Source organism: Cydia strobilella, chromosome 7 (assembly GCF_947568885.1).
Source record: "Cydia strobilella chromosome 7, ilCydStro3.1, whole genome shotgun sequence".
NCBI lineage: Eukaryota > Metazoa > Arthropoda > Insecta > Lepidoptera > Tortricidae > Cydia > Cydia strobilella.
This window is the reverse complement of record NC_086047.1, coordinates 1,086,850-1,368,540: the sequence shown is the minus strand read 5'-3', so window position 1 is coordinate 1,368,540 and position 281,691 is coordinate 1,086,850. Positions and strand designations below refer to the sequence as shown.

Genomic DNA, 281,691 nt, shown 5'->3' with positions numbered 1-281,691 from the left:
CCTCCTAAACACAACCAATCCTACAAAACATAATGAAAATTATTCTATTCATATTAAATTACTAAGTAACTAGCCTAATGTTTACAAATTACGAATAGAATATCTTAATATAAAAAAGGCATTATCCTAATAATTAAATTACTAACTAACTAAGTAACTGGCCTAATGTTTACAAATTACCAATAGAATATCTTAATGTAAAAAAGGAATTATCCTAAAAAACCAGTATCATAAAAACTTTAAATATTCTTCTTAAAATGTCGGTACGACAAGAGAATAATTAGGTAATTTGAAGTAAAATTGAATAGAAAAGAATTAAGGCATAATTCAATTAGGTATTCAGTTTCTACAGTCGAGGGCGAAGTGAGATACTGGATCTCTTTTCAACATTAGAATATTAGCAAAGATATAACTACGTAAGTAAAATCTAAGGAAAACACGTGCCTCGGAAATCAAGACAAAGTTATATTCGAATAGATAGCGCCACACGTTTGGCCTATACTCGTGTAGATGGCGTTTAATATTTAACAATTTTAACACATATCAGTTAAAGAACATAGGTAAAAATCATATGGCGTCCTAAGAAAATAAAAATCATTAATCCATAGGGTAAGTTGTTGATCAATGTAACACCAAAAGTTCAAACCTTCCTATCTCTGGTGTTCTTAAAGTTATGAGTGTGATCTGTGTGATATTTCGTATCGTATGAAGATAAACAATTTAGTTGGCTATCGTATGGCATTCTTAGTTGCAAGAAAGGTATTTTATGTCCACGGAGCATGATTGCCAACTAGGTGGACGCGGGAGGGTTTTGAGCATCTCCAGGCTTGATATCGTACACTTTCTGGCAACATAGTGTTTTATAAGTATCAATTTCAATGCAATTTCTCACTTTGTCTACAATAAAACTACATAGTATACAATGAAACATGACCTGTTTCATTGTATACTACATACAAATGTTTCATTGTGAGACAAGGGGGGTAAAACACTATGTTGCCAGAAAGTGTACGATATTAAGCCTGGCGATGCTCAAAACCCTCCCGCGTCCACCTAGTTGGCAATCATGCTCCGTGGACATAAAATACATTTTTTAATTTAAAAAAACTGCACCAAAGAGTGAACGAAATTTAAAAATATTTAGCTTCAAATACACTTTAATACACATAAAACACAACAAAAAAATAATAATCTTATTTTCTGTATCTTGGTTAAAAATCGCGAAACATCAATGAAAAAACTTATTGTTCACAAATTCACAATAACTCTCGCAACAATATCCTCTTTCTCCGAGGCGCGTGTATTGGGGAGGCGTGGGGGGTCCCTGAGCCTGTCTTTGCTTGATAGCCGGCACTAGCTGATAACACCTAGTTTTCGAGATATCGCAAAGTTTCAGTGTGTCCGTTAATTTGTTTCAACGTAGGACAACTTACCCTATATGTAAACTTAATTTACTATGACAGTAACCTCAAGTCTTATTTTGGGTCGCTAAGCCAACGGAGTAAGTCAGTAAATATAAAAGTAACTTGATATTAGGTATAATAAAGTAAGTATTTTATGTTAAAAGTTTTCGACTTTATGAGGGTTCGAAATTCGGATAGACTTGAGGGTTATTTGCGAAAACAATCTTTCAAATTGAAACTGACGTTCCGGCACCTACATGTTGACTTGTGGACAATTCAAACTTACAGTATGACATTAAAATATTTAAAATAATCATATACATAGTATATACAAGTAGTTATAGAAGCGCCACCGAGCGACCGGGGGTAAGAGAAAGAATATTCATATAAAATTTGGGCAGCATAGGAATTTTTCTTTTTTAACCGACTTCAAGATTTCAAAGGAGGAGGTTCTCAATTCGGTTGTATGTTTTTTTTTTTTGTTTTTTTTTTTTTTTTTAATGTTTGTTACTCCATAACTCCGTCATTTCTGGACCGATTTTGAAAATTCTTTTTTTGATTGTAAGTATATACATACAGATTAGTCCCGTTTTTGTCAAAACGCAGTTCCGATGATGGGATCCATGAGGAATCGAGGGAACTCCTCAAATGTTAAAGGCATACATATAGTGATTTTAGTATTTTCATCAACAAATCAAGTACTTACATTTAAAAAAGTGACATTTGATGAAGTGGAACTGCTGATGATGATCAGAACGGAACTCTTCAATGACGCATAGTTCACGTTTGGCGATTTGTCCTCTTCGTTATGTTTGTTAAGCAAGTTAGGTTTTCAAGAAACATTTTTGTCAAGCTCGAGTTCTGATGATGGGATCCATGAGGAATCGAGGGAACTCCTCAAATATGAAAGGCATACATATAGTGATTTTTGTATTTTTATAAACAAATCCAGCACTTCCATTTTAAAAAGTGACATTTGATGAAGTGGAACTGCTGATGATGATCAGAACGGAACTCTTCAATGACGCATAGTTCACGTTTGGCGATTTGTCCTCTTCGTTATGTTTGTTAATCAAGTTAGGTTTCAAGAAACATTTTTGTCAAGCTCGAGTTCTGATGATGGGATCCATGAGGAATCGAGGGAACTCCTCAAATGTGAAAGGCATACATATAGTGATTTTTGTATTTTTATAAACAAATCCAGCACTTCCATTTTAAAAAGTGACATTTGATGAAGTGGAACTGCTGATGATGATCAGAACGGAACTCTTCAATGACGCATAGTTCACGTTTGGCGATTTGTCCTCTTCGTTATGTTTGTTAAGCAAGTTAGGTTTTCAAGAAACATTTTTGTCAAGCTCGAGTTCTGATGATGGGATCCATGAGGAACTGAGGGAACTCCTCAAATGTGAAAGGCATACATATAGTGATTTTTGGATTTTCATCAACAAATCCAGCATTTACATTTAAAAAAGTGACATTTGATGAAGTGGAAACTGCTGATGATGATCAGAATGGAACTCTTCAATGACACATAGTTCACGTTTGGCGATTTGTTCTCTTCCTTATGGACCCAGACCTAAACTTAACTTGGACCCGGACTCGGACCCGGACCCGGGTCTGAACATGGACCCCAACTCGGACCCGGACCCGGACCGAACTCTGACCCAAACTTGGACCCGGACAGCCCGACACGGACCCGGACTCTAATCCGGACCAAGACCCGGACCCGGAAATGCTACTAGAAAAGTGGGTTAGGTGGGTGGTTGGGTTTTGAACTGCGATTCTCACAGAACAGAACTGCTATCAGAAAAGTAGGTTAGGTTAGAGCTGTGACCCTTACAGAAACGAAATGATATCAGAAAAGTAGGTTAGGTTAGGTTAGAACTGCGATCCTTACAAAAACGAAATGCTACTAGAAAAGTGGGTAGTTTTACCTCCTTTTCTACATAATTAGGCAAAAGATGCTGTCTTTTTCATTTCATTGTCTGAAATCTAAGAGTGCACCATCAACAATAAGTGAACTTTCAGCGGCCCCCATTGAAGTCAGTTTTTTTTTCTTAAAAATTATCACTTATAAATTTCGGTATTTCGTCATCGCCTCCTACCTATGATGCCACCCGGTCGGTGATAAGAAAAAAGCATGGCACTATTTTCTCTTTCCTCCCATAGGAATCGCAATAAGACTATCTTTCTCTATCAAAGAGTGTCAGGCCCTTGAAAATTATAGTCTCTTCTAATACAACTTTTCTCTTTCCGCACATCTAAATGATGAATCTTGTTATTTCACTAATTGTAATTGTTACGTGTATATATGTGTATATTATTAATAAATATGAATATGATGTCAGTCGCCCGTGCGTCCCGCTCGCGCCAATAGGTACATTATGGACAAGAACGAGCGAATGCACGCGTCACTGATATCATTTTGATGTCCCACAGTAAGTTTGAATTGGCCTCACGGTCGCTCCATATTGCGTAGGTTAAGGCCGGTTGTAGGGGTCCGGTGTATTTCCCGGACAATTGTCCGGGTTCGGCGACGATGTCTTATTTTCTTGAGTGTAACTGTCGGTAGCCACATACAAAACTAGACGTAGGTAGTTGCGTAACACAGTCCGGCGTCCGGCGAAAACACCGGACTTCTACAACCGGCCTTATTGTTTCAGTAACGCGGGCGCTTTCACTGTCAATTCCTTTATTGTATTGTTGTTATTTAATTCAAGCAACAGCATGGCTCATAAAAACTTTGAAACATAAAAAAAATCAATTAAAATTAAAATACAAACTTAAAAATTTAAATATGTATTACTAAAATATTAACTAACTTACAGGAAACATAATATTATAGTCTTCGGTTACCGTGATAGTTACTCATGAAATAAAACTATGAAAACGGATTATATCACGTATATTAAATTTATAATACATCCCGACGTTTCGAACCCTTTACAGCGTTCGTGGTCAACGGTTGACTGAGGACTGTGGTTTCAGTTTCAGTTCTTTATTTGCTTTCTTAAGATACGAGTATCATGCAAAATTGTATACAATAAAATAACTAAGCCTAAATCATGCATAACATTCAAAATAAAATGTATGTATGTATGTGTGTGTGTATGTAGTGTGTGTTTGTAGTTTTTCCTCAGTCAACCGTTGACCACGAACGCTGTAAAGGGTTCGCAACGTTGGGATGTATTATAAATTCTATATACACGATATAATCCGTTTTCAAAGTATTATTTTACAGGAAACATGTCAAAAATAAAGGAATAAAAATTAAGAAATAAATAATATATTATTCATATAGAATTTCAAATAAACTACCTAAATCATCGAATTTAAACTGTTGTGAGACATACTAACATTAAATAATCTCACGGTTTAGACTCACTTGTTTTAGTCACTTGCGCGACATGTTTCGGAGAGCCTAAGCTAAAGGAGACCTAGGCTCTCCGAAACATGTCGCGCGAGTGACTAAAACAAGTGAGTCTAAAGCGTGAAATTATTTAAAACTAAATCATTATTATTTTTAAATAAAATGAGTGACATTCGTTGGTGCATTACCGCCGCGATGAAATAAATCTTGATCTCATATGTTTTATGATTAATCTCCTAATAAACTGGTTTCCACTGATATTTACGTGGAAGCAAGATACGTCGACAATAATATCAAATCAGCATTATATTGTTATACATCTGGATGCGCCTCTACAAAGATACTTGTAACAGTTGTAATGTAACCTTACATTTAGAATAAACAAGTTCCCTTCAGCCCTCGGCGTCGGCACGTGTAAGTCGTGTAGCTAAATTAGTTTAGTTAAAATTCTCCGCAATCTGTTTTTAGGCTTCCGTATCCAAAGGGTAAAAACGGGACCCTATTACTAAGACTCCGCTGTCTGTTCGTCTGTAACCTGGCTGTATCTCATCAAACATGATAGCTAGACAGTTGAAATTTTCACAGATAATGTATTTCTGTTGCCGCTATAACAACAAATACTAAAAAAAGAATAAAATAAATACTTCAGTGGGGCTTCCTTGCAACAAACGTGATATTTTTGCCATTTTTTGCGTAATGGTACGGAACCCTTGGTGCACGAGTCCGACTCGCACTTGGCCGGTTTTTTATTTCTGCGCTCATCCGTCAAAAAGTTTTATACGGGAATGTGACGTCACAATTGCTTTTTAACTCCCGACGAAAAAATAGGGGTGTTATTTGACGCCCAATCGTGATCATGACGTATGATGTATGTCTGTGTGCGCCCTGCGGCATCGTAACTATTAAACGGATAGACTGATTTCGATGCGGATTTATTTCGCGAATAAGTACTTACTATTTAAAAAAAAAAAAGGTCTTTATAGATAGATTGCTCAATTAGTTATTATAACATTCTGCGTACATTCTACTTCCTACTCAAAAAGTTAGAAGTCGATAACTTCTATAATAAATGACCCTATTCCCCACCGAGGGGGTACATGTACATTCGTACATAGGTAGGAAGGGGAACATTCAGAAAACATTAAAATAATGATCAAATATCGTTTTGATTGGACATAAAAATAGCAATGATATAATAAATTAAACGTTAAAACCTTTTGTCAACAAAAACATACATTTCTGACATTCCAAAATATTTAGATCAGTACGGTTTCACTCACTATTATTTTTAGTCGCTTTTGGCGACATGTTCTGGATTCACTAGACTTATATTGACCGGGATCAAAGGAAAAGGTAATCACGGTCTATATCCCGGTCAATATAAGTCTAGTGAAACTAACCGTGAATCATTCAAAACTCTAATGTTTCGGATTCTTTGGGAATCCTTCCCCAGGCACGAGTGTCCGCGGCGGTTGTGCGTCGTGTGTCATCTAAATATTTTGAAATATGTCTCACGATAGTTTAATTTCGATTATTTCTGACATTATAAAATGTAGGTAACACGGTACAGACAGGTTTTTGTAAGACAATGTTGTGAATGGTGCCTATCCAATAGCCGATCTGGCGAGCAAAATTTAAAACAGATATATTTTCAGAATAACTGAAATAAAAGTTAAAATCCTGCTCGACTGCAATATTTTGCGCAGTGCGCCATATCTTTTGTTTCATTCTACTTTCCTGGCTTTACGCGTTAAAGTAAAAAGCATATCTTATCGCCATAGCGTACAGTCTGGCAAAAAAATAAGAAATTAGAAACTGGCAGCACTGTAGTGTCGTCCCGTTTTTTAGGGTTCCGTACCTCAAAAGGAAAAAAAGGAACCCTTATAGGATCACTCGTGCGTCTGTCTGTCTGTCCGTCTGTCACAGCCTATTTTCTCCGAAACTACTGGACTAATTAAGTTGAAATTTGGTAAACATATGTACGTTTGTGACCCAAAGATGGACATGTAACGTAAAAAAATTAATTTTAAACACGGGGGCTACTCTTGGGGGGTAAATTAGAAAATTAAAAAATAAAGTTTGTCAAACTATATCCTGTTACATATCAAATGAAAGAGCTCATTGTGAGAATCTCAAATATATTTTCTTTATAATTTTAAGATAAACAGTTTGGAAGTTATTCAAGAAAATAGGCAAAAAATGACCATTCGCCCCCTTTATCTCCGAAACTACTGGGTCTAAAATTTTGAAAAAAATACACAAAATAGATCTTTATCTATAGATCACAGGAAAACCTATTAGAAAAGTGCAGTCAAGCGTGAGTCGGACTTAATTACTTAGTTTTTGATCCGACCCTACGGGTTTTTTAAAGACATTTCACTCACGTTTCACATCATAAAAAATACATTGTTTAAATTATGTACGGAACCCTTGGAACGCGAGTCCGACTCGCACTTGGCCGGTTTTCTTAGATTGATTTGCAAGGGACGACACTACAGTGTTGCTACTTTTTAATTTCTACTCTTATTTGCCAGACTGTACCAAGACTGTAAACAAATGGCCTCTAACCAAATGATGTTAGGGCTAGGGCTATTCCTCAACGTCACATCTCGCGATAGCCGCCATTTTGCAATATCTCCTCAGATTTATGATGTTAGGCGCGCTCGGTACTCTTAACTCGATTATTTAACGCCTTTTGACATGCCCTGATCGCTTTTCAAGGAGTTTTTCTTACCCTCGGGTTCGTCAACTATTTTCATTTTTATCATTAGGCGTCCCCGGCAAGCTCGGCCGAATTTCACCTTGCCGTAACGGAGTTTCATTCTCATTTTAAAACTACGTGTTGGATTGTAATGAAACTTTGCACATACAATGACATGAGGTATATCTAGGTCTGTAATTAGTTTATATAGCTCCATAATTAATTAATTAGTTAATTTTAGTTTTAAGTTTATCACGAATAAAACATTTGATTCTGATTCTGATTCAGTTTAAAAAACAAGCGAAATAGAGCAAAAACAAGTTTTGTATGGAGCACTTAAATTAGCTGTATTTTTTTTAACTTTGGTATCTGAAGCTACATAAACTAATTACAGAAATACATATACCTTATCCTATTGTAAGTACAAAATTTCAGAGCAAACTAGCTACTCGTTAAAATGAGAGCGTAACTACGTTTGTATAGAGAACTGAGCTTGCCGGGGACCCAAGATGTGGTAAAATGCTGTTATAGTTTTAATTAGCAGAATTTTAATTCTTCTTTCAGTTTAATTTAAGTCTGGCGGTTAAGGGGTTAACGGGGACTGCCGCCGCCAAGATATCGCTTGGGCTCCTTCCTTCCGACGTGTCGGAAGCCGGTGTTGCTCGAAGACAAGCTAGTATGTAATAAAAAGACAGTATAAAAAGAATACTTTACTAATCAATTGGTTACCTATATCGTCTTTCGTCGGTAGGTCGTATACATCCGCCTCCACATTTCGTAGGCCTCGTGGTTGGGCAGGGGGCCCATTTTGACCTCTTTCCCGATATAGAGCAGTTTTAATCCCTCTCGAGAGCTGGGGGACCATCGCGGTAGATCCGTGGCCGATTCTGGCGTTGGATTTCTGTACAAAAAAACAATGTTATACACAATTAAAACATGCAGAGTAGATCAGTTCATTTTAAGAGGAAAAGGGATGAAGTCACGTGACCGCGTCCCCATACAAAAGTATTCCCCATTTTCCTTTTTTAACTTTAACATTATATAAAATATTTTTACGTAAGTATATTAATCAGAGCTATGCCCCGTCGTTTTATTATTTTAGATTTTTTAGGGTTCCGTACACAAAGGGTAAAAACGGGACCATAGGGTCCGTAGTAATAGTACTAAGACTCCGCTGTCCGTCTGTCTGTCACCGGGCTGTATCTCATGAACCGTGATAGCTAGACAGTTGAAATTTTCACATATGATGTATTATGTATTTCTGTTGCCGCTATAACAACAAATACAAAAAACAGAATAAAACAAATATTTAAGTGGGGCTCACAATAAACGTGATTTTTTTTGCCGTTTTTTGCGTAATGGTACGGAACCCTTCGTGCTGTTTATTTTTATTAGTTTGTATTCCTTTTCCTTTGCCATTTTTAGTATAAAAATAAAACTGAAAACGGATTATATCGCGTATATTGAATTTATAATACATCCCGACGTTTTGAACTCTTTACAGCGTTCGTGGTCAACAGGTGACGTGGTGGGATGTATTATAAATTCAATATACGCGATATAATCCGTTTTCATAGTTTTATTTTAAGTATAAATTTAGTGCATCATATTGATGTTATATAAAATATTGACGATCATAATATAAATTCGTGTAGATTGACATAGCGTAAATTTGTATTGTAATTTAGCTATTATTATGAAATAAATCAAATCAAATCAAATGAAACCTCTTTTCAATTTTATCTGTTCCGAGGAAAGATTATCAGGGCCAATTTTTTTTTGTTATTTTTAAATAATATTTTTTGCTTGGAAGAGCTCCTCATGGTAGAATAAATACAAAATCCCAATTTGGGACAAAAAGTAGGTATGTTATCTTCAGTAGTTACGAAAATAATGTACCTACATACGTTTTCGTGACTCAGTGGAAGATATTTTGAAAATACGGTGAAATCACGCTTATTATATACAGAATAGGAAACTTAACCAAATTTTATCGAAATTTGACGAGAAAAAATGGACAACAAAATTTAAATCGTCCAGCAACGGTTTGTTTGATTTAACAGACTTTTATGAATGAAGTCATTATTGAATTGCCAGTTATTGAATTTTACGTACCCGTATTTAGCAAAGTTAGTCCACAATTTAGTCATAGTGTCTATTATTTCATTATCCTTTTTATTCCAGATCCCCATATAATTTGGCCAAAATTCTGGTTTGAACAAATAAAACAAGTCATCGGCATGGCAGGCCCCTTCAGAGTTCCGATATCCTGACATAACTTTCACAATATTTCTGCTGCCTGCATAGTCGAAGTAGTAATTATAAATCGGTTTGTCTGTATTTTTGATCAAAACCTCGCTTTCTATCAACAACGGCGTTTCATAGTACAAATGAGTATATAGATCTGACATGTTCAGTATTTTCGACATATCGATATACTCCTCTCCGAAGTAAAATTCTTTTACTTCTTTCGCTGCTTCTTCAGCTTCTAATTCTGTTTTGAATTCTAAATCAGAAGCGAATAAATAACGGCCGTTCTTTTCATTGAGAGATGCGGGCGTCTCTTTACCAGCACGAAATAAACCTTCTTTACTGTTCGATCCGTAAATTATAGATATATTCAGTTTCTTCTTTTGAATAATATTGTACGGCAAATCTGTTATAATAGGCTCTACGCCAGGAAAAGGTTTTTCAATGCATGGTATATGAAATAGCTGCGCGTCGAGGAACTTGTCCAAAGGTTTCTTCGGTTTCGTCCCGATTAAGTCTGCCACGGGAAGGTCTTTAAATATATTGTACAGCTCGTGCGGGTCCTCTGTATCATAGCCCATCTGTTTCGCAATAAGGCTGTACACCCACACGGGCTTCCTGTTGATTGCCCAGTTGGTTATAGACGATCCGCTCTGTATGATAGCTCTCTGGAACAGGCCATCGGATGCGTCGCTAGCTACAAGTATAGACAGCGAAGTAGCTCCAGCGCTTTCGCCAAAAGCAGTCACATTGTCAGGATCGCCGCCGAACGCAGCGATATTTTTCTTTACCCACCTCAAAGCCGCCAGCTGGTCCTTCAAGCCGGCGTTTCCTGGTGCCTCTTTTATATTTAGACACATGAAGCCTAGTGCGCCTAATCTATAGTTAAAAGTAACTATGATCACTTCATGTTTGACTAGATAATCTGGCCCGAAGACGAACTTTCCTCCGCTGCCTACATCGAAGGCTCCGCCGTGGATGAAGACCATGACGGGCAGTGGGCGCTGCAGGGGCATGGTCGGGACGTAGACGTTTATCGTCAGACAGTCCTCTCTGCCGACTCTGCCCCACTGGGAGTTCTGTGGGCACATGTATATGCGGTCTGTGGCTTTGAAGGTACCCTTCCATGATGGGGGCAGGCCAGGTGCCTGAAATTAAGATTAAGTTTTATATTATAGGTACTACATACTAAACGAACAACAAATTCTAAAATTTCAAAATATATTGCATTTTTACAGTTTTCTTATTTAAGTTTTTTGTCCAAACTACAGCAGTCTAAAATTTAAAAGTTATGATCAACAATTTAATCATTATATTGTCTTCGGTTACCGCGATAGTTACTCATGAAATAAAACTATGAAAACGGATTATATCGCGTATATTGAATTATTTATAAACGTCGGCATATATTATAAATTCAATATACGCGATATAATCCGTTTTCATAATTTTATTTCATAAATTTAATCATTCTTACCAAAATATACATTAAATAAGGTACAACGTAGGTAAAACAAACTCGTAATTAGTATGAGTTATATTTTTTCTATCGTAAACTAATGTAAAAGTAATTTAGGACATAACAGAATCCCTATTTAGTGTAAATTTAATTCGATAGCGTGACGAGCGTTCGCGTTTGCGTTATGTCTATTTTTGTATGGGATTTTGAACAGCGCACCAAGCGGGATGTTTAGCAAACTCAAAATCCTATACAAAATGACACTTAACGCAAACGTCACGTCACGCTATCGAATGAAATTTACACTAGGATGACACTAGGGGTACATGTCAGTTTGACATCAGCTGTACAAAATAAAGACAGTAAACAAACTCACTTGAAACCTGGTGCTGTGATTGGTCGTCGCATACGGTATGCCGACGTATTCGAAGTACAAACCGTCATTGCTGACCTTCCCGCTCAATCTACCTTGAGCGATCTCGACCTCCGGCGCTGGTTGGTCCACCAAGTTCGCCGCGAACAACGAAAACAACACTAGATTCTTCGAATACCTCATTTTAAATGGCAATAACAAAGCCAAAAGGATTATTCTCTCTTATTTTTGTTTATTTACAACTATTTTACCATAGCGACTTTACACACGATTCGTATAAACAAGTTGAAATAATTTAAACACATAAGTAGTATACTGTAATCGACCGCTAACCCGGCTTTGCGGCCTTCAACTGACTCGATGAGGTAATACTAATAACGATGTGATCATATGATGAGTATAGTCATCTGATAGTGTGCAGTGTGCGTAAATTCGTGTACGTAGTGTAGTGAATCCAGCACCGGTATCATGGTCGCGTTTTTGTCACTTGTCATATCATGCGTACTTTCGCACTTACGTTCTTGTTAGAGCGTGACAGTTATGGTGACAAATGATAGACAGCCGTCCATCTTAGCCCCGCAGCGGCCGTAGCACGGTCGCATTTTTATCACCTGTCACCATGCCTGTCACGTTCTAACAAGTAATTGCGAAAGTGACAGACATAGTGACAGGCGATAAAAATGGAACCATGCTGACACCGCAGGTGATCTTGCCGAATAAAACGATAGCGGACTGTAAACGCTATTTTATATTAGTTATAATTTTGATATCTAGTTACAAATATATTTTTATAATTTATTTCGATGCGAAGCGATATTGTGTGCGTCCCGTGAGCCGTTATCTCGATTCTGTACGACCCCCGCGGATCGGCCCCCCGCCTCCGGCCCCGTCGCCGGCTGCCGGCTAACCGGTGGACGTCATCGGTGTTGCTGTGGAGATAATTCGATGCTGCGGCGGGTTTGTCGCCAACAGTAACAATTACCCACAAACCTAGCGATGGCCCTTACTGTCCGAGTGTCCGCGCGCCAATTCCGTGCATTCGGAGGTCGAGGAAGTGGGGGGTGTGCGCCGCGCCCGTACGTAAAAAATGACACCACTCTGTCAAAGAGGATATAATAAGATAGAGCGGTACTGGCATAGTAAATTTTGTAACCACTGTAAATTCACTGCCATCTATCGACACACTTTAAAACTAAAAATGAAGATTTATAAAAATACGTTAAAATGTATTTAAATATGGATAAATGATTATTTTATTTGCATTAATTATTTTTATGTGATTTTGACCCATGTTCTTTCACTGATATGCGTTAAAATTATAAATAACAAACGAAACCGTCAACGCCCTCTATACGAGAGTAGGCCAAAACTAGTGGCGCCATCTGATCGAGAATCAAATTGTCGTGATTTTCGAGGCACGTTTTTTCCTTAGACTGTATCCATCTATTACGGAGTTATATCTATCTTTGACTCTGTCATGACGCCCAACATTCCTAACATTTCTCAGCCGTGCACGGAATTCGAGCGCGGACAGTACACATCACATTCATCTTGTTTTTATTATAAGAAAACTTGTTTGATAGTTTCCCGCGATAGCTAGACAGTGATTGAAATTTTCACAGATGATGCCACTTTTCGGACCAGTTCAGAACCAGAACATTTTTTTTTTCATAATACGTGCCAAAGTACAGAAATAAACTTTGGTTGATTTTTTTATAGATCGAAACAGTTTCACGTAGCGATATTTTGGACTTTTTAGCGATATTTTGAACTTTTTAAGCCAGAACCCGTTGCTGGGCAGTTAGTCATTTGCCACTGATTACAATTAACTTTGCTATTTATCTAATCGATAACCTCGATAACAAAAGGTAACCTATTTACATGATAACGTCATATCTCATCGATTTCATAATGAAAAAAAATGCCAGTCTGATTCTTTAATTATGTTATTTAACTGTCACACTGTGTGGCAAAGAATAGCAATTTGAGGTGTAAACATTTAAAAATAAGAATAGGTACCTTAAGGGGCCCACTGACTATCAGTCCGCCGGACGATATCGGCCTGTCAGTTAGAACAAAAATTTGACAGTTCTGATTGTTCTGAACAACCGACAGGCCGATATCGTCCGGCGGACTGATAGTCAGTGGGCCCCTTTAGTATAAAATTTTGGTTTAACAAGTTCATATTTCGCAAAAAGCCAAAAACGAACCACGTTTCAAACTCCAGGAGTGTGTACAGAAACGTAAATACGATTTCAAATTGATTTTATTAATTGCTAGCCACGCTCGTTACGTGACGTTTACATGTGTGCACGCACTTGTTTACAAAATCGCTGTATTCTGTAAAAGAATCATACATTTCGGTGCGTAAATGTTTGAGATTAGCCAAAGAGTATATTGATTGATTGAATAATTAATTAAACAAAAGATTTAATTAACCAACAACGAAATGGCAACGGGAATGCACTTATTTTTTAGCTACGCTGTATATATTTATTATTCTATTCACTTTTTGGATTTTTTTCAAAAGGCGGGGCCAAACATTTAATCAGTTGTACCTACGCTATGCTTGCGAGGTCTACCTACAGCTCACACAGCCACTAGTTATAACTGTTTATATTAGTCTGATAAAAGCTTCCGATTCAGAGGGCGCGTAAACCCAGCAAATTAGAAAGGAATAAAAAAACGGCGCGCCGTGCGAAACTTGCGACGGAAGATTTGACGATCGCGCGGATTTTAACGTTTTTCCTCAATAACTCTGAAATTATACTTCTGATTAAAATTTCGTTGCACAAATCCCTCGGCTATATCACTAGCTATTTTATACTAAAATTATACTGCTATGGAATGCTGGGAAATGATATAAAATTGAAAATAAATGTAAATTAGACATGTTTTCGTAATTTTTTTTCTATCGAGCCAACTAACCTTTTAAGGTTTTGCTTCCAGTCTGCGCTCGAAAATATAGTCTAGAGTCTATATGATTTTTTTCATTGCATTTGCCCTTCATTAAAACGTGTAAAAATTCAAAATAAAAACTGCAATTTTGCAGTAGCCTCCTCTTAATACTTAATCAACTGACATAGTGTCGAGAAGGTACCTATAGAATCCGACTCGAGAAGACAATCGCTACGCTTACTCTCTAGCAAAGATAGATATAACTCCGTAATAGATGGATACAGTCTAAGGAAAATCAAGAAAATTCGATTCTCGTTCAGAGGGCGCTACTAGCTTTGGCCTACAGTCGTATAGATGGCGTTGACGGTTTCGTTTGTTATTTAACAATTTTAACGCATATCAGTGAAAGAACATGGGTCAAAATCATAAAAATATATATATATTTTTTTACTAGCCTATTATGGTGTCCCACTGCTGGGCAAAGGCCTCTCCCCTTGTCTTCCACGACTCTCGATATAGTGCCTCCTCCGGCCAGTTGTTGAGAAAGGTGTCTAGGTCGTCCCGCCATCTCCGTCTGGGCCTGCCGGGTCCGCGCCCCTCTTCTGGCATCCATTTAAATATATTTGGCAAAAATAATTAATGAAAATGAAAAAAAAACATTTATCCATATTTAAATACATTTTATCGTATTTTTATAAATCTTAATTTTTAGTTTTAAAGTGTGTCGACAGATGGCAGTGAATTTACTGGGGTTACAAAATTTACTATGACAGTACCGCTCTAGTATAAGTTACTCTATGCTCTCGAGAAAGGAACATAGGCAGTATGCTCTCAGAATATTGTTCAATTCGGCCCCGCGGTGTAATCACCTACAAAATTAGCTGGTGCTAGCAATAATTACCTACACTAATGACACAATATTATTCCCGTGACCCATAGCTTTCTCATTGCCCAAAATTGAGTTGAATAAATTAGGAGGCTAACGGTTGAATTTTAACGTAACCCGGGCTGCTGCTGAATTTTAAGCAACAGCGCCCCTTACATACTGCTATATTCGAGGGACATTTTTGGATGGCTGGGTGATTAGAATTCATAAAATTTTGCTAACGATACCTCGGTGGAGAAGTGCTTAGTGATGCTTTAACTGGGGAATTCTAGTAGGTATTGTTTGTTCTTGTTATATACATATAATTATTATTTATTTTATTTATTTTGTATTGGGCATTAGCATGTCGAGATAGAACATTTCCCTTATATGTTTTAAGAACATTCCAACATATAGTTGGTTAGGCAAATCTTTTCAGTAGAAAAAGGCGCGAAATTCAAATTGTCTATGGGACGATATCCCTTCGCGACTACATTTTTTAATTTTGCCGCCTTTTTCTGCTGACAAAATTTGCTTGACCAACTATATATATCTACCTAAACTAAAGATATAAGTTTCCGGTCAAAACTTCAAATTATCTACATGACGGCAGCACGAATGCATATTAACAACAATTAAAAAAGGGTCATCCATAATTTTACTAAAGTGTCCACCACAAAGGGCAAGACCAAAGGGCTACCATAGGACCCTTACCCGTAGGACTTCTGAGCACTAGAGTCAAAGAGATTGGAAGCCCTTGAATTGATTCGCGGGTCATTTGCATCCCGGACGAGCGAAGTCAGCTATAACTGACGTCTCGGAAACTAATCTTCAGAGTGCTAAGTACCGAGGGCTGGTTGCACAAGGGAGGTATAGAGATGCCAAGCGACGGAACGTCGCAGGCAAATTGTAAGAATCCGTCGTTTACAAACGGCGTCAATTTACAAAGGTTGTCACGTTTGCAAATTGCCGAAGGCCAGTGGCGTAGCGTGAACTAATCGCATCTGCGAGGCCCTTTTCTTTCACAGTGCCCGAAGGGGCCTCGCGCGAGGCCCCTTGGAGCGCGAGAACGTGGGCGACGGCCCACTTCGGCCACGCCTAACTACGCCACTGCCGAAGGCAAATTGTTAGTGCGCTCAATACAACGTAAACGTGATGAGGGTGACCAAAATCTCAATGTCAGCCAAAACCGAATCAGAGCACTCCACTATCCACGTGGTCTTGTCTGTCCTACCCCTAGAGAGCAGTTGCGAAAACGGAGGCGCGGAGGAAGAGCATGGCCCTATGGTGTCATTTATAACCACTACTTATAGACACCCCACTAGTTAACATGGACTAACACATTGATAAATTGACATTAACCTTTTGGACGCCAATGACGGATATATCGGCACCGCAGGTCCAACGCCTAAGACGGATTAATCGGTCAAAGACCACAGAGCAACATAGACCGACGTGCATGTGTGTAATATCAATTTCAGTTTTGACACTTCAGTGACGTGGCGTCCGAGTGACAGCCTTTGTGTTTGACACGGCGTCGAAAAGGTTAAGAACCAACTTTCGATTTAAGAGATTAGTAGATTAATTATGTATTAATTTTGATTTGTTCTTCTAGATTAGTGTTATGCTGTTTGTAAGCGTTTTTGTTGTATTTATAAGTTTGCTTTGTATTTTGACGGCAATATTTAGATCTGCATCGTATACTTTGGTCGTTAACCGATGAATTCTCATAGTTACCTAAACTAAACTTAAATATAGATATATCGCGAGAGGTTCAACGTTGTTAACAAATATCTATTGCTTTTTAAACATCCTTCCAATAATATTTTTCATTCCTAAAAGAAAGTTTATAATGACTTCTTAATATACATTGACAATTCCTAAATGAAGCAGAAACAAGTATTCTTCCCAAAACTTTATCATATAAAAACAATTCAATGAATACATTAATCAACTGGAATTCTTATTCGTCAATTATTTTCTTAAAACTTGGACATAACAAAAGTTAGCGACTCGACAGCTTTCTTTAGACATCTTAAAGAATTTTAAGGACTTTTAATAATTTTAAAGGCGTTCCTTCCGGCGAGCCCGTCAAAGTGAATCTCTGGGCGTAGAAGGAATAGTTTCCAAGAAAATTACCGTTGAATTCAGCTCAATTAGCATAAAATCTTTATTTTTATGAAAGTGTATGATGAAAGGCAGAGCGCAGATATTTATTTTATTTATTTAAGCCATTTAATTCCTTAATAATGATACACAATTTATATTCCATTATTAAATTCAAAATATAATAATTGTAATACATTAATAAATTAAATTAAATATTATCAAATTATTTAACATGCATGTTTAAGTCGGTAGCGATTTTATACAATATTTTTATTATTAAGGACCTCTTGACGAGTAAAGGCCTCCTCCATTTTACACCACATTTCCCTATCTTGGGCTATTGTTATCCAGTCGTCGCTGACAAACTTTTCTAGTTCTTCAGCCCATCTTTCCAGTGGGCAGCCTGACTTTCTTTTACCGGGAGGTCCCGCCCATGTAGTGACTCTCTTAGTCCATTTTTCGTGAGAGCGCAGATATAAAATAAATAAAGTATTAGTCAGACCGTGATTCAAAAGGAATTAAAGGCGGTTTCGGGAATGCCGACCACGTCATTTGTATTAATCCTAACGACATCTATCCTGATTTTGCAGATCAGGCAAAATCTTTTATTATGGCTTTCGCTACCATCTGTTTTTGGTACGCCTTTTCGAATACATGTTATCCGAAAACGCTCCATCTCTATCATCGATCAATGAGTAGATCGACGTCGAGTAATGGTCGATCATTTCTTAGAAGGAATTCGGTATTCTAGGTTTAAGTTTAAAGATATTTATTCTCATAAAAGACATACAAGTCACTTACACGAGAACAGTTATAAGTAAAAGTAATCCTATTTACGGTAGCAGATAAGTCGCTCGAGAGGTACACGTACACGCTCACACAACATTTTTTTTTTACGGTGGGTAGTGGTCTAAAATGTATTGCGATAATTTAGTTTTAAACGCATTGAATGAGCCTGTCCCTCTCAGATCAGACGGTAACTTATTGTAAAGCTGTGCACCTTCATATCTAAACATTTTTTTCCCTAATTGCACATTTTCGGTAGCACAATGAAACTCGCACGACGTTTGTCCCTTTCCGACGTATGGGTATGATGGAAAGGGACAAACGATTATTAGCGGCTTCTCAACTTTAGTAGACGTTTATGAATAAGGGGGTTAAACAATACTTGGGTACGATACTAACAAAATGTACAAAAATACATACACATATAAATACCATTTCGAAAGAACAAAGGGCATCAATAAACTAAAACAAAGCCCGAAATGCAGTGATTACGAAACTGCAGCATTTTTAATTGCGCGAATATTACCACTCGATGCGGGAAGTTTGAAGCAGCCATTTTGTTTTTTACAGTGCATACGTGTCCGAGAGGCGGCGCGCGCCGAATAATAAAATTGCTCTTTACGGGAATCATTCGGATATTTTGTATCTTTTGTGTAAAATTTGGCAGTGCGTCTGGGACGTGAATTGATGCGCATTTAGCAATTATCATAGAAGACTAGAGGGGCGATTTTGTGTAGGTATGCGAGATCAACCGTTGGCGCAGTATATTTTTCAAATTTGCCTCCTATTTAGGGTTCCGTACCTCAAAAGGAAAAAACGGAACACTTATAGGATCACTTTGTTGTACGTCCGTCCATCCGTCCTGTCAAGATCTCAAATTAAAACCATATACTCAGGTCTACAATATCAGTATCTCAGGATAGGTCTTTCAAAACGAATACGGACCCCCCCAAACCATTTTTTGATAAAGTTAATATTTTCTGAAATAATTTGAAACTTAGATACTATCTATTATTTTTAAGTTGGTTTGTGTATTTAATTATTGTCCTATAATATAGAATTAACTTTACCTGAAAGTACATACAGATATTAGATTACATGAAGGTAGATTTGAAATAAAATACCAATATAGGTCGACTTATACTCGTAATTTAAATTACGTTAAAAGTGTTAAAACAATATCCAACCAACCATTTTATTAACGTTAAAATTAATGTCTTCTTAAAAAGGAAGATAAATCAAACTTGCCCGACACACGAGTCAACTGAAATAATAAATCTATGGCGTCATCTTATCTCAGACGTTGATTGATCTCTGTCTAATCTGCTTTCATTTGTTACCGGTTAAAATGTGTGAGCGCTTATTTTGTAAGTGAACAGGGGCGTAGCTAGAGGATATGGCGCCCGGGGCAGTCACCAAATTTGCGCCCCCTGACGACTAACAAAAGTTTCCCTGCTGCTGCCTTTTGCCCATTTTGGCGCCCCTCCTTGGATGGCGCCCGGGGCACTTGCCCCTCCTGCCCCCCCCCTAGTTACGCCACTGCAAGTGAACGCCTTACACACAGGGTTGGGCAATTAAAATATTTTTGAAATATTTTAATATGTTCGACGCGTTTGTTAAGTGACGCTGGTTCAAAACGCTACTTTTCCAGCGTAATGGAAAAATCGAAAATAGTAGGAATAAATTGGGATACGTTTTTCTCCTAGTAGAACCAATTGTGGTCGTGATTTTGAGAAGGAAAACCTAAAATTTTTGCGTAGGGCACCTGAAGTTACAATTACAACAATAAAAAAACTGGGCAAGTGCGAGTCGGACTCGCCCACCGAGGGTTCCGTACCTACATCATCTGTGAAAATTTCAACTGTCTAGCTATCACGGTTCATGAAATACAACCTGGTAACAGACAGACGGACAGACAGAGTGACAGACGGACAGACGGACAGTAGAGTCTTAGTAATAGAGTCCCGTTTTTACGCCTTGGGTATGGAACCCTAAAAAAGCAGAACTGCGTTGTTTGGTTTCACCTTTTGATCCAACCGTTGCATTGGTGAGCCTGCATCAAATTGCTCAAAAATAGTTTCTATAATCCAGAGAGGAAAATGGGGACTAGGTTTGTATGAAAAGCGGTCACGTGACTTTGCCCCCTTTCGTCTTAAAGTAAGGTTTACAAAGAAAGTAGTGAATGTACCTAAACCAGGGGTCGTAGCACGGTACGCTTATCACCATGCCTGTCACGTTCTAACAAGTATGTGAGTGCGAAAGTGACGGACTTAGTGATAGGGGAACCATGCTGCGCGGGCTGAGGTGACGAAAAATATCAGCGCGCCTTCTTACCCTCTTAGCAAACACTCCACATAATTTATATATTCGTACATAATTAATTTCCGAGTCGTGACGTCACGTCACTTCGGCGCGTGATTAATGATAATGAGAGCCTTTTTGATTACGTTGCTGGCATTAACATGTTGTTTCCAGCGTTTCGTGTAATGTGTGTGGCGGTAATTTTGCGTCCGAAGTTATGTTCAAAGAAAATAATATCACAGGGTCTACCGCGAATTCGTTCCCTTCTTAAGCAGTGAGTTCTGCCAGCAGAGTTTTTGAAAAGCCGTAGCGCCTGTGAATGAAATTGGAATCATATTTTACGTATCTGTACACACTCATGCAGCCCAATTCGAACGTGCACTGACACGGACCGATATTAGAATGATATTGGAATCATATCATTAAAAAAAATAGTTAGCTGTCATTCGATATCGATTTGATGTCAGTGCACGTTTGAATTGGCCTGCTAGAGTTTGAAACGTCGTTTGATTTTGGCTTTTTGCGAAATATTTTGTTGTACCAAATTTTTATACTATTCGACGACAAATTACTATTTTCTGCCACACAATGCGACAGTGAAATAACATAATTAAAGAATCAGAGTTTGACACTTTCATTATGAAATTGATAAGATATTACGAGTTTAATACTTAAAAAAAGACCTAAGTAATTAGGTAACCTTGTTATCAATTGGATTAATAAATGGCAAAGTTGTAATTAGTGGCAAATGACTAACTGCCCAGCAACGGGTTCTGACTTAAATGTATTGCTCGATAAAAAGTATAGGATGACATCGCTACTTATGGGTCATACACATTTTATATTAAGCTTGACTTATTGACCAAGGTTAGACTGGTGCGTTCTTTGATGTTTCCAATATTTCTGGTTCTGAGACATGAACTTACCGAGCAAACCTGATCAACGTGTTTGAGATGTGGTGTTGGCGCCGGCTTTTACGGGTACCTTCGACACTATGAGTACTAAATTACTAATCAGCCCATACTGGAAGACCTACGCGTAAAACGCTGGTTGTCAACGATATGCTAGACCTAATACTCATTGTACGCAGTCGAATGCTAATAGTGATCCTACGGCGCTCCTGTACAAGGCGGAGTCGGCATTCGTTGGTGGTTTTAGACGGTAGTCCTATCACTGGTTAGTCCGTCATCGCTCCTGGTTCCCCCGGACCAGGTGGCATACGTAAACGCATTTCCCCAACGTTAAAAAAAAAAAGGACCTAATTCATGTAGCTCACTCCCAGGATAGTTATTATGACGGGCGAAGGCACCAGACCTCAGAGCCCTCCCCTAGATAGTGTGCTCAAATCACTGCACCTATGCAATTAAAACTGCACGGGGCCATGTGCTCGGTGAGGCCTATGGAGGAACCTGGTCTTCAACCTTCAACAGAAGGACATGATGTCACGACCCTCAGCATTGAGGGAAGGACCGAAAAAGAATAACTTGTACCATATTTCAAGCAAAATCAAGTTATTTATATTTGCGAATAAACTATCGAACAGGTTTTGTTTTAACACATAGACAAGATGAACGTGTATTACGTCACATCGTTATTACCTCTTTAAGTCAGTTGAAGGCCGCAAAGCCGGCTCAGCGGTCGATTACTGCATATTATCAGTTTAAATTAATTTAATTGTGTGTACAAAGTCCTATTTTAAATGCCGGTTTATGCAGAAACGTAACTATTTAATGCCAATTTGATTTATCGAGTTGCACAGTAAACAGATCTACACAGCTAACAATAATATTTAATCTAATTACAATCATATTGTTCAATTCTAAAAAAAAAATACGCCTTACTATCTACTATCAATGATATCGGTTACGTGTCTGATAAGCGAAGTTTACTAATGTTAGTGTCAGATATAACAATCAGGTCAGGATTGGCGCTATGGTGAATAAACAAAAATAATTCTATAATAACCATTTAAAATGAGGTATTCGAAGAATCTCGTGTTGTTTACGTTGTTCGCGGTGAACTTGGTGGACCAACCAGCGCCGGAGGTCGAGATCGCTCAAGGTAGATTGAGTGGGACAGTCAGCGATGACGGTTCGTACTTCGAGTATGTCGGGATACCGTATGCGACGACCAATCACAGCACCAGGTTTCAAGTGAGTCTGTTTACTATTTTTACTTTATACGTTTATACTATATGTGATGTCAAAGTTTAGGTAATATTTTTTATACCATGTCGGTGGTAAACAAGCATACGGCCCGCATGATGGTAAGCAGTTACCGTAGTCTATGGACGCCTGCAACTACAACAGTTTACTAGTATCGTGTCGTGATGAAACGTTTTAGGTATGACCTTTGGCACAAATGCTGACGTCTTGAATAGGTAAATAATTACTCTACAATTGTTCTGTTCAGAGACAAATATAATGATCAAATTGTTATTCTAATTACAGTTTAAATTTTAAGCTAGTTATTAATTTCGTTTACGTAGTACCACTGTATATATCTTGTATGTAAATAAATGTATTTTATTACAGTTTTAAGTAAATAAAAATAAAAAACATTTACAGGATTTAAAACGAAGATTTTAAGACCTACATTTGGAATAAATTGTTTATCGAGCCGATTTTGTCAAAACTATCAATACATAAGTACCCTATGCTTGCAATTTAAACTTTTTGTTTATTGAGATAAGATAGAAAAGGTACATGTCTATGTGAAGAATACCTAGCGGTTCTAAACGACTTGCATAACTTTGGCATCGGTTTACGATATAAAAAATAGATAAGATATAATATATTATCACGATTTGTTGTACGATATATACACTAATATTTTGCTTTTACATGAAAAAGGTTAACATATTTTGATGAATTGTTTGCAATAATATTTAAATCGTTATTAAGGGTTTTTTTTTCAACATTTTTAGCCTGTCCTGGTTTGAACAAACAATTGAAATAAAACCTGTAAACCAGGGGTCACTAATTAGTTTCTTCACCCGTTTTAAAATAAAAAAAACCGGCCAAGTGCGAGTCGGACTCGCGTTCCAAGGGTTCCGTACATTACACAATTTAAACTATGTATTATTCATGTGAAACGTGAGCGAAATGTCTTTAAAAAACCCGTGGGGGTCGGATCAAAAACTAAGTAATTAAGTCCGACTCACGCTTGACTGCACATTTCTAATAGGTTTTCCTGTAATCTATAGGTAAAGATCTATTTTGTAGATTTTTTTCAAAACTTTAGACCCAGTAGTTTCGGAGATAAAGGGGGGAATGGTCATTTTTTGCCTATTTTCTTGAATAACTTCTAAACTGTTTATTCCAAAATTATGAAAAATATATATTTGAGATTCTCACAATGAGCTCTTTCATTTGATATGTAAAACGATATAGTTTGAAAAACTTTATGTTTTAATTTTCTCATTTACCCCCCAAAAGTGGCCCCCGTGTTTAAAATTAATTTGTTTACGTTACACGTCCGTCTTTGGGTCACAAACTTACATATGTATACCAAATTTCAACTTAAATGGTCCAGCAGTTTCGGAGAAAATAGGCTGTGACAGACGGACAGACAGACAGACAGACGCACGAGTGATCCTATAAGGGTTCCGTTTTTTCCTTTTGATGTACGGAACCCTAATGACCATCGCGGTCCATTTCTTGTGTTTTTTTTTTCCTGTAGTTATTTCCCCTGATCTGTTTTCCATTCAGTATTTACGTACCTATAGACTAAAATGTATCTTAATTTCAGGCACCTGGACCTCCCCCATCATGGAAGGGTACCTTCAAAGCCACAGACCACATATACATGTGCCCACAAAACTCCCAGTGGGGCAGAATCGGCAGAGAGGACTGTCTGACGATAAACGTCTACGTCCCGACCATGCCCCTGCAGCGCCCTCTGCCTGTCATGGTCTTTATCCACGGCGGAGCCTTCGTTCTAGGCAGCGGAGGAAAGTTCCTCTACACACCAGATTATCTAGTCAAACATGATGTGATCATAGTTACTTTCAACTATAGATTAGGCGCACTAGGCTTCATGTGTCTTAATATAAAAGAGGCGCCAGGAAACGCTGGCCTAAAGGACCAGCTGGCGGCTTTGAGGTGGGTAAAGAAAAATATCGCTGCGTTCGGCGGCGATCCTGAGAATGTGACTGCTTTTGGCGAAAGCGCTGGAGCTACTTCGCTGTCTATACTTGTAGCTAGCGACGCAGCCGATGGCCTGTTCCAGAGAGCTATCATACAGAGCGGATCGTCTATAGCCAACTGGGCAATCAACAGGAAGCCCTTGTGGGTATACAGCCTTATTGCGAAACATCTGGGCTATGATACAGAGGACCCGCACGAGCTTTACAATATATTTAAAGACCTTCCCGTGGAGGACTTCCTCAGGACGAGACTGAGAAAACCTTTGGACAAGTTCTTCGACACGCAACTATTGCATTTACCGTGCATCGAAAAACCTTTTCCTGGCGTGGAGCCTATTATAACAGATTTGCCGTATAATATTCTGGAAAGGAAGAAACTTAATATATCTATAATTTTTGGATCGAACAGTAAAGAAGGTTTATTTCTAATTGGTGAAGAGACGCCCGCGTCTGTCGACGAAAGGAACGGCCGTTATTTATTCGCTTCTGATTTAGAATTCAAAACAGAATTAGAAGCTGAAGAAGCAGCGAAAGAAGTTAAAGAATTTTACTTCGGAGAGGAGTATATCGATATGTCGAAAATACTGAACATGTCAGATCTTTATACGCATTTGTACTTTGAAATGCCGATGTTAATAGAAAGCGAGGTTTTGATCAAAAATACAGACAATCCGATTTATAATTACTACTTCGACTATGCAGGCAGCAGAAATATTCTGAAAGGTATGTCAGGATATCGGAAATCTGAAGGAGCCTGCCATGCCGATGACTTGTTCTATTTGTTCAAACCAGACTTTTGGCCAAATGTTATGGAGATCTGGAACAAAAAGGATACACAAATAATATATACCATGACTAAAATGTGGACCAATTTCGCTAAATATGGGTACGTAAAATTCACATAATTTAAACTGGCAACTGTTTAATATTATATTCGGAGCGAGATATGCACAGAATTTGCAATGTCAAAATCTCCATAAATGTCAAAGTTATGAAAATAGACTTTTAGACACTTTCGCACTTTGTCTCGTCAAAGTCGGTCACGTGACTTCGTCCCCTTTACCCTGAAGTACTTGTTTATTTTATACAAATTAAATGAGGTACCCTGCAGGGTACATGCATGTTTTCATTATATGTACATTGTTTTTTTTTTGTACAGAAATCCAACTCCAGAATCCGCCACGGATCTACCACGATGGTCCCCCAGTTCTCGAGAGGCGTTAAAACTACTCCATATAGGGAATGAGGTCAAAATGGGCCCAGTGCCCAACCCCAAAGCCTACGAAATGTGGAGGCGGGTGTTTACGACCCACCGACGAAAGCCGGTATAGGTAGCCAATTGATCAATAAATTATTTATTTTTATACTGATTTTTTATTACTAGCTTGGTTTTCAATATCTTTGTTCATAGAGGCCAATTGAAACTTACATTTTGACATCAAAATAATATCTAAATTTTATCATTCCCCCGCGCGCCTCGCTCACGTCTCACGCCAATTTATAATACGAACCAAAGATAGATATAACTCCGTAATAGCATAACTATTTATTAATCTGTGGTAATAGATGAATACATAACAGTCTAAGGAAAAAACGTGCCTCGAAAATCAAGAAAATTTGATTCTCGATCAGATGGCGCCACTACCTTTGGCCTACTATCGTAGAGATGGCGTTGACGGTTTCGTTTGTATTAACAATTATATCCTCTTTGTACGAACTAATATGAGCGAAATGCACACGCGAATCCTTGCGATGCCTTGTTCAGTTTAAAGAATAACAGTTAAATGGATTTCAATATGATTCAAATATCGGTTTGATGACAGGTGCACGTTCGAATTGGCCCGATAGATCCAGTAGTTTATCTCCCACGAAAAGCAATCACAATATCGACAGCCACACGAAAACAATAAAACCGACTTCACTCCGAATTATCCTTGGAAGTGTCAAAAGCGCCGCAATCAGACAGAGTGATAGTTCCACGCGAATCGTAATTCGACGGGCAACGTCTTTGGGCGGCGTTCCTAATTGGTTGTTTTACAAGACGGCCCCAGAGATGGTGAATTAATCGACAATCTATTGGCGAAATTCAGGGGGCCGATTATTGAATTTCGAGCGCTCGATTTCGTCATTCGAAAATCTGTGGAATGAAATGCTATACTCTAGCAAGCCAACATTATCAGTAGGAAAATGCGCGAAATTCAAAATTTGTATAGGAAACCAGTCCTTGGCACCTACATTTTTCAAATTTACAGCCTTTTTAAACTGACAGTGTTGGCTTGCCAGAGTATATATTTGAAATATGAGCGATATAAATTGAGAATCGAGTGGTATTCAATTTGTTATTAGCCTGTTTATGATCGTAATATAATAAATATGTATTGTCAAGTATGTACTTTATTTAATTTTTTAATCCTTGTTTAAATACAATTTGCTACCGTATTATTATTTGTTTTAGTATTTATTTGACGACCGGTCTGGCCTAGTGGGTAGTGACCCTGCCTGTGAAGCCGATGGTCCTGGGTTCGAATCCCGGTAAGGGCATTTATTTGTGTGGTTAACACAGATATTTGTTCCTGAGTCATGGATGTTTTCTATGTATTTAAGTATTTGTATAAGTATTATATATATCGTTGTCTGAGTACCCACAGCACAAGCCTTCTTGAGCTTACCGTGGGGCTTAGCCAATTTGTGTAAGAAAATCCCTATAATATTTTTTTTTCTTTTGTTTATTTTATTATTATGTTCATGTAAATGTAATCGTGACAAATCGTGTGCGATTATTTTCGATCACTCGTTTTTAATTTCGAGCGCTCGAAATTCAAACATCGTCCCCTACTCGGAAATAATACCTACCGATAGACGCGAAATTTGATATAGAGTAAATTTTGAAGAGTACGTCTGTTCTTTTCAACTATAATTTTGACGAAGCGATGCTTAAGTCTGAGAATTTGATCAGTTCTTAATATTTAAAGACAGTTTTTAGTCGTTTTTCAACAACAGCTTACCTACTGCTCTACAAAAAAAAATTACTTTCTATGAACATATTTTAATTTGTGTTTGTAAGTTGACACTACTATAGTAGTATATAGTATATACACTACACAGCATAGTAATGTCAGTTTTTCTGAATAAAAAAATAAAATTATTACATATATAGTCAGTGGCAATTCCATCATTTAGTTAAAAGTATAAATGGTTTTTGTGAGTAGCCACGATTCCAAATAACTGAACCAACTGTTCTTTCCGTTCCATTTGGAGTTGAAACTCTAGGTCCATGGGGTCCCATCGCGCATAAGTTGTTTGCAGAAATCGCGAAGCGTCTGGTTGACGTAACTGGTGACCGAAGAGCTGGCGGCTTTCTCGCACAACGTATCAGCATTGCGATACAGCGGGGAAATGCCGCCAGCATCCTTGGTACAATGCCTCAAGGGCCTATTTTAGATTTAAGCTAGTTATTAATTTCGTTTACGTAGTACCACTGTATATATCTTGTATGTAAATAAATTTGAAAACTGTTCAATAGTTAGTTGGAAGACTTGGAAGTGCGATGCCTAATGACATGACTACATTTCGTGCTCATCAAGGGCCTGACACTCTTTGATAGAGAAAGATAGTCTCTAGTATAAGAGGAAAGGGAAGGAAAGAGAAAATAGTGCCATGCTTTGTCCTTATCACCGACCGGGTTTTTTTTCATGGTCGGGTTATGGCAGCATAGGTAGGAGGCGATGGCGAAATACCGAAATTTATAAGAGTGAAAGAGAAAAAGGATTATGCTGGATACATTAACCTGTTAACACATGAATATGTCTTTCTCTTACCCCTGGTCGCTCGGTTTCATGTTTATAACTACTATACTATGTCTATGTTGCTCACCAATCAGCGCGAGTGATCATTATAGTGGTAAGTATCATAACAAGATCAAACCGTAACGACTTACAATACTATACAATACCCCCCCCAAACCCCTCCTCCATTTGAGCGGGGATTTAAATCTTCTCGGGGCAGAGGTGTAGGGTTAGCGCCGGCGTAGCTTTATTTGACGTTCATAAGCGGATTGTAATATGCCTACTTGAATAATAAACTTTTTCAACACACTTGCTCAAAACGATGTTTTTATTCCACCGATTTTTGGCTCATAATCCTAGATATTAAACACGCGTGCTCTTTCAGTGTATTATTCCACTCGTGCTTTTTTATTATATTATCCGACTGAGTTAAGAAGGTAACTGATTGCTAATAATATGCATGGAAAGGGAGCCTTCTTTAATTGGTCAGACTGGCGGGCACCGGCGCGCCCGACCGCCTGCGCGGTGCGCGGCCCGGCCGGCCCGCCCGCCGCGCCGCCCGCGGCCGGGGCGAGGGGCGGCCGGCAGTATGACAGATGCAACACACAATACTAACTGTTTTAACTATTAAAATTTGATTCATATGAGTTTCTTTTTTTTCTCACAAGTGTGTTGAAAAACGTCGTATGAAACGCGTGTGCATTGGTCATTACACACATCGGCTTTCTTATTGCGTGCTCGCTTACAGCTCGCGCGCACAATATCGCCTCGTGTGTAATGACCAACTTAGCACACTTGTATCATAATGTACTATATCTTTACAAATACTTACTCTTTATTGTACACCACAATAGAGAGAGGTAAACAACAAGTGGTCCTATTTCTAAATAGTCATCTCATCCAGACAACCTTTAGTACTTTTAATAAATTTACACATGTCAGTATGTACTGCAAATAAAATGAAAGAATTAGCCTATCGCAAAATACACACAAAACAAACAATGCAACATGCAAACTTAGGACATATTCTGTGTTTTAGGTTTTAGGTATCTCATAGGTAAGCGTGCTCCACCGTAGACCACATCATCACTTACCATCAGGTGGGATCGTGGTCAAACGCCTGCCTATTCATCATAAAAAAAATAATATTTTGAATCCGACTTATGTTTTGGTGAGTTTTTAATCCCAGAACAGACACGTTCACAAGCTTCTTTACAATATGACATTACTTTCGGAAACTTATTAAAGTTGAAAACAACATTGTAGCGAAGTGCTGACAAATTCTAGTTTCTTATGAATAAATACTTGTTCACATCGTGCCAAGACAACGGTCTTAAATTTTATAAAATATGATAAAATGCTCTCTTGGGTGTGTGGTGTAAGTAAAATGGAAACTACTTCCATTTTTTTTGTGTTGTTAAAAGTATATTTTTCCTTTTTTATTGTGGGACGTACCACATTATTACAAGCTATAAATAAAAATCTATAAATTGTATATCAATCACAATGAAAAAATCAACTATGATCAACTCTGGTCAACGTGGGACGTGGCGCAATTGGTATCGTACCTCAAAAGGAAAAAACGGAACCCTTATAGGATCACTCGTGCGTCTGTCTGTCTGTCTGTCTGTCTGTCCGTCTGTCCGTCTGTCACAGCCTATTTTCTCCGAAACTACTGGACCAATTAAGTTGAAATTTGGTATACATAATTATGTAAGTTTGTGACCCAAAGATGCACATGTAACGTAAACAAATAAAATTTAATAAAGTTTTTCAAACTATATCGTGTTATATATCAAATGAAAGAGCTCATTGTGAGAAACTCAAATATATATTTTCTATGATTTTGAGATAAACAGTTTAGGAGTTCATTAAGAAAATATACAAAAAATGACCATTCCCCCTTTATCTCCAAAACTACTGGGTCTAAAACTTTAAAAAAAATATACAAAATAGTTCTTTACCTATAGATCACAGGAAAACCTATTAGAAATGTGTAGTCAAGCGTGAGTCGGACTTAATTACTTAGTTTTTGATCCGACCCCTACGGGTTTTTTAAAGACATTTCACTTACATTTCACATAAAAAATACATTGTTTAAATTGTGTAATGTACGGAACCCTTGGAACGCGAGTTCGACTCGCACTTGGCCGGTTTTTTTACTTGTTACTTATTGCAGTAACAGTTGCAACTTTGTCGAAATACAATACAATACGTTTATTTGTCGAAAAGCAGGTAGTGTTACAAACAGGTACAAGGTCTTGACTATAAAGATTTCAGTATGTGTAATGTATCTCAAACCTTAGACAGTAATTACATTTGACTCGCCACTCGCTCGTCTCTTAGGCAGATTTCTTTAGTTGCATTTTAGTCCGCAGTACAAAGTCTGGTCTATGAATATTGCAGTACCTCGGACTGTCGACAGCAGCGGGTCTTGCCCTCATCTCATGTATGTAACAACGTTTTAATACATTGGGGATCCAATGGTATTTGCATAAAGTAAAGAGTTCTATGCAGTTTGCGTAGGTCGGCGATGGCTGACCACTGCGCCCTCTATCTTAAAACCGGTTAATCGCATAAAAAAATATTTGGAGCATAACTTGTCTCAAATTGTGTCTACAATTCTCACCTAGATGTAAACATTGGAGTTATAGAAGCTTTGATATTCGCGAAAAACCGATTTTTAGGGTTCCGTACCTCAAAAGGAAAAAACAGAACCCTTATAGGATCACTCGTGCGTCTGTCTGTCTGTCTGTCCGTCTGTCACAGCCTATTTTCTCTGAAACTACTGGACCAATTAAGTTGATATTTGGCACACATATGTAAGTTTGTGACCCAAAGACGAACATGTAAAGTAAACAAATTAATTTTAAACATGGGGTCCACTATTGGGGGCTAAATGAGAAAATAAAAAAATAAAAAATTTCAAACTACATCGTGTTATATATCAAATGAAAGTGCTCATTGTAAGAATCTCAAATATATATTTTTTATAATTTTAGGATAAACAATTTAGAAGTTATTCAAGAAAATAGGCAAAAAATGACCATTCCCCTCTTTATCTCCGAAACTACTGGGTCTAAAATTTTGAAAAAAATATACAAAATAGATCTTTACCTACAGATTACAGGAAAACCTATTAGAAATTGCAGTCAAGCGTGAGTCGGACTTAATTACTTAGTTTTTGATCCGATCCCTACGGGTTTTTTAAAGACATAATGTCTTTAAAAAACCCGAAACGTGGGTACGTTTCATATTAAAAACTTAAAAAAGTATAAAATTAAGGTAATACGTACAAAAAATTACTGTAGTGTTATCATATTGCTCAACAAGCGACAATTAAAAATACCCTTCATACTTCCGCAGAATTTTAAGTCCACCCTAAATTATAAAACAGTCGTTACCTTATCTTACGCCATGTTTTCATTAGGTCCCGGTGTCTGCGCACTCTTTGATTCCCATCCCTTGAAAACGTACGCAGAAATTACCTACTTTGGAAACCAGACTTTCTGACCTGTTAAATTAAATATAAAGTTTAGTTTTATAGTTTCCCAATATTACACTAGATGTCGCTATTCTATCGGCTACTTCACGCTATTAATTTTTTTTTATACCCCCTTATAAGGTAAATTTGGTTTCCATATTTTGTCGTTTTGGTCTGAAATACTTCAATTGCCTTTTTTTTAAGGACGGCAGCACTGAGAACTTACTTTATCTACTCACCTCCTTTTTTGCCTCACCGATAAAAGCCAAGGGGCCTAGCCAAGATGCCAATCGTTTCCGCCGTAGCGAACGAAACGCTTAATGTCACTCTGTCGCACTTATATGGAAGAGTGATAGAGACATGATGATAATTTCCGAACATTAGCTCGTATAAGAAAGACAGTGTCATTTACCTCGTAAGTTGAAGATTACGTAAGTTAAAAATGAAAAACTTTAAAGTGGCCTTGATGCATCAATGTCATATTTTATTATCTCTGAAAACTTGTCAAAAACCTAATAAAGTATGTATAAGTTACTCTATTGGTTTACTAAAAAGGCTAGTGCTGCACTCTGGTGGCAGAACATTGCAGTAATATCCCCAATTGCATGCAAGTTCTTCAAACATCAAAATAGGGTTTAAATAATATTAGGTACCCATAATTGTACGAACTAGAAGGCTACATCTTATGAGTATGCGAAGCAGAGGCGGATACTAATTTAGCGTCAGGAATAAAGGCCCTGCTTTCATAAGTACCGCTTAACCCTTCACCTGCTTGCGGTTCGTTTGGGACTATGATACTTTGGTACAATTGAACGCGATGTAAATTTTAAAGCTGGCGTAAAATGTATGTAAAAATAAAATGGTTTTTGTTATACTATATTCAGTATAAATTATATTGAGGTAAATATTTTATTACATACTAAGAAATCATAAGCGTTGGCTCCAAAAATTATTAAAAGTCTAAATCCATTGAATACAAACTGTTATACTCTTTTGTACCTATAAAGTAATGTAATGTAATTATGCATGTTGTAGTTATGTAATTCGTTTTAAATGTTTTAAACTCATATGGAAAAAATTTCTGGATTAAATAATTTCATTCATTCATTCAAAGTGCGAAGCGACTTGACCTAAATACCTGGAAATGAGAGAAACTTAGCTGTGAAAGCAAAGATTTGATAAATTTCGTGTACTAAGTAAATAGAGAGATAAAAAACGGATGGTAGTATTAAATATGTAACGTACTCAAATTGCGAAAATCTCAAAAATTATAACATTTAAAACTTTCGCGTTTTGAACACATATAAATCACATTTACAATCGGGTCTATCGCGAATTTATTTTGTTACCTTTATTTACCGATGTTACTGTGTCGAAACGTTCAATCTCAAAAATTATTCGTCAAAATCTACCTTTCCCCAGTTATAATACAATACCGATTGTGTTCTGCGGCCGTAGCACGGTCGCATTTTTATCACCTGTCACCATGCCTGTCACGTTCTAACAAGTATGTAAGTGCGAAAGCGACAGGCATAGTGACAGGCGATAAAAATGGAACCATGCTGCCACCGTTGGTGTTTTAAACCACTTGTTACAATATCACGACACTTTAATGCCTACCCGTTAATTTACAGGCATTTTCCCCAACATTTTACAGTAGGCGTCTTCGGGTTAGGGCAAAATTTACGATTCCCCCTAAGAACCCAATTTAACGTAAAAAGATAACCGCGGGACGACTTAAACGTTATTTACAACGCGAACTTCGGATTCCCTATTCATAACTGCGCTTTAAAATTTATATTTTGCATTATTTATTATGTTCTGTTGTTTCCAGTTTATGTGCTTGTTTTTACATTTTACGAGGCTCGAAAGTGCGGAAGTTCAGGGATTAGGAGCTGGAGCGACCCGCTTATTGCCAGTGCTTTGTTCAAGTAGCCCTTTGGAATGGGCTAATGATTACCCTGAGGTCGAAGTTTTAGGGCAAACTTAAAGAGCAGGGCATCTTTTCACGGCTGAAAGACAGCAATGTAGAAGTTTTCACGTTTTGCACCTGAAATAGACTTTTTGGTGCAATTTTTTGCCCGGCCCACTGATGAGGCGTTGGAACCAATTACATGATCCCAGCGCATCATCGAAATAATTAGTTTTTAGGTATTTATTGTTTTACTACATATTGTACACACTAACATAGATCTAGGTAGCATATTATAATTTTTGTACTAACACTATATGGGTTCTGTTCTGTGCCTGAAATAAATATTTTCAATTTCAATTTCAATTTTTTCACTATTGCAACTTCCACCATCCCACTAACCCGGGGTTAACGGGTTAAACCTGTAGTTACCATGGTTACCAGTACAATTTGAGACTGGGTTGGGGTACAAGTGGCCAGTGGCACATATTATATAATAGTTCTTACCAGTGGCCCTATAAGCAGATGCATTTAAGTATTTCAAAGGTAGCTTCTAACGGGACAAAAGGTAACATTTTATATTCTTCAACCTTAACACAAACTAAATAAACAACAAGCACAATTCAATATTTAAAAAACAATACACTCCTTTTTTTGGGCAGTCGTGTAAAAACGCCGCCACTAAGACAAAGAATAATATTAATTACTAAAAACCAAATTAGCTACAGGTAATTTTAAATAAAACTTACTATCATCTCAAAAAGTCTCACAAATAATCGAATAGGTATTACTTTGAGATCACGCAATTTTTTTTAAATAAACTTAAAATAAAATCAGTTATAACAAGCTCTAACTTAATCCGCAAGCTTAGCACCAGGTGGCACCTGATTGGCCTTATATAAAAGCCACTATATCTGAGAATTTCTCATTCTGAAATTATTGTCAGAGTGTAAATCTGTGTAATTAAGGCAGGGCGTGTCAGAGCCCGGGCTTAGGCCAATTTTGTATCCCCTAAACAACCGGCGTGGCCGCAAATTTAAATTATTGGAACGAAATATGCCGCTTCCGAAGTTGTATGTTGCGCCATTTTGAGAGAATTTAATACAAGCAATAATTGCCGGCACTATTTCGTTGTATATGCAAATGACTGAGGCAGGGGACGATAGTTTTGGTAATTAGCTAAAAACCGGACAAGCGCGAGTCGGATTCGCCCACCGAGGGTTCCGTACTTTTTAGTATTTGTTGTTATAGCGGCAACAGAAATACATCATCTGTGAAAATGTCAACTGTCTAGCTATCACGGTTGATGAGATACAGCCTGGTGACAGACAGACGGACAGAGGAGTCTTAGTAATAGGGTCCCGTTTTTACCCTTTGGGTACGGAACCCTAAAAAAAAATTCAGGTGAGCCTTTTGAGGCCTATTCTAAGTTTAAATTTTGTTAGTGACTAATGGCAAAGATAGATATAACTCCATAATAGATGGATCTAGGGAAAAACGTGCCTCGAAAATCACGAAAATTTGATTCTCGATCAGATGGCGCCACTACCTTTGGCCTACTCTCGTATAGAGGGCGTTGACGGTTTCGTTTATTATTTAACAATTTTAACGCATATCAGTGAAAGGACATGGGTCAAAATCATATAAAAATAATTAATGCAAATAAAAAAAAATATCCATATTTAAATACATTTTATCGTATTTTTTCAATCTTCATTTTTAGTTTTAAAGTGTGTCGATAGATGGCAGTGAATTTACTGTGGTTACAAAATTTACTATGACAGTACCGCTCTATCCTATTATATACTCTTTGCTAATGGTTTACCGGGCAATGTCATTATCATCTGTAGCAGATCAGATTGTGCGTCAAAAGTTATCTACCATTCTGCGATAGCTTAACAAAAAGAAATGTTAAACTATTGCAGATACTTTTTAACGTGAACTGTCGAGAAACGAGAAAAATATTCGGGAGCAGATGCTTTTAGAGCGTTGTATCATCCGCTACTGTCGGTGCTGACTGTACTCATACATATAGATGACAGCGTATATCTCTCTCTGTGGTCGCTCCCTCATGACTGAGGATCGTGGTCATCAGTGGATGTGGATGCTCCACACCTGGTTCTTTTAATCTGCCTCCATCGGTGCCTGTCCATCGCGTCTCTGACGACCGAGCAAAAGCTGGTTGAGGATGGGGCCCCTTTTACTTGATCGCTCCATCTAGTTGGAGACCGTCCCCGGCCTCGTATATAGGACAGCGTATATAGGATAGCGTAGAATTGCACTAGATAGATAAAAACTATTCATTTCCACAACATACATGGTACATAGAAAACATGCAGCTTAGAATTAAACTTAAAAACTTTACAATTCTTGAAATAAGTAAAAGAAAACAATACAAATACAAAACCATGTGTCGTGGCAGAGAATAGGCGCTGGCTCAGCATGATGATGCGGCAAGCCACGTCGCTGATATTCTGCCAGGACCTTACAAAAATGTGATCTTAACTTAGGTATAATGATGCTTATGTTCTGTGTGTGTAGTTGTGTACTCGCATGTGCTTTTGTGGATGAGATGTAGCAGTATCTTTTCCCGTACTTGTTTTATATGAATGATTTCCTGACATTTAAGTACACTAGCGACTTACATCGTTTAGACATCATTTGACAACGTAAGTTTGAATTGGCCTCATATCTCAAATTCTTTACTATAGACAAAGATAGATATAACTCCGTAATAGATGGATACAGTCTAAGGAAAAAACGTACCTCGAAAATCAAGAAAATTTGATTCTCGTTCAGAGGGCGCTACTAGTTTTGGCCTACTGTCGTATAGATGGCATTGACGGTTTGGTTTGTTATTTAACAATTTTAACGCATATCAGTGAAAGAACATGGGTCAAAATCATAAAAATAATTAATGCAAATAAAAAAAAAAACATTTATCTATATTTAAATACATTTTATCGTATTTTTATAAATCTTAATTTTTAGTTTTAAAGTGTGTCGACAGATGGCAGTGAATTTACTGGGGTTACAAAATTTACTATGACAGTACCGCTCTAGTATAAGTTACTCTATGCTATAGATAATTTCATATATGCTCTAGAAAAAAAATACATTAGTGAGTTCACATATATGAAGTTTCAAAACAGTTAGCATTCCCACATAACCTGGCAAACGTTCCAATTAAGACTCCACTTTGAAAATGTAAAATCTGTCCCATAATTCTCTATCCAACCTGGCTTAAGAGATCCAAACCAATTTCCCGAGATGAAATCTCCCACATTTCTCTTGCATCCGTCACACGGTATTCATTAGCGCCATTTTTTCGAGCAGGTGCTCGCAAAATATGATATATTTCCAGTTCCAAGGCGGTTGAAAGATGGCCCGATTTGTTAGGGATTGGCTTTGCGTTTTAATCAGGAGCGCTCTTAATGGTTAGGGGTGAACTTATGGATTGAGTTATTTATCTACTTAAATAAATAAGCAATGGGATTAACCGAACTTCGTGAGTCACACTAACATTAAGCTAATTGTGCGGTTTACCTGACGTATTTTTTAGTCACTCGCGCGACATGTTTCGGAGAGCCTAGCGGCGCGATTCGGGAAACGAATTAGAGATTCACTAGATATGAAATAGTAAAGATATGTGACGTCCCACGGGTAATGGTACCTTATGGCGGTTGGCGCTTACGCTATTATTAACGCCGCTCCAATTAATATTGGATGGCGCTTACGTTGCATAGCGCCGCAATAATTTGCGAGTAAGCGCCAGCCGCCATAAGGTGCCGTGGAATGTCACATATCTTTACTATTTCATATCTAGTGAATTTCTAATTCCTTTCCCGAATCGCACCGTAGGTCCCCATTTTAAAGCACTAATAGTGCATCAGTAGCGTTCACGCGGCGAGCGACGGTACGCGGCGCGCAGCACCAACAATAAACTATACGTTTTTGGCAAAAAAATCATTTCTGGTACAAGCTTTGATTGCTGACTGTATTTTTCTTTGCACAGGCAACTAATACTCATAGAGACAATTCTAACAACCCTAAATACAATTAGTTTGCGTTGTTTTGTCACAGATTTCCCATGGCCACCTCCTGTCTCCATCGTCAGATCAGCTCCAGTCATCGTTATATACCATTGTCATCCGATTTACATATGTATGCAAAATTTCAGCTCAATGGGAAATCGAGAAGTGGGTCAAATTTAGCTTCCAAGACCCGCACTAACATACACAGTACACACATAGGTACCTAATAATAAACAGGGCAAGCTAAATAAAAAAACTTGTAAAAATGGTAACAATAACCGATATCAGCGCCGGCGCAGTGTGACCCTAGCTTTACGTAACACAATTATCCGCTCGTTATCTCCGACCTTACAATGCCACAGCGTATTTCAGCGTGGTGACGATTCAAACGCCCCGCTGGGCTGTATAATTTCCCCTTATTCATAAAACTTAGCAAACCACATTTCAAAATCATTTTAAATCACATTTACAATCAGGTCTATCGCGATCGCGAATTTATAAATGTGATTTTGGTATTTCTTAATGTGATTTAACATTTGTTCAAAGTGCGAAGGTTTTAAATGTTATATTTAGTAAACCCTTGTTAAATTTTGTCCGTTTCTAACAAAAATAAAGTCAAAAGGACAACTTAATGATTAGATTAGATTACGTCAATTTATCTCTTAGCTAACTTATCGGTTTCAATCACGTTTTTTTAGTCACTCGCGCGACATGTTTAGGCCTAGGCTCTCCGAAACATGTCGCGCGAGTGACTAAAAATACGAGCTAAGTTAATATGTCTCACGCAAGTTTAAATTCGATTAATTTATCTCTTATTAAGAACTGCATGGTATTTTACGAATGTAACAATGTAACTAAATAACAAATTATCAAGGGCTTGTTAAGGTATTGTTCGGGTGTCAACACTGTCAATTGGGAAAATTCTTGGAATCCCACAACGTTGCAAATTCCATGCGCGGTGGGTAACGTGCGGGGAGTCAAACCGTCCAACATTGCTCGCACGGCTTTCCACACCTTTCTGATTTTCATTAATGTGCAACCAATAAAAAGCAATATTTTATTTGGAGTTAGATTTTTGTATATGTATTTATGTATAAACTCGGTATTATACAAAACACAGAACACAAATATGGCACAGAATAGGCAGTACAAAGGCGAAGTTATCCCTTTAAGGGATTTTTTTCATGAGTCACCATTTTACCTGTATGCAACGTTCTACACTCATGGGCAAATTTAGAGGAACGCAAAAAAAAGTTTAATTACTAATTTTGTAATCACTTTAGGTGCTGTGCAGTAACTAAACCTTTTTTTTGCGTTTCTATTTTGTCCATGAGTAATATTTAATAGAAACAGCAAGTTCCACATGGTCTCTCTGCGCCTTCGTTCGCTGTGCCGCTAGGATACATTTACGGCTGCAGCAATTATGTTTGTTTAAAATTTAATCTAAACTGATGCCCGTAAACTCGCAGCAGACTGAAAAAAAAACAGTTTTAGGGTTCCGTACCTCAAAAGGAAAAATCGGAACCCTTATAGGATCACTCGTGCGTCTGTCCATCTGTCCGACTGTTACAGCCTATCACAGAACTAAATCAAGATAGAAGGAAAGAGTGTATGTACCTGGCGTGGCGAAACGACGACCCGGTGACTCCATTGCTCGCCGCGAACTTCAGTCTGCTCCCGATAATTGTCTGCTTGCGACGTCAGGTTTTAAAAACAAAATGGTTTCTTGCGCAATAATTAACTGTTCAAACACTACCAATAAAGTTGGAGCTGTTAATTGAGGTATTTCCTTTCATCGGTAAGTACAATTTGTCCTTAAATATCTGTTATTAATTAAAAAACTATTTATTTTATTATTTTCATCAAAACAGTAGCGGGCGATTGTGTGCCAACGCTAGCTTTTCATTGCGGCTTAAATTTGACGAGCCAGACTTGGCGTGCGTTCAAAACCAGCGATGTAAAAATAAGCTATTCAAACTGTCGAGTCACGTTCAGGGTCGATTTCTCATTTTTTCTGTCAAAAGTAAGAATAGTGCTGTACACTGCGATTTTCTTACTCGATTATTAAAATCGATTTTGAAAACAGACGAAATGATAATTACGTTCTTATATTATTATGCAGCTATATAATGTACGTAGTGCAAAGCAAATATTATTAACAAACAGGTTATGGTTACTTCTATATTGCAATTTTGTTTTAGTTTTCCGAATGATCCTAATATTAAAAATAAATGGATTGAAGCAACTGGTCGTAAAAAATGCTTTCCTACGCAAAATGTTACACGCTCGGTCTCTCTACAAATTGCTGAACTCTTTCCTTCTATCTTGATATAGTTCTGTGATTTTTACTTTAAAATGTAATTCAGGCAACAAAGCCCATATTACATATACCTTATAGACTAACATACATATAAATTTCATAAACTTAAAAACTAAACACTATTTTGGCAATAGAACGTCGTGGCTCCGTTGAATCGTCAACGTGAATTATCATTTCCTCTGTCGAAAATAATTATCATTTCTTCTGTCGGTTCTTATCGATATTTTAGAATCGATGCCGTATTCTAATCGATCTGTGAATCGATGCTTTTGAATCGCTTCGCGCGGCTTATGTTTCTCATCACTAAATTACGCTCGTGACGTCAAAGTACCTACGCAAAATGTTACACGCTCGGTCTCCCTACAATTTGCCGAGCTCTTTACTTCTATCTTGATTTAGTTCTGTGCAGCCTATTTTCTCCCTAACTGCTAGACCAATTATGTTGAAATTTGGTAAAGAACTATTTTGTGTATTTTTTCATAATTTTAGACCCAGTAGTTTTGGAAATAAAGGGGAGGGAATTTTATGGCTATTTTCTTAAATAACTTCAAAACTATTTATTCTAATATTACAAAAAAAATAGATTCTTACAATGAGCTCTTTCATCTCTTATGTAACACGATATAGTTCGAAAAAATTGTTAATAATTGTGTAATGTACGGAACCCTTGGAACGCGAGTCCGACTCGCACGGCCGGTTTCTCGTAATGGATTGAAATCGTTCATAGATGAATTTTTTGTTCTGTTTTGAGAAATACGCTTAAATAGTTTTTTGTAAAATTTGTGCATTGGTAGCTGATCGGTACCTAATGAGGGCTACCTTTTTTGTGCTCCAGGTCCAGAAATACAGATCTCAAAATTCTTTCCATTGGATTTTATTTGTTGTTTTACAGTAAATACTTTCCTCGAGTTGGTGAAGTGAAAAATTTTGTGTTTTACTCGGGAACAAAGTTGGTTTAACCCTCGTGCCTTCAAACCCTCGCAACGCTCAAGATTCCATTATCGAACCACTCGCTACGCTCGTGGTTCAATTTTGGAATCTTTTGCTCGCTCGGGTATCAATATTAATTAGCAGGAGCAGTTAAACAACAACTTTGCCCCTTTGTAAAATAAATAACCATTTCGTTCCTAACTCTTATATAACTCAAAAAATGGAAAAAAAATCTCATGCCTTGAAATAATCGCTATACTCGTGGTTTGATTGGGTATCAATATGTATAAGCACTAGGGGTTAAATAACAACTTTGCCCCCCTATAATAGTTATTTGTTATACCCTTATTTGTTGCACCCTAGCAAAGTTGTATTTTACCCGCGAGTGTAGAATTGAAACACGAGCAAGCGAAAGGATTCTATAGTTGAACCACGAGCGAAGCGAGTGGTTCTAAAATAGAATCCTGAGCGTAGCGAGTGCTTCAACACACGAGAAGTAAAATGCATTTGCACCCGTGTGTAACACAAATCTTTTCCCCTCACTATAGCGAGGAAAGTGCAACATCCACAGGCGTTAGATCATCTTCATCACTGGAATCACTAATTTTTTACGATATTATAACAGAAAACTCTGGAAGTTGTGTATTTTTACGGAGTCGGTGAGAAAAATTTGTAAAAGTAAAAAAATTGTTGACAATGTTGACATTTCTGACGTATGAAATGTCAACGATGCTCTTTGAAATTGCATCGACTCAACTTGTGCGTTCAGAATTATATTTAACATCATTATAAAAAAACAAACGTTTCTTATGGAATTTTAAGGTTTATGACTTAAAATCATTAAATAAAGCTAAATTTGATATTTTTTATTAGATTCTCAAACCATTTATTTAATGATAATTAATATCGAACGAACCATTCAGAGCGTTTTACGTTTTGTTATCTGTCAAGCTATTTAAACACGCTCCATCCAAGGTCAAATTACTTTCCCCACTAGTGGATAAAACGCGGAAAATTATATTATTACTTGGTATTATTTAACTAAATCTTCTATCTAAATCATACACAAAAGGTTTAAAAAGTATAAATAATGTATAAGACCTATTTAGTCTTCGTCAATAGCTACCAGTAGCTAAGGTTTCTCCTAAAATAAATTGTATACAAAATGTAACTTTTGTTCGCTCTCATGTAATACCTACAGTTTGCGTCGCGGCGCGCCTTTATGATTCTCCCTCGTTATAATTTGCAACATGTTCCTAATTAAGCGGGCAACGGTACTTTTATTTCCATACATCGTTGAAATGGAAGTCCGTTTTTATATAATGAGCAGTGGTGGATTTAGATAACGTAGACGTCAGTGATAGCCCATCTTGTGAGCCTCGTTCTGGGGATTCGTATGCTGCCTACAAATATAAAGACGATGTTCTTCTTGGCAGGTTTTTAATTAATATTAGTTTTACAAATCTGGTTTTCTTATTTCAGCCGTAATTCTTTTCAAGTTGACAGGCAAAGCTAAGTTGTCACAGATAACATATATCAGCCCTACACGCTCAAAGTATGCTTTTTGGCGGGCTTTCAATAACTGTCATTAGAACTAATATTACAATCACCTTATGTTGGTACAGTATTAGCCATATTGTTTTATTAAGCCGTTACGTTGTTAAGCTTGGAATAATACTATATAATATAAAAATAGTACAGAATATAAAATGCTAACAGTCGGCCAATCCTGGAATATAACGCGTCTCTGCGTTTTAAAGAGTTAAACACACTTAATCCACATTACACATAATGCACAACATAACAACAGATGATAGAATCAATATTATTCAACTTAAGAACTACATCACTACAGGCATTCCTCCAATGCCTGCGACGACTCACTCTTATAAACTACATCAATACATGCCTTCACATGTTATTGACTCACTGTTCCTTACAAACTACATCAATGCATGCATTCACATGTCATTGACTCACTGAAACTTATAAACTACATCAATACATGGATTCGCATGTTATTGACTCACTGTTACTCATTTAATACATCAATACATGGATTCACATGTCATTGACTCACTGTTTCTCACTTAATACATCAATACATGGATTCACATGACATTGACTCACTGTTACTCACTTAATACATCAATACATAGACTCTCATGTCATTGACTCACTGTTACTCATTTACTATATCAATACATTTCATTGGCTAACTGTTACTCATTTAATACATCAATACATGGATTCACATGACATTGACTCACTGTTACTCATTTACTACATCAATACATGGACTCATATCATTGACTCACTGTTACTCACTTAATACATCACTACATAGACTCTCATGTCATTGACTCACTGTTACTCATTTACTATATCAATACATGTCATTGGCTCACTGTTACTCATTTAATACAAAATACATGGATTTTCATATCATTGACTCACTGTTATTAATTTACTACAGCCTTGCAGCTATTCACCTGACTCACTGTATCACTCGCTCAATTTGAATAATTGTAAGATGTTTGTACTGAATCACTCTTTTATTGTTAGGCATAAACTAAATTGCCATATTATTATTTATAAATTCGCTCTTATAATAACTGTGTTATAAATTATTATAAAAAACTTTTTTTTTATTACAAAATTCTCTAACTCACTTTTAGAAAATAATCATGGATAAGTATCTTCATAACTCCTAATCACACAATATCAGAAGCTTCTCTGTTTCGCTCCATAACAAGTTGTATTGAAATATCTTTTATCTTTAGATTACATTCTAAGATTTTCTGGCTCACTGAATAACATGTTGTAATAGAATGTACATCTTTCACAGTTACATTATTTAGCACAATTCATTTATCATTTTATCATTTATCATTTATTTATTGTATTGTCATGTACATAATAGGTGTTACATAATATAAAGTCAGATCATGACACCCTGTAAGGGCACACAATAGTAATATTATTCTAGGCTAATTACATTTACTTATTAGTAATCAATTTAAATTAAAATAAAATAAATGACCGCAAATCTTAAAACTAAATCTAAGAATATATCGTCAAAAATAATTTTATTGGTAAATGATTAATTGAATTGATTTGTCAGTTTATTATTAATAGTTATTATTTCAATTTATTGATGTCGTATAATAATAAGTAGGCTAATGGTAGAAAAAAAATGTCAAATTGCAATGTAAAATCCTAATTTCATCAGTGTCTTATTCATAACATTACTACATACTTAGCTAAAATAATAATATAATGTATTACTGGAATTTATTATGCGCATTACATTGCTGTGAATAGTGTGAATAGAGGCAGACCGACGATTTTTATTTGTTATGTTTCTTCGATATCATCAATAAATTCTTGAAGGCTATAGTAGTTTTTATTTATTAGAAATTGTTTGAGTTTATCTATGAATTTTTTTTCAGATGTTTCGTTCTTTATTTTATCTGAGAGCTTGTTATAGATCTTAATAGCCATCATGTTTGGGCTTGCTTGGTACAATTTTAAATTAATTTTTGTTGTAATTGCCAAATTATTTTTGTATCTCGCGGGGTATCGTCGTGGTTGTTCATAGACTTTTGTGAATAAGTGGGGATATTTCCGAACGAATTTGCATATTTCGAGAATATAGATTGATGTTAAGGTCAGTAGTTTGTGGTTTACAAAGAGCGGCTTACAACTCTCTGGGCTTTTGATGTTGCCTAGAATACGTACGCATTTTTTTTGAAGGATGAATAAATCTTCAATATTTGTAGCATCACCCCAATGTATAATACCGTATTTTAACCACGAGAAGGCATATGCGTAATAAGCATTGAGAGCTGTTCTTAGGTCGGTGCATTTCTTTAATTCTCTTAAGGCGTATATGAATTTTGACAGTTTGTTTTTAATTTTTGTCACATGTGCCTTCCAATTCAGATGAGAGTCGATGTCTATTCCGAGGAGCGTGAAAGTATCGACACACTCGATTTGGGTTCCCATAAATGAATATTCTATTTTCAAGGGGTCTTTTTGTCGGGGCCTAAATTGCATTATCTTTGTTTTTGTGAAGTTTATTTCTAGGTTGTGTTGTTTTAGCCACTGTGTGAGTTTTGTGAGTATGTTATTTAGGTCAGTGCATAGGTTTTCATTGTCATTACAAGAAGTAATAATAGAGATGTCATCTGCAAACATTACACACGTTTCATTTAGGATTTTAGGCAGGTCATTGATGTATATCAAGAATAATAGACACGAGAGGGCGCCACCTTGTGGTATTGAGCTTATCATTGGCAGTGAGTCGGATTTAATTTTATGAATATTTCCGGATATTTTGTCAATATGTTGAATTTCGACGTATTGTACGCGGTTTTGCAGATACGATGAGAACCATTTGTGTGCCTCGCCTCTGACACCTATTCCATATAATTTGTCCAAGAGTATGTGATATTGTACCCTATCGTAGGCTTTGGACATATCGAGTAGAATACCTATTGCGTATCTTTTATTGTTTAGTATGTTTGATATTTCCTGCATGTATTTGTATGTAGCTAAGATGGTGGATCTATTTTTTCTGAAGCCATTTTGGGATTCGTGAAAAATGTTATATTTCTCGCAAAATGAGTATAATCGATCACACATTGCCATGTCAAATATTTTTGCTGATGTTGGTAGGAGTGAAATAGGGCGGTAGTTATTTGTCTCCGTTTTGTCACCCTTTTTAAAGATGGGTTTGATAATTGACGTTTTTAAAATATCTGGGTAGGTTCCTTCCGAAAAAGATTGGTTAATAAGAATGTAGTATGGTATTGTTAGCTCATTAGCACATTTCCTAATAAGTGCAGGCGGTAACTCGTCGTTGCCGTAACTATATTTATTTTTTAAAGATTTTATTATTTTGTTTACCTCTCTCGGTTCAGCTGGTCTTAGAAAGAATGAGTTGGCCACCGGGTCAAGAACAGGTAATTCGCGCGGGGGGACTCCCCCGGCGGGGGCGCCGACCGATGCAAAAAATGCATTGAAGTGGTTTGCTACCTGATAAGAGTCCGTCGTCGTAAGATTATTGTGGATCGTTAGCTCAATATTATGTTTGGTCGGTTTATTACTGTCATATTACTGTTACTCTTGTAGGAATCTCGTCACAATTTTAAATTTATACGCAGTATATGATTATTAAACATCAAATTGATCTTAATTTTTCACATATATCATCATTATTACTTTTCTATTTAATAACATCTTTAGCATAAATCAATTGCTTTGATAGTAACCATGTTTACCCTTTGCTTTCACTCTGAACCACTACCTAAGTATGCATACTAGTATACTAGACCTGTACCAATAACTTCTGAGGTTATAAGAATATTAATGTTGCTTATTTTTTATATATAGTTTCCAGACCATATACTAAACCTAAAAATAATATTTTGTGTCATCCTAGGTATTTGCTTAGGTAGAAATTTAGGTATTTCTTTTTTCAATCAGCATTCTGTAAAAAAAATATTCGAGACGAAATTCTTTGTTTCCCTGTAAAGGCAAAGTGGCTTCCGACGTACACACGCATTTTGTGTCATTTTCATCCACGGGTATACTGGCATTTAATAAATACCTAATATTGATCCTAAAACGCCTAAAAAATATTAGAGTCGGTAAGTGAAGTGTTGTACTTTACAGAACATTGTTATATGTTATTCAAACAAATCTGTGTCAAATTCATCCACCGCTTTTATTAAAAAAAAAAATTTTTCTAATTAACACCCTGTATCTGCCACAAAAAAAAATTCATATTATTAAGTTTACATCTACAATATTATAATACCACATTGAGACATCATTCATAATTTGGGTCATTTTGATCCACGGTTTTTTTACCATCTGGCAAAATAAAACTCAATTGAGCAAGAAGAGCGTGCGCGGGGAAGGGTACCTACGCGGGTGGGGTGCTTATTATACTTGCCGCAATATCAGCTGGCGACTGAGATCTTAATACTATCTCCTTTACCCTTGTTAAGACCAACCAAGAGATGGCATTATGAGCTGTCTCGCCACTTAGTTTTGCGATACAGTGTATTTATTTCATTCGGAGGCATAATTACATTGTCTTATCAATCTTACCGTAGTAGGTATATAAATATAATTAAAAATAAACTGTAGGCTGCACTCCTCATACTGACCAACATTTGTGACGTTCCTAATCAAAAGGTACCACTTTCTCTGACAGGTTATTTGTATAAAGATATAATCAAATTTCGTCTTTATGGTAAACGACAAAGTGGTACCTACCTTTTGATTGAGAATGTCACATCAGCGACTTAAAAATTACTTTTGTTTCGATTTTTAGTACTTTTTAAGTTTATTTTAAGACGCAATTTATTGTGATTTTTGTTATGTTTAAGCGTGGCAAGCAACATTAATTACATTGATGATGATGTTCATTAAATACAATATTTTTTCATACTATACTGAACTGTCACCCTATACATGAGAATGAACAGCGCCCTCTTGACAATGATCATATATTACTGGTCAGGCTTTAATATGTGTCATAATTTAGTAAAGTCCCCTTTGTGGATTCTAAGTTTCCGAGTTACAGCAGTTTAGTGAAAGCGTTTTTTTTAAATATAAATTAAGGGTTGAATAAAGAGGAAAGAAAATTTGATTATTTTTGCGCTACGACGCACGGTTTAGGAGATACAGCCCTATAAAGTTTTTTTTATTGTTTTTTTCTTTTTTTCTTTTTTACATTGTGTTTTTTGTATATTACTTTGGGGTTTAATAAAGGGGAACGAAAATTTAATTATTTTTGCGCTACGACGCATGGTTTAGGAGATCAAGCCCTATAAAAAAAAACTTTTTTTTTGTATAAATTAATGGTTACATAAAGGGGACCGAAAAGTTGATTATTTTTGCGCTACGACGCACGGTTTAGGAGATACAGGCCTATATAGATTTTTTTCTTTTTCTTTTTTACGTTTTTAAATCTTAATTAAGGGCTTCTTAAGGGGAACGAAAATTTGATTATTTTTCGCTACCATGCACGGTTTAGGAGATACATCCCTAAAGTTTTTTTTGTTGTTTTTTTTTTCTTTTTTTGTCATTGCGTTTTTTGTTATTACTTTGGGGTTTCATAAAAGGGAACGAAAATTTTATTATTTTTGCGCTACGACGCACGGTTTAGGAGATACAGCCCTAAAATGATTTTTTTCTCTTTTTCTTTTTTGCGTTTTTAAATCTTAATTAGGGGCTTCTTAAAGGGGAACGGATATTGATTATTTTTGCGCTACGATGCACGGTTTAGGAGATACAGCCCTATAAAGATTTTTTGTTATTATTTTTTTCTTTCTTTTTCTTGTGTTTTTGTATATTATTTTGGGGCTTCATAAAGGGGAACGAAAATTTTATTATTTTTGCGCTACGACGCATGGTTTAGGAGATACAGCCCTATAAAGATTTTTTTTTTAATTTTGCGTTTTTTTAAATATAAATTATGGGTTGCATAAAGGGGAACGAAAATTTTATTATTTTTGCGCTACGACGCATGGTTTAGGAGATACAGCCCTATAAAGATTTTTTTATTGTTTTTTTTCTTTTTTACAGTGTGTTTTTTGTATATTACTTTGGGGTTTCATAAAGGGGAACGAAAATTTTATTATTTTTGCGCTACGACACATGGTTTAGGAGATACAGCTCTATAAAGTTTTTTTTCCTGGTTTTTTTGTTTTTTTTTTTTTTAAGTATTAATTACGGGTTTCTTAAAGGGGTTTTTTAAATTATTTTTGCGCTACGACGCATGGTTTAAGAGATACAGCCCTATAATGTTTTTTTTTAATTTTGCGTTTTTTTTAAATATAAATTATGGGTTGCATAAAGGGGAACGAAAATTTTATTGTTTTTGCGGTACCACGCACGGTTTAGGAGATACAGCTCTATAAAGTTTTTTTTCCTGGTTTTTTTGTTTTTTTTTTAAAGTATTAATTACGGGTTTCTTAAAGGGGTTTTTTAAATTATTTTTGCGCTAGGACGCATGGTTTAAGAGATACAGCCCTATAATGTTTTTTTTTTTTAATTTTGCGTTTTTTTTAAATATAAATTATGGGTTGCATAAAGGGGAACGAAAATTTTATTATTTTTGCGCTACGACGCATGGTTTAGGAGATACAGCCCTATAAAGATTTTTTTTTTTTAAATTTTGCGTTTTTTTAAATATAAATTATGGGTTGCATACAGGGGAACGAAAATTTTATTGTTTTTGCGGTACCACGCACGGTTTAGGAGATATTATATCTATATATATATATATACATAATATAGCTATAATAGCTCTATAAAGTTTTTTTCCTGGTTTTTTTTTAAGCTTTAATTAAGGGTTTCTTAAAGGGGAACGAAAATTTGATTATTTTTGTGCTACGATGCACGGTTTAGGAGATGCAGCCCTATAAAGATTTTTTTTGTTGTTTTTTTTTTCATTGTGTTTTTTGTATATTATTTTGGGGTTCCGTAAAGGGGAACGAAAATTTTGTTCTTTTTGCGCTACCACGCATGGTTTAGGAGATATAGCTCTATAAAGATTTTTTCCTGTTTTTTTTTGTTTTTTTTTTAAGTATTAATTAAGGGATCCTTAAAGGGGAACGAAAAATTGATTATTTTTGCGCTACGATGCACGATTTAGGAGATGCAGCCCTATAAAGATTTTTTTTTTGTTTTTTTTTTCATTGTGTTTTTTGTATATTAGTTTGGGGTTCCACAAAGGGGAACGAAAATTTGATTATTTTTGCGCTACGACGGTTTAGAAGATACAGCCCTATAAAGTTTTTTTTTGTTTTTTTTTTTTTATTTTCATTGTGATTTTTGTATATTACTTTGGGGTTTTGTAAGGGGGAAAGAAAATTTTATTATTTTTGCGCTACGACGCACGGTTTAGGAGATACAGCCCTAAAATGATTTTTTTTCCTCTTTTTCTTTTTTGCGTTTTTCAATCTTAATTAGGGGTTTCTTAAAGGGATTTTTTTAATTATTTTTGCGCTACGATGCACGGTGTAGGAGATACAGCCCTATAAAGTTTTTTTGTTATTTTTTTTCTTTTTTTTCATTGTGTTTTTAGTATATTACTGAGGGGCTTCATAAAGGGGAACGAAATTTTTATTATTTTTGCGCCACCACGCACGGTTTAGGAGATATTATATCTATATATAAAGCTATAATAGCTCTATAAAGTTTTTTTCCTGGTTTTTTTTAAAGTTTTAATTAAGGGTTTCTTAAGGGGAACGAAATTTTCGTTCCCCTTCATGGAACCCCAAAGTAATATACAAAAAACACAATGAAAAATAAAAACAAAAAAAAACTTTATAGGGCTGTATCTCCTAAACCATGCGTCGTAGCGCAAAAATAATAAAAGTTTCGTTCCCCTTTATGAAGCCCCAAAGTAATATATAAAAAAACACAAAGAAAAAAAATAACAAAAAGAACTTTATAGGGCTGTATCTCCTACACCGTGCATCGTAGCGCAAAAATAATAAAAGTTTCGTTCCCCTTTATGAAGCCCCAAAGTAATATATAAAAAACACAGTGAAAAAAAATAACAAAAAGAACTTTATAGGGCTGTATCTCCTAAACCGTGCATCGTAGCCTACGATGCACGGTTTAGGAGATGCAGCCCTATAAAGATTTTTTCCTCTTTTTTTTTCTTTTTTGCGTTTTTAAATCTTAATTAGGGGCTTCTTAAAGGGGAGCGAAAATTTGATTATTTTTGCGCTACGTTGCACGATATAGGGGATAGATACAGCTAATACAGCCCTATAAAGATTTTGTTTCTTTTTTTTTCATTGTATTTCTCATGTATTACTTTTGGGTTACATAAAGGGGAACGAAAATTGTATTATTTTTGCGCTACGACGCATGGTTTAGGACATACAGTCCTATATATTTTTTTACACTGCATGTGCTCGAAAAGTGCGTTTCCTACGGAGCCATATCGTGCGGAAAGTACTGCTTTTCCGCACTAGTGCTTTTTGTTTTCAATTTTTTTTTACAGTACATATGGTGCTACTTTCTCGCACTAGTGCGGAAAAGAGCACTTACCGTGCATATGTCGAAAGTTTAAAGGGCCATATGTACTGTAAAACGTACGATACACGTGCGAATAGGTAATTCGCAACTCGTGTCGATTTAAAACACTCCTTTTAATAATTAAACTTATTTGCCATGACATGTTTTTTTTATTTACTCGCACAATGCATAGTAAAACATTGTATGATACACGTGCGTAAAGATGATTTCCGCACTTGTTGCATAAATAGCATTTTTTTTATCAAAGAATAAAAGAAAGTCACGGTATTAATAACCAAATTTTACTTTAGTGGTACCTTTTCCCTATCACTGTCACAAATGTATGTGGCGTTCACGTAAACGCGATATTTTTAAGATTTCCCTGCGCAATGTTGCCAGCTCGCTCGCAAATCAAACATGTACTTACAGTTCTTTTGCATAATGGTGACATTGTACAATATCTATGAGTTTTAAATAGGTAAAAGATAATTCGACGCATTCTTTGCTTGCTTGTTGCTTGTTGTTGTGTTGTTTGCGTAACTTCCTTGAATAAGTTGCGTTAATTTGGCGCACAGGCGAAGTAAACATACGTTGCGTACGGCAAGGTCACGCCGCGGCCCCACCCTGCACGGCCTCCGTTGCCCATTCAGACCGCCCGCTAGCTTCGTTTGAACGCAAATAATATTTTTGTAATATTTGTTTATGCAGTGGATGCAAGTGACACAAATTCATACATCTTATTTATCCCGCATTTCAAATTAATAAGATGTAAACTCTAATATCTTTAATATTCTTTTGTAACAGTGACAGCCGTTACAACAAAATTATCAAATATCTTATGAAGCTAAGCCTTAATAAGACACAAAATCATTTAATGGACCTATTTAAACGATTAAATTCGACCTAAGTAATTTTTTTTAACTCTAATTTTTTTTTGTGTCATTTAGAATATTATGACATAGTATCAGATTGCAGTGGACGTAATTGACACAAACTATGTTTTCACACTAAAAACACTATCCTAAATGCAACACAGTTACATGTTTTCTCTCGAATATTTTTTTCTCCAAGATAATTCAAAATAAAAAATAATTACCACAAAATAACAAATTACTAGAAAAGCAAATTATATATATGACACAAAACAAAATGTAAGATTTACATCTTAACAAAGTATTCATAAGCGAAAACAGAATTGACTTTAATATTTTTATAACCTAGGGGTCAAAATATAGCCAGCGGTACAGGTCTATACTTATCTCACAGTCACATACAAGTTTTCTTGTACACCTTAACACCTTGTTATGATTGATGGGAGTATTTTAGTACCCTCTCTAAGTTGTACATAAGCTTGTACCCTTCATTATCATCATATCAGCCAAAAGACGTCCACTGCTGGACATTGGCCTTCCCCAAGGATCTCCACAACAACGGGTCTTGTAAAATATTATATCATTGCGCAACTCTAGGTATGAAATCATGTTTGGTCATTGTGCTGCAAATGGCAATACCATCATCTACTACTTTAATGGTCTAGCAAAGTTTATAATATTCCTAACTTTGGGAAATTATTATTTGGCATTCATATTTTTGGTATACTTTAGATATATCTTGAACATATAACATATTTTATTCCTAAATCATCCTAAAGTACTAGGCAACGGTCAGTGTTCTAATAATTTGTAGAATAGGTATAATTTGCTTTTATAAGACCACTAACTGGCTGCGACTAAAGTGCCTGCAATAGCTTGTGAGCCTGATGAATTGTACATAATCCCTTAGGAGTAACTGTGTATAATGCTCCAAAGTCTATACATAAACATTACAGGACTTGAAAAGAAAACATATTTACTTATAGATTCATACACCCCATAAGTCATCAATAATTTTAACAACATTCTATAAGGATCATATATATAACCTAGTTAAAATAAATAAAAAAATTAATTATCATTCTGACATTGTCTACTTCTACAGTAACTACTTTCCTTCATACATGCTTAACTAACAAATTGCAAAAGCCCCACAATTAAGTTATCAAGGTGACATGGACTAGTTCCATGAGTAAATTTCAAGCATTAGTTTCTCTCCTCAGGATGCTCGAGCTATCAAAATCAACCTATGCCTAGTATTGCACCCTGCTGATATAAATTGACTTAAAATGGTTATTTTTATTCATTTCAATTATACTCTTCCCCATCATTACCGTTACCTGAACCAGCCATTTCACCGGATATGTCATGCTGATTACCAACTAATCATAAGGGCTAAGCGCTGTCCGATATCAGTTTCAACATGTTTGTCAGAAGTTCTCCATAATATTCATTAATAAGAAAAGCCATTTTTAATTTCCATCTCCATTCAGGCCATGTGAAAAGAACTGATAGCAAGCCTTGGTACCATCTATGAAAATGAGATGAATAACTACATTACAACTACACTTATTTTTATATGTGTGCCCTATCATGAGACCTACTTGTTTATATGGTGCATCCTCGGAAGGGTGGATCAGTACTTGCACTTGACTTTCTCTTACTTCTCCAGCCACACTTTCTACTACAACCATGGGATCTTCCCATTTTCACTTTTACTGTTAAAAACTGACAATATCAAAACAAATCAAATATACAAAGAGAATGATAGTTACAGCAAGTAAATTCAGAGTAAAATGAAATATAATATTCAGAATCAATACGCTCACGAGAAGCCAAACACATTATTAATCACTGGGTACTATTACAGCTATTGGAGATATTTCAATTACCAAAAAAAAAATAAAGAAATTACACATGAATATTCACGACACCAAAAACGCTATGTAATCTTAATTTAATTAGTTAGTTTATTCAAATAGGTTAGTTTTCCTTAAACAGATATCACTTTCTCCAACTTCCAGATTTGTTAGTAACTCTTCAGACTGCCAAAACACAGTGGAAACAGATGAAAACAACTGGAATTCTCTGACCTTTGGCTCCCAATTTATACAAATAACATATTTTCCAACTGGCGGGCGTCGGTTTTGAAGCAAGCTGCTCCAACTTATCCCACTTCTGAATTGATAGCCCACCTTGTGAGCCTCGTTCTGGGGATTCGTATGCTGCCTACAAATATAAAGACGATGTTCTTCTTGGCAGGTTTTTAATTAATATTAGTTTTACAAATCTGGTTTTCACATTTCAGCCGTAATTCTTTTCAAGTTGACAGGCAAAGCTAAGTTGTCACAGATAACATATATCAGCCCTACACGCTCAAAGTATGCTTTTTGGCGGGCTTTCAATAACTGTCATTAGAACTAATATTACAATCACCTTATGTTGGTACAGTATTAGCCATATTGTTTTATTAAGCCGTTACGTTGTTAAGCTTGGAATAATACTATATAATATAAAAATAGTACAGAATATAAAATGCTAACATCAGTGGGTAACAACGCTCAATAGTGAATGCCTTTGAAAATTAAACTAGTATTGTGAAGCTTCTTGCATGGTTACTCTAAATTATTACCGACACAACAATGGAGGTACTTACAGGTACTCTGACTTAACCAGTTGACCGCCTCAACCCAAGTGAACGAGTCTGTCCCCGTTACTCCGTGCCCCACCATTTGCTAAAACTACCGTGTTGCCAACAGTATAATGTTACTTTCCCAGCTACCCCTGTATTAATCGGGGTAACGTACTAATGTTGTCACAGTAGAATTATTATTTAACTGCTATCTTAAATGTTAACATAAATAAATCATGACAGTATAGTAATGTAGTAAAATAATGAATGTCTACCCCATTTAAGACATTTTCATATGTTTAAAGTGTTGAGAACGTTATGTCGGCTTCTCTATACGGCTTATTGCTTTGAGCGTATGCAGAAATCGTAAGTTCATAATCATGAGTACTTTTGATTTACGTAATCTAAATTCTCAAAATCGAAAAAAACACGTGATTATTTGACAATGATTTTGTAAATGCGCCCTCTACCTATTACGTATTTTGTATTAAGATAGGAAAAACTACACAACACGACATTCAGCGACCTGCGGTCACACTCCCACATAAACCAGGCTTTAAACCGGTGCTCGCAACTGGCAAATATTCATAGTTGAAGAATTAAAACGATTACAGACTCCGTCGCCCTGGACCCTCGGTAATGTATTTGCATCTCATAAGACACCATGAATACGCAATGAGACCTCGGGGAATTAACCCAGACTTCGTAATTTTTAGCTCGGAATTTAGGATATTTGAGAAATGTTCGCAGAACTTATTGTGGACATATTTGTTCGTAGTTGCCGCAAAAGTGGATTAGAGTCGGATCAAGATAACTTTTCATGGAATTGCAATGACAACATTTTAGGTCTTAATACACTATTACAACTCAACAGCCATAAATTAAAGCCCTATGTAGTTTTTTCTATTTCTATAGTACAATTATCTAAATGTATATAACTGTAGTGTACGATGGATGGTCTACGACGACCTAAAGTTGAACCAAAAGTGAGTTGAGTTGGTGTTGGAATATTGAATGATATAGTGTGCGAAGACCTACAGTGTGGCAAATGTCTATGAGTTTTATAATACAATTTTTATTTCAGTGAACTTTTTCGAGGCTTTCTCGAATTATTGAAATAATGTAAAAAAACTATTCCATTTAGTTTCCTTAAATATACTTAACCATACCCCGAAGTTAACGGAATTTAAAAAACCGGCCAAGTGCGAGTCGGACTCGTGCATGAAGGGTTCCGTACCATTACGGAAAAAACGGCAAAAAAAACACGTGTGTTGTACTTAAATATTAATTTTATTCTGTTTTTAGTATTTGTTGTTAAAGCGGCAACAGAAACACATCATCTGTGAAAATTTCAACTATCTAGCTATCACGGTTCATGAGATACAGCCTGGTGACCGACAGACAGACAGACGGACAGACGGACAGCGGAGACTTAGTAATAGGGTCCCGTTTTTACCCTTTGGGTACGGAACCCTAAAAAAACACCGTGTATATAAAACGCTTCTACAATAGTTTCACGCTACAATTTTAAGTAACCAAACCCCTACATTTCCCACATACAGACCACTTGAAAGTGCAAAGCAAAGTCGTTAAAACCGTACAGAAACAGACCGACCCTTCCAGGGAACTACGAGGTAATGCGCTCAATAATAGATGCGACGACCTAACTTCGCGCCAGTACCGACACTCTAGATCCAGACATAACTTTCCAAAGGACACAACTCATCCTCATCTACAAGTTAAAATGCACCTTTGCATGGTCAGGCTAAGGTTTAAATTTAAACGGCGGAATTGTAAGGTTTTGCCTTAAGTCCTGGCAAGCCCCGTTGAATTATATATGTGTTAAAAGCTTAATACACTTAATAGTCAAGTAGTATGTGGCACATAATATTTTTCTACTAACAATGAGTTACGTTTAGCTTAGCTTTGCTGGATAAAGTGTGGGGAAGATTTTGAAAATCTCGTTTCGGAGAGTTTTCTAGTGTAATAGTATAGTTTTATTCAGGTGCCGGTGCAGTTAGGATCCTGAACCAGAAATACGTTAATATTCTACCTTGTTTCATTAGAATGATAAAGGTGAATAATGTGACTAGCAGTAGCAAATTCTAAAGGGGATTCAGGTCGGAATACTTATGTTGGTACAAGTGAGCCAATTGTTTTACTGATAGTAGGTACATATATACCCAGGACACTTCTTTAGTATTCAAGCTGTAACTTATGGCTTGAGCTAAGCCTCCTTTGCGTTATTTGCGTCTGTTCCCAAGAATGTTACCGGTCCAGCCGCGTCTCTCGCCTGAACTCTAAGGACCACTTGCACCATCCCACTAACCCGGGGTTAAGCGGTTGAACCGTTAACCCAGTATCAAATTGAACTGGTAACCATGCTAACTCCAGGTTTAACGGGTTAACCCCGGGTTAGTGGAATGGTGCAAGTGGCGCTAAAACATTCACAACTCTCGTAAAAGAGCTCGAACGTAAAATCCTAAAAGCGACCGCAATGAATTATTCCTTACATATTTGATGTTTACACAAGGCAGGTACGGCTTGACAAACGGCTCAGGTGTGCTCGAGACTTCCAATCACAAAATGCAAATTACAAACATTCTCTCACTCCCCGACAACTCTCATTGCTATACACATTTGAGCAAATTCATTACAAAATGCCACAGAAGCGCACCAATTCAAACTGAGACTTCGATGCTGGTAGTCCATTTTCAAACTGCTAAGGCTGGTTCCTACTCTGTGTAGGCGAAAGTTGGTCTGTACTGAATGCGAAGTTGTCAAACAAATCAGGGGCGGATGACGAAACAAATTCAACAATTCCTATTTTCGCTTAGCAATTGTTTGCGGGTTGTTTTTGTGGCTGATTGACGACCCGCAAGTTCGGATTGGCCTGTCTTCAACTTACTTTTGTTTTATAAATTTTCTTTCATTTCGATTTGTATTTACAACTCCAATTGACCTTTCGTTTTTGTTCTTTTGTCTTTCTTTGGTAACAATTTGAGTTTTTTCCTTATTATAACAGAATAGCATCTGTCATGAATTTAACATGGATACAAGCATTTAATACCAAAAGCTTACCAAAATGTAGATATGGTTTCGTATTATACCTAATGCGTAAATTAATTTTGAACTAGTCTTCTTAAGCTTACATTACATTGCAAAAGTACGCCTGATTCAGCAAATTAGTGCCCTTGTTACACGTTATAACAAATAGGCACATACAATATACGTAAATGTACATGTAAATTATGTACGTATACATAAATACAGTTATAGCTTTGAACTTTATTTACAACTAGCTTCTCTGCCCGCTACTACGTACGCGTAGAATTAGTAGTTCCATATACCACTTCCATAGCAAAGTTCACCCTCTTTTCACCTCCTTAGCGCCACTTGCACCGTCTCAATAACCCGGGGTTAAGGGGTTAAACCGTAAACCAAGTGTCAAATTGTACTGGTAACATTGGTAACTCCAGGTTAAACGGGTTACCCCCGGGTTAGTGGAATAGTGCAAGAGTGGCCCTTAAGAGATGAAAACTATTAGGATAAGTTTTATTCGGGACAAGGACTTATGTGTGCTTCTGCGGGACCCAAACTATCTGGACACCAAATTTTTTATCAATCGGTTTAGCGGTTAAAGCGTGAAGAGGTAACAGAAAGAAATTTATATATTAATATTCCATAATATGGATTCCTTTATCTAGATTTTTCTATTGTATCTTTAAGGTTCCGTACTTCAATAGGGAAGAACGGAACTTAAATGATTAATCGTGTGTCTGTCCGTCTGTCTAGCATTGTAAATTTTCTACAAAACTACTGTTTTAACATGGAACCAATATAGGGGATCAATAAGAGAAAAAAAATGCCATTGGCTCGGTGTAAGTGTACTTTAAATTTTAAGGCAGTGAGGTTTTTTTTAAGAAAGTCGTTATTTCCCGAACTATTACGCCAAAAATTTTACAAATAAGTAATACAGAAAGTAGGTCTTTACCTATAAATTACGATCACGGGTGCATCGATCATGCACAGCAAAAATGCTGGGGCAAAAAACTTAAGCTGAAACAAATATAAATATAGGTACTAATTATTAAGCTGATATTGTAGGTATGTACCTAATTACTTACTGAGTAATTTAGTATCGATACCCAGGGTAGGACCAACTCTGTGGGGGCAAAATTAAAGTAATTAAATAGTGATTAAGGGTATACGATTCGGTTCTAGCAAGGTGATCCAGTTATTCGGATGTGAAATCGTGGGATAGCAATGAGATAAATTTCGCCGCTATACTTACTCAACCTCGTATCTGCAACACTCATTTGATGACAAAAACACCCGTATTCCGAATGAAAGAAAAGCGACATTTCCATCAAATGATTGTTGTATGAGGTTGTACTCAAGTATAGTATAGCGAGTTATCATGGCTATTGAATTTTAATATAATATTAATTAAAAAAACATGGAAAAGAGAAAATGGCCGCATCTCAGTATGATGCTGGAGACTTCAAGCGCTGATCTTCAGGTGAATTCGACACTTTGATACTTAAATGCGACGGGAATGGCATGTGTACCTACATCGACTGCTTCACATATAACAATATTCATAGAAATTGTATGCTACCGCCCGAGGGTACCATGCGCGCTGTCTCCAAGGCGATATGCTTAGAGTATAAGTACAAAACTCCCGTGAGACTCGGATTAGATTATTTTAAAACGGGCCACTCACGTATTATTAAGTCGAATAGCTCGACATGTTTCGGTCCAATTTACGAGGACCGTCTTCACGGAGTAACGACACGTCTACACTGGTCGAGGGCTATTCGACTTAATAACACGTGAGTGACCCGTTTTAAAATAATCTAATAAGTATAAGTACACATGCAGGACTGCAACTATGTCGACCGATTACTGAATCGGTTACGTTTAGTAGTAGTAGTAAATCACTTTATTGTACAAAACAAAAATTGATAACATGAAATTCATATAAATTTAGGTACAAAGGCGAGCTTATCCCTATAAGGGATTTCTTCCAGCTAACCTTAGAGTAAATGAGTGGAAAATTCGAATTAGATAGATAGACAAACTTACAGAACGTACAATAATATTTGAAAAGGAAAACTACAATATTAACGTCTACGAATAACTAAAATACATCAATTGCATTATGCAATAAAATAAATATGTACTAGCATACATTAAATATATAGTGCTAAATAAATATTAAATAAGTATATATATATGTATAATATATAAATAATATATATATATTAGCACTCAACCAAATCACAGTTCGTGGGAAAGCCAAACCGTTTAACGTTTTAAAACCGCATATAACCTTCCAATAAACACATTTTTTTTAAATGCTGACATTAAAAAGCTTGAAACTATTAAAACTATAGAACCAATCAAACTCCCAATTAACCATGAATAGCTCTAAAGTAATCGTCACATGCTCAGCTAAGCTGTAAATCAATAGCAATTAAGAGGCATCGACTCAGGCCGAGAGCACTCCGGCCGAGTGCCCTCGACTCAAGCGAGCTGCTGTGTTATGCCACATTACTACGCTAATTATGATACTCGACGCGCTTGACATTGTTTAAGACCGCTTTTACAACTTTTTAGTTGATTATACTAGTAGTAATAAAGTTTTATTTGTAACAAACATAAAAATATAAAACGATAAATAATTAAATTAACTAAAAATATCTACACATTTTACAAGTAAAAAATGTGAGCTAGCTCGGCGCCGGATGGTAAGGTGCCCAGAAGGCTGGTAGCATTGCCGTGCTGAATTGCGATGCTAATTCGCTGGGCAAGGAAGTAGCCCTCTGGTCACCCGTAGCATCAGTGAGACGCTTCGCTAGCTCCCTAAATATGAGTAATAAAGTAATTTTTAGGAAAATGAGACTGTAACCAGCCCTCTGGTCACCCGTAGCATCAGTGAGACGCTTCTCTAGCTCCCTAAATATGAGTAATAAAGTAATTTTTAGGCAAATGAGACTGTTTATTAGGGAACGAGATTTAATGGATTAACAGCTGGATAATTGCCAAAAATGCCAAATGAAACCCATCAAAACCCTATTATTAATTTAACATAACAATTAAAGTTATCAGAACCCGAAGATGCACTGTTATGTATGACGACAAGTTGTGTATGTTTAATTTATCAACGAAGCTCTCAACACGGCAACAAAATATATACTTAAGTCAAGTCTTGGCAACGCTTTTATGTCACCTCCGCTCTCGTCTCGAGGTGCAAACGTCGATAGGTAACCCACGGTGTCTGGTCATCATCAGACGAACTATATGCTTGTTTAAAAAAATATTTGCTCTCTAAATTAATATAACCAGAACATTCAACATTATTCAATTAACAAAATATATTATACAATGCAACGAAGCATATTAGGGAAGGATATTAGGAAAGGCCTTTTTTTATGATACAGGAGGCAAACGAGCAGACGGAAAGCAGGCCTAAATTACTAATGGGTACACGCCTATTGCTTTTAGACTTATCTGGAATTTAGGACTTAATTTTCCGAGTCAATAATAATACGATTTTAGGCTTATAAGCGCCTTAGTGGCTGTGGATTAATTTGAGGGTTTGTAGGTATTTGGGACGCATCTAGAGTAGAGTAAAGTAATAAATGCATTTGTATTTGTAGATGCATTGAGAGCTTAATACCTCTATCACTCATAAACCGAAATAATAATATAATATTTTCATAAGAAATAGTAATCATTGTATAGTAGTGTTTCTACTTGAAATTCATCATCATCATCATCATCATGTTAGCCGATAGACGTCCACTGCTGGAGATAGGCCTCCCCCAAGGCTCGCCACTCCGACCGATCCTGTGCCGCTCGCATCCACCGAATTCCCGCGACCTTCACCAGATCGTCGCTCCATCTCGTTAGAGGCTTGAAATTACACAAATTAAAATATTTAAAAAAAATACTGTCATGTACTGTTAATGTCATTAACGGGTTCACTCCGCTCTAACGCTACGCTAGCTGAAACGTCGGAAAAAAGGTAGAATAATGAATCGCGTTACACCCGTTAATGATATTAATTATCGCACTTAAACTATCGTGAGACATATTTCAAAATATTTATCAGTACGGTTTTTACTCACTATTATTTCTAGTCGCTTTTGGCGACATGTTTCGGATTCTTTGGGAATCCATCCTCAGGCACGAGTGTCCGCGGCGGTTGTACGTCGTGCACTGCACGCGCCGCCTGAGGATGGATTCCTAAAGAATCCGAAACATGTCGCCAAAAGCGACTAAAAATAATAGTGAGTAAAAACCGTACTGATAAATATTTTGACATTAATTATGTGTACAGAACCCGAGAGTATAAAGTGTTATACTTTAATTTGTTCTAAATAATAGTACGTCTATCACTTTTTTAGCATATTCTGTTAAAGTTTTCATTTATTTGCATATAACATTTTATTTCCAATGAAGCTAACGCGAGATGAGGACAATTTCTTGAAGTGTTTTTACTTCTTTCAAATTTAATTTACAATTTCAACGACTACGACAAGATTAATATTGTCGATTTACAATTGTAATATTGTAAAATATAGCTTCACAAAACCAGTTACAGGAATCGCATTCAAAATATTGAAATTCCCAACTTGCCTACTCGTTTTTTTTATTTTGAATTGAAATACTTCGCAGTGTTTTTCGCTCAGGATACTGGGCCAAGATAAAAATTCGTTTAAAATAAATGAAAAAAACGCTGTCTGTCTCTATCGCACTAATATGAAAGAGTGATAGAGACTTACCTTTGTTGTCGTAGCGCAAACGATTGTCATCATGGCAAGGCACTCTGGTGCGCGGGAGAAATTTCAAATCAAGGAATGTTTTTTAAAAGCTCGAATGCCTCTCCATATGCCTTTTTTAACGACGCACTCGGCTTGTAAAAAATCCCCGTTGCTTATTTACAAAATAATTAAATTAAGTTCTGCATTTCCTTTAAAAATTGTCAAAGAATATCGGCGGCTACACCGAGACTTTTAATTTTTACTAAAACATTTTTCTTAAATCAAGATCATAAAATTCAGCGATAACTCAAACCTTAAAGGAAAGTAGCTAGAAACAGCCAAATTTGGTAGGAAAACGTTTGCATAAACAGCGAGATCGCTGATAAATATAAACTTGATAGCTTATTTAGAAAGCGGCCGGCGCCGGTGAGCGCAAAATGCCTGATAAGTATCTTGTTTGAGACAAGGGGCACTGACAAAAGCCCCGTATCGTTGTTTTTCAGCTTGAGAAGAGCGCAAAAGGTTTTGTAAGAGTGGTCCAAGTGTAAGCAGAAGCGGTGGTCTCGCAATTTAGATAATAGGACGTAGTATTCTGATTGTCATAACGTTATTATTCACAACGACGGGACTTAATCGCTTAAAATAAGTTTTAAATTCACCTCCGACGTTGACGTGGGACGTTGTGTGTCGACCTGGTGACATCCCTAGTGCGCAAAACGTTCAAGTTAATAAACAAGACCAAGTGCGGGTAGTTCGAAAAACTCGCGCGCCTAGAAGATGTTGATGTCAACTTGAGCCAGTCTTCTCCGAGACCACGGGGACAACGCCGTCCTCGAAACGTCGGAGGTGAATTTAAAACTTATTTTACGCGATTAAGTCCCGTCGTTGTGAATAATAATGAGTAAAAATCGTGAAAGTTTAAATCAATGTAATAACGTTGGCGCTTCATGCGCGATGTAGGACGTCCTCAGACAGGAACGGGAGGGCCCCCGCTTCGCTCCGAGTCGTTCCTTGTGCAAAGGCTGTCCGTGGTAATCCAGCGTGGAAATGCTGTGTGGATCATGGGCACCTTTGCTCAACGGCAGGGAGCGGTTTAATTTTTTTTAAATTTATAATTGTAATTTTTATCTGTAAACTTTAGTTTTAGGTAATTTAATTTGTAATTGGTATTAAATAACAGGTTACAAATTTGATCTGGATTTGTTATGGATATGATCTTTCGGGGCAAAAGTGACATTTCTTCAACCTTACGTCTTTGCTCCAAAATTTGCTACAAAACTTGAAATTTAATTTAAATTTTAATATTATTATATTGTAACACTTAATGCACTTGAATGAGGTAACCCAATTTTGCGTTTTTAGTGTTCCGTACCCAAAGGGTAAAAACGGGACCCTATTACTAAGACTTCACTGTCCGTCTGTCCTTCTGTCCGTCTGTCCGTCTGTCCGTCTGTCTATCTGTCTGTCTGTCTGTCCGTCCGTCTGTCTGTCACCAGGCTGTATCTCATGAACCGTGATAGCTAGGCAGTTAAAAATTTCACAGATGATGTATTTCTGTTGCCGCTATAACAACAAATACTAAAAACAGAATAAAATTAATATTTAAGTACAACACACGTGTTTTTTTGCCGTTTTTAGGGTAATGGTACGGAACCCTGGCTGGCTGAACCCTCTGCACATTAATTCTCGTGTGTCATATATAAAAACACAATATAAGACTCCTTACATTTCTTTCTCGGATTATAAATTAAGTGTAAGTCGCTTGTGAGTTACGGCACGCATCTCGCTCGGTATGTGGTTGCGGGCCGCTGCCGAGGACAGCTCCGTCTTACAACACAACCAGCACGACAATAACAAACCGCTAATCCAGTACACGTTCACTACCTTTGGTTGAACTAGTAAGGAGATAATGGTGTTGTTGTTTCGTTTAAAGTAGGAAAAAGTGCCGTAGCGGTCCAGCGATTTTAAAATTTTATTACCGTGGCATTCGAAATAGTAGTTTATGTGACTACGAAAGACACTAAAACTTGAATGTGGGTTTATGAAACGAACGAAGTGAGTTTCATAATAGAATCACACGAGGTGTAGTTTGTGAAGTTAGGGCCTGTAGAGTTAGAAGCTTGGCTCCACAAAAGATCTGATAACTTTTTGACACTGCGAGCCTTATAGTTTCGTCTTGGCAACATTTTACATGAAATGTTTTTGGTTGTTTCCTTATTTCAAAAACCATGACCAACCAATTAAGTAATTACATTACCCTCTTCCCAAAACATTGAATTTTAAAGAAAGCAAGTGTTCGAATATTAAAGCGACAAGATCCCTTGAGCAATAAAAACAAACAAATTGCACGTAAAATAATACGGCGAGGCTCCGAGGAATATATCCTGATGCTCCTTTAAATCCTTATTTATATGATAAGGCCATAATTCTAGGTAGGCTCGGCGCGGTTTCGAATAAATCGAGCGCGCAATGCTCGCTTGCTTACAAAAGTGTTTATTTAATCGGGAGTAGGATGGTAAACAGTGGAAGGATAACCTCATGAGTAATCATATATGATTATATCAGGTAGTTTATATGTTTATATTTTATCAGGGTTACTCTGGATAAATTAGATATGAGGGTCTTGGTTGTAGAAGTAATTATTTTAGGATCCTTAGTCTCGTAAATGGGACACATAAATGACAAAAAAAAATTATACAACAAATTCGACCTGCTGTACCATGCTTACACGTGACATTCAACTGAGACTAGCCGAGATGACAATCGTACATTGACAAAAGCCAAATGAAACGAAACAATATATCGGGATGACAGATCATGACAGATGCTACGAAAAGTGACGTGACTATTTTCATAAATTATTTTTATAAATGGATAAAATGGATGTATCAACTTTTGTACTTACAAAGGAATCTTATATTGGAATATTTCTTATATCTTACTCCGATGCTAAAAATGTACGCCGCGAAGCTATTAGCGCTTCTTAACGAAAATGGAAAACTGGAAAATTTCCGTAAAAAATGGTTTTATGTGTTGACAAGGTGAAACGTACGCGTACCTCGCACCTACTTTTATACGCACGATTTACCGTTTATTTGCATGGACGTTCTTCCGGGGTTCCTGTAAGGGTGTTTTTTTTAATGCTCGATGTATCTGGAGAAATATGAATTTACTTAACACGATGCAAGATATGAAGAATTGCCGTTATGTTTATATACAAACATCGGTGACTCATGGCAATTAAGTAGCACTAGTGATGAGACAGGTTTTTGAACTTAACTTTTTAAATAAGACAAAATAACAAATTAATGGCTATACTTTTGGCTATTACCTAACCAAGATGGTTGTAACAGATGTGACGTGTGACGAAGTATGTTTTATCGCTTAATAAATAAAACACATCAAAGTCAATATTATGATATTGTCATTAATTCAATAATTATTTCGAGATATTAAATATATTAATAACGGGTCACTCACGTGTTTTAAGTCGAAAACGCTCGACATGTTTCACTCCGTACCGAGGAGCGTCATCAGGAGCTTGCGTCGACGGTGACGGACCGGCGCAGACTGCGCGCCGCAGCCCTCCTCGCCCGATGATTCGGCGCGGGCGCCGTTGGCGGCAGGGGGGGCGAGAAACTACCCTCGTTTACGACATTATTGTCAAATTATGGGTTGCACACAACACTCACTACGTCATTCTATATATATGTCTGTGTCTCACGGAAGTTTTGTTATTAAAATTATTTCGAGACTTGATATCTTGAGCGCTTGTTCACTTAAATTATGTAAAAAACTTGAAAAAATATCCAAACATCTCTAATTTACTTTGATGTCATATAAAAATGAGGGAGTTTTATTCAACTTTTCGCCTACTCCTTTAAATGCGACAAAAAATAACAAATGAGCACAATCCTTTTCATTATTATACAGGCAAAAAGGGGCTGAAAAAAAGTTTCTGGTACCCGGCAACGGTCACATCTGGCGCTAATGTATCCAACTTTTGATAAAGCCATAGTAGCCGAATAAATTGACGACGCTGAATCACAATTTCATGTTCGCACATGATGTGTCGTGCTGAGACCTTTTTATTTTCTGGCAGAAAGATATTTTTGTCGATTTTAGGACCCGGGAATTGTATTCGAGAGTTAATTGGAGTGTAGTTCAATTCTCAAAGGTAAGCTACTGTTGAACAAATGACTTGAGGGATATAGCTACAACTTTATATTGAGTTAATTGCGATCGGAGATTACGAGACCGATAGGTATGTGCCGGCTGCATCAATATTTAGAAATTTGACGCATAGATGCGAGATCACACGCTATGCCTTATCTCGGTCAGCAAATCAATTACCTAACTTGCACATATATACAAAACGAAAACAAACTTTGTTTGTTCAAAACAAACTATCTATAAGAGTAAATATGTGTCATCTATTTATCATTGTATCAGACAACTGACATCCCCACTTCAACATATCCATTTTGGGATAAATCTTTATCATACTCGACTGTTTATCTCGTTTGAATCATAAAATACTTTACAAGATACGTCGAGTCTCAGTTGCACAATATCCGTTTACTTCTCAAGTCAGTTTGAAGACACACAATAGTCTGCAGGTAGTAGTAAGCTGGACAATAGTTAACACTGTAGTTACTTAGTTTTTTAAAGATTTTTCCGAAAGTTGGTATCCACTGTATGTGAGCGACACTGTAGTGCCAATATTCAATTAGTCTCACTTAATTAGCTTTTGAAATGTCTCTAAGTGTCAAAATGGCGACGCTTGCGATGCTCGCGTGTGTTTTCTTGGCGATGGCTACTGCAGAGGACCTGCGAGTTGGAACCAGCCTGAACGGCCAGTTGGCTTATTCGGAGGACGTCGAGCTGTCATCGTGGCCGCTGAAGACGAGGACCAAGAACGTGTTCTATAACGATGGAAACAATAGGGCTCTCAAGGTACGCAGGGGGAATAGGCAAGATGATAATCGTTTGCGCCTTAGAGAACGAAACGCTAATGTCTCTCTATCACTCTTCCATATTAGTGCGACAGAGAGACGGATAGCGTTTTGCAGGTGATGGCGTTCGGATGTCAACTGCAGCTGCATTACTTTTGCGGCATTTTTGTTGCCGTCTTTGTCAATTTCCTTGATAAAATGAGTGACGGAATGAACGTCAGTAATGTGGAAGCGAACGTCACTCATTTTACTAAGGAAATTGACAGATACAGCGGCGGCAACAACGACGCCGCAACAGTAATGCAGCTGCAGCTGACATCATAACGTCACCTTCAGATTTTATGATTTTAAGCGACTTAAAAATTACTAATTTTCTAAAACTCATGCTCAAGCCCAAAAAAGTATATAACTGTAACTCTCCATGAAACATTTTTGGATCCCTACTGTAAAGGTTTGTAACCTTTCATCATCATCATCATCATCATGTCAGCCGATAGACGTCCACTGCTGGACATAGGCCTCCCCCAAGGCTCGCCACTCCGACCGATCCTGTGCCATTGTAACCTTTACAGCCACGTTTTGAATTTAGAATCGTATCGCCCTGTCAAATGGAACGGAGGTGAGTGTTCGCCATTCGTAACGAAGCAGTCCTCTAGGATAGTAATATATATTTGTAACTAGTTAACTTTAATGAAAAAATAAGAAGATATTATCCATAACAGCAGTGCTGAAATACCGTCTTTCCATTCCACATCCTCCAACTAGTCGTAACCCCTTTACACTACCTAAACTAATACATAGGGTTCAAGGCCCTCCCAAACCAAAATCCTGGACCACCACGGAGAACATATAGCGAGAACGATAACATATCACTTGCTTATGGTAACTCTAGTTACCAGCAATCACCCTTATTACCAAGGCAATAGAGTTCAATAAACATTTTCGTGAAAATTAAATCAAAGTCATAATATAAATATGCAGCGACATGGGACATTTAATTTATAGTTAACGAAATATAATTTGAAGCGATTAGTCAAAAAAAAATCTTTACGAATACAACAGGACAAAAGAGCGAGCGCTTGGCAAAGCACGTGCCATCCATATTATAGACCATTTTCACGCATGGTTCTTTAGATATAAAATAAAATATTATAGCACATTCTTACACAGATTGACTAAGTCCCACAGTAAGCTCAAGAAGGCTTGTGTTGCGGGTACTCAGACAAAGATATACATAATACATAAATACATAGAAAAATTAGAAAACACCCAAGACTCAGAAACAAATATCTGTGCTTATCACACAAAAAATGCCTTTACCGGGATTCGAACGCAGGACCATCGGCTTCACAGGCAGGGACGGCAGGGTCACTACCCACTAGGCCTGACGTCGTCGTTAATTTTTTTTATTTAATTTAAATTAGAATGTAGAAAAGTAAGCGGGATCACGATTGTTTAGCACAAGTCCGCTTTAAGCAAAACCGGGTGTTGGTTTTATTTATTACCCTGTTAAATAATTATTGTCTAGCCATCAGCGATAACATTCATAGGTGCAAATGCCAACTACGTAAAATAGTAGGATTAATAACAGGACATAACACACTAAACAAACACCTACATAATATGGGTAAAACGGACAGCCCCATGTGCAGAGCGTGCATGGCAGAAGAAGAAACAACAAAACATATTCTCCTAGACTGTAAACAGGTAGAAGCATATAGGAGAAAATACCTAGGGAATCCATGCACACTAAAGGAGGCAACTAGCAACCTGAAGACTTTGCTAGGCTTCATGGAGGAGCTGGGGTGGTTAGAGTAGCGCTACCTCGTTTCACGCAAAATAGGCACACTGGATGTCGAGTTGCGAAAAATGCCCAGCAAAACTAACTAACTAACTAACATGGTGCAAATAATATTTCTTGGACTATACCAAATGATAACTTTTTCCAGGGCATCTCAGCAATAGATAAGGATAAGAGTGCTGCGCAGGCGACGGTGACGTCGGGCGGCGTCGGCTTCACGTTCGCCAACGTTCGGATCAGGAGCCAGAAGGGGGACGGACTCAACTACCAAGTGCAATTCTTTGTTTGATGGAATTTGTATGGTAAATAAATATTGATCAGCTGTGTCATTTATCAAAATCATTTATTAGGTATACCGGGTTGTAACACGAGCAAATAATTAAAACATAGATTGTACTCCTCAAACGATGACACTTTTGTTCAATCACTTTTAAAAATGTAAGTAAAGACTTTAAAGAGATTAGAAATTGTTTATACAAATTAAATATTATAAATAATATATATTAGTACAGAGTACTATAATATATATTAATATTATTAATATATATTAGTACAGAGTACTATAATATATATTATTTCGGCGGCTTCTTCGCACAACGTATCATCATTGCGATACAGCGGGGAAATGCCGCCAGCATCTATGGTACAATGCCTCAAGGGCCTATTTTAAATTTAAGCTAGTTATTAAAAACTCTTTTTGTATTTGTCGTACTTATTTTAATTATTATAAAAAAAATACTGTGGCATATCGTTGATAATATTTTTTTAGTTAAATGATCCGTTTTAATTCTTACTAATATTTTGTAAAAGAAGTGTAAGTGAAAAAAAAAACATTAAGGCCGTTCCATCGGTTTGCCGCTGTCTCTGTCACATTTCGCAAGAAAGAACGGGAAAGATCATGCGCGCCAAGTGTCAATTTTGATCTTATTTTGTTGATTTTTATTTATTTTAAATACGATACCCTACAATATCGAAATTCGAAAGCTATGAAGTTATTATTTAAGTTAAGATTGTTTTTTCTTCTTTTTTGTTGATAGTATCACATAATAAATAACCGAGTAAAGTTGGATTAAAAGTCCGAGTTAGAGGTTACTTTGGGAATTAATTGTATCGAGCGAAGTGTCATAATTCGTGTATCGGAAGCTATGATATTAAAGATAATATGGTCAAGAACTACATATATTTTTTTCACGTCTAAAAATATCAACGCCACTTAGAAAAACAGGATCATATAAGGAGATTTTTCGCCTTCTGGCTCAGGGAACCGCCTTAACATATTTTCTCAATATTTTTTGGGCCTGTTATTCGATACTATGTACCTCCGCGTCTGGGTTTGTTTAGAACAGCCACATATGTTTTAGTAAACAAAGGTAGCCTTTTCAATTAAGTGGGGTCCGTTTCATCAAGTATTGATCAGGCGCAATGAATGTTTCACGGGGTTCGGGCTATGCAAAGTTTGGGAACCGTGGGCGTGCGTGGCGCCGGACAGTGGCAAGCCATGCGTGATTAGCCCCGGAGCTGGTGCTGCATAATAAACATTATTTATAGACTTTTGTATCGATGAATATAATTTGGGTTAATGTTTTTTAAAGACTGAATGCGTTTTGTGAGGCCGGGAGATGGTGCTGGATATAAAAAAACCGGCCAAGTGCGAGTCGGACTCGCGCACCGAGGGTTCCGTGCTTTTTAGTATTTGTTGTTATAGCGGCAACAGAAATACATCATCTGTGAAAATTTCAACTGTCTAGCTATCACGGTTCACGAGATACAGCCTGGTGACAGACAGACAGACGGACAGACGGACAGACGGACAGCGGAGTCTTAGTAATAGGGTCCCGTTTTTACCCTTTGGATACGGAACCCTAAAAACGAAGGTTAAGCATTTCTCTTACTACCTACATTCAAAGTCATATTTTATAAGGGAAGTGTTACATATTATCTATGGTTTTCATCATTAGGTCCATCAAATTGGTGGTGTTTGAGAGGAATGCTTGAGTTGCTTAAGAAAACACACAAATCACTATACATGCCTTTAAAAATTCCCTGAATATATATATATATTTATGAAGAAGGGATAACTTTCATTAACATGACATGTATCAGATAAGTGTATGTCATATGGATAATTTTTCGAAGTCAAAATGTATTGAGACCTTTGTTTATAAATATTTTCGGTTGCTGGTATACACCGTACCAATTGAGCGAGATAAAATACATAATATAACCACTGGCTAATTTAGAAGAACGAGCGATATGTACTGCGAGTAAAGTAAGTTATATGTTATTTAGTTAGAGAAAAAGTAGCAGAGAGAGTAACAGAAAAAGTAAGGGCAAATCGCCTAGCGTGTTACGGGCATGTGATGCGGAGGGATGAAAGTCATGTGACGAGAAAGCTATTAAGAATGAATGTGGATGGAGGTACGAGGAGAGGAAAACCGAGGAAAAGGTGGATGGACTGTGTGAAATGATGACGGGTGACAGAGAGGTATGGAAGAAAAAGACATGCTGCGCCGACCCCAAGTGAATGGGACAAGGGCAAGCGAATGATGATAATGTAATTAAGTTAGAGTTTTGAATGATTCACGGTTAGTTTTAATAGATTGACTTTTGTAATTATTGTATTATATTGACGACCGGTCTGGCCTAGTGGATAGTGACCCTGCCTGTGAAGCCGATGGTCCTGGGTTCGAATCCCGGTAAGGGCATTTATTTGTGTGATGAACACAGATATTTGTTCCTGAGTCATGGATGTTTTCTATGTATTTAAGTATTTGTATAGGTATTATATTTATCGTTGTCTGAGTACCCACAACACAAGCCTTCTTGAGCTTACCGTGGGACTTAGCCAATTTGTGTAAGAATGTCCCTATAATATTATTTATATTTAATATTATTATTATTATTTTATAATACAAAAGGTAATCACGGTCTATATCCCGGCCAATATAAGTCTATGTAATTTAGTGTCCAGCTCCCGGTCCACAACATGTTGACTCTGCCCGTTGAATATGCAGCCAGGGCGTGCCTTAACTCTTGTAAGCCTTTGTCGGCGCCGATATTGGATCGCGTTATCGGCGATACACTCCGTCCCCAAACAACTTGTTTTATTCAAGGGATTTATTGCCCGTCAACTACCGAAAACAAAAGTCCGCTTTAGATATTGGACCTGATATCAATGGTTCGCTTGACACACAGGTTTAAATTGACTTTTTGGGGGCGATCCTGGAACAGGAATGAAATGAGGTAATAGATTGGTCCGTGCGTCGAGCGCAGTGACGTGAAACGAACAAATAGGTATTTGAAATCCTTCAGTAATTTTTTGCCAACAGTACGAGTATAACAATATTCTAACTAACATTCATACCGATTTGTAATAATAATATAAAGAGTAGAAGAGGTATAGGATACTCATTAAAAGTAACCTCAAGCTCAACATTGTTTGGCACCAAGTTACTGCCAACTTAGTATTCTAAATAAAACTCCCCCCAACTGGGGAAGGACATCCACCTTACATAAAACCGCAGCCAAATAACACTAGACCCTACTCATAGTGTTGTGTTCCTGCCGGTGAGTAAGGTTGCCAGAGCTCAACGAGGGTGCGGGGTGTTAGGGTCGGCAACGCGCATGTAACAGCTCTGGAGTTGCAGGCGTTCATAGGCTACGGTGACCGCTTACCATCAGGCGGGCCGTATGCTTGTTTGCCACCGATGTAGTATAAAAAAATGGTGATAAAAGACTTAGTTATAACAATTGCAGCATTCTGCTCAAACCCTAGTATGTTTTTATTCGTATCCGTAACACAATGAAAACACATTAAAAGCCTGCGAAATTATCTTAAGCAAATTTAGCCCAAATATTACTCGAAACCCACAAACGATCCAACGAAAAAAGCAACAGAATCCGAGGATGTTCTCAACCGAATAGCAAAAGGAGAACAATTGCAAAAAATATTATTTCACGGTAGGGAGGCAAAGTGAAGCGCACACTACACATTTGCGCTCCCCTCTCCAGTCAATTGTCCTTACATTTCACATTTCTGCATCATATTCCGGCTTTCGCAATGAAAAGTAAAAACATTGCAGATGCTCACGCTGCCATCCAAAAATCAACCTTAAACTAAACTTGTACAATTCATATCCGCTTGGTAAGGTAATTTCGTAAATTTTGATGCAAGGAAAGACGAGAGTGGCTGAATTGAGGTGGAAGCTAAAGTGCGGAATAAAAGTGACGAGCAAGACTTGAAAGAAATAAACTAAAAGTGAACATTCGTGGGGAATTGGTCGGTCGTTTTTATTACTATTTGCCTTGATGCCGGATCGATTACGGTATTGCATTTGCATTTTAGATATAAAAGGGCCGTAGTGAGAAATGTTAAGAAAACAATAGTAGAGAGAGTTTTTAGACGAGGGTAGCAAACATTTCCCTTTGACAAACCTTAAACATGCTGATTAGGGTATTAAGATGCAGTAGGTTAGTAGGGGTAGTAGGTAGGTGGGGTAGGTAGGTAAAGAAGGCCTGCCAGGGATCTACGCAGGTGCCTATTATCAGGACGGCGGAAAATCGTGAAGAATGGAAAAGCCTTGGTGCACAAAATAACGACCTCATGTGGTCGCGACCCTCTGCCATGAGGAACCGAGGAAGAAGAAGAGAAGGTTCAGCCAGCCGTTTCTAATTTTATTTTTGATCGAATCGAATTCATCGATTAATTTTTTTTGTTGAATTAAATTAAATTAAATAATCATTTATTGCAGATCATAACAATCCATAGATTTTGTTAGTTTGTCTTAAGCTAAGTACCTAATAACTAGTGTTAGTATTTAATAAGATATCCTACAACTAAAAAACTAAAAAGACTACACTAACTAAAGTTAAAACTAACTTAAAAAAAATTCAAAAAGCAACGAGATCCGTGGCCGTTCGCTCAGTGCTCAGCGAGCTGCGTTCGGAGAAGGATCTGAACTCACGGCGCTTTTGAGCATCTATCCCGGTTGCTGACTCGATGTCCAAAGTCCACCACTTCTTTCTTGAACCTTTCATTTTGGAACATCAGTTGTTAACGTTTACGAAAGTAACTGCCGTTTAACCTAATAACCCCAAGGGAAAGCCATCGCCAGAGCCTCGTCCATCCAACAAGCCTTATACTATACCCAAAGGGGGAACTAGGCCTTGTTAGGATTAGTCCGGTTTCCTCACGATGTTTTCCTTCACCGAAAAGCGACTGGTAAATATCAAATGATATTTCGTACATAAGTTCCGCAAAACTCATTGGTACGAGCCGGGGTTTGAACCCGCGACCTCCAGATTGAAAGTCGCACGCTCTTACCGCTCCACCAGCCCCCTGTAATGTTTATATTAATTATTTATTTAATATAGCGAGGATAGCAACGTGCGTTCACGTGCGCCGAGTGGCTTTGAGGGCGTGACACGATTCGGAAATTCCGACATTTGAGCCGTCAGTATTGCGAATGCAGAGCTTGCAATTTTAAAGCCCAGAGATTTTTCTGTGACAGAAATATTGTGATGAACGTATTTTTGTTATACCACGTTGGAGGTAAACTGCCCTACTAAGCTAAAAGGCAGTATCTCAAAAACAATTGAAAATGGAACTTGCAGATTGAAATTTTGAGAAGGGCAGTTAACGAGTAATGGTAAGTGGTTACCGTTGAGTGTAGGCAAAGATAGATATAACTCCGTAATAGATAGATACAGTCTAAGGAAAAAACGTGCCTCGAAAATCAAGAAAATTTGATTCACGTTCAGAGGGCGCTACTAGTTATGGCCTACAGTCGTATAGATGGCGTTGACGGTTTCGTTTGTTATTTAACAATTTTAACGCATATCAGTGAAAGAACATGGGTCAAAATCATAAAAATAATTAATGCAAATAAAAAAAATCATTTATCTATATTTAAATACATTCTATCGTATTTTTATAAATCTTCATTTTTAGTTTTAAAGTGTGTCGACAGATGGCAGTGAATTTACTGGGGTTACAAAATTTACTATGACAGTACCGCTCTAGTATAAGTTACTCTATGGTGTAGGGGAATGAAACTCTTAGAAGTATCAGCGTAATGCAGTCTCTTTATTGCTACTGTCCGAACAGAACGAGGTTCAATCACCGAGTATCGCCAGCCTGCAGCCTGGCCTTCTCACTAGTCTACAAAAAACCATGAGCTTAAATCACCAAAGAGAACATTCAGACTGTATAAAAACAGCCTAGCGCCAACTCATACGTTCCCAAGCCACTCGAAAGACCCTTATTACGGTGTTTAGCATAAGTGTTGGGTACAAGCTTTTATGATCAATCGTAAGTATGTCATATAATCGACCATTATTTGAATTTACTAATTATATCACCTGCGCGTCGACATATATGTGCCATTTTCAATCAAAAGGGTACTTATTGTCGGTTGTCAATAAGGCGCTATTTCCCTACAGCTTCAATTTGAAATCAACCTTATTGATAAGCGACAATGTGGTACCTTTTGGTTGAAAATGTCACATATTTAAATTTAAAGCTTCGTAAGAGATCATTTTTAAAATAAATGTGACCGACTTTTAAGTGCCAACGTTGCTGAAAGTTGAAAATAATTGGGAGCGATATTTATAAAAGGGCAGATATTTTTCGTTAGCATTCTGTATTTTCGGTAATCACTGATCGCTGAGAGCAATAATTTTGATGAAATATTTCCAGTGTGTTAAGGCTCATTTACTCCAATTTGATAATGTTTTACGAAACATTCCTTTATGTTCCCATCGGATTACTACAATATACGCACGAGTTCTGAGGAATTGTAACGGAATCTTGCTTTCTTCCGCACCCCCATTTTTTTAAATTTCAAAACCCTACCTACTTATATTTATATCCACTTAATTACCCCACAGTATCATGCCGTAGTTAGTAACTAATGACACATAGGTAACCGTAGCAAAGTACAGTTAATAGAACCTCAACGGAGACAATGTCTTGTAACTATTTAAGGTATAACAACAGAAGTTAACTAGTTAACAGTCAGTGTAAGACTAAGATTTAAATTAGGATTTCGCAGCAACGTTAATGTTGCAGCGTTACGCTCGGTCAAAGAGGGCACCCGTTTTTGTGCTCACCAGTTGGCGCCACTGTAGATGTAGGTCCAGAAAAATAGATCTCTAAATTCTTCTATGCTTATTTTTATAAAATCAATACGTTCTAATATACACAAAGGTATTTTAACGTCTAAATGTGCCATTTTTTCAACCTGTTTAATTTTGCATATATTTAAGTCGACACTTTTTTTTTTAACCACTAACATTTATTGAGCTATCTATTGTTTACCATGATTAATCAAAGATGGACAAAGATTTACCACAATTATGAATAAGGAGTAAAAATTCCCGATAAAAAAGCTTGAAGCCCCAAAAACTTCTATGCATTTCACATTTTGAAAGACCTCCATCTACACTAGCGCCCCTAGCGGCGAAATTAAAAGCGGTAGCTCATGACTCGCCAATGACGGCGAGTCATGATTTAATAAAAAAAAGAAATACATTTTAAAACAGATTATATATTTTTTTTCTCAAGATACTAGCCGCTCTCAAGGTTCATTAATAAATAATAACCTAATTTCGAATATTGACATCCGAGGAAAACTATGTCTAGAGGGTACAACAGTTTCCCCTGTAGTGGCGCTGCCAAATATTGTCACTGCAAAGTCGGTGCAGATCTATAGGTATGTATAGTCTGCATCTTCTCAAATGATTTTTATGCTTAAGACGGTAATCTGTTAAACAATAGCCATTGTCTCTTTTGTGCGAGCGGTCGGCCATTGTGTGCCATTGTGTGTAAGCGCCACACGCGCCGTGGCACGCGCCAACACACACCCTCTATATTTGTCTTAAAATATAGGCAAAACAAAAAAATACGTTAAAAAGAAAAAAAATACCCTTTTATTAAAGCCTCATATCTCAAGAACTATTCGATATACGGCGCTGTAAATGGGCTCAAATTGTTCAAAACTTAATGTACTTTCAATATTAGCAAGTTATGACCAAAAACCCATAGTTTTATAATAAAACTGCTAAAACTAAAAAAAGTCCGAAATTTTTGCGGTTTTTCGCAAATTACGCAGGGAGCACAACTTTTTTTGCTAGCAAAATATAGTCTCACATTCCTTCAAGGTCTCCAAACAACATACAAAAAATACAGAACTACATAACGCATTGTTTTTTTATTGTAAGATTTGACCGATGTAGCTGGACTTCAGGATTAAAAGCTGAGTGACACAGCCCATAAAACCAAAACAGTGAAATGAGCTTCGCCCCTTAACGTATCGCACCGCAGTCCGCATTACGGCCGTATGCCGTTAATGCCGTTGCATTGCCAGCAAATCGCTGCACGATTGTACTGTTGCAAATTTAATTATTCAATAACTCTGCATTATTATCTTGCTGTGTGTACTAATGTGTGAGGCTAGGACGCGAAGTGTTATCTCGTAAATCTGGACCTTAAAATGGGGTGAGTAGGAGCAAAACTGACATTCAAACCTCGATAACATTTTATTTTTACATGTGCAAACTGAATGGTGTATATAATAAGTGTTCCGGACGTTTGTATTTTAGTTTTTATTTTATTTTGGGTAGTTCCATTTCATAACTTTGACGATAAACAGGAAAAACCACCTCACCCCGTAGTCCCTAGTAATTGGGGTGAGATGGGTTTTCATACAAAGGTGATTAGAATTATAAATAGGTTTTGATAGCGAGGGTAAGTCCTTAAGTAATTGCATATACCTGAGAAAACTCGACCCATGCCAGGCGTGACTCACTCCGCGATTTCGTCGCGCCGGTACAAGTACATGCGGTCGCCCCCAGTTCTGAGGTATAGCCATAGTAATTGCCGCGCACCGCTACGGAACGAACGCCTGTTCACGCATGCGCCACCTAGCGGTCATATCTGTCGTAATAGACGCGTTTTGTTAGAGAGTGAATCTTCTGTACGTTTTCTGTACGTATTCGTAATTATTTATTTTGTGCCCATGCCGCTGTGCGCGTAACCGAGCGATCTAGGCATCTGCCGCGAATGCAGAGGACGCTGGTTCTATTCCAGCCCTGGGCACTGGAAGCCTTGGTCACTATTGCTATGGTCTTTTTTTCTCATATAGCCATCTATTTCAGTTTCTAGATGGTGATGGGCCTTATTGAGCGACCTTTGATAATTGCTGCCTCCAACCTTACACAAGTATGATAGAGATGACAGGGACAGCTAAGTCTTTGTGGGCCCTTGCGGTTATTGGTCACCGCATATATCTCACGACGTTCAAATGGCTATTAATCAGCTCGCAGCCTATTCCTGGCTATTGTAATGTATAGGTTGATTGTGCTGCGTGAACATGGGTTTCTATCTACCAGAGATCATTATAATTATAAGACTGGCAAACCACCGTCCTCGCAGTCTTCTTCTTTTCGTGTCGTGGCTCCACCCCCACTTCTATACGATGGATACCCAGTAGGCAGCGGTGTTGACAGCCCTGGCTGTCGCGTCCCTCAGATCCAGTTCCGAGCAGTAATGTGGGCATGCGGGGCACGCCAGTAGATGTGCCATGGTTTGCGTTGCTGTGTCGCAGGTACACTGAGTCGAGGGGCTACGGAGCAGTCCCCATCTGGCCATGTTTTGCTTACATCGACCAACTTGGGACCTGAGCCTGTTTAAGGACTTCCAAATTGGCCAAGGTTCTTTATGGCCAGGCAGTTAAAAGCTAATTCGATAATCTTATTGCTAGTAGTAGACGTAAATTAATACCAAAATATTACTTTGCTAATCCGCGAAAAGATAAAGTTACGTCAAGATAAAGTAAACGGGACCCTATTACTAAGATTCTGCTGTCCGTCTGTCTGTCACCAGGCTGTATCTCATGAATCGTGATAGCTAGACAGTTGAAATTTTCACAGATGATGTACTTCTGTTGCCGCTATAAAAACAAATACTAAAAAGTACGGAACCCTCGGTGCGCGAGTCCGACTCGCTCTTGGCCGGTTTTTTTACATGCAATCAAGGGATTTGGGTACTACTACAGTGATTTTGATAGCCTAGATCATGGAGACTGTATAAAGGAGCCAAATCTCTATGTATGAAAAGTGTCCATCAAAAAACAGTAATTAGGCGGCGCCACCATACACCGAAATACTACCAAAAACAACCTACGTAATTTGGTCGGGTTATTTGTTGCCTTATATGGTTCATGTTATACTCATGTCCCAGAGCCTAACTAGCGCCACCGGAGAGATTAGGAACTATTATTTAAAGCTTAACGCGGTCACTTTTACAACAATTCTGCCATAAGAGATTGCGATCCTTTCTATACCATCCATAGCCTAGATTGTGCAAGGGTTATTTTAAACGTCAAACTTCTATCGAATTGTAGAATAGAATAGAATAAAATAGTTTTTATTCGTAATCACACAGATAATAGACATACATTAAAAGAACATAGTGAAAATAAAGTGTCACGAAATGGCCCAATCTCAGCATGCTGCTGGCGACTTCCAGCGCTGATCTTCCGATGAGACCATCAAGTGAGAATACGACGAATAGAATATGTCGATAATGATGATGATAATATGATGATGAGTGAGAATATGACGTTTAAATAACACTTTCACAGTGTACTATCAAAATCGCTGCCAACTTAGCTTGGTCTTACTCTAACTAGTCTTTTTTTTACTTATCTTTGGTAACACACACTAATAATGTTTGCTTATTTCACCCATCTGTATTTTTACATTTGAAATAAAAGAAACAGCAAAACTCCGACGATACTGGTAGCGTTTCAATACTCATCGGCAATGGGTAAAAATGTATGAGAAAAATGACAAACGAAAACGCAACTGCAAAAATAAGCTTCATAGAATAAATGTTATGTTACTGCGAATTCAGAACGACAAAATATGTGAAAAGGGAATTTAAGTAATCTTTTTTGTTGGTTGGCAAAAGTAAAATATACTATGTTCATTTAAAGCTAATTAAATATTACATGTTGCGTGGTCTTGTTATAAAACATTATTGACACAATGAGTAAACTGGTTTTGATACGACCTTGACTTTCGTCTTAGTGGCGTGCATCTCACGCACCACTTTCACTTCGTTTCGCATGCATCAATTAGCGTGAGCAATTTTTAAGGTCGTGTCAAAATATACTTTGAGTACCGGGGAAGGGCATAGGGTAGTTTTAATGTCTGAAATCATCCCTAAAGAGAGTGAAAAGGGGATGAAATTGAGAGATTTAATGAATTGCCTGATAATGTGATATTACACTTTATCCAGACTTACTCTAGCTGCTGTTACTGATTTCATGCAGACGAAGTCGCGGGCAAAAGCTAGTATTTTTATAAGGTAATCTTATTAACATGCGATGCTCCTGTTTTTCACATTATCCTCCTAAGGCGAAAAAATAAAAAATAAAAAATAATATATAATGAAAATCAAAAATTTGCCACTGAAATTTCAACCTATAGTGCAGGGAACAGAGTTGCTTTTGATTTTTTTGAAAATTGAACGAAACAAAGTAAATGCAGCTCTGTTCCAATTGAATACGATTTAAATTTCATTGAACTGAAGAAGTCCTATAGGTAGGACCTTGGGCCTTAGGAGGTTATTGAAATGAAAATGAAATGAAAAAATATTTATTTAAGATAAGTAGGTACAATAAACTTATTAAGTAACCTATATTTACAGACTTATTCACTAATTTACTATGTAAGAAACTTATCTTAACATGCTATGCAAACTCGGTATCGGTGGTCCCCGCACTAGGCAAGCCTGTATTGCGGAGGCCAGTACTCGGTGTGGTACAGATAGGGTAAGGTCGGTTGACACAACAGTCAAGTCAAAAAAAAAAAAAAAACTAGTGTTTTGGAAAACATGTAGGAGAAAAACAAAAATTATAAAACAAATAGAAATGATTAAATGTGGGCTACGAAATACTTACGGCAAAATACTAAACATGTTACTATTAACTTTTAACTACAAACAAAAGGTTAAAGAAGCATATTAGTTCGGATGTCTTTCTACCGCCAGCTTAAAAGTTCCCGTTCATCGACAGTTTACGTTTAAATTGCAGCTTAATAAACTAGCGCCGGCTCTGGTCTCAGCTCGTAAATTTTGATAGAAACTGGACACGAAAATGCGGATGTGGTATCTCAAAAACCTAGGATTTTGGTACTTTTGGACTAATTAATGTTAAAGTAGGTCAAAGAGAATAATAATATATAGGATAGAGGGGTACTGTCATAGTAAATTTTGTAGTCACAGTAAATTTACTGCCATCAATCGACACACAATTAAAACTAAAAATAAATTTATTCGAAAAGTATATGTATATGGATAAATAAAAAAGATAAAGATAAGAAAAAAGATAAAAATGTTTTTATTGCACATAACGAATACAATTGTAGTACATAGTAAGTACATATCACAAATTACAGAAAAGAGTTGGTGCATAACTGAATTGACATTCGGAGGTTCCAGGCTGGAGTCCCCGCACTAGGCTAGGCCTGTATCGCGGGAGACCAGATGTACATTTAAATGATGTAGATGTAAATGTTTTTGTGATTTGTATTTATTATTTTTATATGATTTTGACCCATGTTCTTTCAATGATATGTGTTAAAATTGTTAAATAACAAGCAAAACTGTCAACGCCATCTAGCAGAGAATAGGCCAAAGGTTGGTATTGGTGGTAGCGCCATCTCTGCGAGAATCAAATTTTCTTGATTTCCGAGGCATCATCTTATACGAAGTTACATAGGTCTTTGAAGTAGGCTGACAAATAATGACAACGCTGATGAGAGTGTTTATCACGATCTGCCTGTTAAACTGTCAAAAATTGGTCCACTCGTGTGTATGTTCCATCCATGGGTGTTGAGACCCTCTTTTTTAGTCAAGCGTTAAAAACAAAACAATTTAATAGAAATCGAATGATAGGAACAGGCCAATTCAAACGTACACTGACATCAGAATAATGTTATTTAGTTATCGTCTCGCTCGCGCCGGTACATGTACGGACAAGTGCGAGCGAAATGCACGATAACAAAATGACATCAATTAAATGTCATTCAGATTTCAGTGTGCGTTCGAATTGGCCTGATTGCCGTATATTTTTCATGCTAACAGTTTAATGTGGATGTTTTCAGACCGAATAGCATACACACAAATTCGTAAGTACCCTGTCTCCATACTGAAAGCTGTTTATCGCCGTTTGACTGTACCTCAAGGTTTGACCGACTGTACGACGATGTAATTAAGCTTCGTGATTAGTTTGCGCCAGATCTATGTAACTATTTGAGCAGTAAATCAAGTTCACGCCATTGATATGGCTCTATTAATGGAGCTCTACATAATACCGATGGGTGTTGATGGTTTAATGCTTCGTGAAGGTAGACATTAGTGACAGGAGACATGACACCCGTTATTTTAAACACGTGATACACGAAATTAATTGTTCTAGAATTGGAAACAATTTATTTGCTATACCTATATGGTATTTCATATACGCGCTATAAGCCTTTACTTACTTACTATTACTCCTCTGGCACAGCGACCCAAAGTGTGTCTTGGCCTCCAAAAAGACTGCTCGCCCCTGATCCCGATCCTGTACAGTTTCTCCCCACCCAACAACAACAACAATAACAACAAGCCTTAATTAGCTATTAATCGTTTGAATGTGATAAAACATAAATTAACTAATTTTGGCTTCGTTTTTGTATTTGTCTTACAAGGGAGCAAAGTTGTTGTATAACCCTTCGTGCAAATATTGATACCCGAGCAAGTGAAACATTCCATGACTGAACCACGAGCGTAGCTCGTAGTTTGAAAAGTGGAATTTTGAGCCTCGATCTCAAAATTAACATCAAATTACTTTGCCTCTTTACACTTTTGTACTCAAGGGTCTCGCTGGGAGCAAGAATTAAACATAGAGTTCATAACGAAACTGACGTATGTTTATTCTAGCCAAATATCTCCACACAATCATCATTACAAAAATACGAAAAGATTTACACTGATAAAATCTACGGCAGACAAACGTTCGCTAGTTGCACGATAGGAACAGCGCCATCTGCCATGACATTGGGTAAACTACTATGCTAAGCGTTTTATACGGCCACGTTTTTTAATTATTTGATATTGACAACTATTGTTGCTATAATAATGTAGTTCTATTTACTTTATCTTAATGTCAATTAAGCGAGTGAACAAGACCTTGTCATGTTTAAAGCCGGCATCCGGATGTACGAGTAGCTAAGGGGGTATTCCATTTGTCCAATTTTTTGGTCCAATGTGCATTGCGTCTCACTCTCTCATTAAGCAAAATGTGAGACGCAAATAGACATTGGACCACGAAATTGGACAGTTGGAATACCACCCTAAGACACTCGGAGGTGGAGGCTGTAAGTGGGTCGATTTTCCAATTGAATAAGTCTTCGCCGGACGCAGACACAGTGTAGCTAGGATGCAGTGGGTCAATATCGGGCCATTTTTTATTTTTTGTCAGATTTTGATAAAAATTGGTTGGAGCGTTTTCGACTTAAAATACGTGAGTGACCCGTTATTAATATATTTAATATGTCTGTGTCTCACGGAAGTTTTGTTATTATATTGGTAGGCTTGAAAAGCTCCTTATTCTGGTCGAAATAAAAACGAAATCTAAGTTTGGGACAAAAAATGTATGAAATTATCCATTGATTTACGAAAATTTACATACGTTTTCCGTAACTCAGGGGAAGATTTTATAGGACATACGGTGAAATTGCCAAATACGGGGATATCCACCAAATTTTACGAAAATCTGAGAAAAACACTACAAATAAAAGTGGCCCTATTATTTTCGTTGTCTTTTTATTGTACGCAAAAAAATGTGACGTTTACGGAGAGGTTTCTGTGAGGTGAAATTTTATTTTTAATCATCTACAGCGAGATTAACATATCTGGACTTTTTTTGTACCTTAATCGCAAAAGTAACTAAAAGTGGTATGGTACACTAGGTAATCAAATAACTTCAACACGTCTCATAACACGAAAATCCCTGTTATTTTATAAGGTTCCTGTCCCCTCAAAACTACGAATTATAAGACGGTCGCTACACATTTTATTTGAAAAAAAAGGGACACTCCGCGACAACGTTTATTCCTATACCCATTTTAGGTGTTCCGAATTAGTACCCAATAAAAAAAATAGCCACAACCGAATACAGAACCTCCTCCTTCTATGATATTGAAGTCGATTAAAAATATGAATGTTTCTGCAAAAAAATAATACACCGTTTTGGCTCCGAGTAATTTTTTGCATTTTGATTTTGATTTTTTGTTTGAAGTAAATTGTTACAATATTAATCGGATGGTTTTTGATTTACTTCATTTCTTTACTTTTATTATTATCACAATACAGTAAAAACCCGAAATAAGTTGCAGTACTGATTAGCAGCTGTGTGCCGTGGCAAATTAAACTAGTTGATCCAATAAGCCAAATCACTTTGACAAAAGTGACTTTAATGAATTCGCACTTTAGTCATTCCGATATTAATTAAGTGCTTTTTTAATTGTCTAATAAAAGGACTGAAATTTCTACTTACTCGAAATTTCTGATTTTTATGATATGATTGTTTACCACCGTATTGCTCACATGATAATAAACCGCAATCAAGGAGCTGGCAGGTCCATAGGACTTAGTTAGTTTTGCTGGGCATTTTCCGCAAACCGACATCCAATGTGCCTATTTTGCGTGAAACGAGGTAGCGCTACTCTAACCACCCCAGCTCCTCCACGAAGCCTCCCTAGTTATTTGCTTCTATATACTTCTACCTCTTTACAGTGTAGGAGAATATGTTTTGTTGTTTCTGCTTCTTCCATGCACGCTCTGCACATGGGGCTGTCAGTTTTACCCATATTATGTAGGTGTTTGTTTAGTGTGTTATGTCCTGTTATTAATCCTACTATTTTACGTAGTTTGGCTTCTTGGTGTTTTCAGTAATATTTTGGTGAGCTTGTGGTTCAGTTCCGGTAGAGTTTCTTTGGTTTGCCTGCATGTCCAGAGGACTTTCACTTTGCTGATATACAGTGTGGTAAAAATTAACGGGCCCTGGAGGGAAGGTGCCTTAAAACCTCTTAGCTCATTTTACTTAAAAGAAACATTCTTTTATTTTTGACTGAAAACAAAACTGCATTCAAAGATTTTTTTAAATTAGCTTGTCTCGCCCGGGAATCGAACCAACCAAAAAAAAAACACGCTTTTTATCCACTAGTCGATATATTTAATGTCTATATTTGTTTTTTTTTAAGTTTGCAATTTCATCATCATTCGCTTGCCCTTGTCCCATTTACTTGGGGTCGGCGCAGCATGTCTTTTTCTTCCATACCTCTCTGTCACCCGTCATCTCATTATTCACTTGCGTTCGTTTCATATCATCTCTCACACAATCCATCCACCTTTTCCTCGGCTTGCAATTTGCAGTTTTCGTTCTATTTTCTCATTTTCTATCTATTTAACTAGATTTAGGTATAAAATTCAACATGTGTCAATTATCAAAGTATTATGCCCGAAAACCTACATTAACAACGATAATTTTGAATCAGTCGTAATCATACTCGTACTCCGTAGGGGTAAATCTGTGTGTTTAGGAACGGGCTGTGTTTGCTTAGTACTGCGATATTTTTATTTGATTAACATTCGGCATTGAAATCGTAACGTAGGGACGGAAATATTCTTAATGCTTAACCGGGTTGTCAATACTCGAAATAAAATAAATTGATTGGAATCTTATTGCTTCTCGTTAAAGCAGAAAACAAATTTAAAAGAACGCTACGCACTAGGGAATGCAAACCGGTTATTAATTGTATAAAAAACCGGTTAATAACCGGTTATTAACGAAAATTTCATACAAATAAAAACCGGTTTGCATTCCCTACTACGCACTGATAGGGATGACGACACATGTTGAATTTTATAACAATATTTAGTAACATAGATAGCAAATGAGCAATTTATCACAATAATGTAGATATTAAAATAATATATGGAAATTATACAAAAATACAGAACTTGAAAGTTTCAAAATTTAAGTAATTTTTTAACTTCCAAAAAGGAAAAAATTAAGGGTACCATTCTATTTCTTACATTTTATCCAAAAAAACTATAACTATATACATAAACGCAATATTTCACCGACAAAAACGCAATTTTCTTGTTTTGTCCACACATTCAAAATGGGCTCTCAGTGACCTTGACGTCACGTTCACTTATCGTTTTGTTAGAAGCGTTTCGCGAGTGAAGTACGACTGTCGGACTTTGGCTATCATTTCTGACTTTTGTATTGCTTTAATGCAATGGGTCCCATATAGACATTTGATCCTAAAAATAAACCTGATCCATTGACACCATTAACACATTCGCCAACATTTTCGTAGCGCTACGCTCGTAGCCGATCCCAGCGTTTTCCCGCTTTGTAGAGGAAAGCGACTACGAACAGAGAACCCGCCGAGCGGGTTCCCGGCACTCAATGTGTTAATGAAAAATGAAAATGTAGGTTTATTTATTTATTTTTAAATTTTATTGCACATAAAAAAATGTACAAAAGACGGACTTAATGCCTCATGGCATTCTCTCATTTACATCTCATTATAACTTCTCGCGTAGAATTATGGTTCCCATGACAGTTCCTTCAAGTCTCTTTTGGTTAGACTCAATATTAAAAATAATTGAAGAAATATATTTGTACCGTATATTCCTTAAATGTTAGAACTAAAAAAAAATTAACTTTCCAAGTAGTGTAGTGTCTACAAACATTTTACGTAACAGCCATATAAAAATGAACTGGCATATCTATAGGGACCGTCGTTCGAGAAGAGAGGTACCTATAAAAATATCTTTACTCTACTAGTTATTTTGAACCCAATTAGATGAGGTACATTATTTTTTATTACAGATAGACGTCAGACTATTTTTTCAGTTTCTAGTAGGGGAGACCGAGGTGAGTTGTGACAGAGAAAAGTCACAACTTTTGATTCCAAAAAATCGACTATGTCACAACATAGTCGATTTTTTGAAATCTATTAACTAATAACGAGCTCGCAATAGCGCGCGTTTGTTACTTCAAGTTACTAGCTAACAAACGCGTACTGTTGCGAGCTCGCTAACAGATAATAGGTTCAAAAAAATCGTCAATGTCACAACTCTCCTCTGTCACAAGTCACCTCGATCTCCCCGACTTATTTACCAGTTAAACAATACTAGGAACTACTGTAACTATATTGACTTATCCGTCAATATACAGTTACAGAAGTTCCTAGGGTGTTTCACGTCTCGCCGAGACGCCACGACTCAAGAAACAAACTGAACGCGTTATGCTATACTACAAAGGAGCATTCAAAACGATCTCCATCTTAGTTAAGAGGCCGACACTCGAAACGCGTCCGTCAGTACACTCGAGTTATTGCTTTAGAAACGAGCGCTTCTCCAACCCCTACTCAGATATCTTCAAATAACTGAACATCTCATTTAACGCAACATCCATCGAGCGTTTTGTGCAACGAAGCTATAGCAGTTTCTTTTAAAGCGAGCAGTGGATAACGATGTGGGATGTAATGTCGCTTTATATCGACATGGTTGAATGATGCTCAAACTCCACCGTGAGAGGAGCACAGTGTAAGTGCAGGCATGCATTATGCAGTTGGCGCGTCGATAGAATTACAGGCGGCTATGCTGGCTGCATCATCGTAAACTTAGTTTCGTTAATGTTTAGCTTACACTCGGTTAGCTCGCGTTAGTACTGTTCATAGACTGCATATAGTATCATATATTGCAGTTATAGAATGCTTCGTATTTGCTCGATATTTCATGCAGATCCCTTTGTCAACAAGGATACATTAAACTTAAACAGAACTATATCTACGGAATATATCACTTGTGCATTCGGTTTCCGCTCGTTGCTCTGACCCAATAGCGTTATCGCGTCGACAGCTTGTGACTCTTCAGGCATGAATACCATCCATTGCTTGTTATCTATGTTTAATTTGACGATACATCTGTATCTAAAGAGCGATGAATGTGCGTTTGAATAAGTTGTAGTTCGGAAGCAGTCGGTGGTGCAAGGCTCAGGTAATGCCAGTGATTCATAGCGCGGTGGTCCGGCGTTTGGCTCAACTCATCAATATCGGAAAACGCCTCGTATCGCCAGTCGGCATTACACGCCGTACGTCCTGCCGAGAGCAAAATGCTCCAATATTAATAGACCTGAACCGAATGATACTGCGTCGGCATTTATCTTGATCAATGTATTAAGGCACGTTTAGGAGATGAAAATCTGTGTGCTTAGCGTGTTTACTTCGTACACAGCAAGCATTAGTATGGCGGGTGTATAATGATTAATAAATGAAGATGACATAGGCAATAGGTTATTTTGTAAAAGAAGTGTCGGCAAACTAATACAGTGATGAAGTGTCGGCAAACTAATAAACTGAAACTGAAATAGAAGTCATATATGAAAGAAAAAGTGACCAATACATATACTTGACCACATATTGAATTCATGCCGCCCTGGCCCGGGTGGGCGAGTGGTCTAAGCGTCTGCGGCGGATGCAAAGGACGCTGGTTCGATTCCAGCCCTGGGTATCACTTTTTCTTTTTCTTTCATATATAACTTCTAAATTTTAAACTGAAACTGAAATAGAAGTCATATATGAAAGAAAAAGTGACCAATACATATACTTGACCACATATTGAATTCATGCCGCCATGGCCCGGGTGGCCGAGTGGTCTAAGCGTCTGCGGCGGATGCAGAGGACGCTGGTTCGATTTCCGATTAACGCTTTTTCTTTTTCTTTCATATAGTCATAGTCATAGTCATAGTCATTTATTTTATAAAGCCAATTTACAAGTCAGTTGCTAAATAACATCAAATTACTATACAGTAAAGTTCATCGATTAAGTTACATCATATTAAAATAACAGTAAAATAACTTACATTAAAAATTACAATAATTCATTAAGTATATAAATAGTAAAGTCACAAATTCATTGAAATTATTATAACATCCATAATAGCAATATAAAAATAATAAAATTCAGCATGATTAATATATAACTATATGTATCTAATTAGAAGCGTAAAAGGACTGGCTGCCCTTATACATTAAAATTCATTGTAATTATAGAACGAGCGCTCAATAAGCCAGTGTATGCAGACTTGTAGCCTCAGTGACAATGCTTGGCAACTTGTTGTAGACCGTTGGGCCCATCACGTGAGTTAGCTTGTACGACTTCGCAAGTTTGCGATTATACAACTTCTATTACAGTTTAAGTACAAAGTAGTTAACAATAAAGTAGATTCAAAGCAACTTAGCTAGTCGATCTAGTCTTCCAGTTTCCACTAACAATAAAAAGAGCTTCCCGCGGCACATTTTACAACAAAATATAGCGGAGTATCTCAGCGCTGGATTACTTCTTTACAGTATAAAATTCGTTTGAAGCTACTCTGCTATTCCACGAACGGAAGAACAATACTAGAATTGCGGATAAATCCAGAGACGGTGCAGTAAATTTCAACTGTAACTACTTGAAAATAATGTACTTTATGCAATAGTTTTGATGGAAAGTAGGTCAATATAACAATGAATGTTGATTACGTTATTATTATAATAAATACTTAAGTTTTTCCTGCTATTTAGCGTAGTGCTCCTGAATTCTCTACAGTATACATTTTTAAATCTTTTAAACCACAAAAATACTTTTCGATAAAAAAAACATCGGAAGTGTAGGTAATTTAAGTACCACATGGAAATTATTAACGTTAAATCTCAAACTGAAATAGATGTCATATATTAAAGAAAAAGTGACGAAGCTCTCAAGTGGTGAAGGCCGGATTCGAACCGCCTTGAACCCCGCCACATAAATAATTAATAATAATATAAATATTAATATATTTTTCCTTTTTTTTTTTATGTGGGACGTACCACATTATTACAATCTATAAATTGTATATACAGATGTCAATCAGAATGAAAACATCAACGATGATCAAACTCTGGTCAACGTGGGACTCGAACCCACATCCTTGGATTGCGTTACCAATTGCGCCAGCTGACCATCCGTCAATCAACGCGAATTTAATCATTGCAACTGTGACGACGTCATTAGCGACATCTGCATATTAAGGTTCACAACCTTGACCACGCATTGGACCGGCAATCCAAGGATGTGGGTTCGAGTCCCACGTTGACCAGAGTTGATCATCGTTGATTTTTTCATTGTGATTGACATCTGTATATACAGTTTATAGATAATAAAAATATTATTATACATATTATAATAATATATAGTAGGTATAATTTATATACAGGCTGGCTAAAAATAAGTGCATTCCCGTTGCCAGGGAGTTTTTGGGATTATACTGAGCAATTACTCGGGACCAACCACGAAATCGCGAAAAAAAAGTTAACCCTCCCATAGAAAATGGACCAGACATAATGAAACAGCCAAATTTTTTTTTCGCGATTTCGGGGTTGGTCCCATAGTAAAAGTTGCTCAGTATAATCCCAAAACCTCCCTGGCAACGGGAATGCACTTATTTTTTAGCCACCGTGTATAGTAGTGTGACTACTTAAAAAAACATTGTGTTTTGTGGACATCTGTTATTGGCTATGTTTTCTGTTCACTATGATTTGTATTAATTTTTGTATTGCTGTTGATGCCCCAAATAAATAAAATAAATAAATAAATAAAACACAAATCAAACTATTTAATAAAATTATTTGATATGTTACCAAAGTTGTGTTAAATCTCAAGTAGATTTTACATTAATATAGATGTTGGCGGCCGATCGTTACGGGAGTGTAATGTTTTGAGGGTAGTAGTTACATTAAACCAATAGATAGGTAGGATAGGCTCGTTACTTGCTTCAGATGGTCGAAGGGCAAACTGTCCAGGAATAGGGCTCCGTCGACTCAGGGAACGCGACAATGATGCTTACGAATCACGATATGCCTAGGAATTTCATGATCTGCCTGATTTTACGATCGGACTATTGAGATTCAGATCACATACACGCAAACTGTAGATAAAGAATCTTTAACAGTACATACCTTGTTGCATCGTTTTTCGGGTTCCGTACCCAAAGGGTAAAAACCGGCCAAGTGCGAGTCGGACTCACACACGAAGGGTTCCGTACCATTAACTATAAAAACGGTCACCCATCCAAGTACTGACCCCGCCCGACGTTGCTTAAATTCGGTCAAAAATCACGTTTGTTGTATGAGAGCCCCACTTAAATCTCTATTTTATTCTGTTTTTAACCGACTTCAATTTCATAGAAGGAGGAGGTTCTGTATTCGGTTTGGGCTATTTTTTTTTATTTTTATGTATGTTCACCGATTACTCCGAGACCCGTGGTCCGGTTTGAGTAATTCTTTTTTTTTAGTATTTGTTGTTATAGCGGCAACCGAAATACATTATCTGTGAAAATTTCAGCTGTATAGCTATCACAGATCACGAGATACAGCCTGGTAACAGACAGACAGACGGACAGACGGACAGACGGACAGACAGACAGACAGACAGACGGACAGACGGACAGACGGACAGACGGACGGACAGACGGACAGCGGAGTCTTAGTAATAGGGTCCCGTTTTTACCCTTTGGGTACGGAACCTTAAAAACGGGACCCTATTACTAAGACTCCGCTGTCCGTCTGTCCGTCTGTCTGTCACCAGGCTGTATCTCACGAACCGTGATAGCTAGACAGTTTAAATTTTCACAGATGATGTATTTCTGTTGCCGCTATAATAACAAATACTAAAAAGTACGGAACCCTCGGTGGGCGAGTCCGACTCGCACTTGGCCGGTTTTTTTATATTGATTCTATCTGTACTTATGCTTGTAGTAATTAGGGGCGCGGTAATATTTAGGCATGAGCCCCAATTTAGCATCACATATGCAGTTGGACGCAGCACAAAGGGCTACCTGGATCCGTTGTGTAAACTGCTAATAATGAATTTTCCGTCGCTTGCCGACTGTGCCGGCTGCTGTGGATCAACATTGGGTATGTGGCAAAGTATGAAATTATAAAAACACTACTTTTTAGAGTTCCGTACCCAAAGGGTAAAAACGGGACCCTATTACTAAGACTTCGCTGTCCGTCTATCCGTCTGTTCGTCTGTCCGTCGGTCTGTCTGTCACCAGGCTGTATCTCATGAACCGTGATAGCTAAGACAGTTGAAATTTTCACAGATGATGTATTTCTGTTGCCGCTATAACAACAAATACTAAAAAGTACGGAACTCTCGGTGCGCGAGTCCGACTCGCACTTGGCCTGTTTTATTAGTAATGTGTATAGAGTTAGACCATGAAAAGTCTGCAACGATTTTGATAGTGTTATTTATACGTCATAATTTCATAGAAGTTTGACGTTTAAAATATCACGTGTACTGCGTGTGCTATCAAAATCGTTGCTTGTCTTGGTCTAACTCTATTTAATATTTATTTACAAACTACCAGGAGGCAAATTAAAACTTACTTTGTGATGTCAGTAGCGCGTGAATTTCGCTCTTACTTGTCCGTGCACGTATTAACGCGAGCGGGACGCACGGGCGACTGACTTCATTTAGATTTAAAACGTCTCTTTTTGGCCCAGTGGTTGACTGGTAGAGAATGTCTTAAGTCATTAATCTACCATTTGTACATATTATGTTATGTGCAATAAAGTATAAATAAAGATATAATTTTGATGTCACAACGTAAGTTTGAATTGGCCTCCAGGAACGCTATCTGTGGGTCTTGTTATGATACGACCTTGAGACGATTAGTGCATCTCGCACGCTCAAAATAAATGAAAATAGTTCGACATCTATATATTTCTCCCAGTGCATTTTGGGCACACGAATCAGGGTCACCGATCTTAAAGGTATCTGTGGTCGTATCATACTCGTAACAAGACCAAAACCTTTACAAATTGTAACATCTGAATTGTGATCCTTCCATCCATGTATTGGGTGTGTGCCTTGAACACTAATAACACTCAAGGAGGAGAGTAGTCTTTTAGTCACAGAACATACGAGGGTAGTAAACAGAACAACTGATAGCCGAGCCAAATATAATTAAGTGAGACCAAAGCACACCGTCTCCGCTGGCTTGGTCGGGCAGTAAAAAGAGCATACTTAGGTCGACCAACTGGACGCTGCTCTGTGGGTCATCCAAAGTATAGGAGTAAGTAGGATAGAGTGTAAATCTCCGTGAGCTCGGAGTCGGTGAAAGCTGATGTGAATCCGCGCAGGACCACTATGTTGGAGACCAATATTCATTTGGGTCATCGCGTCAGCCAAGTAACTAGTAACAGTAAACATTTTATTGCTATTTTATTATATTTTAATGGTGCAATCTAATTAATAATTAACAAAAAACTCAGATACTACATGTCAGCAAGCGGCAGCTGATGTGAAATCGTTGAGCTTTGGATTGAATTTTGATTACGCTACGAGAGCTACGGTGCTACGGTGCGACGTAGAAGCCTACGTGCTACGGAATTACGCCCCATGGCGATGGTTTCACGCTGTGCGTTAGTTTATTAAAGTGGTTAGATTCTAGGAACCGAATTCAAACTTTTTGATGTCAAAATTATATCTAAATGATCTCTTTTTTTTATCATATTCGCGCGTGCGTATCATATGCGCAATTTATTGGCACGAGCGAAACACACGGGCAAATAATAACAATATTACATCATATAGATATCGATTAAGAATTTTTCTTCAGATTGGAAAGGCTTATTTTTGTATGGTGTTCATAGAGAAATAAGCCCTTTTAGAAAGACTCCTAATTTAAGGTAGATAGATAGATAGATAAACTGTTTATTTGTTTGCCACAATACACACAAAATATTCAAATACAGAAATAACATAGGTACACAGAACAATCCAGAAAAAAATGAAAATTACAACAACAAATAAGTCACACAGATTTTTACATAATAGAGAAATAGGAAAAAATACATAAAAATACTGTTTTATACAAATAAAAATCCTGTGTGCGTCGCAGCAAAACAAAAAGGTTCTGGCTCAGTATTACGCTTCACCCATTAGGAAAAGCACTGATTTTCTGCCAGGACCTGATCACGTCAACAAAAAACAGTGGAAAATAATGAAATAGTCGAAAGTTAGTATTTACCTAATTAATTATTAATAAATAACTAGTAACACAGTTTAAACTATAGAGACATTTAATGCTTGCACATAGCTGTGACATAGAAGTGTCAGTGTGGTTAGCATGTATGTAGTGTCAAATGTGATTTAGAGAAAATCTTTATTTTTAAGCAGGATTACTAAGACTATATTCGGTAATCAGCAACCAGGTAACCGTGAGGAATTCCCAAACTTTGCTTCTCTAAAAGGAATTTTTTGAAATGAAATTTGAAACTACGCTTAGTTTTCATAACACGAATAGGTGGAGGAATATTGTTCCAACACCTGGTTGCGAGATACCGAAAGGTAGGTATACTGACTCCTAATTTAAGGTAGGTTTCAGGTAACAACTATTCTAACTACAGTAAGCAATAATGTGATAATGTGTGATGCAATAATGCAATGTGTGTAATGTGGTATGTGACCTGTGCATTTATAAACTTACTAGCTTTTGCCCGCGACTTGGTCTGCGTAGAGTTAGTAATTTGTTATCCAATCTGCTTTTATCGATTTCCCATACAAACTTTCACCCCCCTCTTCACCCCCTTAAAGGATGATTTCTGAGATAAAAACTACCCTATGTCCTTCCCCGGGACTCAAACTATCTCTATACTAAAATTCAATTAAATCGGTTTAGCGATTTACGCGTGAAGACGTAACATACAGACAGACTTTCGCATTTATAATATTAGTATGGGTAGTATCATAGAGCAACTTATACTAGAGCGGTACTGTCATAGTAAATTTTGTAACCACAGTAAATTCACTGCTATCGACACATTAAAACTAAAAAAGAAGATTTATAAAAATACGATAAAATGTATTTAAATATGGATAAATGATTTTTTTTATTTGCAGTAATTATTTTTATGATTTTGACCCATGTTCTTTCACTGATATGCGTTAAAATTGTTAAATAACAAACGAAACCGTCAACGCCATCTATACGACAGTAAGCCAAAGCTAGTAGCGCCCTCTGAGCGAGAATCAAATTTTCGTGATTTTCGAGGCACGTTTTTTCCTTAGACTGTATCCATCTATTACGGAGTTATATCTATCTTTGGTAGTATGGATAAAATGTTCTTCTCATGTTGCATAATCCCTGACAATTCCAGATCGTATTTTTATCGACTTTTCGTAGAAACATATTAACTTGTAAATAAAAGAGAAGATTTATAGCACCATTGGAAGCGTTACAGCAGACAAATGTGAGCATTATGACGAATTAAATATGTATCGAGTATATGTATTGCTCGATATAAATAATATATTTCGCGGAGGCTCGGTTCGTGCGTGCTGGAAACGCTGGGGTGCATATATTGTAGTTCAAAGAAAGTTGTGTTTTATCTATTTGACGACCGGTCTCGCCTAGTGGGTAGTGACCCTGCCTGTGAAGCCGATGGTCCTGGGTTCGAATCCCGGTAAGGGCATTTATTTTGCGTGATGAGCACAGATATTTGTTCCTGAGTCATGGGTGTTTTCTATGTATTTAAGTATTTATATATTATATATATCGTTGTCTGAGTACCCATAACACAAGCCTTCTTGGGCTTACCGTAGGACTTAGTCAATCTGTGTAAGAATGTACTATAAAATTTATTTATTATTTATTATTGTTATCTATTAATAGAAAATATAAAAATTAAAGATGGCTGCCGTTTCGTACCATTTCTACCAAGGATTTATGTCAATAGGCCTTTCGGATCCTCAAATCAACATGGCTGAAAAAAGAAATTGAAGATGGCTGTTGTTTCTTAGAAGTTATGACCATGGATTCATATTCATGTATTCATCAGGGATTCATGTAAACCTTTATTCGAAATACATAAAATTTTGACACTACCATGCATGTACATTTTCGAGGCAGCAGTTTTTGTAAAAAAATACCCAGATCTTTTTAAAAAGGCCATAGATATACTGATTTGTAAGTTTTAAAAATTATAAGGCCATAGATGTTTACCATAGAAACACAAGATATCCTAACAAACTTGTATTAATTAGACTTTATTACGAACAGTTCACTTTTTATGAAAAATAGCTATTATTTATGTATTAAAATATTTAATGCCCTTCCTAAAATATCAAACCCATTCTAAATCCGTTCAAAGCCCAACTATATACTTGGCTCAAAAAACAGGTGTTTTACTCTTTAAATGAGTTCCTCCAAATATAGTAATATTAATTAAGTAAACAATGTAATAGATTAAGACGTATAGCTTCCCCTTGCCCTTCCTAAAATATCAAACCCATTCTAAATCCGTTCAAAGCACAACTATATACTTGGCTAAAAAACAGGTGTTTTACTCTTTAAATGAGTTCCTCCAAATATAGTAATATTAATTAAGTAAACAATGTAATAGATTAAGACGTATAGCTTCCCCTTGCCCTTCCTAAAATATCAAACCCATTCTAAATCCGTTCAAAGCACAACTATATACTTGGCTCAAAAAACAGGTGTTTTACTCTTTAAATGAGTTCCTCCAAATATAGTAATATTAATTAAGTAAACAATGTAATAGATTAAGACGTATAGCTTCCCCTTGCCCTTCCTAAAATATCAAACCCATTCTAAATCCGTTCAAAGCCCAACTATATACTTGGCTCAAAAAACAGGTGTTTTACTCTTTAAATGAGTTCCTCCAAATATAGTAATATTAATTAAGTAAACAATGTAATAGATTAAGACGTATAGCTTCCCCTTGCCCTTCCTAAAATATCAAACCCATTCTAAATCCGTTCAAAGCACAACTATATACTTGGCTCAAAAAACAGGTGTTTTACTCTTTAAATGAGTTCCTCCAAATATAGTAATATTAATTAAGTAAACAATGTAATAGATTAAGACGTATAGCTTCCCCTTGCCCTTCCTAAAATATCAAACCCATTCTAAATCCGTTCAAAGCACAACTATATACTTGGCTCAAAAAACAGGTGTTTTACTCTTTAAATGAGTTCCTCCAAATATAGTAATATTAATTAAGTAAACAATGTAATAGATTAAGACGTATAGCTTCCCCTTGCCCTTCCTAAAATATCAAACCCATTCTAAATCCATTCAAAGCCCAACTATATACTTGGCTCAAAAAACAGGTGTTTTACTCTTTAAATGAGTTCCTCCAAATATAGTAATATTAATTAAGTAAACAATGTAATAGATTAAGACGTATAGCTTCCCCTTGCCCTTCCTAAAATATCAAACCCATTCTAAATCCTTTCAAAGCACAACTATATACTTGGCTCAAAAAACAGGTGTTTTACTCTTTAAATGAGTTCCTCCAAATATAGTAATATTAATTAAGTAAACAATGTAATAGATTAAGACGTATAGCTTCCCCTTGCCCTTCCTAAAATATCAAACCCATTCTAAATCCGTTCAAAGCACAACTATATACTTGGCTCAAAAAACAGGTGTTTTACTCTTTAAATGAGTTCCTCCAAATATAGTAATATTAATTAAGTAAACAATGTAATAGATTAAGACGTATAGCTTCCCCTTGCCCTTCCTAAAATATCAAACCCATTCTAAATCCGTTCAAAGCACAACTATATACTTGGCTCAAAAAACAGGTGTTTTACTCTTTAAATGAGTTCCTCCAAATATAGTAATATTAATTAAGTAAACAATGTAATAGATTAAGACGTAAAGCTTCCCCTTGCCCTTCCTAAAATATCAAACCCATTCTAAATCCGTTCAAAGCCCAACTATATACTTGGCTCAAAAAACAGGTGTTTTACTCTTTAAATGAGTTCCTCCAAATATAGTAATATTAATTAAGTAAACAATGTAATAGATTAAGACGTATAGCTTCCCCTTGCCCTTCCTAAAATATCAAACCCATTCTAAATCCGTTCAAAGCACAACTATATACTTGGCTCAAAAAACAGGTGTTTTACTCTTTAAATGAGTTCCTCCAAATATAGTAATATTAATTAAGTAAACAATGTAATAGATTAAGACGTATAGCTTTCCCTTGCCCTTCCTAAAATATCAAACCCATTCTAAATCCGTTCAAAGCCCAACTATATACTTGGCTCAAAAAACAGGTGTTTTACTCTTTAAATGAGTTCCTCCAAATATAGTAATATTAATTAAGTAAACAATGTAATAGATTAAGACGTATAGCTTCCCCTTGCCCTTCCTAAAATATCAAACCCATTCTAAATCCGTTCAAAGCCCAACTATATACTTGGCTCAAAAAACAGGTGTTTTACTCTTTAAATGAGTTCTTCAAAATATAGTAATATTAATTAAGTAAACAATGTAATAGATTAAGACGTATAGCTTCCCCTTGGCCTTCCTAAAATATCAAACCCATTCTAAATCCGTTCAAAGCCCAACTATATACTTGGCTCAAAAAACAGGTGTTTTACTCTTTAAATGAGTTCCTCCAAATATAGTAATATTAATTAAGTAAACAATGTAATAGATTAAGGCGTATAGCTTCCCCTTGCCCTTCCTAAAATATCAAACCCATTCTAAATCCGTTCAAAGCCCAACTATATACTTGGCTCAAAAACAGGTGTTTTACTCTTTAAATGAGTTCCTCCAAATATACTAGTAATATTAATTAAGTAAACAATGTAATAGATTAAGACGTATAGCTTCCCCTTGCCCTTCCTAAAATATCAAACCCATTCTAAATCCATTCAAAGCCCAACTATATACTTGGCTCAAAAAACAGGTGTTTTACTCTTTAAATGAGTTCCTCCAAATATAGTAATATTAATTAAGTAAACAATGTAATAGATTAAGACGTATAGCTTCCCCTTGCCCTTCCTAAAATATCAAACCCATTCTAAATCCGTTCAAAGCCCAACTATATACTTGGCTCAAAAAACAGGTGTTTTACTCTTTAAATGAGTTCCTCCAAATATAGTAATATTAATTAAGTAAACAATGTAATAGATTAAGACGTATAGCTTCCCCTTGCCCTTCCTAAAATATCAAACCCATTCTAAATCCATTCAAAGCCCAACTATATACTTGGCTTAAAAAAACAGGTGTTTTACTCTTTAAATGAGTTCCTCCAAATATAGTAATATTAATAAAGTAAACAATGTAATAGATTAAGACGTATAGCTTCCCCTTGCCCTTCCTAAAATATCAAACCCATTCTAAATCCGTTCAAAGCCCAACTATATACTTGGCTCAAAAAACAGGTGTTTTACTCTTTAAATGAGTTCCTCCAAATATAGTAATATTAATTAAGTAAACAATGTAATAGATTAAGACGTATAGCTTCCCCTTGCCCTTCCTAAAATATCAAACCCATTCTAAATCCGTTCAAAGCCCAACTATATACTTGGCTCAAAAAACAGGTGTTTTACTCTTTAAATGAGTTCCTCCAAATATACTAGTAATATTAATTAAGTAAACAATGTAATAGATTAAGACAACATTTTAAGCTTGCATTTTAAGCATGGTAAGCTTTAAGACAACATTTGCATGCTTAACCAGCAAAATATGTCACTGTACGGGAAAATCTTTCCAATATCACCTTGTTGTACCATGTTTTATGCAAATAAAGAATTTTGTTTTGTTTGTTTGTTTGAACTAAATAGGTACCTATTATTCCCACCAATCCTACGAACCGACCGCATGGTATAGGTATTTTAATTACAATCAGTCGAAAAATAATCATTACGTAAATGGTATATATTCGTTTGTTATTGACATATTTGTAATAAATAAAATAAATAAATAAATAAATAAATATAGGACATTCTTACACAGATTGACTAAGTCCCACAGTAAGCTCAAGAAGGCTTGTGTTGTGGGTACTTAGACAATGATATATATAATATACAAATACATAAATACATAGAAAACACCCAAGACTCAGGAACAAATATCTGTGCTCATCACACAAATAAATGCCCTTACCGGGATTCGAACCCAGGACCATCGGCTTCACAGGCAGGGTCACTACCCACTAGGCCAGACCGGTCGTCAATTGACTGTAATATTTTAATCAATGTAGTCAACATTGGCATTGGATCTCTTGGTTTTAATGTGACTGATTTTTATAAAATACATAAATGGTAAAGTGAGGAACGGTAAAATGGGAACACTTCTTGATTTTAATACTTTTTTTAACTTATATTAGTGATTCATTTGTCGCCCAAAACTTTGATGCATACGAAAACTAACTATAATTATCGACAGGACGGACGTTGAGCAATATAAACCACGAGCATATTTTGGTTCCAGTAATCTTGAATTGCCGTGAGTCATACTAAAATTAAGCTAATTCTACGGATTAACACATAGTTTTAGCTACTCGCGCTACATGTTTCGGAGAGTCTCCATTTTACACTAACAGTGCATAAAAAATACGTGAAACAAACCGTAAACTTTATTGTTAGGCTCCATTATTTTTTTTTTTAGGGTACAGACGAAACAATATTTACCTTTCTGCGTCACACGTTATGTTAGTGATAGTGTAGTTTGTTAGAGCAAATCAGTGTGGCCTGGCCTCATAAGAGCTCATGAGAGAAAAAAGGCTTGATTGTTGAGGTCGCCGTCATCGAAATCGATGTGGAGGACTATATATAGAGCAAATCATCTGCACCATCAAAAGTACCATCAAAAATTATGCGACGGCACGCTAGCTTCGATTGCCATTCTCCCGCAAGCTCGTATTTCAATTACCGCGCCAACGCGGAAACAACTTTGTTCCTTTTGTTATAAAGTCTAATTTAGAAAACAGCTGAAAGTCGCGGTTATGTGGTAGCTTGCATGATGCTTCGCATTAGACCCGCAATCGGGATAATGGTGAACGTATTGTGATTCCACTACGCATCGACTGTAGTTGTGACTGTAGTATTTATACTTAGTATTTAATATTCGGCGGGGTATAAGTAAAAAACTGGATATCCATTCTGAACTTAGCGATACACTGATGCGACTTTAAATTTCGGCAAAAAAAATCTATACTTTGCAATGTTGAAAAACAAATATTGTAATATTGATTATAAAACTTATTCTAAAGTTTTATCAGAAAATAGAGTGTGTAAATCTAATACGGGGGAATATTTAAATAGTAGTTAGCATAGGACTTATGAATTATATTGAGATATTTTTTAGGGTTCTGAACCTCAAAAAGAAAAAAGCGGAACCCTTATAGGATCACTCGTGCGTCTGTCTGTCTGTCTGTCCGTCTGTCACAGCCTATTTTCTCCGAAACTACTGGACCAATTAAGTTGAAATTTGGTATACATATGTAAGTTTGTGACCCAAAGACGGACATGTAACGTAAACAAATTAATTTTAAACACGGGGGCCCCTTTTGGGGGGCAAATGAAAAAATAAAGTTTTTCAAACTATATCGTATTACATATCAAATGAAAGAGCTTATTATGAGAATCTCAAATATATATATTTTTTAATTTGTCGATAAACCGATTAGAAGTTATTCAAGAAAATATTCAAAAAATGACCATTCCCCCTTTATCTCCGAAACTACTGGGTCTAAAATTTTGAAAAAAATACACAAAATAGATCTTTGTGAAATGGAGAAATGTGCAGTCAAGCGTGAGTCGGACTTAATTACTTAGTTCTTGATCCGACCCCTACGGGTTTTTTAAAGACATTTCACTCACGTTTCACATAAAAAATACATTGTTTAAATTGTGTCATGTACGGAACCCTTGGAACGCGAGTCCGACTGGCACTTGGCCGGGTTTTTTACAAATAGCTTGTTGGCAGTTACGATAAAAAGCTCGTATCCCATAATGTCATGTCATGTCATGCTATGTCTCGTAATGTCTGCAGTAGGTACATTGTTGCTCGATAAATTTTCAAAAATTAATGACGGTGTCATAATTAAGTGTAACTTAAAAAAAAAGTTCATAATTAATGATTACACGGATAAATTTTATATCTGGTTTAATTTATTGCCCGTATTGGGTATACACACTGTATAATATATTTAATATGTCTATGTCTCACGGAAGTTTTGTTATTAAAATCACACTGTATAATGTTTAGAGACGGCTTGTTAAAAATTGTTTCTCTGGTTTCTAACGACTGATAAAAGATATTTTTTCAAGAGTTGCTTTTTTATTAGTAGTCTTTTTTGCGTAGGTTTTTTTTTTGATACAAGCTTTCAACACTGTACCTACTTTTCTTTCAACACTCATTGAGACAATTCTGACAAACCCGTTTGGGTTGCGTACACGTACACTTAGGTTGCGTTGTTTTATCACATCCTTCCTATGAACACCTCCTGTGTCCCTGGTACCATAATATTACATTGTCACCCAACACCCAACTTATATGTGAAGTTTTGGCTCGATCGAGTAATGGGAAGGTGGCTCAGCTTGCAAGATTTGACCCGAACGTACATAACAATGCAAGTTAAATAAAAGCTTGAAAAGTAACAGGGATAAAATACTCACTGTAAACTTCAGCAGGCAGATTATATCCACGCCAGTGATCACTAATCCGGCTGAAGCTCAATGAATACCTGCGGACATCTTCGTCAGGATTCATTGGGCCGGCCGAAGTCCTGCCTCAATCATCGCGTTTAGAGCTTGCATTAATGACGATCGGGAATCTCATTCTGATTGCTTATAGGGAGTTGGTGAGTCGAACCACAGAATATATAATAGTAACACGTCCATACTAATTTACAGAACTTTGTATGCAGGGGGGGTGCCTTTTCTCTGCTGCTGACTGTACAGAAGATTCACTCTCTAATAAAACGCGTATACTACGCGCAAGGCGGCGCAAGCGCGAGCACGCGTCCGTTCCGTAGCGGTGCGCGGCAATTACTATGGCACATCCTCAAAATTGAGGCGGCCGCAGGTACTTGTAGCGCCGCGACGAAATCGCGGAGTGAGACACGCCTGGTCGAACTTAGGCGATTTGGAATTAGAATAAACTGTTTAAACTGTTTATTTGTTTGCCACAATACACACAAAATATTCAAATACAAAAATGACATAGGTACACAGAACAATCCAGAAAAAAATAAAAAATAAAAATTACAACAACAAATAAGAGTCAGATTTATACATAATAGAGAAAAAGGAAAAAATACATAAAAATACTGTTTTATACAAATAAAAATCCTGTGTGCGTCGCAGCAAAACAAAAAGGTTCTGGCTCAGTATTACGCTTCACCCATTAGGAAAAGCACTGATTTTCTGCCAGGACCTGATCACGTCAACAAAAAACAGTGGAAAATAATGAAATAGTCGAAAGTTAGTACTTACCTAATTAATCATTAATAAATAACTAGTGACACAGTTTAAACTATAGAGACATTTAATGCTTGCACATAGTTGTGACATAGAAGTGAGAACGCTCCTTGATTAACATTGAACTATTATTACTAACGTACAGAACCGACACAAGAACCAGTATTTTACGCCATGAGTTCCTGCCGTTTTGGCATCAAACCATAAAAGCGCGTAAGTGCCGTGAATTTTACGGCGCTTACGTTTTGGTCGTGTGGTAAAGGTTGTGATTGCGACAATTTCATTGTTTGGTATGTCGTCTCTATAGTAATATTAACTCAATGTTTAAGCATTTTAGTTGTGACAGATATTAACATCTGTCAAGCATGGAGACTATATAAAGGAGCCAAATCTCTATGTATGAAAAGTGTCCATCAAAAAACAGTAATTAGGCGGCGCCACCATACACCGAAATACTACCAAAAACAACCTACGTAATTTGGTCGGGTTATTTCTTGGTTCATGTTATACTCATGTCCCAGAGCCTAACTAGCGCCACCGGAGAGATTAGGAACTATTATTTAAAGCTGAAAGCGGTCACTTTTGCAACAATTCTGCCATATGAGATTGGCATCCTTTCTATACCATCCATAATCTGTCAAGTATGTACGAGAGTGACGCATTAACATGAGAGATGATAGAAGTGCAACCATGTTGTACAGTCGCCATCAGATATATCGGAGCGGCCGAAGTGTTCACAAATATCTGAACACGCCTCTATTGTCAGGGCGTTAGAGTGCGTGTTCAGATATTTGTGAGCACTTCGGCCGCTCCGATATATCTGATGGCGACTGTACTGGTCAGTAAGAAAGGATTAATTACTGCAAAACCTTTCAATAAAATTCTGGAGGCCTTCACCAAAAATGTATTAACTGAGAAAGATGATACTCAATTTTGTGGGAATTCTATAAAATTCTATTACAAGCTACCGAAAAATGTTACCGAGCTGAGACTAAATTCAAAACTGTTGTTACGCAAAAACTTATTTCGCGAGCATGTATTTATGCTACAAAATAAGCGATTATATCAAGGATAAGGATGTTTGGCAATAATTAACGTCCCGAAGTTAAATATAAAGAAAAGTATCTACTGTATGTTATTTTATTAACACCAATATCAAACATTTATTCAGCAAATTGGCCACAGGAGCACTTTTACATGTAAAATTTTTACAAGCAATAAAAATAACAAAAAATTACAAAAACCAAATACAGATATGGAATCAATAAAATATTAGATACTTTGTTAAGAATGTATCCAGTCTCTAAATGTCGAATTACACAAAAACAACTATAATAATAAAATATACAAACAACAGATAAGTACTAAAATTGTTTAGACAAGTAAAAGTCTGGTGTCAGCGATAAAATACCTATATAATTATATAATGAGGGCTATCGTTTTTTTGCTCACCAGTTGGCGCCTCTGTTGATGGTGGTCCAAAAGACTAAAGAACAGCTGTCAGTCATTTAAGTGACATTTGACATTTCGAACTATGGAAAAGACCACCATCTACACTAGCGCCCCTAGCGGCGAATTCATACGCGTTAGCCCTCATTAAAAAAAAACATCAAATTATCATTTTATCCGAACGGTACCTTTAACACGTTCTAAATATGAACGAGCACCATAGACATAGTATATACAAGTAGTTATAGACGCGCCACGGAGCAACCGGGGGTAAGAGAAAGAATATTCATATAAAATTTGGGCAGCATAGGATTTTTCTCTTTCACTTATAAATATCGGTATTTCGCCATCGCCTCCTGCCTATGATGCCACCCGGTCGGTAATAAGGACAAAGCATGGCACTATTTTCTCTTTCCTCTTATATGAATCGCAATAAGACTATCTTTCTTTATCAAAGAGTGGCTGGCTTTTGACGTGTACCCTATTCATGAGACAAGCCAGTGCAGCGACACAAGACGAAAGCAACACTCATGCATATTTTCACAGATTGTATTTTCCTAATGGGCAGACGTAACTCCTCGGTAAGTATACCTAATGTATGTCCGGATTCCGGAAGACATGGATTTGATTATTATTTTTAACTTATTTATATTTTAATCTTTATTAGACAATGATTTTGCAATAATTTTATTTTTACCAAATTATTCGTTTTAAACAGAAATTTATATTTTAATGTTTTATATCTGTTTTAGATCTATCTAATGTCAGTAATATTCAAATATTTTGAAATTTTTATATTGCCGTTCTAATTTTAATTAATTAAATTTCATAATTTTTTTAATTAGGTATGTTTTTACATTGTGATGTGTTGGACCTATGTTTAATTTATTATTTTATAGCTTCTTGAAATCAAAATAGTTTGTCTGTTGTTTTCAGAAGTATTAAATTTGTTTTGTATTAAGTTCGCGAGTTTAAGTCTCGCCCGAGACAGTGAATTATTCCACTTTTAATTCATTTTTAGCTTAATAGGAAGTACTATGTTCATTGGATCATCGAGTATTGGACTCGCATCATCGCTGAGCGCAGTTCTAACCATCGAATACACGTTAATATCTGACGTACGCGTGGGAATTGGAACACTCGTATATCGCTCGGTTGGTTTCCGAAGAAGGGAATGTTGGTTTCCAACTTTAAATTTTAGTGGTAGTCAGAGGTAGAAAGAATACTCGTATATCGCTCGGTTGGTTCCCGAAGAAGGGAATGTTGGTTTCCAACTTTAAATTTTAGTGGAAGTCAGAGATAAAGAGTAATGAAGTTGAATGAAAAAAAAAATTCGGGACAATCTTACACAGCTAACCCAGCCTTAAACCAAGCAAATTTGATACTATGGGCACTAGGCGCCGATATACATACATACTTATATAGATACATACTTAGATAAATAGATAACATCCATAACTCACAAACGAAAACGAGCAAATATTTGTGATAAACACAAATAAATGCCCTGACCGGGATTCGAACCCGGGACCCCTGTTGGGAGTGGTCATTAAAATAAATCAAAGAAAATTATTGTATTCCAGAGTATTATGCTAAAAATACAAAATTCGCTAAATTATATTAAGCGATCTCTTCCAATACCGGCATTACTACCGGTATTATCAACTATTAGGACCTATTAGGGTCTCTTATCACTGAACTGTCTTTTCTAGATATAAGTTCATCATCATCATCATCATCATGTATTGTCAGCCGATAGACGTCCACTGCTGGACATAGGCCTCCCCCAAGGCTCGCCACTCCGACCGATCCTGTGCCGCTCGCAACCATCGAATTCATACTCATACTCATACTCATACTCATTTATTAATAATATTGTTACATATTACACGTCAAAAATTTAATTTAATTACATGAGATAGATTACATTATTTTAATTACATTTAATTACATTAAATTGATTACATTGTTTTAAGGTTAATTCCCGCGACCTTCACCAGGTCGTCGCTCCATCTCGTTGGAGGCCTACCGGCAGTTCGTCTTCCGGTATAAGTTATCATCAAGTAATTGCAAAGGAAATACAACAATTACTTTTCTCCATTTTGAACGCGTATCCTTACAAATCTAACTTAAGGAGAAACGCGTGCGCAATCATGCTGCGTTTTCATTTCCTATATTTCATTAAACATAATTGAAAATATAAAATAAGTCCCTTACTTACGATGCATCTAGTTCTGTCTTGCCATCCCGCAGTTTAGTCTACAAATGCTATTCCTCTCACTCAATCCAAAAAAGCGTAAAATACTTACTCGTTTATTACAACTTAAACCATAAAGCTTTAACAATAGAGCTGATTGATCTTTAACACCGCATTGAGATTACACCGTTTCGCTTCCGAAAATCAAGATAGTAAAGATTCCTTCGAGTCTTTCAAATTTGAGACTTCTAGTTATTGCCTTAGAGTAGCTATTTGATTGTGGGCTTTGCAGAAAACCTCTTCTTATTCCGGATAGGAGTTGCCGCTCTAAGTGCATCGAGATCGCCCTACGTGCATCCGCAGGCAATGCCAGTTAGAAATTTCTCGTTACCGTATAATCCAACGTGAGGATCTCACAAGTAACGTTGCGCTCATGGAGACTATATAAAGGAGCCAAATCTCTATGCATGAAAGTGTCCATCAAAAAACAGTAATTAGGCGGCGCTACCATACACCGAAATAATACCAAAAACAACCTACGTAATTTGGTCGGGTTATTTGTTGCCTTGTATGGTTCATGTTATACTCATGTCCCAGAGCCTAACTAGCGCCACCGGAGAGATTAGGAACTATTATTTAAAGCTGAAAGCGGTCACTTTTGCAACAATTCTGCCATAAGAGATTGCCATCCTTTCTATACCATCCATAGTTGCGCTTATGTTACTCAATTATGTCAATGTGTACTTTGAAATGCGGTTGTCAAAGAGGATTAGAAAATACATTAATGTTATATTTAGTATGAATTTTCTCAAATGATTTTTACGCCTAAGATCCTTATCTGTTAAACAAAAGCCATTGTTTCTTTTGTGTGTGGTCAGCTTCCGTTTTGAGTGCGTGTCAAAACAACAATGTCGTTTAAAAAACTGCTTTATAGTATTAGTTTTAAGGTTGAAAAATCTATGTAAAATTATGAGCGCTCGCCTTCATCGAGGTGGTCGATCGTCCTACATTACCAAAACATGTTAGATGTACATAGACTTGAACCTTAAAACCACCACGATACAGTTGCTTTTTAGGGTTCCGTACCCAAAGGGTAAAAACGGGACCCTATAACTAAGACTCCACTGTCTGTCTGTCCGTCTGTCACCAGGCTGTATCTCATGAACCGTGATAGCTAGACAGTTGAAATTTTCACAGAGGATGTATTTCTGTTGCCGCTATAACAACAAATACTAAAAACAGAATAATATAAATATTTAAATGGGGCTCCCATACAACAAACGTGATTTTTTTGCTGTTTTTTTCCGTAATGGTACGGAACCCTTCGTGCGCGAGTCCGACTCGCACTTGGCCGGTTTTTAAAGGACATTGTTGCTTTGACGCGTGGCTTATACGGGGGCTAACCGCTCGCACAAAAGAAACAATGGCTTTTGTTTAACAGATTAGGGTCTTAGGCGTAAAAATCATTTGAGAAAATTCATACTATACGGAGATGATTGAATAATAATTTAACTGTTCACGTGTCATCATCTTTCTAGCGTTTGTTCCGGCTTTTCGCTATGGCTCATGGGACTTAGGGTCTGTTCGAAATTTGAATTTCATTATTAAATCGATATCGACAATAATAATAACGCAATAATGACATTTTCACAGATAAGATAATAATATTTGTTGTAACAAAACAGATTATTTTTATACTGGCCGTATCTTGCGGTTTTTGAACGCATCATAGAGGGTTAATGATAATGTTTGTATACAAGTATATTTAGTATAATAAACAGTCACATAAATCCTAGTAAACATGAGTTAGTGTCTAACTACAAGTCTAGTATTGCCAGAGGGAACCAACGAGTACCGCGTTAGTTCTTGGACTAAGAGCTAACCCCTGAAAATAGTAACAATATATGATAATGAAAGCAACGAAATTACTCTAATTAGTTGGCTATGCGGGCGTCTGGCAGCTGTACATCGGCGGAGGTCAGTGACATACAGCAAATTTTTCAGTTAGAAAATAAGGAGCCAGTACGTAAATAGTGTTAAAGATGTCTTATTTACAGAGAGAAGGTCCTATATTTTATTATTAGAATAAGCAATATTGCACATTATTGCGAAAACAAAAACCGCAAGCGAAAAATATTAATATCGTTACCCCTTGCCTTGCAACTTAAGCCCCTTGCTGGCCCTTTTGTTTCCCCTAACAGGAACGCCTGGCAATGTTATATCCTCCTAAGTCCCAGTTATTTTTGCAGTTTTGAATTTGGAACCTTTTTTTATTCCATTATAGTTCTGTCCTTTTAAAAGGACATAGGGACTTAGTAGGATGATTATTCGAAATAAAATACAGAATTGCCTGTAATCACTACACACCCTACGAACTATAAAACTTGTATCCTTAATGGCCTGCATTTTTTGACCTCCACCGATGAACAGCTGTCAAACGCCTGGATCCAGTAATAAGGATTAGTATAGCCAAGCCAGACCTAATGATAAAACTCCAAAGAGATCCAGACGCGCAAATGGCATTGGATAGGGCATATCCTCAGGAAACCTGACACTCACCTATCCAAAGTGACCCTTACCTGAAAGATACCCGGAACACGGAAACATGGTCGCCCTAAATTTACTTGGCGCCGTTCTATGGAGCAAGAGCTGGGTGTATTGGGGTTGGGATGGGAGGACGTTACCCAAGCTGCCCAGGACCGGAGTCAGTGGAAGAATATGATTCGAGCCCTACACCCCAAACAAAGAAGACAAAGCAAAGCAAACAAGCAAGGCAAGGAGCAAAGGGTAAAGCTGGCCATACACACTAGGGTATGCCTACACAGTTTTGCCAACTGCACAGGTAAAACGTAGCGTGTGTGGCATTCGAATGCGCAGTTTTCTAACCAGCTTTACCTGTGCAGTTGAACTGTACAGGTAAAAATGTGCAGGCGTACCCTAGTGTGTATGGCCAGCTTTACAGAATGAAAATAAGACTTCGCCTCCTTATGCGTGTTCTACCGCTTGTACAATGGGCTGTGCTCTGAAGAACTGTTTGACATGATGCCAACGGCCGCTTTCTAACACCGCACTGCTCGCCATCGGCAGGGTGTTCATCCTCACACCCTAGCACCTAAATGGTCGCGTACTGTGCGGTTTAAGAGGAATTTCCTCCCGCGTACGCTTCGGCTGTGGAATGAGCTCCCTGCCGAGGTTTTCCCGAGGGGCTACAGTATGGGGTTCTTCAAAAAAGGAGTACAGGTTTTTAAAGGGTCGGCAACGCGCGTGTAATATCTCCGGTGTTGCAGGCGTCCATAGGCTACGGTAACTGCTTACCATCATGCGGGCCGTATGCTTGATTGCCACCGACGTGGTATAATAAAAAGACCATTTTCTGGAGCCAGCTCCTTGTTTATATCTGCCTCGAGGCGCCGCAACTAAACTAAACTTTGGCTGCGACTGTCCAGAAAACGGCCAACAAGCAACTCCGGGCTTAGTTTTAGTGACAACCAAGAATAGATATTTTTGGAACGATAATAATTATAGTACCCAAGTAACCAGATTTATTTTGGGTACATGTAAAAGGGATATGTTAACGGCACCAATCATGTAACATTTAAGAGAAAATTTGGAGTTGGTTTTTTTTATTTTTCACCGACACTTAGCTAAGCTGAATGTCTTATTCGTCCTTTAACATCTCATGTATTTCATTAGAGATACCACAATTGGTATCAATATTATTAACAAATTAAAACTATGTGTTTTTGCTACAGTCATGGGATGTATGGCGCCATGAAATGTAAAACTAACAGAAATCAATGAAAAATAAAACTTAAGCATCTCTATGGCTCTTGTTTATGGAAAATAATGACACAATGTTGTCAGTGTTTTAACTCTAAGTGTGTTTTTTCAAGTAGACACACTAAATTATAAACTGAAATAAATGTCATATACGAAGGGGGCGCCACAAGCCTTCGGGAAATTGTCATATACTTGGAAATTTAGACCCATGCCACCGTGACCGGATAGCCGAGCGGTTCAGGCACCTGTCCGGTAAACGGGGGACGCTGGTTCGATTCCAGCTCTGGACACTGGAGGCTTTGGTCATTTTTTCCTTCGTGTATGACATTTATTTCAGTGTTTAAACTGATAATAAATACTTATTTTACAGGATTTGTCTATACCATCCCATTACATTACATTACGGACGACTATCCATCCGGTGTAACATGCTCGCACGCGAATTCGCAAGGTGTACGAACAGTGTTAAAGTGACGCTGTTTCGGACATTTTGTCAGTGTTTGTACACCTGTCAACTCTGGGTAAGCTTTACTAGGAAAGCATTTTCAACTTTGCGAGTTCAATACAATGACGCATTACGCATCCTACTGAGGTTACCCAGGTACTGCAGCGCGTCGGGCATGATCGCTGAGGCGGGGATTCTGATGACGGCGAAGAAGTCGGGATTCTTCGACGTCATCAGAAGTCGGATCGCAGGTTTCTGGGAGAGATTGAGAAGTTCAGACAATCGCATACTTAGGACCATCTCCGAGAACCTAAACAGCCCAATATTCCGTCTGGTCATCCGTTCATCAGAACGAGAACAAAAAGTAAAACTTGTAAGTTATAAAATAAATATGTGACTGTACTTACATCGTATTAATAATGCAAATGAGACTAGTCATACCTATCGACTGAAGCAACTATTAAGAGGCCGTAGTCGATTTTGGAGCAAAAATGTAAAATTGATAGATTTAGTCGTTGAAATTATACACGTTTTGTTGCATAATATCTAAATAACAAGTATTGATTTCTATTAGCACGTCTTCCCATCTTGCATTTTAATAATGAGGTCGCGAGCGTGCGTCACCGGTAATGCATGAAGAGAAGGGGCAGTTTTTAAAAATTCGTCAAAAAATTATGGTGGTAAATTATACAAATTGATGTATAAGAATAGTTTCAGCAAATGTTGTAGATTGTTTAAGTATCAAAATTACGTTGAAATTAAGTCGATTTTCAGAGAAATTGTCACTTGTTTTGAAGTAATTTCTGGAGAAAATTGATTTCGTCTAACTTTCATTTACACTACTTCTAAGTCATAATAATAAAAATGTAGTCTGATAAACGTCAAGTACAGGATATGTGTAATACAAAATTACCATGTTTAGCAGTACAAACTTTACGAAATTTACAAATAAGAGCGACAAAATCAGTGCTTTACGCGCGTTTACCTAAACGTCCATCAGAAAAGCAAACATTACTAATTTAGTGTCTGTTTTCAAAAAAATTATCTGATAAAAGGTAAGATAAGAAGACGTGCTAATAGAAACTAGTACTTGTTATTTCAATTAGGTAACAAAAGGTGTACAATTTCACGGACTAAATCTATCAATTTTACATTTTTGCGACTAAAATCGACACCGGCCTCTTAAGTATAAGTTTAATTTAATTGTAAGTCCCATTATAGGGGTCGTTACTATAGGACCAGTATCGACGTTAGTAATTACTTTAATATGAGTATTTATAAAGGTTATGTTTAACCTACGCATACAACACGTCGTTTACTTTTTCTTTTACTAACTTTCACTTACACTACTTCTAAGTCATAATAATAAAAATGTAATCTGATAAACGTCAAGTACAGGATATGTGTAATACAAAATTACCATGTTTAGCAGTCCAAACTTTACGAAATTTACAAATAAGAGCGACAAAATCAGTGCTTTACGCGCGTTTACCTAAACGTCCATCAGAAAAGCAAACATTACTAATTTAGTGAGTCTGTTTTAAAAAAAATGATTTGATAAAAGGTAAGATAAGAAGACGTGCTAATAGAAACCAGTACTTGTTATTTCAATTAGGTAACAAAAGGTGTACAATTTCACGGACTAAATCTATCAATTTTACATTTTTGCGACTAAAATCGACACCGGCCTCTTAAGTATAAGTTTAATTTAATTGTAAGTCCCATTATAGGGGTCGTTACTATAGGACCAGTATCGACGTTAGTAATTACTTTAATATGAGTATTTATAAAGGTTATGTTTAACCTACGCATACAACACGTCGTTTACTTTTTCTTTTACTAACTTTCACTTACACTACTTCTAAGTCATAATAATAAAAATGTAGTCTGATAAACGTCAAGTACAGGATATGTGTAATACAAAATTACCATGTTTAGCAGTCCAAACTTTACGAAATTTACAAATAAGAGCGACAAAATCAGTGCTTTACGCGCGTTTACCTAAACGTCCATCAGAAAAGCAAACATTACTAATTTAGTGTCTGTTTTCAAAAAATTTATCTGATAAAAGGTAAGATAAGAAGACGTGCTAATAGAAACCAGTAATTGTTATTTCAATTAGGTAACAAAAGGTGTACATTTTCACGGACTAAATCTATCAATTTTACATTTTTGCGACTAAAATCGACACCGGCCTCTTAAGTATAAGTTTAATTTAATTGTAAGTCCCATTATAGGGGTCGTTACTATAGGACCAGTATCGACGTTAGTAATTACTTTAATATGAGTATAAAGGTTATGTTTAACCTACGCATACAAGACGTCGTTTACTTTTTCTTTTACTAAATCAATGTGTTTCTTGGATTCCCTCTCTTCCTGCCTGCTTCCACTTTCCTTTCTGTGATGGTTCTATAATAATCAATTTTGTATTAAGCAGATACATCTGCGCCTCAGGCACGCGCAATCACGCATATAATAATAATCGTTGTCTTCAAGTGAAGTCTCGGTAGCTTAGTTGGCAGAGCGACAGGCTAATGACCTAGAGTCACGAGTTCAAGTCTTGACCGAGAGTGATTTTTTCCACTTTTCCTTTATTTCTAAGCTTTATAATAATCGTCATGTCGTAAAAGGTGTCCCAACATCTTTCCTCTTCTATTTTCATGCGAAATCGCCTTTTCATACAAACATAGTCCTCAGTTTCCTCTGCATATTAACATTATTGAAAATATTTTGACACAATTTGTTGTATGCCAGCCACAGCTTTCAAAATTCAAAATTCGAAAAATAGTATTCGATGTTAGTGCGGAAAGCATGTCTTTACTACACGAGTACCGAGATATCAAGCAGACAAGGCTCGGGACGAGTGAAGAATAACATTTGCGCACGTGTATCAAACGACGTTTTTTAATACAGTTTCGAAAAAATAAGAAAAACAACAAGTAAGGAATAAAAACCATATCGAATGTTGCCTTTAGAAACTTAGCTTGCAGTAAGAAAAAACACGCCTCTTCTTTGACAGGCGTTTCGGCAGCTATTCCTACCTCTATCTTCCATAGCTATTCCGTTCCATTCAGACAACTTATTATGAACGGTTCAATCTTCAATATTAAAAAATAAACGTGTTGTAATGATGAAGAGGACTTTTTTTTTGGGTTTTTATGTTGATTACGACGTTTAAAGGAAACTAATATTAACACTCATCAATAAGTAGTCATGAATTGGAACAAGTATGAATTTAAAAAATTGGAAAAGTAAAAAGCACTAGTTCGCGAATACCAACTTTCCGCACGCTAAACACACTAGATACATAAAATACGCTTCTGTAATCTAAATGCATCACTAAATATTAATAATCTGAATATCATATACTACAATAAAATTATTAGCACTATTGTCATACAAATATACCTAGCAGCTAGCGCGCGCCGCGCCGAGCCGCTCCGAACAATATTATTTCAGTGTGTTTACTTTCTCGTGAATAACTTACTCAACCCGCGTAATTTTACTCATAACTATGTACAATATGTACATGCTGTACGTTTGAAAGTGTTCAATTACCTGTGAATTTAATGGTTGAACGGTATAGTAGCATGGTTGTTATAGTTAATTTACGCGCGTTTAATATTCTAATTTTAACGAGTCTGTCAACAGGATTTTGTAGTATTATTTGTTATATTGCAGAGAACGAGCTTTAAAACTACCTGAACTTTATTGACAAGGCATTAGAACTCTGTATACATGTACAGTGAGGTTCGAAATTATAAACGGAATTCATTAATAATTTCTCCATGCAATTTCGAACCTCACTTTACAGTACGGCCGGTCAACTCTACTGCCGTGAGTGTGAAAGACCCATGACCACGGACGGATTTGCCCGTCGGATCTGCCTGAATGATGTGTCTAGCGGACACATCCGTCAATGTGTGGCGAGAAATAGACACAGATTTGTCCGACGGATGCCCGTCCGCTGCCCATCTGTGTCTATTTCTCGCCACACATTGACGGATGTGTCCGCCAGATACATCTTTCAGGTAGATCCGACGGGCAAATCCGTTGTGTGTATGGCTAGCTATCGGCCTATCAGTTGTTCGGAACTGTCACATTTTTATTAACTGTCATATTTAACTGACAGGCCGATATTGTCCGGCGGACTGATAGTCTGTGGGCCCCTTAAGAGCAAGTTAGGCCTGGCCAGCCACATAAGAGCTCATGAGAGGACTTGATTGCTGAGGTCGCCGTCATCGAAATCGATGTAGAGGACTATATATTATATTAAGTATAATATTATAGGACATTGTTACACAAATGGACGTACTGCCTGATTCAAACTTTCAGATACGTCAACTAATAGATCTAGAAACGGATGGATTAGATGTCAGTGTCAAAAGTGGCGTTTTTGTTTAAAGAAAGTAAGGCCCGGCTGTGGGTACTTAGACAAGGATAATTCATAATAATAATTAGTCAAAGTCAAAAAAGTCAAAGTGTTTAACACTAACAAGTAATAATATTAATATTGATATATATATTTTTTTTTAACTAGCCCATTATGGTGTCCCACTGCTGGGCAAAGGCCAAAGATTGATATATACGTAATATTAATAAATACTTAAATACATAGAAAACACCCATGACTCAAGAACAAATAACCGTGCACTTCATACAAATAAATGCCCTTATCAGGATTTGAACCCGGGACCATCGGCTTCATAGGCAGGGTCACACCCCCTAGGCCAGACAGGTCGTCAAAATTTTGATTGCGTCTTCTGTTCTGATTGGTAATTCAAATTCAAAGGTCTCATTGGCTCTTTCACATGTCAGTAATACACATACGTACACATACAGACAAACACACTCTAGATTGACAGACATACGAAACACGCGATAAATGCCAAACAAAGATGAACGATATCGATAAACGCCAAACGAATGGAAATAATTTATCTGTATGTAATTGCATGAATTCTATAGTATATTCAATTGTATGTTTTTTTATTTATTCGTAATGTATTTTAATTATAAAATGTCTTTTGAAAAGACGTGTCCCGCCGAGTTTGTTGCCGGTCCCATATTGGGATACCTTCCTCCAATTGAGGGGGATTTAAATGTTCTCGAGGCAGAGGGTTAGGGGGTAGCTTTATTTGACGTTCATAACCGCATTGTAATATGCCTACCTGAATAATAAACTATCTATATCTTTATTAGGATGACAAAGACGAAATGCCACCTATTTCCATACATTATAGGCGTTTTCTATCAGACTTCCATAATCTAGTTTGTTGCTAGTTTATCATGAAAATACTTAAAATATTCTAGTGAAGCGATAAATTCTAAAACCATATAATTCAATATTTTACATGACATTACTTTAAAAGTAAGTCGTAAAACTGCGATGCATCGCAGTGCTGGGGCTTTAACCTGGACCAGATCTAGGTCAGCTTTCATAGCTCCTTTGGGCTAATAGATAATGCGGTATTATACTATCCTTTTGCAAGTAACTTACATAACCTTTACGTATGAAATCATGCAGTGCTGTTTGATTTTCGTTAACCATTTATTTATATCTACGAGTAACTTAGGTTGTTTTTATCAAAGATAGATATAACTGCGTAATAGATGGATACAGTCTAAGGAAAAAACGTGCCTCGAAAAATCACGAAAATTTGATTCTTGATCAGAGGGCGCCACTAGTTTTGGCCTACTCTCGTATAGAGGGCGTTGACGGTTTCGTTTGTTATTTATAATTTTAACGCATACCCGTTAAAGAACATGAGACAAAATAATATAAAAATAATTATATTTCTCAAGCTTCATTCTTCAGATATAAAAACCAGGTAGTCCTTTAACCTACTAGGCAACTCATCGCATGTTTAAAGTGGGTAGCAAAAACTTTAACTCAAACAGGTCTATCCCTACTTTTCCCCCTAGTCTTCATGGGGCGCGCGGCTTGCCGCCATTGCTCATTCTTTATTCTTGCGAGGCAACGAACGCACGTAAAATCATAATTTTGTTTCAAAGTTAGTGCAGTCGTTATACGATTTATACGAGAATACGACACGTAAGCTGTGGGATTATTCGTTTCGTATTCGTTGTGCAATATATTTGTTATTAAAATTGTTCATCATCCTGGAGGTTAGTCGAGAACTAACACGAAGGAATAAATCATCCTGGGGGTTGGTCGAGAATCAACACGAAGGAATAAATCATCCTGGGGGTTGGTCGTGAACCAACACGAAGGAAAAAATTATCTTGGGGGTTGGTCGTGAACCAACACGATGGAAAGTCTGTTCGTACTTCGAACACCGATTGCGCCCGGGGTTTGGTCGTGAACCAACCAAAGGTTTAATTTAGATCGGACAGCGCGCAACGAAACAAAGGGCCCTAAATAATCATATTGTGTTGTGTAAAAGAGACGAGGGAGGCTTTCTTTTTATTTGGTTTTAGATGGCCCAACAGAAGAAACTCAAGCAAAATTGCCGAGTGATAATAGATTCTTCAGATCCTGAAGAAAAATCAGATACTTACTTAAGTGTAACTATTTTAACTATTTTTGTAAAAAACTTACACTTTGTGATCAAATACCTTGCACTTACTTAGTACCGCGCGGGCCGTGAGTCCACGACTGGTAACTATAAACCTGGGGGGCGGCCTAGAGTCGTCACGAAGATAGAACTTGCTTGGGGTCGGCCGTGAGTCAACACGATAGCAATGCATAACACAATTTAATAAATCTATAGCGGTTCTCGATCAAAACCACGCACATTTTAAAACACCAAGTTCAAGTTTTTCTATGTGCAATAAAGAATTATCTTTTAAGTTCAAGTTCAAATATACTTTATTCACGTATAGGTAATCTATGTAATCTAAAACCTTACGGGTTTTATTTTGAAAAACATTCGAAGTCTACCCTCGAATTAAAAATATTTCTTTTAAATTTTTTCACCAGCGCTCCGCGGTTCATTTTTGATTTGTGCGTGTCAGAGACACGTCGGTCTAGCTGCCGAAACGTTCGGCACAAGACTACATTGCCTTTTAAAATAAATCCTTACATATAAAATATATTTGGATTTTTAATATCCAATTATATGTGACAATAAATTTTACTCACACCTAACCCATAGTACGGTACTTTTATCCGCCCAGAGGTTGAATTTGAATAAACACGAGACTACCTCGTAAATTTATAATTGAAACAATACAATAGTACCTATATTGTTTTTATATTACCCACATAAGTATAACTTGTCTCTAAAATTGGGAATTGCTAAATAGGTGTACCTACATCACGTCACGTGATGTGAATCTGATCGAAATTCCTAAACTTAAGCTGGATAAAATCTCTTTTACCACAAATGAAATGGAATAAACTAAGTGGTAATACCCTGCACAATGCATATATTTTGGTGACGATTTTCGAATGTTTATATATGCATATAACCATACAAATTATTGGGATACGTACGCTAATATTGTTATGGGATATATAAAAATATAAATATATTTATAATACCGTGATCGCTTAAAGGCATAGGCGATGTCAGTATCTAAGTACCTTGTGTCTGTTTAAAAATATGATTTTACTTTTTTAAGTGATATTGAATAATTAAATAATTTGAATCATCCAATTGTAACAAAGACACCTAACTGAATTGAATTACAGGAAAATGGGTTTATTCATCATTATCTATCTAATAAACCCAATGAAACAATTTGTGAGTACTGAATATGAAAGAAAGAAAGAAAGAAAATAACTTTATTTTGCATGAAATATGGTACAAAAGGTGGTCAGACAATATTATACATAAGTAACACATATTTCACCAGCATCTGGCATGCAAAAAACTAAACTTACAACGAAAGCTAAGAAACAAACGCAAACACGTTTTACGCTTATTTCTTCATAAATACAAGTTCATGCCGAAGCCTGACAAAGTGACCATTAGAGTACCATCTAACTGAGTTAATGATAAAGCGGTTTCGGTACAATTTGGCTAAATACACACGTATATATTTGTTCGCATCTCTCACAGATATTTAATATTTATTTTTATGGTCGTAAATAATGGGTAACTAGGTAAATACCTATTAACCTGTATCAAAACTACAAAACGATTACCTTCCGATTATCTTTTAAAGGATTTTAATTTTATTAATAAATGATTGTATTGCATTGTATTGATCACCCTCAGATTATGCACATAAAAATATAAATACATAATTAAGAAGCTAATAGAAACCGTAAAAAATCAATAAATGACTAATGCACCTATGGTTCAACTCTCATGTGTCGGTCGCGATACTCTTTCAGCTATCATCAATACGATGTTACCATGCAATACGTTTTTGCCAAGTTTAAAATATATGTGCCTTGATATTATAAGTTTAGTAACTGTAGTTGGTGGGGACCCACCACTTGCAATACCGCTATGTCATTAATATAGCACATTCATGACATAAGTCATGGATTAAAATATTAAGATGAATCCACTTAATATAATATTTGTTTTCTGAACTCAACAATACAACCATAGTAGCAATACAGCAAAGGCAATTTTGATTATTATTCCGGCTTTAATGTTTACATTTTAAAAATATACAACATTACGTCGCACAGTCTTTCGTTCCTTGCAGAGCGAATACTTGAATGGAGGGCATACGTTTTTAGATTTGATGCTTAATATCTGAATTTCTGTGGATTGATATTCATTTCATTTCATTGATTGCGTGGTTGATTGCTGTGCTTGTCCCGTTCGCGTTGCGAGAATAGAAGCCGCTACACCATTATTTGTGAATATATGGTCAATCGCGCCTTGCGGTCAATAATAGTAATTTAAATAAAATAAAAGGTTCATATCATTTATATATTCTATTTAAAGGTACTCGTCACATGCAGCTATTTATAAATATATGCTAAATTAATTCCTAATGATGTTTGTTAAACGCTGATTTTACCTACTCAGGTTTAACTGGATATTATTATGCATTTTAATAGCTCGAATATATGTACATTAGGTACGTACATATAATTAAATGATAAATAAATATTCTGTTACCATTAATGGACCTTGGACCATTCATTATATGTAATATGAGCGCAATAATAAACATTTGAGTTTGAGTAAATTACAATCTTATTTGAAAGATTACTTCGAAAGCTGAGTAGACTGCTAGTCTTATAAATTATTTTTGTTTAGAATACCTTTGGTGATGCCACACATATGACATGCTTTATGCTTAATAACTGAACAGAAAGCATAATTTATGCACGTTCATATATTTTTTAGATTTCAGGAACGTGGTGGATTTTTTAATTTGATAAAAATCAAAATATAAACGACGTTAGACATGTTTCGAGCAAATACATGTTTTTTTGTTAAGTTGAAGCTCTCGAAAACGCGCTAGGCCGCGTGAGTCTTTGTCCATTGCACGCCGGGTCACTATTCGTTGATCAGGAGCTGCTGTAAGCCGATTTGCGCGTGCACGCGCCTAATAACTGAATTTTCTCATTGTCGTCGTCTGCTCAGAGATCATCGTAAACAGGATGAGTCGGCGTGAGACAGACATCACACGGCCTACGCGTCATAAGCGTCAAGACGCGGGGAAAGACATCACAGCCACAGCGTTCCCACCCTGTCTGGAGGTAACGCTGGGTTGTATCGTTAGCCTAAATTACTTCTTATCTTCGTAGATAATTACACTTAGACGAGCCTGAATCTTGTCATCAATAGTGTACTGTTCTAAGCGTTCAAAAATTCCGTATCGCGGACAAGCACTGCCAGTGAATTTTAATACATTTCACAAAAGGACATATGTCTTATGAGTTTACTCGTATTAAACTTTTTCAAATCGAATTAAACTTAATGCAAAGTTGACCACTAATTGTATGGAATCTTAGTCAACTAGGTTTTATGAAGAACAAATTAGATTTTGTTTAAATATCCTAATACGTAAAAGTATATATATATATATATACAACCTGGCTATACCTAATATATGTATACCTTTTTGAACCTGCATTGCTAAACTTTCCCGTGCTTCTTAACAATGCCTTATAACTCAATTGGAACAGTAAACTTGTGTATAACATACACATATGTACATGGTAGATAATTATTCATACAAATATGTTTTCAGAAATAAATATGCTATGATAATATTGATAATGGGAAAGAATGCAGCAAAACTTTCAACTCTTAACATCTACCTGGTTTTTATATCTGAAGAATGAAGCTTGAGAAATATAATACATGATCAAACGAACTTCAAAGTGAAGTTCGATCAGTATTATATGAGTAAGCTTCATTCGAAGATATAACTACCCTCCCTCCCCTATACCCGGAAAGAAAGTTTTGCTTTAGAAAGTAAAGTCTCTAAAAATAATGAGCAATGGCGGCAAGCCGCGCGCCCCATGAAGACTAGGGGGAAAAGTAGGGATAGACCTGTTTGAGTTAAAGTTTTTGCTACCCACTTTAAACATGCGATGAGTTGCCTAGTAGGTTAAAGGACTACCTGGTTTTTATATCTTCGAATGAAGCTTACTCATATAATACTGATCGAACTTCACTTTGAAGTTCGTTTGATCATGTATTAATGCAAATAAAAAAATCATTTATCTATATTTAAATACATTTTAACGTATTTTTATAAATCATCATTTTTAGTTTCAAGGTGGCAGTGCAGAATTTACAGTGGTTACAAAATCTCTATTTTATTATATCCTCTTTGCTTTTATTAATGCTTAGTTTTTTAGGGTTCCGTATCCAAAGGGTAAAAACGGTACCCTATTACTAAGACTCCGCTGTCTGTCTGTCTGTCCGTCTGTCTGTCACCAGATTCATGAACCGTGATAGCTAGATAGTTGAAATTTTCACAGATCATGTATTTCTGTTGCCGCTATAACAACAAATACTAAAAACAGAATAAAATAAATATTTAAGTGGGGCTCCCATACAACAAACGTGATTTTTTTGCCGTTTTGTTTTTGCGTGAGGGTACGGAACTCTTCGTGCGCGAGTCCGACTCGCACTTGGCCGGTTTTTTTTGCCTTTTTTTGCGTAATGGTACGGAACCCTTCTCAGCAAGAACAACCGCTGCAACAGATGGTCGACAAAAAGTTATAATTCGTAGCTTGTGTTTGTGGATCTGCGTTTTTGCGGGCACATCCATACATGTCCCGGTTTGTTTCTGGTTTCTAACTTTTTGTGACTGGAACATATGGCGTGTTGTTTGATAATATCCCCATCGGTTTAACTAGAAAATGCTTTTCACATTTCCAATGTAGATGTGATTTTTATTTTTATTTTTTATTTATTGATTTTCGTGATTTATTTTCGTGAAGAAGTACGAGTATAATCCATAATAAACTATTTAAGTAATTCTATCCGTAAATTGTAAATGAATAATGTGTAAGGTATGTACTGTTAAATTATAGTATATTATCTTTCTATTAATTCTATAAATACTTTAATTGTACGTTATATTGGCGATCTTAATATGTATTCATTTTTATATTCGATTGTAATAGAAACATGTAATACTTATTGAGAAATAAATGAATCTAAATTTAATCTAAATCTAAATTGCAGAAGCGATCACGATACGTTTTATGTAGGTCGTAAATTTTCTGTTTTTTTAAAGACCCACAAAATTAATAATCGAATTTAAACTATCGTGAGACATATTAACTTAGCTAACTTAGCGGTTTCACTTACGTATTTTTGTGATTTTAGTTTATTTTAATAATAGTTATTTAAAAGTCTGGCAAACCAATTTTATCAGTGTAGCCATGCCCCTTAGATGTTTTGTATGTCGCGCCTTTAGGCCTTTACTGACAAACTGGTATGCCAAACTATGTTAAAGTATTAATTAATTTATTTATGTGAGACATCGCAGTTCGCCATTTTGGGGTTGAATAGATTGACAAAATTGTAATGTTGGTCCCATATAGTGTAGGTAAGTGTACGACCTATATAATTAACCTCGTATGGCTAAACGTTGATAATAGTGGTTTATGATGCTGCTCCATAATGAAAGGCATTAAAATACGAGTGTGGGTTTAAGAACCGAACGAAGTGAGTTTCATAAAAGGATCCCACGAGTGTTTAATTGCCTCATTATGTACAATTACATATACTGCTTTATCTACACACATATTATAAGTTCTCTCTCTATCTGATGTTAATTGAGCGATAACGGATCGCTCATTTTACACGATAGTCAAATGGCTCTAAATAAAAACTTTTTTTACCCATACGCAATCGCAGTTTTTTTAATTCAGAGATAAACTAGGGTCAGTTCCAACTGCCATACCGTTCGATATGAAATAACGTGCGTGATTTGTCAAATTTGTTTTCAAATGACATTTCATTTCGAATAAAACCTCATCTGAACTGATATTAGAAGAGGTTCGATATTTGAATGTAATTATAAAATCGATTTCGATGTTATTGTTATGTAATAATAACATTTTCACAGATAAAAAATATGTTATAAAAAACAGTTTATCTTTAGTAGTAGTGTGTAGATAAAACTATATAATTTACAAATGGCTGGCAACAGTATATATAGTTTTATATTTCCAATTATTTGTTCCTCTACAGCACATGGCTCGACAAAGGCTAGTTAATTATTTAGCTTATTAGCCGCGTTAATACAGCCGTCCGCTGCAGAGGTGTCATTTCAACAGCAAACCGAATATGGGAGATAGTGAGGCTCAGAAAAATCAATAAAATTCAAGATTCCGAAAATACGTAAATAAAAATCAGACATGTATTCGTGTTTTTTTCTATCGAGCCATTCACCTTTTAAGTTTAGTTTATTTATTACATGTATACATGTGAAACTAAAGTTATAACTAGGTTTTGGCTAACACACTCTGCCATTGCAAATAAGGTCTTGTTTCCGTGTGATTTTTTTATAGCATTTGCTTTTGATTAAATCGGGTAAAAATTCAATATAAAACAAATTTATACTTTACGTTTGTTTTTTTCTTAAGGTCACTGTAAACTACCTTAGTGTAAGGCCTGAGTGGACGCTCGAAGCGGAGCGTTCGGCGGGGCGTGCAGCGTGGCGTCGGGCTCACAAGTGATTTGAGCAGCGTGCACTAAGGCCGCTCCATAAGTTTGCATTTGTTTAACATGCACGCCGCACGCCCCGCCCCGCTGCACGCCCAACCCGAGCGTCCACTCAGGCCTTACACTTACTCTAGAACTCGGGTTCACCGGCGCTCGCTCGTCATTCGGAACCACCAGATGCAAGTTTAATCTAAATCCACTCGTATCAATTAACTGGCTATTGCATCCGTTTACAGGTAGCCTGTCGCGGATTTAAATGGACGTGCATTGTTAAACATCTTACGGTCGTAATTGCAGTCTTGTCTTGGCTGTACTTAAAAGCAGGAGGGAGCTTTTTTTCTTTAAAAAACCGGCCAAGTGCGAGTCGTACTCGCGCACCGAGGGATCCGTACTTTTTAGTATTTGTTCTTAGAGCGGCAACAAAAAATACATCATCTGTGAAAATTTCAACTGTCTAGCTATTACGGTTCATGAGATACAGCCTGGTGACAGACAGACGAATAGACGGACAGACGGACAGCGGAGTCTTAGTAATAGGGTCCCGTTTTTACCCTTTGGGTACGGAACCCTAAAAAATGGTTTCCATAATAGTATTTCATGCAACCGTTGTATAAGATGGGTAAAAAAGGCGAGTGGGTGGGTTACAATGTGAGCCGGCGCCGCAGAATACGCCACGAGAATTTTTACATATTAGTGCGATAGAGAGACAGATAGCGTTTCGTTGTCGTAGCGCAATCGATTGGCATCTTTGCTAGGCACCCTGATATTATACTGTGTTTAAATGTATATAAAGGAAACAACCCGATCGCGCACATAAATGGCTAAGCTCTAGATCAAGCGAACAAACTTAAACAATAATACATTGCAATATAACAATGATACGTCAAATAGAATAAGGCCTCAGGGCACAGAACTAAATACGTCTAGAACCCTCTGGGGCAGACTCGAGGCTTAATACTAAGATGTACCGAAGTCTAAGCCTGCTTGACAGGGGATGTATATTGGTATATTTGAAGCTAAGTAATTGCATAGAGTAACTTATAGGTATACTAGAGCGGTACTGTCATAGTAAATTTTGTAACCCCAGTAAATTCACTGCCATCTGTCGACACACTTTAAAACTAAAAATAAATATTTATAAAAATACGATAAAATGTATTTAAATATGGATAAAAGATTTTTTTTATTTGCATTAATTATTTTTATGATTTTGACCCATGTTCTTACACTGATATGCATTAAAATTATAAATAACAAACGAAACCGTCAACGCCCTCTATACGAGTGTAGGCCAAAACTAGTGGCGCCCTCTGATCGAGAATCAAATTTTCGTGATTTTCGAGGCACGTTTTTTCCTTAGACTGTATCCATCTATTACGGAATTATATCTATCTTTGGTAATTGGTAGGTGGTAGCGCAAGTTTGAGCTAAGAGGTTAGAGGAATCAAAAGAAAACCGTTATAAAGTACATTAATTATTGGTGTGACGTTTGTATTCTAAATAATTTCACGAATGTTTAGCCGCCCAGAGGCCTATTAAAGGATCTGCGATTCCATTCTAATACGTATCTTTATTTTGGCAAATCAAAATTGCATTTGTCTTGGCAAGTTTCGATGTATTGGCCGGCTAAATAGACGATGTGTCATTCCATTTACCAGAAGCACGTTTGAAAGATATATAGATAAACATTTTATTGAGGACTTTTAAACAAAACTAATAATTACATGTAAGGAACACTTTAAAACGTTACTGAAAAGGCCATTCAACTTGATGTCAAAGTATCTTTTGGATACCTCGACGCTGGTCTTCCGTGTAAACCTTTTCAAGAGGGCGAGACACAGTTATACAAATAAAAAGTTATTATATCATACTAAACCTATAGGAGATACAATAACTATTAAAATCTGAGATCAGCCATTAAAGTAAACTTAATATAAGTAATCGTAATTAGCAACATTACGACTATTATAAGATATCCACATCATCACTTACCATCAGGTGGGATCGTGGTCAAACGCCTGCCTATTCATCATAAAAAAAAATAATATCAACATGCAACTTAATAGACTATTTAAGACTAATAAGACTAGACCCTGGACAAGACAATCATATTTTATTTTAATTTAAACAAGCACAACTTTTGTAGAAACAAGTGTGTGACATCGCCACTTAGTCAAATTTTACGATGTCATCATCATCATCATCATGTCAGCCGATAGACGTCCACTGCTGGACATAGGCGTCCCCCAAGGCTCGCCACTCCGACCGATCCTGTGCCGCTCGCATCCACTGAATTCCCGCGACCTTCACCAGGTCGTCGCTCCACCTCGTTGGAGGCCTACCGGCAGTTCATCTTCCGGTACGCGGACGCCACTCCAGAACCTTCCGGCCCCACCGGCCATCAGTTCTGCGAGCAATGTGCCCCGCCCACTGCCACTTAAGGTTTGCAATTCTGCGAGATATGTCGGTGACCCTAGTTCTACTGCGGATTTTACGATGTACAATAAAATTATTTTCTGTATAAATTATTCATGATTTTTAAATGTTATTGTATAGATGTGTACCTAAATAAGTTAAGTCAGGTTTATTCTATAACAGAGATCAAAAATTCGGCATTCAGAGAATAATTGGAAAACGAAACCATTTATTAAATTAAATTCTATGGAATATTTTAGGTCAGCGAATATTATAGAGTGAAATAACTAGTTTTGGTATTTGAATATTGTATAGTATAATATATACATAATCTGCAAAATCACAAAAAAATAATACGAGTTTGACATAGATAAAAAAGAAGAATCTAGGCCGATATCTTGCCAGGATTCTTTTTTTTTAATATAAGAATTTACACACAAGACATTCATTTATCGTTCATTTCGCTCGTACTTGTCTGTACATGCATTGGCATGGGCGAGACGCACTAAAACTAAATAGCATGATTCAAATTACATTTCATTCTGATCTCAGTGTGCGTTCGAATTGTCTTGTAAGACGAGAAATACAGTCAAGAATAAAGACGCTAAAAACCAGGCTATTGATATTTCATTCAGGTACTGTAACCACGTTGTATAACCCAAAAAATGCGTATATCCAACGTTCATACATGGCTACTATAAAAAAACCACAATCTCATTCAAATTGCACGCGTAAATTTCCCCTCTGCAATATATTGCCAACTTAACGTGTCCAACTTGATTTTTTAAGGCGACTCCGCCTGTCTCTAGCCAGTCACGTCTGGGTTTTACTGCCGTTTCAGCTGGCAGGTTGGCAGCATTGGCCAATTGGAAAAAAACACACATTTAATATTTCATCCGCTTTTGGACAAACTTTTCGATTCGCTGACGTTTTCGTGTTTTATTATATAATGGGGTTAAATTATGAACGGTATTGTGTGTTTATTGAGTTTAATAAAATCGTGCTTGCTTAACGGTTTGTTTTATTTTAACATATAATTATGGGGGGAGTGGTTTAGTTATAGGTTATAAATGAGATCATTTGACGGCGTTGAAATATAGTAATTTTTTTGGACATTCCTATTTTATCGTTTTGAAGGCAACATTAAAATTAGCGTTTTATTTTATTTTAATAACAAAACTTTCGTGAGACACAGACATATTCACATATCGAACGTTTATTGTCCTATCCCGACAAGCGATACGTGCAGGTTTCTAGGATTTAAAATGGATCCCACCCTGAGCTATAGGCTGGGTGGTGCGATCTTTGCACTGCGCAAAGTCAAGGCATTGGTTCATACTATGCATACTTCTACTAGCTTATGGTCTACGGCGTGATCTTGTGGGGTAACTTGACCGACGCTGGCGCTGAGGACCATACTCGTTCTAAAGCAGAGGCAGTCCTTAAAGCGTTTTTTAATTGAAATGTTGGGAGGTTTTGTAAAACGCTTTTAATTATGAAACTAATGTATATACTTAGTCAAAGTTTCATATTGTTTATATAGCCACTTGGCTATTATTAAGACCTCTTACAAAACAAAGTAAATGAAGAATGAGAGCGTAGTAATCAACAATGTCAAAAACGTTCCAATTGACCCCAGGCTCCCCTAATCTATATCAGCACCTCGCGAGATACGGCGTTTTTTATTGCGCCGAAGCGCAACTAGCGCTTTGTGTAAGTTGGATCGCGAGTTTACGAAGTTCGACGGCGCACTTTAGCGTTGACTCGAACTTCATCTTTTAAATTTATTATTAGAATCCACATAAGCAGAAGCTATTTTTGATACTTGTCTACTGACGCTAGTGATCGTAAGAGAAAAACTAGAATATCTTGCACAAACTACCTATATCTTAAATATAATTATGAAAATTATTATTAAATTACTAACTACTATTTTATGTATTTTTAATTAGAGAGAGAGAGAGAGAGAGAGAGAAAACCAGTGAAAAGTAAGATTACATGAACTACTTATAATGAGGGCTATCGTTTTTTTTGCTCACCAGTTGGCGCCTCTGTTGATGGTGGTCCAAAAGACTGAAGAACAGCTGTCAGTCATTGAAGTGACAAGTTACATTTGACATTTCGAACTATGGAAAAGACCACCATCTACACTAGCGCCCCTAGCGGCGAATTCATACGCGTTAGCCCTCATTTACGGAAAACTGAAAAGCCAGGTGATTCCGTAATTCAAAACAAACTGGTTGGTTAAAAAGCATGTTTGGTTTTTTGGAGCATGCATTCAGCTTTCACGCGCAGACGTGCGGTCAGCCACGCTACAGAAAAGACAGAATTTGGTACAGAATTATCTACATTACAACCAATGATATTATATAAATATAGATAGGTTATACTCATACACAAGGAGCACAAAAAATATTTCCATATTTATTTCTATACCTACGAAGTAATCTATTATTTTGGAATAAATTTCGCATTCTATTCATCTTTTTTTGCACATACTTATCTAAGCAAATATTCTATTTCTCTTCATTACCTATTTATTATATAAGGCATGACGTAATTAACTTAGCATATAATTTCTCCCTGTTTAAATACCTAAGTATACCTAATTCGAATAATTAACTCCCTTCTTTGTGCCAACCATTACATAATTTTATTGTAATTTGTGGATAATGTCGTTGGCTATGCATATGTCAATTTAAACTGTACTACTAAATGTAACATTATATTGTATAGTTGTTTGTTATCCCTAAAATGAATAAAAAAAAAACTTTGTCATACTCGTTGTTAACCATGAGCTTGTCTCTTTCTCTTTCGGTGAGTGGGAGCTCGTTAGCACGTGCACATTTCTCGCTTGCCCAGGACGTGCGACTAAAGGAAACTTGGTACAATTAGTCACAAGGTGAGTGCTTCAATTTTGGAGCGTGTATAACGTCTTTAGATATAAGATCATAGATTACAACAGGATATATCAAAAAGGTAACTTTTATCAAGAAATTCATATTAAAATTGACATTTCCTTCAGTGATGCAGTGAGCAGCATGACTGGAGTAGTATTGGAGCCCATTATTATTGCCTACTGCACTGCTGCCGCAAATATTTTCACAATATAAGTCCGACTCACGCTTGACACAGGTTTTTATAGGTTTTCCTGTGATCTATAAGTAAAGAGCTATTTTGGATATTTTTTCTCAAAATTTTAGACCCAGTAGTTTCGGAGATAAAAGGGGGAGGTATTTTTTTGCCTATTTACTTAACTAACTTGTAAAAATTTATTTTAAAATTACAAAATAATATACTTGAGATTCTCATAACGAGCTCTTTCATTTGATATGTAGTTTTAAACCTTTATTTTTTAATTTTCTCATTTACCCCCAAAAGTGGCCCCCATATTTAAAATTCATATGTTTACGTTACATGTTTGTCTTTGGGTAACAAACTTACGTATGTGTACGTGTATCTAGTAATTTCGTAGAAAATAGGCTGTGACAGACGGACTGATAGACAGACGCACGAGTGATCCTATGAGGGTTACGTTTTTTCCTTTTGAGGTACGGACGGAACCCTAAAAAGCAAACGCTATAAGTCAAAACGAAAGCAATAGCAATAGAAACATCTAACCTCCCAATAAAATAAATTACTTTAAAAAGCATAAAACCACTCCCGACAAGGAAAAAAGGAAAATATACTGAAGTGAAAACCCTTCCGCGTGACACGCCAAATTCATGAAGCCATGGCCAATCTCAAAACAATACTAATCCTAAGGCAACAAGACTTAAAACCCTTTGCAATACCATAACCAAACAATTCACACGTTTGTGAAGAACAAAAAAGTTCATAGCTCATTCAAAAATGAGCTCTAAGTTAGTGTACTAAGGCCGATTTTTCAATAGTAAGTAGAGGCCACCGTCGGGATCGCAAAGTTTTTGGTACGCTCACTTTTGTTTCGTTAATAGTGGATAAATATTATTCGGAACTAGTTTTGGGCAGTTGATTTTAGTTCGGAACTGTGTATTTTGATTAAAGTCACTGACAAAAGAGAGTTTATTTGAAATGAAAATTGTTATTTTCCTGAAATAAAATGTGTGCGAACCCTTCTCGGAATTGGAGTTTGTTATGATATTACGTGATTGGTATTAATATAGTCAGGTTGAAGAATATCAGGCTAGTCAAAGTCTGTAAAAACACGTCAATGTAATATATGTAACCTATGACTAAATAAGACTACACAACTTTGGGAACAATTATTTGACAAGGGTGCAAAGTTGTATTTTACCCACGAGTGTTTCAACACACGAGAAGTAATAGTACATTATCGAGGCTCGGAAGTAGCTACTTGCTGGCTGAGGATTCGTTATAAACGGACGACCTTGGGAGTCCGTTTAATTGAATCCGAAGCCAGCAAGTAGCCATAGTGCTTTTCTCAAAAATGGCGCAATAAATGCAAATATAATAGAAATATTTTACAGAAGCAACGTTCTTATGTATATATTTTCACAGAAAAAAGTAAAAAGATTTGCTTTAGCGCCGTTTTATTTTTTTTATTAAAAATGGAAGTGTATTTTTCTGCTGAAAATACGCCAACCTATTTGAGACACCTAAATAGTCGCGGTACCAACATTATAATAATAAGTACTGATCATCTGTTTGGCTGTTTAATGGACCTATGCCTTCATGTGATATGGTCACTTCAACTTTTAAAAAGTTTGCAACTCGACAAATAATGGAATTTGTATGCAACATTGCAGTCCCGAAATCGAGACTGCAATGTTTTTAACTTTTTAATTTTTGACTGACCATAAACTACGCACTTTGCGACCTACTTTTTAACCGGCAACGTCGACTTTGCCGTCCATTTTTGAGAAAAATACATTTGCACCCATGTGTAACACAAAACTTTTTACCTCACTATAGCAAGGAAAGTGCAACATCCACAGGCGTTAGATCATCTTCATCACTGGAATCACTAATTATTTTACATTTCTGATGATGCGTTTTTAAATTGCATCGACTCAACTTGTGCGTTCAGAATATTCAACATCATTATTAAAAAAAACACAACATTTTTACTACACGATCTCGAGGAAAATACTAACTGTAAATTAACGCTAATAAATATTTATCATTCAAAATCATCACTTAAAAGGCCAACACGGTGGAAACAACTCAAAATTTGCATCAAATTACTCTGCCAATCTTGTGGATGAAATGCAAATTTCACATCAGTTTTTTTAAGAATAATGAGTCTTTACAAGCCTGTGGGGTGAAAAATTAATTACTAAATACTAAAATCGCGTAATATTTACACTAAACCCTGCTTTGAGCAAGAAACGCAAACACGGCTAATACCACCACCCATATTTCCGCTGGTAACGCAGTGGACGCTAATCTTGCAAATGTTGGTAATCGCAACGCAAACAGATCTTCGGAATCCTACACCAGACCATGGATGTTGTTTCTAATGCTTACCTAATGTTAGCCTCAGACTAAAGAAAAGGCGCTTTCCAGATAGATTTTCGTACATCGACCCGTCTGTTGCTATCTCTATTAGAGATGCAACGGATAGTTGTTTGGCCGGATACCGGATACCGGATACCAGGACCCTATTTTACCACGGTGAAAGGTGCGACAATTGTCGACATCACTGTTACTAACGTCACAGGCCTGCATAGGCTACGGTAACCGCTTACTATCGGACGGGCGGTGTGCTGGTTTACCACCAACAATTTAATAAAAAAAACTCCATTATATCGCCAATAAATAAATACTTATTTTGCGAAGCTAATGACAATATCGTCCGACGGACTGGTAATCAGTGGGCCCCTTTATAGCTTTTCATCCCTCATTTTTTTCTTATCTTCCGATACATAGATTTTTTATACAAATATGGCCAGAACTAGTTTAAATCCTAGTAGATTCTAGTAGAATCTTAGTAAATTATATATTATAATTGCAAAAGTAACTGTCTGTATGTAAACTCTTCACGCATAAACCGCTGAACCGATTTAAGGCCGTTCCCTGAGCCAGAATGCGAAAATTCTCCTTATATGATCATATTTTTCTAAGAGACGTTGATATTCGTAGACGTGGAAAAAAATATGTAGTTGTTGATTATATTATTTTTAATAACACAGCTTCCGATACACGAATCGACACTTCGCTCGATACAATTAATTCCCAAAGTAACCTCTAACTCGGAATTTTAATCAAACTTTACTCAGTTATTTATTATGTGACACTATAAACAAAAAAAATCTTAACATAACTAGATGAAATTTGGTATGGAGATAGTTTGAGGCCCGAGGAATGAAAGGATTTTTTTATCAATAGTAAACTCAGAATTGTTACGAATATACGAATTACACTAGAACACAAGCTTGCAGTCGGATGGAAAACATTTTACGAATAGACTGGCAGGAATTCGGTTTGATCCTTTGTTTTCCGTTTTCAATAGAGGATTTCGGCAATTGTTCACGCAGCCCAATTCGAACGCGCACTGACTTCAAACTGATATTAGAATGCTATTGGAATCATATCAGTCAGCTGTTATTCGCGTGCTCATTTCGCTCACAGGCGTAATTCTAATTTTAATTTTATGAATTCTATCTGGATTAGATATGGACCCATCCATATCTAATCCAGATAGAATTCATCTGTATCTAATCAAAATCGATTAATATCCTATAATTAAAATTAGAATATGCCCGCGCAGATGACAGCTAACTGATATGATTCCAATATCATTCTAGTATCGGTTGTGCACATTCGAATTGGCCTGACGGTTTCAGCGAAAAGCAGAAAAGCAGCGGTAATGTCCAAATTCATATTTGTCTATCGTGTTGTGTTGTGACGCATCAAAACGGTATCGGTTTCATACAATGAATATGGCTGCGTGCACATTTGTCTGACGCCACGTGCATCACGACGCGACAGACAAAATGAAATGTGAACGCGACCATATTAAACCATATTAGACAACACAACAGGACAAATGTGGACCTGCTGGTACTTGTTATACTTATGTTTTAGGCATTAGGAAAAACGATAAACAATCTTGACGTGTTTTTTTAATTGAAAAACGCATTGAAAAATTGCACCTATTACCAATACCAACCAATAACCGATGTAATGTAAATGATCATATATAGTTTGTCAAAGGACTGTCTCATTTCAAACATAGACAGAGAGAATCATACTATCTTTGTCTTACACTAGTACTGGCACCCAAAAGAAAGGGATCAGTATAATTTTCCTGGTTGTTACTGACTGACAAATTGGTTTGACCAACTATATGCTATATATTTGTTACATATTTGCTGTGACCAAAAGTGTTTTTCAATAAAAAGGCACAGGTTGTTTACCCTTTTTCTAATGCTAAAAAAAGGAAGCATTAAATCGTATTAGCATCTGTTAAGGATTGTAGTTTTACAATAATTTCGCATGGCAACACTATCGTATTAAATTAAAAAAAAAAGACTTCCTCCCGTCTCGTTTCGTGAACGTGTCATGTCGGAACGCATCTTGCGACGCTAAATTGTTTAAAAGATTAAATTAAAAGATTAAATTTCATATGCAAATCGTGTGCGAACATTGTGGAAGGCTGTTTAATTGGAGAAGTGCTGATCCTGCTCCTTGCGGCGTCGACGCTGGTGAAGGTAACTCGGGTTCAAGGTAAGTCCGGGCAAGCCGCGAGTCTGGGGATCCTAAGCCAGCCATCGCCGAGCGCTGCTCCATCATCTACAACTCAGCAAGGCGAGTGCTTCTAACGGTTGACCCTATCGGTTGAGCCTATCCTCTAAGTTCCGCGATATAACCTCGTTTCTCGTCATAAAAATTATTAAAATACAGTCCACGTATTAAATCACATTTAGAAACGGGTCTATCGCGAATTTATTTTGTTACCTTTATTTACCGACGTTTCGACACAGATTTCACTGGTCGTGGTCGCGGCTAACTGACGTCCCAGCAAAATGTCAAAACAGAGATTTGTGTGACTACCCCACGAAAAGTGCATTTAAAGTTCGAGGTAGACATCACATTTTCAAACCACCCACTACACATAAAAGTTAATTATTGTCAATAGTCCGACACACAACACTCACAACATCCGCGCACACATCCGAAGATAGATCCCGTAATTCATAATATCGAAGAAAAATAATCCCATTAACAGCATCTATTAAATTGAAATTATTACATTTATTTCCGTTTCCAAATACACCCTCATTGCGCCAACTTGCAATGTTTTAGCACCACAAGTTAGGGATATTGTCGAACATACAGTCCGGGGACACCCGCGGGACACCGGCTTGCTATTAACGCAAACTTGTGCTTTGGTTAATTTAGCAATTACAGTTAATACCAACTCGACGAGCATTGTTACTGGCAACTTTAAGTTGCGACAATATTGTTCTTTTTTAGCTAAATAGTTGGCACAAATGTAGCACAATTCCCCGCAGATTCAAGTTAGGATCGTCTTTTAGCATAATTCGAGTAATAAACAAGAGTATTCATCTTTTATGATCATTTTTAAAAAATATTTTTGTTATGTAAAGTCATGTTCACTTTCTTTATAGGGTTCCGTACCTAAAGGGTAAAAACGGGACCCTATTTCTAAGACTCCGCTGTCCGTCTGTCAGTCAGCAGGCTGTATCTCATGAACCGTGATAGCTAGACAGTTGAAATTTTCACAGATGATGTATTTCTGTTGCCGCTATAACAACAAATACTAAAAAGTACGGAACCCTTGGTGGGCGAGTCCGACTCGCCCTTGGTCGGTTAACAAATCTTCAAAATAATGGAAAGATTTGTAATAAAAGTGATTCTTAGGCCCACTCGCACCAGTCCATTATCCCGGGGTTAACCGGTTAAATCTGGAGTTACCATGGGCACCAATACAATTTGATACTGGGTTAACGGTTTAACCGCTTAACCCTGGATTAGTAGAATGGTGCAAGTGGGCCTAAGAGTTATTAAATGTCCATAATAATATTGCCAATATTGTAGATTTAGATTTGGCTCTTTGATACTGCTTTTTGAAACATCGTCTACAGCTTTTACGGATAATTTATAATAGATTATCAAAAGGACTTACCTCGCAGTATGTATTCAATGTCTGAAATCAATTTGTATTAAAGTATGAAATATGTATTCCAATGATTGGACCAAAAACATAATCCGGCGGACAATGCCGCGAGCATCAGTTAGTTAAATAAAACGATTCATCCCATTTCAGCTCCGAGTTTCATTCATAGGTCTCGTTCCAATATTTTCATTCAATATTTTTAATCGGCGGAAAAAACACAATGGCTGCCGAGTAACGGGCGATCATCGTTTTTGCCACTTAGGGTTGCCATTGAAATTGCAGGACTTGTTAATTTTTTTTATTGCAATGAAGTATTATTGAAGTTTACAAGTTTGGTAATATTCAAAGCTGAGCGCGGAGTATATTTATGAAGAATTTATTCAGATAATATCAGTCATCAGTCATATACACGTAGACCGTTTTTCGAACTCAAAATGTACTAACAGCTTTGTCTAGGTATACCTACATATTCCGTCGCTGCTTCCCACACAGTTTCCTTTATACCAACATTGTAAGCAAGACGTGTACAAGGTGTCGCTGAATAGTCGAGTCCGTCTTATCGCAATGAGTTGCTAACGACCTCAACTTATCACCATACGACACGGTGTGTGCAAGCAACTTTGTTGAATGTGTCAAATATCGACCAAGTGTAAATTATTGCCTTATATATTCCTGGGGTTTTCTTCTTGTTCATAGACAGCCGTTAACTACGTATACGATGATGTGTAAATTGATTTAAACTAACACGATTTTCACTCATAATTTAATGCAAAACTCGCTCACAAAAATGTTGATACAATTCCTCGCCAGTCTTAACGTCACGTTCGAAACGTCAGGCCATAAATAAACGTAAGTTTTTATGCGATTAAGTCACGTGTTAGTTTAAAATTACGATGATATTCATCGACAAATCACCCCCCCTATAACATTTTTTTTCTCAACCATTTTAATCGCTGTGCCGTCTTAACCATTGTAATCCGTCATTTTGAAAAAAAAAAATTGTTAGAAAGAGATATTTATGAATAACTGGGTATTTGTTCTATAGACAGAGAAATATCTCATTTTATTTAGCTGTTACAGAATGGTAGATAATTTTGACGCGTACTGCTTTCGGACATTTGACTAAATCATTAACGAAAAATATTTTGCCGAATGTCGTTTCCGAATTAATTTTTCGCATAATTTAATTTCGCAAAATGATCAAGTCGCAACTCAACATAACAATTTGTATTATTTCCCAACCTAACATGGAAACTGCATGTTTGGAAAAAAACTTAAAAAGACACTTTTCAAAACGCAATGTTTAGGTAGCAGAATGACTTCGTAAGTCTAATACGAAAAAAAACAATACCTTTTGTTAATATTACCTTGTGTTCTGGAGTTGCAGGCGTACATAGGCTACGGAGACTGCTTAACATCAGGCGGGCCGTATGCTTGTTTGCCACCGACGTAGTATAAAAAAAAATTAGTTTAAGGTTTAAGCCGAAAAAATCACCTCAAATATTTTCAACTAATACCTACACGTATTTAGGTACATTTCGCAGAAAACCACAATGTCATAGCCGAGCCCATCCGCTTTAGCGAACAGAACACTTCACAACTGTAAATTACCCATTACCCATACCTATTGCCCTTTGATACATTTGCAATTCGTAACTATTTAAGTTCCCGAATCACTCCCCGATGTACCGATAGTAAATTCAGTGTGCCCCACTTTACTGACCTGGGTAATTACCCACGCATAGGTGATCGTATATTATAATATGTATGTGTGTATTATCGACATCATGACAGTTCAACTAGGGAGAATGTTTAATTATTTTATTAAATAGTTTCGTGTACTTAGGGTACAAACCAAATTATTGTAGTAAATATCTTGATTTGTATTTTTAAGTAGTTTATTACTATAAAACCTGTGCCGAAAAAAAACTGAATTTTAAACGGCTGTAATTTTATTTCTAAGTAACATGACGACAGCTTTCTTACCGTAAACCTATTATTAAATGGTGTTGTAATGCGCGGCTAGGCGCGCCATTACAATATATTGTAATATAAATAACTAGCTTTTGCCCGCGACTTCGTCTGCGTGGACTTAGTAACCGCAGCTAGAGTAAGAATAGCGCCTGGAAAAAATCTCATAGCAATCTAAATTTAAGCATATTATGCACACAAATTAGCAGGCACTCCGGTAATTATCTCAATTCCACCCCGCTTTTTACTTTCTTAAGGGATGATTTTCGGGATAAAAACTATCCTATGTCCTTCTCAGGGACTCAACCTATCTCTATGCCAAATTTCATCTAAATCGGTTCAGCGGAACACACAGACAGAAAGACAGACAGACAGAGACTTTCGCATTTATAATATTAGTATGGAGTATGGATTCTGGTTTTACGCCATGCGACGTAGGTGAATAGAATAGATCACTGAAATTTGGTCTTTTCCAAATGGCAATACAATTTTCAACGTCCTCTGTGCTTGCTTTCGATACACTTAAAATTACCTCGAAGTTTCGTGCATTTTATAATAAAATAAGTAACTAATTGAGTACGTTGTCTCTTGAACAGAGCTTTCAAAGCTCATCAAAAAGATTGTTAATAGAATTTGCGCCCGCCCCCGCATGCCCGTCATATTTATCGTAAAAAATTGGTCATATTTACCGTCATATTTATCGTAAAATATACGGCTAAAGTGAAACGAACTATAAACAAACATAGTGTATAGATTTGTTCAAAAATTAGGATAGCTAAAATAACCAAAAAAAAACTGCGTTACTAATTTCTGGGCCAAGTCGAAAATCATACAATTTCCTTCGTACAAAAAGTCGCATTTTGTAATAGACGAGAGAAGTAAGACCACCATACGTCCTGCAGTGCCGTTCTCTTGACTATTCATGGGCTCAAATCAAGAGTGTATTAAAAGAGAAGGATAAAACAGCCAAAAAAACTTTAATAACTCCAGCAGGTGTCGGGATGGTGCAGGCAAATATGAAAAACTGCTCCGTAAATAGCTGCCACTGAATGCGCCAGGAAAAAGCTGCCTATCACTATTTATGATAATTATTTAAACTAAAAGTAGCTTTATATTCTAGTTATCCTAAAATCCTTATATCCTTGACATAAAGTATAAATTATAAACTGAACGTTTATAATTATCATATCATATATACTTTTTACAGATAGATTTATAGTAGAAAACTCCGTGAAGCCATTAAAATCAAAAAACATAGAAATTTCAATCGAGACGAAGGTTTTAAGATCTCATCCAGAGATGGGCAAAATGTAATCGACTAACGATTAACGATTAAGATTACAAGAATTAATTGCGACTGACGATTGAAAACGACGATTGATCAATCTTAGTTGTATAGAGTGCAACTAATTTAGTTGCAACTAAATTAGTTGCCGATTGATTTCGGACAACTAAATTTTGTAATCGACTAATTAGTTAGACTATTTTCTCGCGACTAATGTTAGAAGCAAATTGAATAGAATACCTCTGTATGGCTATGTTGACAGACTGATTAGGACATCTTAACGGATGTTTAAAAATAAAATAGTCATGTATTACTTACGATATTTTGACCGTTTCTAAGGAGTGAGATCTGTTCTCACTATTATTTTGCTACTAAAGTAGTGCATCTCTCTGAAATTGGATTAAATTTCTCTTATCTAAGGGTAAATGAGAACTGGGTACTTTGTGCATTAGTAAAATAACACTTAAAAAAACACAATTATATAAATCAAACTTTGCATATTAAATATAAAAGCAACCATGATATGTATTTAGTTAAACTATATGAGGTTAGTCTTGCAATCGTAAAAATAATAATTAAAAGCAAAAATTATCAACAAATCAACGTTGTTTATACAATAACATGTTCATATGTGATAAGATAAAACATTAAAAAACACAGTTATAATAAATCAAACTTTGTAGGTATATGAAACATTCAAAGCAAAAAGTATCAAAAAAATCAACGCTGTTTATACAGTAAGATGTTTATATGTGATAAGATAAAACATTAAAAAACACAGTTATAATAAATCAAACTTTGTATATGAAACATTCAAAGCAAAAAGTATCAAAAAATCAACGCTGTTTATACAGTAACATGTTTATATGTGATAAGATTTTAAAAATACAGTTATAATATGGTCAATGCTGACTTATTTCTTTCTTCAGAAACACTAAATTGATCTGAGGAATTTGAAGAGCTCCCACTAGAATCCTCATCGTCACTGATGGAACTCATTTTAAAACAGTTTTATACACAAGTTTTTTGTCGCGAAAGGGTTTGAACGTTGCATTCGGTTCGAGTGAAGTTTAGTGACTAATTAGAAATTATTGCATTTTCAACTAAAACTTAACTAGTAAACAACTGATAAGACGGATGAGTAAAGTAGCTGTCTCGCTCTTTCATACATTGTTCTCTTTCTATTTTTTTACCTGCACTCCTTTTTCTTAACCCCATATAAGTAATAACCATCCAGTATTTATTTTTTATTATTTCAGTATTATATTTCCGTAATAAGTAATAAGCACCTAGAATCTAAAATGATTCATGACAACATGTTCAATACGAGTATGTAATATAATATGACCTAGAAACCTCAAACCATCTATGAGTATGAATTTATGAAGTATGAGCCTTACATCGAATAGCGGCTGATCGACCAATTGGCTACCGGTCCAATATATTGGCAATAGCGGTAATAAATAAAATATGTATTATGATTGATATATTTGAATGTAGAATGACGCAAGGAAAATGTACAATAGTTAACGCTGAGAATTCTTTACAAAGAGGTTTAAATATTTTTAATGACCACACGTTGATAACAAAATAGACCGCGTAGATAATAAACAACATGCAGATGTGTCATTCAATAGAACGTGTTATTTTTAGAAGATGCGTCGGCACTTGCACCAAAATGCAACAAACAACTTCCAGGTAAGTAGGGTTATCCCATTGTTTTGTCACCGCGTGACACTAAAAAGAGTTTTACTATTGTCAGACAGCAAAATATTGATAGTTTCTATGTCTAAGATTTACTCAGTATCGTATAATTCAAAGTATTAATAATGCACCAACCTACTTTATTGTTTGCGATTTGTAAACAATGCAGTTTTTCGCTATTTGTCGTTATTACCAATATATCGTTATAATAATATTATGGCATTATTTGCATTGTCATTCAAGCATTTCAAATTAAACGTGTATACATAATTTTAGCTCAATCGGATGAAGATATCTGCTTCAAAATAAGTCGCAAAATTCTACCCAAACTAACATAGTTATAACATACGAGTACCTCCGTATGTTACATACATACGTACTTGTAGTTACATATTGCAAGATAAAAAATGCAAAAACGGGCGACTACGTAGTTTTAATATAGATTTAATCGTGAAATTTAGTCGATTGAAACTAAAACTAATTTAGTTGTTAGTCGAACATTCTCACAACTAATTTAATCGCAACTAAATTAATCGCGATTAAAAAATGACGATTGATATTTTTAATCGATTGATTAGTTAACTAAAAAATTAATCGATTAATGCCCATCTCTGATCTCATCCACATGGAACCCAGTCATTAGTAAGTGTAAGCGAAAACAAATATCGAAAGTTGAAAAATCGAATATTGTGTTGTATGTCGACTCGGTGACATCCCTAGTGCGCAAAACGTTCAAGTTAATAAACAAGACCAAGTGCGGGTAGTTCGAAAAACTCGCGCGCCTAGATGTTGATGTCAACTTTAGCCAGTCTTCTCCGAGACCACGGGGACAACGCCGTCCTCGAAACGTCGGAGGTAAATTTAAAACTTATTTTACGCGATTAAGTCCCGTCGTTGTAAATAATAATATACATATATATACTTTTTACAGATCGTGGGTTTTATAGTAGAAAACTCCGTGAAGCCATTGAAATCAAAAAAACATAGAAATTTCAATCGAGACGAAGGTTTTAAGGTCTCATCCACATGGAACCCAGTCATTAGTAAGTGTAAGCGAAAACAAATATCGAAAGTTGAAAAATCGAATATTGTGTGTTGTGTGTCGACCCGGTGACATCCCTAGTGCGCAAAACGTTCAAGTTAATAAACAAGACCAAGTGCGGGTAGTTCGAAAAACTCGTGGTAGTCCTTCTTTAAGGCAATAATTATTTCTGCTGGGCTTATGCAGTTAAGGAGTTCTTCTGTTGGTGTCGATTGAGGACGATCATCGCTGGGGAATCCTTCATTCAGAAGGTTTTGGTAATATTCCACCCATCTGTTGTTGATTGATTATTTCAATTGAAATCGCAAGAGATTTGTAACGAACCAGCAATAACGAGAGGGGATAATATAATTTAAGTATATTAAGTTGAAAATCAATCTTATAACGTCTATGGCCGTCAGGAACAGGCGCCTCGCCTGTGATGGCTAGTGGGTGCTAAAATGACGCTTAACATTTATTTAAATAATTATAATTTGTTTGAAAAAGTTCAAATGTCGTCCTCATGATGTTTCACAATGGGTATATATTTATGTATGTGTATTTATTTATTTATGTATGTAAGTACAATATTATATAGTTTTGTGTTATATTTTTTTAATTATTATAATAATCTGTTTGAAATAGTTCAAAAATGTCGTCCTCATAATGTTTCACAATGGGCATATATTTTATGTATGTATATTTATTTATTTATGTATGTACTATATTATATAGTTTTGTGTTATTTTTTTCCATTTTATTCTAACAGTATTCTGACTCTGCGCCAACTAGATCTTTCGGTTTAGCCTATGGTTGACTGGTAGAGAAGGCCTTCTGGCATTAAGTCCGCCATTTGTACTCTTCATGTATTGTGCAAGGAAGTTTAAATAAATAAATAAATAATATATATAATATTGTCTTCGGTTACCGCGATAGTTACTCATGAAATAAAACTATGAAAACGGATTATATCGCGTATATTGAATATATAATACATCCCGACGTTTCGAACTCTTTACAGCGTTCGTGGTCAACGGGTGACGGGTGACGGGTGACGGGTGGGCGGGGGATGTCACCCGTTGACCACGAACGCTGTAAAGAGTTCGAAATGTCGGGATGTATTATAAATTCAATATACGCGATATAATCCGTTTTCATAGTTTTATTTCATAAATAATATATATTTAAATTAAACATATTAATAACGGGTCACTCACGTGTTTTAAGTCAAAAAACACTCCGCCGCCTGCGCCGGTCCGTCACCGTCAACGCATGCTCCTGATGACGTTCCTCGGTACGGAGTTTTTTTTTTATTTTTTTTTTATTTTTTTTTTTATTGTTATATAAAGAGAACATTCATTAATTTCGTTACAAAAATATCGCCAAACTGTGTAACAGTTTGTTGGCGGTGCGCTCTTATTATTATTTTATCTTACCTAATACGTACTTATTGATTACTGTGATTAAAATTACAACATTAAAAGTTAGTTTTATGCATAACAGATGCAATGCGCATGCATCCCTGGAGTGCATACTAGTATGTACCTAGTGAAACATGTCGAGCGTTTTTCGACTTAAAATACGTGAGTGACCCATTATCAATATGTTTAATACGTCTGTGTCTCACGGAAGTTTTGATATATTTAAATTGATAGGGGACGTAGAAGCGGAATTTTATCTATCAATTATAAATATCCCTGGCGAAGCGTGTTCGTGGCAGTACCAATGGCATCCTGACCGTAGTGAGCAATAGGCTAGAGTGTCCTTTTCAGAAGCACTGGATGGAGCTTCATGTTAGATGTAATTTACCCAGTCTAGGATATTAATATTTTTTTGTAATTGTTTTGTAATTGTTTTGTTTTGTTTTGTGTCCTATGTAATAACTAACCATAATTTAATTACCTATGTTACCTACATGTAAATATTAATTGTACCTATACTAACACACTATGGACCACGGTCTGCAATAAATATTTCAATTTCAATTTCAATTATCATATTTGACATTGATTTGGCATTTAGGATGTCTTACCTACGCTCTGGGCCAAAACGTCGACACTTCGTTTTCTATGATCGCATCGCAAAATCGAAATTAAATTAAAGTAGTTCCCTATATAAATTTACCCATTATTTTCCCACCGATAAATGTCATCCAGACTTAAATATGAAAAAGACTGTCTAATAAGGAACAAGGTGATTCACAATACTAATACCCTCGTAAGACCTAATGTGCATAACAATGTACACTCCACTTCAATCAAGCTAAAGAAAGAAAGAAAGAAAGAAAGAAAAAAAGAAAAGACATTTATTGTAAAGTTAGGACCTTTTATCATAAGCCAAATAGAATAGCATTTTTTGTTTTATTGCTTTCTCAAACGAAATTCAAACTAATGTTCTATACAACAAGGTTCAAAATAAAAATGGAATTTTTTGCGGTGAGTCTTACGAGGTTAAGGAATCCTTGCGGTACATTACACAGCACTGTGCTCCGACAGTGTGTATTGCAACTAGGTCACTCCCGACTCGCTCGCGTGACCGGGGTTGTAAGGTGCACTACATGACCCGAGAACTGTATACCGGTACTATACATTTTTTTCCCATTTTTTTTGTACAATAAAGTGATTTACTACTACTACTAGGGTAAACTCGCATTATTTGGTGACACGCCTAATTCGGTGATACAAGTTTTGAAGCATGACACCCAGGAAAGTTTGTGAATTAGGGCCTTTTAAATGGGCCTCACGGCAAAGCCGCCGAAGCCGTGAAGCCGTGAAGTCCCATTTAAAAGGCCCTAATTCACTAGCTTTCCTGGGTGTCATGCATCAAAACTTGTATTACCGAATTAGGCGTGTCATCAAATAATGTGAGCTTACCCAACTATATACAGTGGCAAAAAAATAAGCGCATTCCCGTTACCAGGGAGGTTTTGGGATTATACTGAACAACTTTTACTATGGGACCAACTTAGCCACCGGCACCGTGTATTATAATCTATTACATCATTGATAACTATTCAATAGATCGACCGGCCAAGTTAATTTAGGACTGTTTTGCAATCACTCTTGCTAATATTCATCATCATCATCATCATCATGTCAGCCGATAGACGTCCACTGCTGGACATAGGCCTCCCCCAAGGCTCGCCACTCCGACCGAGCCTGTGCCGCTCGCAACAACCGAATTCCCGCGACCTTCACCAGGTCGTCGCTCCATCTCGTTGGAGGCCTACCAGCAGTTCGTCTTCCGGTACGCGGACGCCAGTCCAGAACCTTCCGGCCCCACCGGCCATCAGTTCTGCGAGCAATGTGCCCCGCCCACTGCCACTTAAGGTTTGCAATTCTGCGAGCTATGTCGGTGACCCTAGTTCTACTGCGGATATCATCACTTCTGACTCTATCACGCAGAGAAACCCCGAGCATAGCTCTCTCCATTGCCCCTTGCTAATATTACTAACTTTCAATGAACGCTATTAATTACTAGTTCGTAAAAGCCAATGTGTAAAGCGGCATTTTAGCCTCGCCAATCTAAATCGTAGGCAATTAACGTCAAATCAGTAATATTCGGCCGGCAAAGTTACTTAGCTATTCATGTATTCTTGGCCCGTTACATTCGCTTCGTGCTACATTCACCCCGCCGCATTCAACTTTTATATGGACTTGTACTTAATAGATTTGGGATTTCGGTAAATTACTTTTGGTACGAGATTTGTTTGGTTTTGTTTTTAATGTAAAAAATGTCAACCTATTTTTGGGCCGAATTTCAAGGACAGTTTTCCCTCACGCTAAACTCGTTAAACAAATCTCGCAGATAACTACTTTACTAATAGAGTAACATTAATTAAATAGCAGTAGCACCTACCAAACTGTAACTCCACATCGCTCTTTTTGTTGAATACTTGCTCCAGGCCCGATTCAGATTCAACATCTTGTTACGGTTTTAAACTGGTTTTGATAATATATCTTGACAATCGATCGTATTGGTGATTGGCGCAGGATTTCACAGGCATCTGCGTGAGCGGTCTTCAAGGACGTATCTAAATAAGATCAAAACTGTCTTTTTTTCATATACTACGTCGGTGGCAAACAAGCATATGGCCCTGAGGCTAATAAATAAATAAAGTAAACAACACAATAAATTAAACTTAAAGCTAAAGGTTAGTGTTTATAGATATATTAGATTTTAACATTACTTAACTATTTAATTTTCAATACGGCCTAGTTGCTACCCCTTTAATTTGCTCAATCCAATGAGCGAGAATTGGGCTATCATATTTGTCAGCAATAACATTCAGAATACTGTTGGGACTGCTTCTCACACGACCTAGCAGATACTGTTCTCTTGCGCATGATTGCCGGAAAACCGTCTGTTCTAGCTTCGCAAAACATTCCAGATGCACTACATCACAACTCAAACTTATATCGTGACATCAAAATGATATCTAAAATGATTTCTTCGCGCGTTCATTTCGCTCGTACTTATCTGTTCGAGCGATACGCACGGGCGATGAAGCTGGCCTCTCAGATTTTAAAGCTGACAAGCTTTTAGTAGGGCATGATCCCGGGAATTCCCGAGACTGATTTTTCCCGAGAATTCCCGGGAATGGGCAACCAGTTGAAAACCATGAGAAGTTGTTACGGTTTTGAACTGCTTTTGTGTATTTTTTTTTATTATTATTCAAATTAAATCTCAATAAATTAAAAAAAAAAATTACAGTATTACTACTAAGACACTGCGAACTACAAAACAAATAAAAATAAAAAGATACGAGAAAACACAAATAAGATTTTGAAAAGACCTTGAGTCTTGGTGAACGTGAGCGATCAAAATAAGATCAAAACCGCGACAAGTTTATAAACCTGAATCGGGCCCCAAGTTCCGGCTCGCTACAGACAGTTTGCGGTGTTAGTTCAACTCTGGCTAGCTCTAAATTTGAAATACTTGGCTATTTTTGGCCTAACCGCCAAAACTACGACTGATGCTCTTTGGTTAGGAATGGTGAACATTTCTCTATGTGAGAAGAGGTTTATGTACAATACGAGGTCTAAAACTATACTAGGCTGTTTCGTGAGAGTATAGTACAGTTGATGGTTTGCTGTGTTAAGGTACTGTTCGGATTCAGACTACAAAAGCATTACTGCTGCTGTAGAGTTGGTATAGCTGATGCCAAGAGAAGCGTCGGTTGGCCAATGCTACGATAGAAGGATTGCGGCAAGCGAGACATGCACGCCTTCTACATCCCGGTTCACAAATGTATAGTCCTCCTCATCGTTTTCGATGACGGCGACCCTAAATAAACATTATGGACGTTGTCTAGCGTAAGCCCTAATGTGGCTTGCCAGGCCGAACTTGTTCTTAAATGCTCTATTGCACGTGTGACAATAAAGTTGGCCAGCTGCTTTGAACGTGTACACGTAGGAGGGCTTAGGTCTTTCTTTCCGCAACTGGCGTTTTATGTCTAGGCTGGAGAGGCGGTTATCTTCAAATATTTTGACACCATATTGTCTTCGGTTACCGCGATAGTTACTCATGAACGTCAACGGGTGACCCGTCACCCGTTGACCACGAACGCTGTAAAGAGTTCGAAACGTCGGGATGTATTATAAATTCAATATACGCGATATAATCCGTTTTCATAGTTTTATTTTGACACCGTTATGGATGGTAGAACGCCAAGATGACCTTCTTTCTTCTTTTAATAGTGAGTAAAAACCGTACTGATAAATATTTTTAAGATGACCTTCTTCCAGCAAGCTGCTCCCAACACTCAGGGTCGATGGCGCAAGCGCTCAGATAACGTTTGAGCACGTCCTTGTAGTGCAGGTGCTGACCACCGTGCTTCCGCTTACCCACCGCCAACTCAGAGTAGAGAACAGCTTTAGGCAAGCGGGGGTCATCCATCCCCACAAATGTGGGGAGCTTGTCGAGGACAGAGTCGTGGCGCGAACTGGTATTCGACGGACGTAAAATTCACGACGACGCTTGGTTTAAGACACTCGCAAAGGTGGGTTTCCACGGTCCGTTGTTTCACAGACCTAACCGCGCCTCAGATCGTGGGAACGGTCGCATCCAATGAGGCCTGTGGTCGCCTGTCGTCACCCACTCCGACGGATAGCCGCACAGGCATCCACATGCGTGCCTGACCTGTAATAACACGGGCCGTGGGAACCCACCTCGAGCCAAGCATCATCAGCCTGTTCGCCACGGGCACATTACACCTGCCAGGTTCGTGGTCGTGTTTGACGCTTCCGTATTGGCTTACACAGCCGCGAAAAGCGCTGTCGCCTTACCTGACACTGTTTGTATAGTCTGTAATAGACTCGAAGGCCAATAAGTGGGTGAGTGAGTGAATGTTGATGTAGTCTGTATTCAATCGTTACCTTTAGATTGATTTAATTTCATGTTATATTATGAAATTACTTATTCTGTGGTTATGTTCAGTAGATTGAGATGGACGATAAAAGTATGAAAAGCTTGAAAATATTATATCATAAATATATAAGGACTAATCAGCGTTCGCGGCTCACATTGATTGATGCAGCAAAGCACGCTATCTCACGGTCGTATCAAAATAAAATGAAAACCGTATCCAATTTTAAAATGGAAGCGGCCGCCTACTGTGTATATTTTTTTCAAAGAAATGATTAATCGGTTCCTTAAGCAACATTTGAAACAAGTCAAATTATTTTTTCACATTTTAAATTTACATATATATTAATTATAACAACTATTTACTTATATATTAATTATAATCATAATCTTAATTTATTTCGTAAATGCATACAAAACATTACACGTCAGAAACAGGAAAATACATTTTCTATCATTAAAATAAATAATAATAAAGAAAATTCATTTTAAATAAATAATACAACGTCAGTGTTAAATTAATAAAGTGAAATAGAGTTTCCAGTCTCAAAAAAAGTAAAATATAAATATCAAAGTTGTATAGATGGCAGCACCATCTCTCGCTATATGTCGTGATTCCGTAAGGTGCAAGCACGTACTGCTGTAAGATAGCATATAGCCGAAAAATTGGGACGGGTTGATTCGCCTGTAAAGTTAGCTTGATCCAACTTTACCTTACATATATAGCGATATTTTAAAAGGTGAACACAATGTTGCCATATTTAACCATTAACCGTTGATACCCAAAATATGGTTCAAAGTTAGCGCTCCCAAGAATGCTAATGCACCGTTGCAGCATCCAAGTCAACGAACTCACGCATGCGCTGTGCTCAACGTTCATTCTAAGCGCGATCAAATTTCGATCTTAGTGTGAAGCAAACTAGATCGGTCGGCTGAGAGCGCTGCGAGGCGCTCAGAGCGCTCAGTTTGCCCGCGAGCGTGGTTATAACGGTACGCATTTTGTCGCGCGCGATAAGAAAAGTTTGAAACTTTACGCGGGTGCTAGACGTTATGTAAGTGCTGTGAGGATTTTGTGATTATTTTTGTGGTGAGTTTTTTTTATGAAGTAATTTGGTAAGGGATTATAATTAATTAGCTGGATTAATTCATAATTTATTGATAAAGGTAATTGTTTATACGTCAAGATTAGGTACATAATATTTGATTACATTTAACTAAATGTAATATTAAGGTAGCATATCTAATAACTTAAAAAAGGTATTGTGCTCGTAAGCAGTTTGTTTAGATTTAGTTATAATAAGTAATTTGGTTAAAATACAATTGGATTTATTATTCGAATTGATAAATAATAATGCATAGTTGCTATGTGTTGCTTTTTTAGAAATTTTTGCTTATGAATAATTACAGTAATATAAATTTTTTTTTTAATTAAAATAATTCAAGTTGTAATAGAGATAGCTTTAATATCAATTACATTTTAACCAAAGGCGCAAATCATAGCAATACCTTTAAGAAAGTATCATATTTACTTACTAAGTAGGTTTTTTTCATTTACTATGTACTCGTGTTTCGTATGGAATTCATTACTAACTAATGCATATAAAACCATCTATTCCAAAAAAATATGTTAACTTTTATGTAAATTCTTATATCCAAGTACTATTAATTGTGTTAATTAAATCAATTATGTAATAATTACAAAAAAATGTCATTTTAAAATTATTTGACTTTCGAATTTAGCATTTTAAACGTGTATTTTACGGACAAAAATCGATTTCAAAGAGAAAATTTATATCACTTGCGATAAAATAGTCATTTAATTTATCGCTGACTGTATGGTATATCAATACCATCTCGCCTTGCCGGTGATAAACCATATATTTAATGGCTTAGTGAGTCCACAAGTGCTACGGCGTAGTAACTCGTGCTACGCTCGGCACCTGCTACGCCGGCGGGAAGAGTAGGTAAGCTACGAATTCACGGATTAATATTTTCTCTCATACATGCTTAAAATAACTAATAATCTATTTTATTTAATGTCTTGTAAATCAAAATTACTAATAATTTTTATTACGAATAAACTATTCGTAAGAAGGAAGAACATCCAAATGTTATAATACGACTAGGTACTTATAATTGCAAAAAAAATCGAATTCAATGGGCTATGATTCAAATTTTGTTCTAATAAATATATCCCCGCATTTTTTGTAGTGGGGTAGGGTATTCCACTAGGTACATATTTATGCTATATATTTATCTATGCATCGAAATAATATAAATATTAAGAGAACAATACCGCCCACACTCCCTTGACAGAGGATTCGCTAGTGGAAAATAAATTTGTCCAGATTGCCGCATAGTTTTCCTACAAAAAATAAAACTATGTTTCTAATGAGTAAATGCTTCATATAAATGTAATAATACAGATACAGATAGTTTATTCATAACGCCAAGTTACATGTCATCAGGTACATATTCAATTTAACTGTTACACATTTAACACATTTTAATTGGAAATGATTGGTTACAAACGTAACTAACTATATTTTCAATAATGTTCATCTATTTCCACGTGTTTTTTTTAATGCGGCTACCATTTTATTATTTTATATATTTTAGACTTAGTATTTATTTTTTAAATATTGACATCATTTACTATGATTTGTACTTTCTAGTACTGAAATTGTTTTTTTTTGTATTGACATTGTTTTCTTTTTTACTATTGTGACATTTTGGCGTTTTTTAATTTGTTTCTATTTGCATTGTTTTGTTAACTATTAATATTAATTGTAACTTCATTTATACTCTGATGTTCAGTCGTACAAAAAAACGATCATTATACGACAAGTAGTACAAACTGAAATAATGTACGTATATTTTACCTGTGTGAAAATTGTATACATGTGATAAATAAACTAAACTAAATTAAAAAATTTTGACGTTTTGTCAATATCACTTAATATCGCCACACTGCGCCACACACCATTTAATTACTTAACCCGAATCATTCACACTGCAAGTATTTTCAGGTAAGTGAAATTATTACAATTAAATCCGCCTTTACATGTCCCATATTTCAGAGATCAGCCTGTATCAGTAATTACTGATACACGGCCTAATTCAAACTTTAAGATACGTCAAAAAATTTAAGTTCGATTCAGGCAGACAGAATAAATTTTTTTTTTTTTTTAGTTTATTTAGAACACGTTATACAAATGGAATATGGAATATGTCTAGGAGTCGTTATAGCTCTCCAAGGTATTATCGAAACGCTTCATTTTACTTGCTATTTTAATACCTCTTGTGATCCAAGTTACGTTTGAGTCGTTATTTTTAACACTTTTTTTCTTTTTTTGAAGCTGTTTTTAAACAAACTACTTTTACTAAGAAAAGTATTTATTCCAACATTATTCAAATTTTCCATGCGAAATATCCTGATGGACGTCCAACCGATGCAATTGATCGGGCGCTGCAATTTCAATATGACGTCCCCTGGGCACACGTGTATTATGTGCACTCCGCATCAATAGGAGCAGATGAAACAACGCGCCAAAACCCCCACCAGTCCTTTGTAGTGTTTTTATTATTATTATATACCGTAAAATGAGGTAAGTAGGGTTCGCGGAGAGAGTTGGGTTATGAATGGGGAGAGAAGGTATGAAAGGGGGGTGAGATGGGTTTTTAAGGCTACTGCTATTAAAATAATGTATTCCAATTTAAAATGGAGCTATAGTAATACTCATAATAAAAAAAATATCGATCCAATAATCATCCAAAATCACCTTTGTATGAAAACCCATCTCACCCCAATTACGAGGGAGTACGTGGTGAGGTGGTTTTTCTTGTTTATCGTCAAAGTTATAAAATGGAACAACCCAAAATAAAAACTAAAATACAAACGTCCGGAACACTTATTATATACACCATTCAGTTTGCATATGTAAAAATAAAATGTTATCGAGGTTTGAATGCCAGTTTTGCTCCTACTCACCCCATTTTACGTTAGTTGGTCATTAATTTGAATTATAAACTGAAATAGATGTCATATATTAAAGAAAAAGTGACGAAGCCCATCAGTGGTGAAGGACGGATTCGAACCGGCGTCTTTAGCAATCCGGGCTAACGCCTTGAAACCCTAGGCCACCCAGCTGCCCAAAACCCAAGCTGACAGAGAATGGTAGAAAGGGGAAGACCTAGGTGAGTTTTGACATAGTAGAGTTGTGGGCATTGTCGATTTTTTGGAACTTCTTAACTGTTACCGAGCTCGGTCTCCCCTTCTTTATTACTTAAGTTTGACCCGCTATTTTTGATGCTGACTCTATTAACAACAACAATGGTACATTTAGAATTTCGAAAAATGGTCATACCTTTCCCGACGGGTCAATTAGGCCTCCCCTTATGACCTTTTTTCCTCTCGATCCTTTTCTGGGCATTTTTGACCCTATAAACCGCCTCTCTTAATTCTGGATATAGCTGTAAATCAGAATTTTCAGTTATCAAATGTGCAGGTAAACCCTAAATTAATAATTATCTTTTAAAAAAGGTACCTGTATCAGAAACATTATACTTGTATTATTATAAATTACGCAATTTAAATGAATAAACCGAATATATAGCGTACATTATTAAATTTAACAATCCGATTGAAATTGGTTAAAACATTAAATTTGTGGTACTTATAAATGTAACAAATAACAAAAATTACTTAAGTAGGTACGTAATACATTATTAATTGAGTAAATTTATCAACGTACTAATAAATGGACGAACGTAAGTTGAAAATGGTATTTATCATTTATTTATTGTATTGTCATGTACATAATAGGTGTTACATAATATAAAGTCAGATCATGACACCCTGTAAGGGCACACAATAGTAATATTATTCTAGGCTAATTACATTTACATATTAGTAACCAATTTAAATTAAAATAAAATAAATGACCGCAAATCTTAAAACTTAATCTAAGAATATAATAATATCGTCAAAAATAATTATATTGGTAAATGATTAATTGAATTGATTTGTCAGTTTATTATTAATAGTTATTATTTTAATTTATTATTTATTGTATTCATTTAAGTATGCCATAATTCCGTTCCGTCTCCGTTACAGTTTCGACAAAAATTCTTTCATACCTACCGTCCGGTTGTTTTCGTCTGCAGGTCGTATTTTTCAACCGATTCTCGTGAAATTTGGAGAGCAGGTTGAATATTTATTTCTTTGTTGATTCGTTTTTTTGTTTTTTTTTTTTTTCAAAATTGCGGTACCATGGGGTTTCCTGAAGTCTACAGCTCACAGTGCCACTAGTTTAGATAGATATATTTATTTCACAACATATGATTACAGTACAAATTACATTAATGTCAATTTATAAGAATCTACATAGTGATCGTCAGAAACAAATTTAAATTATAGCAAAATAATCCAAATAAATTAATTTCATTAATTATATACATTATATGAAAAATTTCCCCTGAGAAGGATCGTCAAATAATAACAATAATAAACAAAGAAAATGTCAAAAATGGTATGCGATTATAAATTATACAGTTATGTGAAAAAAATCACTTATTGAATATAATGGGTTGTCCAGTAAAAAGTTTCTCAATCGACGCTTGAATTTTGTATCGGATGTTTCCGTCCTTAATTTCTGCAGGTAATCGTAATGCTTGAGATATTTCAGCAATGAGTAGGTAACTTATAAATGTGGATGATTTCCTAGGATTTCCCCTGAGAAGTCAGGGGAAATTTTTCATATAATGTATAATTAATGAAAATAATTTATTTGGATTATTTTGCTATTATTTAAATTTATTTCTGACGATCGCAATGTTGATTCTTACAAATTGACATTAATGTAATTTGTACAGTAATCATATGTTGTCAAATAAATATATATAATCTAATCATTCACATATTTCACATTCACGTGCGTTCAGTCACTCAAAAGTTAAATAAACTTCTGCTCAGACAATAGAAAATGATCACTTCAGTTCCAGACAGCACAATACGCTCCCTTTGTCTCGTTTACAGAACACGTTTATAATTTCAGTTTCAAACTAATTCAGTAAGTTTCATTCACTATTAATCCCGACCGTCAACAAATAAGACGTGTATTGTACTAACCCTGCCGTGTGCTTGACATGCATGGAGCGAGCCCCGTTGATCGAAATAGAACTTTATTGTTTGGGTATTGGATTGAGTTTTGCATTGAAGGCTGTGCATGTGTCAGTTGTTTGTTCCGATGACAATTGTTATTATAGTTAGTTCTGAATAATCTGCTTAACATGTTCTGTCGAGCAAGCTTAACAACAACTTAATTGATCACTTCACTACATAGTATAAAACAAAGTCGCTTCCTGCTGTCTGGATGGATGTCTGTCCCTATGTATGCTTAGATCTTTAAAACTACGCAACGGATTTAGAAGCGGTTTTTTAATAGATAGAGTAATTCAAGAGGAAGGTTTATATGTATAACATCAGCATTGCACCCGTGCGAAGCCGGGGCGGATCGTCTAGTGTAATATAAGCATTAAATGTGACGTTTTCAACCAAAAGGTACCACATTGTCGGTTGTCGATAAGGTTGATTTCTAATTGAAGCTATATGGAAATAGCGCCTTACTGACAAGCGACAATAAGTACAAGGGTAATTGAAAATGGCACAAATAATGTTATGAAAATATTTATCAGTACGGTTTTTACTCACTATTATTTTTAGTCGCTTTTGGCGACGTTTCGGATTCTTTGGGAATCCATCCTCAGGCACGAGTGTCAGCGGCGGTTGTACGACTTGTACGTCGTGCACGCTCGCAATAATAGTGAGTAAAAACCGTACTGATAAATATTTTGAAATATGTCTCACGATAGTTTAAGTGCGATTAAATAATGTTATGCGTTAAATTAATACACAAAGACCTAGAAATATAAAAACTTGTTAAAACTAAGCTACGGTGACTTATACAATAAAAAAATACGTACAACTAGCGTCAAATATTTCACCGGCTTTTTATTTCCGAGGACAGTTTGAAGACAGAATAAGGAATGTAAAGCGTAGTGCAAATGAACGGGCTGTCAGGCCAATTATGAGTTAATTAGGCGTTGCCCGATTATGAAACCGCCAAGGGAATAAATTTCCACTGCGAAATTTTAAAATCTTTTATTTAAGGCTTAGTAGGTTCGTGTTCTTCTCTCACTCTCACTGAGTGTAAGCGTGAGCGAGATGGAATTTGATTTTTTTTATAGTTTAAGGAAAAAAATTTAATACCATCTTTAGTAAGCCAGTCATCCAAACCAGTCATTAGTAAGTGTAAGCGAAACCAAATATCGAAAGTTGAAAAATCGAATATTGTGAGTGTTGTGTGACCCGGTAACATCCCTAGTGCGCAAAACGTTCAAGTTAATAAACAAGAACAAGTGCGGGTAGTTCGAAAAACTCGCGCGCCTAGAAGATGTTGATGTCAACTTTAGCCAGTCTTCTCCGAGACCACGGGGACAACGCCGTCCTCAAAACGTCGGAGGTAAATTTAAAACTTATTTTACGCGATTAAGTCCCGTCGTTGTAAATAATAATGAATACCATCTTTGTCACACTAGTACGTTGTTGTTGTAAGTTGAACAAGCACATGTTTCGAATTGGGAAAAAACAAGATGCGACATGCAATGCACATTCTATGTTCCTGTGGACCACTAATGTCAAAAAAAAGTATCCACTAGGGCGGCACATACTGCAACCTTATGAGATACAGAACATTACGGCCCAAAGAGTCTGGAATTTTCTGAGCATTAGTAATGAACTTTAAAGGGCAGTCACAATAAATCACTGATTGGTCGAAGTGACACCCAAAGGCCCGTATCAACCCAATACACTAGTCAAAGAAAATGCATGAGTAGGTATAGTTTATTTGTTCTTATTTACCGACAATTTGGTTTGACCAATACCTACTGTAATTTCTAAGTCATTCGCACCTTTATTAAAATGTTATTTTATTTACTATTTCAAGTAATAACATTAGCTGTCACTTCTATGAGAGGGACTTAAATAATCTTGTCTTACATGTCAGATGACCAATATTACTTGGCACGAAGGTCTCTAATATCTATACGTAATCAAGGGTCGTGCGTATTCTGGTTAAATATCGTCGCTATACTTACTCAACCCCATATCTGCAACAATTATTTGATGGAAATGTCGCTTTTCTTTCATTCGGAATACGGGTGTTTTAGTCATCAAATGAGTGTTGCAGATACGAGGTTGATTAAGTATAGCGGCGATATAGTCGATAAAGGTGAAGAATACAGTGCTTAATATTAGTTCTGTCCCGTCGCTCCACTTGACAGTTAAGTCTGGGATGAGACAATATAATAAGTGGACCTAGAACTTTTTCTAGCAAAGACGAGGGATTAATAAAATGAAATAATAATATCGATACGGATCGTTTATTCGGTATATGGAAACAATGATAAATTTCTGCTGAGATAAATATAATTATGTCTTGTGTCTACCGCAAGAGTAATTATGAATTTATTTTAATAGGACCGAAGCTCACACACATTACCGACAGGTAGCCATGAGTTACATTATCTATCAATACGTAAATCAGTAGTAATCAAATAATTATTATTATAGTCGAATTTAAACTGTTGTGAGACATACTAACATTAAATAATTTCACGGTTTAGACTCACTTGTTTTACTTGCCAAAAAAGCTCTGAATCTGCCGGAGAAAAAGAGAGGCCAGGGACGCCCGCCGTCAACATGGTGGGCCAGCATGACCCAATTACTTAAGAGGAAAACCTTTTTATGTTACCTTCAAGAAAAGAGCGTATTCCCATCTTAAAGGCCGGCAACGCACTTACAACCCCTCTGGTGTTGCGGGTGTCCATGGGCGGCGGTAATCGCTTACCATCAGGTGATCCGTCTGCTCGTTTGCCTCCTATTTCATAAAAAAAAAAGAGGAACAATTTACCCGATCCGACAACCCTCGACAGAATCTCGTGGCGCAAAATAATTAGGAAAGCCGACCCCACCTGAAGTGGGATGGAGCAAGGAAGTAGAAGAAGACTCACTTGTTTTAGTCACTTGCGCGACATGGACGCGGCGCGCGGCAGTACGCAATACACGGTCGTCGTGAACGCTGCTCGCACTATTAGTGCTTGAGAAAGGAGACCTAGGCTCTCCGAAACACGAGTGACTAAAACAAGTGAGTCTAAACCGTGAAATTATTTAATTATTATTAGATTCATTTGTCTAGATACTGATTTTATACAAAACATCCTTTTTGAAAGTCGAGACCAAAATGGACTACCTATCTGGAATACCTCATTTATCAATAACTGCTCAACTAATGTGTGGATTTCATTTATTTAACTAGATAATAATTACATAGGATTAGACCAAAAAAAAACTGATATTAAATTAATGGGAGCCAGACTTGATGACAATCAGAAAACGAAACGAAACGCTATAATCCCTTTATCACTGTTCCATATTAGTGCGATAGGGACAGATAGCGTTTCGTTTCGACCATTGCGTTTCTCTGAGAACGTTTGTCACCTTGGCTGGCCTGCCTGTGGTGTCTATAAGGCGTGTTGCTAATGCCCAAATGTCCGCAGATGCGTCCGCGGACGTCATCTCCGGATGCATCCGCGGACGTGTAGTGGAGGCATAAAACGTTGTCTAGCCGACGCGCGCTTGGCCCCCACGCCATGGCCTCAAAAATGTAACTACTGGCGAGGGTGGCGTATTTGTGGTGTTTGAGGTCTTCTGCCGCAGACGCGGCATGGCCAGCATCACTGATGGTGCCCGGAAGCAATGAATGCCATTAATTGAGCGTTTCTTTTGTTTTTGCCATTTTTTTATGTTACCTTTTTTGCCACTTTTGTGTTATTTCTAGTCGGGATCATGAGCCCTTTTCATCCTTATAGGAGAAGAAAAGTGTCCCAAAATTTCCATACATTTTTCAAACTTGTCCTTTTTGTTACCGCCATACAAAGTATACGGGGAAATGGTAACACAATAGGAAAAAAAACCTTGGGTTTTTTTTTATCCCATTAGGATTGAAAGAGCTCGTGATTCTGAGTAGAAATAACACAAAAGTTGCAAAAAAGGTCACATAAAAAAAATGCCAAAAATAAAAGAAACGTTCAATTAGGCTCTATGGAAGAACATATACTAATAAGAGTGCAAACATGACTACCCACTTAGACTGTTAAATTCAAATCCCTACCTTTTGGCTGTGCCATACTTCGTAAAAAAAAACCGGACAAGTGCAAGTCGAACTCGCCTACCGACGGTTCCGTACTTTTTAGTATTTGTTGTTATAGCGGCAACAGAAATACATCATCTGTAAAAATTTCAACTGTCTAGCTATCACGGTTGAGATACAGCCTGCTGACAGACAGACGGACAGAGGAGTCTTAGTAATAGGGTCCCGTTTTTACCCTTTGGGTACGGAACACTAATTAACCAACAGCTATTGTTGTTGCACAAAAAAAGTACATTAATAGTTTTGTGCAAGATTCCACGGAGGTACGCTGATCGACAAAATATATAATGCGTCTCCACAAAATCCGGACCAATAAGGGTAGGTATTATGGGGGCCAATCAAGGTATATTAATGCGGTAAACTCACAAAGCCCACAACACAAAGATTGTCTTAATCTAATATCCATGTCCGTTAGAAAACCAATCCGCGAAACTTACCAGTAAGTTACAAATGAAGTGAAATTATCAAAGCTTGTAACAATACCGGGACGTTCACGCCTTTACAATGAAATAAACTATCCCTCGCTAGGGTCGGTCCTTCGTTTCAATCGAGTCGGGCCCTTGGGAGAGCCAGAAAGGCACCAATTGTATTGTGCAGTGCACACGTTGCAAGTTATGAGCGTTGGGCGATCAGCTGTCACGGAAAAATCGGGCAAGTCAAAAATCTGTAACAAAAAAGGCTTGAATTCTTTTGACTCCCAAATCTGCTTCAGGTTCTAAGGTAGATCCAGTTCATTACTCTGAAATTATAATTCTGTTTTTAAATCTTGCTTGTTAGATCCCTCGGCAAAGTCACTGGCTATTTCATAGTAAAATTATACTTATTATTTATAATTATACTTATATTATACTGCTATGGATACAGCAAAAATTAGACATGTTTTAGTGCTTTTTATTCTATCGAGCCAATTTGGTTGGAGTCTGCCCTTTCAAATATGGTCTAATTTCCGTCTTAATTTTTAAATTTTTTTTAATACTACGTCGGTGGCAAACAAGCATACGGCCCGCCTGATGTTAAGCAGTCTCCGTAGCCTATGTACGCCTGCAACTCCAGAGGAGTTACATGCGCGTTGCCGACCCTAACACTCCTCTCCCTCGTTGAGCTCTGGCAACCTTACTCACCGGCAGGAACACAACACTATGAGCAGGGTCTAGTGTTATTTGGCTGCGGTTTTCTGTAAGGTGGAGGTACTTCCCCAGTTGGGCTCTGCTCTAGATCTGGAATGACATCCGCTGTCCTGTGCCCTACCACACAAAGCGAGAGGTCATTTACAGTGCCCATGCCTCTCTTTTGGACGTAGTTTAAGGACATACCCGGGTCCAAGTGTGTAAAATCAATAATAAAAACCACAATTTTGCTTTAGCCCCCTCTTAACGAATTTTCTGCGTCGCACACGTGTTATTGCAGAACTAGATCAACGAGGTGCCTATACACGTATAATATAATGCGTTTTCGACAAAATTTCTTGTTAGGTATGTCGAAACTTAATTCGACCACCACTATAAGACTTCTTTATATTGTACTTTTACGTTAGAAGAGAGATAAAGAGGCGTATTCTGATTACAATACAGGTTATAAATTTGATATGCGTCTGTTACGGATATGATCTATCAGTATCAAAAGTGACTTTAGAGACTGTATACATCTCTAACAAAGTATCTAATAATTCACTGATTCCATATTTGTAATTGTTTTTTGTAATTTTTGGTTAATTTTATTGCTTGTAAAAATTTACATTTAAAAGTGCTCCTGTGGCCTACGTGCTGAATAAATGTTTGATGTTTGACGTTTCTGGTTCCTCGACCATTCCTGATTGTAATTACATTTCCATAAATGTAATTACAATCAGGAAACGCCTCAAAGTCGCTACCGCTTATGGCGTGCAGCCACGCGTGGCGTGATTTGCGAAGGTTTTTCTCGTGCCGCGTGATTTCGACGTGTATTGTACAGCCTCCATTCAAAAACTGTTTCGCAGCTGAGGCGACGTGACGCGCATCCCGCGCAAGTACGCCTCTTGTATACTTTACACTAAAAATGTACCTAATACATTTGTAAATACTGCGTTTTTTTTTAGAATTAGTAAAAGGGTAAATGACGTGTTTTTTACTAATAATGCTTTTAAAAAATAGTAACTTTTTTTTTTATTAATCTTTATTAAAGAGCTTTATCGCTTAGCGATTATGTCGCTCCATATAGTCATCATACAAAAAAAAATTAGTAACTATTACCTATTTATGAAACTAAAAGAATGAAAATAATCATATACTTATTCTAAATAATTGCATATGTGATTATTTTCAATAAAATGAGACGTAAAGATTGTTTACCATTTTTCTAATGCTAAAAACAAAACAAATAAAACTATGAAAACGGATTATATCGCGTGTTTTTTTATACACAAATTTACTTTAGCGTATTATATATTGAATTTATAATACATCCCCCGTCACCCGTTGACTACGAACGCTGTAAAGGGTTCGAAACGTCGGGATGTATTATAAATTCAATATACGTGATATAATCCGTTTTCATAGTTTTATTTCATGAGTAACTATCGCGGTAACCAAAGACAATATTAAAGAAGTAGGTATTAAGAATATAAATTATCATAGTATTATGTCAACATGAATTGGATATAAATTGGAAAAATTGCTACAAAATTTAAAACGACTGGCAAAATGTAAAAAAGGCTTTTTGCTGTCAACTGATATTACAATTTGTTCTCTGGTTACGTTTCAAATAAACTAAGGTATATTCTAAAGCCTATCTTAGGTACTTTAAAGCTTCATGAATTATGCAAACATAGATTTACGTTCGCTGCCGGCAAAGGAATAAGGAAAAACCGATAAATATTTCAACCAGTAAAAAATGTTTAATATGAAGTGAAAAGTATGACTACTCTTGGAACAGAACAGTTAATGCAAAATACTCGAAAAAAAATGTCATGAGAAGAATTATATTATTTAGCTAAATATTAAGTATACAAGATGTCGTATTGCTGGCAAAATGCCTCTAGAATTATAGTGTAAACGAGTATAAAAACTTAGTTGCTTCATCTAGGTGTCGATACCGTGGAATGTTTACTTTGACTCCTTTGATAAAAACTTTTCTTCATGGTTGAACTTAAATTATACGTTTTCTTAAACCATTGAAAGTTTTTCGTAGTGTGAGGGTCACAGTCATGAGGTTAGGTAAAGTACGATGACTAAAGAAAAAACATTAAAAATGTTTGAATAGGTATTAATCTATAACTTCTAAGGTACAATTTTCGGTATACTTTGTGCATGCAATATTTATGTAATGTACTGTATCAGACGTATATTATTATAGGCCTTTGACATCGATAGAAATTGCATATAATAATCTTGGCAGGCATTTGATTTTTTGGGTATTTGTGCCATTTGGGTATTTATGGGATTTGTTGGGTATCTAAAGTAAAAAAAAACTGTGCTGTGACGGGGCGACAAAATGCAAGATTGTGCAAATCAATCATAAAATAAAATAATCAGTAGTAGTAGTAGTAGTAGGCGCAATCGCTTGCGTCGTTCAAGGAGAGGTTAAAGAAGCTATGGTTATCTGATTAATTAATGTGCCTATATTTGTATTGTATGTTGCTTTATATTTTTCTACTTCTTTCCAATTTTTAGTGTATTTTCCCCATTCCTTTTTGTGTAATATATTATATGTTTATCCTATTAATTTTGTATGTATTTATATCCTTTATCTTTCTGGTACCTTGTGATGTCTGGTACATTTTGCTACATTTGTCAACCTCTTTTCACTTTCTCCTCTCATCTACTCAAAGGTTAACTGGAAGAGATCCCTCAAAGGGATAAGTTCGCCTTTGTACATCTTATTATTTGTACCATGTAATTTTTAATATGTATATTTGTACAATAAAGAGTTTACTACTACTACTACTAAAATAAAATAATTCTTTAAACTACATTATATAAACTATGACCTTAAAAGTTTATATATAAGTTTAAAGTTGAAGTAAATTGTCTGCCCAAATTTACAAAGATGAAGTTCCGAGAAGGTACTTTAAATTGAGCAATGAAACTAGTTATTAATCTCGAAAAATTAACTAAAACGTTGGCGCTCGGCCGTGCCTGGATCATACAGTGCAAGTTGTTAACTAATTGCGGTCACAGATATCTTCAGTCTTTCTCTTGAAACTGCATAACTGCGGCAGTAGTGCAGCACCCAACGTCACTCATTTTATTAAAGATTCTTTCTCCACTGAGACTTTTTCATACTTCGGGAATTAATGCGGTTAAAGGACTTTCAAGATCCTTTACACATCGAGAGATCGGACAAACTTACTCACCTTGAAAACCGATAACACACATAATTACAGAAACAAACAACTGCGATTTTCTGTTCCCCATTTTACCTAGTCTAGATTCGCCATGCCTTTACATACTAAAAAAGTGCCGAAAGCAAAAAATCAAGACCATTAAAACAACACCAAATTAAATTAGATGAAATTAACTTAAGAAGAATAAGGGCTTCAGCAAGTATTTTAATAGTCGTCGCCAATTACCACTTATGACTTGCACTAAAACTGAACGAAATTTACACTTGAGTGAAGACAGAGTCTAATTAAGCAGTGCACTGGAATCTCGACTCTAAGTACAAGGTGGCAAACCACATTTCAGTTCAGCCGCCATTGTTGGAGGAAATTCTGATTTATAGTTTGCGAACTATCTTCTTCGTTTGTTTTAAGCCAATTGTAACTTTGGATTTTATGATATTACAGTTATGAGCCTTTATATCAGGGAATTGTGAAATTGCACAGCTATTTTAACATTTATTTCCCGGGTATATGGTTCTATTTTGGCAGTGTTTTCTACAACATTTACAATAGGGAATATCACACGAAACTGCGTTGGGGGCGCCACTACCACAATCCATCACAATCTGAGGGTCTACCGCGAAACAGGAAAATCGAAATTTCGTTATCTAACCTCTCTATCACTCTTGCATATTCGAGCGATAGAGAAGCAGATAACTAAATTTCGATTTTCGCGTTTCCCGGAAGGCCCCTTGTAAACAAACCTCCTTGATGCATCAGTCATATTTTATTGTCTGTGAAAACTTGTCAAAAAACAGTTTGGCACAGTATGTATAATATGGATGGTATAGAAAGGATGCCAATCTCTTATGGCAGAATTGTTGCAAAAGTGACCGCTTTCAGCTTTAAATAATAGTTCCTAATCTCTCCGGTGGCGCTAGTTAGGCTCTGGGACATGAGTATAACATGAACCATATAAGGCAACAAATAACCCGACCAAATTACGTAGGTTGTTTTTGGTAGTATTTCGGTGTATGGTGGCGCCGCCTAATTACTGTCTTTTGATGGACACTTTTCATACATAGAGATTTGGCTCCTTTATATAGTCTCCATGATGTATAAGTTACTCTATGGTTTACGATAGGTGCTGCACTCTGGCGGCAGAACATTGCAGTAATACCCCCTATCTTAAATGGTTGGTTGCTAAGATTTTTCATAATGCTTACGTATGAGTTCATAGTCGTCATAATATTATTGGTCTTATGTAAAGAAAGTTCTTTTAGGTAATGGTGTAATTTTCTAATTTGAGATATTTATTAGGCAGGCGTCCAATTTTATATCCCATAGCCCAGAATTTAGTCCACCGCTTTCACTTAATAGCTTAGTTCATTTTAGATTCCATCAACTCAATAGTCATTACACCGTGGCGGGTGCTGCCTCTGCGTGCATCTCATGATTCGGGAAAGGGCAGCATCCGCTCGGTGTATCCATTACATTTCAAGTGTCAAAAGGACCCGAAGTTATTATCAAACATTGCATTATGTATACTATTCATTCGTTTAGTTATTCTAGGTACGTGGATAATAAACAAGTGCGAGTCGGACTCGCCTACCGAGGGTTCCGGACAAATTTTATTTTTAGTATTTGTTGTTATAGCGGCATCAGAAATTTATCTATCACGGTTAATGAGATACAGCCTAGCCTAGTGATAGACAGACAAACGGACAGTGGAGTCTTAGTAATAAGGTCCCGTTTTTACCCTTTGGGTACGGAATCCTAAAAAGAAATGAGAATAAACTGAAAATAATATATGCATCATACAAGTATTTTCTAGGACGCTATACGCCTTTCTAGAATATGTCAACCATCTAGCGCTCCGGCATGTAATAAGGCCAAATTAGACTTGATTAAACGCCCCTGGGCTACACATACCCTGTATAAAGTGTATATATGCTCTACAGGTGATACAGACTGGGAAGAGCATATATACACTTTATACAGGGTTTGTGTAGCCCAGGCTTGGCTTAATGAGTGGGGAAAGACTGTTTCTAAACACGAAAAAAACTCATGAGAGTATAGGTAAAGGACTCACGCTAGGTCCGGGTCTGGGCCAAGGCTTCCGACGCTTCTTATTACTAAGACTCCGCTGTCCGTCTGTCCGTCTGTCCGTCTGTCCGTTTGTCTGTCCGTCTGTCTGTCACCAGGCTGTATCTCATGAACCGTGATAGCTAGACAGTTGAAATTTTCACAGTTGATGTATTCCTGATGCCGCTATAACAACACATACAAAAAAGTACGGAACCCTCGGTGCGTGAGTCCGACTCGCACTTGGCAGGGTTTTTTATTTATTTATTAAAGTTCTAAACGTTTAATGAATCGCAGAGTTTCATGTTTCTTATCTGCTAAGCCAAAAATGGCTTGTTTAAAGCCAGAGTTCGGACTAATGCACTAAGTACTTAGGTATGTATAATATTGTACACGTTACATTAAAGTTATTTTATAAAATACTTATATTCATAGTTATGACAGGTGACCGGTGATCACGTGACGCTTTCTGTAGAAAACTGAAGTATCGGGCGCCTCGTCCTGGACCTGGATCGGTCTAGCATAAGTCATCATTAAAAAGTAGGAAACTAGAAATATAGGTAGTTAATTGTTTAGCAAGCAAATACAGTGCAAGCGTTAATACATATTTTATTGTTTCCGTGAAGTGCTTTTGTATGACGACCTATTTTGCAAAATTACCAAAATTAAATTCTATGGATGCTACACAATTTGTCACGGGCTTTAAATGAAGGGTACACGGAAAGAACATGTCTAGTCACTTTTTTCGGAAAATGAGATTTTTCATATTAAATCACATTTACAAACGGGTCTATCGCGAATTTATTTTGTTACCTTTATTTACCGACGTTTCGACACAGGTTTCACTGGTCGTGGTCGCGGCTAACTGACGTCCCAGCAAAATGTCAAAACAGAGATTTGTGTGACTACCCCACGAAAAGTGCATTTAAAGTTTGAGGTAGACATCACATTTTCAAACCACCCACTACACAGTGAAACCTGTGTCGAAACGTCGGTAAATAAAGGTAACAAAATAAATTCACGATAGACCCGTTTGTAAATGTGATTTAATATGTGTTCAAACCGCGAAAGTTTAAAATGAGATTTTTATTTCAAAATATAGAGCACTTGATGAACTATTAGTTATATCTTTTGCTACCACTGTATTAAATATGTAACACAACTTTTTTTTAGTTAAAAAAGACTTGGTCACGGAGTTACCATACATTTTGACATGGTTCCAAATTTTAAAACCGCGATTACTCAAAATGTTACTAAAGTGACTAGACATGTTCTTTCCGTGTACCCTTCAAATTGTCTTGTTGAAAATTAACAGTAGGGCAAATCGAACGTACATTTGTATATGTCATTTAGTTGTCATGCTGACTACATCTGTTTGGAAAGATTACACAGGCCAATTTGAACGTACTCTGACATCAGAATGATACATGAATCATATTATTTAGTTATCATGCGTCTCTCCCGCGCCAATACATGTAGGTACAGACAAGTACGAGCGAAATGTAGGATAACTGTATGACATCAGTTAGATGTCATTCTAATATCAGTGTACTTTAGAATTCGTCGCTCAGCAATTTTGAAAATACCTTATGTTTCATCGTAAATTTAATCTAGAGCTTTATTACGTTCATTAGTGACAGAAAATGTTACAAATAACACTTACCGCAAGAGGGTAAATTGACGTAACTGAAAATCCAAAAAAAACTGACAATTTAAAACGGGTCGAATGAGAATCTAGTAAAACGATTGTAAGGAGCGACCGCGGCAAAATTAAATATCGCCGAGACAATTCACAAGAATAAGTCCCCTTTGCCGGGAAAAATCCACCACCATTTTAATTCCAGCGGCGTTGAATTGAACAATTATTTTTATTTGCCTTGTTCTACAGACGGTTTTTGTGGATCAAGTTATTGCCGGGAATATTTTTACTCTTTCTCTGTTCTGATAGTTTAATGGCGTTGGGTTTTTTAACTAGTGTTGATTGCAGCGAATAAACGTAACTTGTGCTTTTTGCGGTTCCTGTTGAATGATTCGGTTTGTGAAAATAAACAGAGAAAAAGCTCGCTTCCTCGTAACATGCATATCAAGTTTTATAATGAATAATCCTTTTGTATTAAATTTATAATGGGTTGGCCGAGACGAGTTAAATAGAGGTAGGTTGAAACAACGTCAATTTTGAGACATCTATAACTATTATCGAGCTGGAAAAAAACGATGTTTAGCTTCACTCCCGCTCCCACCGTCCGCCTGGTCCTTCAATAAATAAGCGTCCTTGCTTTAAGGCGATTATAAATAATAACGCAAAATTGACGTTGTTTCAACTTACCTCTATTTTAACTCATTTCGGTCTCTCAATTAATTAATATTTCGGTATTACCAATAATTATTTTGAAATTTATTTCCTGTTAATTACAGTTCACATAATTAACAAATAGGTCAATGGAGTAATTATGATTAAATCGTTCAATTGAAATAATGGGAGAGAACAATTAATACACCCATTAAATTTATTGGAAAATGTTATTACGATCTCCATTCACCGACTTTACTTCGCCTAACTTCGGTTCAGGCTCTTAACTCCCCCGAACCTTAACTACTTAAACCGGGAAACAAACACCTATTTACGTAAACATTTTTATTAAAATCCACCACATGGAATGGGCGTCGTAATCCGCCATTATTTCGGCTTTCAACAATTACGCGGGACTACAAATAAAGACGTTTCGAGAGCAATATTCAAGGGGAAGGAAGCCGTATAAAAAATTATCATCACCTCATTCCGTCTCGCGGGCTTTCGGTTCAAATAAAAAAACTTGAGATGCGAGTAATTTTTTCACAAGCTTTGCTCATAACGGCAATAAAAACCCTCCCCGTCAGAGCGCTATATTTCATATTATGTCTCCCGAACCTGCCCGTGACACTCGGAACGAAAGTTTAAATACCAGATGAAAATAATGTGAATTACGTGGAGCGAGTAACATGACGTCTTTGTACTCGTTTTCCTGATAAAAAAGAGTTACAATGCTTTGTCTTTCGGCCTTGTTTGATTAAGTTCCTTATTCTTGGGAAACAAATTACTCTGAGACGCACAAGGCGCAATTATTCTTGGTTTTCTTACAGCGTTTTGTCTTGGTAAAGGCGATGTATATTTTGAGTCGAATAATGCCATACGGGAAAAGGCGAGAGCAAATTAGAAACGATAATCATTGTGGCGTAGGTATTAAGAAGGGTCCTTGTATAATTCAATTTGTCTCGTAAATGATTATATTTGTTATTATTTTTAACTAAGACAAAAACATTATATGTACTTATAATTATTTCGTAACAAACTTATTTAAAAATATAGATATCTAGTAAATGTAATTTTAATTTAATTAATAACCTGTTTTAATTTAATTTATAACCTATTTCAATTTAATTGTAATTTTTAATTTGTATTATTGTGCACCATTGTTGTCTGGAATTAAATAAATGAAATGAAATGAAATATAGATAACTTACATGTAAACGATGTTGTATGTGTACGATTGAAATCGATAATTCATATAGATACTTTTAAATTAAATGCTTTAATGTTTAGGTTTACATAAATTTAATTAAGGAAACTGTAAGTGTACAATATTACTAACTACCCTTGTACCTTATGTTACATATACGAGACTGTTTGTTTCTTAATAAATAAAATAAACGAACATTCTGTTTTGACGAAACCTGAGGTGGATGAGCTTTCGGTAATATGACGAAGCTTGCGCTGTGGATCTGATCAGATAGCTACCCAGGTAGCAGTGACGTCAGCGACGTCATAATGACGGCAATATTACGTCATAATGACGTCGCTGACGTCATAATGACGTATAAATACTACCTGGGTAGTACGAAAATATACATAATAATGTGCAATCAACGAATACATGCAATAATATGTTTAGCGTTTTAAATTTTGGTATAGGTATTTTGTTATAACCCTGATCAATTCTCCTATTTCATAAGTTATCGCCATCAAAATAGAATACAATCTAGATCATGTAAAACACCGTTACTAGCAAAAAGCTTTTTTGGAATGGCACCAAAAATTTATAATAAGCTACCAAAACAAATTTTGTTAATTGATGATTTAAAGAAATTTAAAAAAATGTTATATGATTTCCTAGTAAGTAAAGCATATTATTCTATTCAAGATTTTTTGTCTGACTCAGGAGATTTCATTTCCTTTTAGTTTGTTGTGTTGTGTATATTTTATTAAGACTATTATAATTTCACGCTACGGCTCTGTAGCTATTTGTGTGCCATGTGGCGAAACATTGTGATACTATATTATACATTTAAGACCTGTTGTACATACCTATGTTTAACAAATAAATAATTTGGAATTTGGAATTTGGAATTTGTTTATGAGAAACCGTGATTGGATATCAAATTGCGATAGTCAAAGGATATTAAACACAAAATAATCACCATGAAAAACGTAGATTTCCTCTGGAAACCTTTGAAAGAGCTCTAATAACGATCCCTCGGAGAATACCTTGTCGGTTTAATAAAACGGATCTGAACAGTCATGCTCGTTATTACCGCCGGCAACATTTTTATTTTAATCACATCGGTTCTACAAATATTATCTGTGCCTTTTGATCTCTCCTGGTTGCATTCTAAAGTTTCTTCCTAAAATACTCCAAGGTCCGTTCAGTTTTGTTTGTAACCCTTTAATTGCACAGGCATTAGAAAAAACCGGCCAAGTGCGAGTCGGACTCGCGCACCGAGGGTTCCGCACTTTTTAGTATTTGTTGTTATAGCGGCAACAGAAATACATCATCTGTGAAAATTTCAACTGTCTAGCTATCACGGTTCATGAGATACAGCCTGGTGACAGACGGACAGACGGACAGACGGACAGACGGACAGACGGACAGACGGACAGACGGACAGACGGACAGACGGACAGACGGACAGACGGACAGACGGACAGACGGACAGACGGACAGACGGACAGACGGACAGACGGACAGACGGACAGACGGACAGACGGACAGACGGACAGACGGACAGACGGACAGATGGATAGACGGACAGCGGAGTCTTAGTAATAGGGTCCCGTTTTTACCCTTTGGGTAGGGAACCCTAAAAAACAACAATTGCTATAATTTCTATCTGAACTTCTACCCAGAGAGGAAACTAAGCGTTAATTAAATTGGTCCTGTTTTTTACAATAATTATGTTTCATCATTGCAACAAGAAATAGGTACCTACTCATTCAATTTTTCGATTCTATCAGGGATGACATTTATTTGAAATAACTTGACTAAACTTTTATGAACTATCATGTCGAAAGACCTTCAATGCTCGATAAGAACCTAACGACTGGCCATGCGATGCCTTTACCCATCGGGTTCCTGAAATCTTGACTAGTTCATGATCCATCTTGCTAAGCCTAGCTCCAATTTAAGGCCTTGAAATTTGATCGGAAGCAGTAATAAATAAATAAGGGGTTTTGGGTGCGAAAATCATTTCGTGTATTTATATTTTAAAATTGAAACCAAATTATGAACTGAAAATAGGTAGTAAAGATAAAACAGGTTCTGTTTTTAACTATTGTTTAGCTAATGTATTTAAAGCGTTCCCGCTCTTGCATTCATACCCCAAATGGTAATAAAAGAGATAGATGGCTAGCTTTTAAATGTGCCGTGATTAACTAGGAATCCTTGGTATTACTTAATATATTTCTCTCCATTCCTTTGCAATAAAATTGACAAAATGCAACCGCCTAACGATACTCCGCAGATCTAGAGCAAACAAACTTTTGACTGAAGCCAGCTTTAAAGTGGATTCCAGAGTGACGCTTACTAAATTCTACTGCCGTATCAGATTTAGGTTCCATTGGGGAAAGCTTCCGAACCAAAGTGCAGGATATTTATAGTAAAAACCGGCCAAGTGCGAGTCGAACTCGCGTTCCAAGGGTTCCGTACATTACACAATTTAAACAATGTATTTTTTATGTGAAACGTGAGTTACGTAAGTGAAATGTATTTAAAAAACCCGTAGTTTAAAAAACGCCAGTCTGCCTGTGACCACGAACGTAACGTCACGTTCGAAACGTCAGGCCATAAATAAACGTAAGTTTGTACGCGATTAAGTCCCGTGTTAGTTTTAAAATTAAAAATAAGTTTTGTATAAAAAAACTTAAATTCGCTGTATATTTTTTACTATGGTATCTGAACACAAACTAATTACAGACCAAGATATACCTTATCCCATTGTAATACAAAGTTTCAGAGCAATCTAGCTAATCGTTTTAAAATGAGAGCGTAACTACGTTTGTATGGAGAACCGAGCTTGCCGGGACTTAACGATATCAATCGGAGCCACCATAAGAACATTCAATAAAGTTGGCAGACGGAATTCAGACAAGTTGAGGGCAGACTTCGGGTAGACAGTTGACGGGCAATGCCGAACTTTGCCCAATACTGAGGGCCTACCGCGAAAAAAGAAATTCCCAAATTGCGGGGATCTTTATCGTTTACTTCAATGAAGGCGTAATTAGAGTGACGGAGAAAGATGCGCGCAATTTGCGAACTTCGATTTTCGCGGTTATAGCCCTAGGCCTAATCGTGGCCTAATCCGTCACGAAGCAGTTTTACTCGTAGCTGAACTTGTGATATACAGGGGAACTTGCGATATAGTTTGAAAATATTTATTTTTTTATTTTTTCATTTACTCCCCAAAAGTGGCCCCCGTGTTTAAAATTCATTTGTTTACGTTACATGTCCCAATTCCCAAGTCCAATATATTCCCAGTCCACTATAACTTGGATCTTTTTAAATCAAGAGTGAATAGACATCTTTTAGGTAAGCATGATCCATCCTAGACTGCATCGGCACTTACCATCAGGTGAGATTGCGGTCAAGTGCTTGCCTTTTTGTAATAAAAAAAAAAAATGTCCGTCTTTAGGCCACAAACTTACATATGTGTACAAAATTTCAACTTAATTGGTCCAGTAGTTTCGGAGAAAATAGGCTGACAGACGGACAGACAGAAAGACAGACACATACACACGAGTGATCCTATAAGGGTTCCGTTTTTTCCTTTTGAGGTACGGAACCTTAAAAAAGTTCTAAACCAACACAACATTAGCTGCCACAAAATCACATTAAAACGTCCGCCAACCATTGAAAAAGTGAAATATACCACAAAAACACTTCCAGATTATCAGCAAAATGAATTGGCTGAGAAGCTACTTAAGCCCACAAAGTCCGAAAAAGGCAGTGAATCGCCGCAGGCAGCGGGGCTCCGGCGCAACAGAACAAAAAAGACAGGAATTGACCGAAATCCTTTCATATTTCTGACCTTTTCTTTCCCAGTAGCGTTCCGGCTCGGCCAAAGATGAATTACAACCAGACGACGTCGGCCCCCGGCTGCCCACTCCCGCTATTCAATCCACAATTCTATTACCGCCGTCGACAGTGCAATTTCGCTCACAAAAATTGCCATTCAACTTTTTTTAAACTCTCAAAATGTTTGAGCTAACATTTTTATCAGACGGTTGGGCCAATATTTGTGCGGGTATTATTTTAGATTCGGTGTCGCCGTTTGACCGCGGGCTGAAGTGACAATATTTATGGATAATTCCACCATTGTCGCAGTGACGGGTTGTTATTGGTGGAATATTTATTGTTTAACCTTTTTTTATAGGAAAGCTATTCGTTGAAATATGCCTTTGTTTATATTGGTCAGTTATGCAATGATTCGTTTAATGCCTGGCCGGATCTGGAACCGCAGAACGAACTGTTTCGATATTCTATTTTGACTTTTTTGTTGTAAAAGCCTAAAAATATCTATTTAATCTCCGAGTTCTCGACAGCAACGATGCGCAATGCCGGTCGTAACATGCAGTTCTTGAACACATCATAAAGAGCTTATAATTTGTGTGTATATATGAAACAGTGTACATACTGTAAATAATTAAGCATTGAAACACGCGTGCGATTCTTTTATGAAACTCACTTCGTTCCTTTCATAAACCCGCAATCACATAAACTACGTACTATTTTGTTTATCACATTGTAAAAATAAATTAACTTAAAAAAAAATCTTTTCTTTAAAAGTTTACGTAAATAACAATAAATGCATCTGCAAACTAATTTCAAGGAACGTTAATCCGCATCCGCAGTTATTTTTTTTTCGTTGCCTCATCCCGCAGTAGTAAGAACTATAACATTTTTGCAAGTCGATTTGTGATTTCGAATTCTAGTTTTTACAATAAAATTAAGTAGTAATGTAAACTGTATAACAAATTTAAAAAAATAGAACTTTAAGTAAAACTCGAGACTTGATCTAAATTTGAGAAACTTGACTCGTTTTTACGAAAAAATGCTGCGCTTGAAAAAATTCCGAGTCTTAAGTCAAGACTTAATTCGTTTCTTGAGTCGTGATTTGGGCCTCCGAATAATGACTCCGTCAACTATATTATGGGATTTTTCAAAATAAAAGTAATGAAAATAGGCCATATTTTGTCTGGAAAACTGAGTCGAGCCAGCAGAGTACTCAAGCCATCACCGTACCATTTGGAAAGTAGGTAGACTAAAAATGTCTTAGTTTTGAATGATTCACGGTTAGTTTCACTACTCGTAGACTTAAAATATTGAACAACTAGACTTATATTGACCTGACAAAATATGGCAATTATATTGGACAGACCAACGAGTGTGATCGCAACCAGACCAACGAGTGTTAATGCGACCGGTGGTAACGTTGAAAGCGAACGCAGCCGACGCGCACGACTGAGGGTAGACCGAGCCTTCAGTTACCCCGTGAACAAGATGCATGTAACCGCGTCGAAATATCGGGAGCTCAAAAACAATACAACAGGTAATCACGGTCTATATCTCGGTCAATGTAAGTAGTAAAAATGTCATGACTAAATAATAAAATAAGTAGGAGTAGGTTATTACAAAATTAGTGAAAAGTACTTGATATTTTTTTCTTCTTCTTTTAAACGTGAAAGGTAGTAATTTTTTACCCACCCGTCTTTTCCATAAAATGAATCATTTGAATATCGATATCAAGATACTCGACAGATATTATTTGACATCTACAATGGACTTTTCAAATAGAAATTTCAAAAACGGTAGTAGGTATTCGACGACGGAATTTTTAGTCAATTTCTTTTGTGACGCAATTGAATTTGATCTGCGGACAAATCAGGTTTCCGCTCACGACGCGGCGCCGGCGCAAGGTACAAGCGGACAATCTAATAGAAAGAAGAGAACGTTACGATAGATCGAATTTAAACTGTTGTGAGACATACTAACATTAAATAATTTCAACATTTTAGTTTGTCGTCGTGAACGCTGCTCGCACTATTAGTGCTTGAGGAAGGAGACCTAGGCTCTCCGAAACATGTCGCGCGAGTGACTAAAACAAGTGTCTAAACCGTGAAATTACTTAATGTTACGATAATAGATAACGTAAAACCACCCAACTATCCAAAACGTCCCAGCTATGGTCCAAAATTAACTGTAATTATCTTTGTTTGTACAAGTACCTACGAGCAAAATGCACGCGCGTATTCTTTAGGGGCATATATTTTGTCCAAGTGTCAGAAAGTCCAGTCACAATATCCTACTGCCAATAAGTCTGAATGCGTTATTGTCCTAATGCCAGAAAGTCTTAGGAGTCGTAATGTTCTTTTGCCATAAGATCCAACTAAATAATGCCCTACTGCCAAAATGGCCAGGTGTCCCAATGTCAAAATTTCCGATGTTATGCCCAAATGAAAACTAATTGAGATCATTTAGATATCATTTGTATGTCAAAGTGTACGTTCGATTTTGGTCTAGAGTAAGACCAAGAAAAGTCTGCATAGATTTTGACAACAAGAAGTTTGACGTTTAAAATAACACCTGCACTGTGTGTGCTGTCAAAATCTCTGCACTTTTCTTGGTTTGAATCTAGTTACCTCTAAAAGTTGAATGATTCACGGTTAGTTTCACTATATTTATATTGATCGGGATATAGACCGTGATTACCTTCACCTTTGTTTTTGAAACAATTCAAAAGGTAATCACGGTCTATATCCCGATCAATAAGTCTAGTTGCCTTTATCTTGCACCACACCTGTCTTCAGTCGCGCGACCCGGCGCTCGTTTGTGGCTACTTACGGTGTCTTTGTGTCGAGTGTGACTGTATCGAACCTATGTCCCAATAGATAGTAGTTCAGAGTTTCCTTATGCGATATGTCTATTCTACCACTATTTTTATATTAAAAATACACCCATTTATTTATTTATTTGTTATAGGTTCTTGCAAAAGTTCATGTAACGAAAAGGCCAAGCCACATATTTCGGCTAAGGTTAGTTTGTGTAAGTTTGTGAAGTTACGGCTTGTGTTTAGAGTTAGAAGCTTGGCTCTACGTGAGATCTGATAACTTCGACAGTGCGAGCCTTATGGTTTCGTCTTGGCAAGATTTTACATGAAAATGTTTTTGGTGGGATAAGTTTGTTTCCATACTTTTGGCCTGGGGCGTAACGTTACAGCGATTTGGTTGCCCTGAAAATAAGCGTTATGGCACGGAGTGGTTTACATTTTAAGGCTTAATCATTTTCGTTTTTTGTTTGCTTTTTCACCAAATGAACATTAATTCATTCGTCTAAGACGGTTCAGTTTGGAATGAAACCAATGTTTCAGTATTTTAGTGAATAATATTCAAATTGCATTATTAATTTTATTTACAGGCCAATTCTAACATTTTGCACTTACACCAGGCGTGGCCCACTCCGCGATTTCGTCGCATCGCTACAAGTACATGCGGCCCACACCAATTTTGGTGTCTAGTTCTATAACTACTATAGCTACTATTAGCTGCCACGCACCGCTACGGAACGGACGCCTTCTCGCGCTTGCGCCACTTTGCGGTCATATCTGTCGTAATTTTGTTAGAGTTATATTTCTGGTATATTTATCACCATATTTATTCTGTGCTTACACTGACATTAAGAATGATATTATTTAGTTATCGTGCGTCTTGCTCGTGTACATGTACGGACAAGTACGAGCGAAATGCACAATATTTGAATGACATCAATTAGATGTCATTCTAATGTCAGTGTAGGATTGAATTGGCCTGTTAGTCTTGTTGTGAGTAAACTTAATTAGTTTGTTTTGACATGAACTGTCTGACAGATAAGTATAAAACTTGTACCTATCTTTCTGTGATATCTATTGATGTGCTTAACCGATTTAAAATCCGGACAAGTGCGAGTCGCACTCATCCACCGAGGGTTCCGTACTTTTTAGTATTTTTTGTTATTTTATGTCATCAAGTCAGGATCTCGTCTCTCAACAATCACCCATAGCGCCATCAAGTTAGTCCATTTTTAGGGTTCCATACCCAAAGAGTAAAAACGGAACCCTATTACTAAGACTCGTCTGTCCGTCTGTCTGTCTGTCACCAGGCTGTATCTCATGAACCGTGATAGCTAGACAGTTGAAATTTTCATAGGTGATGTATTTCTGTTGCAGCTATAACAACAAATACTAAAAAGCACGGAACCCTCGGTGCGCGAGTCCAACTCGGACTTGGCCGGTTTTTTTTTTGGATTGCGCGATAATCTGATCCTCCTTCCTTGATCTGAACCTTCAAGAAAAGAGCGAACTCCCATCCTTAATCTGGCAACGCACTTACAACCCCATCTGGTGTTGAAGGTGTCCATGGGCGACGAAAATCGCCTACGTACGTACGGTTTTCGTCTTCTCGTTTGGCTCCTATAACATAAAAAAATATTTTTGTGATTTACTTAATTACTTGGTGTCGATTTTAGTCGCAAAAATGTAAAATTGATAGATTTAGTCGGTGAAATTGTACACCTTTTGTTACCTAATTGAAATTACAAGTACTGGTTTCTATTAGCACGTCTTCTTATCTTACCTTTTATCAGATCAATTTTTTGAAAACAGACTCACTAAATTAGTAATGTTGGCTTTTCTGATGGACGATGAGGTAAACGCGCGTAAAGCACTAATTATGTCGCTCTTATTTGTAAATTTCGTAAAGTTTGGACGGCTAAACATGGTAATTTTGTATTACACATATCCTGTACTTGACGTTTATCAGACTACATTTTTATTATTATGACTGAAGTAGTGTAAATGAAAGTTAGACGAAATCAATTTTCTCCAGAAATTACTTCAAAACAAGTGACAATTTCTCTGAAAATCGACTTTAATTTCAACATAATTTTGATACTTAAACAATCTACAACATTTGCTGAAACTATTCTTATACATCAATTTGTATAATTTACCACCATAAATTTTTGATGAATTTTTAAAAACTGCCCCTTCTTTTTATATATTACCGGTGACGCACGCTCGTGACCTCATTATTAAAAGGCAAGATGAGAAGACGTGCTAATAGAAACCAATACTTGTTATTTAGATATTACATAACAAAACGTGTATAATTTCAACGACTAAATCTATCAATTTTAAATTTTTGCTCCAAAATCGACTACGGCCCCTTAAACCTAAGTACTAAAATTTTTGGGTCTACAAACAGGTGTAGATAAACCAAAACCTTTATCTGTGTTCCCACGATTATGAATTCGAAACAATTTGTTATTCCAATCAGAAATCAAGGGCATCGTTAAATATTCGAACAACATCACCAGGTGATTGATTAATGACATCCAATCCAGTACAAAGAGCAACAAACACTCTTAAGGTGGTTCGCTTTCCATACAAAAAACAATTGCGTTTTATTAAGTCATTCCTCATTACACAATATTACTACATAAATATGTGCGCATCTATCTACTTTCGAATATTCGTTTGCGCTTAATTGATAGGAAAACTTTGTTTTATTCAGAAATCACGCAAAAAAAGTAATATTTTTTATAAAAAAAAAAGACATTTATTGAAAACACTATAGGTAGGTACAATAAGCATAAATTACAGCAGTATACAACTATGTATATATTAGGAACTAACTATATATATGACATTTTATTTTATTATTATAAATGTAACACCAAAATAACGTTTTTTTGCGTGATTTCTGTCAACGTTTTAGGGTGCGTTGGGGTAAAAATTAAAGAGTTTTTTATGAGGGTAAGACAAAACATTTTCCGTATGCCAAAACATTACGAAAGACTTTTCATCTTACCCCTCATAAAAAACCCTTCAATCTTACCCCATCGCACCCCACTATCAATTTAGCGTGGTTGGACCTTTGTTCCGGACCTCGGTGTATTCTCCATCGGTGTACCTTATGCCTTTTGTAATAAGGTTTCTCAACTGTCAGTTAACAGTGTGTAATCATGGTACAGCTTATGAAGCTTTTCGATCGCTTCGCTGCATTTTTTTTCGTCGTTGGCAAACAAGCCGTACGTAAATAAGGACACGCAAACAAATGACCGAAATTGGATTAAGTAAGCTCTTTATGCGTAATTGGCTGTGCGTAATTTTCCAAGGGCCTCATAACAATATTTGTTACCTTGTCGTGGCTGAAAAAAAACCCGGCGAGTCGGACTCGCGCACCGAGGGTTCCTTACTTTTTAGTATTTGTTGTTATAGCGGCAACAGAAATACATCATCTGTGAAAATTTCAACTGTCTAGCTATCACGGTTCATGAGATATAGCCTGGTGACAGACGGACAGACAGACGGACAGACGGACAGCGGAGTCTTAGTAATAGGGTCCCGTTTTTACCCTTTGGGTACGGAACCCTAAAAAGTATCAAGGAAATTAATTTAGAAATGCATCAATTATAAACTGAAATAGATCTTTTTTATACTAAAGGTGACTGTCCATTTCCAATCGCAGCTGCACTGCTGCTCCGACACTACTGCGGCGGCCCAAACGCGTCGGTGTTATTGTCAATTTCCATAGTAAAATGAATGACGATATCGACTGCACGTAATATGGTGATTTTAACGTTTTCCCGACCGCAGCTGCCCTACTGCTCCGACACGTCGGTGTTATTGTCAATTTCCATACTAAAATGAATGACAAGACCGACTGCACGTAGCATGGCCATTTTTGCGTATTTGGTGTATTATTGCAACTGCGGCTGCAGACCGCACGTCAAATCTGTCACCTGCACTGAATTGTCTTTGATCACAGATATTAGTAGTTTTAAGCAAAGAGGATATAACCACTACGTTCTAAGGAGTTATTACACCCACGGATAAACAACCCCGATGGTACCGTCGCCATATATCGCAGGTATATCGGGGCGGCCAAGGAGCTCACAAATATCTGAACACGCCTTTATTGTCAAGGCGCTAGAGTGCATGTTCACATATATTTAGCACCTCGGTCGCTCCGACAAATCTGATGGCGACTGTAGTACTACTGTAAACTTTTTTGCTAATCTATATTGAGCCATACGAGTATCACAAAGCCAGTTAGGAAACTAGAATGATAGGTCCGAAAAAGAGAGTGTCAAATTCGGAAGTTAACTATAGTCTGGCAAACCCTTCGAGCAACACCGGCTTCCGACACGTCGGAAGGGAGGAGCCCAAGCGATATCTTACCGTACAAATCGTTCTGCCATTTTTTGCGGGGGAAAACGTGCACACAGTCGCACTTCTCACTCACTACTTGCAAAATCCAATCTCTAATTAGGATTGTTCATTTTTTTTTAAATGTTCTATTTCGAAAACCATTTCGAGATATTAGGTTTTTAAACAGTTTCCGACATTTGCTGCGATATAATAATCGAGGATTGAAGATATTTCAACAAATATACATCAGTATATTCATCAGACCTTAGTTTGACCTTCTCGCGAGGCTGAATATAATAATGTCATCGTATAGTAAAAGTTATCGAACCATAGTAAATAAATCCGTCACTCACGTAATTGTCAAAGATGTCATTGTCATCAATTGTCATAATAAAAAAATTCAGTTAAACCGCTAGTTTCTTACGATTTGATTTATAATTTTTAATACCTAAACAGTAGATTTTGATAGCTTAATATATCAAAAACCTTGTTTCCACTTGTGGGAATGATTTACAAAAATTATATATTATTATATGCGAAGACCTACGTGAAAGACGGTGTTGTCGTGAAGTAAATGTGGAATGGAATACTTCAAGTGTTACACACAATATTGCTGTGAGGATCACGTCGATGTAAGTATAAAATTAATATTATTTTACTACGAATATTTAAAAGTCCATTTTGGTGGTCGGGTCACTATTACCTATTTATTTTCTGTGATGATGTGGCCAGAATATCTAAAGACAAACCGTTTAACACAGCTTGTCCGCTACTAGCTCCGTTTTACTGATTTGAAGTTAAATTCAACAAACAGACATACATATATGTAACTTATAACCATCTTGCAAGCAATAAATCATATACATACAAAAATACATAGTTATATTCAAAATACAACATGAAACTGAAAAGATAATTTCTAATTTCCAGGTACCTACAAGTTGCAGTTCAAGGCTCAAGCTGCTGATATCACGATCATGGCGGACAAAACTAAAGTTAATAAAGAGTTGTGAAAAATAAAACATGTCTTATTTTTTACTTTTTTATTAATTTACGAAAAACCTGTTTCCCAAAAAAGTGTATACATTATATGTTCAACATGTTCTGCACGTAAGGTTGACATTGAGGGCTTTGTTTAGTAGCATTCAGTTGAAGTTGATTTAGGTTCTACTCTTGTTGATCCGGAAAATAATTGTATAGTTTATTATTAAATCTATGCCCACGCCCAGACACTATTCTTGCTATAACTTTACATTCTCCGCCTTCTCTAGAAATTTGTACATTATATACATCCAATAAAACTAAGGTATATAACTTAAGGCAGATTTATTTATTTATTTTTATTACCAGGGGCAAAGATGTTATTTAATACCTCATGGTAACATATTGATATCCAAACATACGAAACGATACAAAATTGAACCACGAGAGAAGCGAATGGTTTAAAATTTAGAATATTGACAGTTGCGGAGGTCTCAAGGCATGAGGGTTAAACAAACTATGTTACAGTGCAACACGTAATTCTTCACACCAACACGAGGAAACCATTTATTATTCAAATTAATTTATTAAAAGTTCTTTCTATCGGCCAAGGTGAGGGAAATATCTTTCTTCATAAAGGATTTCTTGTCTCGCCCGTCAAGTTTTATATGGATGGTGCAGTCATATCATAGAGTGCCGTCGCCCATTCACACCTGCAACTGGACAATATGAAGTGTAAATTACAAATTATTTTATTCATCATACTTCACTGTTTGGTACCTAAAGAAAGTAAAATTGGCTTAATATACTTACTTACAAAGATACTAAGATACTAAGATAAGATTGGATACTTAGAAAGATAAATCTGTAATATTTTGCTAACACCGAACGACTGCCTGCCCACCATTGGATAATTTTATTCTTACGTGTCGCATCGTCATCTCCAGAACCCACGAATCACTTTGCAGAAATCAATAAAAGGCCTGCTAAAAGAGCCTACCTGGCATGGTTTTGAGGGGACGTTTATTACAGACTTCTAAATCCAGCCGCACGTTTCTGACGGCCGAGTACCTATACGTGATGCAGGTGGATCAAGTGCGCACTCCCCCCGTATATATCACGAACTCCATGAGTCCCGTTTCCGTCGGATTGCTGTGTGCGGTGGTTACGCATTTAGGCAAGAGGATGGGGAAGAAAATTTCACATTGTGAACTTACCTTAATGTTAAGAATAATTTTTCCTCTGCATTAATTTTATTTGAGTAATTTGATTGTATTTCGTCAATTATTAAGTCTCGTTCAATGTTGAATTGCTTTTCATTTAATCGGAAATATTATCTGAATAAAGGATCACCATTAAATATCAGATTTTTTATTAATATTGCGTAGCTGCCTTCGTCGGACTCTGACTATTGTAGAAAGGCAAACTGGTCTTCTTTTTCATGTAGCATGTAGCATTATCGTCACTCGCTTCTTCACGTAAAAAATACAAAAGTAAATTAGTATTTTATTTGTACGTCTGACATTATATGACTTGACATTGACAAGCCATCAACGAACGCTGTCGCGACTGCACGCCGCAACAGCCGCAGTCGTGCTGCTACAGTAGTGCGGCACCGCGTAACGTCGCAACTGCAGTGCAGCGGCAGTTACAAATGGACAGTCACCTTAAGTCGGTGGCAAACAAGCTGCCCGCCTGCGACTACAAAGCTTGTTCGTACATATATTGAGTGAGACGCACCGGCCAAATGAGAACAAAATGTCATTATTTAGATATCAATTTGATGTCTAATGTAAGCTTGAATTGTCCTCCAAGCCTTTACCAATAAATAGGTCCACTTTTACTAGTAATATCACAGATCAATACAAAACGTTTTATCAATAATAGCCAAGGTGACCCGAATAGCCTGATTAATGAAATGCAGATGATAACATCAGGTGTAAACTGTTTGTTTTAAAGATGGGCCGAACACGAAATGTTCGGTTCAGATATTACCGAACCGAATATTCGGACGAATTATTCGGTTCACCTGTGTCATTCTAATAAACCATTAAAAACACTTCAATTAACTACATTGGCAGCTAAAGAATCGCTAGGAAATTAATGGTCTAGAAACAAGCAGGTCAAAAGTCAAGGGACTCTCAAACAAATTTTCAACACTCAATAATCAAAACATCCTATGGATTGAACATGTCTCATCATGTATTTTAATGACAATGGAAAAACGTAACCCGATGAAAGAGAGTAGGTACATTTTACAGTGTTGCAACAAGACAAACATAATACAAAATATTTGCCCGGTATTCGGCAATTTACTCTCGGCACACATTTTTCAGACGAGTCCCAAATTATTATAATAAGCACCTACATGGTACTGATCCTTTTCACACTTCCCTGTCTAGTCTTAGAATAAAACTTAAGGCGGTTCCCTGAGCCAGAAGGCGAAAAATCTCCTTATATGATCATGTTTTTCTAAGAGGCGTTGATATTCGTAGACGTGGAAAAAATATATGTAGTTCTTGACTATATTATCTTTAATAACATAGCTTCCGATACACGAATTATGACACTTCGCTCAATACAATTAATTCCCAAAGTAACCTCTAACTCGAACTTTTAATCAAACTTTACTCGGTTATTTATTATGTGATACTATAAACAAAAAAAGAAGAAAAAACAATCTTAACTTAAATAGTAATTTCATAGCTTTCGAATTTCGATATTGTAAGGTAACGTTTTTAAAATAAATAAAAATCGTCAAAATTCGATGAAAATTGACACTTGGCGCTCATTATCTTTCCCGTTCTTTCTTGCGAAATGTGACAGTGACAGCGGCAAACCGACGGAACGGCCTTAAACCTAAATTGTTTTAATAGTTCAAGTATTGAATGTAAATATAAATAACTAAACAACTAAATATAAATAACTAAATAACTAAATGTATTAATGTAACTTTCCGGTTGTCCTACCTACCTTTTTCTTTGATCTTCTTTTTATATCTGCTGTTAGTATGTACGAGTATGTTAACATTATGTACTTAATAATGAACTTCCAGGTCTGTTTCTTAAGTATGTTAAGTACATTTGTACTTCAAATCCACTTGTATACCTATATGTGACTGTTTGTGTTCTAAATAAAGTAAAAAAAAATTTTTTAACCTACATTGCAAAACTTGCCGAATACCGAATAGTTAACGAATATTCGGCCCATCTTTAGTTTGTTTATTTAGCTGTTAAAGTAAATCCTTCTGTTCGAGTTTCGGGGCCTATTGACATTTCAAAGCGATAGCAAACAAGACGCGTGTATTAAGCTTGAGTGATTATCTTTATTGACTGAGTGACAATTTCATATCTAAATACTAATAGGTATCTATTCTGATTAATTTTAGCTTTGCTTATATCTTCACCTTCACAGTCATTGGCAATGAAGGTTGAATTAATCAATGATTAATTAGCCTTCATTCTCAATACTTGGCACATGTCTCTATTGTGAGATTGTGTAATGCCTCCTACACACAGATATATCATATGGGGCTACCCGAGGTTTTCATCGATTTTTGACAAGTTTGAATGGTATCTCTTACTTTCGCACTACAGATATAATTATAAGACCATCGGCTATCGGTTCTTCAATCTTTTGTCTCCATTTTTGTGTACCGGATTTAAAAACAAAGAATACTTATTTATTTATGATTTTTTTAAACATTGTTTAAAAAAAAACACTTTTTTCGTATCTCGATTGCTGTGGAAGATCTTACATACACGAAACATACATATTTGGGTTCGTCTTTGACGTCTCTAAAAAAATGTCTGTTTTAATTTTAAACTAATTAACACAAAAGTGATTATTGCTTAAAGCCGTTGCTGTTAATATGATAAAGCTACAAAAAACATTAGAAAACTAAGGGATTCAGAACGAAGGTCATTGGGGCATGGGATCCCTTTAATGTTGATTGAGACATAAGTAAATGTTACGTTCCACGGGTACCTAAGTACCTTATGACGGTCGGCGCGTACGCTGTTATTAACGAATCTCCAATACTAATGTGATTCTACGCGATGTAAGCGCCAACCGCCATAAGGTACCTTTACCCGTGGAGCCTTAATCTCAAATGAGTAAGTAAATATTCTTTAAAGCGGTTTCGCACTACGTCCGATCCGAATCCGATCCGAACCCGTGAAAATATGGCCCGAAGCAGCCGTAGAACTATTATTTCTATGGTAATTTACGCACTACGTCATCCGATTTTGGATATAAATCTGACGAATCTAGTGCGTAAATTACCATAGAAATAGTTCTACGGCTACTTCGGACCATATTTTCACGGATTCGGATCGGATTCTGATTGGACGTAGTGCGAAACCGCTCTTATAGTGTAACACATACTGAAAAGAAGAATACAGAAGAAACACAGATAATAACCGGACCATATTGCATTACCATCAAACGACACAACTTTACTATCGTCCAAAAGTTATACTATCGTTAAAAATCAGGTGTGACTATTATTCGTATGTCGCATTGCTATGGCAAGATATTTAAAAATGGAAGAAAAAACTGAACGTATTAAACTTGTGAATTTAACAAAATTAACTGCCGCTGTCTCCCGGCAGTTTTGGAGACCCGATACTATTCCCAACGACATACTAAAAGTTGGTAGCGGTTTCCGGATCTGAACTATCTCTTCGACCGTTTCCCATGAGGCATAGTACTAATTATAATTGATTAGTTTTTACGGTACTTAATTTTTGTCGGAAGGCTAAAAGTTAAATGTTTTCATAAAAAGACATTTAATCTGTTTCGTAATAGTAGACAGTCTTGTTTCCTTTTTTATCGTTTGATCATTTTTCTGTTTGTTTCAGAAGAAGCAGCCATGAGCAGACCGCACCGGACTCGAGCGTGTTGAGAAAGCAACAATGAGCCGGCGTTGCAGGAGCTTCGCCATCAGCGTTCAAATCATCACCATTATCTGCCAAGGTAGCTTCATCATCTGTTCAGCCAAAATAAAACTCAGTTTCCTCAGTTTGAAGGTTTGGGAGCCTAGCCAAGATGCCAATTGCCGCTTACGAAACGGCCCTCGAAAAGAAAAAAAAAACCGGCGAAGTGCGAGTCGGACTCGCGCACTAAGGGTTCCGTACCAATACGCAAGAAACGGCAAAAAAAAAACACGTTTATTGTATGGGAGCCCCACTTAAATATTTATTTTATTCTGTTTTTAGTATTTGTTGCTATAGCGGCAACAGAAATACATCATCTGTGAAAATTTCAACTGTCTAGTTATCACGGTTCATGAAATACAGCCTGCTGGTGACAGACGGATAGACGGACAGACAGACAGAGTTTTTACGAGTGTTCGCCTACGTAAGACGCAGCGTTATAAACTGCCTCCCAAAATAATATTCTGCTAAATATACGGCCGACCAAAATAATCGTCACACTTCTCGTTCACTATTTGCCTTCATCAAACAAGCGTCATCTAATTATTAATCCATCATGTGAGAAGCCTGAACAGGCTTAATGAATTAGGCTTAATTAAATAAGTAGGTACCTACCTTGCTGAAGTACTTAGTTTGGTTCGCTATTACATGCTTGGTATTAACAGAACTTTTCGAATCTATGTCACGAGCGATGTGGTTTGTGGATCTCACGAGTTAATAAGCTAAGCACTAAGTAAGTCCCCTTATCTTGCTTTAGATTAGTTAATTTCTAAGTCTATTAATTTCTAAGTATAAATATAGCACAAAGTAAACAAATTAAAACTTAGCTAACAATAAAACAAAACTACTTAAAAATTAAACTAATATATTAATAAATAAAACTAAAACATAATAATAACTTATAAAGATAAACAAGTTTGGGAACAAATCAAATTATTTTATTAAATATTTTGATTTGTGTTTTATAATGATAATTTAAATTAATTATACCTACTTATAATATTACATAGGTATTGAATGAATGGTAATTTGAATTAAATATATTTAATGCTACCGTGGGAACGTATTTTTAACAACAAATTAATAAAAATAAATGAAAACATGGTACCTATCAAACAGTACCCAGATAAGTACCTAATTGATTATAATACATTAATAAGTAATTGATATAATAAAATAGGTATAAAACAATAAATATTAGTAAATATGTAAGTATCAAAATGCGTTAATTCTAATTTATGTACCTACATCTAATCTGTACCTTTACCTAAAAAAGGTAAAATAATGAAATTTAATCGCGTTAGACCCGGTAATGACATTAATTACGTGTACGAAACGCGAGAGTTTAAAATGTTATAGATTTCAATTGGTTATACGTAAGGGTTGACAGCATTCCCTTCCATGCAAACTGCCACCACAATTCCTATCCCAAGATTAACGGACTATCCGCCATTAAGCTAAATACCATCGTCCTCACTTAACTAACATTTGGTAAACCTTGTTTCAAAGACTTAAGGTCTATCTGTGGTCATATAAGAGGGTCACTGTTAGTACGTAATGTCGAATAAATCTACAGAACAATCCTAATAGTCCATTGTTGCTAAGGTGACGGTGTTAATAGATTGCCGAGTTTTAAAGTTACATAGAAAGTTTTCAAATAAAACGTTTTCAAAGGGCGCTTTAATGAAGAAAATATTTTGGAGCAGAACTCACTTAATTAAATATGGCTATTGGTCTGACTTTTGCAGAGTTGTGAAACTTTAAAATATAATGTACGAGTACCTATAATTTCAAAATTGTATCACTTTAGTCTACCAGCACTATCTATGTATTATTAACATGGAGCATACCGACCCTACCCTGATAGAAAGCCACAATTCCATCCATTATCAAGGGTCTTAACGGTAATAAGCGCTCATAAGGAGCCTTATCTGATGGAAAGCCATAATTACTTCGTAATTTTGCACTTTTTAAGCAGAAATAATCAGCAAGAACCGCTAACGCTGATTAGTCCTCACGAAATGCAGTCGAGAGTCATATCAAAAGCCATCTCGCTGGCTCTTATTGGTGTGCGATACCTCAGGACGTAACTCAAGACAATTTCAAAATAAAATCTAAACCAAACTGTGAAAACAGAATTGGCCTCCTCGTGGTTCATTCCTGTAAGGAGATTATTCCAATTTATTTTCAATTTCAATTGTTTTTCTTGCTGGAGCCACTATTGAAGGAAAACTAACTGCAGGTTTATTTATCTTTAGTATTATTGCAACGGTTATTTATTTTGTTTTCTGATTTTCTGTTTCGCTGAACATTGAGTTGGATTTATAATAACAGTCAAGAATAGTTTCGTAATGTAGGTACATATTATTTATCTTAGAATAAATTTAAAAGTGGAAAAATTACTGCCTTGGGTGAGACTTGAACTCACGGCCTCTGGATTCAATTCAATTGAATTGGATTGGAGTTCAAGTCTCACCCAAGGCAGTAATTTTTCCACTTTTAAATTTATTCTAAGTTTAATAACATCGATCGCAGACGTTTCTGCTTGTTAAAAATTAACATATTATTTATATTTTCTGGTTTTTTTATATTTAACTTTTATTTTTCTAAGTAGGTTTCAAACCTGCATCTATCATGATTGTACACAGGATACAATGATAATTATGTTTAATACACCATACATTATTTCTAAATCCTATGAAATGTTAATGATTAAACGTTAATCTAAATAATCATGATAATCCGTCTAAAACTATTGAATTTCAATATTACCTAATCAGTTGAATCTGAATATTACTATAACATTGCAAGTAATATCTCATCAATTTAATTATAACAACTACTTGTATATGATTATTTATAATAAACATTTATATAAGCGCAAGCATCCGTCGTACCTGATCCGTCGAATATTCGGCAATCATCTTTCGAAAACACTTATTAATATTTACAAAAAGATATTATCTTTTGAATCTATTGACAGAGTTTCATCATTCGCGTTTATTGTAAAAGAAAGTACAGCCTTTGATAAAGTTTCTGTATTTATTACTGAAGCTTCCAGCGAAGCAAACTGTTATTGGAAAATCTGTACCGGTTGTGTGTAAAAACACAATTCAATATTTCATTCGGTTCAAATTATTAAAATAAAAAGTTATATTATGTTTCTAAAAAAAGTTTGAGCACATGGCACATACTTATGTAAATTAATATAGCTACATAACATATTAAGTAACTCCAACGCCATTAATCTTATGGTTAAATACGTCGATATTGATGTGTATTCTTATTTACCACTGACGTGGAATTAAAAAACCCATACCATGTTCTATACACATAAAAAAAAAACTGAATAATTATATTGTTGCTTTGATTTCCCGGCCTTTTATAGGTTTTCCAAGCAATATCTTTTGTGGATTTTAGAGAGGAGTGTTATAATAGATAATTATTATATTGTGGACAAAAATACCTATAGTCCAGAAATAAATAATTATGTTTTATTCCGCGAGTCTAAAAATGATATTATTTAAGAGCGTGTATCTGTACATCAATATTACCTGCCTACGATATGAGCTATTGTCGATTTATTTTCGGTAGGCCCATAAAATGTTATATTAATATTAGTACCAACATATGGCTTAGTTTTCAGTTTTATTTTGGTGGCTGTATCAGGCCCTTAAAAATTAATTTCACGATCCGTCTAGTTAAGTATAATAGACAATTATGCATTTCGTTGTATATCAGCCTGCCTCTTAGCAAGGTTGACACCTGATTGACGTGATTAGGACAGAGTGCCGTCGCTAACTAAGGCTAGAACAAAGTTTAGCATTTTTAATTCAGCTCTTAACTTGTCTCATTAAGACTGTATAAGTGTTTAAGACTATAAATGGTAGTTGTAATTTCAGTCATCCTTTTCATTAAAAAATAATTCATTTAAGGCTGCCAATTCAAACATACAGATAAGGTAAGATAAGATAAAACTTGCAACTTTCCAAACCTTCATTAACTTTTTCTTTGCAGTGTTGACGGAGGATCCCCGCTTCGCGGAGCCCATCCCCAACGTGACTGTGGCATTAGGGCGCGATGCCAGCCTACCGTGCGTCGTGGAGCACCTTGGTACCTATAAGGTTAGTCTTTATTTGAATGCTAAAGTTACGGTGGAAGATTGATGAAGAAGCCCCGCTTTGCGGAGCCCATTCCCACCATGACTCTGGAATTAAGGTTGATCTTTTTCATCCTACTAACGGTGCCGATAGCGAATGAATGAAATAGTCGATCCTGAAGGCTTTACCGAATTTAATAAATTTACCTCGTTTTTTTAATTGTCGATGATTACAGTAAATCAACTATAATCAAGCACAATCATTACAAAACACTGTCTTAATCAACGGGTTCACAAAAGATGATTTATTTCTTTTTATCAAGACACAAAACAAAAAACACATATTATTTAGACGTCTGAGTATTTATTTGCCGTCTATAATATCATAAAGAAATGATGCTAGGTAAGTAGTACGACCTACTAAGAATTTTAGATCAAAAGAAGCAACAGCTAATATTAAACGATACAACTATAAACAGACGTACATTTTGTAAATTAAGATCACCTTGAAGATCACGTCGCAGCTAATAAAGCTTACCTCCTGGGTCTTGTAAATATTTACAAAGGAAGACTTACAAGTAACTTAATAGAGATCAGAAACAAAAGATTATCTCCAAAGTCAGACACAAAGACGCGATATTAAAAAGTAAAGTCTGCTATTGATCGTTCAACTTAGTATATTTAATTAGTGCTACGCAGCGCAGCTCGCTTGCCTGAAACTTAAATTGAGAAATTGCAATTTCATTGTGCACATATTAGAGCATCTGCTTGGGAAATTTAATCTTTCCTTTTTTTGCTTTTATTTTAATAGATTTTGCTGCCTTTTGTTATATTTGATAAGGAACGGTATTCAAATTTTGCAATTTATTAAGGTACCCAGAAGGAGGTTGTATATTCTGTTGTGGCTATTTTTAACCGACTTCAATTTCATAAAAGGAGGAGGTTCTGTATTCGGTTGTGGCTATATTTTTTTTTATGTATGTTCACCGATTACTCCGAGCCCCGTAGTCCGATTTGAGTAATTCTTTTTTTGTTCGAAAGGAGCTACTTCAAAGTTGGTCCCGTATTAATCTGGTTCTGATCTGATGATGGGATCCCTGAGGAATTGAGGGAACTCCTCAATTTTTTTTATGTATATTCACCGATTACTGCGAGACCTCTGCATGCACGTGCAAGGTGATTTGGGTGTTTTCATTAGCAACTCGCGCATTTTTTCTCGAAAACCATCAATTTGATGAACACATCATATTTGGGACTTCAAACATATCAGTTGGTAACGCATATACTTAAATACGGAACCCTTAAAGGGATAATATTTTTATCAACCTTTTTGGTCGGTTTTCGTTTTTATTGTAAAAAGTTTTTATATAAGCTTGACACTCTCAGCGCGTTACATGACAACTGAAGCTAAATGAGAACATGACAGATGTCAGTGATCGTAATAAAGGTGACGTTTAGATATATACTGTAGCTGTATTACTGTTGCGGCGTCATTGTTGCCGCCGCATCTGTCAATTTCCTTGATATAATGAGTAATGGAATCAACGTCATAATCGCGGCAGTAACGGCCCGGCCACGACATCGCGCGGCGGCGGCCATAGGTTGGAGCGAGACACCGATCGGACCTTTCGTTCCCACCTATGGCCGCCGCTCCTCGCTGCCGCCGCCGCGCGATGACGTGGCCGGGCCGTAATGCGGCGGCGAACGTCACTAATTTTATCAAAGAAACGTATGGACCCGGGGGTATATTTTGTTCACGATTTTCATAATATAAGTAGGGCACATGGGAAACCTTGTTCAGTATAACCATCTTAATATATGTTAATAAATTTTTCCTTTTTTTATTGTATCTATAAATTGTATATACAGATGTCAAGGTTGTGAACCTTAATATGCAGATGTCGCTAGTGACGTCGTCACAGTTGCAATGACGGATGGTCAGCTGGCGCAATTGGTAACGCATAGGACCGGCAATCCAAGGATGTGGGTTCGAGTCCCACGTTGACCAGAGTTGATCATCGTTGATTTTTTCATTGTGATTGACATCTGTATATACAATTTATAGATCTTAATATATTTTTGATATTCGGGACCACGACCCCAAAATCACCTATATAGTATATTTAACAATAACCCATATAACCATTCCGGTCGCAGAATCATCAAAGTAGTAACTAAATGTCAGATGTGTCGAAACGGTGTCGTAACCGTTACTACACTTTGCGACTGTGTTCAGTTTTGGTAACTTAGTGTGGTCGCCGTGTGCACACAATGTGGCCAGAATTGTTTCAGTAACTAAGTGTCGTCGCCGTGTGTACACTTTTCGGTAACAAGGTGTCGACACATTGTGTACACTTTGCGTTCAGTTTGTGACCAAATCTCTACACAATGTGTCGTAACGGTTACTGAAATGTTTCGAAACATTGTGACCGCAAATGACAATATAAAATACCTATTGGAAACGAAGGTTTGTCAAACTGTCCATTAATAGCAGTGTTGCCAGATCGTCCCAAATAGGACGATTTTCCGTCCTTTTTAATGCCACACCGTCCCTTTGTCGTCCCTTCCGAACTACCGTCCCTTTTGGGCATCGAGCGTCCAGTATAAAAGATTTAATGCCATGTTGTCAATGATTGACGTTATGAAGTTCGGGTCTCTACCTTCTCTTAGCGCCTATCCTTTTGAAGGCATGCTTTACAGTATTAAAAACCTGTTACGAAAAGGGAACCAACCATTGGCGCAAGTAGCGAATCGCATACAAGAACTGTCGAAATTGAATATAGAGACTACTTGCAACAAATCAGATCCCGCCCTCAAAAACGAAATTTTACTGGAAACTGGTGAAAAAGTTTTTAAGACAGTCAGAATTAGTAAAAAATACTCGATATCTAAAAATAATAAGTTAATTTTTAACAAGCAGGAACGTCTACGATCGATGCTATTAAGCTTAGAATAAATTTAAAAGTGGAAAAATTACTGCCTTGGGTGAGACTTGAACTCACGGCCTCTGGATAGTGCAGCATAACGCTTTAGGAGAAACCTTTTTTTCTTTACAAGTGAGTTCTTTCATTTGCTTTGACAACTGCCAAAAGAATGAAAAAAAGATGAAGGTGTGAAAACTGTCAATGTGAGAAGGAATTGGATGTGATGGTGAAAAAGTAATTGATCTTTTCACAAAATAAAAGTAATTCTGCCATTTCTGCCCATCTATAACAAGTACCGGGTTTATCCAGGATCACGGAAGTTTTTTTAACGTGAATAACCGACCCTTTAGAAATAAGGAGAACCGCTTTTTGTCGCGGGTAAGTCCGTTCCATATTCTATTTAATTATTTTATTGGTTTTCATTTCATCACTTTATTATAGCGTGGCCCTTCTCTTCGTCCGCAGTTTTTCATTTTATTTGGAGAACATATTGCTCCTACTTTTTCTGGACACGGATCACGGCGCACGCCATACCACAGTGTCCGGCATAGATCCCTGGTTGCGGCTCCGACATCCGCCTGACCGGAACCGGTATAGGCCTGGGCCTGTTTCTCCAAGCAGCTCACTCTCCTCTCTCAAGGGAAGTACCTATTTCCTACCTACCAATTTTAGGCAATCTACTCAACGTCTTCCTTTTTATATCTTTTATAATTTAAACCACTGTTAAATATTTATTACTCGCAGCCTTCACTCCTGGCTGATCCCCACTGGTACCAGTAGGCTTTAGCCATTTTTTATTTAATAAGATTGATTTCCGTGGCATTTTTATAAAATTGATTTCCGTGGCATTTTATTTAATAAGGTTGATTTCCGTGGCTTGTAAATATCAATATATATATCTTGTGGCATTTATATTTTTTCTTTATTCCCAAAATTGCTACAATAGATACTCCAGCGCTCTGCCGAGGCATCCAGAGGCCGTGAGTTCAAGTCTCACCCAAGGCAGTAATTTTTCCACTTTTAAATTTATTCTAAGCTTAAAAACAATAAGGACAAGTGGTTTCTAACTACTGACAAAAATTTAATAGAAATGCAATACGCTACTTGTGTAGAAGGAAAAATAAAAGTCTTCGGCGGGAATATAAAAAACAAATATATTTTTTTTGAGTTGCCATTTAAATCATCAAACATAAACATATATGCCACAGCGCTCATTTATGAAAATGAAGAATTGAGAGAATATAATTTAGACGACATTAAATGCAAAGTTTTTGCTATGGATTGCAATACCGAAATGGTATTCTTTCCAATATTATCAACGCTTCGATAAATAAACATTAATTATTAACATTCTCTAAGCATACTTTTTTTAACCCTTATCTTGGCAAGGCTCAAAATATTTTAAAGTTTAATATTTGTTCAGTGGTTGACCATACTAAACTATTATAAAATAACAAGAAAAAAACCAGGGTTTTCCACTTTACGAGTTTTCGCCCGGGAGGCTATTGGTCATTAAAATCGGTTCGTGGCTCGCAGTCTATACCTATATATTATATCACAACCATACGTTTGTACTTATTTAATACTTATTTAAAACTTAAACTACTAAAACGAATTGCTGAGATCATTATACAGGATAATTAAAAATTAACGACTTAATTATATTAGGTATTCTAGTGAGATCCTCATAGATAAAGAAAACATATTTAAAAAAATGCAAGAAATGTCACGGAACGCTCACTTTTTGTATGTACTTTATATGTAACAATGTGTGAAAAATAAAAACTTTTATAAAAAATAACTTCCGGACACAATTTAAGAATCACCAATATAGTACCATGTTTTGTATGAAAAAAAAAAGCTTTAAATGATCTAGAATGATTTCAAGAACAATATACTAGAAATTGATTTCGTCTAACTTACACTACTTCAGTCATAATAATAAAAAAATTGTCTGTAAAAGGTAGAGTACAGGATATGTGTAATACAAAATTACTATTTTTAGCAGTCCAAACTTTACGAAGTTTACAAATAAATATGAGCGACAAAATCAGTGCATTACGCGCGCTAAACGTCCATCTGAAAAAAAAAACATTACTAATTTAGAGTCTGTTTTCAAAAAATTGATCTGTAAAACTGCAAGATGAGAAGACGTGCTAATAGAAACCAGTACTTGTTATTTCTATTAAGTACGTATCAAAAGGTGTACAATTTCTGCGACTTATTCTAACAATTTTACATTTTTGCGACTAAAATCGATAACAGGCTCTTACTAAACTAAAACGACTTGCTGAGATCATTATAAATAATAATTAAAAATTGACGACTTAATTATATTAGGTATTCCACTTTACGGGTTTTCGCCCGGGAGGCTATTGGTCATTAAAATCGGTTCGTGGCTCGCAGTCTATATATTATATCACAACCATACGTTTGTACTTATTTAATACTTATTTAAAACTTAAACTACTAAAACGAATTACTGAGATCATTATACAGGATAATTAAAAATTAACGACTTAATTATATTAGGTATTCTAGTGAGATCCTCATAGATAAAGAATACATATTTAGAAAATGCAAGAAATGTCACGGAACGCTCACTTTTTGTATGTACTTTATATGTAACAATATGTGAAAAATAAACTTTTATGCCAAAAAAACTTCTGGACACAATTCAAGAATCACCAATATAGTACCATGTTTTGTATGAAAAAAAGAAGAGCGTAATTACCTTTTGTATTGTTTTTGAGCTCCCAATATCCCCGATATGATATAATGAGGGTAGACAGAGCGCAGTCTACACAACTTTGCACCCACCCGCTATCTTCAGTCACCCGTGAATAAGATGCATGTAACTGCGTCGAAATATCGGGAGCTCAAAAACAATACAAAAGGTAATCACGGTCTATATAGGTAGTGAAACTAGCCGTGAATCATTCAAAACTCTTATAAAAACTTTTATGACAAAAACAAAAAATGGACACAATTTAAGAATAACCCGATTGCGTCGAGGAATCATTTGTATTTTTGTTTGTTTTATTTCCTTCTTGCTTCTTTTCTTTGTCATTTGTATTCTGTAGCAATTGGTTAGATCTGAAAATAAAGATAACTTGCGGTCACGTTGGGCAAAAAACTATGTTTAGTTTGTTTTTCTCAGGGCAAAAGGAACAGTATGCAAAATAGTAAGGCACAGAAATACCAAAACAAAGTCACAAATTTTTACGCAAATAAATCGTACTTTTTTGGTCTGTCACTATTATTTCTACGCCATTATAGCATATTTTTGAACCGCTCATACGAAAAGTACGTAAAATCGTACTAAAATGTGCGGTTTAGCCAAAAAGTACGATTTTAGTACGGTTTTGGGCGGGGTACGTTTTAAGTACATATGCTATTCAAAAAGTACGTAAATAAGAGGTACGATCTGGCAACACTGATCTGAAAACAAATGAGTACAAGGAGCCATTTTGCAAATCCAGTAACTTTGTTACTACTTTTGACATATGTCTACACAGTGTCTACACAGAGTCTACACAGAGTCGTAACATTGCGACTACTTTGTGACTGGAATTTTTCTCAGCCTTAAACCATATTTTTACATCATAAGTACCAAGTTTAGTAATATGTAAAGCGTTATTTTTATTATTTAGGTATAGTATATGCATCGGAGCACTAAAATTGCATCAAATAATGTAGTTATGAACACATGCACTGAGAAGTAAATAATTTCATTTCTGGCTAAACTAAAATAATGAGGTGGCGCGTTGATAAAATTACACCTAGTTAATCAAATCACTCGAGCAGTTTAATTTCCCATAGTATTTAAAGCCATAATGTAATATAAATGCAAACAATAAATACTTACGTCTTGTAAATCCTTCTTAGCGATGGCGTTTGTCACTTGTTTATTTTTATTTAAGTATATTTCCATCTGACAGTTCCCATTTGAAACGAACAAAATGAACGAATGATTTTGGGATAACTAGTCGCAAACTGGTAACAATGTGTGCACACGGCGACGACACTTTGTGACTGAAATGTGTCTGTGTCGAGCCTTCCCCATTTCGGTAACGGCGACGTAACGGCGACCACACTGCGACCGTTTTGTGACCGGAAAAGACGGTGTCGACGCAAGATGTGTCTACACCGTGTCGTAACGGCGACCGAAAATGGTTGTTAGGGAAATGGGTATATAATTATAATAATAATTATAATTATAATCAATTCATCGAAAGCCAATAAAAAAACGTCTTCTGAGAAAGCTTTGGAAAATTCTGAATTCATGCATTGTGAAAAAAAATTACACGCATATCAATTATATTTAATATCGTAATTAGAGCGTGTAATGTAACTTCGCTCGGCGTTATGCTCCATATTTACCGAATTTTCCTGCTTCGCGATTTTAAACATTTCTTGCTTTCCTTGTAAAAACACGGAAAACGAGTTTCGCATATAGTATTATCATGAAACAGACATTTTTTTCAATTTGTAAATTTACAATGAATTCGAAATCTTTACAGTTATTTTAGTATTTTTATGAAAGTACATAATAAACATATAAAATGGATACAACTAATTTAATAAACCTGTTGTCAGATGTAGCTCAAAACCGGGAGTAGTGGAAGAGGAGAGGGAGGCCTTTGCCCAGCAGTGGGACAAAACAGGCTCGCAAGAAAACACAAACAAACGAGACATTACATAATATAAAAGAAAACATAGAATAAGATAAAAGTGCCACAAAATGGCCTCATCTCAGCATGTTGCTTGTGGCGTCCAGCGCTGATCTTCCGATGAGACCATCAAGTGAGAAGAATCACAGAAGGTAACAGACAAGAAGAAAAAAGACATAAAAACAACATACATTTAGCAAATACTTAAATAAAAAAAAGTTACACAGCAAGAAGATACAACATAATGACTAAATTAAATTAAGATTTAAATTTCTGAAAACAAAATTAAATTTTTAACCTAAATACATTTAAATACAAAAAGTTAAAGTAACACAAAAACCGACTTACAAAAGGCACTCAACACGTTCGCCGTTGACCGTATCCGAGTGCCCTCCCGGGAAATCTGCAGCCGACGGGTTACCACTTCACCCCTACGCTTGTACTTATAAATTAACCCTTTTTAACCCGCCGCGTAAACGCCCCGTATTAATATTACGGCCCGGTTTAACATTAGCTTGATTGTTGTTATTTTTAGTACGACAACTTTTGGGATTAAAAACGGTAAGGTGCCGTGTGGATTGAAATGTTTTTGCGCTTTATGGCTATCGTTTGTGGATTAGGTGAGCTTATGCGGCACTTTGTGATATTATAGCTTAGTTTAAAGCTGTTAAGTGTTTGTTAAATGTATTGAATGAAACTTTTTTCATACTTTCTAGTAATAGTCTATTTTAACGGACGGGTAACTACGGAACTCTACACTGAGCATGGCCCGACATGCTCTTGGCCGCTTTTTTATGATTTATCAGCAGGTCGCTAAGCTTGCTTATTCTAAACTATAAATTTGATTTATGATGAACAATAACGAAAAAACGACGTTTTCTTAAATCGTTTATTTTTTATCTCTTTATTAACTTTAACAGCCTATAGCTCCTAAAGTATTAATCGTAGAGTAAAAATTAAAATAACCAAATTTGTAGGAAATTTTATGTTGAAACTTATGTCTGAAGTAATTATAATGCTATTAGTACAGATATTCGAGATATGAGCAAAAATCTGAAACCTCAGCACCCCCCACCCTCGAGGACTAGGTATGGAGGAGAGGTATGTTTATCTAGACACCACAACGTATAACTATACCAATTTTCAAACCTACACTAATTATTTACTCTGATTTTTTAGGGTTTCGTACCCAAAGGGTAAAAACGGGACCCTATTACTAAGACTCCGCTGTCTGTTTGTCTGTCCGTCTGTCACCAGGCTGTATCTTATGAATCGTGATAGCTAGAGAGTTGAAATTTTCATAGATGATATATTTCTGTTGCCGCTATAACAACTAATACTAAAAACAGAATAAAATAAATATTTAAGTGGGGCTCCAATACAACAAACGTGATTTTTTTTGCCCTTTTTTTTGCGCAATGGTACGGAACCCTTGGTGAGCGCGTCCGGCTCGCACTTGGCCGATTTTTTAAATTTTCTTGAGCTACACTAGGAACACGGGTTCAATTCAAATGGAAGCGTTCACACTGCAAGCAACTGTCGAGACGACAAATTTGTATCCGTCTCTCTCTCGTACATAGTTGTGAGGAACACAACAAAATTTAGTTGCGCTCGACTTGGTCTCCGGGTCCTAGTTGCCTATGTCACAGAATAAGTAATAGTATTATCATACAGAACGGCCACGCACCGCCCCGCCCCGACTCGAATTACCTCGCCCCGCGACAGCAGATTGACGGCCGTTTGCCGGCCGCTCAGTACTATTTTTAAGCAACTTACTCACACTATGACGCATGACGCGTGTACAGACATGCCGTTCACACATAGAAACGCAAGTAATTTTTGATGTATAGCGCGCCCTGTGCCTATGTTTTGGTCGCCGAAAGACCGAGTGGCTGGCGACTAGTCGACAGTGCGTTAAGGCTCTTAAAATTAATTATTCTAAGTACTTAAACGGGACTTAATCGCGTTTAAGTACTTAGATTTATTTAAGCACTCACAGGTTTCGTTTTCAAATATCTGTCTTACTTTGGAACAAAACGAACATACACTTAAAGCCATATCGAACGGTATGTAATGTTAGAGAGGTCGAAGTAAGTGTAATTCTTGTAGAAATTCAATCGGACAATGGACTCAATGGCCAGCTCTGGCTTTTATTGCTGACCTACGCCGGAAGAATGCCAGTTACATAATGCGACTATGTTTTGAAACTGGCTTACTTGTCTTACCCTGTCTTGCCCTGCTTTCATATAGTGACATTATAGCTCGCTCAATTTAAGATGCAGTGGCTTCAGTCAGAATTATTTTTGAAAAGTTATAACGCTATTTTAGAGCTAATACAATTACCAATAAAAACTTGTAAAAATTATAATAGCAATCCAGAGGCCTTTCTCTAGTAACTTAATTGATTCGAATCCTGATTAAACAACTAAAGATCGATAAAAAAAATTACGAACATATGTCTTATTAAACGCAACTTTTTTTTCGCAAAAACTATTAACTTAAAAATTGCTTCTAGATATGCGTAATGTTATTTTTGATCGAACTCGATTTTTTTAAACAATGATATCCACGATTTCAGACACGCATCTATCCAAGTGTCCGTCTAGTGCTCAGCGAGCTGTGTTGAAGGACCTGCACCTGTCCTTAAGAATCAGCTAACACACTTGGCGCAGCTTGCAATGACACTTGACATCATTCCGATTTCGGTCGCTGTTATTTTTGACAGGCATTGTACATTCTAGATCTGATTTTGCCATGCGTTGTTGTCACTTTTCGTTTCCGCTTCATGCACTTCGCACGTACCTAATAATATCCAATAGGCAGTTAAGTATTTTATTCTCGCGTAGAATTTCCAGTGCGTCTACTTCTCTTTATGCACAGGTGTGGCCATACCTTTATACCTTTTTTTTGTGACTAACCAGGCATAAAAGTGATTTTAATATCCACCTTAAATTCAGTCGCTTAAATAAAGAATACAAATTTTCTTGTACTGCCCGACTTACAGTCTCGCTACGTTCCCAAGAGCGCCCTAATGTTTGCGAATTTCTAAGTTAATTGACATGCTATGGCGATTTAATATACTAATGCTTTGAGCGGAGTGACAAATTTAGCAAGATACAAGTACCTACATAACTGTCTGTACTGTGTACTGTGGAGTAACGTAAGGTACATTATGTACATTAATTTTCCCCTCACTAGCTCGGAAAGCCGTCTTTTATCCTTTAAAACAAGCGGGGAAAAACGCATTTTATCCACTAGTGGGGAAAGTAATTTGACATTGGATGGAGCGTGTTTAAGTAGCTTGACAGATAACAAAACGTAAAACGCTCATAATAATGGTTCGTTCGATATGAATTATCATTAAATAAATGGTTTGAGAATCTAATAAAAAATACCAGATTAGCTTTATTTAATGATTTTAAGTCATAAACCTTAAAATTCCATAATAAACGTTTGTTTTTTAATAATTATGTTAAATATAATTCTAAACGCACAAGTTAAGTCGATGCAATTTCAAAACGCATCATTGACCATTTCATACGTCAGAAATGTCAACATTGTCAACAAAATTTTTACTTAAATACTTCTCACGTAAAAGTACAGAATTTCTAGAGTTTTTTGTTATAATATCGTAAAAAAATGAGTGATTCCAGTTGATGAAGATGATCTAACGCCTGTGGATGTTGCACTTTCCTCGCTATAGTGAGGTGAAAAGTTTTGTGTTACACACGGGTGCAAATGTATTTTACTTCTCGTGTGTTAAAACACTCGCTACGCTTAGGATTCTATTCTAGAACCACTCGCTTCGACTATAGAATCCTTTCGCTTGCTCGTGTTTCAATTCCACACTCGCGGGTAAAATACAACTTTGCACCCTTGTATAACAAATAACTATTTTAGGGTTTCGTACCCAAAGGGTAAAAACGGGCAGGACCCTATTACTAAGACTCCGCTGTCCGTCTGTCCGTCTGTCCATCTGTCCGTCTGTTTGTCACCAGACTGTATCTCATGAACCGTGATAGCTAGACAGTTGAAATTTTCACAGATGATGTATTTCTGTTGCCGCTATAACAACAAATACTAAAAAGTACGGAACCCTCGAGTCCGACTCGCACTTGACCGGTTCTTTAGACCTAGGTTGCAGAATCTGAATGTATTTTACCTTGCCTTACCGAGGCAATCCCGCCGGTAAACGCGCAAAAACATTTGACATTACTGCGCTGTTTCCCTTGTGAAGAACTTCGCATTTCAACAACCAACTCAGATATCTCAACACCATTAAATTCAATCACTAATTACCATCCGAATAAACTACAACACCTCCGACATTTAAATCCAACCCTTTAACGACCCCATTACCAAATGTAATTGAAGAGCCCTGGGTTTTCATTGATCTTGTTAAATCACAAGTTTTATTGCAGCTGCTCGTTTAATTATGCCCCGTAAAATATGGCGGGGAATTAATAAACATCATTCGGGAGTTAATGCAGTAATTTGTGAGAACGGCCTAATTAAGACGGGATATATGGATGGGCTCTTGATTGGACCTGGAGGTTGTTGTGTTCATCTTTGTTATTAAATCTTTGGCTATGTATATTACTTCAGGTAAAGACATTTATTATTATTTATTATAAATTATTATGTTAATAATGAGGTTAATTATTTATTATTATGTTAATAATGATGAAATTGATAATTCAATGAATACCTATATTAGGTAATCAGTATTTTTGGACATTTAGATTTTTATTCTAGAAAGTTTCTAGACTAGTATTTTTTATACAATTTTGGTGTTCGACGATCCTTTTGTGAATTCTTATTATTAAGTTTGACATATCTATAATAATTGAATGTTTTTAAGAATGACACCCGTTGACCACGAACGCTGTAAAGAGTTCGAAACGTCGGGATGTATTATAAATTCGATATACGCGATATAATCCGTTTTCATAGTTTTATTTCATGAGTAACTATCGCGGTAACCGAAGACAATATTAATAATAAATTGCTCTGATATTTAGATTAAGGTAATATTTAAAACTTGACAATTTAAAAGTGTTTGTTGCTAGGCCTATTTGAATAAAGAATATTTTGACTTGACTTTGACAGTACACGATAAAATCGAGGCATGCATGATCGGTATTATATTAATTATATTATTTTCTATTTATCTATATATCTATCTATCTAATTGTTTAGCATTTTCTGATAATTTTAACTAGGGCAAAATGCGTTTTCATTCAAAACAGCTTATACACGGTGTTTCATGACCCACTGAAAACCTAAAAACAACAGTTTGTTCAGAATCGATAGGAGAATCGATTGCGCTATATTTTAATAAGGGTAATTTTTTTTTTTTTTTTTTATAATTTTTACATGCTCAGTCTACAAGTTTGTAATGCAACAACATCAATAACTAGCATTTGACACGTTATTTGTCAATGAGCAACACCCTTAACTGGCCATTGGTAAACCTTATCTCGTTGCAGTAAGCTATGCAAATGGTCAGTTAAAAGTGTTTACGATGGTAACTAGCAATTGTTTGATATCACTAAAACGACGAAGCATCTTGTGTAGAATTACCAGTCGAATAGAATTGTTAAGAAAACTAAACAACGAATATTTTTTTAAATATTTATCGGATTAGAGAATAAATACTCAAGATGAGTTTAAAATAAAAAAAAAACTATTGGGGTGTCTCAGGTTTTCAGTGGCTCAAGTAACACCGTGTATATGTATTATACGGTGGTAGCTCGGTAAGGAAGCATTACCGCGTTTGTCGCCATAATCCCGCCTCTGCAGTCAATTATCTTATTCATGAATGTGGGTGAGCCCCGAGCCTGGTCTGTTCATGTTTAAGTGTGGTCTTATAGTCTATTAATTACGCATTCGACTCGTCCTACTCACATCAAATGATGCAGGATGTATTAAGAGCTTATTACACTATCCTAATATAGTGACTAACAACAGGGACGCCGCTATACGTGAGAAACGATAAGATGTATCTCTTATCGCGTCTCACGTATAGCGTCGTCCCTCTTGTTAGTCACTAAATTAAGCAAAGTGTAATAAGCCCTTTAGCGCTGAAATCAGGGCCGGATTTAGATGCCTGGAGGCCCCGGAGCACAACAAACAAAGAAGTGGGGTCCCCTGGCCCCAAAATATTTTTCCGAAGTCTCTATTGTTGGGGCCCCTCTTTTGTGGAGGCCGGTTGCAACTGCCCCTGCCCACTCCCAAATAATAGTGAATACTGCAAAATTTTATATACAGTGTGGAAAAAAATTATGGGCCCTGAAGGGAAAGTGCCTTAAAACCTTAAGTTAGTTCATTTTACTTCAAGGAAACATTTTTTTTTTAGGTTTTTTTTTGCAAATTTTGTGTAACCTTTTGTTTTTACAAGATAGGTACTTTTTCGTAAAGATATATTATGTAAAGTTATGTTTATGACCGTTTGTTTCATATTTAAATAAATAAATACCCGTTTTAGGAGAGCCTAGTTTAGTATACAATAGCGTAGTTTAAAAACCGAACACGTGTTTGTTAAAACAACAGAGCTGAGGGCAATGTTTGGAAAGGTAAAGGGATGAGCCCCTAAAATATGTAGTAACGGATTGTTTACGAACAATTTTTGCGGGCTTAGCTTAGAGGATATAACCAACGGAGACGCCCTTGTCTGTGACTTGCTGTACAAAAAAGTCTGCCAATTTTTGCGGGGGAGCGGAAAGTCAAATGCATACGTAACGTCAAAATAGCCATGTCAGAGAAACGTCAGTTCATACATTGTGTATGACCATTGGCCTACAGCGGGGAACGCCTGTCAATGGCTACTCCGTTTAGTTATATCCTCTAAGTTTAATAGGATGTGAACAGAAACATTTGAATACATAAAACTGTATTGTTTCGTCTTAATTTAATGGTTGATTGTTTGATAAAACAAAAAGTCGTTTCCTTTTAATTAATATTGAAAAAAAAATGACGTTACGGCATTTTCGGTTAGTGAATCCGACTCACGATTGACCGATTTATTTCAGCTTATATCATGGCATCAAACGTAATTTCATAGCAATTTCAACCGGCAGTGCAAAATTATGTATCGACTGCTAATTCCTTAATAGCACTAATGACAGCTATCAGCTTTTAATTAAGGCTTTTACAAGCGCGACTTAGATGCGTCACAAGTCACAAATTGCAGGTGACTATTCAGGGAGATCAAAAGAGTCAAATTGAAACAAATCTCGCTTTTTGCAGTTTTTAATCATCGTGAGTTCTTTTTAAAAGACACAGAGAGTTTTTAGCTAGTAAATTCAGCTGCACCGGAAAAAAATAATTATTTCCTGCTCACTTATTTCTGTTTGCTTCCTAAATAAAAATAACATAATAATAATACTTTTAATCTTCCCTCAATAAATACTGATTTGCACAGCTGAATTCGAAAATCAGAATGCTGGTTTTTCATGTGCAGTTAGTTTTTAGGTTAGTATTAGTATTTCTTTGCTGATCGTTTAAATAGCATGAAAAAAAAACTTTTTAAATAAGCGCTGAAAACGTTAAGCACTTAAAGATACCTACTGAAAAGTAATTAGCAAAATATAATTTTACTACTTACGCAACATTAAGGGAAAACATGTTAAATAAAACACAGTCGGTAAAGTAATTACATTTTCAGAACACATTCGGCCAACTCACATTCACACAGATTCTCGAAGCACTTTAAGTTTGATCGAAATATTAATTAACCGCACGTTCTTACCTGCAATAATTAAAGGGGGAGAAGGGGTGCATTGTTACAATTAACTTATTCATGAGTAGGGCCGCTAATTAATTAAAATATTTTACGACGCCGTTTCTAGATACGGCCTCTTAAAGAGTGAAGAAAATGTAAATAGTTGCTGGACGTTTTAATGGAGTCTTGATAAATTATATTTAAGTAGCTATTTGTAAAGCTTGAAGAGGCCTACAGGGTATATTCAAAAGTTTTTTTATTGTTTTAGACCGCGGGCCAGGAACAGATTTCCATGACCAATCGCCTCCCGGGCGAAAACTCGTATAGTGGTTAACGGCTATGTATGATGAACCCTCGTGAATGTCAGCTGCCGCTCCGTTGGTGGGTTGAGGAATGGCAGCAAATAAAGTCTATAAAAAAAATAATGTCGTCGCCTCCCGCTTGATACTTTGTCAGATGATAGTTTAGATGCTATTGTGAATAAACAAAATCGTCAGCCGATTGTATCGCTGTGGAAAGACCGTCAGCTGGTCACATGAACATGAAAAAAAGAAAATTCTTTTTAGGCATCGGCGTCATCTCCTCCCGTTTGATACTTTGTCAGATGATAGTTTAGATGCTATTGTTAATAAAACAAATCGTCAGCCGGTTGTATCGCGGTGGAAAGACCGTGTTACGCGTTTCGGAAGCTGCCATTTCTCAACCCACCAACGGAGCGGCAGCTGACGTTCACGAGGGTTCATCATACATAGCCGTTAACCGCTATACGAGTTTTCGCCCGGGAGGCGATGACTGACGAAATTTGCGCCTGGCTCGCGGTCCATTTGGCTTACTTATACAAAATGCGCGAGTGACTAAAAAATACGTGAGTTACACGTATGTTTAGTCACTCGCGCGACATGTTTCGGAGAGCGGAAATCTCCATTTTCAAACACTAACAGTGCATAAGCAGTGGTCATGATAGCCGCGCACCGCGTACTCAAAATGAAAATGGAAACCTAGGCTCTCCGAAACATGTCGCGCGAGTGACTAAAAATACGTGAGTTGAACCGTGAAATTTGCTTAATTTTAGTATGACTCGCTCACTAAAAAGTAATTTGTGAAATACCTACCTTTTATTCTACCCAACAAATAAGAAATAAAATGTGATGTCTTATATTATAGAGGTAGTGATAAAACCTGTTGATAATACATGTGTTATCGCGTTCCGTCCCGAGAGATCTGATTGCGATTTTTAACCTTTTGAGCTGCGTGGTTTGAAATAACATATTATATTACTATGTCGCAATATATTATATTATATTCCAAAAAAAATATTTACATACAAGATATATACAGTGTTACTACGTGAACAGAAATTAATAACTAGCTTAAAGGTGACTGTCCATTTGTAACTGCCGCTGCCCTGCAGTTGCGACGTTACGCGGTGCCGCACTACTGTAGCAGCACGACTGCGGCTGTTGCGGCGTGCAGTCGCGACAGCGTTCGTTGATGGCTTGTCAATGTCAAGTCATATAATGTCAGACGTACAAATAAAATACTAATTTACTTTTGTATTTTTTACGTGAAGAAGCGAGTGACGATAATGCTACATGCTACATGAAAAAGAAGACCAGTTTGCCTTTCTACAATAGTCAGAGTCCGACGAAGGCAGCTACGCAATATTAATAAAAAATCTGATATTTAATGGTGATCCTTTATTCAGATAATATTGCCGATTAAATGAAAAGCAATTCAACATTGAATGAGACTTAATAATTGACGAAATACAATCAAATTACTCAAATAAAATTAATGCAGAGGAAAAATTATTCTTAACATTAAGGTAAGTTCACAATGTGAAATTTTCTTCCCCATCCTCTTGCCTAAATGCGTGACCACCAGGTGACCACCGCACACAACAATCCGATGCGATAAATAAAATTATTTGTAAGAGCTATAAGTAATTGCGCAATTTACACTTCATATTGTCAAGTTTCCTATTTGAAACTGAAACACAAATTAAAATCCCTCTTGTGTTGCAGGTGTCCATGGGCGGCACGGCACTCTTTATGATATGACCGTGTATCCATATAAAACTTGACGGGCGAGACAAGAAATCCTTTATGAAGAAAGCTATTGCCCTCACCTTGGCCGATAGAAAGAACTTCAAATAAATTAATTTGAATAATAAATGGTTTCCTCGTGTTGGTGTGATGAAAAATTGCGTGTTGCACTGTAACAAAGTTTGTTTAAACCTCATGCTTTAAGACCCCCGCAACTGTCAATATTCTAAATTTTAAACCATTCGCTTCTCTCGTGGTTCAATTTTGTATCCTTTCGTATGTTTGGATATCAATATATTACCAGGAGGTATTAAACAACATCTTTGCTCCTTGTAATAAAAATTAATGATTGCTTCGTTTATTTAGCTCAGGAATGGCTTTGCAAATTTTGCAATGACAAAATTAGAAAGTGTCGCCATAAACGACATTATATAATATGATATTACGACTAGAGTTGCCAGGAATATTCGGCAACTATTCGGCCTATTCGGCCACTTTGCCGATTATTCGGTATTCTATTTGCCTCTCTATCGCTCGTGCCCTGTCGAGCTTATAGCTATCCTCGCAAAACTACGAAAAATTAAAAGAACAGTTTATTTAATGAATTTATCATGAAATGATAAAAAAAATCACGTAGGAAAATATAGCTTGGCCAGGATTACGGAATATTAAGTAATATAACTTAGTTTTATTGGATGTATATACTATAGTAACTACATCCAACTCCAACCGTAACTTGGCTGAAATCAGGGTAGCAAAAATACAAATGCAAGTTACATCATATATTTTGTAAGTGATTCGATTCGTAAGGAGATTTGATTCTTAAAATTGTAACAAGCGTCCACTGTTAAGGACGCTTAGCACCTTGTGGATTATTTCTACCTATTTGTTACCATTGGTTAGATATTGTATTACATGCCAATTTTGCTTAATTTATTTGATAAACATAAATCTTAATATAATATAGAAAGAGCATAATACAATACAATAGGTATTAATAATAAATAACATAATAATTAAAACTAATAATAAACTAAACATCTAATATGCGCCTCCACCCTGCATCGTACCCGGCTCAAAAGTTCCCATGATGCCTGCAGCATTCCCTCGCTGCACTGCATTTGAGATCTGTTGAATCAGGTACATTTTGCTAATTATAGGTATTCTGCTATTTCAGGTCATCACGTGTGGTCAGGTCATTTCCTTTTTAGATACGGCTGTGGGATACGTACAAATTTCTAGAGAAGGCGGAGAATGTAAAGTTATAGCAAGAATAGTGCCTGGGCATAGATTTAATAACAAACTATGCAATTATTTTCTGGTTCAACAAGAGTAGAACCTACATCAACTTCAACTGAATGCTAATAAACAAAGCCCTCATTGTCAACCTCACGTGCAGAACATGTTGAACATATAATGTATACACTTTTTTGGGAAACAGGTTTTTCCTAAATTAATAAAAAAGTAAAAAATAAGACTGTTTTATTTTTCACGACTCTTTATTAACTTTAGTTTTGTCCGCCATGATCATGATATCAGCAGCTTGAACCTTGAACTGCAACTTGTACCTGGAAATTAGAAATTATCTTTTCAGTTTCATCAAATAAGTTACATACTCGTATATGTATGTTTGTTTATTGAATTTAACTTCAAAGCAGTAAAACGGAGCTAGTAGGGCACAAGCTGTGTTAAACGGTTTGTCTTTAGATATTCTGGCCACATCATCACAGAAAATAAATAGGTAATAGTGATCCGACCACAAAAATGGACTTTTAAATCATAGTAGTAAAATAATATTAATTTTATACTTACATCGACGTGATCCTCACAGCAATAATGTGGTAACAACTTGAAGTATTCCATTCCACATTTACTTCACGACAACACCGTCTTTCACGTAAGTCTTCGCGGACTATTATTTTTGTAAATCATTCCCACGAATGGGAACAACGTTTTTGATATATTAAGCAATCAGAATCTACTGTTTAGGGTGGTTTAGGTATCAAAATTATAAATCAAATCGTAAAAAACTAGCGGTTTAACTGAAAATTTTCATTATGACAATTGATGACAATGACAACTTTGACGTGAGTGACGGATTTATTTACTATGGTTCGATAACTTTTATTATACGATGACTTTATTATATTCAGCCTCGCGAGAAGGTCAAACTAAGGTCATCAGTATATTTGTTGAAATATCTTCAATCTTCGATTATTATATCGCAGCAAATGTCGGAAACTGTTTAAAAACCTCATATCACGAAATGGTTTTCGAAATAGAACATTAAAAAAAAAATGAACAATCCTAATTGTGCATGCATACAACTAGCGCGGTGCGTGTTGTACACAATTATTGTGTACAACACACACGTTTCCTAACTGGCTCTGTGATATGGCTCAATATAGATTAGCAAAAAAGTTTACAGTAGGGACAGTCGCCATCAGATATATCGGAGCGACCGAGGTGCTAAAAATATCTGAACCCTAGCGCCTTGACAATAAAGGCGTGTTCAGATATTTGTGAGCTCCTGGGCCGACCCGATATATCTGCGATATATGGCGACTGTACCATCGGGGTTGTATATCCTTGGTTGTAATAAGCTCCTTATTAGAACGTAGTGGTTATATCCTCTTTGCTTAGAACTACTCATATCTGTGACCCAAAGACATTTCAGTTCAGGTGACAGATTTGACGTGCGGTCTGCAGCAGCAGTTGCAATAATACACTAAATACGCAAAAATGGCCATGCTACGTGCAGTCGGCCTTGTCATTAATTTTACTATGGAAATTGACAATAACACCGACGTGTCGGAGCAGTAGTGCAGCTGCGGTTGGGAAAACGTTAAAATCACCATATTACGTGCAGTCGATATCGTCATTCATTTTACTATGGAAATTGACAATAACACCGACGCGTTCAGGCCGCTGCAGTAGTGTCGGAGCAGTAACGCAGCTGCGGTTGAAAATGGACAGTCACCTTAAATCTAAAACAGGCCCTTGAGGCATTGTACCAAGGATGCTGGCGGCATTTCCCTGCTGTATCGCAATGCTGATACGTTGTGTGAGAAAGCCGCCAGCTCTTCGGTCACCAGTTACGTCAACCAGACGCTTCGCGATTTCTGCAAACAACTTATGCGCGCTGGGACCCCATGGACCTAGAGTTTCAACTCAAAATGGAACGAAATGATACTCTCTACCGAGGCTCTTATATTTATTACGTTTTAAAATTTCGGCGCTTTCTGCCGCTCCGCCCGCTTTTACATTAGTCCGTTGGAGGGGGGACGGTGCCAGTGTGTCTACGCAGGTAGCATCCCACACCAACATCCGTCCCAAGCTCCAAGGAACCAAGGACATCCCATCGGGCCTCTTGCCATCATCTCTGATAATGCCAGTCGGCTCAAGAAGAGCGGGTACATTGATGGTGGCAAGAGACCGACGGATTATGTCATTAAGCGAGGCATGTATTGAAAAACGGCCGGCACTTTTTTGACAAGAATATTATTGTCATACAGATGTTTGAGAATAGAGATTCTATCATGTTCACAAGATAGGGAATCGGTGACATATACTTAGGCCCAAAATTTTTTATTTTTTTTTCACACTTACAACTATTTTTACAGGTAAACCTAAGACAATAGTGTAACTATTAATAACAAATATCTAGAGTATGTCATCACGTCTATAACATAATATATACAATGCTGATTTTGTGAATTCATTCAGAGAACATGAGAATATGTCAATATTTTCCGCCGTTATGTTGAGGGTCCGCACAGCGCGCGTCAACGGCGCCAGACCGAGCAAGTTGGTGGGCCCGCGCGGCTCGGCCAGTAGTCGCGGCCGAAGCCGGCGCCATACATACCTGTCGGGCACATAGACACTCACATAACTCAATTAACTACTTAATAATATGTAAGATTTTTTTACTATCACACAAGCTCGCTCTAAGCCCCAGTTCAGTCTCACTTTACAATTTGTAAAACCTGTAACCCGAAACCATTATCATAAAGAAGTTACACAGCATAATTCGAAATCGATTGAATGCGAAGGGAAATAAAGATGGCATTATAAGCGCCAAGGGTCCGAGGTGACCCGACCCGTTATCAAATTTGCCTCAGCGGCCCGAGTGAGATTTACAGTGTAACCGGATTACGTTCCTATAAGTGATATATATGACAATTTAAATAAGATTGGCATTTTTGATAAAAGGAAAAAAAAAACGTGGGTATGATTTTGAAATCTCCGTGACTCCATCCACCCCAAGAACAAGAAAACCGGACCAGTGCGAGTCGGACTCGCCCACCGAGGGTTCCGTACTTTTTTGGTATTTGTTGTTATAGCGGCAACAAAAACACATCATCTGTGAAAATTTCAACTGTCTAGCTATCACGGTTCATGAGGTACAGCCTGGTGACAGACAGACGGACAGACAGACAGACGGACAGACGGACAGTGGAGTCTTAGTAATAGGGTCCCGTTTTTACCCTTTTGGTACCTACGGAACCCTAAAAACAATGCGATAATTGTCAAAGTCAATCCAGTGAACTATTTTGAAACCACAATTTTTATCAAAAACCCAGTTTTTAAGCCTTCAAAAAACCTTTCAAAAAAAAAATAGGTAATCTTGCTCAATGCTGCTAATAAATTTTTTATCTATCATAAAGGTGGAGGCGCCAATAAACATTCTAGACCCTGATCAGCCTGAGTACCTATCACCTATAGTGTCAATGATCTTGTTGAGATGAATCAAACGAGCCTTATCATGTTACTACATGTTTGAATGGTACCCGTGACCACCTTCATCATAATCATCAGGCTTCTTCATCAGACCCTGAGTACCAGCTCATTTCTAAACCCATGTTAATACAAATTAAAGGGGTTTTATTATATAGCTAAAATAGTTTCTCTACACAACCTATACCAAATACAATGACGAAGCATGTAAGCAAGTCAGTATGAATTCTTTCTATTTAGTAAAAAAATATTAGAGTTAGACCAAAACATGTCCGCGTCGAAATTGATAGCACACGCAGTGAAAGTGTTATTTATAAGTCAAAATTTCATAGAAGTTTGACGTTTAAAAAAACACTTGCACTGCGTGTTCTATAACAATCGTTGCAGACTTATCTTGGTCTAACTCTGTTGTACATAAGTACATTTGCACTGGATTTTTTTTCGTAGCAAATAACATTTATTTGGATTTTAAAATTTAAGTACAGTTAGTGTTGTTATGGTCGTTTTCAATAAGCTTCACGAACGATCAAGATTGTTTAATCCATCATTGTAGTGCGGGCGAGAGGGAAAATGTGGTAGAAGGGATCGGCATACTGAGCTCGCACAGCCTGCCGCAGCGCGTCGAATACCTAAACTCACTCAACGCTGAAACGTTACAGCGCTCTTAAATAGATATATAGGTAGATCGAATCATATCAATTGAGCTAATGCACTGACCTGTTTACTCAAAGAGTCTCAAAAATACAATGCCATTGAGTGGTAAACCACAAATTAGGATAACTACCTCGTAGTAAAAGCAGATTATAACCGCCTTGAAATGTTAGTATAGATTAAGGACTATTTTTTTAACAATTGGCTACAAAAAACACTAACTAAATAATGGCTAACATAACTTTATTTGCATTTTACAACCGTCGACACCCAAAACGAATGCACTCTGTAGAAAACCATTTGTTCCAACATGTTTTTAGACTATTTTAACCCCATTCAACAAGGAATAAGGTTAAAAATTAAATATACATGCAATGCACTTCTAACTTATTTTGTAAGTATCTATATAGTTGGCGGCTACGAGAACAAAAGCAAATAATGGTATTGTAATAATACAATGCCATTGTTAGTACAGGTAAGTGCATTAGCTCAGTTGATATGATTCGATCTATACCTAGTTTGCAAATTCGATTTCGCACCACGAAATTATAGACTAACTAAGACGTAGTTACTAAATTATAATTAAGTTCTCAAGATTTACGACTATATATTAAGGTATTTTACCGTGGTCTTGTTCGTGTGATCGAGACATACCTATAGGTATTGGGTGGGTAATTAATATTTAAAACGTATTGGAAAAAATATATCTTATTATTTGCCGAAATTAAATTAAATTACTTACAAACTTTCCAAACTTATTGTTATGAAAAAGGTATGAAACATTAAAATAGCATCGCTAAATATCATTTCACCTTAAAAGGCCGGTGTCGATTTTAGTCGCAAAAATGTAAAATTGATAGATTTAGTCGGTGAAATTGTACACCTTTTGTTACCTAATTGAAATAACGAGTACTGGTTTCTATTAGCACGTCTTCTTATCTTGCCTTTTATAAGATAATTTTTTTGAAAACATACTCACTAAATTAGTAATGTTTTTTTTTTCCTGATGGACATTTAGGTAAACGCGCGTAAAGCACTGATTTAGTCGCTCCTATTTGTAAATTTCGTAAAGTTTTTTTGCTCCAAAATCGACTACGGCCTCTTAAGCCCCCTCCACACTAGTTCGCTAATCAGCGAAATCGACTCCACACTCGCGTTCGCGGCTTCGCGCCGCGTAGTCTGGAGTGGGCTTATAAACTAAAAATAAAAACTGTTTAATTCGGACCATAAAAATCCATAGAAATGTTAGTTAAAAACCTAAACTTACGTACATTACGAACTATGTTAGTAATATTATGGGCGCCCTTACATTACAAAGTCGTAGCTGTTCGTAGTCCCAAACGTAGTGTTTGCAGCGTGCAAATTTAATAACCTTTGAGCAAAGTAAATTTTTACTGCGTTTTTCGACGGCGATACGAACTCGGCCCGTTTTAACGACAAACATTAAGCGTTGTCGCCGCCCCGTAAAGTTTTCATTGCAGCGCATTCGACTAGTTTTTGTCAAGTTGGCAAACATTTAAACAAACTTATCATAGAGGCGTCGCTAAGCGAGCCATGTAGTTTAAAATTGCTCTGCTATTCTCAACGTTGACAAAGCATTTTGCTTCATGGGAATGTGGTCTCCCATTTAACTGAGGCGCTTGATCATATGGTCAGCTAGTTGCAGGTTTAGCTGTATGAAGCATATTTGTAATGTAAACAAAAAAATATAATAAACTATTTTAATCCCAAAATTCGGCTAGCTTCTATTAGAAAATCGCCTGAGATATGTGTTAGACCTATAGTAAAACATGCATTTGTGACGTTTTCAACTAAAAGGTACCACATATTGTCGCTTGTCGATAAGGTTGATTCCAAATTGAAGCTTTATGGAAATAGCGTCTTATTGACCAACGTGCAACCTACGGGACTCCTGGGAATCTGAATGGGAATCTAGATCTCTCCCTGGCGACGTCTTCAAGCCTAATACCAAGACTCGACCTGCTGGCTTTGAGGAGCCCCGATGCATCTGGTGCATGCTGAATCGGATAAGGACCGAAGTTGGGAACTGTGCTTACTCATGGCACAAATGGAACTGGATCGAGTCACCAGTATGCCGATGTGGAGCACCCGAGCAGACCGTACACCACACGGTATTTGATTGTCCTCTAACCAGATACCATGGGCAGGTGGAGGATTTCACCACCTTAACCAAGGAAGCGTATCTACAAACTGTAAATCTCAGAAGTAGAGTAACACAAAAAGCCATATGAAAAAAAAATTGACAACCGACAATAAGTACCCTTTTGGTTGAAAATGGCACATTTGATTGTCCTAACACATTTACAACAACAAATATGTAATTAAATAATAACATAGCTGAGACTATCTAATTGTGTCACATCCTACAGATTACGAGCGGAATTCAATATGTTAATTGTACGATATTGATATTGGTTTGACATCTCTTGATGCATCTCGCTAGTACTCGTCGTCTGTGATATTTTAATTTTTTGTTGGCTGTATTACGGATATTTTCACGACTTTATCCCCTTAAAGATGTCTTGATCATATTTTACACTGGATTTTTGAGGTGCTTTCGACAAGCGCTGGGAACATCACGCCTGGTGAGTATGTGGAGGAATAAAAAAGGGGCAAAGAGGCTTAGCATGGCTTAGCGCGACTCCGCAAGAAGCAACTTTTCACTTGCTCGGAGTTATGTTTCTTTCGTGTTTGTTCACGTGCCGTTTACTTTGATTAAGTATGGGATTACAGAGTTTACGTTGCCGAATTTTAATGATAGACATTTTGATTTCGCGATTGTAAATATTGGTGTAAGTGCTTAAGTAGAAGAGCAAACAGAGACGATGAGACAAATAGTCTGATGTGCTGCTTGCGGTCTTGGTTTGACGAGTTGTGGTCTACGGAATTTGGGACCAAAATGTTTGTTTTGGTTTTGTTATTGTTCGCCAACTTGGAATTATAATTCTGGGGTGTTTGATGTATGACACGCTTGGTTTTCCTTTTGTTATTTTATGTTCCATCCTTAATGTTTCTTTCCATAATCATAATATAAATAATAAATATCATTTTTGTCTGGTATTCAAGTAATATTGGAACAACTCATTGCAATATTATAAATTAATGGTTTTATAGCAGTAGTAAAACATTTTTTGTTGTCAAAGCTAATACCTACTTACATTTACTTGCAAGAAGCAGCCAACTGCAAAGAAATATGATTTTCATCTTAGCAGCTCAAACAAGCCTACTTCCCTGCGAAAAAACAGTGACAAAAGTGCGACTTTCGTCACTCCCTGGACTGAATTGATATTTCTAGAAGCTTTCGTCATAATGATGATGCCATTCATGCCTTTGCCATGAATGTAAACAAAGGTGGTTAACTTTATTTGATGTTGAATTTTTTTAACCTTTAATATGTTCTCACTACTGAGGTGCAAAGTTGTATGTGTCACACGAGAGCGAAGTTATTTTACATCTCGTGTTTTTGAGTCCTTCCCTACGCTTAAGATTCTAACTTAGCGCTCTCGCTTCGCTCGCGATTCAATTATAGAATCTTTCGCTTACTTGGGACTCAAAATCAACACTCGCAAGAAAAACCAACTTTCCACTCTTGTTGCACAAATAACTGCAGCTCTGTACGATAGAAAATATCGAATTTACTCGAATTTTCACACGTAGTAATTTTTACATAGTATGTGCCTATATAAAATTAACGCAGAACAGATTGCAGATAACATAACCGGGTCAAATCATATTTCCAAAATACAGTTACAATATTTCGCCAAAATTCAGTGCAGCAATTAGGTACAATGCAAGCAGCAAATGATAATTTGCATTCCGAATGTCCGTTCTATTCGGATGCCTCCGTAACTGCCAAATTCCGGAGTATCGGGGGCTGAGGTCGCATGGTGGCCAGTTAGCTCGGATTTATTTCGCTAAAATTCTGTAAGGGCTACCTTACTCTCTGGAAAGTAGGTATTAGGCATAATAACATGTATCTACTGGTATTGCAGGTGCTACTAAGATTTGATTAAATTCGTATTGATTTTAAGTTTTAAGAAAGTCATTAAATAAAAAAACTAAAAAATATCAATTCCTATTTTACGTGGCAGTTATCTGTACTTAAATAGAACTAATAAGCCCTATTTCTTTACAACAATTTTAATCTGAATGATAAGCATCGAGTGGCAACGAAAAACTCGGTGTCGTTTTTTAGACGGGCATAAGATACTAAAACTTTTTTTAAATTAAGATACGCAAAGTGTGAATTAAAAATGTTAGATGTTAACGCACCCTTACGTTTCCCTATAAAAATTTTACCTCTTTAAATTTAACAACGGAAACTTTATCAACAATCTCAATCCCGCGAATTATATCTGCTCAAGAGTCTAACAGAGAAGGTGCTTAATAACTGGGGGGGCTCGCTGAGTTATGCGCCAGTTTATCATAACTTTACATTATTAGATTATTAAAGGTACCGACCTCATTATAGTAACCGTCCTATTGCGTTACCTCAGACTGAGTGGGCATCAAGGAACTAGTCTATGGCCAGTGAAGTAAAGTACAACACCATCTAGTCTTTGAGAGAGTTAAAACTTATGTTTTCAAAGGTAAGTACTATAATATTCCTAGGTTATCTAATTTAAACTGCCGTGAATGTAACCTAACTTTTGATAACTATTAGACATAGAACATTTTTCTTTTTAGTTAGTACTTTAACTGGATCAGCGCGTGCGCTAACGTATGTCTAGTTATCGTCATGCGCTGATAATATTCCGCCGAGGCTACTATTTGGCCACTGCTAAAGATGAAGCACTTCATCTTTACCAAAGTCTGAAAACTAGTTACAGTGTGTTGAAATTTATATGGCTGTCTAATCTCAAACACACGAGCTAAAACCAAAGTTCGCAAGAGTACGCAAAGGATTGTAGGATGCCTTCGCCCGGGCACATAAAATATGCAGCCGGTATCGGCGGCGCACTGCGGCAGCGATACGGTCCTAACCCTGCGGGTAAATTTAACGCAGTTGTGACATTGTCAAAGCAAGGAGTATACCTTTGTTTGCTCTCGGAATTAAAGTTGAAAGGTTGAGCGCTTATTTAGCTGTTTGCGCACTCAAAGCTTTTCAAGGCATCTCCCTGTGCACGGTTGTGAATGCAAATGCAGATATATTGGATACCTTGGTCCAAAGTAAGCAGCTACAAGTACACTAATTACATAAAGGCCAAAATCAAGCTAAATTAGTTGACATTTCCATAAGGTTCATTCGTTCCATAAGGTTTTTCGCATGCACTTATTGAAACGTGTCAGATACCCGATGAAACGACAAAAAGTCGCATCAAAATCAGATGACAATAATGTAAAATTGTTAAAACAGAATCAATTTCGACGCGTTAAGACGTAATAGATTCAACGTCATTAAACCATATTCAACCGACGTGGCAGCGCCGCCAAATTGCAAAATATCCATAAATTGAAAACCGGTGCAGAGAATGACATTACTCTAACAGAGGTTAGGTAATGTAAGGGATCGCGAGGTTTGAATTCAATTTCCGATAGTACGTGTTTAGGAAAATAGATGGCAGTTATCACTAGACTTATATTGACCGGGATATGGACCGTGATTACCTTCTGTATTGTTTTTGATTTCCCGATATTTCGACGCAGTTACATGCATCTTGTTCACGGGTAACTGAAGATAGCGGGTGTCAAAGTTGTGTAGACCGCGCCCGGTCTACCCTCATTCGTGCGCGTCGGCTGCATTCGCTTTTAACGTTACCACCGGTCGCATTCACACTCGGTTCGCGTTCGTATAAGTCTAGTGAAACTAACCGTGAATCATTCAAAACTGTTATAGATGGTAGTTATGTTTTAGACAGTAACGGGACTATAGTAGATAATATAAAGGTGTTATTAAGTTGATCACCCAAACGCGCCTAAGAAATAACCCGCAATCAGCAGGGCTGGAATAGCTTCATTACGTGGATTTCAATTCGAATTTGGTACCAAGTGTGTATTTTTACCCTTTGATTATGATTTTTTGCTATATTAATGTATATTATAATGCAATAAGGTTATAAATATGTATTATTTGGCTGATAATATTATTTATTTTTTAGTTAAGTTTCAATTAAATTTGTACATCCATACTAATATTATAAATGCGAAAGTCTGTCTGTCTGTCTGTCTTTCTGTCTGTGTATTCCCTCTTCACGCTTAAACCGCTGAACCGATTTAGATGAAATTTGGCATAGAGATAGGTTGAGTCCCTGAGAAGGACATAGGATAGTTTTATCCCGAAAATCATCCCTTAAGAAAGTAAAAAGCGGGGTGGAATTGAGATAATTAACGAAGTGCCTGCTAATATGCTAAATTTTGATTTTGATTTTGATTTTGATTTTCAAATTTAAATTGCTATGAGATATTTGCGCTATTCTTACTCTAGCTGCGGTTACTAAGTCCACGCAGACGAAGTCGCGGGCAAAACTAGTATGTAAATAATTGTGAATATTTTGCATGCTGTAGATTATGGGTAATTAAGGAGTGTACATAAAAATACTTATTGTAATAACACCTGTACAGCAAAATAAATTGATTGATTGGTTACGGAACCCTAAAAAGAAATTCATGACAAAAATGTATTATCTTCTCGGGGCAGAGGTGTAGGGTTAGAGCCGGCGTAGCTTTATTTGACGTTCATAAGCGCATTGTTAATATGCCTACTTGAATAATAAACTATCTTATCTTTATTTGTTATTCTATCTGATTTTTTATTGTACTCGCAATTCATTGTTTTTTGTATTGGTAAATAAATATCTTTAATTTTATTTATTTATTTATTTATTTTATTTTATTTATTTATTTGGGAAACATACAGCACATAATAATACAATAAGGTAAAATATATAGTTAGAACATAGGCCAAAAGAGTTTCCACTTATATATAATTAATACAAAATTCCTTTGCTCCGAAAAAAAAGTACAATTATTAGGTATTTTGAATTTAAAGTTGAATTTAACAATAACATTGAGTAATATTCCACGAGCACAATTAAAAATATAACAAGCATAATTTAGAATTTGGAAAATAACAAGCACAATTTTCAATTTAGAATTTGAAATCAAATAGGTACAATTACAATAACAATCATAACAATACAACACAAGATTACAATTTTATTACTAGCTACGAGTTAACGAAATTTGCCATTTTTTATATTTATCTTTATCTTTATGACATTTAACTTTATGAAGTTCTGCTACAGGCACCGGTTAACCCCGTTGCGCTATTTTCGTACAACTTGAAAGGAAAATAGGTTATTGAAAATTTTACGATCATACCTAGAGTAGGTTTGATAATGATTAAAACTTTTACAGCCTCGAATATTCGCCGCAAGGTAAAATAAGTACGGAGGTAAATAGAATAAACTCTAACCGAAATTTAAAAATATCTAGTCGCTGTCTCCATAATTGGAACTGCCTTAACTTTTTATCAAAATAAACTTTTTAAGGCCGTTTGTGTTGGTTTGTAAGAAGAGACTTGAGACTAAAATACATACTTGTTTTTGCCGTTTATTGTAGTAAAAACCTTTAATTAGGCTTACTGCCTTGAGGGAGAATAGCTTTACACGGACCTATGGCTACGGTTCTGACTACAATTATTTTTAGTTTTGAATGATTCACGGTTACTTTCACTAGACTTATATACTACGTCGAAATATCGGGAGTTCATAAATAATACAAAAGGTAATCACGGTCTATATCCCGGTCAATATAAGTCTACAATTATTTTTTCCAGTCAGCGACGGAAACGGCCGGCGAGCGCCAGAACAGACGTTATTGTACCTACTAAAAAAATTCTAAGTCTTTTTTTTGCACCCCCTTTGCTTTAGGCCAACCATTATATCAAAATCAACAGACAGACAACCTAGTTGAGTCACTCGTGGCACAATTCCCGTGCGTTAATTTTTAGGGTTCCTTGCCAAAAAGGTAAAAACGGGACCCTATTACTAAGACTCCGCTGTCCGTCTGTCTCTCACTAGGCTGTATCTCATGAACCGTGATAGCTAGACAGTTGAAGTTTTCACAGATGATGTATTTCGGTTCCCGCTATAACAACAAATACTAAAAACAGAATAAAATAAATATTTTAGTGGGGCTCCCATACAAGCAACGTAATTTTTTATGCCGTTTTTTGCGTAATGGTACGGAACCATTCGTGCGCGAGTCCGACTCGCATTTATTTAACTCTATTCGAGTTCGTATCGTTCGAGTTCGGAGTATCTTTATTGCTTTAAACCTTAATTATAAAGTTTTAACAATATGAAACAGGTGTATCAGGTTTATAACACATTTAGTTAGTGGGGTTAAGCCTCTGCCTCCCGAACTAACATTTCTCTGCCTCTGCCTCCCGAACGTTTGAGTGTAATTAAATATTTCTTTATTTACCTAATCCTGGACTTTTGACAGTAACTTTAATTGAATGCATTAGGATCAACCTATAGACACAATCGAATTTAAAAATAAAGATATCTAATATTGATACGGTTTTAACACCCCCTGGCACTGACTAAAATAACTGACTTGGTTTCATATTACATCTAAAACCTTTTTTGTAGTAGAAGAATTGCGTTGCCAGACTTGCATCTTTTACACGTAATGTTTTTGATTATAATCTTCCTCGCGTTGTCCTGCCATTTTTGCCACGGCTCATGGGAGCCAGGGGTCCGCTTGGTAAATAATCCCAAGAATAGGCGTAGGCACTACTATTTACAAAAGCGACTGCCATCTGACCTTCCAACCCAGAGGGAAACTAGGCCTTGTTGGGATTAGTCCGGTTTCCTCACGATGTTTTCCTTCACGTAATGTTTTGATGGGACTTTTTATTTCGTCATCCCATCTAGTAGAAGGTTTTATCTCGTTTTCCAAGTCCACTTCACATAACTAGAAACTATTTATTTGTTCCAGGTGGCCTGGATCCACATCGACCGCCAGATGATCCTCACCATCCACCGCCACGTCATCACGCGGCTGGCGCGCTTCTCCGTGTCCCATGACAACGCTATGACTTGGCTCCTCCATGTGAGCCAGGTGCAGCAAGAAGATAGGGGGTACTACATGTGCCAAGTGAACACTAACCCTATGATCAGTCAAGTTGGATATCTTCAAGTTGTTGGTGAGTATTATCTTCTTGTGTTGCTATCTCTTACTGATCCTTGCCTTCTACCACTTCGTCACGCGCTTGATTTGCTTCTCCATGTGAGTCAGATTCAGCAAGAAGTTAGGGGGTACTACATGTGCCAAGTGAACACTAATCCTATGATCAGTCAAGTTGGATATCTTCAAGTTGTTGGTGAGTATTATCGTTTTGTGTTGCTATCTCTTACTGAGCCTCGCCTTCTACCACTTCGTCACGCGGTTGATTGGCTTCTCCATGTGAGTCAGATTCAGCAAGAAGTTAGGGGGTACTACATGTGCCAAGTGAACACTAATCCTATGATCAGCCAAGTTGGATATCTTTAAGTTGTTGGTGAGTACTATTTTCTTGTGTTGTTATCTCTTACTGATCCTCGCCTTGCACTACTTCGTCGATGGTTGAAGAGATTCTCCGTTTCTTACGATAATTCTATGACTTCGCTTTTCAATGTAAGTCAGCCAAGAAGATGGTAGGTACTAAATGTGCCAAGTGAATCCTTATTCTATGATCAGCCAACAAGGATATCTTCAGGTTGTCGTGAGTGAGCTAATTTTACGATTTACCTCACGTATTTTTAGTCACTCGTACAACATGTTTCGGAGAGCCCGGTTTTCTCTTTTTAAAACACTAACAATGCATGAGCAGCGGTCACGAAAGCGGTATGAAACATGTCGTGCGAGTAACTAAAAATACGTGAATTAACCGTAAAAAGCTTTAGACTGCTTGTGTTCTTTTTCGTCTTGCATTGAAATTTAGTGCTATTATTTAGTAGTATAATAATAATTTATTTATTTAAGACCATCGAGGATCATTGTGTTAGTAATGTAAATATTTTATCCAAGTGTAACTAACTAGAACTATACTTAATAACTATAACTGTACATTTATTTAAAAACCACCTGTTAGAGAAACCTAGAGAAACAGTCGCTAAAAATACCAGCAACCTACCCTTGATAGAGCCAAATGGCGAAAACATATTCAGAGGGCCGACCCCAAACAAATGGAAAGAGGCACGGAGAAAGAAGGAGGAGATTTATTTATTTATTACTGTGTGCGTGTATCACGCAGCAGTTATTCAAATACAGGCAATCAATTCTGTTTGATAACATTCTGTAACATACAGTAGTGGTGCCAGCAACAAGGTTATCTGTCAAAATTACTTCTTGCATAACCTTACCGTCTATGGCATCGTTGTTCAGTATACGAGTACACACACACACACACACACCACAATACATCGTAACAATACATCGTTTTTACATGTAACAGAGTAACATAAGCTCCTACCATTTTTTTCAGTATTTCTCCTTACAAAAATATAATTAAAAGGTGTTCGTTATCAATACATTACTTAGTACTATCTAATGGAAATTAGGTAAGACCCTGTTTCTTTAAATCTAAAGCTTAATAGTTCCTGCAATTACACTAAAGTCTATTTTTATTCCGTAGACTAAAATGCATAGACATAGTATATACACGTAGTTATAGACGCGCCACCGAGCGACCGGCGGTAAGAGAAAGAATATTCATATAGAATTTGGGCAGCATAGGATTTTTTCTCTTTCACTCTTATAAATTTCGGCATTTCACCATCGCCTCCTACCTATGATGCCACCCGGTCGGTGATAAGGACAAAGGAAGTCTTTTATAGGAAACGCAATCTTTCTCTATCAAAGAGTGTCAGGCCCTTGCTAAAATGACAACCACAAATGTCAACATAGAAATAATGTGACCAGCTTAAAACAAGTGCTGATCTTTGATTTCGGTTTGTGAATAACCGATGAATATAAAATTAATTTTAGATTCAAAATAAGCAATAAATAAAATCTACTCACAACTAATCTAAAAACTTAAAAAAAAAAATAGTTTGTCAAAGGACTGTCTCATTACAAACATAGACAGAGAGAATCATACTATCTTTGTCTTACACTAGTACTAGCACCCAAAAGAAAGGGATGAGTATAATTTTCCTGGTTGTTACTGACTGACAAATTGGTTTGACCAATTATACATTGACGAATCGCCGACCTGACGCAAGTGACGCAACGCCAACTTGGTATTTTTGGTTTACGTATACGACATTAGTTACTCGTATAGTGATTGGATGTATTCAGTGCGTTTTCTCTCGTCTTCATCAACAAATATAAATACTTCCCAATAAACAAGTTTGAGAACAAATACATTTATTTTATCAAATATTTTGATTTGTGTTTTTTAAAGTAGTCACACTACTATATAGGTATATAAATTAAAAGCTGTAATAGATGTCATATATTAAAGAAAAAACTGGAGGGCTTCGTCACTTTTTCTTTAATATATGACATCTATTACAGTTTTTACTTCCCAATAGTTTATTTTCGGTTAGTACCGGTTGTAACACATCATTATTTATAAAACGTCATTTTAGTCTACGGAATAAAAAAACACACTTTAGAATCAGTGTGCATGTGCAATGCAGACTTTGCTTTTAGGGTGGCATTTCACCGTCTCGACTTTATACTAGTTTTTGTACCGCATTCTCTATAGCGGTTACATGTACCGTAATTTATTCCACTGAATTTGGAATCTAATCCCAAATCCTGCTCGAGTGCGGAAATCCTTTTGCATAAATGATTATCTTTCAACGATCCTAGCTCGAAGACAAAGCAATGTTTTCCAGTTCAAAATTGAAATGGAAACTTGGATATAGTCTACCAATATTTTGCTTCTAAAATTACTTTGCGAACAGACCAGTCAAGAATAGCATTGTCAGTGTATTATATTTTGACGTTTGATCTTAAATTAAACACTCAACTCCGGTCTATTTATTGTGGTATCGAATTGCAATCAAAATAAGTTTTTCTGCTTTTTAGTGTTCCGTACCCAAAGGGTAAAAACGGGACCCTATTACTAAGACTCTGCTGTCCGTCTGTCCGTCTATCTGTCCGTCTGTCCGTCTGTCACCAGGCTGTATCTCATGAACCGTGGTTTTTTTTGCACCCCCTTTGCTTTAGGCCAACCGTTCCGTAACCAAAAGGTAAAAACGGGACCCTATTACTAAGACTCCGCTGTCCGTCTGTCTGTCTGTCTGTCCGTCTCTCACTAGGCTGTATCTCATGAACCGTGATAGCTAGACAGTTGCAGTTTTCACAGATGATGTATTTCTGTTGCCGCTATAACAAAAAATACTAAAAAGTAAGGAACCCTCGGTGCACGAGTCCGACTCGCACTTGGCCGGTTTTTATTTATAAACTTTATTTTACCATTTCCTCAAATTTGATCGATAAAATAAATAAGCATAGAAGCGATTTTGACTACTGCAACATTATATTTATTATGTATGGCCTTAATCATGACGTCATAATACTGTAGACTATGACTAGCCGATAACGTTTTTTTCCGCTTTGTAGCGAAAAACGCCTACGAACAGGGAATCCGAAGCGAGTCGCTGTCAGTAAATGTGTTAAACTCTGTTTTATCTAATATAAGTACATTCAGTTGCAAAACGGAACACATTTCGCGGTAATTTCGCTGTTTTTTTCTATAATTAGCAAAATATTTTTCACATCACCAATTTGAAAAATAGGTTTTTTCTTCCCTGCTAGGAGGGATCAAAGTGGCACATTTCTTCCCTGCTAGGAGGGATCAAAGTAACACTTTTCCGTTCTAGGACACTATGCATTTTTTTGCACATTATTTTTTTAAGCTTATATAATATTTTTAAACATCATAATTACCCCAAAGGTGATGTGAAAAGCAGTATGTGTCACATGGTAGCAAAATTATTTCCATCTTGGGCGTAACACACTTGAATCCCTCACTACGCTCAGGATTCTACTTTAAAATCCCTCGTTACTCGCAGGATTCTATTATAGAATCCTTCGCTTCGTTTAGGATTAAATGTACGCCCTCGCCGTAAATATGTCATTTTGCTCCCTTGAAACACAATCTACTATTTTCGCCATATCACAACTTAGTGTTCTAAAAACTAGTCAAGTTGTATTATGTACAATTGATATTAACTAGCTGAAAAGATTGTTTTAATGCATTTATTTTTGCGTTAGATGCTAATCAAAATGATGTCAGTCGCTAGTGCGTCTCGCTCGCGCAAATATATGTAGGTATGGACAAGTGCGAGCGAAATGCACGCGTGACTGACATCATCTAGATCATTTTGATGTTACAATGTAAATTTTGAATTGGCCTCTTAAGGGGCCCACTGACTATCATCAGTCCGCCGGACGATATCGGCCTGTCAGTTAGAACAAAAATTTTACAGTTCCGAACAACTGACAGGCCGATATCGTCCGGCGGACTGATAGTCAGTCCCTTTAAATAGCAACAGGCCCCGTAGACAACATGCCAATCGCTGACGCTCCGTAGCGAACGAAACGTAACTGTCCCTGTCACACTAATATGGAAGAGTGATAGAGAGACACAAAGCGGTTCGATGGCGAAGCCGTCGTTTCTGTTATGTTGTTTTTGGCTAACGACTAAAAAGGATTGAAATATAAAACGGGGTAATAGTATTTAATTCCCGAAACCGCCGGTATTAAGTTACCTGACAAACGAATACGAGTATATTAACTTATTACAGTCTTCCCACATTTTCAACTTTATAAAGTATCTCGATCTCTTTGTTTACTCTACCCGTTTTATTACGAACGAACTTTTAATTACTTTTCTTTACATTTTGAGTTTACATTTTCATTCCTTGCAAAGTATAAATGTTTTTTCTTTCTTTTGTCGTAAATATTGTGAACATTCAGATCGGGATTGAGGCTGCTTATATTTTTTTACATTTGATTCGTGTGCTTGGAGAATAATTGGCGATGACAGCGGAAGATAATGTAATATTCTCATGCTCTAGAAAATATGAAAATTTACAATTAGCTATTTCAATACAGGATAAAGGTTTTAGGATCTTATCTACATCAAGTCCAGTCATTGGTAAATGTAAGCAGGAAAATATGGCCGGTTAAAAACCGAATATCATTAGTGTTGCGTCAGTTGCATGTTCATGTGATAAACAAGAACATGTCATATCAAGTGCTCTGAGGCCATATTTTCGAGGTCAAGCCCTAAGAGGACTTCATTGGGTTAGAGCCTTAAAAATATGCCCTATTCCCAACACTGACTATGAATTTATCTGCCTATTGAGCTCAAAGCGCTCAAACCCTTTTAAAAGGAAGTACATACATTAGCTGAATTGAGACTGTCCTATTGTCACGTAGATATGTAATCTGAACTTACTTATACATATACTGTCTAGGTTAAGTATAGCATAAGTGTGTTGAAACCCTTGTTGTGGCAATAAATTAAAACAAAAAAATAATAATTAAACAACAAGAAAGAAAAAAAAAACATGTATTTACTATCTATCAATCCTGTGGCTTATTCAAGGAGTGTCCATCACCATCCAGCGTGGTGACGCCACTAGCGTGATGCGTGATTAGATCAGGTAATCCTAAACTGTGCCTTTCTCCAGAATTTAAGCATAAAAATTAATGTGCAAAAAATGTAAAAATAGTGTCCTAGAACAGAAACTGTTACTTTGATCCCTCCTAGCAGGCAAGGAAAACCCCTTTTCCGAATTGGTGATGTGAAAAAACGGTGTTTCATAGATTCATACTCTTTTTTCTCACTACTCGGCAAAGTATCGCGCTTCTCAGACACGGAGCCCAAAAACCCTCATGTATAACCACTTAAAAGTTGCGGAACGACCCATATAAAGGCTAAGTGCCCCCCAAACGGCAACGCCCTGCACTACAAACAAATAAGTCATTAAGGCGAATTGCGCTTTTATTTTTATGCTCCACCTTTACGGATCATTTACATGAAAATGCGCGGCGAGCGTACGGGATTTGGGATGCAAGTAAAAAGTTTTTGTGAAATATAATTTTTAATACAGTTGCTCAAAAAGTGGTACTTTTTGTGGCTGCGTAGCGTGCGAGAAGCTCAATTTCTCGAACTAGTGCTTTTTACTTTTTAGTTCCAAACTATACTTTCGAAACGCAGTTAAAATTGAATTTAGCGCGGAGCAGGTACCAGGGCCTCATGAGTTATGAGGAGGTGTCGTTGACCAACCCGCGCCGGGCCCGCGGCGGCCGCGGCCGGGGCGCGCACGAGTATGAAGGTATCGCGGGCTGCGGCAGCTCGCGTATCGCGGGCTGTATAGGTACTATGGTTTTAGTTTGGTTTGGTGGTATGATTCTACTAATGATATATTAATTTATAATTTTTTCGCAATTGTATTAAAAAACGTCGTTTACAACACGTGTGAAATGTCTTTTCACACTAGTTGTAAAATGTACTATTCTTTGTTGAAATTAATTGGGAGTGTAACTTTTCTCAAAGATTTACGGGGTTTTATTTGTTATCCTTTTTTCAATTAGGGATAATCTTACAATAGTACTGTCAGTTATAGATTTCCAATTTAAAAAAAATAAAAATTGTTTATTTCAGACATTGTGTCCTTAACAAATGTTAGTTGTAGTAAAACCAATGAAGTTGCTTTCAGGTACAGTCGCCATCAGATATATCGGAGCGGCCAAGGTGCTCACAAATATCTGAACACGCCTCTATTGTCAAGGCGTTAGAGTGCGTGTTCAGATATTTGTGAGCACCCTGGCCGCTGCGATATATCTAATGACAACTGTACACTATCGCTTATAGTAACGCCAGTAAATTTTGTCGTCACAATCCAATATGTTATACCCACCTAATTAAATTGGTCTCCACACTGTGTCATAATAAACCATATTTTTTTTTTTTTGTCCTGTCCAACTAAATTGATTCATCATATTAGTATGACGAGACATATTTAAGGTACAATCTTGTACACAGACACATGCGTATTTCCATGTAGTTATCAAAATGTGGACGATAGTTCAATTTCCCCGTGGCTTAATTGTCCCCACTAGGCAAATAGTTATAATTTTCTTCGTGATCCGTTTGGAAGATATAAAACTCTTCTTCTTCTTTCCATCCTGTTATGAGTAGGTTGTGGGGATGTAGGGTTCGATCATATTCTTCCACTGATTATGGTCCTGGACAGTTTGGGAGATATTAAACTATAAGTGCTAATGAATTGATGTGGTGTATTTGTGTAGAACATTAGGTTCAGCCACATAATACATAGTAATACTACGTACATGAGAGAGATAACGTGCTTCGATGTTGGACAGTGAATCACGTTGTATCTCTCTAAGGCATGAGTCACATAACGCGTGCTCTTTTTTTCTCATAAAACTATGATTCTACTGCTTGGCGCAGTCGTCAGCCGAGCGTGCCCGAGCAATTCAGTGAAATACCAATAGTAAAGGTCCTTTTCGGAAACGTTCAACCAGTGCTGTATAATTAATGAACACTGTCACACGTGCCAGTCCCAATTAGCTGATTAGCGCGATGAGCCCGTGTCGCATTCCGATTGCGATCGTAACAGTCGTGTCGCTTGGGGCTAGAAAAACTGCGAGCCATATATATGTTCTCAAACATACTTTTTTTTTTTTTTAATAACCTGTAGTATCCCACTGCTGGGCAAAGGCCTCTCCCTTAGATTTCCATGACTCCCGTTGTTGAGCTGTTTCCGGCCAGTTATTAGTGAAGGTGTCTAAGTCGTCCCGCCATCTCCGCCTGGGCCTGCCACGTCCGCGCTTCTTTTGCGGCATCCACTTGGTGGCTATACTAGCCCACCTATCTGGATGCATGCGGCAGACGTAACCTGCCCAGTCCCACTTCAGCCTAGCGGTCTTCTCCCCTACGTCAGCTATGCCTGTTCTGGAGCGCAGTGTAGTGTTTCGGATGCGATCCATCCTTGTGACACCTAGTATGCTGCGCTCCATTGCTCTCTGGCAAACCTTCAATTTGGACTTCTGACTCTCGGTGAGCGACCATGTTTGGGCACCGTAGGTTAGGACAGGCAGAATACACATGTCAACGAGTTTACGCTTTAGTGACATTGGAAGGTCCCCCTTCATTAGCTCCTTCATGGACCAGTAGCTCTTCCAGGCGTTTTGAACACGGCGCTCAACTTCCTTGTCTTGCCTGTCGCTGAAAGAGACTAACTGGCCCAAATATATATACTCGTTGACATATTGTATAATCTGCCCGTCAACTTCGACCGTCCGTTTCGTGCTATTAGTCATCACCTGAGTCTTTGCACGATTCATTTGAAGTCCAACTTGAAGGCTTGCGTTGCTCAGATCTTGGAGCATTTGCTGAAGTTCTGTGGCAGAGGAGGCAAAAAGAACTATGTCGTCGGCAAAACGAAGGTTTGACAACCTCCTGTTACCGACGACTTTTCCATTTTCCTCCCAAGAAACCGCCAGGCTTCTGAAAACTTCTTCGAGCGTGCTCGTAAAAAGTTTTGGAGATAGCGGGTCCCCTTGCTTGACACCTCGCTGTACCCGAAACGTTGGTCCGGAAGATTGGAGTTTAATGTCTGCTGTGCTGTTCTTATATATGATTTTGATTAAATTAATATAGGTCTGTTCGATGTTTTGGTTGTGTAGTGCGGTTATTATGGAGGAGTGGGTGATGCTATCAAAAGCTTTAGTATAATCGACAAATGCTAAGTATAAAGGGAGTTTAAATTCCGTATATTTCTCGATGATCTGGTTAACTGTGTGGAGATGGTCAATTGTGGAGAATCCAGGGCGAAATCCAGCTTGAGTGGGAGGCTGGTGCCGGTCGAGTTGCCCAGCAATGCGACCCTCTATCACTTTAATAAATGTCTTGTAGATGTGTGACACTAGGCTGATTGGTCGATAGTTGGCTATGTCACTTTTATCCCCCTCTTTGTGGAGCAGTATAATGTTGGAATGAAGTAGTTTCTTGGGGATTTGTCCTGTTCTTAACATATTATTGAAAAATTTACATAGGGGGAATAAAAGATTTTGTTTACCAAAAACAAGTGCCTCTGTGCTTATACCATCGGTTCCGGGGCTCTTGTCGAGTTTCATTGTGGACAAGACTTTTGCCACTTCGTCGGCTGACACAGGAGGGATAGTATCAGCACAGAAGTATTTTTCAGTTCTATGTGTAGTTTGTGGGTCGGAGTAGAGGGAAGTGTAGAATTTTGTGCATATGTCCATTATTTTGTTTCTATTGCTATGCTTGTTACCATTTTCATCTTTCAGACTGGACATCCATTTTTTACCTTTTGTTATTCCATTTCTAGCTACTCTGAGTGATCTGTTTTTGGCTAATGCTGTTTCGACTAAATTAGTATTGTAGTTTCGGATATCAGTTCGTATGCTGCGTTTAGTTTTTCTATCTATTGCGCGGTATTCCGCTGAGCCTATTTTGAATTTAGTTCGTTGCTCTATTAAATTTATCGAATTGGTAGATAGTAATGTCTCTTTCTTTCGGGTGGCTATGACTTTTTTACTTGCTGATGTAACCGCGTCTATAATATTATTGTACTGTGTCTCTGTGTCGCTCAAACATACAATGAAATAATTTAAAAGTGGAAAGATTCTTTGTCTTGGGTGGGACTTGAACCCACGACAACTGGTTCACTAGTACAGTGCTCTGCTATCTGAGCTACCAAGACCGTACCCAATACAGCGAATATTTCCACCATATATGAGCCATAGGGAACGCCGCCGAATACCGAATATTCGGCAAAGTGGCCCAATAGGCCGAATAAAATAAATATAATAAATGTATTTTCTTTCTTTCTTTCAATACCGAATAGTTGCCGAATATTCGTGGCATGTATACCTTCAGGAAAACCACCAACCATTTTGTTGTCATACGTTTGAATTGGCCTCCTCGTCCCTGAGGACGTTCGACGTGATGCCTCCCTGTTACACTTACTTTAGAATTTACAAGTGCGACAGAAAGGCAACACGTCGAACGTTTTTCGCGGTAGGCCCTGTGGTGTAAGCATCTATTTTCATTACTTTATAACCCTTTTCCGCCCCGCTCGCTCCATGGCCTCCGCTTCACGCGTACATTATTGCCGCAATAACAATTACAGCAACTGTTTACATTTCATTAAGCCACGATTAAGATTCGATATCGGCCGGATATCCGCCTCTTCCGCCGCCATTATTCAAATTGCATTACTGGGAATGGCTTTCATTTCGTTTAGGTTAATTAGATATTGATACGCTCCATATTAAGTTTTATAATTGGCTTGATTGTAAAACCGTGCGTATACCTACGAGGATTTTGTTTTGTTTTACTCAAGGATCCGTTTGAGTTTGAATTATTATTGAATGAAATTGAATTATTATTTAAGGTCCAGTTACCACCAAAAATATCGTATCAGACTAGGCTTTAAAATTATATCATCATCATCATGTCAGCCGATAGACGTCCACTGCTGGACATAGGCCTCCCCCAAGGCTCGCCACTCCGACCGATCCTGTGCCGCTCGCATCCACCGAATTCCCGCGACCTTCACCAGGTCGTCGCTCCACCTCGTTGGAGGCCTACCGGCAGTTCGTCTTCCGGTACGCGGACGCCACTCCAGAACCTTCCGGCCCCACCGGCTATCAGTTCTGCGAGCAATGTGCCCCGCCCACTGCCACTTAAGGTTTGCAATTCTGCGAGATATGTCGGTGACCCTAGTTCTACTGCGGATATCATCATTTCTGATTCTATCACGCAGAGAAACCCCGAGCATAGCTCTCTCCATTGCCCTTTGCGTGACCTTGAATAAAATTATATACCATTCTCTAATGGCTTCCAAGGGGATTTACTTCAAAATTGTACCGCAAAAAGTGTCAGATTTGGAACCACAAGCTTACTTCTGCGAAGTTCTTTCTAATGCTAAAATAAAGGAAGTATAGTATATGGTATCTATTTTACTTTCATCAATACCACTCTAATGTTAACGTATTTGTCTTCAGTACCACCCAACATCCTGGACGAAGAGAGCACGCAATCAGCGGTGGCGGTGCGTGAGAATCAGAACATAAGTCTGGTGTGCAAGGCGGACGGATTTCCAGCGCCGAAGATCATGTGGAGGCGAGAGGACGGACAGCCTATCTCCGTCGATAAGAGGAAGAAAGGTATGAATTTGAAGAGTCTTAAGTCATATTAACACAAAGCTAATAATACGGTTTATCACGTATTTTTACGCTTGCGACAGCGCAAGACCACCCCCAACCGTCGCGCGAAAATCTCATCGCGTGACCAGCGCGCGGCGCGGCGTGCAGCAATACGCGGCGCGCGGCTATTGTGAACGCTACTCTTGCACTGTTAATGTAAATGGAGACTCTCTCCGAAACATGTCGCGTGAGTGACTAAAATACGTAAGTTAAATCGTATTATTTTGCTTAAAATTAATTAAACTAGAGTTCCCATGAAACATTTAACATGAGGCCACTGACGTATAAGTTAAGTATATCGCTCGATATGAAGTTTCGACTTGGAATCAAAAGCAAGAGCCCGATTCAGATCTAACAATTTGTTATGGCTTTAAATTGGTTTTGACACGACCTTGATGATCTTGCTGATTGGCGCCCATCGTACGCACCGGTTTTCACTTCATTTCGCATGCATCAATCACCGTGAGCGATCTTCAAAACAAAGCTCGGAAGCACGGAAGAAACGTCATTTTGTAATGAAGAGAAACCCGGTATCTAATGCGTGGTTGAGATTTGTTAAATTAAAGTAAAAAATTGTTAAAGTTAAATACTACAATAGTTTCAAAACAATTGAATCATAATGTTTGTTGAATGGAATTTGAACCAGCTGTTTCTATTCACTAACATCGCTCTTCCTTTTTATACTTTGGGACAATCTCACACAAATCGATCTAGTCCCGCAGTAAGCTCAATGCGGCCTGTGTTGTGGGTACTCAGACAATGATATAAATACATAGAAAACACATGACTCAGGAACAAATATCCGTGCTCATCACACAAATATGCCCTTACCGGGATTTGAACCCGGGACCATCGGCTTCATAGGCAGGGTTACTACCCACTAGCTCAGACAGGTCGACAGTACATCTGCACTATTTTCCCTGTGTGATTTCATCGATTGAACATTCGTTCCATTCGCCTCTCTTTTTTCAAGAACTTAATCCAACCAATCTTTTAGTCGGAATCAATGAAAACCCGTACGCCCATATGTAAGTGGTAAAGGTATTGTGTTGTAGAATTTAAACAGAGTTTTGATTGACTGTTCTTGGCCAAACGTATTCTTTTTTGATTTGGGGTCTTTGTTACCCTGTACATTGGATGTTATCCGCTCACGTGCCGTATACTAGACTGTAGGTACAGTGAAGTGAAAAACCACCAACTAAAATATTCTGCACGGTGGCTACACAAAATCGTTTTCCAATACAAAGTTAGAAGTCACAATACGGTCTAGATGAGATCGGACTCCGTTTGAGATATGAGGTTCACTGTTTTGAATTGCTTTAAACTTTTGCTACAAACTTCGTCGATTGGCGACTTAACTGAGTGGCGAAATTGACAAATCGCTACATAACCCACTCATAAATTTTTCCTACAGGTGTTCGTGATTTTATATTAAACGGAAAATGGAAAAATGGAACTTGTAATCTTTTGAAATCTTGAACACCGGACTCCAATCGCTCTTAAACAACTGAGCTATTTAACTTAGGTATTAAATTTACAACATGTAGCAGATTTCGCCGCTAGGATGGCCTTATTAGGAAGTCTGTTGTGGAAAAGAAAATAACGTACGAAATTTGTTGCGAAATTTTTAAGTGGGCGGTCGTGCTGCGAGATAAATGTGGTTTGGCATGTTAAAGTTTGTTCTAAAGGGAACCATCGTTCCTAGTGAAAATCTGAATAGGATAATTACACAAATTAAAGGGTAATGATATACTAAGTTGAAAAACACGAACTTAATTAAAATTACTGTCATAAAAATTTATTTAGCTGTATTTATTCTCCTTTACATGTTTATCGAGACCTTTGTCATGAGCGTATACTTTTCACACATACTTTTATGGTCTGCTGCGGCGTAACTAGAGACGGTTGCTTTCACTGTCAGTTTTCTAGATTACATATTGACGTTAATTACAGGATAGGTCACTCACGATTAGAACCTTCAAATTCATCACATCTGCAGTTGCTTTGAATGTCACCTTTCGAATACCTCCTCGCCCTGGGGCCTGATGCTTTATCTATTTGTTTAGTTTTGATCTTATTTTGATACGACCTTGATAATCAGACGCTGATTGGGGCATGCGATATAAGGTGAGAATCGTTAAGTCAAAGTCAAAGTATTCTTTATTCGAATAGGCCTAGCAACAAGCACTTTTAAATTGTCAAGTTTTACAAATATTACCTTTATCTAAATATCAGAGCAATTTATTGATGCAGTTATTATTATTCTTAAAAACATTGAATTATTATAGATATGTCAAGCTTAATAATAAGAATTTCACAAAAGGATCGTCAAACACCAAAATTGTATAAAAAATACTAGTCTAAGTTTGTATGAAAACCAGTTTAAAACGATTTTTTTATTAAAACAGTTAATAGAAAGTTAATCATTGTTCGTGATCAGCAACGCAGGGTTCGTCAAGTGGACACAAAAGCAAATCGGCTACAGGCTTCGTCATCTACTTATAAATGATGTAATCTGCAACTAAAACAAATAAAATTATAACAAATTGTTAAATTAAAATCAAGAGGTCGATTTTAATTTAACAATTTGTTATTGCCCTACGCGACAACATTACCATCCTCACCACTTAGATGGTTGGCAGTCCTCAACTGTGCGTTTCTCTAGAAACTTCCTGCCTCGCACAGCTAAACTGTGGAATGAACTGTCGCCTGCGGTATTTCCGGACCGATATGACCTTCAAACCTTCAAGAAAAGAGCGTATTGCCATCTTAAAGGCCGGCAACGCACTTACAACCCCTCTGGTGTTGCGGGTGTCCATGGGCGGCGGTAATCGCTTACCAGGTGATCCGTCTGCTCGTTTGCCTCCTATTTCATAAAAAAAAAATTGTTATGAAAATAAATAAAATATTTACCATAATGTCCTCAAATATAACCAGCGTGTGTGACGGCGATCGTTTTTCAACTAATACGGGCAGCGTATCGGGCTGTTTAACATAACAGAACGCGCACGGCCGCGCTGAATAGCAAACAGGCTGTTAGCAACTACTAACAAAGGACTATTCTAAACATGAAGTGTTTTAGGATGCGTGTTAAAATATCAGGCCAATTCGAACGTACACTGCCATCAGAATGGTATTTGAATCATGTTATTTATATCGTGCGGCTTGCCCGCGCCAATACATGTACGGATAAGTAACTTATTTTAACATTCAGCCATTCCTGCTCTTTCCTTTTTTTTATAAACTGCCAGTAACTTGCGTATTGTTCGTAATATCACGCGCGGCGCTAGCTAGGTACTCCTCGTTTTTAACTTTCTCAATTAAAATAAAGCTAGTGTAAAGTCAGCATCCAAAGCGCCTGCCATCCTGGAATAGATATGTCTCTATAATTCGCGATGTAAAGTATCTGTCACGTCTAATTGTTCTACCAAACTCCTCCAAAAACAGACCCTCAAATAAGATTAGGTACATCCTGCCGCGTGATTTGAAAGCTATATCGTTACAAGTTATAACTTTCTTCATTTACTTGCTTTCAGTTATTACTTGCAAAACTGAATTTCACATGAACCGAACACACAGGTTGTGAACTTGAATGAACTAACTGAGATTAATTAGGCTTACATTTGTTTTAACAGAGTTCCACCGATGCAAGTTATTAGTCATAACTTTTGAGCTTGTTAAAGTTTCAACTTGGATTTTACCCTATAATAGAATATTACATATATTTAATCAGCATTTGCTGCAGCATTTGTGTGGGCTGTTTTAATGCGAAGTAAAAGCAGACCTACATTTCATCGGCAATACGAACCGCTGCACATTTGTTCCGTAAACTGTTAAAGATTCTAGTATTTATGTAAAATAAGCAAGCCAATCAATTCAGCAGTATACTGCATACATTGTAACGAAAGAAACGAGGGTGATTTATCACAAGAAAAGAAGTTAGCATTGCGACTAGTACTAAAACTACTGAGCGCACAAAATAATAACTGTTCGATTTAAGTTGTTACGTAAAGCATTGTTTTGCGTGATAAATTATGCATAAAAAAATATTCTAATAATATGTAAACATTATTTCCATTTTCATTTTGTAATCTGCATCTATAACTAAACTGTACTTTAACAAAAAAAATCTCTCTCAGTGTTCTAAAATTTTCTAATTAATTTAATCCACATTACTTAACAAGATATACCTGTTAAAGCATCCAATTAAAACAACTTGAATCACATTAAAACAAACAAAAGAACACCTTTCAAATCGACGGGAGCACGTGAACGAATTGAGCCGAACACGCGGAACACGTAATTAAAACATTTTCGTCGAGTGCCCTTTGCAAATAATCATACCAGATGGGGTTGACAGGGGCGCGGGGCACACAATTAGAAACGAGTGCCCTCCACCCACACGTTAATTTCCCGGTACAAGGAAATCACTCTTTAAATTTAAACCCATTTGCCTTTGAGCCTCTCCTAGTAATTATCCTTAACGGATTTTTCTTGTGAGGTTTAGGGTGTTGAAGTCTCACATCAGATTTCTGTTAATGGAAATTAATTAGGTGAGGATTTTACCGTTTTGTTGGATTCGTGAGGATGCTTTTAGGGTTTTTGTGAGTGTATAATGCTCTCGGTTTTTGAAAAGATTAATATAATTGAGGCGGAAGAGGGTGAGGTTTACAACTCAAAAACACAAATTACTGTTTATTAAATTATGAAACTTAATCTGAGTGATGGTTTTGATGCCTTTAGAGGCAAACAAGGGTGTTCTAGACTTCTAGAGTAAGTAAATTTGTTTCATTAAAATATATTCCTTTTAATTTAATATATGTGGTGGCCGGTTGGATCGACGTTTCACTTTTAATCCAGAGTTAGTGGGTTCAAATCCTAGCTAGAACGTATAAAATCGTGAGGAAACCCGCATTGGGCCAGCGTGAGGACTATAGTTAGTTAGTTTTGCTGGGCATTTTCCGCAACTCGACATCCAATGTGCCTATTTTGCGTGAAACGAGGTAGCGCTTCTCTAACCACCCCAGCTCCACGAAGCCTAGCAAGGTCTTCAGGTTGCTAGTTGCTTCCTTTAGTGTGCATGGATTCCCTAGGTATTTGCTCCTATATACTTCTACCTGTTTACAGTCTAGGAGAATATGTTTTGTTGTTTCTTCTTCTGCCATGCACGCTCTGCACATGGGGCTGTCCGTTTTACCCATAATATGTAGGTGTTTGTTTAGTGTGTTATGTCCTGTTATTAATCCTACTATTTTACGTAGTTGGCTTCTTGGTGTTTTCAGTAATATTTTGGTAAGTTTGGTTTGTCTGCATGTCTTCATTTCATTCCAGTACTTGTTGTGCAGTTGTCTGTGATGTTGTTCTAGCTGGTTGTGTATGTAGGATATTGGTAGGGGCATGATTGGCTCGGGTCCATATGCCGGTGTTTCTGAACCTTTCCTGGCCAGTTCATCCGCTGCATCGTTTCCTCTTGATCCACTATGCCCCTTTATCCATTGTACTGTTACTTTGTTGCCTTCTTTGCTCACTTCAGTGAGGCTTCGATGACATTCAAGTATAAGCTCTGAAGTAAGTTTGTCGCTGCATAGCGCTTGTAGTACCGATTTACTGTCTGACAGTATTAGTATGGTTTCGCGTTTCACTTGTCGTCTTGTAATAGCATTGCAAGCTTCTATTATTCCTAAACATTCAGCTTGGAATACCGTATTGTGTTCACCAAGGGACTTTGTGATGTGTATGTTCAGGTCCTCTGAGAAGACACCACATCCTGTCCCTTCGTTTGTCTTTGAGCCATCTGTGAATATTCTTAGGTTTATTTGGTTTAGTCCTTCTTTTGGATTTTCTGTTAACGATATGGCGTAATCTTTCCAGAAGATCATAGTTTTTGGTATTTTGTCGATGGGCGCTTCCAGCATGGGCAGTTTTAAGATCGTATTATCATAGATAGCGTGAGGACTATAGCCTAAGCCCTCTCGAGAGGAGGCATATGTGCCCAGCAGTAGGCGGCATTGTTATTGTTGTTGTAATATAATTATGCTTTTGCATTCAATAAATAAAGACCTGCAGATGGCGACTGCAGCAGTATTACTGTTGCATCGTTACTACTGCAGGATTCACGTGGGCAGTGTCAATCGGGTCAATTTTCTTGATAAAAGTGTGACAGATTGACGACACATGTGTTGTGACACATTGGTGACGTGGTGTTTTTTTTTTTCAAAAAAGTATGGTACATTATAAACTTATACTAGGTTCGCCAAACTTACGTTTAACGGCGAAATGATGCACACATTTTAAGTTTCATAATTTAATTAAAAGTGTGATTGAACGTTCGTTTTTATTGCTGCAGTAATGGAAATCGTCATTGCTGCAACAGTATTGCCGCCGCAGTCGTCATCCAAATGTAACCTTAGGGCAAGTTCTTAGCAATTTATTATTTGGTTGTTCCATGATGCATGTTTTGTTATTTCCTCATTGTTAAATACTCAAGATTTTATAAAATGGCTTAACATTTTTGAAAATAAACTTCCATCGTTGTAAAATAGAAATAACGAAAAGCCGATCCATCAGGGGCGTTTCGGACGTGAGCGAATAACAACAATAATACGGTTCATATTGAATCGCGAGTTGCGGTTCCGGTCGGCTAGTGTTGGTGTTGATGCATCGGCCGAGTTGGGAGCTAATGCACCAAGTTTTTTCCACATTTTGTTGCGAACTCGTTTGAAACACCGCTTTTATTACATTTGTATCTCTAAATAGTGTACACGAGGATAATATCGACTCGATTCGTTGATTGTGAAAATTGCTAAATTCTCGTAGAAGGGCCCTCTGAAACATGTCGCGCGAGTGACTAAAACAAGTGAGTCTAAACCGTAAAATGATTTAATGTTCTCGTAGAAGGTTTCAAAAACGAATTCGAAATAATGTAAGTAAGTACCCCTATTAAAGAGCCCAATAAAACTGGCATTCATTACCGCGGTATTTACAAAATAGCGTTTGATAAGAAAGCAGATTGAATTCCTTTGAATCTAAATACACACAAATAAAGCCTTATCTTTTGACTGTCGATTTAGAATAGAATAGAATACATTTATTAACGTCACATGGTAGGTTACATAAGAGAGTGTAAAAAAAGGAGCGGATGAAAAAAGGACCCCCCCCCCCACTCAGCTTAATGGCACGGCTAGCCGCAGCATAATGATTTAGCATAACACTAGTTCGAAAACAAGAAATAAACAGGTCAAACTAACTAACGCATAGGGTGCGCAAGATGTGATTGCTCCATACTAATACGCAATACCTCATGTAAGTAATCACGATTTGCGTGATAATAGTGAATATTATAAAAACTCTAATACTTAATATTAATTCTTAGTTATTATACTTCTACTATCTTTATTGATTCCCCAATACTTTATTTGTGATATTTGCTGGCCAATAAGAAAAATATTTCCGTTCCGTTTTTTTGTGTGGTACCTAATTTCGAGGTATAACCTCGGTAATAGCCGAAACGGTATTTTAGATTCGAGCGTCTGTATAATAATATGTAAATGCACATTTCCTTGACTTGATGTTATTGAAATTTTTATCCATATATAAAGCTAAAAAGCTATTAACATGGTATGAAATTTATTCAAGAACTAATTTTAATAACATAACTTCCGTGAGACACATGAAACGAGAACATGGACGGATGATGAACGGAGTGAAACATGTCGAGCGTTTTCGACTTAAAATACGTGAGTGACCCGTTATTAATATTATGTTTAATATAACTCTTAATTTTGATTACTATTTTCAATACCTTCCTAGACGTTTTCTTATAAACCCTTATACGGTATTTTAATGTGCGACATATACAGTGGTACTACGTAAACGAAATTAATAACTAGCTTAAATCTAAAATAGGCCCTTGAGGCATTGTACCAAGGATGCTGGCGGCATTTCCCCGCTGTATCGCAATGCTGATACGTTGTGCGAGAAAGCCGCCAGCTCTTTGGTCACCAGTTACGTCAACCAGACGCTTCGCGATTTCTGCAAACATGCGCGCTGGGACCCCATGGACCTAGAGTTTCAACTCCAAATGTAAATCTTGTATGTAAATAAATGTTTTTATGTACGACATATACAGATTATTTAAATAGTCATAAATACTCTGCGTAGTCATTTTATAGGTCATGCTGAACAACTTTTATTATGATGCCAACGCCGATAGTATCGTGAATTTTTTTTTTGCTGTTTTATACACTCCGGCTCATTGTGTAGCCGCTAAGTTAAATAGGACAGACAATTTTTTTTTTCGTCTTTTCGGCATATGATAAAAGTTATTCAGTATGACTTATAAAGTCACTACCCAGAATAGGTAGTAGGTAAATATGGCTAGTGATTGAAATTTCACCCAGTATGGGCCAATTCAAACTTACATAGTAACATCAAAGTGATATCTAAATTATGTCAGTCATCAATGGGTCTCACTCGCGCCAATACATGTACGTACGAGTACGAGCGAAATGCACGCGCGACTGACATCAATTAGAAATTATTCTGATGTCACAATAATAAGTTTGAATTAGCCTTCTAGACTTTCCCCCGTTTCAGTATTGTGTGTCTAATATGACATAATTATTAGACACAATACTTTGTAACAAGTTTCCTCACATTTAAATGTAAAATATTAAATGCAAATGCCGGAATAAAACTGAAATTAGAGAGGATGAGCCAACCGCAGCTCGCGGGTGTCGGCGAAACGTGGCGTGGCGGTCGCGCTGTTTGCACACGCACGGATTAACATTCACATTCATACGTTCGTGTGTTGTGTATAATACGAGGTAAATTCATTGACGTATATATTTGAAACAATCCCATATAAAACTATATATAGTGACAAAGAAACAACAGCTAAAACCGTTGAACCACCAGACCAGTCGTTCCACCAATCCACCAGTCAGTCAGTCGTTCGTTGAACCAGGTTTCTAATCTTAAATTGTTATAGAGCTCCACTAAGAAATATTTTTTTTATTTTGAAACCGTCATTTTTTTATCCATAATCCAGTAGAAAAGAATTGTCTCATATTTTATGGAAAAAACATAATAGGTATGATACTCATATCATAAGATTAAAAAGTATTTGTACCCAAATATTGTCCAGATGAAAGCCGCCCGGTTTTTTTAACGTTTTTGACCCAAGTACAAGTTCTCTCTTACCCTGTAGAATGATGATTATGACAAAAAAATCTTGTTACAGTGACAGTCTACGAAGGCGACACGCTCAGTCTCCAGCGCATCAGCCGCACAGAAATGGGCGCCTACCTCTGCATCGCGACTAATGCGGTCCCACCCTCTGTGTCCAAGCGGATCATCGTAGACGTTGAATGTGAGTACATAAGCGCATCAACCGCACGGACATGGGCGCCTCTGCATCGCCACCAACGCGGTCCCATCCTCTGTCCCCAAGCGGATCATCGTAGACGCTGAATGTGAGTACATAAGCGCATCAGTCGCACGGAGATGGGCGCCTACCTCTGCATCGCGACTAATGCGGTCCCACCCTCTGTGTCCAAGCGGATCATCGTAGACGTTGAATGTGAGATTTTAAAGATGATAAATATAAAATATGAAAATTCTCACTTGTTTCATACTTTTTACAACACCATTTTACAGTAGTCGGGTTTTTATTTTTGAACTATTTTTTATTCTAAAAATCGAATCAATTGACACCAAAAACCATATTTAATAGATAGATACGCTATCTTTTCTAATAAAGATTTTTCCTCCACTCCACTTTGGATTGTACATTAAATATGCAGTAAAAAATTTCCTTAGACCCATTTTCATTGTACTTTTGTGTCTGTGACAACGGTCAGGCAAATCCAATTTTTCGAACGTTTTCAACGTTTCTAAGTTATAAATAGCAGTAAAGCAACAGTTTTCGTACCCACCAATATAAACTGCGTACAAAAAAAATAAAAAACGCCACCTATACAATTTACATTTTCTACTCTCTGCTGCTAAACATCCATACTTTCATACTTATATTATATATAAATGTTACCTCTTCACGCTTAAACAGCTGAACCGATTTAGTTAAAATTTGACATAAAGTTATTTTGAGTCCCGGGAAAGGACATAGGATAGTTATTCCCGGAAAGCCTTTTTTAAAGGTGTAAAAAATGGCATAGAAGTTTGTAAAAGGAATCAATAATTTCTTTAAAAAATGACTATACATTTTTTATATTTTTTCTTAAAAAGTAGATTGGATAAAAAAAGCTACCCAATAAACTAATTCCACGCAGACGATGCGCAGGTAAACGCTACTTATTTTATAAATCTGATTTCAGTCATTATTTTCCTAAAGTCTCCCTAGTTTAGAATACCCAATTAAATTACCCTTGTCACATTAAGACGCTATAGGCACTGCTGATTGTGCCTGCCTGGCTCTTGGCGACGTGTCAAACGTTTTCATGCTAATTTGATGCAGGCTTGCGGAACACTGTAAGTGAATTCAAAGTTGTCTAATGGATTAGGAATACCTATTGGTTTCATATCAATTCTATGTTAATCTACGAGTATTATTTTGACAATTAGTACGAAAACTTTTTCGTCTATGATTCTCGTACACTGGTCATTAATATTGATAATTAAGTACTTACAATTATCACGTGGCAAAAATCCAAGGAACGCAAGGAAGATGATGAGTTACAATTACCACTAATGACACTTTACCATTACACATCACATTAATACCCATTATTATATACCTAATGGCATTGTTAGCATTAAATCGAAAAAACTCCGCTCCTCTTAATTTATTCTGCTGCTAATTGTACAGGGACAAAAAACCTTTACTATAACAACTTTGATTAAAAAAAGGTATTCTTTAAGAGCATTTTGAATTTCTAATTAAAACGCAGCTGGCTAAATACGAGCAAGACGCGATAATTGAAAGATAATATTTTTTCACGGAGGAGTGGTTCCGAGATTGCGACGCTTCAGGAAAAACAACGTTCTTTTGTGATCGTTCAATGAAGTGATAGCTATCTGGATATTGTGACGGCAACGTGACAGCTTGATGGAGGGCGCTGGGGTTAAAAATGGTGAATATCTGCCATCGAAACGTCAATAAGGCGCTTTATTATTGGACCTCGTCTAATCCCAAACGATAAGTCAATCTCACCCCTTTATAAACGCAAAACGAAAACTCCAAGCTGCAAAGTAGGTGTAGGTGGTTAATGGTTACTTAATAGTCGGTATTTTAAGTGACAAAAACATTTAATTCGCAGATGAGCTCCTTGTCAGCATAAAATATGCATATTATAATTTAAAGCATATAAAAATCCAAGTGAATACCGATAAACTTCAAGTTATTGCGATGAAAACCGGTATAAAACTGAGACAAGACGCAGTAAAAAGCGAAATTCTAAGTCGAGATAATGAAGTCATCTACACAAGGACAATAAAGAAAGAACTTTATAAATATTTTAAAACGGCACGGAATATTAAAGCACATCACGACGGAGTAATATTCCTGGGAATTGCCCCATAACGGCGGGCGTAAATTACGTCGAGAGTGCGCGTGTGCGTTATACACGAGGATCGGACGATTCGAGCCGATCGGTTCCGTACGTGTGTTACTGATTCATTATTATTCAGAGCCTACATTTCTCAAATTTTGTCAACTTGCCGTAGAAAATTTGCAATGATGGCAATATTGCATGTTATTTGGCATGTTAGGTTTCATATAGTTATGTCTTAACATAATTTTTTTTATTTTTACTTTGTATGTTACTAACACATATATGGGTTGTAAATGTCCGAAATAAATGATTATTTAATTTAATATTCATAAATGTAAATGTACGTTTTAGGTTGAATAGGTTTATGATTCATTTGCAGTTAAAAATAGTGCTTGCTTGTTATAATCCTGGTTCTCTTATTTTTTATATTTATGTATTTATGCTTTTTTTTGTACCTACAGTCAGCTGCAGTGAAAACTGACACCCCCCCCCCTGCATAGAAATTTGTTGGCAAAGGTGCCAAGCGAATAATATTGATGACTGTACATTTAACAAGTATTATAGTTATAAAAACGTGTAAAGTTAATGAATCTTTTTATTTTTATATTTACTTACTATACTAGTGTGCTTTAGATATTTAAAATAATATAACATATTATGTATTTAGTTTGTGCATCCTTATGAAGTTGTGTGTTAGGCTGATACCGTCGATAGTATAGTATGCGGTCTATCTACTGAGCTCGTTCACTTACCTGTACTGACAATGGCATTCTGTTAAACAAAAGCCATTATTTCTTTTGTGCCTGAGCGCGTGGCCTTTGTGCCTGATCGCGTGGCTATTGTGTGGGAGCCTCAGGCACAAAGGCCACGCGCTCAGGCACAAAAGACATAATGGCTTTTGTTTAACATAATGCCATTGTTAGTACGTAAGTGAACGAGCTCAGTAGAGATAGCGTTAACTATATACGTTGTAAACATTTTGTCAAACGTGCATACACCAATACTGAATTCTGAGTGAAATAGTTTAAGCTTAGATTAAAATCCCATAGTTTAGCTAGATCAAAACCCTAGTCTTTATCCTTTGATAAACATTGAAAGGGAGGGTTAACCCTTATGTGAGAACTATTATCGTAGGAGTAACCTGTAGGTAGATAATTAATACTCCTACACTATAGGAAAATGTTTAGCTTAATTCTAGGATTACCATTATTTATTGAATATCTATACTGATAGTGAAGATATAAGTAGGTAATTAGTACTTATCGAGGACTAAAACATTTATTGATGTACTGAGATCATCTAGTAGTAGTAGTAACAAAGATCGTAGAGAAGGATAGGTTTATTACTATAAGTAGGTCAGTTAAGATTTTGTCACTATCACTTTAAATAAACTTAATACTAATTTTTTTTTGGGTAAATCCTCGGTAACTGATGTTATATTTAGAGCGGCAATTTGTGAAACAAAAGTTATTTGTTGTGTTATCAAAGGCGGAATTCCGCCATGAGTGGCACAAGCATATTCCATAGTGTGCCGCTTCGTTATTTTATTATTCGATAAAGGCAAACAATTTGGATTTCACTTTTGAAAAATAGAAGTAAATTTGACCATACTTTCTTCTGGTAGATTATTGAAACTTTGAAGAATGTACAAAGCATAATTTATAATATGTGCGCATTCAAAATTAAACTCTTTTCCCCTCGAATTTAAACTAGTGAGTCAAAGTAACATTAAGCAAATTTTACGGCTTATCTCACGTATGTTTAGTCACTCGCGCGACTTATTTCGGAGAGCCTGGGTCTCCATTTTCAAGCACGAATAGTCCATGAGTAGGTAGCTGTCAGGATAGCCGCGCGCGGCGTACCTATCCATCCTCTCCTTTTTTTCTATTCCCTTTTCAACTTTAGCAAACCGGTGGTTCTTACACGCCGGCCCCCACGCTCGAAGCGCGATCCATCATATTTCAGACTTTATAAATTGCTTCTCCAAGTTTTCTGTTCCCGCCGTCTCTGCTGCGGTACTTTCGATGGATTGGTTTGGATCGTGATACTGCAGTTTACTTGGTTTTAACGTAATACATAGATTGTTGTAATTAAGCTGTTACATTATGTTGCTGTACCGGTTAGATGTTTTAATTCTATTCAAAATTATGACTTCAGTATATATCACAATATTGTCTTCGGTTACCGCGATAGTTACTCATGAAATAAAACTATGAAATCAGTTATATCGCGTATATTGAATTTATAATACATCCCGACGTTTCGAACCCTTTACAGCGTTCGTGGTCAACGGTGGACTGAAGAAAAACTACAAAGTACAAAATACGCACAATACTAAAAATATAATGAACCATCATAGACTATTAACTTTAAGGCTGGTTGTACATGCAAAAAACGGTTCATAAGGCTAGTTCTGTTATACAATACAACTATTTTCAAGTAAAGTCACGCGATAAAAAAAACGTCGGAATGTATTATAAATTCAATATACGCGATATAATCCGTTTTCATAGTTTTATTTCAGTATATCACCTTTAAGGAGCCCACTGTCTATCAGTCCGCCGCACGATATCGGCCTGTCAGTTGTTCGGAACTGTCAAATTTTTGTTCTAACTGACCGGCCGATATCGTCCGGCGGACTGATAGTCAGTGGGCCCCTTTAAAGGTCACGCGTTCGGATTAAGACTAAACATATAATATTAGGACTTCTGCCCCCAACTTCGTTTGCGTGGAAAATGATGATGATTAATAAAAACTATCCTGTGGCCTTCCCCGGGTTTTAAACTATATTCATACAAAATTTCATATAAATCGGTTCAGTGGTTTAAGCGTGAAGAGGATAGACAGACATAGTTACTGTCACATTTATAATATTAGTAGGGATTAGTAGGAATAGCATAGCATCAGTTAAACTAACGATAGTAATCTCTCAATCCCTATGTAACCGTAATAATAACATTTTGGCAACATTATTTTCTCTATAACCCAAAGATAAGTTGAAGAACGTGGCATTTGATGTTTTATTTTTAGCTCAAAATTGTGTAACATTTTCATCAAACACATAACAAAAGTTACTCCCGTCTCATGTTCTTCACAACAAGCTATATAGTCTTGAGAACTTTGTAATAATACTTAATATACAATAAACAGGCATTAATAACGTCTTTGAGAGCCTTCCCTTGTTGTTTATGCTTTGGATGATACAAGATCATCCGCACAGGATACTCTAAATCACATTTTAAATAATTTACCTTACTCAGGACTTTACGTATAAAATTTTAAGACACTCATAATAAATTATTACATTTTAAATGCGAAATTTCTGTTTCCCTTGGATGGTGACATTTTAATGCTCTTTATTTCTACTGAAAAAGGAAGGTGGAGATCAGAGAAATCAAAATAATGAACAGTTGTTTTATTGTTGTCATATTTTGATTGGATGCCTGTAACCTTTTGACATTTTGACATAATTTAACTATTCAATATTATGGTACCATCGAGCTGATCTGAATATGGACACAGGAGGTGGCCATGGGAATTTAACTTTGTGATAAAACAACGCAACTTAATTTTGTTTTGGGGTTGCTAGAATTGTGTCGATGAGTTAGTTGCCTATTGAATGAAAAGTACAGTCAGCGATAAAGCTTGTATCAAATGACAAGAAACATATTATCTAGACCCGATTGTAAATGTGTTTAATATGTGTTCAAAACGCAAAAGTCTTAAATGTTATATTTTCTAGTCATGGAGATTCATAAATTGTTTATTGTTAATGTTGTTTTCGGTTACTGCGATAGTTATTTAAGGTAAATTGATATTTTAATTCTAAATATGTAAAAAACGTAAAATCATAAAATTGTCACGTCTCAGTATACTTAGGAGGTATCCATTTATGAAATAAAACTATATTTATTTGTTTATTGTTATTTATTTTCGCCTGCAGTTTCGCCCATGATCTGGGTGCCCAACCAGCTGGTGGGCGCGCCCGCGGGCACGGACGTGACTGTTGACTGCCACACCGAGGCGCACCCGCGCGCCATCTCTTATTGGGTCTACGACAACGTCATGGTGTTACCCACGAAGAAGTACGCTATCAATACTGAGGAAAACTCTTACAGGTATGTGCAAGACATACACGTTTCCAAATTTCAGGTATCAATCAGGATAGTTTTCAAATTGTTCGTATAATGCCTAAAACCTTTGTGACTGACTGGCGCGAGGGCGGCGAAGGTATCTGTCGTACTGATTCCTTAATACCATGTGAGGAAAGGTCCTAATAGAAAATAAGCCATCAATATTGAGAAGAACGCTTATCGGTAATTTGCATAATTATTGATAGAGGTTAGGTTAGGATAAGGTTTATGAATTTGAACACTGACATGTACGCATGTGTATATACATGATTTAATAAGAGTGGCATGGTTGCTTGCAAAAAAGTGTTATCTATACCTTTCCTACTGAAGATAACTCTTACAGATTGAAGATCTTGGGTAAAAATTTGTCATAGTTAATGAAGAAGCCAAATACAGACAAATATACTTTAAGAAAATCGTTTAAACTTTCGAGTTTTTGCGAAAGTTTGAAATAACTGGGATGTTTATTTCTCCTTGAACTTGGGCTTTCTTTCTAAACTCGTGTATAATTAAAACTAGCTAAATAAGTACTTATTAATGTACCCACAACACACTAATGGACATTTAATTAAGTAGGTAGTCTCTAGGTAAGCATTTAAATGGCAAAATTCATCAGTTAAGTTTACCAAAAGTCAAATCTAAGTCAAAGTTTGCTTTTAACTAGTAACAGCAAATTTAATACCTAAATCAAGTTTCGCGTCTCGAAATAACAAATTCTATAAGAAAGTGGCCATTCAATTTTTATTGGGTTAGGTCAACGAAAGACTGGAGATACGATAAATTTTAATAAGCCGATATGTGAGTTTGAAATAGTTTTATATTAGTTGTCGTTCGATGGTGGAACTATTTGATGTCTGTGTAAATCTTACTGTCCGTGTTAAGTAGGTAATAAAGACAAATAAATAAAGCAAGTCCTCAGTGGAATGCTCTCCCGTCTCGAAATAACAAATTCTATAAGAAAGTGGCCACTCAATTGTTATTGGGTTAGGTCAACAAAAGACTGGAGATACGATAAATTTTAATAAGCCGATCTGTAAGTTTGGAATAGTTTTATACCTATATTAGTTGTAGTTTGATGGTGGAACTATTTGATGTCTGTGTAAAACTTACTGTCTATGTTAAGTAAAAAAGACAAAGAAATAAAGCAAGTCCTCTGTGGAATGTTCTCCCTCTGCTTATCAGGCAAGCTCAGAGCAAACTTACGTTCAAAAACATTTATTTTATACGTAATCGAACTTTTTTTTGTATATGTTTTGATTCTTCGAGGCAAACGGTTAGGAAAATAATAATTAAAACTGTCCGCGGCTATAGTAATGAATATTGATAAGCGCGTGGGGTTCAGGTATATTATTACCGAAAGTAGGAATGTCATTATTTGGTATGGCAATATTATGGTACCATCGATCGAGCTGATCTGATGATGGACACCGGTGGTGGCCATAGGAATTCTGTGATAAAACAACGCAACATGGTTATATTTAGGTTTGTTAAAATTGTCCCGATGAATTATTAGTTGCCTGTTGAAAGAAAAGTACAGTCAGCGATAAAGGCTTGTATCAAAAATTCTTTTTTTGTCAAAAAACTTTTGTTTGACAGTTTAAAGTGAGACTATTGTACAGTATCGAATTCGTTATCCTAAATAAACTGAACATGCACAATCCACTTAAGTGACAGCATTTTTTTTATACCACGTCGGTGGCAATCAAGCATACGGCCCGCCTGATGGCAAGCAGTTACCGCAGCCTATGGACGCCCGCAACACCGGAGATATTACACGCGCGTTGCCGACCCTTTAAAAACCTGTACACTCCTTTTTTGAAGAACCCCATACTGTAGCCCCTCGGGAAAACCATTTGCCGCGGAAGTTTCAAAACTCACTTGAAAAGTACTACTTTAAAACCCACGCCAAGTTCTCACCATTACCCGCCTCGGCACACTTTATTTTAGTAAGCCTTCAATATCAATTCGAGCCGGCCACCGCAGATTTTGTGGGCAGATACCAGGGCAATTAACTAAACGGTTTAAATTGATTCTTAATACGTTTTAAAGAGTTAATTGACTCGTTGAGTTTGATCGGTTTTAAATTTATGATACGTATAAAAAGATATGTAGATTTCATAGCGTTTATTACGATTCAAATATTCACTTGGGATGAAAATGTGTCACTGTATGAAACAGTTATTAATGTAAGTATGTAGAAGAGGGTGTAGTAGTCTGAAATAAAAACCGGCCAAGTGCGAGTCGGACTCGCGCACCGAGGGTTCCGTACTTTTTTAGTATTTGTTGTTAGCGGCAACAGAAATACATCATCTGTGAAAATTTCAACTGTCTATCGCGGTTCATGAGATACAGCCTGGTGACAGACAGACGGACAGACGGACAGCGGAGTCTTAGTAATAGGGTCCCGTTTTTACCCTTTGGGTACGGAAACCTAAAAAATCGTACCTAAGCTTGACATCTGAAATAGATGGTTCTAAATAGCGCCATGTGTTTTGTGGTAACTGAATTGTCAAATGTCAAATTTTGACAAATATTTACTTACATTTTATCAATAAAAAATTGATTGATTGATTTGACAGTATAATGTACGATACTGTACAGCGACATATAATTCAGTCGTCAAGTTCGAGGCACGAATATTTCAACATACCTTTTCTACTATAAATTCTTTGCTTTGTAAAAGATACCTGCATCAAACAAGGCCCATCGTCATTTTTCTTTTATATTAATGTTTCTTATGTTTAATACGAACTTCCAGTTTTGTCTATGGCACTAGCGAACATGGACGCGAAATGTGAACCCAATCATATTAGAAGTATGAAAATATGAAAGTAGCAAGCTTCTTTGACGCAGGTACCTTATTACAATTGCCACTAAAGTTACTTCATGATGCACAGCGCCGTTCTCGAAACTGCTTGATGTGGCACAGGTAAATCCCATACAAGTCCGTCTATGGACGGACTGCCACATCACGCTTTCTATAAAAGTTGTGCCACATATCAGCTCAGTTTGTGTATGCATCTTCATACATTGAAGAGGCTCATGATACGGCATCTCGTCTAGCCGTAACGTCCTCAGCTGTGTCCGTGTCCATAGCATGCGTCATGCCATGGCCTTATACTGATGCATAAAGGCGGTAAGTCAATCTGAGGACTGTGGTGACACAAGAGATCCTTGTGGTGTGCCTACAACGGCACAAGATACTTGACTTCATTATAATCCTATGAAAACTCGGCGTTTTTGGACATGAATGCGGTTTTATCAAAGTAAAAATCATCAGCTACAGACGTGGTGCCATATCACGAAGGTCTCCTTTTACGTCTCTCGACGGACTGTCCGTGAACATGTTAAATATGTTCTATTAAACACTAACACGAATCCTGAACAAGTTCCCGACTGTCCCAAGTACACACAGTAGGCAGCTAAGCGGCCTAATCCTTCCAGTCAGTTCAGTCGGTGGCGCTTAGTGCTTCCGCCAATTGGATTCTAAGCTTCTTATTATTACGTTTCCGATTAGATTCGTATTAACATTGGCTGTGTCATAATTTAATTCGTAATTAAGTTTTGATGTTTTATGAAATGAAATACACGTTAATTTATAAAATTTTAAATGGCAAATGTAATTGTCAATATAAATATTATTATAAAAAATGAGATTATTAATATTATTATTATTAAATATTTAATATTATTATTATTACTAATTAAAAAACAGTCAAGTGGGAGTCAGACTCGTGAACCGAGGCTGAGTTACGTACAAAGATAGATCTAACTCCGTAATAGATGGATACAGTCTAAGGAAAAAACGTGCCTCGAAAATCACGAAAATTTGATTCTCGATCAGATGGCGCCACTAGTTTTGGCCTTCTCTCGTATAGAGGGCGTTGACGGTTACGTTTGTTATTTATAATTTGAACGCATATCCGTTAAAGAACATGGGTCAAATTCATATAAAAATAATTAATGCAAATAAAAAAATCATTTATCCATATTAAATACATTTTAACGTATTTTTATACATCTTCATTTTTAGTTTTAAAGTATGTCAATAGATGGCAGTGAATTTACAGTGGTTACAAAATGTACTATGACAGTACCGCTCTATCTTATTATATCCTCTTTGGTATAAATGACCAGAGGCTAGTTTCCACAAAAATCAAAATTCAACTTTTAACAACGAACGACTAGACAAACACCAAATGTCACTAAGAGAAATAGGCTATATTATGATAAATTTTTATTAATGGTACATTGTACTAATCCATCAGGTGTTTTTAGGATCAAATGTCTATATGGGACCCATTGTATTAAAGCAATACAAAAGTCAGAAACGATAGTCAAAGTCAACAACGTGGGAGACAAACCCATCTTTGGGTTCCCGGTCCAACATGCCACCAAATCCATCAGTTGCACCTCGTGACAACTTGTCTCGTGAAAAGTTTACAACTTTAAGACTACTTTGACTGCGGGATAGGGTCGAAAGACCCCATGAAAAGTATGCTTAATCACGAGTTAAACTAATTGCCGCAGGGAAAGAAGTTGACCATAGTTAATTTTTCATTGAGATCTTCTCTTTTAAGGGGCCCACTGACTATCAGTCCGCCGGACGATATCGGCCTGTCAGTTGTAGGGAACTGTCAAATTTTTGTTCTAACTGACAGGCCGATATCGTCCGGCGGACTGATAGTCAGTGGGCCCCTTTATTGTAAAATATAGCTATATTTAGTTTATACATTTGCTAAACCAGCGTTCAAGGAACCTGCTCTTGACACGGCTCGAAAAACTTCCATCAACTGAGTAATAACCCTTCCGCTCCGCAAACACGTTTAATTAAAATTATGAGTAAGTGCGGTTAAAGTTAACTAATTTTGCTATGCTAACTAATTTAAGTACAAGATGGCTGGGTGCTCTAGCTACCTATGTATACCTATGGTAAATGGGTGATGCTTTTAAGACCTATATATATCGCACCTAGCTACCCTTTGCATATGTTAAATTTTGTTCGTCTTGATGGAGGCACGTTAGTAAGTTTTTTTTTTATTATTTATTGAATAAGGAAGCAAATTACAGTTTTTTAGATCATTACAAGACCCATCGTAGGCAAAACCTTATGGAGGTTTGTGTGCCGATGGGGAGTTCGAGAATAACATAAAGAAAAACAATATTATATCCTATATCTTATCATAACTATGATTCTTAGTATACATAGCTTGTGTCGTTAGTTTTTAATAAGTGCATTTTAACGACATTTTTTATATGTTTACCATTTAAATATTTAGCACAAACAACTTCTGGCAGATCATTCAATATTTTAGGTAATATATATGTGTACAGCCTAGTTCCATATATGTTGTTATATTTGGGTATACAATATTTGTTTTGGTTCTGTAGACTTCTTAGTTTTGTACATCTTTTGTGTTCTTTTAGTTTAGTAACATGGTGATATTCTTCTGTTAGTATGGCTAGTTTACACATATTTTGAACTGGGAGTAAATTACAGTATTTGAAAAGTTGGGAATAGTCTGTTTCGTACTTCTTTTTGATATGCTTAGGTACAAGTGTCATCAATAATCTTATTTGTAAGTTATATATTTTTTCTATATATGTTTTATAGGTTTTACCATAAGTACTCAGAGCGGAGTAGTAAGTCACGGAGTACTATTAGTTATTCTGTGGTGACGGACAGGGCAAGTAGATTGTAAAAGTGAATTCTTACAAATGAAAAAAAATTCAGCTTACACCTCTCAAGGCCCTAAATTTCCCCCGAAAATAAGAAATTATTAAGAATTATTTACAGTGTTAATGATGGTAGTTGCTACGGGTAACTGTTCCAAATTTTTGCTATCTTCGTCAAGCTGTCTCAGAATATAAATATGTTTTACAAGGGGGCAAAGTTCTTGTTTAACCGCTCGTGCTAATATTGATACCCGAGCAAGCGAGAGATTTCAGAATTTCAAGGCACGAGGGTTAAACGAACTGCCTCCGAGTGTAACACAATATTTTTCACCACACCAACGCGAGGAAAATACTAACTATGAAATACCAAAACAATTAAATCAAATCAAATCCAAATGAACATAATAAAAAACCGGACAAGTGCGAGTCGGACTTTTTAGTATTTGTTGTTGTAACGGCAACAGAAATACATCATCTGTGCAAACTTCGACTGTCTAGCTATCACGGTTCACGAGATACAGCCTGGTGACAGACTGACGGACAGACGGACAGCGGAGTCTTAGTAATAGGGTCCCGTTTTTACCCTTTGGATACGGAACCCTAAAAAATATCATTCAAAATCATCATTTAAAAGTCAATTCTACCAGCTAACATAAGGAAACAACTCAAAATTTGCATATTATGATTACTTTGCCCCACATGTGGATAAAATGCAACTTTCTCATTAGTTTTTGAACAATAAAGAGGGCCGTTACCAGTTGGTGTGGTGAAAACGTAATTATTTAACTGATTTGCAAGACCAAAGTGAGCAATAAAAACTAACACATTCACCGCTGAGTTACGGTCGTGGTGCTACGTTGTAGTCGATAACATAGTTTTCCCGGTATGTAGCGAAAATGCTGCGTTGAGGCAACAACGTGTCGTGATAAGCACTGAATGGGTAGGAATTGTTGCTGTTGTTTGCTGAGACAAATCGCCGGTAGCCCCAACAGTCTCCTGAAAACAGTGGCAGGACGGGAAGATGGTCCTACTGGAACCAGATGCACATGTTGTCCACCTATTTTTTTTAAGTGTAGGTTCTTTCTTTATGTGTGTATAAAATGTGTATATAGATTTTAAGTTTTAGTTATATGGAATGTAATTCTGAAATAAAATTTATATTATTATTGTTTGCCTAGTTAGTTGAAAGTTGAAATGCGTTTTTGTTACAGAGCGCATATGAAGCTGACAGTGCGGAACTTGCAGCTCGGTGATTTCGGTAACTACCGGTGCATCTCGAAAAACTCGCTGGGAGAGACTGAGGGCTCGATCAGGCTATATGGTAAGCATAGTAATTTGTAATTAACAGTGATCGAAATATGCAGAGTATAAATACCTAAACTTATTATAACAAAGTCACCTGGAGACTTCCGTGCATTTAATTTTTTTTCGGGACTTAACGGATTAAAAAAATTCCGGGACTTCCCGGATTAAAATGATAGTAATGTCTGTGTATGTTAAAAGATCGTTTTCAACTTACAAGTGGATTTTAAGCCTCAAAAGAAACCTAAAATATGGAAAAAAATAGTAATATAGTTTGTCAAAGGACTGTCTCATTTCAAGCATAGACAGAGAGAATCATACTTTTTTTGTCTTACACTAGTACTAGCACCCAATTAGTATAGATTTTTAGTTCTTCTTATTTACTGTCAATTTGGTTTGACCAATTATATATCTACAAGAAAATAATAATAGTTTTGAATATGATAATGATGATATATAATTTTGTATTTAGATTTAAGAAATGTATTTATAGAAAGTCACAAAAAAAATTACGCCTATTCATTGTATACAGAGTACACCAGTATATATACATTATATACACCATAAGAGAGTAAAATGTCTGCCTTCTAGTATTTTTGGTTGTATATATAAAATTTGGATTACTCGCTACTCTAAGCTATTAATTCCAAAAGTACTTAGGTACTGAATCAATTCGACTTTAAGACTAACTTCACAAAATTGATTTAGCTAAATGTATACATAGAATTTCTTAATTAATTCAGCGAAGCCTTTAATTATAAGTTTACAGTGATGAACTATGTCACGAGCTAATACTTGGAAATATACTTTGTGTACTGTTAATTTGTTGCCAATTAATTTTACTTGCGAACAACTTAATACTAAATAACTAATAATTTAATTAATTTAAGTTCGCGTAGTAAGGTTACGAAATTGTTTGCAGTGAGTTATTTGGGAAATCAATAATATTTAGCTATAAGACCGCCTGTTGTCTGCCTCTATTATTCAATGATTTTTCTTATTACTGAGGTAAATAAAGAAATATAAACATATAGAGAGACATAAAGAGCCTATATGCAGAGTTACGCATATACATTTTATATTTAATGTTTTAATGTTTGTTGTGTATTAAAATATTAAAACATCTAATCTGACTTTGAGCCGCGTTGAACAGAAGAATGTGAGGAAGCATCATTACCTATAAATGTCGGTACCACACTGTCTTTGTAAATACCATGCAGAGATAGCTTGGGCCGACCCTATGTATCTATCTGTGTTATTTTCCACAGCATTAAAATCATAATTAATTTCTGTCACAGAAATCCCGATGCCATCCACGTCGCCCAAAGCGACGGAAATGAAGAGCAACGCGAACAAAGAACGTGAGTAGCTATAATAAAACATTCATTAACTTAAGCTTTATGAATACTTCAAGGAAAACCGTAAGCCGTTGAATTATAGTACATTTTACAACTAGTGTGAAAAGACATTTCACACGTGTTGTAAACGACGTTTTTTAATACAATTGCGAAAAAATAATAAATTAATATATATCATTAGTAGAATCATACCACCAAACCAAACCAAAACCAAAAGTACCTATACAGCTAAGATACGCGAGCTGCCGCAGCCCGCGATACCTTCATACTCGTGCGCGCCCCGGCCGCGGCCGCCGCGGGCCCGGCGCGGGTTGGTCAACGACACCTCCTCATAACTCATGAGGCCCTGGTACCTGCTCCGCGCTAAATTCAATTTTAACTGCGTTTCGAAAGTATAGTTTGGAACTAAAAAGTAAAAAGCACTAGTTCGAGAAATTGAGCTTCTCGCACGCTACGCAGCCACAAAAAGTACCACTTTTTGAGCAACTGTATTAAAAATATTTTTTTACATAAAAAAAACGACTTCACAAAACAGTTTGAAATGCCAGGTATAATCAAGCGTTACTTTGCGGAAATCCATATTCATTAAAACAATAATATGGACGCCAAACCGTCATCATCTCCAGCATATCCTGAGGATGCCTCGCAGGCGAAACACGTGTCGAGTTTTGTACTTTTGGTGGTGGTTTGTATTTATTTTCGCGGTGGAAGGCTGGGCACATTAATTGCATAAAATTGTGGAGGGGAGAAGACTATGCGACCAAGCCTGGTTAAATGCGTTAGAAAGTGTCGCAGAAAGCAAAGTGTGACTGGAACCTTAGGTGGCATGAGCTTTCTCTGCCAAAAATGTGGAAGATAGTGCCGCTCACGCATCGGCCTCCTCAGTCACCAAACCCGTTGTTTAAATAGCAATGCAATAATCATCTGCAATAGACACAAAGGCCTGTGATGATGATGAGTGCATCTCATAACAACTAGTTAGTTCGTCGTTGAGGTTCCGTTCTGGGCTTCATCAGCAGTTCCACTTCATCAAATATCACTTTTTTGTATGTAAATGCTTGATTTGTTGATTAAAATACAAAAATCACTTAAAGATTCGCTCCCTCGATTCCTCATGGATCCCATCTCACAACTGGGGTTTGACAAAATGAAAATCTGTATGTACTGTACTTTTAATAAAACAAATCTAAATCGGCAGGGAAATGGCGGAGTTATATGATTACAAACATAAAAAAACATACAACCAAATTGAGAACCTCCTTTTGAAATTTTGTAGTCTGTTAAAAACCGGTTTGAATTTAAAACCTGTTGCGCCCAAGTATAGTAAACAGCGGCAGGCACAGGCAGGTTTATAATTAAAAGCGTGTACCTACAAGTTTAATAACATTACGACAAATTCCCGATCCGCACAGGAAACTGTGTAGTGTTAAAATTAATTAATAGTCAAATTACAGCGACGAAATTATTGTATTATTGCATTTGAACATGGATTTAAACGCGAAGCTGAAACGTGCGGTAAGTAGATTTTAACATTTTGACGAGGCTAAATCAGATCCAGTAATCCTTGCGTGTGATACATTCGTTGCATTTAAATACAATTCTAATTGAATACCGGATTCGCTTTAATTGAGATTAATCATAATTCCATATTTTGAGTTATGTTTGCATTGAAATTGAGTTTTTTAAACCCCGTTTAATTTGTAGTTATTTTAGCAATGGGAATTTTCAGAGGCCAATATATTCCAGGAATGATTATTTTGTTTGTTTAAGACCTTCGTCTACATTATATTCCGTCACTGGTATATAAAGTGCAAATTAAATATATTTTAAGTCACCAAAGTGTAAAACGAGGTTTAGACTAGCAAGAACTTTTTTTTAATACTACGTCGGTGGCAAACAAGCATACGGCCCGCCTGATGTTAAGCAGTCTCCGTAGCCTATGTACGCCTGCAACTCCAGAGGAGTTACATGCGCGTTGCCGACCCTAACACTCCTCTCCCTCGAGCTCTGCACTTCTGAACTTGCATGCAATTTACGTTACATTGCTGACTACTGAGGTAAACTGCATTCAAAATGTTTATCAGATACCGCAATCACAGATTATATAATTCGCAATGTAATGAAAATTGCATGCAAGTTCTTGCTAGTCTAAACCTCGCCTAATGGCTGATTTTAACTGCAATAAAAAGAAAGCAAAAGTTTATATTTTAATCAATAAATTTTTGTTTGTTTTAAATTTTCGTTTTATATTTTTAACATTGCCCTGTCATATTTTATACAGAAAGTCAATTAACAGCATCCGTGATGTGGGCATAATGTTCATCCTATTTCCTCCCGCGTACGCTTCGGCTGTGGAATGAGTTCCCTGCCGAGGTTTTCCCGAGGGGCTACAGTAAGGGGTTTTTCAAAGAAGGAGTGTACAGGTTTTTAAAGGGTCGGCAACGCGCGTGTAATATCTCCGGTGTTGCAGGCGTCCATAGGCTACGGTAACTGCTTACCATCAGGCGGGCCGTATGCTTGATTGCCATCGACGTGGTATAAAAAACAAAAACAAAATATCCCAACGCGTCAGCTTCCTGATTGTAATGACGACATTCATTCAAGTGAATTATACGGTCGTGACGAATTATGTTCCCTAATAGTTCCTTAGAGAGTTCCTTTAAGTCTCTTTTGGTTGGGTTTATTAGAAAAAAACCGGCCAAGTGCGAGTCGGACTCGCCCACCGAGGGTTCCGTACTTTTTAGTATTTGTTGTTATTGTAAAAGTTCAACTGTCTAGCTATCACGGTTTATGAGATATAGCCTGCTGACAGACAGACGGACAGACAGACGAACAGACAGACGGACAAACGGACAGACGGACAGCGGAGTCTTAGTAAAAGGGTCCCGTTTTACCCTTTGGGTACGGAACCCTAAAAATAATTAAAGAAATATATTTTTAACTACTTAATCTATTTCTGTTACTTAAATGTTACATTTGTGTATAAGTAAGTAAGTATTTATTTGCAAAGAATAAGTAGTTTCAAATAGTCTTAGGTGGTAAGTGACAACTGGTTGCTTATTTTGCTATTTGTACTATTTATATATAAGTTGTACTAGCATGTAATCTTAAAATTACTACAAATATGGCTGGAAATACTAGAAATAGAGGAAATCTTTTACACCCTAATAACTTAATTTATCACTCAATAGCTTCATCAATTTATTTCTAAGTCTATGTATATCTTATAGATTTTGGTAATTTGATAAAAAGTTCCATGCACATAACAAAACAGTGGTTACTGGTTAGAATATAATCCTGGGAACACAATTATGATCTACAGATATTAATTTGCTTAACCAAAAAATGTCTCTACTGTCCGCGCACCAATTCCGTGCATTCGGAGGTCGAGGAAGTGGGAGGGTGTGCGCCGCGCCCGTACGTACAAAATGACACCACTCTGTCATGACGCCCAACATTCCTAACATTCCTCAGCACAGTAGTTAAAAAAATTAACTGTCATTATTAGGGATCATCATTCGACGCGAGATGCATTTGCGTCATCAAAGGACTGTCTCATTTCAAACATAGAGAGAATGATACTATCTTTATCTTACACTTATAGGAATCGGGGCGGATAGGAAGGAAGCGGGGTAGAGGAAAACCCAGACGCAGCTTTTTAGATCAAGTGAAAGAAAAAGTAGGGGTCGTGTCGTATCAAAAAGTCAAAGAGCTGGCGCGGGATAGGGAAAGCTGGAAGATACTCCACCGACAAGAGAATAACTCTTAAGTTAATGATGATGATCTTACACTTAGTCTAGTACTAGCACCCAAAAGAAAAGGATGAGTATAGTTTTTTTGTTCTTATTTACTGACAAATGACAATTTGGTTGGACCAACTATAGGTATTAATTGAATTAATATTGATGTGACAACTATCACCGTGTGCCAAGCTACATTGAAAACATTAGGGTCGCATTCTAATTTCGACTGCAGCAGCATTAATGATGCATCGTGATTGCTGCAGTGTTGCAGCAGAGGGAAACTCTATCTCAATCTTCTTGATAAAACGAGTGATGAATTGAACTTTCTAATCGCGACTGCAATGCCGCAAGAACATAAAAATATAACGAATTTATCAAGAAAATTTAAAATGCTGTCTTAAATCCCGGTCAGCTTTCCTTTGCCTTTCATGCTTTCATAACGTCCAAATTCAGAAAAATGATATTTTCAAACCCAGCATGGTAGATAAAAAGCTCCTCAATATTGAATATCCAGTCTATTTAATCCTTTCCATAATAGCTTCACTACAAGCTTGCCGTTCTAGAAACTGATCAGCAAAATTTTAAACCTTTCATAAATAAAGTTGCCCCTTCTTAATCTAAAATGTTCTTTTTATATTCCACAACGACCTATTGCTTGCTTCAGATAAAGGTAAGTCCAAGTTTTCAATTCCGCGGACCGCCGAAGTTTCGAACTCGAGATCGACCCCCGTGGAGGGTCTTCAAAGTGTCGTTATGAACTGTGAATAACTCCATTCGGGGACGATTACGGGTACTGCATAAAGCTGTCGACGGGGAAACAATGAGGTGTTGATTGCAGTTAATGTCTCTGTCGACGTTTGGGGGTGACGTGAGCTGGCGTTTGGTGACGGACTTCCTTCCTTCTTTCCTTTCTTGTAGTAATATTAAACGGGCCTTATGTTAAGTCAGCATTTAAACTGTCTCACCCTCACGTAAAAATAGGGACGCTAAGTACGAAGAGTTTTGTACATTGACCCGCCATTTCCTATAACTCCAAGTAGCGTCCTTACCTTAGATATAGATCATTGAAGGTCTTTTTAGGGTTCCGTACCCAAAGGGTAAAACCGGGTCCGTCTGCCCGTCTGTCTGTCCGTCTATCTGTCATCAGGCTGTATCTCATGAACCGTTTCAGCTGGACAGTTGAAATTATCACAGATGATGCCGCTATTTATAACAACATTTAACAACAAATACTAAAAGTACGGAACTCTCGGTGGGCGAGTCCGACTGTATGTATATGTATGTATTGTATGTGTGCATATGTACTGTTACAAAAGCAAATAATTCACCCAATCGCATATTATTTCTGAATTCAATGCTTCCAATGCCACTTGATATCATTCCAATTTTGGTCGCATTTTTGACATTTGACAGCAATCTTGGACCATGGACATGTCGTGACGTGGCCATATTATAGAATTTGTTCATTTCATGAAATGCCATTTTAGAATTGAGGTGTAGGTTAGGTTTGACTTTTTCATGATATTGCCAACCGATCATTTTATAAAATGATTGCCACATTATGAAATGATCAATAGGGGGTATTACTGCAAGGTTTTACCACCAGAGTGCAGTATACTAGCCCCTATAGTAAATTATAAAGTAACTTATACATACCTTGCCTTTAACAGTTTTTTGACAAGTTTTCAGAGACAATAAAATATGACATTGATGCATCAAGGCGGTTTGTTTACAGAGGACCTACCAGGAAATGCGAATCCGAAATTTCGCTATCTACCTCTTTATCGCTCGAATATGCAAGAGTGACAGAGATGTTAGATAATGAAATTTCGATTTTCTTGTTTCGCGATAGACCCTCAGATTGTGGCCCTACGTAGTTTCGTGTAATATTCCCTATTCTAAGATCTGGCCACGACAGACGTTGTTCTTTGGCTCGACGCAATTTGATTCAAAGTTAAGAGTGAGCTACTGTCCTCGCGCGAATTCCGTGCAAGGCTGAGGAATGTTAGGAATGTTGGGCGTCATGACAGAGTGGTGTCATTTTGTACGTAATACGGGCGCGGCGCACACCCCCCACTTCCTCGACATCCGAATGCACGGAATTGGCGCGCGGACACTAGCTAAGTCACCCCAAATCCTAACCTAAGGCGTGTTGCAGCGCGCCGTGCGAACGTTACGCGCGCCGTGCAACGAACCGAGGGCACGGAGCGGCCAAGCGTGGTGCGCGCGCAGCTCGATCGCACGCCCGAGCGCGAGCGCGACGCGCAACACGTGTACCGCGCGCCGCCGCTGCACGTCTCAGGTATTCATCTTTTGTTTATTCATTGTTTTGTGTTGTACTTTACTCATTTTTAGCTTAAAAATGTCATAAATAGTTTAGCTTAGAATGCTCACTGGATACATAGATAAAAACTCATTTATAACAGGTTTGAATAATTCACGGTTAGTTTCACTAGACTTATATTGACCGGGATATAGACCGTGATTACCTTTTGTATTGTTTTTGAGCCAACGCGCAAGAATGAGGGTAGACCGAGCGCGGTCTACACAACTTTGACACCCACCCGCTATCTTCAGTCACCCGTGAACAAGATGCATGTAACTGCGTCGAAACAATACAAAAGGTAATCACGGTCTATATCCCGGTCAATATGAGTCTAGTGAAACTAACCATGAATCATTCAAAACTCAAGGACATCCTGTATATAACTAGAGACGCGTCATCCCAACTTCGATTTTTGGAGTTCGCTGCACGGCCTGCGTCACGTTTGCATTGGCTTAATGAAATAACTTTTTTACTGATCACATTTTTGCTACGCTCGTCTGTTACGAGTAGGTATGAATGACTGAATACAGTTTGAATTCCAAACTTTTTCTGACTACTGAATGACTATAATATTATGTCCTACCGATGATTGGTACTCGTGTTGTCTCAATAATGGCATTTATTATAATATAATATAATATAATAAATGCCATTAGACTATACTATAATCTGTCAAGGCATTTCTGTCAGTAGAAAAAAGCGGCAAATTTTAAAACTGTAGGCGCGAAGGGTTATCGTCCAATATAAAATTTGAATTTCGCGCCTTTTTTTACCGACAAAGTGGTTTGACAGACTATACACATATGTTTGGCAGTTAAAAGCGAACAAATTTTAGCTTTAAATGCGCGATTTGTAGCTGCCAATTTATCGGTTTTTTAGACTGTGATTTTTATCTCCCTCTCTCTCTCTCTCTCTCTCCATTCATGCGAAGACTTGATTATCTTACGTCTATTTCGAGAGTAAATATGCATGATTTTTCCATTGTATTAGCGTCCATAACAAACCACAGATATAAATATACCATAGATGACGCAAATGCATCTACTTCGCGTGTTCGATCCCCGAGAAATCGTCGGGGTTGACTGTCGCACTTGACAGTCCACGCGCGTCAGTTGTTGCAGCCGGACGTCCGTGAAAACTTAAAAAATGCCTCGTTGCGTGATAATTAACTGCAACAGCCCAAAAATTGCGAGCACCCAAAGGCAAACCCATATTTCCTATTACAGGTAAGTAATTTTTAAATATTATGCGTAAATTTTGTATGAAAAAGTCGACATGCTTGGTTTCAATACAAATCGTGATATTTGCGTCATCTAGCGTATATATTAAATGTGTGATAACAAACCGTTTAGCTGTGTTTTTTTTTGTATAGGCCGTTTTATAAAGACATTCTTTACGTTATCGTTTCTAAACTTTCTCATCGCGTATAAAGCTAAAAATCCATTATAATGCCTAGCGCAACGCACCTCCGCATAAATATTTTTAACGGCGACACAAGCCGGCTGCTCAATAATGCAGTGAGTTGTTACAAAGAAGCGGTAAGTAAAGGTTTGCGGAGTACATTATAGGATTGAGTTAGGGTTTCCTACCGGGGGTTCCGAGCTCGAAGCATTTTATCGCTGGATTTTCGATGCATTAATGTAGTGACAAAAATTGAGAAAGGTATGTTGAGATGGTTTGGACACGTGGAAAGATTGAGTGAAAGAAGGCTAACAAAGAGAGTGTATTAAGGGAGAGGTAGAAACGGGAGTTGGAAGGGGCAGACCTCGGCGGACTTTCTCTGATCAGATCGGGGAAATCCTAAAGAAAGGCCAGGTCAAGAGCATCCTAAACCGGCGAGCGTGTATGAGGAATGTTATAAAAGTGAAGGAAGTGAAAGAGGTATGTCAGGATCGTAGCAAGTGGAAATCCGTGATCTCTGCCTACCCCTCCGGGAAATAGGCGTGATTATATGTATGTATGTATGTTTGTATGTAATGTAGGAAAATTTGTGAGGACAATGTTAAGAATTTACAGAAGTTTTTGCTAAAAGTATCATGAAAAAAGTCATATTACTCGTGGCCAAGTTTTATTAGGTAGTCTTAAATAGCATTTGTAAACTGCAAATAATGCAACATTTCTACTAAATAGATTGGCACAACAGTTTTTTATGTGAACAGTATACAGTTCTGTGGGTAGTGTGTAAGGTTCCGGGAACTCTTATAACAGTTGTAACGGAAGTTAATATGGTACAAAGAGCTGTATATATTAATTTTTAACAAGCAGAAACGTCTGCGATCGATGCTATTAAGCTTAGAATAAATTTAAAAGTGGAAAAATTACTGCCTTGGGTGAGACTTGAACTCACGGCCTCTGGATCGATACTCCAGCGCTCTGCCAACTGAGCCACCAAGACCTCATCCATAGTCAGCAAATCTTCCCACTATATGGATCTAGAGGACCCTAGCGACATCTACCATAAGAGTGTTACACTTAAACGGCCACCGGAGTTCCAAGTCATATTGGAAATTCACCAGTTACGATGTGCTACCCATTCTATAATAATTTTTAACAAGCAGAAACGTCTGCGATCGATGCTATTAAGCTTAGAATAAATTTTAAAGTGGAAAAATTACTGCCTTGGGTGAGACTTGAACTCACGGCCTCTGGATCGATACTCCAGCGCTCTGCCAACTGAGCCACCAAGACCTCATCCATAGTCAGCAAATCTTCCCACTATATGGGTCTAGGGGACCCTAGCGACATCTACTATAAGAGTGTTACACTTAAACGGCCACCGGAGTTCCAAGTCATATTGGAAATTCACCAGTTACGATGTCCATTGTCAGTACCAGAGGCCGTGAGTTCAAGTCTCACCCAAGGCAGTAATTTTTCCACTTTTAAATTTATTCTAAGCTTAAAGAGCTGTATAGCTATGAAAACGGATTTATCAACAAAACTGTATTTTAGAAAACAGTAGATATTGTGTGTTAGTGACAACATGCCTTTAATATGGTTCTTATGAAAACAAGTTGCATAATAGTACAGTTGTATGAATTTTTGAACTAAAGGTTACTTTCGGATGTCAACTGCAGCTGCGTTACGCAGCGCACTACGTAGGCGAACAACAAGCGAAAGCGAAGCGAAGCGATGCGGCGTGGGGTGAATCAATCCTTTGATACCTATAGAAGTGTCCTACGTGGGCGACCTTGTTGCGAACGCGAACGCCGTGGGCCCGCCGCGCCGCCCCAGGTTCGCGAGTTGTTCGCTTACGTATAGTATAAATCATCTCAAACGATTTTTACGTCTTGATTGTCACTGAGCTCGTGCCACGGCGCGTGCCATTGTGTCTAACAATGGCACACAATGGCCGACCGCTCACACAAAAGAAACAATGGCTTTTGTTTAACAGATTAGGGTCTTAGACGTAAAAATCATTTGAGAAGATGCAGACTATAAGACGCTGCGTTACTGTTGCGGAATCGTTGCCGCCGCTGTATCTGTCAATTTCGTTGATAAAATTAGTGACGTTCGCCACCGCATTACTGCCGCGATTATGAAGTTCATTCCATCAAAGACGTTAACTTTTTTAGGGTTCCGTACCCAAAGGCTAAAACGGGACCTTATTACTAAGACTCCGCTGTCCGTCTGTCCGTCTATCCGTCTGTTCGTCTGTCTGTCTGTCACCAAGCTATATCTCATGAACCGTGATAGCTAGACAGTTGAAATTTTCACAGATGATGTATTTCTGTTGCCGCTATAACAACAAATACTAAAAAGTACGGAACCCTCGGTGCACGAGTCCGACTCGCACTTGGCCGGTTTTTAGAATGTAAACTCCAATTTTTGTAAGCTAAAACAGTATCTCGTTCATATAAATCGAAACATGTTCAGAAATGAACCAACCTGCATTTTTCCCAAGCTCACTGAATCGGATCATTACATTCCCCTGACAAAACTGCATTGTCCCTACCGAGCACTACCTTGTTGCATTCTTATATGCATTTAAGCGCATTGCACGTATCGTTCCCCCTTTACTGCAATTACTTACCGTATCGCAAAGGCTTACAGTCTACTTTCGAATGCGGTTGGAAATGTTACTGGGAATTCGGAAGTGGTTATGTTTCTTTGTTCTCTGCTAGATGGCTGTCATTCCTAGTACTTGTAACATGTATTATGTTTACTACGTTGCATCATTAGCAGTAAAGTTACTTTGAATTAGAGATGGGCCGAATATTTGGTAATTATTCGTTATTCGGCATTTTTTCCAATGTCCGTATTCGGCCGAATTATTCGGTTAAAGTGCCGAATTTTCGGCAAATATTTTTGATCCTTCGGAAATTGTCGAGTACATACTCGTTTCCATCAAGTTTATTTATTTACTCGTTTCCATCAAGTTTATTTATTTACTCGTTTCCATCAAGTTTATTTATTTACTCGTTTCCATCATGTTTGTCTATTTACTCGTTTGCATCGAGTTACGTTTTCCCGTTGTCATCAAAAAATTACAACATGATGATTGAGGCATGTTTAATAAATAGGATGTTTTGGTTAGTTATTTGGAGAGAATTGAAAATGTGTTAACTAGTCCTTTTCCTTTTGACCTGTGTGTTTTTAGGGAATTGCGTAGGAAGCGATTCATCTGTAGATGATAATGAAGCGTTATCAAATACTCTTTTAGAAAAATATAGATGAACCGAATAATTCGGCTGAATATTCGATGCGGTAAGATCTGAGCCGAACATTCGGCTGATTATTCGTATAGGGCAAACTACATAAATATATAAATAAATATCAGGGGACATCTTACACAGATCAAACTAGCCCGAAACTAAGTACTATTGCTGGCTAGCCGACGATATACGTACTTATATAGATAAATACAAACTTATAATACATATAAAACACCCATGACTCAGGAACAAATATTTGTGTTCATCACACAAATAAATGCGCTTACCGGGATTCGAACCCATGACCATATCAGCTTCACAGGCAGGGTCACTAGACCAGATCGGTCGTTACTACTTAACTTTCCCGAGCCATGGTTAACCTATATTACACTCGCATAGTAAAAGCATACAATGGATTTCCAGCAAAGTGTATTTTATTTCTTTTAGCGCCGCTTGACTTCCGGCTGCTGTATCAATATCCACTTGGCTGCGCTCAGCTAACATAAAATATGCGTCAAAATTGTCATGTGAATAAAGAGGAATGTTATACAGACATGACGGATATCTGTCTGAGGCCCTATCGGCAGTAACGAAATTCGAAATTTCTTTATCTGCCTCTATCGCTCGAATATGCAAGAGCGATAAAGAGATAGATAACATTGTTCGATTTTTCGATGTTGGCGGAATGCCCTTGGCTTCAATAGTATCTTGATCCGTTACGCCAACTTTTTCTGGCATATTTATCGGTTTGTTGTGCCTATTTATAGTTTTCCGACACGATTGAGTTGTTTACCTAAAGGTGCTGTTTGGATTCAGGCTGCGCGAGCATTCATGTTACAGCATTGCAGCGCGACATTACTGCCGTAAATATCAAACTCAATTTTGGTGCCCGCATTTTTTACATCTGCGTCGGCATCTGCGGTATGGGGCTTTTCGTGACACTTTATTCTCACTATGTTCTTATGTATGTCTATTGTCTGTGTGTTTACTAATAAAAACGATTCTATTCTATTCTAAGTCAGTCAACTGCAATGTTGCAGCGGTAAATCTGGTGCAGTCTGAATCCTTTATTTGAAATTGTATTTCTTTCGATTATGTATGTTCTTGCTTTAATTTCATTTTAACATCTACGACTTAAACGCTATTCCTTGCTTTCTTTACCACAACTTCTTTCTTACTGAATTCTCTCTTCTCAATCTATAAAACTAAAAAATGCAACGAGTTACTCTCTAGTTTCACTAACGTCGTTTCGAACGGTAAAGTTTTTATCTTCAGACACGCATTGCCGTTTCCATATACCGAAACTCAACCGTGTTCGGAAGCCCAAAATCACCCCTAAGCGGTGGCTCACCCCAACTACAAACTTATAAAAGCACGATCAAATATAATTTCCTCGATAGATCCCTCGATATTTATTCAGACGCTCGTTGCTCCACTAGCTATCGTATTATTTGACTGTTCAAACACTTTTTCCTTAGCCCCGGCAACCGGTAAGAATTGATTGTGGGAGGTCTTCGCTGAATATTTATGAACGCAAAGTGTGTACGCGAAGTCACTGAATCTTTAATCTGGGGGTATCACTCGAAGACGTACCTATTTGCCGATTTCGGGGTAGTGAAGGCATACAATTTTAAAGTGAAGGTAGAAACACGGCTTTGGGGCACTTAAAGTGGGTAATAGGTCTTCGGAATGTTTGTGGTGGGAGGGTTTAAACGTATTTGAGGGAATTTTGTAAATGCGTTCCCTTAATAGATATATAGGTACCTACCGTTGCATTTTTTAGTTTTATAGATTAAGAAGAGAGAATTCAGTAAGAAAAAAGTTGTGGTAAAGAAAGCAAGGAATAGCGCTTAAGTCGAAAATGTTACAATGAAATGAAAGCACGAACATACATAATCGAAAGAAATACAATTTCAAATAAACGATTCAGGCTGCACCAGCCTTATACAGAACAAAATAGAGTGCACGGGTCTGGTCGAAGAGGTGGTTAGGCTATACGCTCCCAAAACGCGCGGTCCCGCCTGCGCTCAGCGCCTTTCCTGGCCCGCCCGCCCGCGCGCACCGCGCTGCTGCGGCACGTGCCTCTCTCGACTGCACTCTCTGTGCTCAACTCCTTACTCAACGTAGATCCGCAATGTCGTCTGTTTCACTACATGGTATTGCTTAATTGAAAAATGTAATAGATAGCTGTAGTCACATTAGGATTTTTCTATTAATTTTGAAATTACAATGTACTGTTTGTTAGAGATAATTATTGTATAATGTTCGACATATATTAATACTAGCTTTTGCCCGCGACTTCGTCTGCGTGGACTTAGTAACAGCAGCTAAAGTAAGTGTAGCGCCTGAAAAAAATCTCATAGCAATCTTAATTTGAGCATATTATGCACACGAATTGGCACTTCGTTAAATATCTCAATTCCACCCCGCTTTTTACTTTCTTAAGGGATGATTTTCGGGATAAAAACTATCCTATGTCCTTCTTAGGGACTCAACCTATCTCTATGCCAAATTTCATCTAAATCGGTTCAGCGGTTTAAGCGTGAAGAGAGAACACACAGACAGACAGACAGACATACTTTCGCATTTATAATATTAGTATGGAAGTATGGAAGTATGGACTAGTATGGATTTGTGACGCTTTGGCTTGTTAGCTGTAAGTTACGGATGTATAAATAAATAAATAAACAAAATATCAGCTGATAATTGTAGTGTTTTACGTTTTGCTCAGCACTAAACTGGACTGAATTATTGTGTTAATTATGCTTTTTTTATTTAATGACGGAGCAGTTAAAAGTGAAATCATGACGCAGTAATTCACAAATTAATGTTCCAACCCACAAGCATAAAAGTTGCCCACAAGTTTACCTTTGAAGCATTCCTATTCCCAAAAGTATATTCATTTGTACATCTATATTCAAACTTGTTAGAAGGCAAATCGTATAGGTTGTACCTAGACCAAATAAATTTGCATAAACTTGCCATACAGGATGTTCAAGAGATCAGTGCAAATTATTTTTCGTCAAGCACATACAATTAGCTCCATGCATGAATTTTTTTCAATTTTTGTAGGTAATCATAATTTATATCGTTTGAACACCGGAAAAAATAAAAATACTTATGTAAACCTTCACATTATTTTATTAAAAAATATTTATAATATTGAAAAATGTCTAGTGGTTGAAACGCTACTAATTTTTGGCGCGAATTCGACAGAGCGTGATGACGTCACACGTTGGATGGTCAGCTGACGTTTGCTACTAATGACACTTATGTGTACTAATCTGTCGAACGCGTGACGTCACGTGATGTTTCGCGCGTTTCGCTCACTAGCTTTTCGCGGGCAAATTTTTGTACTATTTATTTATTATTTTAAGCAATTAAATGATAATTTAATAACGGAAATGCATCTTGTAACATGATATAACGGTAACAAACATCCGAATAAAAAATATTTCGATAAAAACTAAACTTAAATATAAACTTCATGCATGAGGCTAATTGTACAATAATTATTGCATAATTTGCATAAATTTTTAGGGTTCCGTACCCAAAACGGGACCCTATTACTAAGACTCCGCTCTCCGTCTATCCGTCTGTCTGTCTGTTACCAGACTGTATCTCATGAACCGTGATAGCTAGACAGTTGAAATTTTCACAGATGATGTATTTCTGTTGCCAACAACAAATACTAAAAAGTACGGAACCCTCGGTGTGCGAGTCCGACACGCACTTGGCCGGTTTTTTTTCTCTAAATACCTACAACTTGCTTAAATATTGAAGTTCTTTCTCTTGTTACAGGCACTCGAGGCGTCCACTGCTGGCGGCAACCTCTACTCGCGGTCGTCGTCTTGGTACACATCGACCTTGTAGTGTGATTTTATTACTATCCCGACATTCTCATAGATTTTCCAGCTGATAAAAATCTCTATGTAGACCCCATAAATTTTTATTCCACAAATATTTTGATATTACCTATGAAGACTTGCCTGTATTCGATACTAAACGAAAATGTCTGTCAGAAAATCACATAGAGTTAGACCAAGAAACTGCAACGATTTTGATAGCATACGCAGTGCGTTATTTATACGTCATAATTTCATAGAAGTTTGAAGTTTAAAATAACACTTGCACTGTGTGCTATCAAAATCGTTGCAGGCTTTTCTTGGTCTAACTCTAGGTGCATTTGAGAGTAAAATTATGCTATAAATTAAGAGATTTCACGACGTTTTTAGGATTCCGTACCCAAAAGGGTAAAAACGGGACCCTATTACTAAGACTCCGCTGTCCGTCTGTCCGTCTGTCTGTCTGTCCGTCTGTCCATCTGTCTGTCTGTCATCAGGCTGTATCTCATGAACCGTGATAGCTAGACAGTTGAAATTTTCACGGATGATGTATTTCTGTTGCCGCTATAATAACAAATACTAAAAGCACGGAACCCTCGATGGGCGAGTCCGACTCACACTTGTCCGGTTTTTTCTTTAATATCGTGTCAAATAGAAACAAGTTAATATTGTAATCAGTTTAGAAAAAAAAACTACCGGTTGAGTTGGTAAATAAATTTTGGCTTCCGTTGGTCTCTTAAAATAGGGTCATTGCGCTAGTTTCCGTCCATGCTCTAGTTTTCGTCCACTTGACGGATTAGCAAATAATATATTTCATTTTTAATTTGCTACCTGTGAAATAGAATTTTTATGTAGATAGATATATTGTTTAGACATTAAGGATTGCAAGTCCACACTTGTGCAGCAATGTAGATTTATATTCAAATTGCGTCATGTGGACGAAAACTAGCGCTGGACGAAAACTGGCGCATCGACGCTATCTCCATCTAATTATTTATTATATAATAAGTTTTGAATGATTCACGGTTAGTTTCACTAGACTTATATTGACCGGGATATAGACCGTGACCGTGCGTCGAAATTCGGGAGCTCACAAACAATACAATAGGTAAGCACGGTCTATATCCCGGTCAATATAAGTTTATTTATTATATGCTTTATTTTATTTAGTCGTTAAAATATTCATACACAATGTTTATACATAGGTACTATGTAAAAAATCTCTTTCATCGTGATCTGTATCTGAGAAACTCGAATTCGATGACTATCAGATGTAATTTAATTTGTGATTTGTATCAGATAATTTATGTAGCCATTAAAAATAACCTTAGAAAGGCTGTAATTTCAAACTGGCTATGTCAGAAGTTTTGCAAATATTTTATAACTTAGACGTCTATCTATAAATTCTTTTGAAGTTCTTTACGAAACTTCTATATCAGCGGGGCTAAGATGGACGGCTGTCTATCATTTGTCACCATACCTGTCACGCTCTAACAAGTACGTAAGTGCGAAAGTGACGCATGATGAGACAAGTGACAAAAACGCGACCATGATACCGGCGCAGGAGGCCTAGCCAAGATGACAGCTTAACATCGACAAACGCGAAACTAATAGAAAAAAGTACTATGCTACGAAGTCGCGTCACTTATCTCAATTTTGTAAATTCAATTGTTGAGTGCACTAATCTCTCAACATTATATCATAATTTTGTTTTCAAATTTAATTTTATTGAATTGTAATATAAATTGTATGTTAAACTTTACTTTAGCTAAAGTTCATACTAATTAATATCTTCACCTGAATATTACTTCAAATGATATTATGTTCGGTTACTATTTGGGGCATTTTCTATGAATAGGGACCATATTGTCGATGGCGCTTACGCAGCACAGCGTCGCGCAGTATTGTATTTATATCGGAGCATCGTTAATAATGGCGTAAGCGCCATCGACAATAAGGTCCCTTTTCATAGAAAATGCCCCATTTATAAACCCCTAAATAGTTAGTAGCGGGGTCTTCTATCACAAGTATTTATAATACTTACAAGGAGATTCCAAGCATAACTAAATTGTAAATTGTAAAATGTTGTAACCAAAAATAAACATTTTTTTATTCACGTGATTACTTCAATACATTATTTATTTTCGATTATCATCTTGGTAAGGCCCCCAGAGCGGATTTAGAAGCTATATCGATCCTACTCAGTACTCGTCTTTGTATGAACTGTAAAAATAATCCGCCCAGTTTTTTAAAATTTTGGTTTAAATTCTGGTTCGCGAACGAAATTGTTATAACTGTCAGCTATTACAGCGAATGTTTTTAGTGTTTTTAAACGATTAAATTATTACCATACACAATGTTATAATAACATGATATTCAAAAATTACATTAGTAACAATTTCATATAGTGAAAACCCATATGAGTGGGTGCTAATAAATTATCGACCAATTTTTTTTGCTACAAATATTTTTATTTATTGTATTCCATATGTTATTACAGATGTTACAAAATCTGTGTACTAAATTGTTACAACATGGAGCCTGAATAGGGTATAGCAAGTTTACCTTAATAGCTAAATATTACCTATTGCTTAATATCTAAATTTACCACGTATACTTTCAAAACTATTTAAATTGTAATATAATACGTTTGGAAAATTAAATAGATTTTCTGTAAAGAAATGTAAAAAATAGTTACACATTTTAAGTAACTACATTTTTTTTTTACCAAAACACAATGGCGTTCGCGAACTAATCCTAAAAAGATTATCTTCGCTTATAATCTACATCCTTCCGAAACATTCCATTTTCGATAACAATAGATAGTTAGGTATATTTAGCTCCGAAATCCAAAACTGACGCCTAGCTCAAACTTGTCACGTTTCCAGTTTAGAGAGGCTAAATATTGGCACTATCTGTCAATAATATCATAGTGTCCGTTTAAGCTAAATTTGCACCAACTTTAACGGAACAAAGGGAGTGTCATTATAAACGTGATATTATCAGAGAGATTTTACATTAATGATGATATTGCCACACTTTGTCATTGAAAATGCCATGCAGAGTTAGCTTGGTCCGACTAGTGTAAACCGTTATTTCGGGGTTCGGAGTTTTAATCCTGTTCTTATTATAATATATATTTATTTAAATTTTTAAATAACGTATAACATGTATTATATATTTCCTAAAGTAGATTCCCTCAGAGTATTATTTACATTTGTAAAACTCGACAACGACTTTCGGTACATATCCTCCTTTTTGAAAGTCAGTAGAGAATCAAGCTTATACGACTCGGGCTATAAGAATAAATCATAAACAACTCATTCAAAAATCTTAAGAATTAATCATGAACATCTCATCAAAAAATCTTAAGAATAAATTTAATCATGATCATCTCATTTTAAAATCTTAAGAATAAATCGTGAACATCTAATTAAAAATCTTAAGAATATCATGAACAACTCATTAAAAATCTTAAGAATGAATCATGAACATCTCATACAAAAAACCTTGGTCGTATAGGTGTTAGCGCGGAAAATACAATAATATAATTAAAATGTAAACCATTATACATACTAATTAAAACATTTATTTTTTCTTGGCTATTCCGTAGTTGGGTAAATATTTTCTGATTTTGCCATATTATGCTTAGTTATCCAAATACCTAATATGTTATACCTATAAGAACATAATAATTAAACATATCATCATAATGTCCTTGTGTCATATCCTTCGCGTGAAGACAGAGAGTGAGATTTCTATATTTGTATCCGTTATTTTAATCCAAAATTATCAGTAGTTTTAAGAATTTATACTCGGGACACGATATTTTAAACCCCACTTTATTTTCCGTGATGAATGGCTCTTTTGAGCGGATTCTAGAGAGCGGCGGAAAAACAAGCTCTTCGTGCTTTAGAGCAGACGCGCGAGGGTTGCCACACTAAATTGTAAATACGTTTTTGGAGACTGACATCTTGAGGAGATTTAAAAAAACCCGAAGTTTAGGCATGAAAAAATACAAATATACAAGTTATTTCCAGTACCTTGTTTATCCACAAAAACATATTTATCATAATTTTGAGAAAAAAAAAGGTTTAGTTTGGAAATAATCTCAATTTTTTTTAATGCGGCATAGACAGGATTTCTAAAACACCTTAAATTTTTATCGGCTTGACTAAGTTAGGTATGTTTAAATAAGGGTTATGTTCTAATTAATCTTTTGTCCAACTTGTATTACAAATGAATAAACCTCACATCGAAGATAAATTCCCACTTAAAATTTACCGAATACATGAATAACCCCAAACGGCCGTATCGTTCCAAATTTACATTAAATTTAAATATTACACAGTGTGTAAGTGCATAAGTCTCCGGAGATTATCTAGTGTACATTTACATACAAATTTAACAAATTACATATACCGCGAGCTTCGCATACTTATTATACTATTAACCCGCGTACTGAATGTGCCAAAATACCTTCTAACTTATAATTGTTCTCTTCCATTCTATCCAACGTTATCACGTTTTTAACGAATTGATAGTTATCGATTATCGTTATATTTTATTTTATATTTCGTTTACTATTATATTTTTTTAGTTTCTTAGTGTAAATTAGCCAAGCTTGCCCCTCACGCTTGTTGAAATGTAAATAAAACAAAATTATTGCACAATAAAATATTTAAAACTATGTAACGTAATAATAACTAATTGTTAATTATTCGAAATAACATAGTTATTAATTTTAATGTATAAAACTATATCTTTTATTTTAAATAAGAGATATATCACTAGATAATGTCTACATACCTTTATTGTACAGATTGTGTGATTTTGACGATGTATATACCTAAAAATATTAAATAAATTAGTATAAAATATGTGTTGTTTTTAATTTGTTTTCCCGAGGCCTGTTTTTAAAAACTACAGTTTTTCACAAAAAAAATATATCTTGCATTTTTTTTCTTGCGGCTTATCCTTGAGAGATGTTATATTCCGGTCTCTATCCACTACCTACAACTACATAAATTAATGATGATATACACATTATGACAGCACGATGAAGTCCATTTTATTAAATAAATATTATAGGACATTCTTACACAGATCGACCAAGTCTCACAGTAAGGTCAAGACGGTTTGTGTTGACTCAGACGACGATATATATGTACAATATATCAATACTTAAATACATAGAAAACACCCATGACTCAGGAACAAATATTTGTGATCATCACACAAATAAATGCCCTTACCGGGATTCGAACCCAAGACCATCGGCATCGGCTTTATAATAGGCTTTATTGAGTTGATAATTAACCTCGCGGCGTCTTATATTAGAATTTATTTTTATAAAACAGGTATTTGTACTTTGCTCAAGTGGGATTGGGCGAGACACGTCTGCCGAATGCTGTGCACCGCTTGGTGGGCCAAATTGGCTAACGAATGGACAGCGCCGGTCAACCGGGGCAGAGGGAGTCAAAAAAAGAGATGGCGGGAACGACCTCGACGCATTTTGCAGCAACTGGCAGTACCTTGCACCAAACCGTTAAGAGCGGCGGAAGAAAGAGGAGGCCTTGGCTGAGCAGTGGAACACAAAAGAGGCTATAAAAAAAAAGTTACTTGTAGCTTCTTAAACGGCAACAACCCTGTTAAGTAGTCTTTGAAATTAAAAAGATATGGAGTGTCGGGGCGGGCGTTATCGCCGACAGTATCGAGCAACGATCGATGGTTCCTTTAATTGATTCCCCATTTTCGACGTTTCCACAATCGACCTCTTTGTCTTTTTCTAATCGAAATTCAGCCCGAGTGCCGGCTAACGAATTTTTCTTTTACTAAAATAACGTTTTAAGTGAAATGTGCTAGATAAGGAGGCTGAATGGTGGCCGATAATGTGGTGTATTTTATTTATAAGGTATTGAATGCCTTTGAAGGTATATTTCGAATTCATTGCTTTTCGGGATGTGGGTTGCTTAGTATTAATTAGGTTATAAAATAAATGGGGTCCCTTTGTTTGATATAGTTATTGAAAGTTATTATGTAATGATTGTCATATTATCATTAGTCATAATTCTGACTGTTAACTTTTCAGGATTTTCCTCAGGATAGATAGGTTAGGTTAGGTTTGTTTTATGGCAATCCTGAAAAGTTACGCCTTTCTGAGAAAAACCAAATTATGACTAATAATGTGGACAAACAATACATTATGACTTAAAACTATATGGGAAACAATAGAGACCCAAAATAAATAGGTACTTAGATATTATGTAGCTCGAAATGGGTAGTAACTATTACAGCATTAATAATGTATCATGAATTCATGACAGTCATACAATTAAATTTTTATTCATTTTTAAATGCCAAATAATAGAATGAGCGTACTACTAGGTAATTAAATAAAAATAATAGTAAATTACTCTCATTTCGGGTCACTTCTGATGCAAAGGAATGCTAGCGGTTATATGACAAGTATTTATATTATTAAATTCTATAACGTTTTAGGGAAATCTTGTTGTGGTACTTTTATAAATATTTGGAATTGATAAAGATCTAGAATATATGATATTATAAACGTAGGTATCTAAATAGCAAGTGGTATTGAAATGCCAAATAAAGAGAGAAACTCATCTTCAAATTGTGTATTTCATTGTCAGATTTGGACACGCTCGACTCGACATTTATTTATATATCGATATTTATTTATTTATATTGTTTATTGTTGTTTTGTTGTTATTTTATATTGTTTTATATTATATTTTATTAATTTATTTATTTATTTATTTATTTAAGGTTTACCAACTATTGTTGACATCGTTACATTAAAAACGTACTAAGCTAATACATGTAAGGAGTGGTGTCACAATTACTTACAGGTAAACAGGTAAGATTAATCGATCTCTCTTTATTTAATGTTGTACAATAATGTACAAGTGGCGGACTAAATGTTTAATGTTATTTTCTACCACTCAACCATAGGTCCAAACAGAGATACAATTGATGCAGAGAAAATTGGAATAATGTACACAAATTATGTGTATACATTTAATTTGATATACAACAATAACTAAAATACCAATGAACAACACTGGCACACATTTTAGTTCCACTTACATATTTTTTTACCAACTTTTGGCTTCCGGTCGAATGCTCCAAACTTTTCGATGATCCTTGAGCCCAATATAGGTATATTATATATTCAGAAAGTTTCTAAGCATTCTGAACCTATGTAAATCATAATCGAATTTTGAACATTGGGGCCTTTATCATAAATTCATAGTAGGTATATTACGTAAACTATTCCAACAAATTGGATTTGGCTTTGGGATATGGGTTTTTAGTTTTCACACTCAGTACCTACTTACATACCCTCTGGATTATATGCGTAAAAAGGGCTGAATAATAGGCTACATGCAATAAACACGTTTTAGAACACGAATTGAATCCAAAAATATATTTTAAAAACGTTAAATTTAAATACATACATTTTTACATTGCCCTAATGTAAATTCAATCTATTTATTTATTATTATTAAAAAAGTAAAATTATAAAAAAAATAGAAATGACTAACAACAAGAAAACGACACTAGTACAGGGTAGGGGTAGACGAGGAACTTCGATAAGAAAAAAACTTAGTTTAAAATAATATTTTCGAGTCTTACGGGAATTTTAATAGTTACAATGGCACCTTGATATTTGATATTGAGCACGATGTGGAACTACAGAAAGATTCTTGAAATATGGTTCTACTTATGATATTTATTTATTCAACAGCGTAAAAAAAAAAGTTTGAAATAAATGTGTATCTTAAATCATTTTACGGTTTAGACTCACTTGTTTTAGTCACTCGCGCGACATGTTTCGGAGAGCCTAGGTCTCCTTTCTCAAGCACTAACAGTGCGAGCAGCGTTCACGACGACCGTGTATTGCGTACTGCCGCTGTATTGTGAACGCTGCTCGCACTGTTAGTGCTTGAGAAAGGAGACCTAGGCTCTCCGAAACATGTCGCGCGAGTGACTAAAACAAGTGAGTCTAAACCGTAAAATGATTTAATGTTAGTATGTCTCACAACAGTTTAAATTCGATTAAATGTGTATCTGTCATATAATTGTATGTCCCTTTGCCACCATTTGTGGTAAATAAACTCCCAGGCACTATAGACATTGAATTATAAAAGTTTGAAGTAGGTAATTAAAAAAATTCTCGAGTTACATTTCCGTGATCCCTCATCCATCATCGGTCATCCTCCTCCATCCTCATCATCTCAAACAGTTGGTTAGGGCTGCACCGTCATTGAAACCGAAGAAATGTTGGATGGATTTGAATCAGAATTCTGTGCCGTGTCCCACAAATATACATGCTGGTGGCTCGGATTATCGAAATCATAATTTTGGATCTTAGCCAGTCCTAATGTACCTATGCCAAAGACTTTTTAGATATGCCTTATATAACGACAAAAAAATAATTTTACTTACCCGTATTTTTTTACACCCTAAATAAAACTTATTTTACAATGGTGCTACTTTACCGCACTAGTGCGATAATTAGTACATTATTTACGCAACTATGCCGAAAATTTAAAGGACCAAGGAGGAAGGAGGAAGGAGGAAGGAGGAAGAAGAAGGAGGAAGGAGGAAGGAGGAAGGAAGGAGGAGGAAGGAGGAAGGAGGAAGGAGGAGGATATGTACTGTAAAACGCTGTACGATACATGTGCGAATAGGTAATTCGCAACTCGTGTTGATTTAAAGCACTACCTTCGGTCGTGTTTTAATTTATCGCCATTCGTTGCGAAATTCCTATTTTTCGCACTTGTATCGTAATGTACTATTTCATGATTCTTTAGGCTACCATTATAGCGCAGCCGTATGTGCTGTGTCGTCACAAGTTTTTGGGATACAATAGTAGCAGGTTGAATATCACGGGAAGTAGAATAGATTAATATCTCCCAAAAAATATGCATGTAGCTAATTATTGTACGTACAGGCAGCTGCAGAGAAAACCCAGGTAGCAGTGACGTCAGCGATGACATGATGTTATTATGACGTAACGGATGTCATAATGATGTATAAATGCTACCTGGGAAGTGACGCCCCCTACATAGAAGTTTGTATGCAAACCCAGGTAGCAAAGTGACGTCAGCGACGTCATAATGAGGTCTTTTATGACGTCACTATGACGTAACGGACGTCATAATGACGTATAAATGCTACCTGGGAAGTCGCTAAGCGACGACATAGTGTATAATTAGCCATCCGTCGCAGATCTAGTACAAGGATTGTTTGAGCTACAAATAGACTGGAGTGGACAGGACTAGTTAATAAATAAAGGAGGGATAATTATCCTTTCGGCTGTGGCGAAACACCCACATCAGGCATCTGTCATTGAGCAATTCTAAACTTACATTTTTTAAACTTCAAGGTCACTATTTAAATAGCATATTTTTGATAATTCACAAAGGAGACGTTACATATATATTATTTACAACGTCACGCAGATCATTATAGCGTTACCTCCTTATTCATAAAACTTTGTTAAATTTTGTCTCTTTCTAACAATTACAAATGTCAAAATTACAATAAACTCGATTCCTTACATTTTATTTAAAAAAAAATTCTATCACAACAGTATTATATACAATACAATATTTCACCGACAAAATCGTAATTTCCTTGTTTTCTATACATCTAAACGGCTTCTAAGCAAAGTGACACAGTGACGTTCCGATGTGTTGCCATTTATGTTAGAGCGTTTGCTCAGTAAAGTGGCGATGTCAGACTTTGACCATCATTTGTGACTTTTGTATTGCTTTAAGACAAAGGGTCCCATACAGACATTTGATCCTCAAAACAAACCTGATCGGCTGATACCATTAAAAAAGATGTCACACCTATTAGGGTGCATCAGCCAAGGACCAATGTATAACTTGTTAATAGTATTTGCCAATAAATATCAACTGTACATACACTGTGTCCCAGATTCACCCTCGAAGACTTGTATAATTATGCATAATATACAGCGGGCGTCGCGGGGCGTTTAATTGACAGAAGAAACCGCACAGCGCCGGCTGGAGCCGGATTAGTTTGGTTAATACTGGATTGACAAAAGGATAGAACCGAAATAGATCTTAGCTTCGCAAACTGGAATAACTTGATTAATTTTGGCTTTTAAATAAGTGACAGTAGAGCAATTCTACGCTATTTTCACATTGCGTAAACAGGCCACTAACATTTTAAAATTATTTTAAACGGGTTACTCTACTCACGTATTATTAAGTCGAGTAAACGCTCGGCATGTTTCGATCCGTTTTTGGGGATCTTCGATTAGAAAAAAACTTCGTTTAAAATAACTTAAATATTTTTGAGTTTTACGGGAGTTTTAATAGTTACAATGGCACCTTGATATTTGATATTGAGCACGATGTGGAACTACAGAAAGATTCTTGAAATATTGTTCTACTTATGATATTTATTTATTCATCAGCGTAAAAAAAAATGTTTGAAATAAATGTGTACCTGTCATATAGTATATGTCCCTTTTCCAAAGTTTGATGTAGGTAATTAAAAAAATTCTCGAGTTACATTTCGTGATCC

The 281,691-nt window shown here is 36.7% G+C and overlaps 4 protein-coding genes across 4 annotated transcripts; 3 read left to right on the top strand and 1 right to left on the bottom strand.

Moving 5' to 3' along the window:
- Window positions 1-8,172: 8,172 nt before the first annotated feature.
- On the bottom strand, window positions 8,173-11,816 carry LOC134742900 (bile salt-activated lipase-like). Its single transcript, XM_063676095.1, has 3 exons — window positions 11,563-11,816; window positions 9,593-10,875; window positions 8,173-8,378 (listed from the first exon to the last, which is right to left on the bottom strand). The coding sequence occupies exons 1-3, from the start codon at window positions 11,740-11,742 to the stop codon at window positions 8,207-8,209; spliced, it is 1,635 nt and encodes a 544-aa protein (XP_063532165.1). The 5' UTR covers window positions 11,743-11,816; the 3' UTR covers window positions 8,173-8,206.
- A 10,401-nt stretch (window positions 11,817-22,217) lies between these two features.
- Window positions 22,218-26,029, top strand: LOC134742901 (juvenile hormone esterase-like). The gene is made up of 3 exons (XM_063676096.1): window positions 22,218-22,671; window positions 24,269-25,551; window positions 25,825-26,029. Exons 1-3 carry the CDS (start codon window positions 22,492-22,494, stop codon window positions 25,994-25,996), a joined length of 1,635 nt encoding a protein of 544 aa, XP_063532166.1. The 5' UTR covers window positions 22,218-22,491; the 3' UTR covers window positions 25,997-26,029.
- A 41,128-nt stretch (window positions 26,030-67,157) lies between these two features.
- LOC134742918 (uncharacterized) lies at window positions 67,158-91,040 on the top strand. The gene is made up of 3 exons (XM_063676126.1): window positions 67,158-67,412; window positions 69,361-69,514; window positions 91,027-91,040. Exons 1-2 carry the CDS (start codon window positions 67,212-67,214, stop codon window positions 69,499-69,501), a joined length of 342 nt encoding a protein of 113 aa, XP_063532196.1. The 5' UTR covers window positions 67,158-67,211; the 3' UTR covers window positions 69,502-69,514; window positions 91,027-91,040.
- A 58,096-nt stretch (window positions 91,041-149,136) lies between these two features.
- Window positions 149,137-271,228, top strand: LOC134742922 (lachesin-like). Its single transcript, XM_063676130.1, has 11 exons — window positions 149,137-149,489; window positions 185,395-185,509; window positions 189,487-189,593; window positions 221,289-221,496; window positions 232,359-232,520; window positions 241,801-241,929; window positions 248,013-248,187; window positions 255,090-255,199; window positions 256,479-256,541; window positions 262,440-262,583; window positions 271,061-271,228. The coding sequence occupies exons 2-11, from the start codon at window positions 185,449-185,451 to the stop codon at window positions 271,135-271,137; spliced, it is 1,236 nt and encodes a 411-aa protein (XP_063532200.1). The 5' UTR covers window positions 149,137-149,489; window positions 185,395-185,448; the 3' UTR covers window positions 271,138-271,228.
- Window positions 271,229-281,691: the final 10,463 nt, after the last annotated feature.

Excerpts from the sequence above, each read along its gene's own strand:
- LOC134742922 (XM_063676130.1), top strand. The coding sequence starts at position 185,449 with ATGAGCCGGCGTTGCAGGAGCTTCGCCATCAGCGTTCAAATCATCACC. Across the intron at positions 232,521-241,800 it reads CGTCGATAAGAGGAAGAAAG|TGACAGTCTACGAAGGCGAC; the intron begins GTATGAATTTGA and ends ATCTTGTTACAG. Across the intron at positions 262,584-271,060 it reads GCCGCCGCTGCACGTCTCAG|GCACTCGAGGCGTCCACTGC; the intron begins GTATTCATCTTT and ends CTCTTGTTACAG.
- LOC134742901 (XM_063676096.1), top strand. The coding sequence starts at position 22,492 with ATGAGGTATTCGAAGAATCTCGTGTTGTTTACGTTGTTCGCGGTGAAC. Across the intron at positions 22,672-24,268 it reads ATCACAGCACCAGGTTTCAA|GCACCTGGACCTCCCCCATC; the intron begins GTGAGTCTGTTT and ends TCTTAATTTCAG. Across the intron at positions 25,552-25,824 it reads ACCAATTTCGCTAAATATGG|AAATCCAACTCCAGAATCCG; the intron begins GTACGTAAAATT and ends TTTTTTGTACAG.
- LOC134742918 (XM_063676126.1), top strand. The coding sequence starts at position 67,212 with ATGTCTCTAAGTGTCAAAATGGCGACGCTTGCGATGCTCGCGTGTGTT. Across the intron at positions 67,413-69,360 it reads GAAACAATAGGGCTCTCAAG|GGCATCTCAGCAATAGATAA; the intron begins GTACGCAGGGGG and ends AACTTTTTCCAG.
- LOC134742900 (XM_063676095.1), bottom strand. The coding sequence starts at position 11,742 with ATGAGGTATTCGAAGAATCTAGTGTTGTTTTCGTTGTTCGCGGCGAAC. Across the intron at positions 10,876-11,562 it reads ATCACAGCACCAGGTTTCAA|GCACCTGGCCTGCCCCCATC; the intron begins GTGAGTTTGTTT and ends TCTTAATTTCAG. Across the intron at positions 8,379-9,592 it reads ACTAACTTTGCTAAATACGG|AAATCCAACGCCAGAATCGG; the intron begins GTACGTAAAATT and ends TTTTTTGTACAG.